General features: G+C 35.4%; 1 protein-coding gene across 3 annotated transcripts; it reads right to left on the bottom strand.

Moving 5' to 3' along the window:
* Window positions 1-7,964: 7,964 nt before the first annotated feature.
* On the bottom strand, window positions 7,965-240,393 carry LOC145690111 (b(0,+)-type amino acid transporter 1-like). Of its 3 annotated transcripts, none has more exons than XM_081764692.1 (14): window positions 240,304-240,393; window positions 134,848-135,042; window positions 126,177-126,278; window positions 91,829-92,071; window positions 65,708-65,833; window positions 44,971-45,015; window positions 43,353-43,452; window positions 34,791-34,835; window positions 32,936-33,059; window positions 30,104-30,207; window positions 27,081-27,177; window positions 18,571-18,720; window positions 13,305-13,473; window positions 7,965-8,928 (listed from the first exon to the last, which is right to left on the bottom strand). In XM_081764692.1, exons 1-14 carry the CDS (start codon window positions 240,329-240,331, stop codon window positions 8,840-8,842), a joined length of 1,617 nt encoding a protein of 538 aa, XP_081620818.1. In that variant the 5' UTR covers window positions 240,332-240,393; the 3' UTR covers window positions 7,965-8,839. The 3 variants fall into 3 exon arrangements, with proteins under 3 accessions (XP_081620818.1, XP_081620816.1, XP_081620817.1); XM_081764690.1 differs by lacking the exon at window positions 240,304-240,393 and adding an exon at window positions 138,662-138,791; XM_081764691.1 differs by lacking the exons at window positions 44,971-45,015; window positions 240,304-240,393 and adding an exon at window positions 138,662-138,791.
* Window positions 240,394-244,607: the final 4,214 nt, after the last annotated feature.

Raw genomic sequence — 244,607 nt, 5'->3', positions numbered from 1 at the left:
GGAGTTGGACGAATAATGCGTCTGTGTGAAATTTTGGGTAAAACTGAGAAAACTTTTGCGGAAACACTCCAAATCCTGAACGAACCATATAAGAATGACTGCATGTGCCGAACGCAGTGTCATGATTAGGTTTAAGCATGTTAAGGAGAGCAGAGTTTCGGTTGGAGAAGATCCATTGACTGGACGACCTTTCACATCAACAGGCAACCAATGTTGAGATTGTATGCGCTGTAGTTCATGTAACCCGTCGTTTAACAACGTGAAATTCCTGAAGACGTTGGCGTAAGTGTAGGACTTTGCCATCAAATCCTGACTGAAAAACTTGAAAATTATCTAGGAAAACTTCATACTTCTGTGGTGTCCCATGCACCCTATTCTCCGGATCTCTCCCTCTCCCGGCAGACCTTTTTTCTATTGCCCAATCTCAAAGGACGTCGTTTTTAGCAAGGTTACTAGAAGGAAAGGTTGAGCTATACGCACAGACGCTTCGCTCCTCGTTTTGCGTGACGTCACCAGCGAGGAGCAGCAAGTAGGTATAGAGGTGTACGAAGCAGCCAGAATGTCTTTTTTCTTTATGCATAACATTTTCGCTGTCACAACATTATCCTACATACAAACTACAAATAAATAAATGATAAATAAGCCAGCAATAAATAGAACATCTTCTTAACGCAATTTATATTATGGAAAATTAACGATGTACCTGTGTTGCATGATCATTTATTTATTTTTTGATGTGAGAGATAATTGTTGAATTATAATTACATTTTAAATGTATTTATATCTGAAATGTTACTGTGAATGTATTTAAGCAAAGCTGCAGATAAATATGTTTTACCAGGAAATCTCTGAAATTTCCGATGCCTGGAAGTTAAAGTAATTGCGGAACCAATGATAAGGTGAGTTCCACACCCGGCATAAATAGATTACTTTGTGATTACTGATAGGAATATCTCAATAAATACTTAAAGCCATGGATAATAATAATAATAATAATAATAATAATAATAATAATAATAATAATAATAATAAATAGATCGTTGATGCATTTAATTGCGGAAGCCCTTTGATGCCTAGCAATTTATTTTGTTCAATATACGGCACTCAGGCTTAAAGTTTAAAATTGCCTATTCATATCTTCACCACATGATTAGTAAAACGGAACCCATTCGTGTTAAACCACATTATATTTAACTATCCACCACAGATTATATTTAATGTAACCATTGTTGACGCTATGATTGCACTTCGTGACATTAATAGTACACAGTTCGGAAAAATGTATTTGGTTTCTATCTAAATATTTGTATGCTAACTAGTGTTACGAATCGAGACGAGAAATTAGGTTTTCTCGTCTTGTAGAATCGATTTTCGAAAAAAGCTCTTTTCGTCTCGCCTCGAACTTTCTCTAGCCTCTTGTATAAATTTGTGTACAAAATTTGTCCTGACTTCCTAAAGTCACGAGAGATCCACGAAGGATGAGATATAACAACATTTAAACCATATTTATTATTGGAGTATATTGTGTAATGACTTGTGTATCTTTGAATGCTCTTCATTGTGTTCTTACAATCACTTTATCAATTTATAGTTTTTTTTTAATTTTTTTTACGATGAACCATGCAACACTAAACCAGTGTTTAAGGTTTAATACTTGGGTGAACTCGTGTTGCCAATGAGACTCATGAAGTTTCTCATCTTGCCTCGAAAGCGAGACGAGAACTCCCATATTTTTAAATTTAAACGAATTTAAAAGATTCTTCTCGTCTCGAATTGCAGACGAGACAAGACATTTCTCGCCTCGGTCTCGTCTCGTGGACAACACTAATCTCAACAATGAATTAGAAATAGTTAACCTGCTAGTTTTCCTCAACGGTCAAACTCTTCCATTCTGTGGTGCAAGGCGTGGGGCAACAGCTCCACCTGTTCTACCCACACAACGTCCCGGAGTTTTACTCTGATTTCTAACTCAAATAAACATCTAGAGGACTAATAAGCAGAAAAATATCGAAAAATAATTTTAAATTATGAACTTCATGCATACATAGAAATTTATGAAAATGAATAAGGAAAATAAACTTACTTAATTTTACTTTGAAATCGGGTAATCGGCTCCCCCTAGAAAATTTTCTTTGGCTGCCTATGATCCTGACTGAGGATCTTTGGCTTTTCTTCATTATTTTTCCATGGGATGGACTAAAGCTATCAGTTAAGTATGAATAGTGCAAATCAAAGGTGTATACATGCATAAAGAAATCGATTGATTGTATGTACAATTGATAATAGTTTAGAACAACTTTTAACTCTAAAAGAAACCGATGAAATATGTGTCACTGTTAATATTAAACAAACTGAAGCTAGTTTGAAAAATGTATCGGTAAATATCGGTATTTATTTCCCAATGCCGAAACCGATACTCCAAAAAGTGGCTGATATTACCGATACCGATATATCGGTACATCCCTAATTCTATAATGTGGAACACTTGGAGATGAAAGACAAATACACGTAAAAATACATATGTACACACGTACTCAAGTTCACACCATCTTTCAATATTGCATGTCTGTACAGCCAATCTCACGTAAAGAAATCTTCCGGGATATAGACCTTTTCTCTATTAAATAATATTCGTCCACGTGCACCACTAGAAAAGAAAACAACACAATTCAACATAGCAAAAACCCAACATAAATAAAGAATTGTTTGTGGTCTTACTAGCAAATCTTCGCGCGCCAAGCAGACGACAAGCTTTAAGTTCCTCGCTGGTGACGTCACTGTGAAGAGCGCGTGAAAGTAAGAGGTTCGGGACATAGGTTAAGAGCACCCCCTGGTTTTTAGTCCATAGCCTCCTGAGACTCGAGCATTTATTTGTGAAGAACTTTTGGTGAAATTTTGTACATTAGGTAACAATAGACCCAATAGTACATATTTAAAAACCATTTTGTCATACTGCTTTCCTATTGATCGGTAATGGGTCGAATTGTATGCAGTACTTTGGGTCTCAAATTGCTATGTATTGCATACAATACACAAGGAAACTTGTATATTTTCCTTCGTAATATAAGCATAAAATATGTAAATCATAAACTTAAAATTTACTGCACTATGTTGTATTTTCTGAGACATTATTCAATCAATGTACCTGGATCAGATGCGTCCAATACCCCAATTGTCTTCTTCCCGCCTTCAGCAGACAATAGAGCCACGTGTAAGTAAAAACAAAAACCAGCTGCCTTTTCTGCAGTAATTTCGACACTTCCCGAATACAATAACCGGAGATGTTCTTAAATATTCGTAGTCATGACGGGCGTTCGAAAAACGTATTGTATGCAATACACAGGCTCTCAGGAGGATAGAGGAAATTCAGGAAAAATCGATAGATCGATGAGAGTACTTCACACCATCGAAAAAAAAAAAAGTGTTTTCCCGCAGGCGTTTCAAAATTGAAAAAAAAGATGGCAACAGTGACAACAGAGGGGAGTGCTTTGAAGGGAATCGTGATGGAAAGTTTGGATAATGAGGAATGAAGCAAGAACAACGAATGTTCAGTCATTTTTTAAACACACTTCGTACATATATATATTAATAAAAGACACACTTGAACGCCTGTCACTTTATTTAACAACTGAGCACCTTACAGTTTAGTACTGTCACATTTCATTTAATAAACGTTTTATTATTTTTTCTTAAAATTCGAAATGGCACCTTCTAGTAAAAATTTTAAAAATAGGTTACATATTTGTATATATATATTTATATTTATGAATGTTTACATACCATTTCCCTCATTATAAAAAAATATATTCGTGTTATACAAATAGAAACAGGTTTCGGTTAAGTACAACTTAAGCATTTTTTGCGTCATTTTATACTATTAACCTTTATATGTTCACTCTGTTAGTAAGAAATGTGCATATATTGCTATATTCAGCAGCATAAATGGCAAAAAAATATATATATGGACCCAAACACAAGTGGAATCTATATTTCTTCCTCCATTTCTTTTCTTTTCTTTCGAACAGAAGTTAGTTTGCGGTTACAAAAATATTATTTCACGTCTTCCTTTGACTCAGCAATATTGAGTTAGTATGTTGTATGATGATAATTTACTATGAACTGAATTTTGTATATATATATTAATATATATATATACACTAAAGAGGATCGTTTGTTAATCTTTCAAATTGTTTTTCTAGTCGAAGCTTGTGCCTGCTTGCATTCAAACTTCTACATGATTTGTTATTTTTATACCACTAATTGATGATTACAAGTAATATAAAACTGTATTGAACTCTACAATACGTAATATAATTTTTAATGCATCTTGTACACTGAAAAGACCTATGGTATTGAATGCTAGCAGCTCAGTAAGCCAAACTTGAGCAATAATGTCAATATACCTACATATATAATACAAATGAGAAAAGGAAAGTGTTCCCTCGCTATATACGTAACTGAGTCTTGAAAGAATTCTTTAAAACACGTATTTAAAAAAAAAAATAAAAAATAAAAAAAAACCTTCAAATAACGATTTCAAGTCAAGTGTAAGTGTGTAAATAAACGTAATCGCTAAAGCTTTGTTTGAAATATTATTTCGACATCATACTAAAATCTTGTGATTAATTTCCATAATTATTACTCTCGTATGTTCATTGGCAGTTATCTGGGTTATATTTCTTCGATATTTCAACCTAATTTTTAAAAATTTTTTTTCGTCAATCTATGCCTTCCCGGTAGTTCTTATTTCAAAACCACCTTCAATATCCCCTCTTTAAGAGGTCCCATCACAGCGAAATTAAAATACCGCTAATTTTACAGTAATTATGTGATATCTTCAAATAGATAAAAGATAATCGAAATGTGGAACAAGAGCGTGCTAGACAATATTATTTTGCATGAGGTACTGTTATCACGAATCACCTAGCAGCTTTCCGTTTACAGCCATTTATAAACGCGAAAATAAATGCCGATTTTCTAAATGGCTGGAAATCCAAAGCAGATAAGTGAGTTGTGACAACGGCATCCCATGTAAAATAATATTATCTAGCGGGCTCTTGTTCCACTTTTCGATTATCGTTTATCTATTTGAAGATATCACATAATTACTGTAAAATTAGCGGTATTTTAATTTCGTCGTGATGGGGCCTCTTAAATATTGTGATGTGCCTATCTATTTCTATCTCACTATGTACAAGAGTTTGTTGAGAAGATGAATAAATAAAAGCCTTGAAGGAGTACAATATTTAATGGGGAAGAAATTATATCAGTGAACAATGTAGAGTTTAAGGTAAGTATGTACGCCTTTTGCAGTGAAAGAACAATTTTAACGTACATGTACAGCTTAGCTTTAGGCCTCTTTTCTTTCTAGGTATCTGAGAGTTTTGCTTGAGAGAAAGAGAAAACAATTGACTGACGCACTAAACTGAAAGAAAAATAGTGAAATTTGTGTGAATATGATGAGCATATAAGAAGTCCTGACAGAAAAGTATTTGATATAACAATAACACACACATATTACTTAAGGCTGCAGACTACTAAATATTTTTGAAAACCTAATAATTTTTCTTTTGCCCGTTTCTCGTAAGTGGAAAGAGGTAATAAAATGTAACTTACCACAATAATAGATAATGTTATTCTACACCTGAAAATACAAATCGGAAGAATTTTCAGTGTTGCTATCCATAGAAATTACAGTGTGACCAGAATTTGAATTACTCAAAAATCTAGGTAAAGGCAGCGACTAGAAAAATGAATTCAACGGTAATTGATGACTTATCATGCTGTCTATCCTTCTTGTTTACTACTTTTTAAATAATGTTTCTATTTATTTTGTAATGACTTATTTATTTTGTAAGAATTTATGTAAGGTTTATAAAATAAATAGAAATATTATTTAAAAAGTAGTAAACAAGAAGGATAGACAGCATGATAAGTCATCAATTACCGTTGAGTTTATTTTTCTAGTCGTTGCCTTTACCTAGATTTTTGAGTAATTCAAATTCTGGTCACACTGTTATTTCTATGGATGGCAACACTGAAAATTCTTTCGATCCGTATTTTCGGGTGTAGAATAGCATTATCTATTATTGTGGTAAGTTACATTTTATTACCTCTTTCCACTTACGAAAAACGGGCAAAAGAAAAATTATTAGTCTTTCAAAAATATTTAGTAGTCTGCCCCCTTAAGAAAATAAATTGACGCATGATGAAATATTTCACTATAACCCCTTAGTACGCTTCAAAATATTTTAATCACTGGAACGTTTTCGATGGTAGCTTTCATCATCTTCAGTGGCATTCTACAAAATATCAACTGTTTCTCTTAATCGCATGGTTTGATATTTTAAAGAGTGTCACTCAGGATGAGAGAAAGCTACCATCAACAACGTTCAGGTAAGTAAATATCTGGACGTATAGTTACTAATATACCGTACCAAAATTTATATTCAGATACTTTATTTTAAAATTATGGAGGTCTTTTAACAATAATCCAAAACATGAAATTATTTTATGTATTTCACTCTTTATATAATAAAAAATACTCGTCGATGAACTTGCTTGTTAATAACTTTAAAATACCAGATCGTACAACTCTTTCACACTGACTTTCCACAAAAATTTAGTAAGGAAATAAATGTCAATTTAGATTTATTATTATCAACATAACTTGGCAAACATAATCTAAAATTGTCATGTTATTTCATTTACTGATATGGATGATTTCAGTTATTCAGTACAGCATATCGTTTTGCCTTACACCAAAATTCTTGTGCAAACTTAGTTTGAAAAAGGTACGCTTGATCACACTTGCGGCTTATAGAAAAAAAAAAAAAAATCTTTAAAAATGCAATATCTAACACTGAAACTGGAAGACGAATAGGAAAGTTATTAACAAAGTATTTTCATTAAACGAGATATTTATTATTATTATTATTTTCGCTACTAATGTCCCAAATATTAGTCTGTCTTGTCCTCTGTTCTCCTTCCGCATTCCTGTATAGATTGATCATCGAAGAAAGTGTCAAAAGTCGATGAGAGATCAGAAGTAACGCATAAAAAATATGTATAAATACTTAGTATATAAGAATTCTTTGGTCCACAGCAGAATTACAGTGCCTTTTAAAACATATTAATGCTGAATACAGAAATATTATTTTTACATTTTGAAATCAAAGTTCATCATATTAAAATTCTGCTTATACGAGTAGATGACCATTAACATTTTGCATTGTATGAAATGCTAAGTCAAAGGATTTACAGTACATTTAGATGCACACGTTGTTAATAGTTCTGTCATCATATATGTAATTGGAATGATAGAAAACATTGAGGAACTATCTACCTAGGGTAGTACTTAAATTTAAAAGAAATGGAGAGTCGCTGTATTAGTTCATTCTAGATTTGATTATTAATAATAATAAATACTGATCCAGTTGTTTTGCGTATGATTTTCTTTTCTTATCTAACAACGAGAAAGCTTCTTTAATATAACATATGGCCGAAGAAATCTTAAATACATAAAACGAACAAAATAAAAATAAAAAGTTTACAAGAAACCATATCATGAAGAAAAGAATCTTAAGCTGCGGCTTACGTTTTTTAAGCGGGGACACCGTAGTCTAATGGTCCCGGGTTCGATCCTTGGCCGGTCGTGAGGCAAAACTGGGGAGTCACGTGAATAAAAGACATGACAGCCTCTAGGTCTATAAAGCTCCCGATACGCTAGGTTGGACGTAGTTCCTCCAGTAGCTAACAGATGACGTGAAGCGGCTCAGAGTCATAAATCAGGCCGTTATGCCAAGTAGTTTGGTCTGGTTTTACGTTTAATCAAACCGAAATATGAATTGCAGGCTTAAACATTACTGTTTCTCTTTCTTTGGTTCTTGTAAACGTACATAAAGTATGATACATTCCTGATTTATATAACATTAAAGAATTGTATAACTATTATTTATTCTTAATTTTTAATTTTTTGAACAAAATTCCTTCAATTATATGAAATAATACAGAGACAGTACCATTTATGCTGCTTAGTCTTTTTGCTTCATATATATATACGTGACGAAAAAAAAAAGAAGTAATTTTAATGATAATTTAGTTCCCAGGCAGTTCAATTCTTATAAGGTTGTCATATATATATAGTTATTAATTTTTATTATCAAACTATAGTACTTAATAAAAACTAAGTTCAAATCTTACATAAAGCAAGTCTTACTCTTTTAGAAAAAAAAACAAAGACATAAAAAAATGAGATTCATTTTGAAATATTAGGTGATTTCTTTTTTTTAAAAAAAATGAGTATTAAATACAAAGAAATATTTCCCAACCCATATCATCCTTCACTCGCAATTTAATTCGTCCTAAGCCTTGATGACTGTTACAGAATCTTTCGTTACTAGTTATTCTTTAGGATTTTAGTTGTTATTAAAAAAAAAAAAAGTTTAAGTAGAAACTTACATCCCTGCATTTATTCAGTGAATATAATAACTTTTTTTGTGTTTGTGTTTTATCATCAACCGAATGAAATAAGGTGCTTTTCGTGTTCCCTTGTTACATTGCATGTTTCGAAGAGCACCCCCGTACCACAACAATATACTGTATATGAGCATTAGTAACAAGTGTACAACACTCATCTGTGAGTGGCAACAAACAGCAAACAATACTGAACAACACTTGTAAACGGTGACGACAAGTAAGGCTTTTTATTGTTTCACTGGAGAGTCTAATTATCCCTTAATTAAGACAATCTCCAATTCATGTATTTATTGTTTTGTTTCAATAAATTTCCTTTCTTCTTCTAACGAAGGACGACATCACAAGACAAGCAGTTTTACTCCTAATATGATAGCTTTTCATCTTCAAAAATGGGCATTGTATGGGTAGGAGCAACCTCCAGCAGAAGCTGGAAGAACACTGTGATGCTGTCTGTAAGCAGAAAACAGAAACAATATGTTATTTTCCACAGTGATTTAGTTATTAACGGTGTTGCGTACGTGCGCCATCTTTCTTTTTTCATCCGTTGAGCTATGTGGAAATGCAATGAACTGGAATTTGAATGGTTTGTTTTTTTTACTGATTTCTTCTTCAAGTCTTGTGAACTGTCTCTTGCTTTGTTAAAATGAGTTCGTATTATGGATAAACATTTAATATTAGAAGACTTATTAAAAAAATTATAATCAGTTAAACATTTTGTTGATTTTTAATTTAGTCAATTAAATTTTCAGAAGTTAATTTTTAATTCATTGTCGTTAAAAAAAACCGTAACGATTGAAAACATAATTATTATTTTCTTTCTCAGAAACCAGGCTGATTTGTATATTTTACGCGTAATTTTATTGTTTATCAATTACACAATCACATAAAAAAAAGTATTTTGTTACACAGAATCCAAATAAATAAATAATAAAAAAAAAACAGAACGAGTTACCATGTCAATTCCTTTTTATAGGCGAAAAATTTGAGCGATTTTAGATAGGGAGAATACACGTAATACAGATCTACAAAAAAGAAAAAAGTTTTGTGTACCGGGCCCCAGAGTATGAATTCGATATATTTTGTTACACAGAATTCAAATTTCAAAACCTCAGGACTACTGACCGTATCAATTTCATTTTATGGGCGAAAGATGTGTGTCCTCTCTATCCAAAATCGCTAAATTTTTTTCGCCCATAAAAAAATTGACACGGTCAATCGTCCTAGAGTTTCGAAAGTTGGATTCTACGTAACAAAATACATCCAATTTATATCCTGGGGTCCACTGCACAGAACTTCTGTTTTTTGTAGTGCTGTCTTACATGTATTCTCCTTATCCAAAGTCGCCCAAGCTTTTCGCCCACAACAAAAAACTGACACGCTCAGTTGTTATGGGTTTTTGAAATTTGAATTCTGTGTAACAAAATATATCGAATTCATACCCTGGGTCCGCTACACAAAACTTTTTGTGTGTAGGGGGGGGGGGTTGTGTTATCAATTTTGTTTGAAAATATTAAGTTTTAATAATAGTAGATTAATTATCCCATGGTTTTAACATTATCATTTAAGTTCATACTTCAAGACAATTTTCATTGCATAATAGAAGAAACTGTCATTTTTTTTTAATTTTTAAAAATTAATTTTGAAGTTAAATTTTAAGTGTTTGTTTTATCTGACATCGATTTTTTAAAATTTAATCTATTATATTTTCAAATGATTATTTTTTTTTAATTTTAATTCGTTAAAATTTTAATAAATATTTCCAACTATGAATATTACTTAACATTTAATTTATAAATATCACAGAATTTAATTTTCACAAACCAACAGATGTTTAAAATAGATTTGAAGAATAAATTAATAAAATCAAGTCATTGAAATTTTTGTTTGTTTCTAAGGAAAAAAGTAGAAAACTTCCCTATATAAAGCAATTACCTAAAAAAAACACAGATGGCGCAGGCACTCAACACCCGTAACTATCAATAACAATTATACTTTTATATATTAACTAATACAATGTGTATTAAATCCATAGTTTAAAGAAAGCTAGATAAGAATTTGCTAGAAATACAACCCTTTTAGTTGTAAATGACTATTGTAAAATGTAAACTCAAAGGTAATAATTTACGTTTGATGATTTTTCTTACCTGTACCTCCTCAGTAAATTAATAGACTGAGATATATTAATTTTGCAACAATTATTGTGAAATGATGTTACATTTCCAATGTACTGTACCAAGAAGCAGCTCGTACACCTGCAAACGGAAGATGAGCCATATCGAAAATAGCTTATTTTTGAGGAGTACATGAGCCACCATCTGTTAATGCAATTCACGATAATTCACGGTAAGAGGTAATGTTTTAATATATGACGCGTATTCAATTAATCGTGTAATGTTTGACAGAAATAGACCTATACAAGATTTGTTATCTCAGCGGCAGACGTACTAGGGTTGGTGTTACCCTCTTTCGCCAACATACTCTTGCGCTGGGTCTTCTGACGTATTAAGGCATAGAATGGATCAAGTACGTCCAGTATATAAATAATATATTATTAATATAGTTGGAAAAACAACTTGGTTTCTAAATAAAGTATATTATGCCATTCGTTTCATATTTATTTTAATCATGTTTCCTTATCTGTGATCATATTTGATCCAGCTTTTGCAGTGTCCTCTGTCGGAAATTTAAAAAGTTACAATTTCCCTCTCCTATTATAGTCTTGCAGATCAGAGCAAAATATATAACCACTGTAATTTCTGATTATTGTGTGTTTTTTGGAACCCACTGGAAACATACAACACCGGAAGCAGTGACATAAACGATTTCCCTGAAAGATTGAGCAAATTGCAAGTGTGAAATCCTTAGAACTAAATAAGAATAAAAACATTAAGTGGACAGTTTTCTGGATGTTGCTAAGGTTTCCGCTAAAAATGTCCACACCAATAGCGAATGTAATAACGACCCTGTTCCTAGCAATAGAATTGTATGGAAAATAATGTAATTAATTTGATGTCTGGAATAATCACATACATTGTTTGCTCTTATTAGTACAACATGTCATGTGAAAAGTAGATAGAATCTTACACAGGAAAAGAAACTTATATATCGTAGTAACACTCAAAAAGGAAAAAAATCTATTCTGTAACCAATTATGGGTGCAAAGTGCATAGGCGTTTGTTGTGAGGACTGTCATCGCTAGGATAGGTCAATAACACCACTGCAATAGAAGTGTAGTGGATCAGTGTATTACAGGTACAAGTAATACACAAACAAAAAAGTATGCGTTACACATTTTACATACGGATTCGTAGACGGTGTCCAAACTCGTAAACACCCGACCGCCAAAATTAATGTCTGCGCTAACGTAGTCAATTTCAATCTTCCACCACTGACTGAAGAGGATATTCTATTACGTTCGTACATACTGCCAACAACCCCAGCACCAGCATCAGTGTAAGGTAGGGAAGCGTGAAATAAATTTTATGAATTTCAGAATTGAGAGTGTTACAGAGCTAATAGCTCCATCTTCCATCTATATCGTTTGCAGCAACTCTTCAGTGTTTTATTTGCTGATTATCCGATATGGATTGTCTTCTATACCTGGTACGTCCGTACTCTGTACGTGTGCCACTTCCAACATTTCCACCGTCTTGTTATTTATAGACGAACTTAATTTATCGTGATGAAATCATTGATTTCCTTAATTAGCCCTGTGAGCAGATGAGAGAATTCACAGGTAAGGGCGTGGGAAGGTCGCATCAGCAGCAATTCCCGTACCAAGTGTAGGTGGAACTAGTTGGGAATCACTCTCTTGGCCAATATGTATTACTACAGTAATTAACAGGAAATCATTAATTCCATTCTCAACGAGATGAGCGTAATGGTCGCGGTGGCTCAATGGTAGAGCGTCCACCTCTGGTGCATGGGGTCCCTGGTTCGATCCCAGCTCGCGCCAAGTGAACCTTGTGGTGGACAAAAACCGTGTGCGTGGGTTTTCTCGGGGTTCTCCCACTTTCTTCATTCCACAATTTCATTCATTTCTCATCACCATCTTCTTTATCCTAGCTGGTATAACCGTATGACGTAAAACTTAAATATTTTATTTTTCAACGAGATGACCGTTCTGTGTACAGAAAAAAAGAAGAATAAACTCAGCCGCTGCCAATGAAGTTTTACCAATGCTTTGCTGAGAGTTAAAATCTTAATCCACAAATATTGCTGGGTAAAATTGACTTCTTGAAATTAGGGTTGTCACCTGTCCCGAATTAGGCGGAACATCTTCAATTTTAAGAAAATTTTCAGTGTCCCAAACTACCTACGAAGAACACATTATATGGCGGGACGCCACTTATAAATTTTGCGACAGAAATTCTTTGTAACATTTGTAAATTATTCGACCCATTACAACTTTCCACTTGACTCATGATGTATTTGTATACATATGCGGGCTATCGAGATAGGATGTGGTTGTATCGCTACTTTTCTTTTCTTCTCTTTCTTTTTTTCCCGCGTTGACAGCAGTGAAATATTCGCCAACAATGTTATCCTTTGTTCGGTTTAATAGTTTATAAACTCTGTTCAACTAGCCACCAAATTTTCTTTCATTACAATTTTCATGCAGGATTTCCTACTATTATTCTCAATAAATTGCTCAATGTTCAAATTTAGGTATGAGGAACGTTGATCTGCACATGTTCGATAAATGATCCCGCTTACGAAAAGATGGCAACTCTACACGAGATACATCAATATATCAGACCAATGAACGGTACAACTAGCACAGAAGAGTGCAATATTCTTTACCATATTGAAATAACATTACTTACCCATACAGCCCCAAGCTACTCCGTAGTGTACGAATGGGACATAGAATATCAGACCAGCAAGGATAAACAGAGTGGCGTACAGATATTCAATCTGCGGGTTGTCTATGATCGGAGCCACAATTAGGTAAACAGATATGACTAACACAACAACTGGAATGATAATTGGCACCTGAAACATACAAAAACAAAGAATTAACTCAGCATTATGATCTAATCGCAACAAATGAAGATGTATTTTAAAACAAAGGACTGGATCAGATTTATGAGGGTGATCATTACAGACGAGAACGGAATGCATATATTTTGGAAATATAAAATATCTAAATCTAATCTTACAATTTTATGTATTCATAATTGTCATTTAGAGTAAGATGAAACAAATTAAAAGCATTCCTCCTCAGTGCCCCCCTAAACTTATTTCTTCAGTTTTATGATCTTCGCCCTCCCCTCTGCAATAATCCTTCGTCGTCCTTAGTTGTGTCGAAATTCGTCAGTAAATAATAATAATAATAATAATAATAATAATAATAATAATAATAATAATAATAATAATAATAATCATAATTTACAAGAGTATAACAACCATAAGAGGAATATAACAAATTAAGGCCTTTATTTCACAAATTCTATGTATTAAAATTCTCTCTAATGCAAGGTAATGAATGTAATCCACTTGAAGCACTACGACATATATAAGCACACTGGACTAAAATCAGTCACCTCCTCTAGAACATTGGGGTTAGAGGGAAGTTACCTTGGCGCCATATCTTTGAGCTTTTTTCTGGAGCTGGGGAAAGATAGATCTCGAAAAGCTCCCTCTCTCCAATAATATTACGTTTGACCTTTGGAACTGCCCGTTTCAAAGTCAAATTAGAGATCAAAATGAAAAAGTTCTCTGTACAAATCAAGTGACTTCACTTAACCGTAGCAGCTGGCAGCACTCACTCACCGACTTCAGCGACAGTGTAGTAGGGACTCTCATATACCTTGAGGAATCCACTCTGAAGAAGGTCAATTAGCTAAAGAGTTTAGTTATAAGAAATGCAAGTTGGCGAATATGTTGAAGTTTCCGAACTGCTTTAGCAGCATAGGAAATCAATCTTTTATTCGCTGCTAAAAAAGAGGATTTGATTTCTTGAACGTAACGAAAGACCTATGGCTCTTCTTCTTTGCCATAAGAATTTTAGTTAGTGTCATCCGTATGAACTTTTTTGCCCTATACCTTCTGAAGAAAATCGACAATGTTCTAACTTATAATCAGCAAAGTTTTAATTTTGTGAACTTAAAACTGTTTTTTAACTATTCACTCATTTCATGCAGAACAAACGTTGTTTTGAAAATTAACTTCACATTTTCTTTCTATTCACTTTATTTTGAACTACCAAGTCATATGAATTACTCATTATGTGTCTTGTTTTGTATTTGAGCACTTCTCAATGGCTCTGCACTTGAGCCTCTGCATTGCATGCAGGGCGAGAACGTTTTTACTTTTCAGGTCTCATTTGGCCTTGAAGCAGTCGATTCCAGAACTCAAACATAGTGTTACTGGAGTTCAAATATAGTGTTCAGAGCTCAAACATAGTGTTACTGGAGCTCAAACAGTGTTCAGAGCTCAAATATAGTGTTACTGGAGCTCAAACATAGTGTTACTGGAGCTCAAACAGTGTTCAGAGCTCAAACACAGTGTTCTACCCTTCCTCTCGAAAACAGTTTAATAATACGGGGTTAAGGTAATTTCCTTTTAACCAAATACTGTCCCATATCTACGCGATAAACGACATTTACTGATAACACGTGATAATGGACTATCATCAGTGGTTTAGTTAAACTAGAACACACCAGAACGGCGTTCCGGAAGATATTTGTCAGATAAAATAGAAACCCAGTATGAGTCCCTATGGAGACTACTAAATTTGAAGGTAAGTTCCGGTAAGTATTTTTTTTTTTTTCAACTAAATTACTGACTATAATCATTGACGAACAACCATTGCAGTTCACAGTAGTGAGTGTGCCAGTCGGCTGTATGGAAACAGATCGTCCAGATAAGTCGAAACAAAGATGTAACAATGGCAAAAAGAGACCGTGTGTTTCGAGGTTGCTCATGACTACAGAGTAAATGACGATATCCGACTTGGTGTATCAAAACCTATACTGTCTAACGTGTCTACAAGAAATTATCTAAGATGCGTGAACTCAAAAATAGCGTCAGAATTGTAGCTGCAAAAGATCCTAACCCAGATGGTTAGGCACTCAGGCAGATGAATTGGATGCCTGATCAAGGAAAATCATTTTCAAACTCGACAGGAATTGCTGTAGTCTTTAAATGTAGGTCTATGTCAACCAATCTGAGAGAAAAATGCGAAGGAAGGTTCATGGAATGGACATTTGAAATCGAGTATCACGAAAGAGGCCACTACTTAATGCGGTGATAAAGCTGCATCTCTTCTATGGGATCAATAAATCAGACACTAAACTGTAATAGCCTCTATAGAGGAGCCAGCAAGAGAAGGTCTCAGACAGCTCACTTCGGAGTTGCCACTACTCACGTGTCAAGCCTTTTTCGGTGCATCTATAATAGCAGTTTTCTTAATGATGTAAAATAGAGTGGTTGGTAACACTAGTACCAAAGTAAGGGTTTTAATTTTCCCTGAGCACATCGTAAGAAATTTCAGGGACAATGTCCTGATGGCTCCTGTATAGTATGGTGCGACAAGTCGCTTTTTTTTTTTTTTTTTTTTAATTCCAATAATGCAAGGCGTTGAGTGTACTGAAAGCTTAACTAAGTTTTTCACCTGCAGTATCTCGCGAGTATGGTTTAAGCTTGAAGAAATTCTTGTGATGTATAGGGGTGCTTTCGTATTATGATTTGACCCCATTCATTCAGGTGATTGTGAACATGATCTAGCATGTTTATTTGAACATTTTCAGTGATCATGTGTTGATATGTTTCTAGCATTTTCATGATAAATATGCAGTGAACACTCCTATCATCCAAGATGACAACTGTCGTGATAACAGGTCTCAAAGCTTTGTACATAAAGAAGTATTTAGACACCCTATTGCATCTGGTTTGACCTGCAAATTCCTAAAATATAAATTTGTATTGAAAACATGTGGGACTATTTGAAGCAGCACTCCCAGAAATAGGTATCTTCGTATTCTGCTGGAACTACGACGGAATCTAATGATAAACGATTAACGTGATATTTTCCCAACATCTTATAAAGTCACTTCCGAACAGAATCTAGGTGATTATCCGCTTCAGCAGCTGTTACCGATATTAGGTAAGTTCTATAGTGGATCACTAAAATTTCCTTGTCCATTGTGTTTATACCATACAAGTGCTTCAAAGACAGATTTTGTATTTCTTTTTATTCCACTTTAAGTATTTGTCATTTTATCATTGACTTATGAGTCCCTGACACATTGAAGGACAACTCGTCATGTTCATTAGATAACAGAGTTTTTGCATGAAAACGGCTTACCAAAATCAATGTTATACTTTTTACTTTGTATTAATGCGTAAGTAAACGTTATAGCAGCGACTAAACTAGAAAATTCAAAACAAAAGAGCATAAACAAGATTGCAATGCCAAATGTGAATTACATTCCCAAGTTCTGTATCCAAATTTATTTCTCCTTCGCCTGCTCTAGTACAAGTGCCCAGTTCTCGCTTACATGTTCTTCTCACGTGTTTTCACGAAGGTCAACGGTTATTCTTAGTTAAAGGAGATTCAGGGTTCTGCTGTTGAACCAAACATTCACATTTCAACTACGTACTTCGAATTTCATTAAACAAAATGTACTATGTATTATATCAGTGCATTTTAATTTTAAATGATTGCATTATGTTCTTCAGCATATAAAACATTACACCTAAAGTAGCCCTATATTTTTATATAGTATACACCAAAGTGTGCTGCTATAAAGTATATAATGGAGTGAACTGGAAACTAATGACAAGTCTCCGGTGTCGAAATATAGGTTGATCAAGTTTATGAACGAATGATGCTATCCTCAATCCAGATGGTCATTTTATATGAAATGTTGGCATGTGTTCCGTGTGCCTTTCATATTTCTTTGCGAGTTTCACGTGTCTGTCTTATACAATAAAATAAGTTTTAGGCTTGTCTCAATAATCTAACTTAATTTTTGGAAACAACCCTGGCTTAATTAATTCAATTCAGATAGTTTTTTTTAATCTAATTAGACTTAAAACATTTACATAAATTCAAGAAATACAAAATTCGAATAATTTCAGAAATTTCGGGGTTATGAAATGCAAGTGAAATTTTTAATTTAGCGTTCACTGATATGATCTACTGTATATACTAAAGGGGACTGAAAAACAGTAAGTAACTTTTTATGTTCCAATAATAACCCTGTTTTAAAAAGGACAATTGGTTGTATTATGCATACGCAAAAATGTAAAAGTTGCATTGGTGTTGTTCGTTGAAATTTAGTGTCCTGTTTCAGTACAGAGCGTGTATGAAACATGGACTTACAGTTTACAATGGTCCTACAGTCATGGGCGGGGCCAGGATATTGGTAATGTGAGTGCAGGCTAGGATGGGACAACACATCCTAACATTGTTGCCAGAACGCTCTGCACTATTGAGCATTAAGATCTGAAAAATAATCCCTGTTTTACTTTTTAAAAAACCTAAAAAAACAACGTATGATAGCAAGTAACTTATGAGAGACTTAAGAAGTCACTCAATTGAGTTGAGTTGATTTTGAGTTTAACATCCCGTTCAGCAGCGAGGCTATATGAGACGTGGACCTACAGATTAACGTGGAATCCGAACCACATGAGCTCCCGCCGGAAATCGAACCCGGGCCTCCCACGCCAAAGGCGCGTACGCTAACCGCTTAGCCACGGAGGAGCTCAAGAAGTCACTCAAACATATCTAAACATAGGAAACAATAAATATACAAAATAGAAAGGATTATTGGAGGAAATCTGAAAATCGAAGTTAATGTGGGTGCAGCTGCACTCACTGCACCCATTGTGGCGCCGCCTATGCCTACAGTATTCATCATAAAGCGTGAAAATCTCAATATTCTCCTATTTGAAACTGAGCCCGGGTGCCCGTACATCAAAGGCACACGCGCTAGTCACTAAACCAACGGAAAGAATTTTTAAGTGTTCCAACTCAGCGGTGGAGAAGTGTTAATAATACTGAAGTTACGGCGTAACATAATGTGGTAGTTGCTACATTGGAACTATATTACTAGAAAACAAAGTAGATCCCTGAATACTTACCTTATAGGGCCGTGGGAAGTCTGGCTTGGTGTATCTCATCACAAGAAGGGCCACCATGGCACCTCCATAAAATATCCATGCCGTGAAACTGAAGAAATCAATCAAACTGTCTATATTGCCAGGTAACACCATAGCAATTGCTATCAGGGACTGAAAATAAATAAATAATATAAGACTTTGTTAACCTATTGGAGTCAGATATAAATGTCCTGCTTTAAGCTTAGAAATTAGATTTAAACGCCTAAAGGAATCTCCAAAAACATCTTCAAAAATTCATCCAAAGTAAACAAGAGATATCTGCTAATGAAAATGTATTATTTTCATGTATATTGATCGGTTACATTTCAAGAGTTCTGGTCGTCATATGATTTAAACCTTTAAATACTTCGCGCGACCACAGCCCGTCATGTGATTTTAATGGATTAAACGGCGCAATGAATTTTGTCTATATATATATATCAGTGGCGGCTCGTGCTTTGAATTTTAGGTGGTGCACAATACAGGGTGGCCCAAAAGTAGGTATATACCCCTGCATTGATCAAGTATAACATTCTAGTTTATGGGTTTATTTGCTCCGGCTCTTCTGAGCTTAAGATATAAGTAAAATACATTAAGAATAAATAATAAAGAAACTAAGTCTATCTGATGGATAACAATAAGAAATGATATTAAATGCAATGAGCTGATCAGTACGGTACTGTATACCTACTTTTGGACCACTCATGACCTCGTATTTTTCATTATTATTAATATTATTATAAATAATAGTAATAGAGCACAGGCTATAGGTTAGTGGCGATTCATGACCCAAAGATTTAGTAATGAGAAAAGTACTAAATATTTCTCAATTAATAAATAGAAAATTTAGTGTAAAGAAAATAAAAATATTTACCCTACTTGTAGAGAAAATCCATTCTTCTTTCTTTGCTTCTGGCAAACTTTTCAATAACTTTGTTATTAAAGTCCTTGATTCCCATAATAAAGTCTCTTTCAATTGATAGCATTGCAAGAGCAGATAACCGTTCCTGAGACATCGAATTTCTCAGAAATGTTTTCACACGTTTCAATGTGCTAAAGCAACGTTCTGCTTCTGATGTTGTCATTGGAATTGTAACGATAATTTTTAGAAGTTTTTCACATTCACTAAACGTTGATGACAAATTATTTTCGCAAATGAAATCTAATAAACAGAGAGCACCAGACATTGCTCTGAACTCTTGCATACCGTAAATTACACCAAGTTCCGTTCGAAGTTTTTTCAGATCTAAGCAAGGATACGCGTCACATGTCGCTTGCAACTGTTCGTCAGGGAAATGTGTGTTGTACTTCAAAAAGTTGTTGGGGGTAACCAGACAGGCTGCAGTAAGGTGTCCACTGAAGCTAAATCTGTTTTTGGCCTGGCAAACAATAACATCACCCACTTCTTTCGCTTCTCTTTTCCACGCGGAAATGTATTTTCTCCTTTTCTCAGATGGTTCACATTCAGCGTCACCAATATTCTCTCGGACTTCCAATATCTTTCGCTCAAAAGACTGGAGAATCTCTCTGACGTAAACAGCATCAATGTCTCGTTTCTGCAATTGATTGTATAAGATGTCGACGTGAGGCATTATAGAATGAAAAAATGACAGCCAAAAGTTGAAACTTTCCCTTTGTAAAGTTTCAATATGACGGGATGCTTGGTCGATGGTACTATTATTCAAGTCTGTATTTTGGATTGTTTCGAAGCACCTAATCAGCTCTTCTCTATATTCATAAACAGTGTTCACACTCCGCAAATTAAAATTCCATCTCGTTGGAACAGATCGTGCCAACCGCTTTCTTACTATGTCGTCCAATATAGATGTCCGCTGTGGAGAATTTGAAAAGAAAGTACAAATACCCTGTAGATTTGCAAAGAAAATCTTGACGTTTCTATTAGTCGACGCTGCATTTAGCATAATCAAATTGAGTTGATGAGCATGACAGTGAACGTAAGCAGCACTTGGATAATCTTTTTTCACAATAGCCTGTACACCACCAGAAGAACCACTCATTACTGCAGCACCGTCGTATGTTTGTGATTTCAACTTCTCTTTATTATTTACCACGTGGAGACCAACTTCTTCAATAATACAAGAAGCCAAAGTTCGAGCGTCGTGTTTAGAGGGAGTGACGAAGTTCCAAAATCGTTCCACTGGTTTGCCATTGACAATGTACCTGTAGACAATCACCATTTGAAATACGTTAGCTACGTCACTTGTTTCATCTGCTATGACAGATAAAAATTCCGCCTCTCTTATTTCCTGAGCGATTTCTTCATGGCATACTTCAAGCATGCAGTGGAGAAGCTCATTTTGTATAATTTTTGAGGTACCCTTAAAAACTGTTGCGCTTTCTAAATGACTTTTGAGAGCGCTGTCAAGTTCAGCACTAAAATTAATTAATCCACGAAATACGCCTGGATTTGAAGAAGAGTCTGTTTCATCATGCCCTCTTAAAGCCAGTTCGAAGGCACCACAAAACCGAATGCAATTGATAATTATATTGAGCACGTACCTGTTTTGCGTCACTTTTTGATTGTGGTTCTGAATGGACAGCCTATAACCAGCATCCAGTTGAGCAGCAATATTCACATTTCCCAACACAGTTAGATTAAGAACGTGTTTTATATGGGCTGATGAATTTTCATGTTTTTTTTATTTTGTCGTGCAGATGCTGGATATCCACAACACCTTTTTTACTCCACGCATCTTCCCCTGCCCCGAACAACAAACACGGAAAACAAAACAAAGCATTTTTAATCTCACATCCACATAACCACTTATGCTGTTCGTACAAATTTGGATTAAACTTCCTTGTAAATGTTCGTTTCGCACTTCTTATTACTTGTGTTATATTGAGAGTCGGAATCGGCCTTCCGATGTTTTTCACAAGTAGCTTTGCTTCTAAACTTCTTTTTGAAAACGGCTCATTTAACAGAGACGTTACAGAATTCATTGTTACTTCACGTATATAAGGGACAGACATAATTATGCAATCACAGCAATCATGTTCCAACAAAGACCGGTACACGCACGCACACACACATACACAAACACACAACACTACGAACAGATTCGACAATTCGATCTCACTAGCAGCTTCGTGAACATACTCCCGTCCGACTCGAAATAAAAGATTTTTTCCAGTGTGATTTATTTTGCGTTAAAAGAAACCATCGAAATACTCCCCCTCAAAGACCTTTTAGTAAGAGGGGTGTTAGCCCTTATTTAAGCAGCCAAAGGCGTGGGTGCTAGTAGGCGGAAGGGGGAAGTAAAAAAGGACAAGGGTTTCGTTCCGTATGTTCTACATTGTTTCTGCGAGGACATTGGTTAGTTGAGGGCTTGCAGTCCGCTTTAAAATCTCATCCCCTCCTCCAATTGACGCTGTTTTTTTGCTCTCCAAAAAGGAAAATATTCTGTCTATGCTGCCAAATTTCTACTCATTCAGATACAAGTGTATTAAATATTGACACCCTCAATCTTTCTTCACTCTTCACGGGGTCGCCTTTACTGTCTTCATAGCTGCCTTTATCTTACTTGGTTGACAGAACCAATAGTTATGAGCACTTGGCAATCTCGCATTTAGGCAAGGCACAAGTTTTTTTCTTTTTTTTTTCCTCTATGCAACTTGGAGGAGCGGACTATTCCCCTTCAGACGAGAACCGTGTCAACCAATATTGCAGGGGGAGGGATGGTGGAGAATTTTCCGTTCCAAAGCGTTTCGTTTTGGAAAAATTGTGTTTGTTGGTAGAATTGTTTGTAAACGATCTGCAAACATAGTAGATCCTTATGAGGCACTATAAGAATCCTTGCACCTCGCAACCCCCGCAGTAGCCAAGCTGGGGAGCTTGTCAAACTCGCAAGCAGAAAACTATTAGCCAACCCCATTTGAAACGGACTTCTTTAAGGAAAGATTATGTTGACAATAAAACGTAAAGTGATTTAGCACAAATAAAAATTGAAAATATTGGAAGGAGGTTTGTACAAACATGCAAACATTAAGAGAAACCGCCGCTGATATATATACATCGAAGACATGTGTATAACTTTATATATAGTTTTGATTTACTTTTATATAAATTTTGACTTATACCAGATTGATGTAAATAAATATACGGATTTATATATAACTTAAAAAAATATTCTACTTGTCGTCTTACAGACAGCTGATGTACGGTGTATCAATTACAAGGTACAAGACAACATACTTTAAGACAATATAGGCATATTTTATTTATTTATTTTTAGAATTCTTTACATGATCAAACCTTTTAAAGTTCAATGTATGAAGTCTTATTTTTATTTTGTATATGTAAATAATTAAATAACAAAACAAAAAAATATTTATGAAAGCAATAATCCAATATTTATTAGGTGTAATGCAAGAAAATCATACAACTAAAAGAAAATTGGGCTGCCTAGATTTCGCATTTATTTAGACCATGTAATTTGACTTAAATTAATACGCTAAAGAAAGAAATGTTTTACTCTACTTTAATAAGGTATCAATATTAATTAAAAAAAAAAAACACTGTGCTTAACACTGAGTGCTAATTACGTATATATATGGAGTGGCCGAACTTGTTGAGACTGCGGATCACTTCACGAATAAGTGTTTCCATTCAACATTTATTTTATTTTATCGGTTCTTCATACTTGTATCTGGTTAGCAAGCTTGGATTGCTCCTTGGATTTCATAGATCATAATTTTTTCACTAGATGATGCGTAAATGCTACTTACTGTTATGCTACTTTCGTTGTCTGAAAGCGATGTGCATGTTTACGAAAAAAAAAAAAAAAGTATCGGACGGTCATAGGCCTCAGTTTGGAAAGTATAATGGTTTTGGCCTATTCTTACATACTGTACAATAGAACTAACATCAACAAATTATTCGTTTCTGATTCGTGAAATGGATTGTGATGCACTGGGTGTGTACAAAAGAGAGTTGGCTCACGCAGAAGTCTTCCGGAATCTGCAGTTAACTGTTCCCAAAAAAAACACTTTTTGTACAAAATTCCACCACTTCCAGGAAAGTAAAACCGATAAAAGTGTGTAAAATTTGTTCAAATAAAGGAAAGAAGGAAACATGCTACGAGTGCACCATTGTAAAATCGCACTTTATAAAAGGTCCTAAGTTTTCATTCGAGAAAGACTTCACATCATAAAAAGAAGTGCAGTGCAGATGCTGAATATGTAACCCAATGTTTAAAAAAATGTTATAAATAAATATAGCACGCAAAATATAATGTTTCCTTTGTGTATATTTTATGTTTCAACATTTTTTGTGAATTTTATGCAATACATAATGCATTTTCAAATATACCAGGTAGTCTTATTATTAGAATGTAAAATACGATATACCAAAGCAAAAAGGAAGCTTCAAACTTTCCAGCGGTGTATGAAACATAATTTTTTGAATTTCTAGATTTTTTGATAATAAAAAAAAAGAAAAAAGAAAAGAAAAAAATAACCAACATTCTTAGAAAGGTCTGTGGTAAACGGTTCGAATTGGTTCGTAAAATTGGTTCAAATGCACTAAAATGCTTTAGGAGCACAGAAAAGCTTTCCTGTTTCCCAGCGAACTCTTTACATGTTATTTGTCTATAAACAACACATTTTAAAGCACGAAGTCTTAACTCGGGAATAAAGCTTTCAGTATTGCTGCTGAACTGAAACTTATTAATGTCAGTTGTCAACGAAAGTTGCCTGCGAGCCAAGAGTTGAGGCTGTCTCGTCTCAAAAAGTGTATGTCTCGTCTCTGAAAGTGTATATTTCTATTCAAAGAGCTGTGTTTTGTCTCTACCTCGTCACAGAAATTCTGTCTTGCCTCGTGTGAACAACCCTAACTGTCACTAGATGATGTGAGAACCCTATAGTTCACATGATCAACTGGTTGGTTGAAAATGAGCTGTAAATGTTTTATTATTTTGAATTCACGAATAAATCAGTGGGAGACATTACTTCTTGCATGAAACTCAATAACTTTATATAATCAGAGGCTTATGACCTGCAATAATCTTAAGCTTTTTAAATGTAAAGTCTTTTTTTTATTTTTATTTATTTATTTATTTTTTACCTTGCTTATCTACTAGTATATTTCAGATGTGCCCTCGAAAAATATGCGAAACATACTTCGGCCCCACTCCCGCCACCCTCTAACGGAAGAAACTCTCCCTTTGCCTAGGAAAAAAAGTGAACGACCTCAGCTGTGTTGCCAATTTGTTATTCAGCCGTTTGGTCTTAACGAGTGAAGATCGTAGGCTACTTAAAATGGGTAACAAGACAGAGCACAGCGAAGTCCGTGACATAATTCGTTGTGGCAACGCTTCCGCATCCAACAATTGAAAGATCTCGGCCGCAGCAACTTGTCCCTGCTATTTCAAGGGAGGTACGGGAAAACACACATCGACAGCAACACCAGAAGAGACGCGTCTAAAATAGAAAGGCTCTAGTCTCGCGCTATTTTTTTAAATTAGTATTTTTTAAGAATGCCTTTTTTAATCAAAGTTCCCAATAATATTATTCAATGATTCTTCCAGAAAGTTTTCTTCGGAGGGGGACATCACTGTTGCCAGTTTTGATTAGTGATGTGTTGACACATTAGTACAATAATGCTCCTTCGTTGCCGAGTGGCTAACGTATGTGGTCCAGAGTTAATACAATTGATCCGAGGGGTGCAGTCGGACATCTCTAAGATTTCGTTTCCGAAGAAATTCCTAATAATAATAATAATAATAATAATAATAATAATAATAATAATAATAATAATAATAATAATAATAATAATAATAATAATAATAATAATAATAATAATTGCTAACGGTGTAGCTACACTAGTCTACTAGTTCCCATAAGAGCACTGAAGTAAGGCAGTATCGGGTTTGTCTAGTACTTGTGACCGATGGAATAGTGTTGCAATGTGGCGTTCACCTGGCTGCGTAAGGTACATGAAGCAATTGGTTCATCTTCCTCTCCAACTGTTACTGTACATAAATTACAATAGAAATCCTAAATACATACATATGTTTATATTATTCAGAAGAAGATAGACGCTAAGATGAATACATCTTGAAATATCTTTACACTTGAACGTGTACCCTAAAATCACGCAATAAGAAATGCAGGGTATCATTATTGTGGGCATGGGAGTTTCTAGTTTTAACCCCCTCCCTCTCTTGAACAAGATATAATGCAAAAATAAATATTTACCATATTAACATATGAACCATTTGAATGTGAAGTGTATAACTCTAAAAAATTGAAATTTTCACGGAGAAAACCTTGTACTTTAAAATCTCATGTAAATTGCATAAAAAGAATGTTATTCATTATCAGCACATGAAAATAAATATGAATTTTTCATGAGGTATAGAACTTTAAAGTTCTTTCTTTTTTTTAAAATCCAGTTTGGAGATATACCACCAGGCATACAAATGACTGTATACATAAAAATACCCAAAATTATATGAACTTGGGAGCTTGAACCTCCCACGCTCCTTGACGAAATTCTGCTTACGTTACTGTGATGTGGTGATATGTATATACGAGGCGTGTCCGGAAATTAAGTACCATTTTGAAAAAAATACTAAAACAGGTTTTTTCAAGCCAAATTTACTTTTACATGAAAGAGCACAACTTAAACTATTTTCCGACATAGTTTCCACCAATATTCAAACACTTGTCACGTGAGCGACCAACTTGTTCAAACCCTCCTCAAAGAAACATCCCGCCAGTGAAGACAACCATAACTCGACAGCGTTTTTTTTTTTTTTTTTTTTTTTTTTGCGTCATCGTCACTTTCAAAGCGCTTACCACCGAGCTCACGCTTCCTTCACCATTCCCTCATTCATCACATTTTCGTCGTAAGTCTCTACAATTTGACGACGAATTTCGGCCAACTTAACGTTCCTTGCATTTAAAAACCGGATAACAGGTCGAATCTCACAGTCGGCGGGTTCAGCAATTGTTTGAAACATTGTAAACGATTATAGGACACAGTACACTCGAGACAACTCAACCCTATTGGCATCAGTGGTTAAGCAATGAACTAGTGAAACTAGCGCTCAAACGCGGAGCGCCAACACTGCGGTGGCGTTCAAATGAAACGGAGCGTATTTGTCTGACACTGGTGGAATGTTTTATTGAGAAAGGATTGTAACAAGTTGATCACCCGCTCAGATAAGTTTTTGAACGTTGGTGGAAACGATGTCGAAACATAGTTTAATGTGTAAAAATAAATTTGGCTTGAACAATCCTGTTTTTTTATTTATTTTTTCCAAAACGGTAGTTACTTTCCAGAAACGCCTCGTATATAAATATATGTGTATGTATACAGTTGCTTTAGATTAAAATAAATCTTATCATCAGGTTACTGTAAGACAAAACGTTTGTTATAATAATGTGTTGAAACTGAAGCTAAGCATCTAATTGTAATTTTGATTAAAACGGTTCGATAATTCAACAAGCCATCATATCTCTAAACTTACATGAAAAATCAGTCCTGGAGCAGGTGTCAAACGACGTATGTGGACGTAAGATAGAATATCCAACAAGTGTCCTTCTCGACTTGCCGCATAGCAAAGCCTAAAATAAATAAACCAACATTGAAATGTGAACATCTATTTAAATTTGTTGTGATTAAATATATACAAGTCCTGTACTAAATGATTTATAAAGATATCGGTATTTGCATAAATTTGGGCGATAAATGCTTATATGAGCAGTATAAATTATCGAAACAGTTATTGTAAAAGTAGCTTTATAAACTTTGTAAAAGCCAAACTTATTGGAGTACTTTTTTTAAATTAAAAAAGTGTATTTAATTTTTTTAAAAATATTTGACATTACGGTAATTAGATATATAGATTTGAAATTAAAAATAAAATGTTCATCCGGAAAATACAACCAACATACGAAAAACTTTGTCAAAACACGTTATTTTCTTTTGTTTTACGAAAGTTCTTCTAAATGTAGGCGAAACAGTGTCATTTAAAGCATGATAAATTGTCATAAATCAAGTTAATAATAGTTAGAAACAGTATTGTACTCGCAAATTTCTCAGAATTTCCAAAAGAATAGAATTTTGTAACGCTATTAAATTTTCAACAAATTCTAAACTTTCTATAGAAAATTTTGCAAAGTTATCATAGCTTAAAAATAATATTACAACCAAATGCATGTTTTAAATTTACACTGAAATAGGGAAAGCGTTAACTAACGAATGGTACTTGAATATCTATGTTATAGTACCTAACTACCTAACTCAGTTCAGTAGGATGAAGCTATCACCACATATAAAAGAAGAAAAGTATGATGTAGTTATTCGTCAACATTTCGTACCTCTTTTGTTAATTTCAAACTTCCCAGTTCAATCCCACAATTTTCTCACTGTGTATTTCATAGTAAAACACTTACTGTATAAGACACAACTTAATAACTTTCTACTGTATAACTTTCTAAAGTTGGTCTTTATCCTCACATATCATCTGAATAAAATGCCATGATTGTATATTACTTTCTTTAACAAAATAATAAATAAATAATTTTCAACATATTTATTCTTAAGAAATTCTCTTTATACAAGTTTTCGTTTAACAAAAAGCTCATGTTCTTCATCCATGTCGAGAAATATCCTTTTAAAGGATTTTTTTTTCCTGTTAATGCGCAATATCGCCCTCTTCCGCTCAATTAGAAACAAAAATTTTCTTTCAAAACGCGTCACCCAGATTAAGGATGCACATGGCATTCTAACTGTATTAAATTTCTTTCTGGACCTGATAATCTACAGATAGATAACATTGATCAAAGATTGAACGCAGAAAACATAATTAGCATGAAAATTAAGGAATATTGGTAATTTTACGAAAGTTGTAAAGATTTCATAAAATGGATTAAGAAGGCGAACATGTTTTTCCAAGTTAGGAAGATAAGACTACACGTAGAGACAGCGAAAGAACAGTGTAGAATGATGAAATTCCCTGGCCTTTCTCCTTACAAAAAAAAAAAAAAAAAAAAAAAATCCTTCCGGGAAAATAATGGTGTACAAAACTTAAGGGTGAGATACATAAAGTAACATAAAATATTGCGTAGCCGGTAGAAATGAATGAAAGACGTTGCATGTGGTGAAGTCAGCGTGACCGTAGCGCCGAATGGGTCGCCTTTCTCTACACAAAACATTTAAAGAAAGGAACAAGACAGTATGTGTCAGTTAGAGACAGGTTAAGGCGCATTGAGGTGGTATTATTTACAAGAACGTGGACCACGGACAATATCTGGATAACTTCACACAGGGAAGAAACATTGAAAAACTGAAAGATGGGGGAAGTGTGATGAGTATCGCCCAGGAGTTTGGTATTGTTGCATGTCCATGAAAGCGTTCCGAATCACGCGCAATTGTTCGAAGGAGATGTGGTGGTCAACCATGACAGAAGCGTACGACCGCTACATTGTGAAACAGGCAAGAATGATAGACGTCAAACAGTGGGTACAATTACAAACATGTTTAATAGGATTGCAAGGCGCCCAACCTCACATTACAGTGGCACATCTACTGCATGGGAATTATCTCATTGACCGCAGCTATTATGTTGTATTCCATTGACTCCCGCACATAGACTGTACCGTTTGCTGTGGTGCCAAGAACACCAGGACTGGGTTGAGGAGGAGTAAGGTTGCGTTCTCTTCTCAGAAGAAAGCAGATTTAGTTTGTGTAGCGATTCTGGAAGTACACTCTCCTGACGAAAGGTGAGAGGACGCAGTGAATCCAGGAGCATTGTCGAACCTGATCATTTTGATTGTGTGGGAAGGCATATGTTGCATGGGGCATACCGACCTTCAAATTTCTGAACGTGTTACATTCATCGGTTAACGTTATTTTCACAGTATACTTCACTGTTTTCCTTTTTCAGGTGGGCTGCAGTCGGCCTCGACTTCATATTTATGGATGATAATGCGCGACCGCATCGAACAACGCACGTGGCGGAGCTCTTGGAACGAAAAGATATTCGATGAATGAACTGGCCTTCTCGATCACCCGATTTGAATCCTATCAAACATGAGTGGGATGCTATGATATAATGAGACGTCTTGCAACATATCCAGATACACCATGGAAAATTCAGCAGTTGTCAACAGCGTTGGTGAAGGAGTGAAACTCAATGCCACAAGAACTCATTATCGAGCTTGTGAGGCACGTTGCAGAGCATGCATTACTGTCTGGGGTGATCACACCTCTTTTTAAGTACCATTTCACTTCTTCTGTAATGTCAAGGGGAACCATCATGTGACTTCAGTGGAAGTTATTGTTTCTGTATAAAAGTGCATTTCTTTTCTTCTAATTACGTGTTTCTTTCTGTTACTTCCCGTATTATAGTATAGCACTACTTTCTAATTCTATGTATTCAAGTTTCACCGATCTATGGCACTTGGGAGTGACATAGCATGCGAAACTTACTTTTGTCCTTATGTTTTGCACACCAGTGTGTATCAAAGTTAACTTCTGTTATTTTACCTTCCTGCTGCAAAAAGAGTGCCATTAGCAGATCCAAACGTCGAAACACACACAGATAGAGGCATCAACCACGCCATTACTCCAAGAATCCTATTTCCAAATGTCTGGAAAGAAATATTACAAAACATGTATTTTCTAGCACACCTGAATGAGTATGGTTCCAACAATACAAAGAAAGACTGCACAGTTCTAATCCATAAATATTGTTTTGTTGTTTAGAGAATATTTTAACAAAAGAAGAGAAGTACAAAATCTATATTACGTATAAAAGGAAACAAGATTTTTTTAAAAAAATCTCATTGTTTGGAAACACTCTGTACACACAACCTTTTTGACTTTTCTATGATAATTAGACTCTACAAGTAGCACTGTTTGAGACTACTGCAATTGCTATTCGCCATTTACGTTAGCAGGAAAATTTCGAGGATACATAAACTACTAGCTAATGTATTTTTTTTTTTATATGTATGTAACAGATCAGCTTTCCCACCTCTATTTCAATATTAACAAATTACATTGCTTCCGCTAAGAAACCATTACTTTATTCCAGGCACGTAGCCAAGGGGAGGGGTCCGGACCCCCCCCCCCTTCGAGATCAGAAATGAAAAAATAAGGAAGGATGAAACAAAATGAAATAATAAAAAGAAGGATCAGAGTTAAAAAAAATAATAAAAAAACTACAGGAAGCTTTTGGTTACTCTTTCTTACGAGGAGATTTGTATTACTGGCAAGGTAAGCGAGATATCCTGGAAGAGTCAGAGAATTTGAAATTTCTAGAAAAGTTACGGAATTCTCAGAATTCCTGCTACTAGTCAGGGAGATTCCGAAAGCTTCCGAAAGCATAGTGCCGTTGTGTAACAGCGTGGACATTTTTCATCATAATTTTTCGTCATCGCATTCTTGCAGTATCAAACATGTTTCTTCAAGAATAATTTTGTACTGCTCCTTTAACCTGTCATTTAGAGCCGACAGTAGTTTTTATAATAGTTGAGGTCATAATGAAAGGAAAAGTGTTGTATTTGAATAAACAGAGGAAGGACGTAAATATTGTAAAATCTTTTTCAATAGACCCTATTTTTTTTTTATCACTGTATCTTACTCGAGATTTCTTCATAATTTCTTTAATTAAAATACTTACCAACATATCCTCATTTTATTGTCCTAACAAACCAATACATGTTGATAGTAAAGTAGTTCAGATTGATCGAGCTCCTGGGCGTTCAGAATTTCATGTTCCCCCCTCCCCCCCGTTACAAATCCTGGCTAAATGAACCAATATACAGTATGTTCCAGTAAAATAGGCCCTGTATGATCGAGCCCCTGATGTGATGACCACAGTATTTCATGTCACGGACCTCCCTTCACGAAATCCTGGCTACGTGCCTGCTTTATTCAATATTTTCAAATCATACTAAACAAATACAAAAAAAAAAAAAAAAAAAAACTGTCTTTAAACCAAATTTAATACAGGGTGGCGCGGAACCGACTGACACATTTGAAAGTTGAATATTGCACAGACGCTACAGCTTGGACTGGGTTGCGGGTGGGGATGGGAATCGGATAGAATGCCATTTCATAAGAATACTGTAGCAATTATAATGGGCTTTTGGAGCAATGTCAGCTAACAATGAAATATTGTCTCAACAATCGCTGCATTGAATAATTGACTTCGTTTCATAATAAGTACCAACAGAAAATACCCTCTTCAACGCTCTAACGATGTCCATGATAAATATTACGATATTCTTATAAAATGGTATTCTATCAGCTTCCCATCCCCCACCCGCAACTCAGTCCAAGCTATCGCGTCTGCGCAAAATTTAACTTTGAAATGCGTCAGTCGGCTCCGCGCCACCCTGTACAAACTGAGGTAATACGATGTTCTGTGCTCCAATGCTCCATTGCGATTCACCATATAACGCTTCGCTCTTTCCTCTTTCGGTTGCGGTTCCCAGTCCACCAACCAATGCCAGTTATTACGCCTGCGCAATATTCAAGTTTGAAACGTGTCAGTCGGCTCGGCGCTACTTTGTATAATAGGATTGACAACTTAGAGAATCTATGACAACTTAAACAATGCTATTTATGTCAATACTTACTATTTATAAAGAGTTTGGTTTACTAAAACTCATTTATACATTTTACTCTGTCGTCCGGAAGAAGAAAAAAAATCTCAAGAACTACTTAAAGGATCACCATCAATTTTGACCAGGATGTAGACAATAAAAAGTTAGGAATCGAGTTGGTTGATCGAGGTGATTCATCAACCCTAAATAGTAGATTTTTTTAAAAAAAAGACAACATTGGTTACTAAAGAGCAAAAAACGGTAATAGACAGCGAGAAGCGGTCATCTGCAATCGACTAATCGTACCAAGAGTACGTTTTATCTTCGTCCTAAACTCTTCACTAAACCGGAGTACAATTTCCGCTTTCAATATTGGTTTACGTAGAGAAATCGATAAGAGATAGTGAGGAGCTGTTTCTTTGGAATCGATTTAGCATTTTAAGAATAGGTACCATCTTCTCTCTGAACCTTTATTCAAACCGGAAGTGGCAGAAAACTAGCACTTCCGGTTTAACGTTGATTGGTATAGAGTAAAAACAGTAATAGATAGTAAGAAGCTGTTTTCTGCAATTAATTACGCGTCCCAAGAATATATTTCATTCGCTACTAAAATCAGAAGCGATAAAAATATATTACCACTTCCGGTTCCAATATTAACTGAGTAAATATCTCGCCGTAAAACCAAACTCTTTCACGCGGAATACACGTGTCATTGCTACTTGTTTTTATTTGTGTTTTATAACAGTAATTATGTGTAATAACTTACCACAGCCACTGCTTCGGACTCCTTCATCTCCAGTGGTGACATTACAGCCAGGTAAGATATATTTATCAGGACGTAACAGAATGTTACCAGCGGGATACCCAACATTATGGACCGCGGTAAGTTTCTGGAAGCAGAAACAAAAGAAAAGAAACACTGTATTTAAGAAAATCGTTAAAGAATTAAGCAGATGTTTTATACTTAAGCATAAACTTGTAATATTTGTAAGTGATCTGAAAATTTAATTAGTTTCTGTTCCGTCTCACTTCTAAACGACCGTAAATAAAGTCATATGTGATTAAAAGACCAGATTTGGTGCTAAGCTATTGACGTATATACTCTTACGCAAAATATTTCAGTACTAGAAGTATAATAAGACAACCACATAAAACTAAAACAGTATCATGAGATACAACAGGACAGACATTATGTTATAAGAGCCTTCATCCCGGCGAAATTAAAATACCGCTAATTTTACAGTAATTATGTAATATCTTCAAATAGATAAAAGATAATCGAAATGTGGAACAAGAGTTCCCCAGACAATATTATTTTACATGAGAAACCGTTATCACGACTCACTTATCTGCTTTCGATTTCGAGCCATTTTGAAAATCGACATTTATTTTCGCGTTTCTAAACAGCTGAAAACGGAAAGCCACTAGGTGACTTGTGATAACAGTACCTCACGCAAAATAATATTGTCTAGGGCGCTCTTGTTCCATATTTCAATTATCTTTTATCTATTTGAAGATATCACATAATTACTGTAAAATTAGCGGTATTTTAATTTCGCCAGGATGAAGACTCTTAATGAAATAATGATCATATAGCGTCTATGTATGCGCGATGATAGACTTCTTCATAGCATCACTTCAACTATGTAGGTATGTGTTCTGCTTTTAACCTGGGAAGATAAGTAACTTCTGTTTCTATAGGATTTACATGCTGTGATGAAACAAAACCAGCGGAGATCTTTGCGAACTACCTAGGTAATGGAAGACTCTTATGCTAAATGTGTTGATTACTGTAATCATTGGTTGTTCAGGAAATTTTAAGATATAAAAAAATTAATTGTTTTACAAAGCACTCTTAGTTTTCTGTTGCATCTCCAAACTCCAAACTACAAGGTGCAAACTTAACGAAAAGCACGTGTATGAGTAGGTGTGGGAGTGAAGCATCACCATCCAATCAGATTCTTGAACACAAATACATACTTTTATTTATTGTCGCTTACAAGTAAGAGGGAACATGGAGTAGTTCATTTTAATAAATAAATTATCCTATTCTTATTAGTTTTACGTTTATCTCTTAAGTTCTTTAGCTCAATAGATGTTGCTTACTCCTCGAGTAATTTCTAACCTATAATGATTTAAAGCTAAACATGCTGATCATTTCGTTAATATGTATAATATAAAACATTACGAAAACATTACCTGGTGTTTCATTTATCTTCAAATGGCATACATTAAATACAGCAATATAATTTAGTTCTTTATGATCATGAAATATATTATCGAAGTATTTCCAATATGTAAAGTTCAAAGAATAATTTCCGATTTTTTTTTTTTTAAAAAGCATCTGAAGATATAACAATTTTCTATTATCAATATTAAGTGCGTTAATGTTAAAAGATGCGTGAACATTTTGAGGAAGATACTTCGATCTAACATGATTTGTGTATCCTCTTCTCTACCCAGTTTAAGTTATAGATATTAATTATTTGTCATCATAGTACTATACTTGACTATTAATATAACAAGTTTTGTTCTTGTAATATGAATCGCCAGTAGTGTAATTGCAAATATAGCTGATGTACTATAAAGCAATGTTTATTATAGTGCATCTACACACTTACTTCGATGGATTCTTTATTTCCTCTGTAACGTAGTTTAGGTTGTTCCTGCAATTAAATTTAGAAGAATTAGTTAAATATGCTTGTTTAAAACTAATGAAAACGCCGGTTAACATATATATTTTTTTAAACACTAACTCTGATAGTCATAAACTGAAAATAGACTATTTCAACACTGTCAAGTACGTTAGAATTCAGAAAAAGTTATATACTTTGCTGAATTAATTTTGTATTGTGAAAAAGGTTTCGGATTACTTAAAGGATTTATTTCAGATTCTAAAATGTTAATACAAAACAATACTGAAATGATTCATTATCAAGAACCCGTAAGTACATTTACTAAATTCTTACGCAGAATATATCTAAATGAAAATGGTGTAATTAGCCCTACTTTTTTTAGTAACATACATATTCTTAAGAAATTAATATAAGAATTTCAGTCCCTTGACAATGAAAGGGCTTTCTTGGGTATCCATTAATGAAATTTGAATTTTATGACAAGAATATCCATATAAATATATATTATCAATCCGTAATAACAGAGTAACAGAACAGTAAAAATTTTACTAATAACATATCAAAATATAATGGAGACCACTAGAAAAATACACAAATTCACTATTATATTGAATAATAAATATAATAGCTTAAAAGTAACATTTGAACTATTCACGATAAGCAGAGACAAGTATCCTCTCGGGTTCATAAATATACAGTACAATAGTAGACTATACATATGAGGAGCTCATTAAAAGAAAAAAAAAACTAAGTAGCATAATCAGACTGAAGTACTCATTTTAAAGAATGATGTCTTGTTTCATACATATTTATTTCCTCCGTATTACATGTACATATTTTAAACGTACTTGAAATTCCATAGTTTTTAGTAGTTTGTTCTCTTTGAATTTTTTTTTTTTCATTATTATGAACTGGAAAGTTGGGAGTTTGTTTGTTACATTCTATTTTGTTTATAAAGAACTTTTTGCATCAAAGAAATTTCATAGTTTTTAGTAATATAAAATTATCTTCTCTTTGATTTTTTTATTATTATTATTATTATGAACTGGAAAGTTGGAAGTTTGTTTGTCATATACTATTTTGTTTATAAAGAACATGTTATACCTCGCTTGGCGTTGGATTTTCCTGATTCCTTATTTTAACTTTTTTTTTCCATCTCAAAGAGAAAGTTTCTCTGTAAATGATTTTCATTTTTCATTCATTGGATTTAACACACCTTGTTTTTCTATTAATAAGAACATAAAAACATTTTTTTAAAATCTTTTTCCAAAAACCAGGAGACATATCTAGCTTTCGGTGGTATTATATGATGCCTAGAAAAGATCGTTCATACATTCTAAAATAGCATAGAAATTTCTTTAAAATTTCGTGTTTAAATATATGTATTTAACCATTTTTATTCTATGTAATCATACTACTGTATAACAGCAAACTTTAACTTAATAAAGCTAAGTTCTTTTGACTTAAGTTTTAAGAAGTCAAGTCTTTTGACTTGATTCTAAGTTACTTTAACTTAATAATTCTGTATTCTTCTCCATTAATGTGATGTGTGAAACATTGTTCCATAGGAAATTTCTCTTTAATAGGTCCGAGTTTGTTCTAATCAAAATAACTTATTGAATATAATAATAATAATAATAATAATAATAATAATAATAATAATAATAATAATAATAATAATAATAATAATAATAATAATAATAATAATAATAATAATACAGGTATAGATTTGATTAGGATATACAAGAAATTAATAAGTAATGTGATATGCTTATCGTATACAAACCCTACATGAACTCATAATTAAACACAATGGGTTTATGTAAAGTCGTTTTACGTATGATTAGAGCGATACTAAGGGATTGACTAACGCATGGTTATTAGAAGTGTATTCAGAATCTCTGATTAGCATGCAGTAGTTGACTAACTTAATCGCACGTGACCACGGGGAACAAAGGGTGCCCTCGTTTAGCTACAATAAACCTACATTATGAGAATATTAAGGCAATTAATTTCATATCTTTCTCCCTTTCTTTCCTTTCGTCTCATCAGATGAATTAACTATGAAGCAGCTATTTAACCGAGTCCTCTACAATAGCAGAATTGTTTCTTAAAGTAAACAGTGAGAGTAGAAAATTTCCAGTTTTCTGAGGGATACATACATCTGACCGATAAAATATCTTCTCTTATAATTACAACATAATCATTCTATTGTCGCTAATAATAATTGACTTCCACTTATTCCTGTCATAAATGCATCCCTCAGAAATCAATAAGTTAATTATAATCCGATTTCGTAAGTATTTATAAGTTGTGTTGTCAAACCACAAAGAAAACTTTTCGAATTTCGTATTTTTCATTTTTACAGACTACCCATGCGTACTTCTAGATTTCCGTAGTTGGCACATTTATTTTTCTCACCCGACGTATTGGAGTGATATTAGTTTATCAACTTATTAGCTGAACTCCAAGCAGACTCTGAATGCCAAAAAGTACACCACCCTTCTTAGTACAGAACTAATACGACATTAACTAATAGCGTGACTAACACTTGATTAATGAAATCTCTCTGAATACCACCCAATAAAACTATGTTTACTATTGTAATTATTAGTTTTTTTTTTTTTTTAACGGACAGCCTAATTACATCTTAAATGTTTACAATATCCACGAAATTTACAATCTACACACAAGACACACGATGAGGATAGGTTTGTCACTCATGAAATCCTTAGTTGTTTAATTCCTTATAGTTATGATGCCCTGTGTGTTAAATGAGACATTATGAGCCTTATGCAAAGTCGTTTTGATGTATGATTAGCGTCATACTAAGGGCCTGACTGCTGCAGGAAACATACTACTGCAGTCGAACTCTTTAGTAGGGCACTAATCACGCATCAGAACGACTCTGCATAAGGTCCTATAAGTGTAACTAACTGGAGAACTAGTGGATTAAGAATATGGGAGAACTCTGAGGAAAATCATGGACACAATGATATCTACTACAATTTTAAGCGAGACAAGATTGAACCATTGCATTCATCTTCAGGGATTGTGACAGCAACCTTTTGTGCCAGGGGAAAACGATCTACTACTTGCTTACCGTACACCTTGTTATGCAGTGATCACACATTAGTGTATAACGTTACAAATGTTTGAGCATTTCAGTATTTCAGAATATTAGAAAAAAAATAATGAGTTTTTTTGTTTTCACATGACTTTGTTTTTTAGGGCAAAGGAGTTGGATAATTAATGAAAGTGAATGATGAAAGCAGTGGAACGAGGATGTGAGAGGAAATGGGAAAACCCCGAGAGAATTCACAGAAACGATGTTGTCCATCACAAACTCATATGGCTTTGTGGAATCGAACCAGGGATCCTTCGCACCAGAGGTGAATGCTCTACCACTGAGACACTGTGTCCTCATCCAGAAGGCTATAGAGTTTCGCTTTAAACTACTCGTTTTAGGATTTCTTGTGGAAAAAATTAATTGCGACATATATATATAGTGTGTGACTTCTTTACTTAACTGTCACACATTATTCACCCTGCTTTTTTATTTATTTTTTTAACGAAACCCAAAGTTAAATCAGTGATATATTGAACAATACATTTACATCCAAACTGTCCTTCAAATGAAAAGTAGGAAAGAAAAAAAAACAAATGCAGATCTAATTCAAATAAAATCCATTATCTAGCAATGTCGACATCAATTACCGGTACACTACATTTCCTCACGATTTCATGTAATACGCATTTTTATCCAAATGTAACATGTCAGCAGAATTTGGAATGCGATTTACACTTGATGCCAACTAATTCAATTACTTACTATTGTGGAAGCCCTATGAATTTGAGATTGGATTTGCAGAGTTTTATCTTTTATGAAGCATTGTGTGAAGTGAATGGACAGGACATTACATGAAGAGCAGTCATTAGCACTTCTAATATCATTACGCAGAGATATACATGTTTAAAGAGAGAAGTAGCAATGTATGTTTATTCTGATACTTACGATAAACAGGACAAATGTTTTACGTATATATATATATATATAAAGTAAGTTCTCCGCACAGGGGGTATAATGTACAAATATATGGAGTCAGAAATCAGTATGAGCACACATTATCCATATGCTACTCACTGCCCTTAGATGTTGCATTATGCCGTTGCAGGATGTCTGACATCCAACAGTCTTCCGTATATCGCAGGCATATACTTATGTTACGTTCCTCTGCTATATGTTATATACGTCCATTTGTATGTGAGATTCTGACTGCCTATACTGTTTCATACGGAAAGTAGATGGAACACTTCTACGGAAAGTATTATAAAACATGTATTTTCAGTTATACGTCTGCTGTACGTTAAGTTCAAAAAACTACAGGAATTACGCATGTAACCTACCTTTTTAAGTATGCCACCTATATATGTTTTCCTCAGTGTACCGATATTTCTGCCGTGTAAAATTTTAGGTTTTCTTCTTTTTCTTTTTCTTTTTTTAATCTAGATCTTTTTTATAAGTTGCACGATAAATTATCCACCCTGTAAATACACTTACATTTATATCAATAAAGTATTTGCCAAAACATGAAGTGAAGATTTAATCCCATACTAAACTTCAATTTAATCTTCGGCGAAAGATTATTTACTTATTTATGCAGGAGCTACAAGGATAGCTATAGTATGTGGAGGAAAATTTAAATGTTAGGATGATAATGTTTGTGAATTTGGTGTGAAAGATAACGAATCTCCCTTCTTCCAGGGCTGTAACCAACTCGGTATGGCGAGATTGTTGTGTTCGTAGGAAAATAGCCAAGCATATTTGTATGGGTATACATAATAATCAGAATGCAAAGGTGCCTATAATAAGCGAAGACAATCACGATGCGTCATTAACATTATAAGGGGAAGAGAATGCTATATTTAAATTAGTTTGCAACCCAAAGTTTTAGATTTACACAAGAATTCCATCATTAATCAATTCTATACGGCGGAGGGATGGTATGTATCAGGAACATCAGAATAATTCAGAAAGATTAAAAATACTGTTGCTTTTATGAAGTCATATATCAGTATTCGCATTAGCAATTGTATTTCTCGGGTTTCGCATCTAGTTTATAACAATTTTAGGCTGTTACATATGAGGGACGACGTCCTTTGATGATCACACTACATGGGGAAGTGGGGGACGAAGGAAGCGGCCTGGGATCTTCATGTTAGGTACCATCCTGGCATTTTCCTGGTGTAAATGAACAAAACCCAGGAAAAACCTTACTCAGGGTGGCTGTCCTGAAAAGGTTTTTACACCCTTTCAACCGAGTGTCGCCACCAGGAATCGAACCTGAGCATACGTCAGGAGGATGTAGGAGGCTGCATCATGTACCTTGGGCTAATATGCAGCCCTACCACTAGAATCCACTTTCTAATTATTATGTAAATTAGAATTTTGCTATCATTGTTGATATTACTAAAGAAAAAATAATAGTTAGTAGGTGTGCATGTTCTTTATATGAAGGAATAGTTATTTGGCGATACACATAAGTGTTATTTTCGGATTTTCCCATGGATTACAGGTGAAAATATGTAAAAACAAAAACCATTGTCAAGTTTGGATTAGATATATGCTTTCCACATAATGATTTAAATGTGGGCCTATGTTTTGTAACTCACCCGAAGATAAAATAATAATAATAATAATAACTTCTTCGACCTACTGCCAGAAAACAGAAGTCGCTTCTACCTTTCAGAACAGATCATGAAGGTCGAAGGGCTGTGATTAGAGGAATGATGCACACATAATTTCGTCGCATTCATTTCCTTTTAAGCGTGATTGTTGTATAGATCCTGTGTCTCAGTATAATAAATGTTCATTTTTCCACAATATCTTGTTCAAGGGGGTGATTAGACCCCAAAACCCTCCTTGTATACCCTACTGATCGGAGATAACTTTCTTGACTTTGGCACTCATGGACGTAACCTTTTTTGCATCATACTCCGGCTCCATATACTTCTCCTAGTTGCACAAGGTATCCATTTTAAAGAGCCTGCATTGTAAAAAATTATTGGTAACATTTACTGACGATTACCGTCAATTCTGGCTGCCAGCCGATTACTCTAAAATTTACGGTATTACTGTAAAATTTATAGTTATACGCCATAAAAAGGCCGTATTTATGCCCTATTACCATAACTTTAACACTAATACCGTAAATTTCAGGGTAATCGGTTGGCAGCCAGAATTGACAACTAGGCCACGTACAGGTTGGTTGCTTATCCAGAAAATCATGGTTATGTACTTTAACAAACATTATCTTTTTGAGTACTAACACTACACAGTTTCATTCTTGTGTACGATTAAGATTAAACACACATGGAAAAAGAATTGAACACATAGCAGCATCTAGGTTGATCTGGCTCCGACGCAGCTGCACCACAATGCAGGTTGCAGTTCACTTGTTGTGGCAGGAGCAGCACCTGGAAAACCATCTATAAGCCGGGATCAACGGATTTTCCATCTAAATGCGCTCGATTTTAATTTCCGCAGCCTATACTCTTTTCAATGCCTTTACAGAAATTGTTACGCAGCTATTGGATAATTAAATAGTTCTCGTAGTATTATTTCCTGTACATTGTATAATTTCTCGAACTCGTTTCCTAGGTAGGGGGCAATGTGGTTCAGTAGTAGACCTTTGGTGTCCTTGGTTCGATCCCCGGCCAAAGAAGTTTGTGGTGAACAATATCGTTCCCGTGGGTTTTCTCGCAGCACTCCTATTTCCTTCTACTTTCTCATTTCACCAATTCTTCCATTATCATTCACTTGCCTAAATCATCGTCTCTCTCAGCTTAAAAGGGCATAATCGTGGGACGTTAAACTGAAAGATTTCATTTCATTTTTTCCGTTTCCTAGGTCAACAAAATAGGTAGGTCCATGTGCCGTATCAGTAGAGTAATTATCTTATTACTTGATTACATTATCTCTTGTACTTAAGAATGATATAAAACAAAATTTTGTTTTTAAAATGAATCGTGCAAATGATTTATTCCACGAACAATAAAATAAAAATATTGTTTCATCTTCTTGTCTAAAGATCACACATTTGCTAGAGAACACCAATCCTCAGGAGTGAGATTTAATATTGCTTAACATGGACTTAAAAAATCAGCCCCTCTCACTGGTCCAGCGACGCAACTAGGCTAGTTGTCGCCCGGTGTAAGTATTCGCCTTACCACCCGTCCTTCCCCTTCCCCAACCACCCAAACCAAAACACTCCTCGACTACACCTGATATTGTCATTACACAGTAATTCTCCTATTCCATTTTCTCTTCAGTGGTAAAGTTTGATTTCAAAATTGCAGTACATAATTTAATTTTTAGCACAAGATAAAACACCAAACTAATTGATTGCCAAATAATCTGAGAAATAGCGTGCTAGATTTATTCCTATAGTCTTATCATAATAACTACAAATCACAACGTTTTTTGGAACTATATTGAGATGTGCATATGTGTGGAATGAATCAACAGTCTGCTGCTTTAGAATAGAATATTTAATTATGACAGTCAAGTTGTTGCCTCGAGTATTATACATGGACAGTTTACAAATCTCTTAAATCGATATGAGTTATATGAAAACACAAAAAGCTGAAACTAAATTTAACTTTGCGGGTTCTTTTGCCTTCAAAGGTTTTTATTGTGTTCTAAAAAGATAGATTTGAAGCTAACTTATGCTCTATGGATATGATCCTAAGGTTGTTGAGTTGTTGTTGTCCTGTTAAGTTTCTGAGATTTTTTAAAATGATCTTTAGTTTGATAAAACTCCTTTCCTTGCCTCATAGTAAAAATAAATATTTTCCCAGTTTTGTGCTCTTCCAATCCGGCGCCCGGGGCACGAGCCCTGTTTTCTCCCCTCTTGGTTATGTCACTACACTGGTCTAATGGTTAGTACATGTGACTTTGGTACATAAGGTCCCGGATTCGATTTCCGATGAATGCATTACACTGGTCCAGATCTCACACTGTACTGTAGGTAGTGAACTTTGTGATGGACAAACACCGTGTGCGTGGGTTTCCTTGAGGTTCTCCCGTTTCCTCTCACCTTTCTTCATTTCTCCATTTCATTCATTACTCATTATCACGGTCTCCTTTAGCCTAGCCGGCATAACCGTTGGACGTAAAACTCAAAGATTTCATTTCTGAACTGTAGGTCTAATTCTAATAGCCTCACTGCTGACAAAAGACGTAAATTCAGAGCAATCAATCAGTCAACTTTTAAAAAATCGAAACTACTTCAAAAGTATGACTGATAATAAAAACTAATCAAACACCGAAGCACGGGCACTCGAAGGGGAGGGCAGGGTGGGGCCCGGCTCCCCCTGGCTCACGAAAATGTATACGTAATTTAGCAAACCACGTATTTTAAATACCACAAATGCCAGACGTAATATAGCAACCATGGGATGGGCGCCCCTCTAGAAAATGTTCTTCGGGCGCTCTACACCCAAGATATGATTAAAAAGCAACCGATAAAATGCAAGATTACTCACCATCCATCGTACGCCCAAAGTCCACTATAAAATGCAGTAGCAATATTGCCCAAGGACGAGGTGGTTCCTGAGAACATATTGGCAAGATGTTGAGTGCTTCCTGAAAGGAAATCATAAAATAAATTAGTTACTCGTATGTGCACATAGAGTATCATGAAACACGGAACCATAATTCCTTATCAAGAGATTTAAATTTCAATCCTACGTTTATCTGTACCTACCTACAAGTACTGAAATATATATAAAAAGGGGAAAAATAGGCAGGAGATGCAATAAAAATGGGTTTAAAAGTTATACTCGTAAGTGCAAAATGAGAGATCTCTGTAATGTTCCAGGTATGGGCACATTTTCAAACAAAAGTTTTCAACTTAATCATTTTTACTAGAATAAAATCAAACCAATGTATAAAAAAAATAAATAAATAAATTTAAAAAAAAACTGTTTGTAAATTGAACATATGCTGAAAATGTCAATAAACATAGTGGACCTTCTAACGCAAAATTTCGTCCGGCTATAACATCAATAAGATAGCTACTTTCGAATTACAAAATGTTTTGAAATCAAATGACAAATGTTTCTTACAATGAGATTTAGCAATGCATCGCCAATGAATAACATTTATAATTTGTACTTGTATATTCCTGGATCTAGTAAGTGTCTGAAAAATTGTTATTAGTTTGAAAAGATATGTATCACATGAATGCCATTGAGAGCATCTTTTCCCTTTATGCCTTCGGAAAGGCTCTTAAGTCATATATTATGCAAGCACAAAATGTCCTACACTTCAAAATGGTGACTTTTTATTATTATTATTTTATGATTTCTTGTTTAAATGAATGGAACTAAAGAACAGTGGGAAGCGTAGGTAGGAGACTGAGCTTATCACCGCGATTTTTGAATTTTCGTGATTAAAACAAATAAAGAATTGCAGAAACTAATAAAGTAAGGCTTTTAATTAAACGTGATATTAATTAAACAAACATATTGTGTCATCTTATTTATTTATTTTTGACTACAGGCGAGAAACTTGGAAGTGCAGTTTATGCCGTCAAAATTACACAAATATCTGCAATGCATTACATATCTTGGTTGATAACAACTATGAGTTGACTTAATAGTGTTCTACGTATATTAAATAACACACTTTATACAAAAAATGTTACGTTATTCGTTAATTATTTACAAAAGCAATCAAGAGGAGCAAATGCAATGAACAAATTAAAAATTCAAATAAAAGGAAGTGAATTTGATTTATTAATGAAGTTTGAATCAAACATTACTTTCTCAAAAGTCTTTGAAAGGCAATTTTGTCTCAATTTTAGTTTACACTCACAAACCGAAATACTGTTCCTATTTGCAATATGACAAATAAAATATATTCAAAATAGCGCAGTTTGTTTTGAATCGGAAATATAATAGGACGAATTTTAAAATTACATCCCAAGTACCAACTACGCGTATAATAACTGAAAGATGAATCTACAGTAGATGTTTCAATAAGAGAGCAGGAGAGTGCGGTAAAATAAAGAGACTGGAAGAAACAAAGTTAACAAAAGGAAGGTTTCTGAACTACTGTGCATTCGGGAGAGGGAAATATTGCACGGGGAATTAGTCTTACCTGTATCAGTAGAAGGTGAATTTGGAAATGGATCAGAGTCATTCACTATAAGAAATGAACATAATTTTTGTTTAGTAGTTGATACTATGAACCACATTATAATATTAACACTACATACTGTACATACAGGAGAAAACAATGAATGTTATTTTAAATTCACACACACACCTACACGTTAGTAATGGTTAAAATAACTGGCAACCAACCCGGTGCATAGTGTAGCATGGACGTTAACGAAATGGCGTCACGTGCAGGCTATTAACATGGTGAATACCATATTGGTGTCTTAAAGGTATCTAAATAAGAGTAAATTGTTAGTATACATAACGACAGTGTCATTGTTTACAAATGAAGAACATGTAAGCAACAAAAGACAAGCAAGAGTGCTCACTCCTGTGCAATAGATAATTAATTATGGGACAACACATTAATATATATACACAACCCATTATCAATTACTGCCTAATATCTAAGTACTCAAGGATGCTATGCACTTCCAAACCATTACATGATCTCTGCCGTGTTTTATCTGTGGTATTAATTAAACATTACCAACTCAATGATCTTTTTAATGCATCATAACTAATTCCTTTGAAGGATTTCAGATACATTGGACATTTTAGTCCGTGAAAAACAATAACTTTTCCAAATGTCATTAAATGTCATGATATTATAATAAATTCCAAGCATTTCTTACTACCTATTTGCTGGTTTTTCTCATGTACTTTTACCATGAACTAGGATTTATATAGGGCATTTTTTATGGTTTAACCACAAATTTACGAGTACAACATATCCCATTAACTCTAACAGCCAAAAAAAGAAGCATTTGTAATTAGACATTTTTGTACAGTACTCAGTTTAAATGACAGTTGATTCTAAATTGTACCGTTGTTTTAGGGAAAATATTTTAGAGTAACAATATCACAGTCTGTACATCATTTTACGTGAAAATGGTCAAGTCGAAGAGGTGGCAAACTTTACAGTTTTAATTATATAATTGTAACTTTAGGAGGGATTCCAACTTCCCATGATGCGCACATCCTTATGTATTATCTATGTCGAAGTCTTAAAATTTGATCCCTAAGGTACCGTAGTTTTAATATGGGGAAGTACGAAAATGCTTTTGTTTGTTTATATGAATGTTTTAAATTGGACAGCTGCTTGGAAGAGTCGAAAATCATTCTGAAAAATCTTGTTTTCGGGTTACCGGAACAGTACAATGTCAAAGAATGTTGCTAATTTCTTATTGCGAGATCAACAGCATCATATTTGCAAATCAAGAAATATTTATCAAACAATTATATGCTCACAAACATCATTAACTAAACCTCTTGGCTATAGTTGCAACTCTCTTACATAAAAAAAAAAATTAAACATTACGGGCTCTGAAGAATAATAATAAAAATTAAAGTATCATGTTTGCTTCAACTTTACTTTCAAAAGCTACGTTTTGCTTGGGCTCTGAAGAATAATAATAAAAATTAAAGTATCATGTTTGCTTCAACTTCACTTTCAAAAGCTACGTTTTGCTTGGGCTCTGAAGAATAATAATAAAAATTAAAGTATCATGTTTGCTTTAACTTCACTTTCAAAAGCTACGGTTTGCTTATTGTGAACCATGTTATGGATATGTTATACCTTTTCAACACGTGTTATAGAGAAAATGAAGATTATAAAAATAATATACACATACTCAGAAATATCGTATTGACGTCAAATGAAACGCCAGCAGGTTCTGATTTCCTAAAAATGTGCGGTTAAAATTGGCATGACGGCTAACATATGGACACTGGTTCTCTTCTATCTTATCCAAACTGTTGATGAATGACGCAATCTTCTTGAAATGTACATACATAGCACTTTTGTAAATATATTTTTACTGAGTGGGAGCGGTCTGAAGTAGTGCAGTCAGTGCATGTTGCTATCTTCCCATGATGCGTAAGTAGTTTATCTTCGTCACCCCTACACGTGAGTGGTTCTAAAGAAGGGTAAAGATAGGCATTTATTCTCGTCTCTTACGTTTTAATCTACGTCTGATCATATGAGCGTTGCCAAAACACTTTTTTTCTTTTTTTTTTTTCCTGCAGTTGATCTGATCCATCCATTCATTCATTTCGTCAAGACTAGGCTGCAATTCAGAGAACGCTGTGGCTATAAGCATCAATGTGAAACAGCGGACTGGAAAATAAAAAAAACGCTTCCACTCTTCGAATCAAATATAATAATACTACTCAATATTGCGCAGAAGTAACTACTTTACAAACTTTAATTCAATACATAAAAATAACACTTGAAATGAAACAAAATCTTTAAGTTTTACGTCCCATTGTTATGACGGCTAAGCTAAAGAAGACGGTGATGATAAGAAATGAATGAAATGGTGGAATGAAGAAAGTAGGAGGAAAGGGGGAACCCGAGAAAACCCACGTACACGGTGTCTGTCCATCACAAAGCTCATATGGTGCGAGCTGCGATCGAACCAATGACCCCATGTACCAGGTGATCGCTCTACCACTGAGCCACCGCAGCCCAAATAAAATAAACACTTGAATATTAAATTTTAAAATAATAAAAAGGCAAATTGTTATGAAATATGTACAATAAAACATGTTATAACAAACAAATATACAATGAAACATGAAATACAAATAAAAACGTGATACAAATGCGCACTATGTAATTGGTTTCAGACTTTTTGTACAGTTTTCCACACCCAAGGATAGTCATAAATTCACAATCAAAAATAATGTAGATTTTGCATGTAAGTGAAAGTAATAAAGTAAATAGCTAGTTATTTTATTCATGTATTTTCTTATTTTTTCCCCAGTGAAATGTTTTGGAGTGGAAGATGTGATCTCCGTCTCTTGCTTCAAATGTAAGACACCCATGGCCATTGTTTATAACAAATTACTCAATTTGTTTACGTTGTACAATGCTATGCGAATGGTATTTTATCGCATGCCACATATTTTATACATAGTTCCACAAACCGAGTATTTTGCACTTTAGGATTCGAATATAATTAAAATGTTGCTCTATAGGATAAACTTTCACCAGGAGCGCACCCTCGCAGGGGGGAGCGGTCGTCCACTGGGTCTGGACCCTTCTTCCAAAAATATTTTGTAATTCGACGTACATTTGTACACTTTGTTAATAAAATTATATTTGTTTAGCAAAGAACTATTGGTTTTGATTTGACTTTTACAGTTTAGCGACCCTTTCAGCAGCGAGGCTATGTGAGACGTGGACCTACAGCTTAACGTGGGATCCGAACTACATGAGCTCCTGCCGGAAATTGGACCCTGAGTCACCCACACCAAGGGCGCATACGCTAATCGCTTAGCCACAAGAGAGCTCTAATTGAACTAATTGATGTAGCCTAAAGATTTGATCTTACGCTTTATCTGTAGTGTTTCTTTTCTTATAAAAACATTCTTGCTCTATCACTTTTTTCTGAGAATATGGTTGACAGTATTTAATAATCACTTCTCGTGTTTCGGGTGTAGAATAACACCAGTTCAATACTACTTAGGCGTTGTGTCTTGTAGTACTGAACTTCCCCCCCCCCCCGCAACAAAAATAATTGGGTACGCGCCTGATCTTCACTATACATGTTTCTACTTCATGTCTATGCCTATGTTAGAGCATGTAAATAACATACACGCCTTTGGCGCAGACGACCCGGGGTTGATTCCCGGAGGGAGCTCATGTGGTTCGGATTCCACTTAACAATCAGCTGTAGTTCAACGTCTCATATGGCCTCGCTGCTGAAAAAGACGCTAAATTCAAGTCAAATATAAAAATATATTCAGACATTTAGTAGTTTCAAATGTTTTTATAGAACTATGGTCAATGTTTTGTTTCCAGATGCGTTCTTGTTGTTGTTTATGCTGCTTCTGATGATGATTAACCGCCATGGGACAAAAAAATGAGTCTCAAGTAACACTCTTCGCGAGGCCATGACATTCAATTTTGGTTGAACCATGATATCCCTATATAGGATTTACACATGATATTTGTCAACGTATGCATTCCAGTTGTTAAGGTTCCTGAATATTGACTTGTACTTGTAGCATGGCCTCACAAAATAGTAGTTGGGTTCACACCTTATAGAAATGGATGAGTGATCTGATGATTATTTTCAATCATATTTGGCTCCACTATGTCGCACACACATTTCGACGCTGGTAGTCCCATTTCATCACCGAAGTTAATTTACATACACTCAAGTAATGTTAGCTTTAAGTTGTTCTTTTTCAAATTCATTTTTTCTTTAGATTTTTATAAACAATGATCTGTGAATGTTGAGGTCTTTTAAAATGAAAAAAAAATGATTTGTGTGTGTTTGTGTTACTTTTTTGTATCCTGACGTAAATTACATTTGAATCATAATAAAACAGAAAAGTTATACTTTTATCTCAGTAGCTCCACAACTGATACAAAAGAATGCTCCTCAGTTAATCAATTAGGGATATACTTAGATACAAAATTAAACTGGAATGTGCATACTATGCAACTTTGTAAAAAAATATCAAGGGCAGTATATGTGTTACGTAAATTAAAAATATCTGTAAGTAAAAGTCTATTAATCACTGCATATTATGCTTTCTTTCACTCTCATCTGTCGTATGGCATACTATTTTGGGGTAATTCTTCCGGGGCACAAACAGTATTTAAGTGGCAAAAAAGAGCGATAAGAACGATAACAGGAATTCCAGAGAGAGAATCTTGTGGACATTTTTTGAAAGATTTTGAAATAATGACCATCCCGTCCGTGTACATATTATTGTGCCTTATGTATATCAAAGAAAACTGCACAAATTATGTTACTCGAAGTAGTGTTCACTCACACAATACAAGGCGCAAAAATGAAATAAATATTCCCCATGTGCGGCTATGCAAAACTCAAAATAGTTATAAATATACAGGGTTGAAATTGTATAATCTCTTGCCACTTAGAGTGAGAGAAATTGAGATTAAAAATTTTAAATGTTTTTGTAAAAAGTGGCTCTTAGAAAACTGTATATATAATATTTCAGAATTTCAGGAAGGAATTTCAGGATTAGAATAGAAAAGTAGTACTAGGTAAAATATAAAATATTGTATTGATTAATTAAAATTGTAAATATTACATGTACGCAAACTTAAATTTTGACGTTGTCTATTACAACATCATGTTGTTTAACGACAATAAATAATTCTTATTCTTATTCTTATCAATCATTTACGTCTGGATGCTCTGTGACGTCATAGTTTCCTACAACTATTTTCAGCAAACCACATACAAGGAGTAGACAGGAAACAGCTCTGATTAAAGACAGTAGTGATAGGCAAAACTGGTGTAGATGTTGATTTTGAAGACATACCACTCTTGGATTTATGATTAATCGGACAGTGACAACACTTATTTGATTTCATTCCCCTACCTTGTTCCTTCCCCTTCGTTTCTCAATCTGGTTCTCTATATTCTGTCCAATCGCAAAAACGCGTCCCTGGGTCAAACATAGTCGAATAATTGGAAATGGCTGCCATGGACATTAGGGTTAACGTTTTTCGTTGAAAAGATTTTAAGTAAATGTATCACCAGACGAACGTGTAATTTATTACAGGCATTAATTCACCCTGATGTGAACTACATTTCAGTTACAAGTCTAAATGTGATCTAAAGTGTTGGAACTCATTACTAACAGGTATTGATTTTTATGGTTGAAAGCAGTGATATTCTTTGTTCAAATGTTCCATATCATTACATCACAGTGTTTTATTACTCTTGTCGTTTCATGCATTCTTCGTTGGCCTTGAAAAAACTGACGAAGCGTGTCCATATGGACATTTTATGTGCATAAAATGAAGATTAGTTGTGTAGATTGCATTTGCACATTATGAAGCAAAATAAGTATAAATCATCATTTTAAAAAAAACTCATTATATTAAGTTCTACTAATTGTACTCTGTCCACTCTTTAAACAAAGGAAGAAAACTGTATTTTAAAAAAAGGCGTCAACATGCAAGCTAGAAGTTAAAACACGAGAAGAATGGTATCGGAAGATAATAACACTTCTTTAAGGCAGATAAGGAAGCTTTTATGATAAAAAATATCACCTTATAACGCGACCACATTAAGCGAAACCTTTGACAATATGGGACATCGAAGATCATATTTCTCTGCCTGTTACTGTAATACCATACATCGTATACAGAATGATAGATAATTCAAGGCTTATAGTAGGTACTGAATAGAGTACTTTTAGAATAGAAATCTATGTCCAAAAACCTTCCTCTGCTAAGTGGAAAGCAACAGCAAAGGAAGTGTGAAAATTACGTGCGTTTACTGAAGGAAAAACGCATAGCACGGAAAAACACTAAGGAACACATTTTTAGTGTCGGTGACTTGTTACATTGCATCCAAGTCAACCTACACAAGTAGCTTGACGTGGTGACCACCAACGTTGATGAACATATTATACCTGCGACGCATGTTCCGGTACACAAACTCGAGAATCTGTGGTATTTTTTGAATAGCTTCTGTTTTGGCCATTACAAGTGTAAAGAGAACTTTCTATGATGCAACGGGGGCAGAGACATGTAAATTAAACTCTTCATGTGACCCTACAGAAAACAATCGACTGGAGTTAAACCGCGCGTGTGTGCAAGCCACCACATTAAGCCACCTCACCGATTTCATTTGCTCAGAAACGTTGGCTAAAATGATCATTGACAACACTACAATGTACAGTAGTGCCGAAACGACATTTGTTGGCGGATATTCTGCACGACTTGCAATAAGCACACACCCACAACACGGTAAATGTTCATTTCCTTCTAGACAAGCACACTGATTGCTGTCACTTGCCCTGCTCTTTATCATTGTTATACGCTTTAGCTTTCACTGTAGAACTGATTGTTGTTTTCTTTTTTTCCATTTGCGTTCTCTTTTTATTTAAATTTGCTAGAAATAAAAAAATAGCAATATCCTTCTAGGTTGCATGCTTACCTTCAGTTATTGATGACTATTTTTTGTTGATTTTAGTCTTCCTAGTACGTACGTGTTCTATAGAAAAGAAACACTACAGTTACTACAGCAACGAGCAGAATATGACGTCACAATCTTCCAGTTCATACTATTCATTATTAGTTCATAGGTACGGAATCGGACTAAATGCACGTCGTACCATAAGGGAGCAATCTATTCTAGTAACAGGTCCGAACTCCTCAAAACTTTGCAACTCTTTTTAAACAATATACTTCTGTTTTGTCTGTAACGTCGTGTTTTCTCTTTGCCTTTATTCTCTCTGTACGGTTAACTGAGAAAAGCAGCAGAAAACTGTGACATCACAGGGCATCCAGTTGTAAATGTCTGTTCTACTTAATTTGTCTACTGAAAGTTTAGTGGCATTTGACACCTGAGCTCGTGCTCAATTTTCATGATCTGTTGGTTTGCTTACTTCATTTTTACGTGCCTTATAGGCTAATGGAGAATAGTAGGATACAAATTGAATGATAACGAAATTAATAGGGAAGTGGCAAACTTCCCTGTCTTAAGCAAGACTCGAACCTTGATTGGCTCTTCTCTTGTAATTGCGGGACTGTCCGACCAGAGCGCACCCCACGAAGAGGGGGCAGCACGCCCTCAAAACTTCTTAACTCAACATACTTGCACACTTTCTCAATAAAATATACTTATTTAACAGGGAAGTGGTTGATGTAGCATGAAAATTTGATTTCAATTTTATCTGTAGGCTACTCTTTCTCTCATAAAAACAATCTAATTCTTTCATTTTCGGGAGTATTTTACAATTACTTTTCAGGTGTAGAATAATTCCCATTCAATACTATATAGACGTATTGAATTGTAGTGTTCTATTCCCCCTCCAAAGCTTGGCCTCTCCTAACAAACATTTCTGGATGCGCGCCTGTATCTGACTATGGTGTCCAATTCAAATTATACTGTATATTATATTGTGGCTTTCCCGACGATTTGAAAAACGAGAAAACAAACAAACAAAAAGAAAAGGAATAAAGTACAAGTACACTAGTTAAATACTTCTTTTTTGAGTATTATAAACTTTTATCATTCCTTTACTAAGGCGGTCATTCAAGGTGTCGTGTCGTCAACGAGATAGTGTTGCGTGTGATACCGGTTGTATCTGGTTTTACACAACCGTCACACCATTCATGTTGCATGCGGTGCGATGCGATGAGAGGCTTATTTTCCCGCCACCATCACCACCCTCAGACACTGTGTGACGTAGATGTTGGCATATTGATCGCCTAATACCTCTCTCTCCAATGACCTTGAGTAGAAAAACCGCCCACATTTAACTCTTTCATAGATAACCACGCCCAGCTACACATCCCACATGGAAATAATCGAATTGCATTGCATTTAGAGAACAAATTTCTGAGAAAAAGAATAGAAATTCTATTTACGAAGTATTTTCAATTAAGCTTCCAATTCTAAGGATATGCAACCCACTGTACTTAAATACATATTCTAAAAATTACTACGGTAACATATATTCTTATTTTTAGGGGTCAAGATAGTTCAGTGATAGAATGTTCGCCTCTAGTGCGAAAGTCCCTTGTTCCATTTCAAACCATATGAGTTTGTGGTAGACAATTTCGTGTTTGTGGTTTTTCTCGAGGTTTCCTCCCACATTCTCTCACTTCACCAATTATTCCATAAATATTCACACACAATTATCATCCGCCTCTTTTAGTGTACAGGGACATAATTGATGATGATTGGTTTTGAGTTTAATGTCCCTTTCAGCTGCGATGCTCTATGAGACGGGACCTACTGATTAACGTGGAATTCGAACCACATGAGCTCCCGCCGGGAATCGAACAGGGGTCTCCCACGCCGAAGGCGCGTACGCTAACCGCTCAGCCACGAAGGACCTCATGGACATAACTGATATAACTATGGGGCGTTAACTTTTTTTGAAAAAACTTTTATTTTATTTTTTTAAAAATTATAAATGGCTTTATTCAATCTCAATTTTTTTGACTGTCATTTTGAGCCAAATTTTGTAATCAATTTCTTACTAATCACTTCTATCGATTTTTTAAAAGGATTTCAAGTGGGACTGTCGCCATTGATAATACAATATTCCAGTAATCACTTCCCTTTACGGTAATTAAGTTAAAACATTGTTTAAACGTTTTTCCAACCATGTGCGCCGACCTGGGGCGGTTTTAAAGATTATCTCTAGAGCTACTTTAATTAACAGCACCGCCACATTATAGGAACTAAGAAGTGAAAAAAAAAAAAATATATATATATATATATATATATATATATATATATATATATATATATATATATATATATATATATATATATATATATATATATATATATATAAAGTATTTTAAGTGACATAGCTCGCGTCAAGTGGGCTTAGTGGTGAAAAAATACCGTGTTCGTGGGCTTTCTCGGGGTTCTCCCATTTCCTTCAACTTTATTCATTCCACCATTGCATTCATTTTTGATCACTACGCACTCCTTTAGCCTAGCAGGTATAACTTTGGGCCGTAGAACTGAAAGATTTCATTTAAGTGACGTAATTTCATTTAGAAGCGCACTACAAGGTTTATGAATTTGTTACTTCGTGTTCAATATGTCAAAATGTGTTCTTGGGACTAAAAAAAAAAAAAAAAAAAATGTTATTAGTTCCCATTTAAAAACAATATGTAGAAGAAATGGAATGATTTTTTTAGTTTAACGTCCTACGATTATGCCTTTAGACTGAGAGACGGATTATTAAAGCAAGCGAATGATGATAAAAGAATTGATGGAATGAAAATGTGGAAGAAAATGGAAGTAGCTCAAGAAAACCCACGGACACGATGTTGTCCACTACAAACTACTTGGTCGTGGATCGAACCAGGAACTTTGCGCACCTGAAGTAAGCGCTCTACCACTGACCCACAGTGCCTCCCAACATACACAATAGAAATACTATTTCTGACTCGTCTTACTGCTGGATTCGTGCAACTGAAATGTTCGATTTTACATCTGGTGGAAAACCACTCTGTCTCGAACGCTACCAATAGATGTCCGACACATAAAAACGTAAACAAGAAGCAAGAAAGAAAATTATATTCAATGTAAAGGCAATGAAAGAGGAGAGAGTAATTTTGTTAGAATTGCGTTAATAGCTTCACACATACTCCCCACATATTTCATCCCCGATATTTCATCTCCGAATCGTACCGCCTCAGTCTTTTCTGTGGATCTCGGCTAAGCCTAACAAAGAATATATACACTGAGAATAACTTTTCTCACGTACGAAAAGAAACGAGTCCTCAGCGAGATTTAAGTTGAAAACAAATATTCACTTCACCTCTGTTCTGAAAATCACTAGTGTGAGCAGCATGTTCGAAAGGTGGTTCTAGGAAAAATATGCCAGGTGTTGGGAAAGAAATAATAGATATTCTTCTACTTCTAGCATTCCGTTATATTACTTCTATTTAAAAAAATAACTACAGTATTAGGTAAGGTGATATGTATTTACCTACTTTTTAAGTACACCATTAAGTATGAACATGCCATTTTTTGTTGCTGTCTGCACTATAGTACACTGATGACTAGTTGGCCCACTTTAAATGCTAAGTTTAACATGCCTGACCTACGTCAATTACGTCATAGAATGTTTTATCAATAGAACAAAACGAAAGAAAGAAAAGAACAGAATTAAATACCGGTAGTACATTTAAAATATGGACATTAAAAAAAAGTTTTCTTCCCTTCGCGGTTAATGTTGATTTTGTTGACAGTCAGTGAATACTTCTCTGGTAGGACAAATCGGGAGTCATCAGACTTTGAACATCACAAACACTCATATTATATTTGAGCACGTGCAGAGTTGTTACAACACCAAAGACAAACTATCATCATTACAACACCGTATTACATAGTCCACCATAAAGAAAACGCAATTCCACACACCAAATGTTACATGTATAGTTTACGACACCATAAAATCACAACTATGTGCCAAAAGAAACGCAATAAAATAAAAAATATATAGGAAACTCTGCCTATTACATTAGAGAAACACCCAACCTAACCCAAAACACGACGTGCTGAGAAGAAAGGCAACGTTCATATTTTTCGTACAAGCGTTATCTTCTTCATCATATATATTAAAACTGTGGCTAATGAGAACTAATTTTGGATTACAAGAGTCAATGTTGATAGCGGATGCTACACAGCAGTTGGTTTATTAGAAGTTCGATAAGAAAACTAGGTTAAGTTTCGTCTTCTGAAGAGACGACGAAACAAGAAGGTAGCAACAGGAGCGCTTTCTCTCTCTCTCTCTCTTTCTTTCTTTCTTTCTCTCTCTCTCTCTCTCTCTCTGCGTGTGTGTGTGTGTGTAAATTAAGGGCCGAAGAAAATTGCATCAAGGGAATATGCGGAGACCCATTCATCTCCAGCAAAGAATGACGACAGTCATTGAGGCCTTCCAGGCGTAATGGAAATCAGTGTTGACAACCAACACGTCTGGAAATCTTCCAATTATTACTACGTATTACTACTTAATTTTCTCATACATACCATAATTTTCACATTTTATATTGTAGCCTAACAAATTAAACGGCTTGAGAAAACTAAAGATATATCACCTCAGAAACATAAGCTGCTAGATGCTAGCCAATTTAATCCAATCAGGATTGTTATTGTGTACCTCCCTGACCCCCTGTGCGTTATACAGGGTGTCCGTAACGTTTCTGTGTACTGAGAATAACACCAGTTTAAATTATTTTTATATCAGATATGTTAAAAATGGACCTCTGCAGACGTACAAACATGTCTATATATACTTCTGCACGGCAGTGTAATGAAGATGTTTTTTTAGAATATGTATGTAGATGGGAATTTTGTTTGCAAGTCATACATTACTTACATGAAAGCATGCATTCATAGTGCACAGTAACTTTACGCACACCTTGTACTACGATAACCCAAAGGTCTTTTTCCTACTTGATGCTCAATGAATGAGTCAAAGAATTTCGTCACTTCTGCTGTAAATAAAAGTGTCCGTTTTCAAAACTTCATTTGTGATTGCAAATAACATTGCTATGGGCTTTTAAAAAAAGCACAAGCCGGTAGATTTTACACACTTGCATGCTGAGCTGTAAAATTTACATATTGGGTACAGATACATAAACCCAATGACAATACAATATTTTCACATACTTTTGGCTCGAGCCTATTGTTCTACTACAAGCACATTTAGAGCATTATTTTTTCGGAAATTTACTGGTAAAAGGGAAATAGTTTTCTGTTTGAATATAAAAGCTTATAGTCCAGCACATTGATCAACGTTATTTTCATATGCAGCACAAAACACGACAACACTTCTGTATATGGTACGCTCATTTGGAGCCTAACTGGAAACAAATTGTAGCAGAAGTAAGGGAGAGAATGCATTGATGCTTGATTCATCCATTAGAACTCTTTATACACTTACTATTTTGCCTGCAAATGATTTGACCTGCTAATCTTAAGACGCATCGATTTAATTCTGTGTCAGGCATACTTATGTGTATATTGATGAAGCCATACACATTGGTTGGTTCTGTATTACGAAACCTTCTCAATTCACCAACCTTGCTCGACTTCTTTTTTTTTTCGAATATATTTCTGAAAACTCCTTTTGGTGCTATTCATAACATTTTTTAAAGGTCTTCAATAACCTTGTCCACACTTTTTTGAATTTCAGTGAATAACGTAAAAAAAAAAAAAAAAGGAAGAATATCCAAAATGTAGGCAGTGAGCCAGATAGTATCTACAAAACACTATTACGCTATTATACAGGGTGTGATATAAATGTGTCAAAATATTTTGAGAACAGATTCCTCACATTAAAATTAAAAAAAAAAAAGTTCATATGGATCTGTGCTCAAAAGTGGATAGTTTCGGAGTTATAGGGTACCGAAACAAGTGAACATTAAAAAGTTCATGGCTCCACTACTAGGGGACCTCTCGTAATTGGATCAAGACATCACTGAGAAACTGGTATGTGAACCATCCAAATGTCCATGTTTAAGAATGCTCCAGTACTTGCACACCAGTTTTTAGAGATGTAGGTGGAGAGTGATCAAGTACTTCCAATCAGCCTCTCTAAAAAATAATTGTGCAAGTACCGGAGGTTCTGAAAGATGGATATTTGGATAGTTTACATACTAATCCTTCAATGATGTCTTGACCCGACTAAGATAGGTCCTATAGTAGTGGAGCAATGAACTTTAAAAAAAAATCACTTATTTCATGTTTTCGGCATCCTATAACTCCGCAACTATCCACTTTTGAGCACAGATCCATATGAACTTTTTTTTTCTTATTTTGATGTGAGGAATTGTTCCTAAAATACTGTGACACATTATGTAACACCCTGTATATGGAGTAACAATTGATTTCAAATCGTATAGTGCATAAATTCGGGTGCCCAATAATGCCATCATCAATTACGCACCCAAATTTCTAGTCTATAAGAAAACCTGTGGAAACTGCTGCTACTTTATTTAAGAGTGTTTTGTAGATAACTATCTGGCTCACTTTCTATATTTTTATATTCTTAATTATTTTTACGTTATTCACTTTTTTTTTTTAAAAAAAAATAAGAAAGCAAAGGATGAGGTTAGCGGAGAGCCTTAATTCAAATAAAAGTATTTAATTCTGAGTCCTTTATGTCAACGGAGACGTAGGTAAATGGATATTAATGTTGATTTATTTATTTATTTAAGAACATAATTCCAGACACAGCTGAACATCAGTTTGCACTGGAATATCTAACAAACTTAAGAGATGATATAATAATAATAATAATAATAATAATAATAATAATAATAATAATAATAATAATAATAATAATAATAATAATAATAATAATAATAATAATAATAATAATAATAATAATAATAATAATAATAATAACATCTACGTAATAACAAGAAAGGTTGAATATAGCTGACTAAAATTTATCCATTAGTAGTACTGCAGAGTTATATGCAGCTTCAAAATTAAATGAATCTACAGTTGTATGTGACAATTCGTTGTATAATTTAGGAAGTCTGCAGAACAGAGAACACTAAACTATTGAAAGTCCAGTTCGTACTATACGAAAAAGATATGTGTTACGTGTTTGTCTGAATGGAATTCGCAAATACAATTTTGAAAGTAGTGTTTCGGATCTGAATTGGGCGTGTGTGAGTTTATACAGATATTTGAGGTCACTGATTTTATGACGAGTGTCAGGTAGTTGAATATTTATTGTTTGTACTTCAATTTTAAGAGATTGATACTGTAGAATGATAATATGAGAAGAAACAGCGTAACATCAAAACTCAGATGACTGTAACCGGGATAAGAAAACGCAACCTCGTGACTCTTAGGGTAAATCATCAATTGCTGAGGCTTTGTGGTATCATGTATAACTTGTATTAAAAAAAGTGTAAAGTATGATAAGGGCTTTAGTAATGTTCATTCTTGAAAGCAAAAAAAAAAAAAAACTTTTATTACATTATCAACATAATATAAAAAAAATAGCGTTAAGTTAACTGAAATCTATCCTAATAATTACAATTAGTGCTTGTGTCAGTATATAAGGAGAATTCAAAGAGCAATAGATAGGAGAGTGTAGTTTTCACACACAATCCATAAATAATTATAAACAGTCCCTATATATATATATATATATATATATATATATATATATATATATATATATATATATATATATATATATATATATATATATAATCGATTGTCTCAAAAACTTCACATGAAAATTTTACCCGCACCAATTTCATTTTGTTTAATTCTAAGTAATCTATTGACTGACATATGTATCACCTTTGGATATTCTTAATTATTGAACTGAAAATTATGGTTAACTTTTTAATTTTAATTTTTCTTTTACTATAAAAATGAAAATCAAAAAATTTAACCATAATTTTCAGTTATATCTCATTATTTGTATTGTGTTGTAAAAACACAATTATTTTGTCTTCAAGATACATTTTTAGATGTATTTTTATTAAATAGTTCAGAGTCTTTGTCTCCAAAAATGTACAATAATGTTCTTAGGATGGAAACCTTGATAGAAAAAAGTATCTATAGTTGCGTCTCCCTGGGCAGTGCGCTGTAAGGAAGCCATGCTTGAAAACAGAAACGCAACGCGGAAAAAAAAAGTAAAGAAAGAAAAAGGTCTTCATAATGGAGACGGCCACTTATTTGTGTCTCGGGTCGTTGGCCATAAAATATCTTTAAAGGCGAGAAGTACAACTGAAACAATACATTTAAGTACGTTTTCTGGTTTAGCAAACAAAGATAAATATTTCTTTTTATTCCCGGATGAGAGACCAAAGAAATCCAGATTGTATAATGCATGATGGCATTTCTCTATCATAACAAACGTTATAAAAAGGAGAGATTGATGACACGAATAGAGAAGAAACATGAGCTCAAGTGAAAATAAACATATGGAAACTGCTTGTGCAAGAAATGTGTTGAAAAGAGCGACGGAGACAAGGCATGTATACGTGTTATTTTAGTTTAATCGGGAAGTTTCGAAATCTTTAGCATTTCCAGAAATAAAAGCATTTTTGCATTCTCTTTGGCAAAATTTATTATTATTATTATTATTATTATTATTATTATTATTATTATTATTATTATTATTATTATTATTATTATTATTATTATTATGTTACTTAGACTAAAGATTATAGAACCTAGACACAAAAACTAACTCACTAAAAATAGTAAAATGAAATCCAATTTTATTTACAAGCAAACAAATATGTTTTGCAACAACCGGAAACAGCTATTAACTAAATAGGAATTTTGAAACTGTAACCCTTAAGCAAATGATAATATTGGTAAAGAAGAAGGGCAAGTAATATAGATAATTATGCTGACTGTCTTATAAGGTTTACAACCTAAAATTGTGAATATGTTGTATCGTTAAAGTTGAGCACTATAATTGGGTGTTCTGTTTTAATAAATAAATAAATAAATAAATAGTGGAAATTAATGATACCAGAATTGGTGCATTGAGAATGTGAGAAAAAACGGAATAATCCTAAGGAAGCTACTGTAAAACTACTAACCCAAGACCTTATTGTTCATCATAAACACACACAGATTTAAATATAGCTTAGAACCTGGCCAATAATGATATTGCCAAATCATTCGAAGAAACATTTTGAGATGATTTCTCTTGGGCTTCGGGAGCATACGATAAGCGCCTGTTGCGATGCAACCAACAAAGAAATACTGTTCTGCTGGTTTGCATAAACATCAGGCAATTGAATACACAGTACATGCACAACTGATTTTATCACTCCTCATGGACTTGCATATGTATACAACAGTACAGGACCAATCAGCTGGGATTGAATAAGAATGTAGTTAGTATATGAGATGCAATATATACTGGTAGATCTATCAATTCCGATTTCAATATAGATCAAAGTCGGAATCTGTTCTTGAGAAAGAGAATCCACATCAAAAACAGTTCCTGTATCTTATAGCTTTTGTTCTATGACGATCAGCATTTAAAACCAAAAGTATTGATATATTTCTACCATTTCCGGTTTTAGCTGAGATAACGGTGAAGTTGGTGACTACTCTTGGACCGCTGATTCCATATCTAAAAGCAATTTCTCGCTATTTCTTACTGCTTTTGCTCAATGGCCAATCAGTACTGAAACAGAAAGTCATAATACATTTATACTATTTTACGCTTTTAGCAGAGAAACAAAAAATTAGGAATTGAATCCATTTTTGTGAACTGAAATCATATTAGGAAATTCAGAGAATAAGTATGGCAGTGCAAAGAGGTAATGTAACCTCTATATTAGGAACCATACCACCAGGTAAAGAGCTAGAGGAGATTTTTCTTCTTTAAAACGCCTTTCTTTATGTCATCTGATTTTTTTATGCTAGAAGAAGAAGAAATTTGATTTGTATATAAAGTTACTTCTACTATGTGATTTGCTTTAGGATTGTTCTGTTTAGGTACATGTTATTTAAACTTATTTTATTAGGAAATAACTTATTATTTATTGCCATGTTTGATCCATCGCGAGTAAAAGCCACCGAGCGAAGTAGCTGAAGTGGTAGAGCGTTGGCTTCGCATTCGGGAGGTCGCGGGTTCGATCCCCGCTGCCGACCATCCTGACTGGGGTTTTCCAGGGTTTTCCTCAGTCCTACCAGGCAAATGCCGGGATGGTACCTATTAAACAGGCCCTGGCCGATACCTTCGCAAAATCCTTTCCATTGTTGTTGTTGTTAGATATCCAGTGTAAAATGGCCTCTGAGCTGTATCTGGTGATTGTTAAATAAATAAATAAATAAATAAAATTGAAGCCAGAAATGGAAGATGTTTTACTTCCACCACTTTCGAACTTGGGTTCGAATAGAGGTTTCCATTCGAAATAGTTACTTGCTTTTTCTTACTGTTTTTTTTTCTCAGACAGACGGACGAACAGGCATAGGATAGTTACGAAATCTAACAAAAGAAGATTATGATTTTTTGAATGTACACAACATTGTCTATATGATAGATATTCAACCTACAGTCCACTCTACCATCATGTCTTAATTTTCCCTGTTCTACATCCTTCAAAAACGCCCACATAAATTGTTGAGAAGATGTAGTAATGAGCACAAGCCATGCTAATGTCTGTTAATTACAGTATAAAGAAACATATTTAAGAATGATTATTAAAAAAAAAAAACATGCTGCATATTTAGTTAGAGTTCAAAATTTGAAGTCATATTTAATTACACACTCTATGCAGAATTAAATCCACTGTTTTGCATAACTCTATCTAATATGTGTTGGTCAATATAAGTTTCACTTTTGTTTAATTTATGTTTAAGCTTTGCTAATACAGTATTAGACACACGTATTGTAATTAAACTCTTGTTCCAAATAGAGAGAAAAGCTAACGTTGCACGAAAATGCTTTCAGTATTAATCAAAAGCTGGAAGTTCTCTAATTATAAAGGAACTTTACATATAGACAGGTCAGACGGCACCACGTCATCTGCGTCTGAATTTATAAGTGAGTGTGTTGTCGTGGTGGGGCTAACAGTCTATTAATAGACTTCGTCAATATTGGTTATCACTAGAAATAATATACACAAGAAATCTTGAATTATTTTCTTTTTGTTCCTAAAGAGAGGATGTCTAAAATGTGAGTAAAAACTTTTGGGGACGATTCTTACAGAAGCAATTTAGAATGAAGAAAGGTTCAGAAGAAGAGGAGAGAAATTAATCGTTTCAATTACAGAGTCCCAGTCCGTTTTCTTTTGGGGAGAAGAGGTGACGGTATTTACTATGAATATATTATTACAGCAACTTCTAAACTATTAGCATTTCCTCCATCGTATTCTTATTTCTCATTTCAATTACGTTATTGTTAATGAACATAATGTAGACATTTCTGGAATATAGAATTAGAAAATGGTTAGAGAAATGGCAGTTAAAAAAAAAACTACAAGGAAAGGTTTTGGTAGTACGCACCGATGTGTACCGCCAGAAAAAAGAAAGTACTGCATAGATCTATATATAAACTCCAAACGACAAAAACAATTATAACCTTCGGTTTGTGCCCCATTTCAGTTGAAAAAAAAAATTAAAAATCCATTTATCCCTCATTTCATGGACTATAGAAGCAACGAACAAAATCTACAGTAGCCAATTCAGTCTGAAAGTCCTCATTTAGTCCCCTTTTAGTTCGTTAAAACGGAGCAGTGTATTTCCTTCTTTCTAATTTAGAGCCTATAGACTAAATTTTACCCTCCCTCAAAATTTCCACTTTGCCGCGGTGGGGGGAAGGGGGCTTGTGCGCTCTAATGATCTCAAGAGCTATGCCGGAGATAGCTTCGCTATCAGAGGGCTTCCCATGCTGGACAGGTCTTTAGGAGTAGGAGTCAGACGAAGAAAGATATTATGATAGTGGGCAGCAGCTTTACCATTACCACACTGAGGATGAAGATGATTGACATCGGCAAGGCTCAGATGTAGACAAAAACAGGCAGAGACAGGATGTCCTCTATGGCTCTTTCACTGCGAGATGGAAGGACCTGGGACACTATCACTTTACTCAATCCCTAAAAAACAACATGGAAAAATGCGAAAGATCATGAAGATAATAGAAGAAAAAGAAACAGCATGTTTGGTCATCTTATTCGGCACTCCGATTGGATCACCGTGCTTATAGAGGGAAAGGTAGAAGGAAAACTAGGAAGAGGAAGACCAAGGATAGAATATCTAGAAGCAGTTACGAAGAAGAGGCCTTATCAAAGTATAAAACAGCTCTCCCAAGCAAAAGAAAAGTTTTAAAATTACCATGTTGCCCACCAACCTATGATTGCGGTGAACAACAAGAAGAAGAAGACCGAATTTTACATCTCCAACTTGAGCGAATCTTCATACTCGACACTTTCTGAATAAAGAGAAATATACGCACTGCATAATACAAATTTCCCCCTTTAGTCCCTTAGAAGCAAAATTTTCGGAAACACTGAAAAGCATTACACTCATCCCTCAGTTTAACGGACTTCCGAGCAACGGACAAAATCTGCAGCAGCTGATTCAACCAGAAGAAATCCTCAATTTAAACTAAAATTTTGAATAGGGTATATTTATATTTACAGTGCATAGGGTATATTTACATTGCACGTGGATTTTACATTGTCGATTGAATTGTATACTTGATTAAAAGTACAGTGCTGTATTTTTTCCTTTTTCTTCCGTAAAATAATTCTGGATATTAGCTATTGCAGGCTTTGTGTCGGAAATTGCGGATAATCAGCAACGTCACAGACCACTATTACCCCCTTTTAGTTTGTTACAGCGAGAGAAGAGTATAAAATAAAACTATCAAATAAAAGGCCATTTCTTTATAAGATGCTCTTGATCATTTCTCTGATTGCATTTACTTCCTTCATTTAGTTATTACTTAATGACAGATTTAGGATATTCTACGGCTGAAATTGAACATAATCCATACAAAAACTTGACACTGACTTAAGCACATATTATTATACCGTACACCATGTCTACAACTTGTCATAGAGTGCGGGCCACATTAATAATTTCAATGGTACCCGCGGGCCATAATGTTCTACTATAATCTTTAGAACTCTACGATGCTGCCATCTATGTTCTTTTAATTAATCGGGTTTTCATGAATAAGTACGTATTTTTAAAAACGCGGGTGAGAGAAAAAGAGATCTACAAGCCACCTCTATTCCAGGGCCATTCGTTTAAGAACCCTACCACTAGCCATGGCATGTGTTTTCAGCAATACCCAACATGTTACATTTTCACAGCTTGTATCAGCGAAATAATGCGTGGCTTTGACCTTGTTACGTGTGCGGCCCAGGACGGAGCACTTAGAGGCACGTTATAACCTTGACAGAATTTTTATTTCAGTATGAGATAAATTATCTACACGAAATTTGTATACAGACTTTTGATACTGTCCATAGTGTAACCACCGAAAAAGTATTACATCGTCATACAAACAATGAACCCAATAAAAAAATAAAGTAAACGTACTACACAAGAAATACGTTATCCTTTTCATTCAACAATCCAATTCTATTTACGTAAATACATTGAAGGTAAATAAGAAAACAGCAAATAAGGAAAGCACACAAACATATACAAGTAAGAATACAGAGACACACAGAATTCGTCACTCACCTTGGCACAATTTGTACATTCCACCGCATATCACTATCATGATTGCTGCCAGCTTGGCTGCAGTAAAAAAGTTTTGAACTCCGGTTGCCAAATTTACACTGTAGCAGTTGATGAACAGTATGACCGCTGGCAAAAAAATAAAAAAATAAAATGCGAAATTAGTCACTATTTATTGTTTGTTTGTTTTTTTCTTTTAAAATCCCTACTAAATAAGTAAAACTCATTTTACGTATTTTAGAATGTTTTCATGTTAAAAATAAAAGTAGCAGAATCATAAAATACTTGTATTATAAATATCCACAAAGTGAGGTAGGTCAGGTCCAAATTCCCACGGACCAATCGTAGATCTTGACTACGAGACGAGACAAGAAATAAGATCTTTCGGTTCGTCTCGTAAATTTGGAAGAAGTTTCGTCTCGTCTTATGATCTTATGTAAATTTTATGTACAAAAATTTATGAGGTGAGCTTATTCTTAATTTCATTTAGAATTTATCAGAATTCTTCCAGTGTCACGAGAGGTCCACGAAGGGTGTGATATAACAATATTTAAACCATATTTATTATTGGAATACGTTGTCTGACTGACGTATCTTTAAACGTTGATGATAAATGCTCTTCACTATGTTCGCACACCCATTTTATCAATTTATAGTTATTTTGTACTATGAATCAATCAACACTAAAACAGACAAATTGTGCATTCAATACTTAGATTCTGAGACTGAAAAGATCAAATGAATGTTGGTATGAGGATTCAATATTGTTGCCGTAAACCAAATTATGTTTCATCATTTTGCTTAAGATTTAAAACCAAGTTGATTTCAGTATTCATCTAATTCTCAGCAGTTACGCCTAAGCACGGAGTGGATTCAGCACTTCTGTATTTACTATGCAGTAATTAACACGAGAAATATGGCTATTTTGCATGTTGGTTTTTAGATTATGTATATATATTTTTCTTTCAACGCCTTTTTTTTCGTGGGTTTTTCTTGGAAACTTTAGTTTCATTACACTTTACCATAGCATTATTACCATTTAATATATTTTGCATTTACCATCACCTACTTTACTTCACCCGTGACGTATTATAATAAGTATTGCAGTTCATTTTATTTTCCGAAGTCATTATAACAAGTTTCAATAATATAACTTACATAACCTAGAACTCGATCAGTTGTCAATTTTTTATCTGTTTACTGAAGAACAACAACCCAAACCCAATCATAAAGTCTATTCATGACTTTTGGGTTTTAAAACTATATACTTTTGTTGTCATCATTCTTCGTGCTAAAGTCTTGCGTCATACGTTACTGTGGGCAATAATTTGCGTTTTCCTTTTGTACATTTCATATGGAATTCTTTTGGCCCTACAATTTTCGAACATCTTGTATTGCCATTTTGCAAAGCAGCCCACCACCCCTTTTTCTTCCATTATAGATCAAACATCTGAACACGATGAAATGTGAGTTTAATTATTTTAGATGAAAAGTCCAAATATCCAAATTTTATGCCCGATTTCGAATGATTCCAAGATTTGTATAGCTTGTTATAATACGGTAATTGCAACCCTCACCCCATTTTCTTCTCATCTCTTTTCTTCTCTCCTAGGGCAAATATTTTTTTAAAAAATCTATGAAACAAGTGTCAAATTATTTTAAGCAAAGATCCCAAATATCAAATTTCATGTTTCTAACTTTAAGAGAAATCCGTGATATGAATATCTTATTATAATAATTGTAATTTCTACTCCATTTTCCTGTTATCTCTTTTCTTTTCTTCTATAAAATATCAAATAACGCTTAAATACGAGGTTCAATTATTTTAAATAAGAAATCCGTATATCAAATTTCCTGTCTCTATTCTTCAGAGATTCCGAAATACGGACATTTTACGGTAATATAATAATTGCTCCCGTACTCGCTGTTCGTTATCAAATATAAAAAAATCTTCCTTAGTGATACTTTACGTCACAAATTCTATGCACTGGCCAAATTTCAAATTTTTAGCTTAGGTGTTTTGGCGTTGATCAGTCAGTCATTCATTCAGGACTTCCATTATATATGGTGATTTACGTCACTATATAGGTTTTCTTTCAAATGAAGTTATTTATTCATATTGATGCAGAAAGTAATCAAAACATGAAAACATAGTTTCTAGGAAAGCAGTTTTTCTTCCAGGCATGTTTTTGGGGGGCACTGCCCCCGAAGCACTGAGAGGGGACCAAAATGATGCGTTTATAATATAATAATAAATAGAATAGTAGCGTGTGAAAATAATATGTGCCTCTCCAAATACTAAGTGTGTGTACCCCCCCCCGGAACATTTTTATAAAAGAAACACTGTAGGCAAAAAGACGGAGTGAAATGATCCAAAAATAGATAAGACATCAAAGCAATTTGTTCTTCTCTTTTAATACTCGTGTGCATATATATACTAATTGCATGCAATGCTATTATTCTTAAAGAAAATAGAAATGTAATTTGTTGAATAACTCTCAGTGGCAAAATGCAGACAGCTCTAAGCAAAGGGCAAAAGTTGGCAGCCTTGTGCAATTAGGAGCTTAACAACTCAATAATACAATGAGTTTATTGGACAATTGACTGATATGTAACAAACATAAATGAAAGAAACAAAGAATTTAATTAAGACACAAGTTAAATGAGGTAATTTACATTGATTCAAAAAATCGATCTTTGTTTCGATTTGGATGAATACGGAATGCGAAACATAGTATTAATGGTTGGTTAGTTTTACTCGTAGCAAAGGTGTAATTCGTAAACCATAGCACGTGTATTATGAATAAGCGTATAGTTTAAAGAATCCGTTGAGCTTGTATTGAAGGAGATATGGATTCGATACTTCTAGTGCATACTCACATTCGGAATCAATGTTAAAGGTATAAGTTCGCATCACATATAACATTGTAAAAGACTGTTGTGCGTAATCCTGACATTACTTCGGATAAGATCTGTTTTATTTTTCCTCATAGTACTTACTTTCAAGGTTATGCTCTGTGTGTCAATGGGAATAGCTGCATCACTGGGAATCTAGCTTGAGACCACGTCAACTATGGATTACCAGGCTAATAAATCAGCTTTAAAATGGCAGCCTTATAAAGCAATAATAGCTGATCGTTAACTCGAAAATTATACGTAAAGAACTCTGGAAGTTATTCGTACCATTTTTTAATTTATAATCTGAAAAATTTCCATACGCTATATGTTTCATATAATCCTCTTCTCGTCATTTAATTGCTCTTAAATCTTCATTCAACGTGTGTGTGGAGCTACAATGAATCACAGTTCATTTGCAAACTGCAAAAACCAATGTTTTTTAGCATGCATGCAGTTCACATTTCTTGCATTTCAAAGTAAACTTTTCCGTTATTTAAAAAAAAGCATATATATGAAGGGGCCGCGGTGGCTCAGTGGTAGAGCGTTCACCTCTGGTGCATGGGGTCCTTGGTTCGACCCCAGCTCTTGTCAAGTGAACTTCGTGGTGGACAAATACCATGTGCGTGGATTTTCTCGGGTTTCTCCCGTTTCCTCCCACTTTCTTCATTCCATCATTTCACTCATGTCTCATCATCACCGTCTCCTTTAGCCTAGCCGCCATAACCGTGAGACGTAAAACTAAAAGATTTCATTTCATTTCTATATTGATTTGAAAATATTCACACATTTAAAACGCGACATTCGATTAAACGTTTCCATTGGAATTATGCCATGTAATGATGTAATACTTCACTTAACAAATTCAAAATTCAAATTAATCGAACAACAGACAGATTACTTAATTACATCATAATGTTTAAATTAATCAAAGGATAAATAGCACAGCAACATATTAATACGCAGATATAATTAATGAAACACCAACTGAAATTGATAATAAGCATTCATTAGAATATAGTGTTACTTGGGAGATAATAATGGTGAGTCGTAGGTGATCCTTGTGGCGGAATGCCAGTAACATTGTGGGAAATGATAAATGGAAAGTAGCGTTGCGTGATAATGTTCAAGGAAGAACGGAAGGACCCACCTCACTTTCAAGGACAATCTAATTGGAAGAGAACGAAAACTCGAACACTGTTGTTCTCAATTTAAAATAAAGGTTAGACGCCTTTCTCGCCAGTTTTGTTTGAAGAAAACTATTAAAATATGAACTTGAAAGCAGAGATTAAATAAAAGGGAATCCTAAAGGAATTGATTCCCCGCACCAATTTTTAGGTAGACCTGTGCCCCCTCCTCGCCAAATTTCTCAGTTAAAACTAAACGCCATATGGGCCTTATGCAGAGTCGTTTTGACGTATGATTAGCGTCATACGAAAGGTCTGCCTACTGCAGGAAACATATGTTAATCTAATTCTTTAGTATGGTATTAATCACGCATCAGAACGACTCTGCATAAGGCCCCATCTGTCTTTAATGTTTAGTATAAAAATATGTATTATGAAGTAATAATATCATTAATACACTTATGACAAAACAAGAGACATTTAACCAAACTCAAAAAGAAATCAGTAAAATCCCCATTTATTTAAAAGAAGTTTACTTCGCCATATAAATCAATTAACTTAAAAAAAAAAAAAAAAAAAAAAGTACACAAGACACTGAACACTTTTTACATTGGATCTAAAATATACTATTTTACTTTCTGGAAAGTAAGATATAATTATGTTTTGTTCAAATGGACACGTAGATAATTAATTATTCACTTTTTCAAATGATTTCAACATTTTACAAAAACTGTCAACCAAACGAAGTTAATAGAGTGTAACTTAATGCAACAAACGTCCGGAGATGATTCCTGACACCAAGATAAGCAAAAAAGGTCCTATGAACATATGGAGGGTGTTACTTGGACTACAGAAAGATAATTAACTCGTGAAGTCAGTAACAGCACGCTACATCAGGACTCTTTTTCCTTTTTATTCTATTTGGTTTCTAGGAAGTAATACATTTACATATATTTACACTGTTTGGCTGTGTGTCCAGTCGTCCGGGACATAAAAAAAATCTAGAACCATTTGATAGATCACCATCAATTTTAGCCAAATATATATAGAAAGTCAAAAGTTATGAATCACATTGTTTTACAAAAGTGATAATCAAACCAATAGTGGTTGAAATCAACAAATTCCGGTTTTAGCGTTCATCACTATACAGCAAAAGACGGCAATAGATAGCGAGAAGCGGTTTCCTGTAATTGATTAAGCGTCCCAAGAGTACATTTCATCTCTACTCTAACCTCTTTACTAAAGCCAGAAGTGGTAGAAATCTACTACTATTTTCGGTTTTAATTATTTTTGAGAAAATGTCACGCCATACAACCAAACTCCTTTACCTGGGATGTTGAAGAAAGTATATTGATCATGTTAGAGATAGATTTCAAGATTTCAACGAATTTATACATTTCTTAGCCCTTATACATCGAGAAAGTGATTCTTTTATTGTGTATCTATCCATCTCATCGTCCCGATGTATGAATATACATATACACTCATGTAAAGGCCATAGCGTTCAACATATTAGGACTAAATTTTAAAATTAAGGTTTCTATAGGACTCTCCAGAGGAAAGTTTTCGAATTTTCTTCCTATCTCATAAAATAAAAGTAGCTTACTAGAGGGTGAAAATAAATAAATACATAAATAAATAAAGCAATGTGATTTTTCTCAAGAACGGTTCTAACCATTTTGTTTGCTTTTTATAGATCAACAGCAGTGGCGGACCTAGCCCGGGGCCGGGGGAGCCTAAGCCCAACCCTCAGTTTTTCGAGTGTAAAAACGATTTAAGATAGCATTTATATAAACTCATGATATACCTATCTGTCTGGGTTCTGACTGTCCCCCAGTTTTTATCTTCTAGATCCGCCACTGATCAACAGTTCATTAAAAACTTTATATAGTGTACGTCGTTTTTTTTTTGGGGGGGGGGGTAAAATCCAGAAGAGGTAGTTTAGAAGTTCTCTTGGGGGATGAGTCTTCTTTCCACGAAGTTTTTCGAGAAGGTCTCTCATAATTTTCTTCATATTTCATAAATAAATATCTCCTTAATAACCACAGCATAAGTTGATTTGATCATGAAATGAAAGACAAAAAGGCCTGTGTGGTGGTCTGCATCTTTTATTCAGGTAAAAATTGTAAAAAAAAAAAAAAAAAAAAAAAAAGCGAAAAATGCTGAGAATTGGCTTCATTGGAAAGATTTTTTTCTGTAACAATTAACTGAAAACGCAAAACAAAAATAATTTGACAAATTAATCATCTTTTTGTAGTAATTCAAATTCCATATAGCTTAGTATTAAGTTTACAATACCAACGCAGAAAAAAAAGACAGTCTTTAAATGCAGTTCCTGGAACACAGTTTAAGGAACTGCATTAAATCAATACATCAGACAATCTTTTTACAACCGCTTTGTGAACGGAAGCTGGAACACATCCAGTAAACTTTCATGTATCAAAAAGCAAAAAACATCACAGTTTATTTACTCCTTCATGTATATGGTCTTTACTTACTTTGATCTACACAAGAGACAAAGAGAGAGGGAAGCAATAATAAAGTGCATGTTATGAAGCGCAAAAAAATGGGTAAATGAAAGCTTGACTCAAATTTATAGTTGTTTCACGGTTTTGGTCACTTTGTTAATGTTTGTGTTTTCATTAATTACACTATTTCTTATTGACAATAATTGAGTATGAATCAAAACGTCGTTAAAGGATACATAAAAGATTTGAATAGGGTATTACAACTCATAACAAATAGAAGCAACACTTTTAACATTAATATCAGGACAATAAAATCAGTATTTTTAAAAATTTTACGAGAGAACCTAAACGCTATCTTCTTAATTACATATTTCCAATTGGCCATTGTATGACGTAGCAGAAAGTTTTTACAATCAGAGAAATGGCAGAGAGAACACGTGAGGGAAGCAGGAGTGGGGCCGAAGTAGTAACATCGGAATAAACAAGTTCACGAGTAGTAATAGATCCAGACTAGCTTGCGTGCAAAACAATTGAAGAACGTTATCGATATTCTTGTTTGTTTTAACCACTGTTCTTTCGCTTGACGCTACGTTTCCTGCATGCTTCTTGCTCTCTTCGTGTGGTTTTTAAAAAAGTGAAGTAGCAAACTGTGATGTCATGGTTTACGGAACATTTCGGTTGTTTAGAATGGTAATTTCTAGGGCATAATAGTTGGAAATTGTTATTCTAAACAATCGAATGTACCACAGGCCTAAACCTATTTTTTTAAGTAAGCTTAGATGTCTGTTTTTAGGCATTTATACATAAATAAGTTAGTTTAAAAGAAACTTAGCAAGAAAGTAGCCAGTTGTATATTAAAAATTAAATTTTCAGGTTTTACAGCAGATACCTGAAGCTGGCTTTTAATAGGGAGATGTGCGGTCAACGCATCGAGTTCCATTATTATTTCTCGCTTTCTATAGCAGAGTTCGCTAAATCTTAATTCAAAGGGGAGAGTTTCAGATTCAGCAGGAAATAAACCCTTTTACATCGAAAGTTTTTTTTTTTTTTTTTAAATATATTAAGAAGGCAAACAGAACAAATTTTAAAATGGAATTAAAGTTGCTTACGAAGCAAGAGTTGAGGCTATCTCGTCTCGAAAAATGTATCGTGAAATAATGTCTCGTCTCAGAAAGTGTATCTGTTTCTACTGGAAGAACTCTGTCTCGTCTCGTATCCCGTGACGAAAATTATATATCATCATGTCTCGTCGCGTCTTGTAGGCAACCGTAGATGGAGTACAGTTAAGAAAATATTTATTTAAAAAATACAATAAATGCGTTAACGAGTAGTTATTACGCCCTTGTCTTTGATAGAAAAGACACGGACTAAATTCCCAGAAATACACGTCACTCGAATCCCACTTCATAAGCTTTTAGATCCACTTGTCCTGCAGTTTCAGTGCTGAAAAGAAATATTAAATTCTAATAAATGATGCATCTGGTGGGACCAAGAAAAGAAACCAAGATTTTCTGAATAGCCTACCACGGTATTCGAACCCAGGACCTTCAGCTTACGAAGAGAAAAGTTCTCGGTTCTCCTACGCTCTCTCTCTCTCTCATGTGTATGTTGTGTGATAAAATGTTCGTACTCAATTATGTCAGATATAAACATTCATTAGTATCTGTCTTCTTTACATGCCATCAACATAACTTAAGATTATTCTACGAAACGGCTGTGTATAAGTATATTTTGCAACATGCCAAACATCACATTGAAATGGCACTCTGCATAGATGTAAGTAAAGAATCCGACACACTTCAAAAAGAAAAGGACAAAACGCGACTTGAGTAAATGGTCCGTTGAAATATTCGTGGCACTCTGCCTGTTCTTACAGAGACGACATTTTGCACTTTCTCAAACCTTTCCTATTTCCTTCCTTTAAGAAGTCTCTTGAGGAGAGGAGAAGACATGCAGAAGCGAGTAGCGGAGAAGGGTTATATTTGTCTCTTCGCTCCGCAGTCACAAGAATCTGACGTCATACCTCTCGGCACTCAAGGGATATAGAGATAACTATAGAACGTGCGGAGATTCCAATTAAATTTAAACGACTTTATATGAATTCTGCAAAAAAATTAGGAAGAGAAAAAATGATTACACCATAAAAATTTAATTTGGAACAACTCAAGTAGAAACTTGTGGAAATTTAGGAATACATCAGTTGTTTATAAGCTAAATCACGTAAATTAGTTGTTTTTATGATTCTAATCCATTTAATTGAAAATAAAAGGCTTGAGTAGGTGTATGGTTAGCTTGTTCACTTTCCAATAAGGAGGTTCCGGGTTTAAATTTGCCTGGAAACCCTGATTGACATTTTTTCAGATTATTTATCAAACTCTCACCTCGTGAATGCTGAGATGGCACCTCTAAACGTAGGGTCTAGCAGACTTGCTTTGAAAATCCCTTTCCCCATATTGCCTTATGTATTACATTACAAATTGGCTTCACAGTTGGATCTGGGATTTTATTTTATTTAAAAAAGACTAGTAAAATTAGTTTTCTTGTAATAAAGCAATTGATTCAGCATTTCAGTACGTACAAATTTCCAAGTTAGAGATGAATTTACCTCGTTTTATTCTCATATTCTTAATTGGTTTTACCGTATTAATGAGTACTAAGCCTCAACCAAAAACATACGCCACGTTAAACAAAACCGAAAGTTTTTACGAAACTGATTATAAAACAGAAAGACATAAAAATGAATTTTTCCCTGTAAGTAATAGGAGTTTGCTTCAATTATTATCGTACCGTCTTTCCATAGCTCAAACACTAACACGGATAAATTAACATAATTATATATAAAGTAGCAGAATACTTGTTCTTTGCACGGGGAGAATACGCTTCATTTTGAACATAAATGGCTGAATTTGGATTTAAATTGCATGGGAAGTGTCACTGTTCATCTCAGCGACCCCGAAAGCTATGGATTCGACACTAATATCGGACATTTTCGATCGTTTTTAAAATATCTTCCATCTTTCCCTTCCATAAGCTGCATCATTGAAGTGAAATGATAAAAAAAAAAAAAAAAAAAAAAAAACATTCCAGGCCTGAGCCTCATCTATGTTGAAAATTTGATCGAGATCGGTCGGGTGGTGCAACAGTTATGAAGTCACAAACATAGCCACTTTCAATTTTATATATTAATTTTAGACTTCGAGCCTTAACTGTGCAAAATTTCAATTTTCTAACTAGTCCAGAAGTGACATTACTGCAGTGTCTGAAACATACCCCCAAACAGACTTCTCAAACCCTTTTGATAGTAGGGTACAAAGATTGCAATGGTACATATGTATAGATGGGAATTGTGTTGAAAATTGCAGAAAAATATAGTTCGATAACTGAAAACTGTTGGTGTTATTTTGGAGAACGTACGTAATTTTGGTATGTAGCTGGTACTTCTTCCTAGGAAAACTTACAAATCGGCAAACGGAACTTCAAACAATACAGGGCTTCCAAATCGATAATACCTAGGGAAGATTATGGCCGTATGATTCGTCCTTAATTCACTTTGCGGCGCATATTGACACTGTAAACTCGTAAGGAATTCATAAATAAAATACCTAATTTGTTTTTTATATAATTGAAAATTCATAAAAGGTAAATATACTTCCGCATTGATCCTGTCCATAGAATTCAAAAGGATATTAACCTTTCACTTGTTATACTTTCCATGAAAAGCATCCACGTGGACAAAATGGAAGTTGAAAATCTTTGTCATTCTTCCCTATTTGACAAGAATCAACTAGCATAAAGTAAAAACAAAACGATATATGTATATATGTATAAAAAATAGACAGGGAAATATTCTATTTAGATTCTATCAACAAAAATAGCTTGCACTACAACAGCAACTTCAGGCACGCAAATCTGGCACGAAAACTATAGTGGCCAGTGTTCGACTCCGGGCGTCGACTTGATCTATATTGATCTGACATTTCTGTCACAGTAAAAAAAAAAAGAAAGAAAAAAACAATAATATTCGTAGATAAATAAAACGAGGTCAATGAATTGTTCTTTAGAAAATCTATAAATTGATAATTTTATATCTAGATTTTATATTTAGATATCTATATGGATACGTTTAAATATTAAATAATATTTTTGATAAAGTGGATACTTTCAAATATCTAGGATCAATATTAACAGACGAAAATCATATTCACGAAGAAATTAAATGTCGACAAAAAGCAGGGAATTCGTGTTACTATTCGGTTCAAAATTTCTTGTCGTCGCGAATTCTGTCGAGGAATTTGAAGCTTAAAATAATGATAATGCATGTTGTTCTGTATGGTTGCGAAACATGATCGCTTACTTTGAGGGAAGAACATAGACTGAAAGTATTTGAGAACAAGATCCTGAGACGAATATTCGGACCCAAGAGGAACGGGAATGGAGAATGGCGGAAACTTCATAACGAGGAACTACATAATTTATACGGTTTATCCAACACTGTTAGAGTCGTCAAGTCTAGGAAGCTTAGATGGGCAGGTCATGTAGCTAGAATGGAAGAAAGTAGAAACGCTTTCAAAGTCTTGACTGGAAGACCAATCGGAAAACGACCATTAGGAAGACCTAGGCGCAGATGGGAGGACAATATTAAGATGGATCTCGCAGAAATAGGAATACAAAGTAGAAACTGGATCCAATTGGCTAAGGATAGAAGTCAGAGCTTTTGTGAACGCGGCGTTGAACCTCCGGGTTCCATAGGCCATAGAGTTAGTTAGTTAGTTAATATCTAGATTTTTATTTACGTTTAAAATAGTAAAAAGAAACTGAATATATTTCGCTACTATATTACCGATTCAGCAAGTGTTTTCTAGCTTAACATAATCGTCACAGATTATTCAGTGTTTGGGAACACACATCTGCTGTAATTGTTTGTCCTGGTTTTAAGGATTCCACAAGAATAACATGTTTTTGGGTTCCAAAACATGGTTGTCATGATTTTGTAAATTGGTGGTTTTTGTTTGAATTTCTTCGCTTTAGGAGAAACAAAGTGCTGCCATTGCATTGACTGCTGCTTCGACTCTCCAGTGGCGTACGATATCCAGATTTCATCTCGCGTCACTATGTGAGGAAAGAGGTCATCCCCATCGTCCCCCAAGCGGGCCAAAAAAGTCACGTGCAGCTGTCTTTCTTTGCTCTTTGTGAGCGTCTGTCAGAGCGTCTGTTGGCACTTTCCTCGCACACAGTGCGTGATAACCTAGCTTATCAGTCACAATCCGAAGCATTGTTTTCGCAGATCCTTCTGGAAACTCTTCGGTGAGTTTGAACACTAGGCCTTTCGCTACGCTCATTGTCATGAACGTTTGAATTCCCGTCCTGAAACTCTCTGCACCATTGTCTGATCTTTACCTCAGTCGTTACTGTCGGTCCGTAAACAACATATAATTCCCTACGGATGTCACCTACAGTATGTAGTTTGGCATTTAGAAATCTATGACAGATCTCGCATCACGTTTGGCGGGATTTTGTATTACGACACGCTCCCTTACTATTACAGGCCCTTACAGGCGGCCATTTCACCTTACTATTACTCGCACGATCGCAACTCCATTCAGAAGATTCTCTCTTGCACAGAATACTAGAACACCTGCGCATACTCAATTTCATCAGTGTTGCCAACCCCGCGTAAAATATACCGGTCCTTTTTTGACATGTGCCTCGTACGATACTTTTTTTTATTATTTTTATTTTTGATGTTTCAAATGTTGTGTACCTATAGGTCGAAATGGAGACTGAGATTGTGAGGAGGTGTCGGTAATTTTATTTTTCAGAGTTGGCAACCATATGGAATAATAGTTTTGACATTTTCCTCACTTCTAAATAGATGGCGGAAACGCATTTTTTTTTTTTTTTTAAATATTACTGTCCCTTCAAAGAGATATATAATATTCATTGCGCGGGATGGTAATTAAAGTGAAATCTCTAAAGCATTAGAAAAAAGTGCAATTTCAAGAAAAATGCGGATGTGTCACCCGAGAGATTCATACATCAACAACACCATCGAATTTGAACAAAAAGAAGCATGAAAATGTTCGTTATAAATATGAACATTTTTCATATTTTAAATAATATATATAACTGCTCAGTAGGGTCAGTGAACCCAAGTGCGATAAAATTATTTAGTCCAGATATAATGGTCATTGTTTTGATGAAACGACAACGAACTTTATTGCATGATATGAAGTTATAAATATGTGACAGTTATGCATGACAGTCTAGTAATACGTGTAGTGCACAGAATGAAAATAGGTCCCTTGTCGGAAGGAAATTATGAAATTTCTAGACCTAAGGTGAAAAATATCGCAGTATAGAGGACAAATTCCTAAGAGTGTTTTTAAGTTTTTATGTGTTTACTTTGGAAAATTAATGTTATTAAGACATTACGAGGATGAGGAAAACAAGTTGAATTATTTTAACCAGTAAAATTTCCTATTTAAAAAAAAATCGTTCTCTGATTAGTTTAGCAAATTAATTATGATTACGAGGTAGCTCAGTGATAAGCCTTCCCACTAGTCTATAAGAGGTCCCGAGTTCGATTCCCGGTGGGAGAACCGTTGGAATTTTAACTGTCCTGGTTGTTTCTGTGTTCGTGTCCCTGTCGTTCTAGGTTAATAGAAAAGCAAGTAAATCAAGTAAAAACCTAATAATAGGTGGTTAAATAAGTTAATGGCACGTTCGGTGAATCAGTTAATTAAAAAAAGTTGTAGAGCGTTCACCTCTGGTGCGTAGGATCCCTGGTTCTCCCATTTCCTCCCCGCTAAAGCCAAGTGAACTTTGTGGTGAACAAACACCGTGTGGGTGGGTTTTCTCGCGGTTCTCCCACTTTCTTTATTCCACAATTTCATTCATTTCTCACCATCACCGTCTCCTTTAGCCTAACCGGCATAAAACGTAAAACTAGAAAATTTATAAATATGATTACGGCCCTTGTCCTCTTTGAAACAGAATAGTTTTTAAGTTGGAACTACCGCCCCCTCGTAGCTTTAAATCGCCAAATTGCTCCACGCTAGCGATATCTATTGGCGTCAGGCAGCTAAGTGATATCGCAGTTAGTGACATCTATTAGCGTGACACTTTATTATTAATAATTAGCTTGACACAATAAGACATTCGTTGTTTATAAATAGGGTATAGGTATAATATCACTCGAAACATGGCATGACCTGCAAGCAAGTACTATAATAAAATTGTGCACATGTCGAAAAACATTTCTAGGAAATTTCTTTCTCCTTACAATCTTATCATTATCTTTAATTTTATTACTGGAAAAATCATTACGTCATGTAATTAAAAGTGAACAAAAATCATATTGAATAGCGCTGTTATTATACGAGGGTCGTCCAGAAACTGAAGAACGTTTTGGCATGGTTAAATAAAAACAAAAGATATCTCCACAAAACTTTATTTACAAAGCCACAGGACCTTACTCTACTTTCCTATGTAATCGCTATAGTTATCAAAACACTTGTTACAATGTGGGACCAGTTTTTCAATGCCGATATTATACTCACCTGCCGCCAAAGATTTGAGCCATGCTGTCACTGCGTGCTTGAGTTCCTCATTGTTTGCGAACTGTTTTCGTGTAACGTGCTCAAAGTGAAACGTCAGTTCTCCTGATTTTTTCTTCGACGTTTTCCTTCCGTAAAAAATGATGGCCTCCCACTCTGATCTAAACCATGCATGCTGGTCTTTCCTTGGTTAAACATAATACACCATTTCCTCATTGATGACTTGTTCGTTGCACCATCACCATAAATATTATTTACTTGCCTATAAATTTCAATGGGCTGAACTTTTTGCGCGTTCAAAAAACGAATGACACTCTGTACTTCACATTTGGCGGGATTTTCGATTTGCACCGCCATGTTGAATCATTGCTAAAGCAAATAGCGTGACCGCACAGCATTGAGACTCGGCTCACATTGAGGTGAAGGAAGAAGGAGCTAACTGCCGCGCACGCGATCGCAGTAGTGGGGGGTCGGCGGCGCGCGTGATGCGCAATCTTTCTTTACTTTTTGGACGGCCTTCGTATAATTACTCGAATAATATTATTACAATAATTTCCTCTCATTACTAGAACAATGGTTCCAAAGAATTATTAATTTATTCGAACAACAGTTCATTATGCAGACAATTTATCATTTATACTAATAAATTTCGTACGATTATGAGAATAATAGTTATCCTATAATGAAGAATGAAAAAGTGAAATGAAATCTTTCTGTTAACGTCCCACGTTTATGACCTTTAGGCTAAGGCAAGTGAATGATGATGGAAGAATCGATGGAATGAAAAAGTGGACGGAAACGGGAAAATCTTGAGAAAACAACCCACGGACACGATGTTGTCCAGCACAAAGTTACTTGGCTGGGGATCAAATCGGGGACCCCACGCAGCAGAAGTAAGGGCTCTACCACTGAGCCATCATATTCCCCTATAATTAAGAATAAAATATACTATATTATTTCAATAAACTGCTCAGATTATCTGTTTTTTAAAAATATTATTATTATTATTTTTCAGTTTATTTTAATGAGAAATATCGTCGTTAAGCTTCTTGAATCAGGAATACGACACGGAAGGTTCTTATATAAATTCCGTCGTTCATCCATTCAATCATTAGTGGTAAAACAATAGCTTCGTTCATCGTTAATGCAGCTAGAACATAACGCGAAAACCTGTCTCCTTAGAAATTCACTCACGTCTCATTTTACTCTCATGGTATTCTACGAAAAAAAAGAGAGAGAGGGAGAGAATGAAAGAAAATATGGGTATAACACAGCCTCAGAAGTTGGTGAATTTAATAACTCTTCGTTCTTTGTTACCTGCAGTTTGATATAATATTTCAGAAGTACCTAATAAAAAGCGAGAAGCCCATTGATAATAGGCTTCAACGTACATACATACGAGCAAATTGGGAGAAAAACCGAAAGAAATAACATACGTGAGTGACGTCATACGACAGAATTCTCTCATAAAAAGATTCTAATTTTAGTTCGGTTTCTTTTTTCTAAGAAAAAATAGTAAAAGGAAAACGACAAAGAAGTCTTTTTGTTCTTCCATCAGATCTTCCTCCTACAGTCTGCGCAATTCCTTCATTCTTCTTTCCAGCTTCATTGGATACACTCCCCTATTGACACAGTTTCATCCAATCAAACAGAATATGGCGGATCGAGTGGGTCGATGCCGACAACGACTTCCAATAGGGATTTACGAACTTAGTTCCCATCCCACTCACAAAAAAAGAACGATACATCATTTTACGGAACATTTTTTTGTGTTAGGGGTAACCTCTGTCTAGTATTAGTGTGCTGTAATTCACTTTATGTGATGATGTGATGACGTAAACACAGTCGTTTCGATATAAATGAGGATTCATGAGTTTCTAATAGGTTTCTGTAGGGAGAGGGAAATGTATTTGGATGGAGATAAAGGTCAAAATAGTCGTCCCCTTCCCTCATTACTGCCATTGTTGAAATTCAAATAGTTTTAAAGCGATATTAGATATCATTGCACTCTTCACACTTTTGAATTGACTGCTCTGAAGTTATACGTCATATCTACTTTGTTGCCATAGCAACAAAGATGCGCCGTGTCAACATTTATTGGTTTATGCTTGTCTTCGGACGTTAAAAAAAAAAATTGTATTGAGCACGAACATTCGACGTAAGGAGAGATAGAAGAGGTAATTACATTTTCTGAGATTTCTATTCAATGTTTTATTATTACAATGATTTTACCTAGTAGGACTCCCACACGCATATTTTTTCGCGCTTGACCTTAGGCATAGGAATTAAATATACGTTTCTGATTGGTTGGAGTTATTTGTTGGCCCGCTCCTGTAGTACACGTATTAATCGAAGTTGCAATACCCCGAATGTGACGTAGTGTCACGTGATATTATCATGGGACAAAGGTGGAATAAAACGAGTCCTGCGAGGCTTCTAACCCCTTCGCTCGCTGACGCTCACTCAGTTATGTTTCGTAACGTAAGTAAATATTTTTTTATCAATAAAGTTGTGTGTGCAAAGTGGACATTACGTCACGACCGATGGTGCAACTTCAATGTAAATTTAACTACATCCCAAAGAAGGTAAGCAAACGTATGCCTACCTCTTCCCCTCCTGGTGCCTCCCCCTCTCTATCTCCCCACTATCCCTACAACCCCTCGCTTCACGAGAGCCCCACTTCTTACTTTCCTCTTGGTTTAGACACGTTCTATATCGTATGTACAAATGTAAATACTGTGGTCTACTCAACGCAAAATAAATAAATAAATTGTAACATCATTGTTTATATAAGGGCTACAGAAATCTCAAGGTAAATGGTGGAAAAAGCACAATTATGCATTATATGTTACGCACAAGGGCAAATGAGTTTTATTTTCATCTAATTTTAATGATAAATGTGTTATGTAAATTTTAAAAAAATAACAAAAAGAAACTTCCCTTGCGCAGGGTTTGAACCCACGTCAAAATGAATTCGCATTACTAACCCACTCGTTAGCAAGTTCAGCTACGAAGACCGACACCATTCTTTGGTTTGTACTATATGTATGCTACGTGCCGAGAAACGGATAACTCCAACCAATCAAAACCGCGTATTTAGCTCCTATGACTAGGGTCGAGTGTGCCTCCCGGAGGTCCCGGAGTTTTGTTCGGAATTCGAAATGTTCCGGTTTCAAAACATAAGTTAATACTATTCGTGCGATAGGCTATTTTTTAAAGATCGCTTTTATCGGTCATCTATACTAAAGTTGATAGAAATAATATATTTCTGTTAGTCACGTTTGATGAGTATTCACCTATTATTTAATTCTGACATTTCAGAAAGAACCAAGTGAATAAACTATGAATATACAGCGTGTTTCAAATAGAATGACCTCATTTTAGACGGTAATAATGCGGAACATGGGAAGTGCCGACAAGGAAATGAGTGTTGTTTGAACGGGCGTGGACTAGAGTTTCATAAAATCGTCCTTAGATGTCAGTCAATGCGTCTTCTCGGTTTGCAATCAGTCAGAAGTAACATGGCGTCCGCTCAACAGACAGCGTTCGTATGCTGCAGTTTGCAAAGATTGAGTCAATGATTTCGGTCCAGCGTGCTTTTCGTCAGTGTTTTGGTATTGATCCGCCTGCACCCAAAAACATTCGTTGTTGGTATCGCCAATTTGAAATCTATATCTTTGAGTTTTACGTCCCACGGTTATGCCGGTTAGGCTAAAGGAGACGGTGATGATGAGTAATGAATGAAATGGTGGAATGAAGGAAGTGGGAGGAAACGGGAGAACCCCGAGAAAACCCACGCACACGGTGTTTGTCCACCACAAAGTTCACTTGGCGGGGGCTGGGATTATCGCCAATTTGAAGAGACAGTATGCTTGTGCAAAGGTAAGAGTTCAGGTCGCCCTCGCACTTCCGATCAAATGGTGGAAATTTAGCTATCATCTACATGTTCTTCGTGCTGCTGCTGGTGAACACATTTGTGATAGCATAGCTAAAACCTGAAGATTTTGTGAGTATTTTGCAATTCATCCCGTTTCTGTAATATGTTTTTATCAATACATATGGACTTTTAAAATCAAATCATTCTTTTTGAAACGCCCTGCACTGTTAATTTTCTAGGTTCTCTGACTTTTAGTATAGAAATATAGGAGCCCTACTTGAGAAAAGTCACACAGTTAAAAATTTAAGGTTTATCCCTATAACCTAAGACACAGCTACGGTAGTTGTTTCATTCAGTAGCTCCCAAATTGGCAGTAGCTCACAAAATTTTAAGGACCACACACACACACAATGTTTCTAAGAGAAATCCGACTTAGGACTACGTACATCAAAGGCATGCATGCTAAACGCTTGAACAAATGAGAGTATGTCATTGAAGTTTAAAAAAAAAAAAAGCAAAAGACTATTTCATATGTATATAAACACTCACTGCAATATTGGAATATTTCATTTCATAATTCCAGTGGAACTGTAGCAATAATTTCTCTTTGTTAATGAAAAGTGAAAGAGAGATCCTCGTTCATTAAATTGGTATTAGAGTATCTTCAAAAGGCAGAGGTTGCTTGTAGAGGGTTTTTGTTTGGAGCTTATTATTCTGCTTGGATTCAGAAAAAAAATTCCAAACGGCAATTTCGCCAAACATGTCTGAACTCAAACGAATTAATTATTACCAACAAAGGTCAAAGGTAATCGTGTTAGTGGTCCAGTTTTAACACAAAGAAAATAAAATGTTCTGTTATTGCTTGAATCTATAATTTTATATTCTTCGTTTAGACAGTTGTTCTCCAGTAAGCTGTAGAAACAACTATCAAAGCTCAAATATGCATTAACAAATACCTATGTTACCCCCACATTTTATCCTTTCTTCTTTTGTATTTTATTTCTGTTTTAGATTTTTCAACTTGCTTACAATAACAAATTTGACAAAATAAAACCGAGATTAATTGTAGAACTCAAAAATAATTAATGTTGCTAGTCTAAACTTTTAAGTTTTGTGATTATTTATAAAGGTTCGTTTTAGTAACATTCCTTGACGTTTTTTTAAGCCGTGTTCTCAAATGCATTAGTTGTACGTATGTGTATATACACCACACGTTTTATTTTTGCATATTTTTTTTTAATTATTACGGTAGATGGATATCATTTTTATGAGCTTGTTATGCTTTTGTTGCATCCATATATTGAAGTGAAACTATAATGTATAATACATAACAAAAGAGGTAAACCATAAAATCGGTACCGTAATTTACTAAAGTTACTAGGATGAAAAGTTAAATTATATATACACAAGATCTATTCGATTTTGAAGGTCTTAATTGGGTCAAATAAGAAAATTTTAAAACCCTTCTTCCAATATTTTCGACTTTTAGAAGTGTACGATTAACTTTATAGAAAATCACTTGAGAATACTCGAAGAGCATTACCAGAGTGATCTTAGTTTGCTTCTAAGTCCATCATCTCTAAGAAGAAAGGAGAAAAATTCCATTACTTCTTTCGATAGTTTTTGATGCTCTATCGAATGGAGGGCTCGATATTTTAAAAAAAATCGCAAATAATATCGATTTATATTTGAGATCGATAATAATATCGATTTATAGTGTCGATTTATAACAGACACAGGCACACACACAGACATAGCGAATTTAGTAACGAACTTTCTAGGTTCATTGATAATAAGAACCTTCTCTGGAAGTGACTTCTACTTATTCCATTTCTCAAATACTTTGAACTGGAGAAGAATCACTTCTCCTACTTCAGCCCAACTCTTGCATCACGTAGTATGGTATAATATGTTGATGTGAAACAGATTTTAGAAAAATACATATTCATTAATAATTGTTGGGGTCGCGGTGGTTCAGTTGTAGAGCGCTTATCTCTGTTGCGAGGGGTCCCTGGTTCGATCCCAGCTCGCGTCAGGTAGTCTTTGTGCTGGGTAAATATAATGAGCGTGGGTTTTCTCGGGATTCTTCCGTCCCGTTCCATTTCCTTCATTCCAACATCATCATCATCACTGTTTTCTTTAGCCTCGTGAGACGTTACACTAAAACAGCGTTTGCCAACTGGTGTGCCGCGAGAAATCGAAACAAAATCATTAATTTTATAGCAATCAAATTGCAAAACGTAGGGGAAAATGTATATTTGTATTTCACATTACTATGAACCTCTACTATGAACCTACAATTTTAAGTTTCATACCGGTTACTGTTCTGCATTTCTAATGTTGAAAAAAAGTATTTGTTATCATTGTTATGACCATTATTGCTTCTTTATTTTTGCAGACCATTTCGTAACTTGAAAATTTAAAATATCATTCAATCCTCACGACAAATTACCTACATTTGTGTTTTAAAAGTAAAAGAGATTTGTTTATTCGTTCGTTATTTATTGATCTTCCTTCTTAGTAAAAGGTTGGATACAGTTTTTGAAAAGAAAGAGTATTTTTTCCAATATTTCATTGCAATATGAGTCCAATATTTCATTGCAATTGTTTGCTATTTTAAAATTAGGATGAAAAATAAGCATAATGATTTACCACAAGGAAAAACAAGTAATAGAGCTTTCTTCTCTGCGAGGAGGAGATCAATAATCACAGAAAAATACCACTGTGTTTTATATTTACAAATAATAATACCTATAAGTGTGCCGCGAGAATCCAAGTAACACCCGTAGTGTGCCGCAAGTTGAAAACGGTTGGGAAACGCTGCACTAAAAGAAACGAACAAAGAAAAAAAACTGTTGAACGTGATAGTTTCATGATTGATTTATGAACTAAAGATATTACATAGTTCGCTAACTGTTAGCCAATACATTTTCTGATTATTTAAAAGCTTAACCTTCATTTAACCTTGAAGTACGGAAAACTAATACCTTATACACGTACTGCACACAAGAGATTTTTAAATAATTAACAAGTACGGTGGGAAAGCGCTTTCAAAATTTCTCATTTGCATCATTACTGAACATTCTTTTCGTTGACCTGTAGTATAAAATAGTTCTATCAATTCTAGGAAACACACTGCTCTGCCACATAACATTTAATATTTGTAGCTCAGCAACATCAAAAAGTAGACTCTTCAGCAAACCATTAAAAGCTAACACGACATCAAAAAACATAACTTTATGATCAAAGACGTTCTTGTAAATTCATAAATAGCTCTTCTACAAGAGGATAGATGCTGTGAAATATTTCACACTATCTCCCTTTAGAAAAGATCTTTTAAAAAATTACCATATGTACTTAAAAAATGTCATTTGTGCATTGAGAATAATGGGAGAACATTTTGTACACTTAATTTAGGTTTCCTTTATCCTAATCTACCTTAATGTTACGATACAACTTGTAATAACTTCATAATTTCGTAGTTGATAAATTCATTTCAAATTCATTTGTCAAGCAACTTATGACGTTCCCTGTACTGTATATTATATGAACTAATATAATCTATTTCCTTCTCATTTCCCATTTACTATAAGAAATTCATCGATCAATCCTTCTGCTAAAACATCGAATATTGCTGCAGAACCTCCCCTTTTGGACTCAAATTCATGACGTCTGAAATTAATGGTCGATTTCAATTCAAAAGTACGACTACAAGCGAACAAGTACTGTATATGTATTATTCAATAGAAATAATCAGTTGAAATAATTCAACAGAAACAAGATAGTATATCTGCCTAGTCAATTCAATTCAACAAATGGAGCACAAAATTTGTTAATAATGCGACCAAATCGAATAAATGAAAACTTCCCTCCATCTATCAATCCGTATTAAATTGGCGTCCCTGAACATATGAGTGAAGATGATAGCAAAATGAAGTCTATTTTATCGAGTAGTTCCGCCAATCATTGCATCTACGTAGAAACACTATATATATATATATATATATATATATATATATATATATATATATATATATATATATATATATATATATATATATGATTTTGAGTTTAGCGTCCCTTTTAGCAGCATAGATATATGAGACGTGAACCTGCAGCTTAACATGGAATCCAAACCACATGAACTTGCTCCGCGAATCGAACCCGAGTCTCTCACGCCAAAAGCCTGTACGCTTACCGCTTAGCGACGAGAGAGCTCTACATAGAGAACATCAATTATAGAATAAAGACTTAGCATGAAGTTTTCGTACTAACCGTACACCATGACAAGTAAATTTGCATTTATATGCAAAATAGTAGACTAGTTAGGCCAGAATTGAGAGGGTGTACAGACTTTAAATTCCACGATGTGCGCAGTGCAGTACTTACGTTGATGTATACACACGTTATTTATTTACTTATTGTATACTGAAGACAAAAAGGTGTACAACTATTGAGTTTTTTTAGTTTAACGTCCCACAATCCCTAAGAGAGACAGTGATGGTGAGATGAACGGCGCAAGTGGGTGGAAACGGGAGAACTCCGAGAAAACCAAAGCACATGCTGTTTGCCCACCATATAGCCTAATTGACGCAGCCTGAATTGAACCAACTCTTCAATTACAAAAAAAAAAAAAAAAAGAAAAAAAGAAAAAAAAGAAAAAAGGGAATATTTAATACAGTAAAACCTTATTAATCGGACTTCACTTAATTTGGACAGCCTCCCCCCCCCCCAAAAAAAAAAACGGAATGCAAGGATCAGATGTGGTTGGAAGTTAATAATCGCATTCGTCACATAGCTCCGTGCCGGTTGAGAATATTGTACTGTATTTGCTCATTGTTCTGAATATTATTCAAACGGTCAACAGTACTATATAGATATTTAGTCCTATGAACTTTAAATACACAATAATAAACTTACTTTGAAGCTATAAACAGAATTTTAGTGCACTTTCTACTGTTCTATTAGGTTATTTAAGCTAATCCAGACTTTCGTTAATCCAGCAACTTATTAGTCCGGATTCATAAGGTCTTATTTTACTTTGATTTTATCGATTTATATTTGGGACATATTGTCATTAGTCTGTATTATACATGATACCTTTAATAGAATCTGCGTCGTTGATTTTTCCTTTTTTGTTTATTCTTTCTTCCCTTCAAATTGTGTTCGTAAAATAAGGAATCACAACATAAGATCGGAAGACAATCTGAAAAAGTTGAAAAATGAAATCTTTGAGTTTTACGTCCCACGGGTATGCCGGTTAGGCTAAAGGAGACGGTGAAGATGAGTAATGAATGAAATGGTGGAATGAAGAAAGTGGGAGGAAACGGGAGAACCCCGAGAAAACCCACGCACACGGTGTTTGTCCACCACAAAGTTCACTTGGCGGGGGCAGGGATCGAACCCGAGACCCCAAGCACCAGAGGTGAACGCTCTACCACTGAGCCACCGCGGCCCCCTTCTGAAAAAGTTGAAGCTGCAAGTATTCAGATATAAAGGTGTAAAGTAACTAAAATGTATGAAAGCTAAATCTTGTCAAAAACGAAGCGAATATGAAATGTGTTTGCGACATTTTATGAAAAATGCATTAACTAACTCTATACATAAAAAATGACATACACGTCTTGTCTATTTTAGTTTCAGACCGCCATTCCCCCCACCCCCTTCCTGACTTTGTGAGCAAGTAATCTGTATGTAAAGGTTACGCTTTAATTAAATGTTTTACAACGAATTGTAATTTAAATATTTATGGTAGAAGAAGGGTAAGCTTCATGGATTCCTTTGAAGTACAGGGTGTTTCAAAAGAAATGACCTGATTTAAAAAGTCCATATGTATTGATAAAACCATACTACAAAAATGGGATAAATTGCAAAATACTCATAAAATTTTCAAGTTTTAGCTATGCTACTCTCTGCTTGTGTGGCGAGTAGACTTTCGCGAACTTCGCTCAAACGTTTGTCGCATTGTTTCCACCATTTCACTGAAAGTGCGAAGTCGACCTGGACTCTTATCTTTGCACAAGCATCCTGTCTCTTCAAATTAGCGATACCAACGACGAATGTCTTGGGCGCAGGCAGATCAATGCCAAAACGCCGACGAAAAGAACGCTGCACTGAAATCACTGACTCAGTCTTTGCAAACTGCAAACACAAAACGACTTCTGTTGAGCGGACGCCATCTTACTTCTGACTGATCGCTGAGATGAATAGTGACACCCAAGATGCCGTTTAAGTCCAAGTTCAGTTCCAAGAGGCATGGAGGGTGAGAAAGAGTGAAAAATAAAATGTCCAAAATAACCGAGATTCGTATCGCATCCAGTTTTCAGTGTCATAGGAAAACAGCTGACCCGTGTAAATGACTTTTGGAACATAGATAGTACGTAACTCAAGCTGGGTTTTTATCATGTCTTAAAGGTCTTATTCTAGGTGGGTAGAGTGTATAAAACGTTTGCCAAAGGTAGAGTATCTTATGGATTTATATCATTACACTTTCATTAAAATGGGGATGGGGAGTATAATTCCATAAAATTAATCTCCCCTTGCGAAGAACTGATATTTTAGCTAGTTAACATTTCCTTATTCATTGTATTTCTGTTCTATCGAACTAATGATGTTCATAGTCATATTCCAAAGGCTTGTAGTCATTTTTCATTAGTATTTCGCTGTTCTATGTTTCTGTTCTTACAATACAATGCTTCTTGTATCATTTTAAAAGCAGTGTTTGTGAAATTAAAATAATTTCCTTACTCTTTTTGTTCGTCTTAGTTTTTCATCTGCTTTTAAATGCTCAAAATATTTTAAAATAGAAAGCTTACTAACTTATTGGTACTTATCAGAGGAACTCCAAACCGATTAAGTCTGAGAACTTGAAATTTTGTATATATGTTCGTAAAACGGAATTTTGCTTAACTTCGCCTCAAAGAGAGAAACAAGAGTTAAAAGTTTTCATCGTTATTACTAGAGATAGGATTCTTAGGTGCGTGCTGTTTCTCTTTTAGGACAAAAACGTGGTCTAAGGTAGTATCCGAAATATCAAATATTGCTGCAATTTGGGAATAGCGATAATCTTCCAGCACTTGTTTTTACTTTTTTGGACTCTTTATAACTTTATTTCCTTTCTTTAGCCTTTTCCTTCCAGTGTTTCTTTCAGAAACAATATTCCGGGGGCGACACAGTATTCCGGGGCACTGCTGGTACTTATTATTACACATTATTAGCTGCTGCTATTTATTATTATATTATAGACGAATTATTTTGATCTCCTCCGAGCGGGGGGAGGTGGGGCAGTGCCCCCCAAAAAACATGTCTGAAAGAAACCCTGTTTCCTTCCTTTACTCTTTTACTGCTACTTTTTCATCTTCATGTTTTAAACTTCCTGGTTAACGTGGGTTAAGTGTTTGTTGTGCGAGAAAAATGAAGCAGATTCCATCTTCTCTGGACCCAAACGACGCAAGTGCAATTTCTAACGCGCACCAACTTATTCAGCCAGGAAGATCCATGATTTGCTGACAGATCCATTTTGTATATATGGTTACAAATATGTCTACAAGGCTTAGTAAAAGGTACACAGTGGGCTATCTACTTCCGTGAGGCACCAGTTGGATTATTTTTCAAAGATAAGCTTGAAGTTGGTCTTCATAAGAATTCCAATGTTGTTGAATTTGCAACATGTCCAACTCAACACGAAGTTTGTCCGACTGGTCTCTGTGGATGTAGGAACAAGTTTTAGCATCTACAAAAGCGTTTTATCTCCAAATAAAAACGCGGTTATATTTAATAACTTAGAGATGCTTAGTGTTATTAAGTATAACAGCTTCACATCTTCCTTCCTAGTATAGGTATGTAGTTTATTTTTAAGTTGTTTTCAAATAGATAAAAGGACAGTCGTCAGAATAGTTGAGGTAAATAACATCTTTTTGCCTTATTTTTGCACCTTTTCCCTACAAACAGATGTCCATGGAGGCACCAAATTTAATAGATTTATTTCAAGTACAAACTTGTCACTCACTGGTCGAATTGAATATGTAACCCAAAGGAAGGAAAGCAGAATGAATAGGGTCGTAAAACATAAATCACAGTGGTGACATGCAAATATACCTGCTAGTACAGTAGTTTCGGGACACAACAATTAAAACGTGGCAATTTTACACATTATAACTACAGGGTTTCGAAAAATGGTAATAATAAATACACTAACTTACCTATGGTCGCTACAGCTACCAGTTTCACCACGACACTGGGAGTGCTGCACCTATCCACAAAGGCCTCAACAGTGTATTCTGCAAAGCTGAGGCAAATGATGGCCAATTGGGAGGGTTTCAGCACTAAGGTGGACACCCACGAGAACAAAAACGCGGGCAGTGGGCCAAACGCGTCCATGAAGTACGCGTATTCGGCTCCAGAGCTTGTGTTCATGGTGCCTAACTCTGCATAAGCCAGTGCACCTGAAATGGACAAAACAGATAGGAAATTATTAGCACAAGTCAATGTAATGGTAAGTGTAAGTAGACTATGTACACCCTATGAATCTAATGTTGAAGTATTTGTTTTTTGTTTCCACCGCATCACATTTAAACAAAAATATTATTTAAAATCTTATCATCATAATTTTCACGCATTGCACAATAACTTATTATTTATTCTTGTTATTAAAGATAGTTCACATTAATGTCTAAAAAATTGTCTTCCCTGCTTGCTTTCGAAAATATCGCCGATTCTTAAGTATCTTTCACACTATGCATTTATTGTATCTATTCTATCCAAAGAGATCTCCAAACTCATAAGCTCGACTTAGAGCTCAATTTGGCTCGAACTCATGAATTGACGATTTCTATAAGTATATAGGGAACCAGAGCCCGAGTCCATGAGTCGAAATGAGCTCCATTGACGATAGTGAGTACGGGCCCTTAGTGAGCGTGACTCCGATCAGGTTAGTTAACTCAAAATCGAGTTGGGCAAGCTGCATTAACCCCCTGCGTTCCAGGTGTCATTTTCCTATGTGCGTGCTGTAATACCAGGTTTTCATTTACTGTTAAGGTTAACAGACTGCCTAGACCGTTATATAAGAGTTATTGTGCAAGCGCGAGGATAGCATTCACATTACTGATAAAAGCATTTGCGTTATGAAACATTTGGACTGAAAAAGGAAAATTATATGACATCCACATAGATGTTACTGGAACGCAAGTGGTTAAGGGTTGCGAGCCCGAGTTCGAAGGAGTCAGCTGCGAGCCTGAAATAGCTTGAACCTCTTAGGGGATAGTGAGTCTGAGCCCGCGTGAGTCCGAGTAAGCCACAAGTGCATTGTGCTCGCTGGATTCATCTCATTTTGCAATGTATTTGTAAATGTCCATATTGCAAGCAATTTAACATGAAAAATTGTGTAGTGTATAAAGGCCTTATAGAGTACAATTCCTGCATTTTCTAGACAAAAAAGAATAAAAATCGGTTCAGGCTTTGTTATAGCATGTACAAAAATTTAGTTATGTAGAAATCATTGACCATTTGAAATATATATTTTTGTGCATGTTATAACAAGGTCTAAACCAAATTTTCTTTTACAAGAAATTATTATCTAGCACATTCCCAAGCCACTGCTATGTGGTACGCACAACTTAGATAAAGTTGAGCGACAATATTCTATTGCTTGAGACCAAAAAAAAAAAAAAAAATGACTAATGGAACTTTCCTGACATTCCCTTTCATCCAGTAAAACCAGAAAATTGATTCTTGAGCCCGACTTAGCAATAAAATTAAGTTAATTGGAACAATACATTTAAAAGCTTGTTAGCTAAACAAGACACTCTTTACACTGAAGGAAGAATGCGAATTCTTTAATATTTCTCTCTTATCCTGATTGCAAGTTTACTTCAGTGCTGGAATACCACAATCAGAATGTGTATTCACTTAACGTTATTTTATTTTTTTCAATGATATAGTTTAATGAAAAATTTGAAAAGTATATTTAAAGAATAGTTGATCGTTAATATACAGTATATGTGTATTTACAAATAATAATAATAATAATAATAATAATAATAATAATAATAATAATAATAATAATAATAATAATAATAATAATAATAATAATAAATGTATCATTGTCAAGAATATCTCTGACTACTTGAACATTAATATTCTATATATTAAATATGGTGGTACGTCAGTAAAAGATTGAGAACCCCTGATCTATCAAATGTAGATATTATACGTTATTCCATTTATAAAACTAGGTGCAATTGGCTAAGAACAGAAGTCAATAGAGAGCTTTCGTAAACACGGCATTGAACCACTGGGCTCCATAGGATAAAACGATAGTTTGTTAGCAAGTTATATTTTCAACTTGTTTCACATCGGATTATCTTTTCTTGTTGAATCTCAAAATAAAATGTTATGAGACAGAAAGCTTCCAAAACATCAACTCCAACTCAAATAGCCGTGTTAAACATAATTCTGCAATAAATTTTATGTGTTTTACGTACAAATCTCATCAGACTAATAGCATTTCGCTATCTTGATCAATTTTATATTACAAAATGGACATCGTTTAGTGAAAATGGTAACTAGTCAGACAAATATAGAAAATTTACGTTTTTATGACCGATGATTACATTGGATAAACACAAACATAAGGAAAAAAGATGTTTTTTGTTGTAATATATTACAGTTCTTTTAAAAGGCTCTCAAACAGATTAATAAAGGTTTAAATACTTATGAATAATATCATGTTGCATGTCTTTTATTGAGGTAAAACGACCGTTAAAAGCATTTTCTCATCAAATCTCTCTCTATTTTATCCAACTGAAGTGCAGAGTACACAAAACTTAGATTGTGCAGAGAGAATGGGTATTATCCCGTCCATTATCTCTCCAGGGAAATAAGTTGTTAAGTGGCCGTATATATCCAGGCTCAGTGATACTCCAAATTCTAAGCATATCAAAGAAAGAAAGAAAGAAAGAAAAAACACGGGAGATTCTCCAAGCTGAAGAGCTTCTTCTTCCTTTTGAATGAATTATTCATTAGAAGAAGGTCTCAAGGTGAATTGAGAGGTCTGCGTGTTGTGGATCACCACGTTACGTGTCAAACAACAAACATCCGTCTGCTTCTCTTTTTCACCTGTTTACTTCTTCTTCAACTACGTTGAAGGATGTTACTTAATTTAGAAAACATTGGAAAACTCTGAATTATCTTTTAATATACATACAAAAATACTCAATTCCCTGAATAGGACAAAAGTATCCTATCTAAACTTTTTTGTACAATTTATCGATCCTTTCTATCGAGTCCTCCCCACTAACCTAGTGGCTAGCACGCTTGCCTTTAATGCAGAGGGTCCCGGGCTCGATTCGCGGTAGGAAAGCTTTGAAATTTGAATGCATTACGTTGCTAGTTCGGATTCCATCTTAAACTGTTGGTCCACGTCTCATATAGTCTCGGTGCTGAAAAGGAACCCTAAGCTTAAATCAACCAACGACCCCTTTCTATGTAATCCACAGACAGGTGTTTACTTAACCTTTTAAAGGACAATGTTCAAATATTGGAACATGTTTTTAACTTTGTAAAACGTAACTAATATCAACCAAAAAGTATTTAAAAAAATGTATTAAAAGTCCATTAATACAAAAATGTCTAATTTGTAATATATGGTACTTTTAAGACGTTTTAAAAGATTGACAATATTTGTTCGCTCTGTAGTTTATATATTAGTTGGTAATTACATGCTACAGTATTTTGCAATGTTCCAATGTAACAAAAAATAATTTACAGAAAGAAACTCATCGAAGCACCGAGACATTAAAGCTCAGCAACTTAGATTAATGGTCCATTTTAAACAATTGTTAGTTCGCTGGTTTTCTCTTTCCATAGTACTAAACCTCACTATGTTACTTGGAATATAAGTGTCACATTTCCCTCACGAGGCACCGGTAGGACTACCATTATCGGCTAGAACATCACTTGCGGATTGTTAGTTCTACTTGACGAGCTCGAAAAAAAAAAGTTGTAAAGTAATCATCTCTGGTGCGATGAGGTCTCTGGTTCGATCCCAAGCCGTATAAGCTCGTGTGGGGCAACAAGTTTTCTCGGAGTTGTCTCATTTTCACTCACCAACTCTTTCATCGTCGTTCACTTTTATTAATCATTTGTCTCCATTACCCTAACGGAAGGGCCATAACTGTGGAACGTAAAACTACAAATTCCATTTCGTTTCAATTTTTCGGAGAAAGCAAATAAAAAGAAAAAAAATAATGCTAATTATGATGGTCAATGACGCTGAACAAGTATCATGAAAGAATTGCGCAACGAGGAAGGTATTCACCTACAATCTCAACTATTGTGAAAGGCACTTAACTTGCCCAGAGAATGAACAGAGCTTGAGTTAAAAATACGTGTAAAGATTAGGAGGTAAAGGTTAGGCCACGAAGCGATGACCGTGCTCTTTTCACGCCTCAAGTGTTAGGAATAGAGGCACCAACCAGAGGAATAAGGGCAGACAGTGTTGAGATTTAGAAGTCAGAATATTTCCATAAAATCAGAAGTTAAATTTGTATTTCATGTGCATATTTTACTACAATACTTCTAGCAATAAAAAAAATTGAAGTATACGTTTTTCTGTCCATACGCGTAATCGTGAGAACAATACACTTTCTTTATCGAATTAGTATTCTTTCTTGCTACCAGTACACACTTTCCACAAAGGTTTCTCTTTACCTTAAGAAGCCCAATTCAGAAACTATTGAATAACAATATGTTTTGGTCTTGGTGAATAAATAATTGATTTATGTTGACTAATTGGACTTAAACATCCCCTTTTGAGCAACAGAGATATTTCAGACAAGATCTATTGCATAACACTTTTGCTCGTATGGGAGAAAATGTTCCACTTTTCAATAATGATTGTTTAATGTGTCAGTTACATTCCTGATTATCAAATCGGTGTGAACGATTGGCTATGGCCAAGTCGGCGGAAGACCTCTCGATGAAATGACAGAAGATTAAAGAAGACATGAGGATAAGCCCGTATAGTATGACATATAAGAGGCATTGACTTGTGTAAAAAATGTGTCCTTAATATTTTGATTTGAGAAAGTTGTTCTTTACTTCAATAAACATGTAATAACTCGTCCCAGAAAAAAAATCGCCAATCTTTCGAAGTGATATGAAGATGCAACAGGCTCCTTTTCTTGAATTAACCATAAACAAGAAGACCTATTAGTATTTCTTCATGCTCCACTATGGATTAGTTCATGTATTATAGCTAAATAATAAATATTTCCCAGTGGAAGAATGCCACGCAAAACCTTACAGAAACGAGGTTTTGTTATCAAGTATTCTGATGCTGATAGATTTCCTTTACCAAGAATGGAAATTAAACAAGGGAATGCAAACTACAGAAAGAATTTCAAAGAAGAGAAACGAAGTGTTAGGTTGCCGTACACAATTATAATACCAAATCAAGCACCAGGTTGCTGTACACAATTATATTACCAAACCAAGCACTATCATTATCACACACATCAGTGTAATGTAGAATATAATTTTTCTACCATCCTCGGCCAACACATACAGTAGTGTGATTTCAGGTTTGGCTTTGTGGAAGGAGGCAAAACTCTCCGATATAGATAAATTTTCATTAGTAGTAAGTATATTACTATACTATTGGTCAAAATATATATCAATCTTGGGAATTGCCCCCCCCCCTGAAGGCCCAAATGACGTCCCTAGTCTCTATCAAATGACGCCCCTAATCTCTATCTTTTACATCATATTTTATTTCTATTTGGACATTTGAAGACGCAACTACAGAGCAAAGATATAGCCTTTCACAGAACTTCAAATAATATCACTTCAAAAACAAGTTTTATGCGCAAAAACTCATGCATTTGGGACATAAAATTCAGCCCTAGAAAACACGATGCTAAAAGTATGTAATTAATAACAGATATATCAAATGATGCAACTGTAGTAAGAAACCTTTATCGACACGGTTTTAGTTCATATGCAAAAAATAAATAAAAATTTGGAGCAGTAATGTGTCTTTTCACATTGACATAATCACTAATTATTAATAAATCTTGTAAAATCATTCTAAAATTGGGCAGTCACAAGTCAGGAATTATGACTATGCTCTTCCATTCACTAGCAGAATTTTTATTCCTGAACACATTTGAGATAGAAATTGCAAACAAAGAGGCTTTAGAAAGTTACTTCTGTGAACAGATGGATCTGAGAATCGATTTAGGTGTCAATGGATGATAGATTCCTGGAATCCAATTTACTAATTTTTTTTTCACTTTCTGTCTATCTTTTCTCTTTCAAATACCCTCGATCGATCACAGCTCTGCATATGTGAACTTAGTTTTTTTTTTTTTTTTTTTTTTTCAAATCTGACTGACGATTGACCCAACTCTGTAGTGCTTCAACGCACAACAAAATAAACACTTCGTTTGAAATGCTGTTTGAAGTAGACTACTACGTTTCCTCATGAAAATTGGAAGTCTGCAAAAATCTAATTAAAAAACATTTTAGTTTTAATTGCCTACATTGGGCGAACAAAAGACAGTGTCTTATCAGAATGGTCTTAATAACTTTCTTCTCTAGCTCGAATTAAACTAGGACCTCTCCCTCTGACAAAACAAGTACGAGATCACTTCATATTCCATGGCATAATCGACGGGAAAATGTTTTAGTAATTACACAAGGGGATCAGTTTTTCATATACGATTTCACAAACAAAATATTACAAATGTTGCAAGAAAGAAAGAAAAGAAAAAAACTTGCGTCAATTGTATGTAAATACATAAGTTTCTCGATTATCGCAGTTATTGTTGTCGCGAAAACTACTGCAATAATTGAATCCACGATAATCAGTGTAAATATTGCATGTAAAATGGGTTATTATTGGCAAGAATTTTTCAATTCTTTTAGTTAAATTTTGTAAATAAGGTTAAAAAGGAATTAGTTGAAGGTATTTGGTAAAACGAAATAATAAAACCAGTTGAAAATGCTCCCAAAGCATTGCCAGAACGAACTTAAAAAGAATTAATTTTTCTTATTAACTTCTACAGGCTTTATATCAATTGTTCTATGTGCTTTATTACAGTATTATACTCATTAAACCATTCTTGTAACATATCTATCCATTTATAATTTCCTTGAGTATTAAATTTTTTCCATATGTTTTGAATTTTGTTTAAGAGTTATGTTAAAATATTCTACGATATGTTGTTTTACGAAGACATGCTCAAAATGGAGGGCTCAAAATTGAAAAATTCGCAAAATATCATCTCTCTATGACTTACGGTTTCCGAGATATGGCTCCTTAAATCTCTCGAAATCCGAACATTTTGGACCAATATCCCGAGAATGATAAGAGTAACGTGAAAAATTCCATCACGTTCTTACATACTTTTTGATGCTCTGTCGAATGAAGGGCTCAAAAATGAAAAATTTGCAAATAACAGACACACACAGAGACAGATATAGAGAATTCAATAACGAACTTTTTAAGTTCGTTGATAAAGATTCACATAGAAAAATAAGATCTTTATTTACATATATTAGCAGTACATAGTACTAGCCTATATTCAATTATTATTTCGAAGCACTACCTGGCGAGTGAATGTAATTCTGGTTATATATGTAGTTGGTTACATTTTTTGGCCTCGATAGTTTGAATTTGAAGCCCAACAGTTTGAATTTTGATATCAAATTGTAAATGACGATAAATCAAGAATTGCGATCATAGAAACCCCGATATTCGAGGTTCCTGTATATTAAAATCAATTAGAAAGGAAAATTAAAGATTATAGACAGTTACACAGTTGGAGTTAGTACTTAACTATTTCCGAATATTTTAAAAATATTTTCACTGCAAACTGGACACGGGAATCTGACTATTTCTATCCCTATTTAGAGAACGTTGTCAAATCAGTAATTTTGATTAACTATTTACTTTTGAAATTGAGGTTAACTCTGCATTACCCTTATTATGTCAGGAAGAAAACATCTCGCTTAAACACTATTATCTTTCTTTATTCGTAAAAGAACTCTCTCTTCTCAATTAAGGTCGTTGGACGCATAAATGGGAGTACAAAGTATCATATGTGAATAAATTAATGTGTTTTTGGTGCTAGTTGCCGATGCTGTAGATGTTTTGCTTATGAAGCAGAACATATACGACATCATCCTGCTTTTTTTTTTTTTTTTCAAATGAATAAGATGGTTGTAATTAGAGCCGACAACACCTGTTGAAACAGAGCATAACATAACATTTCGCTTTGGATTGAGATCAAAGTTAGCTCTAAGCGTTACCATGTTATCTGGATTTAGCAATGTGCCCATCACCTTCCCTTTCATCCATGATTTTACGTCTATATTTAACGGAACTAGTTCTTGCGCGAAAAACCAATGTTCTAGCCGTACTGGAATAACGCTTTTCGTAAGATCAGGAAGTCAAGCAGTAGAAGGTCTGGTCAGATGAAAGATTGATGACCGTTCGTACGCACCAGATGTTGTCGGCATTACGATGTCCATCCAGTGTCGTGAGGAGATTTGGGGAGTTACTTGAAAGAAAGAAATGACGAACTCAGATTTAGAAAGTCAGCGAGGGAAGCGAGGGGAGGGGAGTCCTTATCATACAAGACCATCACGGCATGTACAACAACCCAGCTGATAAACCCTGTCTTTCCAAGAGCTTCTGTGCTAGGATTTGAGTTTTCTGAGATCTTGTGCGAATCTGAAGGAACAAATCTGGATCTTCTAGTTTCAAATTATATTTATAAGATGATAAGATGGTACTGTATGGATGATAGGTATGGACTCGAGGAGAAGAAGAAACAAGTAGATTGGAAGCTTTTGAAGTGTAATGTTATAGAAGAATGTTGAAAATTAGGTGGGCGGATAAGGTATCAAATAAGTGTTCGGAAATGAAAAGGAGGTAGGAGAAAGGAAAAGAAGTAGTATACTGATGATTATTTCGAAAAGAAGAGGTACGATGATTGGACGCATTATTATAGACAGGCTCACGTTATTAGCTATGGAAGGAAGGCAGAACAAAAAATACCGAGAAGAAGGCAATGACTATAATATAAGGATGAAATAAAAGATGTAGGGAAGAAAAGCTATAGGGAAATGAAAATCTGGCTCGAGACAGGCAAAACTACTCCAACTAATTAGGGGATTCTTACCCAAGAAGAAGAAGAAGTTAAGGTATTCATTGAAAAATTAACAGAATGAAGAATTTACTCGTATTGGTCGTAAGTTCATTTATTGCAATAGCCAATTTTCAACTCATAATCCCATACTTAACCAAATCCAATCCTAAAATATCTCTTAACTGATAGCCCTCAAAATAGAGTCGATGAATTATCTACAACAGAAGACGAATATCTTGTTTCATTTTTTTGTCCCTTTCTAGTAATACACTTTAGCACACAGTAAATAGTAATATTCCAGATAGTAAATAGTAATATTCCAGATAGTAAATAGTAATAGTAGTATCACAACAGAAGTATATAGAGTTAAGGTAATTCTCAGTTAGCAAATAGACTTAAACAAGGCTTCACATTCAGTTAATATAAATAAGTAGAAGTGATCTTTAAAATTTAGTTTAAAATAAAATTTCACTCGATGATAATGAATTGTTATGATAGATTTGGTGATATATCCAGTAAATTGTCGATCACCATAGACTTGAACATAATTTTTTTGAATTGGTTCAACGTTTGGCAAAGTGATCGATATAGGAAGGTGTCTGAGAAGTGCTCGTAGCCCTAGAACGAAACAATTGGATCTAGTACACTACTCTACAAAAGATGTTCAGATCTAGGAAAAGCTAGTACTGAAACGAAAAGGTTGAACAATGGGGAGCCCAGAATTGTTAGGTAGAATGGTGAACAGAGAGAGGAGAATAATCTGAATATGATTCGATGCATTATATGGAAAGTTAGTTTTCATAGTTTCCAGTGAGGTTGCCAGAGGTTTAAGCGCTGCCCGAAATGCCCGCGTTCAAAATGCATTCCACCTTAACTGATCTACAGGCCAACAAAATAAATGCACAAGCTATAGATGATGATATTACATTACTATAATTAATTATCTAAGCCATTTATTTCCTAATATATGTTGTACGTATCTGTTGATAAATATAATTATTTATAAGGACTGTATTTTTATTGTTAACCGAACGACTGGGTTCAAATTCTTTTCATTGTTGTACCTAATATGACGGAGATGGGAATGAAAATAAGTTTCGATGGAAATCAATTTTACAATGAGTTTTCTAGCTTGTATTTATACTGTATAAGAATTTAATAGGAATGATAATAGTTACTGTACTTTACGGAGTGAATGTTTCGAGAAAGCAGGTGCACCAAAACCTGTTCAAAATAATGCAGCATATTCTCGCTATACCAGTCAGTAATGCACATCACGAACATGCAGTGTAATTATGAAAGTGGTATGGTCAAATTATAGAAACAGAATATCAACTGAACTTTTGAAAACCGAAATTTGTATCCAGATGGACTTGAAAGTAACATATCAAGATTTCCACAAAACTGTTCTGGAAAATAGGACACTTCTTAACGCATCCAGGAGCTCTAGAAAATGAATAGCAGGTAAGCGTATATAATTATTAATTTCATTTATTGTTTTATTTGTTATTTTCTCTGTTACGTTCATTTAATTTAGCAAAGTGTACGCTTTATTAATAATGGTAATGTTAGTGGTGGTTAGTAACAGTGGTTCTAAGTATTCGATGGTATTAACACGCAGAAATCTTTAGTTTCAAATTTATCTACATTTATACAAATGCTACTGGTATTCGGTTTGCCTGCAGTTGAATCTGGTAATAGGTTTACTACTCGTCTCGATTTCAGATAAAATCTCCTGCGTCTCGATGTGGGTCTGTTGGGACTTTAAATGTCGCGACTTTCATGTTTAGTGATGAAGCTAGTGACTGTTACTATTACTACTGTTATTATTGGGATTTACATTCCACGTTATTATACAGAACCCTCAAAATAAGAGAAAACTTCGCAACAGCGGTAGGCAGGCAGGTAAGTATTTAGATACATAACAGAGATCAATGTATAGACTATACACTATTGAAATTTGTCATAGTTTTTATTATATACTAACTGAATACCTAAAACTTCGGAATATCACTCGTTCCTACTGCCATGCCATAACCCTTCACTTCTCCATGCCGTAAGCGTCGGTGAACCACCGATGCGCAACTAGTGACATCTCGCTAAAAATTGGCGGCCCGCAGCGGCGATCCGCGGTGGCCCCACTTCCGTTTTGAAAATTATACCACCAGCGGCAAAGACGCGACGAAACGCCAGTGAACCACAAAATTAACCCTCCCCAATGTTAAATCGCCTACATGCGTGATTTGTTTACATTAAGGTGAGCCTAAAAACACTAAAAATAAAGTACCCCGTGGTGGGCGCGAACCATCAACCTTATGATTACTAGCGGTGTGTCCTTCCGACTTCGCCACGGAGGGGATAAAGAAAATCTCGCTTGTAGAGATAAATCGTGGACATCTTTTTAATTGGGCCAATCAAAGTGCTCCTTTATCTGTGTATATTCGACGATAACCGTTTGGGATCAGATAAAATGCGTTCGCCATGTAATTTTATAACAAAATGACGACCGTCTATTTACTTTATTTCATAGTTCTCCCATATTCACTTTCTAATGATTGGCGACAATTGTCATCTAAATTCATACAATTATACGCACTCAAGATTTTTCACTTCATGATGTAGAGGCAGGGGTTATTCTTGACCCCTTAAACTCACTTTAGGAACAATTCGTCAGGAAAAAAATAATATATAATAATAACCGCATGCACATAACTTGAGATAGTTCGTATTGGTCCTTTCACGATTCTCCGCGACGAATCGAAGGAGCGCGGACCAAAATGAAACCCTCGCTGCTACGCGCTGGTAACTTCAACACCTCGATTCTAAATATCTGTTTCGACTCGACGAAACCCTGCCACCAGTGCACACTTGCGGCAATCCTTCGACGTGTCGCTATATCGACGATCGACATTTACCGGCAAGTGGGCCACTAGGTGTTGGCGGCGTTTACGGCATGGGGTTCATGTAGATGGAAGCTGCGCTTCGACTTAAACGGCATCGAGAGTGCCACAATTTACTTCAGTGATCCCGAAAACTATTGATTTGACACTAACATTGGTCATTTTCGATTATTTGTATATGCCAATCACTTTCTACTCCTGCCTCTGACTCCCCATGCTGATGGAAAATGAATTTGGACTTAGACAGTATTGGGAGTCTCACTATTTATCTCAGTGACCCCAAAAACTATGAATTCGACTCCAATATATATATATATATATATATATATATATATATATATATATATATATATATATTACATGTTACACCTCCACATCTCTTAGGAGTGTCTTAGCCGCATGTTTTGCAGATTGTAAATTCATATGTGTATCAAGTATCGAGAATTGTTCCAGGCTTTGAAGAGTTATGCTGGAATATGTAATAAAGAGCATGTATCCTAATTTATATTGTCTCATTTACCTTTTATCAATTAGAGCAATATGATTCGCCCATCACTAGAAACTCACATTACTTTATTACGGAAAAGGAACCGCAGGTACCACTGATTAACCTGATGAACCACTCTCTATATTCCTAATGGAAATTCGAATCTTTCCCACAATGCAACAAAAGTGACTCGCCGACACTACCGGTTAGAGTTGTAACTAACTGCATCGTCTGCTACTGACTGTAGCTAAGTGTTATCATTGGCTAATTCTATCGGACTCAGGCGCTCTGAATGATTGATTCGTTCTTGCTTTTAGTAGTTCGTAGTACCCAACTTCCTTGAGTGACGGCGCCACAGTCTCCAAAGTCTCAGCGGGAAGAGCAGCTGAAACCTCTACTTTATTACACCATGGCTGGTACATTTCTCACCTATTAACTTCATGAAATGTCCTTACATTTTTTGCTTTGAAAAATGTAACTCTAAGTTTCAGTAAAAATGGGTGTTCACCTCGTGCCGTCGAATAATAGGTCTATATTGCACGGAGAAAAATAAAATTTAAAAAAACAAGCCCATTTAGAAGGAAAATCGGTTGATTTACGGCTACAGGCGGCTTCGCTGGCAAGGCAGGAGAACTGCAATAGGTTTTGTGGTGTAGATTTTCTGTACTGCATTGGCAGGAGTAAAGACAGATCAGCTTAAATGATGCGTAGTATTACTTCACTTTGTACTTACGTTCCATACAGATATTCTAGATGCTGTTACGTACTCAATTCTTTCCCCCATAGCCTATGTTTATTTCCGAACAAAAGGAAAATCTGGATCGTAAACAAGAATGGGACTGTGCACTGTCCTTACCCAACAAGATAATCTCTAGCAAAGGACACAGCCATGATTTTCTGCATCCTGCACATTCCGATGGAGGACACACATGATTTCCGTCTATTTGTGGCTGTACAGACTGGTCCTGGCTGAACAACAAGCTTGTATGTAGTCTGGTACAGAAAATGTCCTGTATGATATAGAATCTGTTAAATTTCGCCTTTCTGGATTTTTAAGATTAAAAATAATTTTATCTATTTTAGTGCGGTAAGAAATGATTTGATATAGATTATTGTCCATTAATATACTGTACAGTCTAAAAACGGTATAGTTGGAACAACCAGAAGTATTATTGAATGCAATATGGCTCCAGTAATACTTATAGCTGAGAGGACAATATTATATGGTTAAAAATACAGCTGGATCAACAAAATGTATTGCTGTCGCAGTCAGTTTTATGATATTAACAACTATATCGGTTATGGTATTGTAATTATAAAATCTTATGATGGTCTTGATATTCCCAACTATATGGTAGTTTTATACTTACAAGTACCATAATTGACACAGTTGTTACCATCATAAAGACGACTGCGACAACAATACATTTTGTTGATACAGTTATATTATTTAAACCATATAATGTCCTCTCAGCTATAAGTATTGCTGGAGCCATATTGTTGCATTCAATTATACTTCTGGTTGTTCCAACTATACCATTTTCAGAGTGTATCTTTTTGGGACTAGGAAGTTTAATACGGTAGGCAATATATAAGGCATGTCTTTCTACAATCTTTAGGTTTTCTTAGTAAGGCTGTGAAGGTGCGGTGCAACCATATGTAAGGGCAAATCAGCGAACACTTTACACGTTTTAAGGACAGTTTTAGTTTAGTCTCCAGAGGTTTCCCCACATGAAATGGAGATGCAATGAAAAACCAGATAAACATCATACTAATTAGAAAAGAACTTTTTTCACGACAAGTATTTCACCTGATGCAATAAAACCTTTTACTTAAGGGTTTTCACTACAGCGAAAGTAACTACCGCTAATTTTAGAGTTTTTCTGTAATATCTTCAAAACAAATAAATAATACTCGAAAAGCAAAAACGTACTGAACTAGACAATACGATTTTGTATGTGATATCGTTATCACAACTCATCTATCTGCTTTCGATTTGCAACTGTAGAAAGATTTAGCATTTTTTTGCGGGTTCTGTAAATAGCGAGATACCAAAAGCGGATAGGTGAATTGTGGTAAAGGTATAACATGCAAAATCGTATTGTCTAGTTCACTACGTTTGTGCTTTTCGAATATTTTTATTTGTTTCGAAGATATTACAGAAAAACTCTAAAATTAGCGGTAGTTTAATTTCTCTGTAGAGAAGACCCTTAAAACTAAACTCTCCTATAAAGTTTTTACAAAAAATAAGTGAACCTGGTCAAGCACGGAAGTTCTTTTAATAGAACAAACATGCTTATTCTCTTTTAGCTGGTAACTGAATCTAGTCTTTCGAAGAAGAATTTATGGGAGAGAAGCTATTGTGCAACCTGTGGCTGTGAAAATAGGTACATACCATAAAAGATTTGGACCAGTTCCACGTTTTCGTGTTCCTATTTTGTCTTTATGCAACTTTATAAACAATACACAGAAAGTAATTTACATGAATGTTGTTATATGTTGTTCTACTGTTTTTAGACAGTCGAAAGATAAACCAGTTTTCAGGGGAGCATCAATTTGTCGTAGTTTGTCTGTTTGAGTAATACACTTTACACTCACAACGTTGCTAACAGTGGTGTTTACTTCAAAGAATTATTTTGAATTGGGTTAAATATACAATTTGCTTCAAATAGAAAGAAAGAAGAGGTAGTTAAATTGATAAAGTTTACTTCAGTATTTGCTTCCTAGATATTTTAAGATAAACCTACATTTTAAAAAGATAATTATATAAATACAGGATAATACGCAAAATCATTGACTAATGATGTTTTGACGTTGTGTTTACTAAATTTATGATCGCGTGTTCGTTTATATATTTAGCACCAAACAAATTAAACACTAGAGAATTTAGGTTTATGCTCTCAGAGCTATTGTGTTTGTAACTGCTACGTAATTACTGGCAGTTCACACAGAAATTTTCGGCCCATTAGGGAGATTAAAACAAAATTCAAGCGACGCAATACATTTTTTTTGTCAAACAACACAATTACAAAACAACTCAAGAATCGTTGAATTTCCTGTGACGCAATATGAACAGGAAAACATGTTAACTTGGCCACCTCTTTAAGATAACCTCCTGTGTAACTTGGCCTCATTTCTGTAGACCTGCACAGCTAATTACTTTCTGCGTTGGCCGCCTATTATCTTGGAATTTGGTCGTATTGAAGTAATGCTGTTTGAGACTTTCCGAGACAAGACATCAATTTCAAACGTTATCTTTTCGAGACGAGGCTGCTACAATTGTCTTGTAGACAACCCTACTTCCAGATAGAAAATGTTATGGTACTACATGAACTATTGCTACTAAAAGCAGTGGCGGATCTAGGCCAGGGCCGGGGAGCTAGGCCCCCAGTTTTTTCAGTGACAAAATAATTTAAGCTATTATTTATATATTTTTGAAAGTTAATATATACCTATCATAATCTGGGTACTGGCTGCCCCCAGTTTTTACCTTCTAGATCCGCCACTGATTAAAAGTACAGACGGCGATGGTAACTTTTTATTGTTTCTTATATATATTGTCAGTATGTGTATGAGCAGACTGGCGCCATTAAATTTTCCCATTCATGTTCTATGTTCCTAAATATTATGCACATAGGTAGTCCAGTTCACATGGATGTATTAAGCAATTCATGGACGTCTTGCTTTCGTTATGCATTCGAAGACTATTTATCTGGATACCATCTGAAGGAAATTTATAACAAGTGATGATTGGGTTTCACATTGCAAAGTGTTCACCGCCAAGCAGTGGGAAGAAGTTTTATGTGTGTTTGTGTTTCTCTACTTACAAGGAAGGGTCACGCAGTGGCTCCGCTGAGATCCGAACGAGACAATTGTGTTTGCATTTGATATGTTATAACTAGATGCATTCCCAAGTTATACGTGCCACCGAGCGGAATATCGTGAGTTACAACATATTTTGTAATGTAAGAACTACAAAAAATTTACCTGGCATAATAGTTTGAACCGGGTCATTTGTTCGAAAACGGTTGAGTAAGTGGAAAACTCGGCTAACACGTATCCCATCATTTTCAACGACAAACATTTTTGGGGTAAAAACTTTGTCCCAGGGTCCCCCGCAGGGTCCCAGACGGGGTCCAACTCAAAATTTTCAAATGGCAAGGGGGGTTAAGTGGCACATCATTTGAAAGCTGTTGTAAAATGAAAGAAAATACAGCAAGTCTAGACTCTCTACAACAACCCTTTGCAAAATGGTGATGTGTCAAAGTGTAAACGAAAACTTAATTGAAAAGTCCATGGTCACCCCTATAAATCGGAAACGGTAAGACAAATGTGAAAACAGGAAAGGATGTGTGGCATTATTTTCAAAGTACAACGATTAAAGTGAAAACGTTTGTCCCAGGGTCCCCACATGGTCCCAGGTGGGGTCCAACTAAAAAGTTTCAAATGGCAAGAGAGGTAGGACATCGTTTGAAAGCTGTTGTTAAGTGAAAGAAGACGGAGCGCATCTCGACTTTCTACGACAACCCTGTCCAAAATTGCGGTGGGTCAAAATGTAAACAAAAGCTTAATTGAAAATATATTGCCACCTTGAATCCAAGAGGGCCGCTTCAAACCTATATCGAAAGGATTAGCGTACCAAACTGCTGAAGCTACGAAAACAAATTTGACATTAATGTTGATTAGTAAGTGACTAAAATATGCAAAATGTTCAAAAACGCAACATCCTGAGTTCAAAATGCCGCACTATGTATCGAACGCATATCCAGTTCACACCACTGGTGTTGGAGAAGCGAACGTTTATGGTTAATAGTAGATATCCACAAAATATCAAAGAGTATAATCTGTAATCCAATGTGGCTGCCAGCGTGAAAAATGAGTTTGTATATGAATATGTTATTTCTTGGAATACTGTGACCAAACCAACAAAGTTTGACGCAGCTCGATGTACTGAAATGACTTACACATGTTTGGTACTACTCGCCAATCTTGCAAATGATTTTTTTTGTATATTTGGTATTGATTGAAGTATTGCGATCAAACCAACGAATGACATACAAATGTAACCATCACGAATACGTTACAACAGAGCCCCCGACCTACTGGTGCACCAAGTTCTTTCTGTATGAACTACGTATGACAAAATTAGAAAAATACCCGAAGGTATTCAACTTTTGTTTAGCAGTATGAGTTGTGTGTTCATCGCATATTCGTTATACTCAAGTAAATAATGTCCAGAGAACCGTGACGAACGTGCATTAAGAACAAAATATATATGTGTTATTACCGAATGAAATAATACTTGAAGTGAATCGAAATTCAATTGTTCTTTAGTCTTCCTATTATTTCTAAATACATAATAGAGAAAATAGAGATTTAGATTTCTACTATGAATGACATAGGTTTTAAGCGGCCATCTTGGATTCAAGGTGGCCATAGGTTTTCAATTAAGCTTTTGTTTACATTTTGACCAGCCGCAAATTTGCACAGGGTTGTCGTAGAAAGTCAAGACTTGATCCATCTACTTTCATTTAACAAGATCTTGCAAACGATGAGCTTCTTAACCTCTCTTGCCATTTAAAACTTTTTAGTTGGACCCCACCTGTGACCCTGTTGGCACCCTGGGACAAGACGCTTTAACTCAAATTGTTGTACTTTGAAAATAATGCCACACTCCCTTTCCTATTTTCATATTTGTCACACCGTTTCCGATTTATAATGATAACCATGGTCTTTTTAATTAAGTTTTTGTTTACATTTTGACCCGCCGCCATTTTGCACAGGGTTGTCGTAGAGAGACGAGACTTGCTGCATTTTCTTTCATTTTACAACAGCTTTCAAATGATGTGCTACTTAACCCACCTTGCCGTTTGAAAATTTTGAGTTGGACCCCGTCTGGGACCCTGCGGGGGACCCTGGGACAAAGTTTTTACCCCAAAAATGTTTGTCGTTGAAAATGATGGGATACGTATTGTCCGAGTTTTCCATTTACCCAACTGTTTCCGAACAAATGACTCGGTTCAAACTATTCTGTCAGCTTTGTAGCTTTTATATTACAAAATATGTTATAACTCACTACATTCCGCCCGGTGGCACGTATAACTTTGGGATTCGTCTAATTATAACATATCAAATGCAAACACAATTGTCTTGTTCGGATCTCAGCGGAGCCACTGCGTGACCCTTCCTTGTTAGAACAGTGAGACAGCATGGATGTTTCGAGTATTTCCTGAAACGAATTTAATTTTGCATCTATTACCAAAAACGAAAATAAGAAAGTCATAATTAAAGAATTTGTTGTAGCGTTTGTAGGTAATTGGTCTGTAGGTAAATTCTGTAGGCAATTTCTACGTTTAAATCATAACGTAAGAATATGAAACTATGAAAAATGCATTTATAATATTCAGCGATTTTTATATTGCACAAATAATTTTCACTTTACGATAGAAACTATACATATATAACAATTTTTACTGTATTTAAAATACGTATGTTACGATCTCTAACAACTTTAGCTTCAAAATACAACAGTAAATTGGCCACTTTTCAATAAAATCGATGGGTCCAAAATAGGCAGGTAGCCATTTTGCATTTTTCCCATATTTCAAGCTATTGCAAATTAAAAAACAACAGTCCAAATTTAAGATGTAATTTTCTAGTATGTTAAATGTATTTACTACAATCGTTTTTATAATATGATCAGTCTAGACACCGTCATAATTGGCGCGCAAAGTTTGTACTTGACCCAGACAGCACAATGCACGTACAGTATCCGTATAATAAATGTACAATTGCACGGATGCAACATGTGCATCATCTGTATAAATGCACGCCTGTACATGTGATACACATATACATGCCAGGTTCTATTCAACATCTTCACGTGCACAGAACACGTGCAATGCACACGTACACGTCATGCACAAGTGATTTACACCTACCGCGCAGGTGATTTACAAGTAGCACGTATTCGATTTACATGTAGTTCACAGGTGATTTACATGTAGGACAGCGGTGATTTACACGTTGCAGACAGGTGATTTACATGTAGCACACAGGTGATTTACATGTAGGACAGATATGATTTACACGCAACACACAGGTGATTTACACGCAGTACCCAGGTGATTTACATGTAGGACAGAGGTGATTTACACGTAGCACATAGGTGATTTACACGCAGTACCCAGATGATTTACACGTAGCACACAGGTGATTTACATGTAGGACAGAGGTGATTTACACGCAGTACCCAGATGATTTACATGTACGATAGAGGTGATTTGAAGCAGTACCAAGATGATTTCCATGTAGTGCACGGTGATTTGCTCGTAGTACAGAGGTGATGTAAAAGCAAATTCGAGATGCAACGAAAAAAGGAGTTTATATATTTGGTGTCTTACGCAGTAACACCATCTATAACTGCAAAGATTTTTTTTTGTCGTCCCGTTTAAAGGGTTGTGCCCTTTCTTCGGGTAAGTGTTGTACTGTAGATCAAGTGTCTCTATGGAAATGTAGGTGGTCTAAGGGTTGCCAGGTTTATTATTTCTTTATTCATCACATTAATATGAAATATACATGGATTGAAATGATTCCAGGAGAGAAAAATATATATATATATATAACACAAACACTAATAGGTTAATGGTTAGAAGAGAATATTGGCAGTTATTATTACATAAACACAAAATATGAGAGGAAAAGAAAGTTCAGGGCTGCAGTAATATAATGAACAACTGTAATGAATGGATGAAATGCAGTGCTTTGGACGTCACATCACAAGGTTATGTTAGTTCAGACGAATGAAGTTATCTTCTGTTCCTGGGGCGATTCAGGAACTGATGAAGACGAAGGAGGCCCTTGTTAATAGGTATTACTGTGCATATGATGGATAGATATGAGATGAAAGTTCATGCGGTCGGTAGATTGTATAGATTTCGTGGTCCAATATGTCATCATCTAACTGTAAATGATATAATGTCATGAAGTGTTGGAGAGGGGTGGCAATGAATGTTGATGGTGCATCGTTGTCACGGTCGTAGCGGAGTATATCAAGTATCATAGGATGGGGCTGTGCTATACGTTTGCTGATGTAACGTATACGTAGTTGTTCGAGGTGCGTTAATAATGGCGGAAAATCGATCATCTCATAAAGTAAACGTGTTGGATGAGGTAGGCTTATGCGGTATGCTAGGCGTATAGCATGGCGTTCTAGTATAGCAAGTTTTTGATAGAATTTTAGGGGCGCAGATGCCCAGGCTGTATGTCCATAGGTTAATGTACTCCGCATGAAGGTTTTATATGTATTGAGAACGGTATGTGCCCTTAATCCCCAGGTTGTGCCCACTAATCGTTTGAGAAGATTAAGTCGATTTTGCGCTTGACCTATGAGTTTGGTGAGATGTGGAGTCTAGGTAAGATGAGTGTCAAAAATGACACCGAGATACGTAATACTACTTGAAACTGGAATAGGCGTAAGATCAACCTGAAGGCGAAGTAGATTCGGGTTTCGATGTACTCGTGAACGGCGTCGACGTGGTAAGAAAACTATGGTTTGTGTTTTGGAAGAGTTAATATTTAACCTCCAAACATGACACCATCGCACAAATGCATCAATGGCTACTTGCATGGTTTTATTGAGAGATTGTACGGTGCGCCCAGTTGTGAAAAAAGCAGTGTCATCAGCAAACTGAAATATTGTGGTGTTATTAGGAATAACAAAATCAGCGACGTACAGTAAGTATAATAAAGGAGACAATGATGAGCCCTGTGGTACACCAGATTGCAGCAAGATAGGATGAGAGAGCGTTCCATTAATTGAGATATAAGCTAATCGTCCTATTAAGAAGGAGTGTATGAAGCGGATGTACGAAGTTGGCAGAAGATAGTTACGAAGTTTATATAGTAAGCCAGGGTGCCAAACTTTGTCAAAAGCCTTTTCCAAATCAAACGTAACAAGGCAAGAAGGAAATCCTGCATTATATTGATTGTAAATAGCTGTGGTGAGACGGAATAATTGATCTTAAGTACTAAAATTTGGCCGGAATCCAGCTTGGTGTATTGGAAGAAGATTATGTGAGTGAAGATGGTCGTGCATGCGACGGACAAGGATTCTTTCCAAGATTTTGCATAGGCAACTAGTGAGGTGAATAGGACGATATGATGTGACTTCTGATTGAGGTTTCTTTGGTTTAGGAAAAAGAAGCACTTTTGAGTATTTTCAGTCGAGTGGAATATATCCAGTTCGCAGAATAAAGGTATAAATGGTGCTAAGAAAGAGTAGAAAAGAGTGAGGCGCCTGTCTGATGAGTACATATGTAACAGAGTCAAATCCTGGTGCAGTATTCCGTTTACCTTTAAGTGTATTACTAATAGTTTCGGGTTGAATCGGCATGGTTAGAGGATTATTTGGTTCTAAATCATGATGAGCAGATGGACGAAAGAAAGGAGAAGCTGCATCGGCATGTCGGTTTATAGTTGATTGCAAGCGACCTGGTGTATGCCAACCGGGTAGAGGTGTAAAGATATTTTGAAAATAGGAAGCAAAAATATTAGCCTTTTCTGCATCCGTAAGGACTGCTTGATGATTATAAACAATGGGGTAAGGCGTACGAGAGACTCTACCTGTTAATTGATGGAACTTGCGCCAATATTTTGTAGGATGTGTTTCATTAGCTAGTGTGTTGCAAGTTTGAATCCAGTGGCGTCTCTTGAAGGCAACGATATAATTATGAGTGATCCTTAGGTACTGGCGATGAAGCCGAAGCGCTTCAAGGTTACCCGTAGCGAGATATTCACGGAAAGCTCTCCGGGATGCTGAAATAAATGGTAAATATTGCGGAGGTAACTTAGGTTTGTGTAGCTGAACTTCGATTGTTGGAATAGAACGTTGTGCTGCGTCTTGAAGGGCTGTAGTGAGTCCAGTGATTGTTCGATCGAGTTCGTATTGCGTACTAGGCATTGTGAGCGTAGTTACAGCAGTGTCTAAATCGGTTCGATATTGTTCCCAATTTGCCCTTCGGTAGCAGTAGACCTTCTGAGGAGGAGGCTTCGGCTGAGTGTTGGGAGAACAATGAAGTTCGACTTTGATTGGGACATGGTCGCTACCTATGGAGTCAAGTACAGATATGTGAATAGACTGAGATAGTGAAGATGAAGTTATGACTACGTCAGGAGTAGTGCGACTGATAGGACGTGTAGGTTTCGGTAAAGTATGAAATTCAGCTCGTGTTTCATTCCGAACAAAATCGAGAAAGTTGTCTTTGTCACGTTGGGAACGGCTATGAAAATTGAGGTCGGCCATGATAACGTAATGCCGGAAATTGGTATCAATATAGCGGAAGAAATCATAGCTTAAAGCTCTGCCTGGACGATAGTAAATAGTAACAAAGGTAATGGTTTTGCCTCTAAAATAAATTGTCGTCATGTTATGTTCAGGAAGGTGAAGAGCAGGTGGAACAGTAACTGCACGATAAGGAAGATTTTGCCGAATACCAATAGCTGTGCCTCCGTAGAGACGTGGTCCAGTTGGTGCGTCATGTCGAAGTAAGTGATACTTCGGTATATAGCATGTTAAATATGGTGCAAGGTAAGTTTCATTAAGAGCAAATGCGGCAATTTGTTCTTCCTGTAGGAGCTGTGTAAAGAGCAGTTGGTGCGTCAACAGTGATCGTATGTTAAGGAATAGTAAATTGTAACTCATAATGAAAGTGAATATAAGTCCGTAGGTAGAGTTGTCCATATCAAACATAAACTTCAAGTGGTTGGATTTGAAAATGCACTGTTGGTCCGGAATACGTTGCATGTAGTTGTAGATTAAATAACAGTTTGGCTGCGTGCATGATTTGAGTTAGAATATGGTCGCGAAGAAATGGGTGGATGTTCTGTAGTGAAATAGTGAGAAAACGAAGTAGATCTTCGACAGTAACTGGATGGCGCAATGAATTTGCTGGTGGAGTTGGTGCATCGACTGAACGTATGGGGACAACGAGTTCAGGCTTAGCTGGATCAGGCTGAGGCTTAGCTTTACATTTATAGCTGTACGTTGGGTGACGTTCAGAGCAGCGATCACAACGTGGTGGTTCTTCAAGGTTTGGACAGTTTTTTGTAGGATGTTCGCGGGAACAATAGCCACATTTGGTGTTGTTTGTGCATTCAGCTGTTGGGTGTGAATTATACTGTTGACATTTCTCGCAGCGAATAGGCAGAGGTGCTGGCGTGCGAGAGGGCTCAACCTTATATTTGCGTCTATAGATATATGCGCCCTTGGATAGAAGTTGATCACTCAGCTGTTGTTGATCGGTTAGCACTCGTACGAGATAAGTTGGTCCCTGATTGTTCTTGATCCTGATACAACGCTTTATAGGTAGCCCTTCCTGATGGAGTTCAGCAAGAATTTCGTCATCAGTAAGATCGGGTTCTACACCACGAATAACTACAGATAGCATAGGAGGCCGCCGTGGTGGAGGAGGAGTTTTGCGTGTACTCGGTTGTAAAGTAGAAATCTTTGCTTTCGTCCCAAAAATTTCATAAGTTGCCTTGTTGCGAACATGCGTGGCGAAATTTGGGTTAGTGGATTTCAAACTGATGCCACGGCGTGTCTTAACAATTTCACGGATTTCAGGCCGAGGGACGTACTTGACTAATTGCTGGAAGACAGCACGAACAGTGTCATATTTCTGATCGTAGTCGGTTAGCAAGAAGTTATACACGGGATCTGGCTGGTATTGCTGATGATGATTATCGGCAGAAGTGGATGCCCAATCCATACAATGGCTGTCAGTTGTAGTCTGATTAACACTGGGAGTAATTCGTTGCTTCTTTGAATCTAGCGCTTGTTCGCCATCAGAGAAAGATCGAGAACGAATTCTATGTCCTTTGGTGATGCAGTCAGCATAGGAAGGAATAGAGTTACGGTCTGAACGAGGTGTTCCCGTAACAATCCTTGGCTGCGTCTTTTGGCGACCGTTAGGCCCGATGTTAAGCGGTGGAGGTTGTAATCCTACATCTTGACCGAGATTCGTAGATCCGTTAACTTTGCCAGTGTCCGTCATCGTGATAGAGGAGCCGAGGGCCAAAGCCCAGATGAAGATGAAAAAAATGAAAAGGATGTTAGATGAGGTTCAAAAAACAAGAAACCCTCCGAAAGTGAAAACTTTCGTCAGACCCCTAAGTGCTGTAATTGTGCTATGCTCGCAAGTACGTATGCTATACTTGGTCCTCGCTGGCACAGTAACTGACACAAGAGAGGCTAGGTTGCTTGGTAAGGTATGTGAACTGCAAAGACATCACCTTCAAAGTATATAACAAGTAACTAATAATTGTCAGTGAGAATTTAGGTTTGAAGTTTATTATTTGCAACGAGCAAAGCTTTAGGTAGTATCTTTGACATGTTTGCCAAGTAACAAATAACGCAACATATTCTGCTGTAATCGGTCATGAAAATAATTTTGTAAACCTATGAACTGCCTGACTGTACTTACATCAGTATAATGCTGCCACCTGTTTATCTTGTATCCTAGCTCAGTGGACGTTATGGAGTTTTTACAATCATTCAGCTGTTATTCGTCGAAAAGTCTCTATAACACAGCCTGGAGGAAAACGACACCTACTAAAAATGGAGGTTACTTTCTGTTGATGAGAATGGGAGTAAATGAATGAAAGTAAAAGTATACACTTGCACGGTATTATAGACGTCTCATACACACGTGCAGTAGCCGTGCAAATACCCATGTGCACACAACGGCTTAAGCACCGGTAATTTAAATGTGCTTCATCCACGCAAATGCACATGTGCATGCACGGCTCAAGCATGGGTTATGTACATACGCTGCATCCACGCAAAAGCACATGTATACATAACGGCTACAGCACGGGTTATATAAATGTGTGCTTCATCCATGCAAATGCACATGTGCACATAACAGCTTAAGCACGGGTTACGTACGTGCGCTGCATCCATGCAAATGCACATGCGTATATAACGGCTTAAGCACAGGTTATATGAATATGTGCTTCATCCATACAAATGCATATGTACACATAACGGCTTAAGCACGGGTTACGTACGTGCGCTGTATCCATGCAAATGCACATGTGTACATAACGGTTTAAGCACGGGTTATATAAATGTGTGCTTCATCCATGCAAATGCACATGTGCACATAACGGCTTAAGTACGGGTTCTGTACGTGCGCTGCATCCACGCAAATGCACATAAATCCACGTAAATGCACATGTGCACATACACGGGTTATGTATGTGTGCTTCATCCACGCAAATTCACGTGTACGGCTTATGCACGGGTTATGTATGTGTTCATCATCCACACAAATGCACATGTGCAAATGTACGGCTTATGCATGGATAGTGCACATGTGTCGTACACGTACGTGTTGTCTGGGGACCTGCTCAGCGAATCTCTGATCAAAACTTTTCCGTCCGCTGCTTTGTTTCGGCCAACCAGGGATAAGAAAAAACGTCACGAGGATTTCACTGTTACCACGTCGTGTTATTGTACACGATTAAAACTTCTCAGTCGTGTTCTGCTTTTTTTTTTTTTTTTTTTAACCGGGCATAGCAAACTACTTTGGGGAAAGAAATTGCAGCACTGCTTTCTCCTACTTGATTATTTCTTCTACGTTAGCATTGACTGCAATGTTGTCATAACGACAATTCAACGGTAAATATAATAAATTGAATGAACGTTGAAATTTGATCATATGTTGATTAAAACTTTGAAAAGTAACAATCGATATTTCGAAACTTTTGTTACTTCGAAATATTTTTCACTGTTAATCAGTTCTAAATAGCTTATCATGATTTACCCAACACTCTTGTTGCGAAGGTAGATAAACGAACATGAAACATGTGCGCAAGCGCCCCTATGTTTCGTCAGTGTCACAGGACACAATGTAAACAGACGATTGCGTCCGAACGGGACCATATAATTGGCTAAAGAAAGCTAAACATTGCGGGTAATCTCACAATATGTCATATTTCAGCAAGATAAAGCCTGACCACGTGTATCGCGGAATGTACAAGCCTTCATCTCTAGCTCCATCTGACATATCGCTTTCCGAACAAGTGTGGGATATGTTTGGTTGGCATCTTATTCGTCACAGACCTCCAGGAGACATTATCGACATCTTCTAGATTCACCTACAAGTCGTGTGGCAGACGGTTCCTCAGGAACACAACTAACTCCTCTTTCTTACTATCTCACACATCATAGAGGCTTTAATTGCAGCACGTGAAAGTTCTATGCCACACTGATTTACCAAGATTAGAGATGGTATTGTACAGTTCTAAAGTTGTAATCATTGTTGTAAAGTCACGTAATAAGTCTCTGGTGTAATTTTCATTCCACTCAACCTATCTTTATTGATAATTAAATTTTCTGAAACAACACTGTATTTTCCAGTACTGAATAATAGCTTTTGTATTTACAGTATTCTGTGTTAATAAATTCTTAATATTTTCACTGATATTTGAAATGATTAAAAAGGAGACCTGCAAAAACACGTAACATCAGTGGAAATAATAAAAACGAAACCTCGGGGGGAAAATGCGAATTAAATTTTACGTCCCATGGATATGCCGGCTAGGTTAAAGGAGACCGTGAAGATGAGAAATGAGTGAAATAAAGAAAATAGGAGGAAATAAGAGAACCCCGAGAAAATCCACGCATACAGTGTTTATCAACCACAAAACTCACTTCGAGCTGGGATCGAACCAAGGATCCCATGCACCAGAGGTGAACGCTCTACCACTGAGTCACAGTGGCCCCACGAAGCCTCGGATGTAGTGATGATTTCAGGGGGTGGCTTGAAGGGATTCTGACCGGAATTCCTCCCCTGGGGCAGTTCTCCGATCGTGCTTAATCTTGGCTACCAGTATTTTCGCAGTATCACTGTCATCCCTCTCCAACCCGTTTATTCAAATTCCCTACCGGGAGTAAATCTGAAATCGTCACTGCTTGGATGTTAGTTCGAATTATCAGCGAAAGTAACTGCCATTGGTCTTGAAATTTTTAAGAACCCTACTAGATACAGGGAAATTTTCGATATAAGAACATGCATATCAAACTTAATTTACTTCCTACATTGATATTTTATCACAGCTGTAGCCTTGTATCTTCAGTTGGTCACAATATTACACACACAAAAAAAAAGTAAAACTGGAATGGGACAAAAGGGAACAGGTGTAAATATTTATTGCTTCTGCAGGTGGATCAACGCGTGCATTGAAACAAATGGAGTCATCTTGTAGATCAGTAAGCCATCCTTTATTGAAGGTTTAGTGTATCGAGTTTCATGAAAGAATCCTATAAAGGAGAATAACGGACGAGAGAAAGAGAGATTTAGGCCAACGTTGTAGATTCTGGTCGATATTCTGTAAAAAGCACTCGGCGGGATCCCCGAGACCACCCGAGCTGAATTTTCTGCCTTTCTCTCCGATCGGAGTATTCTTTAAAACTAAACGAAGGTCTGGCTGGCACTCATTACAACACCAGTAGACGAGGACGGTTAGGTTATTTCTGAGTGGACACACTCTCCACACTTCTCTCCTGTGTGAAGTGAAGATCACGGGAACATTCCAATTCCTCTAGCAGGGCCTTATCCCACAATCTCACGTACGCGATGCGAAGTGCACAAGCAACGTAACGTATTAAAAAAAAAAAAAATGAAAGAATTCGCATGCGTCGCTTAACGTGTAGTAGTGCGTCATCACGATGAATTGTATAAAAAGTACTCAGCTCAAAGATAGACTGAGGGAAGTGGAGGGGAGAGTGTATGGATAATCTGCTACTCTGTCTACTACAGTAAAACGGACAACACTTCTTTCTGGTATAAAACGGGAGCAATGAGTCACCTTTTGGAGAAACTGTCCCAACAGTCCTGCCACGTTAATTGGGAAGGAATACTAAATTGATTTACATTCAGATTCGTTTCCTCACTTCGAAAAGTAATAAGAATTTTCAATATCGTGCACAATTTCTCTTATTCCCTTTTTCAAAACTTTAAAATGATCACTATACGCTATACTCTTACACTGTTGTAACCAAATTTCTTCTTTTCGTTCTTCGCCTCTTCTTCTCCAGGTGTCGTTTTGTTTGCATTTGTTCCGGTTTTGATCCACGGTGGAGCTATTATGCTGAGTATAAAGGATCGACTGAGCACAACAGATGGCAGCAGGTCTCCCCTATCTTTCCAATGTATTTTGTAAAGAGTGACAATATCCAAAAAAAAAAAAAAATGAAATGAAATCTTTCAGTTTTACGTCCCATGCTTATGAGGGCTAGGCTAAAGGAGACGGTGATGATGAGAAATGAATGCAATGGTGGAATGAATAAAGTGGGAGGAAACGGGAGAACCCCGAGAAAACTTACGTACATGGTGTTTGTCCATCACAAAGTCCACTTTGCGCGAGGTGGAATCAAACCAGGGGCCCCACACACCAGAAGTGAACGCTCTACCACTGAGCCACCGCGGCCCCCGACAATATTCAAGAAATTGAAAGTCGAGAGATGAATATTCAAACCTTGTCCAAAGATAAATTGGATGGATAATCAGGGAATAATTCGTACACTTTTTAATTATTTTCTTTCAATCATTATAGATAGTACCAGTGGCGGTTCCAGAAAGTAAAAACTGGGGGACAGCCAGAATCTAGATTAAAATAAGTATATACCATGAGTTTACTATAAACTTTCAAAAATATATAAATAATAGCTTAAATTATTTTTGTCACTCAAAAAAATAGTGGCCCTATTTCTTACCCCCGGCCCCGGGCTAGATCTGAGACTGGAGTGTACTTAATTGTACTGTTCAGAAACACGCTTCCAATTATAAAACTTTCTCAACAATATAAGAAACAAGATATCAAAAGAAAGTGCATTGCTTAGTGTCAGATTCTTCAATCTGCTTAGGGGCAAAGTTCCTACATCCATCTCTTAAAATTGATTGAATTGTTGCTAATATTTTCGATTTCTACAAAATGCATTACAAAGGTAGGGGAAATGTGCTGCCATCTTTTGGTAATTAGTGCTCCTTTAAATTAATCTTAAGCCTCGTAGCAATAGCTCGAATCCCGTATCAAGCAGTAGACACTGTCTCATGTTTCGTTGGTGCTGAAAGGGACCTTAAATTTCATTTTTCCCCCTTCTTCCATCGATCTTTTGTGTGAGAGAAGAGAAACGGCAATAATTATTTTGTACACGTTATAGGAAACAAAAAATTAATTCATCTTGCACTGTAGACCAAGTAATGGTCTATTTAGAAGACACTATGGATCAGTACAAATTTAAGCACGCCGTTTTGCATTTTCTTTGACCGCCTTCCCGTTTTGAAACGACGGTTCGCTGATTTTGCATAGTGTAAGTCATATCTTTTCTGAATCTTTCTTCTATTCTGTTTAACGTGTTTCTTGTTTCATATCTCTAGGCCAACTATTGCACCGCTTTATTCTGTTCTGATGTATAAACTTGTATTTCGTATCTTCAGCGTACGTCCATCCTCCAGTAGGCGATTCCTTCTCTCCCAAATGACTTTTCTGAATCAGATAGTGCTATAGACTATTTTTCGTCTTTTGAATCCAAAAGGAGTATACAATACGGTGGCGCTTATGAACTTTCTTCAAGTTATCAGCGCTGCTTGGTTAATGTTTTCGAAAAAAGAATAGTCCATGATAGATGGCTCTGCTACTTTTTTTTTTTTTTTTAACAAGTTGTCGTCACTTTTCGATCGATGTTTTTGAAGAAGACGTGAAAGAAAAGTCATCTGAAACTTTGCCCGAACTTCTTCAAGCTAACTCCCATTTACTATATAATCCCGCTTCACTGAAAATTAAAGCTATTTTCATACGAAAAAAGCCTATATGGACATTTTCCGCTGAAGCAGCGAACGCTGGTTAACATCCTGTCACAGTATGTCTTATTAACTCATTGGTTTAAGATAGCGTTTCTCAAACATCTTTCAACTATGGGCCTGTTTTTATTGGGCGGAATGTTCTACGGACAAACCTATTCTTATACCCCTCGAAAAGAAATCTATCATTTTTTAATATATATATATATATATATAATTACGAGTATATTTATATTTTTAAAATAGTATTATCCATTAAAATTCCCTTTGCTTTATAGTGGTACTAGCAAATCCCCCCTCCCAGTGTTACTGTGGACAATATCTTGCATTCTCTTTCTGCATCTTTCATATAGAATTTCTCTGAACTCTTACTTTCACACACAAATCAAATGTATTGTAAGTGCACCTTATCAACCCCTTTTTTCTTCCAGTCTAAGCCAAACACGTAAAACGCTTTAATTAATTTAGAAGAAACACCAAATTTCCTTAAAGAATTCCGAGATACAGACATCTTATTATAATAATTGCAACCACCCCATCCTCTCTTTCTTCCTAAATATTTTCTTGTTCTAGAACAAATATCAAAAAGCTATGAAACATATATTAGTGAAAATTATTTTAAATCAAGGGCCCAGACACAACATTTCATATCTCTAACCCTAAGGGATTCCGAGATATAAGTATCTTACTAAATAATTGCAATCCCATTCCTTCTTCCCCCATTTTCTTCCCTTCTAAGACAAATATCAAAAAAGCGCTGAAGATGTGTTTAATTATTTTAGATAAAAAGTACAAATACCAAATTTAATATCTCAAATGTTAAGGGATTCCAAGACATGGACATGTTATTATAATAATTATAATACCACCCTTTTTATGACCACCCCATTTTCTTCTTTTCTGAGGCAAATATCAAAAAAAATCTTAAACAAATCTCTCATTATTTTAAATGAGAATTCCAAATACGAAATTTTATATCTTTAACCTTAATACATTCCAAGTTATGGGCTCTTATTATAATAATTATTATCGCAGCCCTTTTCCTTCCCTTTTGTCCTTTTATAGATCAAATAGGAGAAAATGTTCAATCATGTAGGCTATTTAATTATTTTTAAAAAAGAAGTCCAAATATCTAATTTCCTGTCTCTAGCTTTCAGAGATTTCGAGATACGGGCATCCTGTCTCTAGCTTTCAGAGATTTCGAGATACGGGCATTTAAATATAGTAATTACCCAGACTATTTTTCGCCCTTCCACTTGAATTTCAAAAAATTCTTGTTTGATGGTACCACACGTCAATAATTCTATGCAGTGCACTAACCGAATTTCAAGTTTCTACCTTAAGTAGTTTAGCCTGAACGTTGATCAATCAGTTAGACATTCAGTAATTCAGGAGTTCTTTCACATAAAGTTAAAGATTAATAGAAAAAAGTAAATATTCGTATTTTACAAATAACTTAAGGCACATATTAACACAGTCTCCATACCCTCGCGTTTGCTCTGCCTACGGTCATGCATCATAGCCTTTGCTTCCATTCTTCGCACGGCAAAAATGCGTTTATGGCATTATTCTTTGCGAAAAATTTAAATCCCTTTCTCCCATTGAATCACATTTCAATCAAAGCGAAATGAAAAATTCTCATGACGGTCTAAGTGATAAATATGTTCAAAATTTTATTTCAAATGGTTCACCCGTTTTCCCATAATGATGAGACTGACAACCTAGAAGTCATTTTTATATATTAAGAAAAAAAAAATAAAAATTGGTTCTTTCTCTTGTTAAAAGGGGAATCTCGGGAAATCCTGTGGTGGAATTTCCGGAACTGTGATACATGCTCAATTGTTTTGAATACGGAGCTTATACAGTAAGAATTCCTAACATGTTTCTAATCTTAAGGGATTTTGAGATATGATCGTATTATAACAATTGCAGACCCGATCTTTTTTCTTCCCGGCTTTTTCTCCTTCTATGGGAAATACAAAAAAAAAAAAAAAAAAAAAAAACGCTGAAACACGTCTTTAATCATTTTAAACGAAAAACCTAAATGACAAATTTCATGTTTCTAACGTTAAAGAATTTCAAGTTATGGCCATCCAATTATTGCAATACTCGTTACCTCACCCGTTTTTCTTCCCGACTTTTTCTTTCCTTCTATGACAAATATCGAAAAACAGTAAAACAAGTATATATATATATATATATACTGTTTTAATATATATATATATATATTAAAATTGAAAAGTCCAAATACCGAACTTCATGTTTCTAATCTTAAGACATTCCGAGACATCTTAGATATTATAATAATTTTAATTCCCACACCTTTTTCCTTCTCACCTTCTTTTCTTCCCTTCTAGATCAAGTATTAAAAAGCGCTGAAACAGATCTTTAATTATTTTAAGTGGAAAGTCTAAATATCAAAGTTCATGTCTCTAACCTTCAGAGATTCCAAGATATGAACATTATAAGATAATAATTGTCTCTCCTTTTTTTCCTCTTTCCCCATCGAATTTCTAAAAATCCTTCCTCAGTGATACCTTACGTGACAAATCCAATGTACTGTCCAAATTTCAAGTTTCTGGCTTAAGCGGTTTGGCCTAGGCGTTGATCAACCAGTTAGTTATTTATTCAGAACTTGTTATATATATATATATATATATATATACAGATAAGATATTAGAATTTGAACAATCTGTACTACCATCCACTTAAATTTCACTTTTGGTGGCTTTGCGTAACATAATCACTGACACTCTTGTCTTTGGTGCGAACAGTTCCAGAAGAGTTTACCAGTACGGGTACTCCGTCCAAAAGTTGTTACACCTTTTCCAGGTCGGTAATCTTGAGTGAGGTTTTCCCTTATTCACATCAGGCAAATGCCGGGCTAGTATCTAACATACAAATCTCTAGCCGCTTCCTTCCTTCCCCGGATAGTGTGCTCGCTGAAGAACGTCATCCCTCATACGCAACGAGCTTAAGGCCATAGATACCGGAAATGACCAGAAATATGTATAAATAAATAAATTTCATTTTGGCTGTCTTTTTTTTTTGAGGGGGTGGATAATATTTAATCTTAAAAAAACATAGTTTGAAAAACGCTGGTTAAAAGAATCAGAAGGTTCATCATGGCACAAACAGTCCCGTACTAATCCCACTATAACTATGATTATTAACCTTCACTTCTCTTAGATTTTTTTCTTCTATACCAGTATTAGCAGCGAAGCAAAAGGTTTCTCAACGGAACAGTATTACAGGCCCGCAACCAGCCACAGAAGTTTGGGGGGCCATGAATATGTTAGAGGGATAAGTCATCAAAATTCTCTTACAAATATCTAAATTGTGTTCTTTGAATTAATAATAGAATTCGGTATTGAGGTCTGGAGGTTCCATGAAAAGTTTAGGGGGTTGCAGGTCCCCCTCTGGTTGCGGGTCTGCAGTATTCTACCGCTATTGATTTATTTATTTTGTTAATTTCATTCTGATTTGTAACAACTAGCCTAAGTACGCCTACGTAACTAAATTTACGTTACCTCTTCACATTACTTACTGTTGATTACAAAATTTCCGCTGGTACTACGAACAAGCATAACATTTTTCATTTATTGATGTCGTCATATTGCATGTTGTATAAAAAATGAATATACTTTCGCTACATTCAGTAATACATTCCCTTCATTCGCCTGGTACAATCGATAGAAAACATTTCAAGACCCTCCACCAGGATCAGGCCGGTAGCCAGCCCAAAAATGTAAGGGAGGGCCGGCTGAAGTTAGGAGGCCCGATCCAACCATATTATAGTTCATTTGTAAGCCTACCGTGACAATTTTAGGGGGGCAGCAAAATTTTAGGGGGGCCCGGCCCTCCTAGACCCCTGGATACGGACCTGATCAGGATAGCAAACTTCGGGATTCAAATCAAGAACCTTCAGATCGAGAAACAAAATAATTTTCCTGAAGCATGTTGTAGGCCAGACGTAGACAAAGGTCGACATGATTCGTAATTTACAAAAAAAAAAAAAAAGTTTTAATCTTTCAATCTCAGAGGCGAACTCGTCTGTAATAAGAGTTAAATGTTGCCAATTGGCTGGTATAATGCTTACTCTAAATAGGGTTAATAACTTAATTAAGAAAGCACGCACTTACCAAGCAATGAGAGGAGGCCACACGCGACCCAGATAATAAAGCTAAGTCCAACAGACCCAGTCCTCTCCATCAAGCCAGACGGTGACACAAAAATTCCAGACCCTGCAATCAAATCATTAACATTCTACTTTTAGTATTTGTAACTCATTAAGGAACCTCAAAAATACACAATTACAGAAAGAATTTTTAATTTCTTTTTCTATGTTTCTTTTTTTCTCTTCTTTTTAAACAAACAAAAACTTCGTTTGTAACATCATTAACGCTTATTGATTTTTAATTAAGAATATTTTATGCTTATCCCTAACATGAAGCAATAATTAATCATAATATAATGTCAAAGATACAGGGTGCTATAGAAGTCCTTCCTCCCAAAAGAAAGTAGAACGGAAAACAAAACAGCTCCTTACCTGTTATTCCACATTTCATTACAAAGTTTGTTCAAACCTATCATTTTTGTCAATTTACATCATTAAAGTACTGAGATACAAATGACTTGAACACACTTTTCAACTTACATTCAACCTGTCGAAACACAGCTGAATCAACTATCGCAACTCTTGCAAATCATGAGGTTTCTAAGCTTTTTTAAAAAAATCATAGGTCTATGTCACGATACTTCAAAGCAAAAACTAGCGCGGTTTAGGTTGCGTGACCTGGGTGGCCATTCTGGCATGCCACAATGGCCTTAGAAACAAATTGAGGACATGGTCCATCCTGCTGCAAGACAGGAGAGCTGTTTTCAACACATATAATCACATCTTTTAAGATATATATGTCGCCTGTAATTGTTTGTTTCAAAAAAAAAAAAAAAGAAGAAGAAGAAGAAGAAGAAAAGAAAGAAAGAAAAAGAAAGCAGCATGAGATTTCTTTTCTTCTTTTCATTTCTCTCTTGTGTATTTCTATCAAAAACTGAGAACGATTTTGGATGGAAGCAAATTTAATCGCACACTATATTAGTGTGAAATGGAAAACAGTATTTACTTACACGAAACAAGTATAGTGTAGAGTTAAGTAAAATTATATACCTAGGTACATATATATAGATACAACGATTTTTTCACTTCGTATACTTAATACAAACTGTAATATGACAATTAAAAAAAAAAACATCGTTTACCTAAAATAGAAGTTCCTTCTTTTCTTACCTAGTCACTTTTTTAAAACTGTGTTAGCTCTTTGGTTTACTTGGGGTTGTCCCGATTTCTTTTTCAGAACTTTATCGTTTACTTACATTTCATCATTCGCCTACCATCTCCTTTTACCTAAATAACATATTCGGTGGTTGTTAAGGATTTATTTATTTATTTATTTATTGGGTTTATTTATACGAGGAAGAATCAGAAACTAAGGTAACAAGGCCGATATTTCTAGAGTTTCGTTTGCTATAGAGGCATGAGAAGTTTGTGGTAATTGTAATACATGGAATTGGCAACTGTGCAGTTTCAGTCACTTGCCACCTACATCGCTAGTTGTATGTAAACACAAATGGCGACTCGATTGGAAAACTGGTCTCGCAATGAAGTCCGCTCAGTTGTTCTCTGGGCGAAATAAGTAGCTGAAGCAGCAGCTGGTAGAGGTTTACGGAGAAACTGTAATGTCTCGTCAGCATGTCACAGAATGGTGTCGAAAGTTTGTGGCTGGTAGAAGAAACGTCACCGACGAGGAGCACAGTAGCCGACCCAGTACAGCATCAACAGATTTAAACACAGTTCGCGTGAAGGAGCTAATTGAGGAAAACAGGAGGATCACGTTACGACATTTGATAGAAGAATTCGCAGGTGAAGGAACACGTGGAAGGCCATTGCTTCGCTTGAGACGAGGAGATGAAACACTTTGTGACAACGTGGCTAAACACGCAAGGACGGTTTTTTTTTTACCAGGAGAGGATCAAATTCATCCCACGATGCAACAAGTGCCTCAACCGATATAAAGACTATATCGAAAAAAAAACCTAATGTATGTAATATATGTTGACTGTATTGGTTGTGCGCAATAATATATAAACGTTTCACTGCAGGCTTTGTAACCTTACTTTCTGATCACCCCTCGTATAAAACTTCCAAATACACCCTGTGAGGCCAATTTACATGAAATCATTAATAAACACTGTTAAAGACAATCAAGAGGATCACACAAAGTTTCAATCTCGTCCGGCAGATGTCAACCGCTGGGGGATATTTAGTGCCATCTAACGCCGAGATGTATAACTTGTAGCATTCTACAATTATACACCTTTGTTTCGATAGTAGAAAATGAAATATGGACAGCCACTGTTAAAATCACCGTTATCTACGATGTTAACGGCTTGACTAAATCAACAAACTCGGATGAGGTAATTTTTCTAGTTTTCTTTTTGCAATAAACAGAATTCAAAAATTCGCTTTCGTTCTCGAGCTAACGTGTGAAGTAATGGACGGACTAAGTCACCGTTACTCGTTAAGATTAATAAATTGATTCAATTAACGAACTTGATGGAGATAATTGCTCTAGCTGTTTAATTGCCGAAAAAAAGAATTCCAAACTTCGCTATCGTTTACAAGTTCTCATGTGGAGTAACGGACGGGTGGTTGGATGTACTAACTGCAACTTTACAAGGTCTCCTTGCGTGATTCTAATAAGCAATTTCTAGCTATTCATTACAAAAAAAAAAAAAAAAGAAAAAACATTCAAAAGCGATTTATTGTGATGTTTCACCGCGTATGAAACACAAATGTTGACAATTGTTTTGAATGCGTTCCCATTTGTCATAAAATGGAAAGAATCTAACTAAGCTATGACGAAAACATACCACAGTCACACAGTAAAAGTTACGTAATTCAAAACTTTCCTGACGGAGATATTAATGACTTCTCGTTCGGAAGTATATTCTTCTAGACACTTATTCTTGTCGTTAGAAAGAAATGGGTTATTTTATATGCGACCACGTAATATGTATGAATTCTACGATTCTAATTTGCATATGGCCAGCAATATATGTGCTCGAAAGCACGGCTAGTAGGAAGATTATATACAATATGTGGTAGGATTTTTTTTTTTTTTTACTTTAATCTTCACCTTGAGAAGTAACATATTGCAAAATCATTGAAGAAGTTATCGCTCTTATATTCGTAATATTTCAAAAGTACTCCACCCACAATCTCTATGTGACCACTTTAAAATCATAAGTTGGGACCAGACATTTCGGTATTAAAAGTTGGAAAATAGGCACTAAAATTTAACATAAAATTTAAAGATACGTGGTGAACGAATGAAACTGAAATTAAATCATGAATATTGTTCAAATAACCTTGCAATATACTTGATCGTTGTTTATGAAGAACATCTTTTAAAGAAAGAAGCATGCAATAGTTCGATGTTTTCCAGCACTTCGCACACGACAGTCCGAAGAAAGAAACTCAATAGACATTTTCGAAAAACTTTTTGTTAGATGAACCCTGGCACTCTGTCACTAGTTAATTGCAATTGTAAATGATAACAAGACACATGATTTTGATGACAATGATCTTCAAGTTGCCAATTGATAAATTGTTTTCGATCGTACGAGGGACGTTCAAGCAAATCCGGGACTTTTTGAATAATAATTCAAAGAGTGGACACTTTATTATTAATGCAAGTTTATTTTATTCTCTACATAATCCTAAGTCCCTGCTTCAGTTATACCTTTATCCCAACGTTCAATTAATGCCTAGGTGCCTTCGCCATAGAAAAAATATTGCCTGAGTTTGACATCACTGTGGAAATGTTGATCTCCGAGGAATTAATTAAGACGTCCAACAGATGAAAATCACATGCCTGTCCTTCAATTCAGTGGCGGTGTAGATTTCAACTCCTCTGTGCCGGTTAAAAGCAAAAAGCTGTTTTAGTTTTGGTTAGGAGCCAGCGTGCAATCGCCTTTCGAAACAGCAAATGGTCATTAATTATTGTGTTTACTGTTCTTAACAAAAAAAAAAAAAAACCACTTATTTCACATATATAGACGACTGTTAATGATATGTTAATGATAAACTTTTCAAGTCGCTGAATGTTTCCGGCAATGGCTGCTGTGGATTGGGATCCACCAGGACCGGGACCATCAGTGGCAGACTTACGACCAACATTGAAGCGCATGCACTATTTAAATGTCTTACTGAGGGTAAGAGTTTCATCACCGTATTATGACTGAACTTTCCTGTAAATTTCAGCTGGTTTTCTGCCCTTCTTCACTAAAAGCTTCATCATGAGATGCTGTTCTGTGTACTGACGCACGAAAGAGTGTCGCCTACCAAAAACAGGTCACATTTGCCACTTTCCATTGTATGCACAATTTCAACCCTGGAAATCAATTTTAAACTTGTAAAAAAAAAAAAAAAAAAAAAAAAAAAAGTCTCGAATTGACTTGAATAGCCCTCGGAAAACACTTTAAAAGATCTAAAATAATATTTGTTTCCACGGATTAATCAAGAGTATTAAAAAGACGCAAGAACACGTTAGTCAAATTCACTTGGTACATTTTCATCTTGTAGCGTTTGTCCAATTGACTTAAATTTGACCAAGTTCTTGTTAGTCGGAATAACTCGCTCACATTTCTGGACATAAATTAGTATCTGTAATTCTTAAATGTATTAAACTGACTACTCAAAAATAGGTTTCGTAGGCCTAGTTATCCCACTGAAGTACCAAGTTTCGATGTAAATCAAGAACAGGCAATATTTGTCTTTTAAGCAATGATGTAGGCAATATAGGATGAAATAGACAAAATTAAATTTGTTTGAATTGAAGCAAAGACCCCCCATCCTCCTCCCCCAATGAAGTTAAGCACATAGTTTTATTATACCTTCAAATGTAAGCCACTTTATCTACAATTGTCTATTCTTAATTCCATTGGATGTTCACGTGGTTCGGATCCCACGCTAAGTTGTAAACTACATCTCATATAGAATCACTGCCGAACGGTACGTTAACTTCAATTCAAGCACCTAATCTAGTCTTAAGCCTTAAAATAAGAAATGAAATCGTTGTTTTGCGTTTTTACTTAACATTTCAAAACGTGCAATTGATTTACTTATCATCTCTAAGGTTACAATACCCATTCTCTATCATACATAAGTAGAAGCAAATGCATTACTATTGTATTACTAAAAGTTTTTTTTTGGTCGTTCGACTTAAATCCCTCCCTCTGTTACCCAAATTGAATTTCTGCAAAAGAATAACTGATCTGTTTTTTCTGTATACGATAATCACTCCTATATCAAGTTTAATGGCCTTATATCCAATGATTTAAAGGAAACATTTCCCATCTCCTTAGCATGTAATTTCCTCACCTCTTGGTACAGCATGGGTACCGATCCTCGGGAGCCGAGGTGACCCGGTCCCTGCCTTTCTGTATTGTATCTTTGATTGAACAACAAAACACATATAAGTGAACGTTCCACCCGCAAACTTATAAAGAAATCGGAACCACTGGTGCGTGAGGTCTCTGGTTCAATTCCAGCTCGCACCACGTGGATTTTGTGGATATAATAATGATATGAAACTAAAAGCATTGGGAACTTTTCCTAAAGTTCAGGGCTAACGTTCTTGTGGATAAGACATTAAATCGCGCCCAATGCTTTATTCTATATCCAATGTCTTCATTTGGCGTATCCTACCAAAGAAAACCGTTTTGGTACATTTTATAAAAGCGTTGTTTTTAAAAGTTTGTTTTTTACAGTTATTATTTACATGTTAGTCTTTATTAAGTACCCTACAATCAATTCTTTACTCCTAACTTCCTTAAGCCGAAAATACTACACGATTTCTTTGTGTGCGTTTTACATATTTCGTTTTCTGAAGAGCATTTTGCAAGACATTGACTTGAATCTGGTGAAAGGACACTTATTGAAGAGAACAATTCCTGTCTTTACTGTTAAAGGCACCACATCAAAGTTTCGAACCAGCACTGAACTGCATCTATTGAAATAATGCATCATTTGCTGACTTTTCCTACCCATATACACAATCCAATTACATTTTTTTTTTAGGTTAACGTCCCACAATTATGCTCCAATGCTAAGAGAAACAGTGATGATGATAATGAACGGACTGATGGAATGACGAAAGTGGTAAGAAACAGAGAACTCTGAGAAAATCCATAGATATATATAATATCAGTCCACCACAAAGCCCACTTGACGCTAGCTGTGATCGAACTAGGGAGGGCTAAATAATTAAATAGGTGAGTATTCTACTAAATACATTTGATAACTTAATTTTACAGTACGATAAACTATGGCGAGCACTGTTCTGGACAATGTTAAGAGCTCTAGTTATAGTATGGAAGTGTGAAAGTTTAAGCTGCAAGATTTGACTCCAACAAATAAAAAATAACCTAATAAAACGTTATAATAAGCGATTTATTCACTGGACCAAATTATTATCTAAGAAAAAATTATCGTAATTCTAAGTATTTTGATCTCAGCGACAGGCCACTTGCTCGAAATAAAAAATTTTCTTGTGCCACAATTTTAAGTTACTCTTTTAGTTTTGATTTAGGTGTTATTTACTTTAATACAGTCCATCAATATGGTATTGTTTCCTTCTCTCCTTTTTTATTACTCCATACTTTTTGTGACAATTCTTAGACTGCAATTTCTTTTTGAAACAGTGCCCAAGTCAGTTCGTTCCCTGTGTCGTGCAATATGTTCATATACGTAGTATAGAACATAGTATTTTTATCTTCAAATATGAGGAAGGTTAAGTGTAATAACCCTTTGTCAACACACAGATCATGGGACCCTCTTAGCAAGATATGCAATGAATCTACAGGGTGCATGAAAAGCCCTGTACCATAAGCAAAATGGTGGAAATGTATTTTTCTTTTCTTATAATAAATGATACTGTCACAGGACGAGCGTGTGGAAATAATACTGTTGTGTGGATCTGAAGCTTGCTCACACTAAGATGTTACCAGTGATTTCAATCAACACCATCCCGAACGACAACCGATATTCACACCACCACGGAATGATTGGGGAAAATATTCAAAAGAATCAAGGAATAGATATGCGAAAGACTAGGCCCAGTTTATATCCCTCGTGTGCTCATTAATTTGCGTTTCCGTGGCGTCTATAAACACGTGTACAACGCAACGGAGAGTACATTGAATAAATGTGATTTTTTCCTATGGTGTGGGACTTTTCGGACAACCTGTGCTGTTCAGTAAAGATTTACAACAGTAAATATGGTTTTCAATGTTGCTCTATTCATCATTATCTCGGAACAAGCGTGATGATACCAGTCCTAAAAAAAAAAAAAAAAAAAAAAAAAAGTTTACCCTTTTTCTTAATGTCAGTTGTGTGTGCGTGTATCTGTATGTCTTATCTGCTTTTTTATTGGGCTTTTAAAATATTGTTTTCTAGTCTGATTTCTTAATTTTGGATTAAGATCGGGATTTTGTTTGAGTTCCAATTTTCAATGTACCAGAGATGAACAAGTAAACAAATGTGGCTGTCCACCTAAGGTTAGAATAATATTCTTGAAATTTGTATATGTACAAGGTGGCCCAAAAGTAGGTATACATTCCGACAAAGTATGACATTTTAGTTTATTAAAATCATTAGTTAATTTGCTTCTGTCTGTTCCAAGCTTAAGGTATGAGTGAAGAGAGACGAAGAATAAATAATAAAGAAACTAATTCACTACCTGAATGGATAACAATAAGAAAATTATATAAAATGTCATCATGAGCCAGTCAATATGGGACTGTATACCTACTTTTGGGCCACCCTGTATATATTCATTTATGTGTTAGATCACAATGAACGAAATATTTACTGTCGGTCCAGAATTTTTTTCGATCCCATTGTGTAACAACAAATTAGAACTACCGTTAGTATTCGGTTGTAGCATTCTACTGTAGTTTGAGTATACTAAATGACGACGTTAATCACCCTTCCCTCCCCCCCCAAAAAAAATGTTCAAAGATGCTCATATACCATGCTCAAGGTGTACATTTCTACTGTATTCTACACAAAACATTTGATGAATTTTCTTCATTCGGCGACCCAACAAAATAATGTTCGTTCCTGTAATTTCTTCTACTTCTCGTTCACATTTTAGGTATTAACTAGTAATATACAACTTATATATTGAAAAGTAGTTTTCTGTTCCACATTTTTTCACCCAATTACTATACTTAAGAGTCTTCATCCCGGCGAAATTAAAATACCGCTAATTTTACAATAATTATCTGATATCTTCAAATAGATAAAAGATAATTGAAATATGGAACAAGAGCGCGCTAGACAATATTATTTTGCGTGAGGTATCGTTATCACAAGTCACCTAGTGGCTTGTCGTTTTCAGCTGTTTAGAAACGCGAAAATAAATACCGATTTTCAAAATGGCTCGAAATCGAAAGCAGATAAGTGAGTCGTGATAACGGTAAAAATAATATTGTCTAGGGCGCTCTTGTTCCACATTTCGATTATCTTTTATCTATTTGAAGATATCACATAATTACTGTAAAATTAGCAGTATTTTAATTTCGCAGGTATGAAGACTCTTAACAGAGTTCGATACAGTAACAATTAATTTTGTCTTGCTACTTTGTAAATGCTGGTGGATCAGGATTTTGTAAATATTTTTTTATAGATAAATAAATTTAATTATAGAAAATACTATACATAAAAAAGCTAATAATCCAAATACTTACCGATCATAGTGCCAACAATTAGAGCCACCCCACTGAAGAGTCCCACCCGTCTCTTGAGGTGAAAAGAGTCATTCTCAGTTGAGTCCGTCCCCTCCAACTTGTCTCCCGCTGGGAGGGCACTCTCAGACTCCTCGCACGAACTGGTGTATCCCGGATCCCCGCGCCACTGGATTCCATCTTTGGAGACATGATTTCCTGTAATAAAAATAAAAATAATAAACCTAACATTAGATATCATGATTTGTTTTAGTGTACAGTAAAACTTCATTTGTCTATTAAAAGTTACGAAACAAATTTATAGGGGATAATGTTGTACCTACGGACAGTAGTAATTTTCGCTTGCAAATTGTAAAGAAATTTTATCCTCTTAGCTGATCATACTGTTCTAGTTGACAGTTAACTAACTGAAATCTTAATGACAACAAAGCAAAAAAAAAAAAAAAAAAAAAAAAAAAAAAAAAAAAAAAACTGGAAACTTTTATTTTTGGCAGCTTTAAATCAGCAACGTAGTATTTTTTTAAAAAAAATCTAAAAACATGTTTTGCTTAATATTGCTACGTATGTATTGAAATATTTATCTACTAAGATACCTATCCGGGTTTTAGTTGCTTGAATAACACGAAGTTGTAAGAAGCTTTGTGTTCGGAAACTGATTGAATGGTTGTGATGTAAGATGTAACTGTACCTAGGGACATGTCGCGAAGTAATTTTAAGCTTCTCCCGAGACCAGTGTTTCTTTCAGAAACAATGTTCCAGGGGGCACACTTAGTATTCCGAGGGGGCACTGCTGGTACTATTCTGTTTATTGTTATATTACAGACGTATTATTTTGGGCTCCTCCGGGGGCATTCTCAGAGCTCCGGAGGCAGTGTCCCCCCCAAAAAAAATGTCTGAAAGAAACACTGCCTAAGACTATTGCCAATTTATCTAGTAGAGATAGATATATTTTCCCTATCTGTTTAATATACTATAATTTAGGTTATATCATATGGACTTTTGTCTAAAGATTAAGTTCACATATGTGTGAGGAAGAATTTCTAAAATGTTAGCAAATCATGAAAGTAATAATCTTACATACGTTATATAGAAAGTCTTGTTTGTTACCATTATTATTTGTAACTTAATGAACAGAGATATAAGCTGTATTCTAATTTCTTCCAATCTTATAAATAATTTCAATGCATAAATATATTTGAAGTACTTTTTACAATGTTTATGAAATCTCAAATCATTATAGATTTCCTTTTTCCAACTTTATTTGTATCTATAAGTATCGATATTTGTTTTACAATTATTATTTGTTTCATTTTGTAAATATAAATACAATATGTATATTTTCCCACTCTTACAAATAGTTCAATAAAGTTCCCTCTGGTGCACGGAGTCACGGATTCAAACCCTGCTCCCGCCAAGTGAACTTTGTGGTGGACAAAGACCGTCTGTGTTGGTTTCCTCGGGGTTCTCCCGTTTCCTTCCACTTTCTTCATTCCACCATTTCATTAATTTCTCATCATCACAGTCGCCTTTAGCCTAGCCGGCATAATCGTGGAACGTAAAACTCAAAGATGTCATGATGTCATAACGTTCAATAAATACATTTGTAGAAATCATTATATACAATATTTAGGAGAACACGTAAGTTGATATTTCGTATACGTAGCCATACTCTTTCTTCCTTTTTCTTTCTTTCTTTCTGGATATGTTTACCCAGATATGTTGGTAAGCTATACCGTTCCCCAGCTTCAGGATATGCAAAACATTGTCATCTTTCAGCAAGATGGTGCTCCTCCACATTAGGCTCATGAAGTCCGCGATTTTCTTAATGAAACTTTGACCAACCGATGAACTGACAGAGATGGCTCAACTCCAGGCCCGTGAGATCACCTGAATACTCCCTTAGATTACTTTCTTTGCAAGTGTGTGAAATATATTGTGTACAAAACAGCAGTTCTTGATATTGTGACCTTGCAAAAAAGCATCTGAGATGCCATTGACACAATCACACCAGACACGTTGCAGAATGTGTGTGACAAGAGAGTGAATACCGGCTTAATATTTTTCGTGTTACCAGGGATGCACATGTTGAAGTGTATTAATTGTATATATGGTTTATATATGGTTTAAAACTTAATGAATAGAAGCATATGTGGTAATAGCGCATGTTCCATTTACTGTATCCAATTAAGAGTTTGTTATCAGGGCCTACATTAAATTTGTATGTACTAGCTAATGAAAATGATTAAGTTCTTATGAAATAATTGTGGAATGAAAATACGAAAAGGAACGGAAGGATTCGAGAAAACAATATTATACACCACAAACTCATTTGGTCTAGGATCGAACCAAGGAGCTCTAGTACTAGAGACGAGTGCTCAATCATTGAGCTACCATTACCTCTCAGACATTTGTATTAGAATCATTAATGCTACTCTCATTAACTAATCGTACCAATCTTAAAATGTTGTATAAGTTAACAACATTATTCTAATTAATACATGCATTTGACTTTGATAAGTATTGATAAAAGATTAATTGATTTGTTTTAGCACACTATTTCAGCATCAAAATTATGGAATGTAAATATACAACGTAACGCAGTGTTTCTCAACATTTTTTTTTTTTTTTTTTTTTTTTTTTGGATTGACAACATACTTTACTAAATATCTCCCGACGCCACGGAACAGCTTAAGGTTAAGTTAGGTTAGAAGTGTGTTGTTGCTGTCGTTGCAGATATTCACGGTATAGTCTGTCTCAGAATTGATTTCAAATAATTATTAAAAGTTTCAACGTAAACAATAAACTGTGTTGCATAAAGTCCAGACTTAAGTCTTCTGAACGAAACAAAATAATATTTAAAGTCTGAAGATTCCCAACATGTCCCATGGGACTGAGCAACACGTCAGTTGAGGAAGCTTGGGTTAACGTAGGAACTGAATCACATATTGAGAATAAATATATTATATTAATCGTAAGATTTCTAATATTCTATGACCTGAACTATCGTGAAGTTTCCTGATGAGTAATTTTCTCCATTATGCCGTTCGTTTGTTCTCTTTTTGCACGAAAATCAAGATGTTCGTTTACGAAAATTACCAGTTTTGAAATTTCATATCTTTCACAAAATTCAAAACCTTGTTTTCGAAAACTATCAGTTTAGTAAATTTAATATATTTCACGATATTTAAAACTATGGTTCCTAAAATTACCAGCTTTGGAAATTTCACATATTTAACAAAATTCAAAATATTGATTTCGAAAACTACCAGCTTTGAATTTTTCATATATTTCACAAAATTTAAAATCCTGCTTTCGAAAAAAATCAATTCTCAAACTTTCGCATACCACGAATTTCAAAACCTCGTTTTCGAAATCTACCAGCTTTTGGAATTTCATGAAATTCAAAATGTTATTTTTAAAATCTACCAGCTTTTAAAATTTCATATATTTCACAAAATCTAAAACTTTGTATTCGAAAATTATCATCGTTTGAAATTTCACATATTTTACGAAATTGAATTCCTAATTTTATATATATATATATATATATATATATATATATATATATATATATATATATATATATATAGATAGATAGATAGAAAGAGAGAGAGAGAGAGAGAGAGAGAAAAGTGTACTTGTTTCCGCCATAATTCTTCCATACGTTCCGCTCTTATCCATTAGTCATCAGTAAACATGAATACATATTTGAGCACCACTACAGAGACGTCATATGACGTAATTGCACACGTAACAACTACAAAAGAATAATAATAATAATAATAAAAGTAAAGAGAGCAAATATTGTGTCCCTCACCTTCTGTTTGTAAAGGTTGTAACTGGTGCTGTGGCTGTTGATTTACAGAATGGGCCGACCTGTTACAGAAGAGAAAATGCAGCTTCCCTTTCATCCTCCAACACGGCCGGCTTGAAACTGAGCCCCGACACGAGCGAAGCTAAATATATATATAAGAAACTAATTTCGTCTGCCAAGGAAACGCGTTCTATCGCTCCATAAAGCCGAATTCATCCGACTGAGGGAACCATACACACACACAGTAAGCAACTCGCATCAGTTTGTGTGCAACGAGATAAAGAGCGTAATGGAAGTATCAGCAGCGGTACAGTTGCAATTTTCAAGCCTTCACTTGAACACGTTTGTGCAAATCATCCTTGGACACTTCTTCCCCTTTCCAGTGACGTAATGTTGACAAAGACACTTTCTTCGTGTTGTTTTAAAGTGTCCGTGACTGCGTGCATTGTACTTTTGGAATATATCAACGGAACATGTTAGTGCTAGGCTAGCGAGCCAGTCTCGGGCTTGAACTCAATTATTGAGCCTTATATAAGAGTAGCAAGCCAGAGCCTAAGTCCGACCGAGTGCGAGTCCAGTGAGATTAATGATCACGAGCCTTGTTAAGGATAACAAGTTCGAACTCCGAAGTCGAACAAGTGCGAGCCTGACTCATTGAAATTAATGAGGTAAAGCCTCAATGACAATAGTGAAGCTAAGCCCGTGTGTGACCGAGTGATCGATGGTCATGCTGGAAATGGCCATCTCTAGCTAACCAGTGAGTTATCCGGTCGCTCAGTGGTAAATCGCTCACATCTGGTGCGATAGATCCCTGCGCAGATCACGGGTTACGTGAGTTTGTAGCGGATAACATCGCGTCCGTATATTATCTCGAGGTTCTTCCGTTTCCTTCTACATTCCTATTTCGCCAATTATTTAATCATTTGCACTTTCACTATTCAGCCGCCTTCTTTAGCCTATAGGGCAAATACGTAGGGCGTAAAAGTAAGAATTTCGTTTCATTTTATTCTAGGTAGCCGGTCTATTATTTAAAAACTGCTTTCGGGTTTAGAGCTAATATAACACTGAAGTAAATGCGGTTCTGTAGGAAAGCGCTCGTCTATGATACTAAGAGTTTCAAGTTAAACCCTGGACATGTTAGCTTGTAGTAAATTAGTGTCGTATTAGTAGGTTTTTCGAGGCTTCAGCAACTATTCATCTATTGGTCATTTCGTTTTCAACTTTCAAAGCATAATGAACGACACTAAACTCAAAATTTCATCTTGTTTTGGCTTAATATACGCTTTTACCTTTCCTAAACAATAATAGCGTGGAACCTCCCTTAAGTAACACCTCAACAAAGAGCATCTGCACAATAGGGACAATTTTTTTTGTGTCGGCAAAAATATGGGACATTATGTGTCAGGAACTTTAAAAATATATGCACCGACAGCCTTGTTTTCCCCTCAACATTTTAGTATCCTTTTCATAACGGACAGGAGTTATTCTCGGTTTATGCAGATTTAGCACAGAAAATACATTCTGCAATTTGAGATGTAAATCTGCAATACGGTATGAATAGTAAACAGAATTTTTTCCCCCCCCGTAATATGTCATAATTGTCGTTAATCATTGACCTGGTGAACCACAACACAGAACAGTTGCAAGTTGCACTTGAAATTATTCTTTTCTCTGTCTAGAGCGAGAGGGCGCGCCCTACGGCTATTGGACGCGCCTAGCGTCAGGCTTAGACAAATTGCAACTCCCTTCGTTTCGCTATGACCGTTAGTCGTCAAGATATAACTGCTGAAGTGAGCACGTGGACAAGCTGTTCGTCGCATTAATGATACAGTGACAATGAAAGAGTTTGAAGAACAACGTGCGTGTATGAAATTTTGCTACAAACTTCGAACATTTCTAGAGATACTTTAATTGCTTTTCAATTCATTCAGGGTCTATTCAACCAAAAAATGCAAGCATGAGTTGGTCAACAATCAAGGTGATGTTGATTCTGTTTTTCAATTGGAAAGGTATTGCTCATCATAAATTTGTATCACGTGGTCAGATGGTAAACAAACAGTTTTACCAGGACATTTGGTAGTTATCTGGCAAAACATCAGACTCCCGTTGTTCTCCATCCACTCTATTCTCCGGACCTAGCCGCAGCAGACTTTTTCCTGTTTTTCAAACTTAAAATCACTTTAAAAGGTCGTCGTTTACACACCATAGAGGAGATTCAGGACAATGAGATAAGAGACCTGCGAGCCATCCCAGCAAGTGCGTTCCAGGAGGCTTCCCAAACACGAAAGAAACGTCGGGAATCGTGTATTGCCAGTAGAGACTACTTTGAGGGAAACAGTACTTAAAATGTTGTATAACGAACAATAAATAGTGTTGCCACGAGACGAGATCAGACGACACTTCAGATTGTCACGTCTCGTCTGGTGCAAAGCATGTCTCGTCTCGTGTGTCGTCTCGAATGGTTGTCTCGTTTCGTGGCAACACTAGAACGGCTGAGGCCCACAAAAACGAGCTGTTATGCCAAGTGGTTAAAATTACAACTTTTAACCAAGTTTGGTTTGGTTAACAGAGCACAACACGTAACATGACTACAATCTTCCAACAACGACTGTTTAGTTTCGACTGAACCAGTAATGAATTACTACGACAGGAACATTTATCAATACCGTCGGCAAGCCTTCCCCACTTACTATGAAATCCTTTTTTCAGAATCTCTGGTGCCACATCAACAAATAAGGAGGCCTATGTGACTTTCAGATTTAAAAACTGGCTTAGGTTCGAATAACATCATAAAACAATAAAAAAAACTAAATTTTATTGTCAAACCAGCATCCTTTCAATACCCAGTACTGAAAAGGGCTGACACGTTTCTGTGTTTGCTTGGAACGAGAAAGACCATGAAACAATGGTTAGTTACTGATAAAATTGCCATTAAGAGAACTTGTACTTATACGACAGGATGTTTATACATACGTATCCCTACTTGCCCCCGGAATGAAACCTTTTGAAACATTGATCTCGGTGAATGCTTTAACATTGTACTTGAATCTGGAGCACTATCACAAAATAATTAAACTTGAATGGATTGAAAAGTTGAAATGGAAAGAATCATAATAATAATAATAATAATAATAATAATAATAATAATAATAATAATAATAATAATAATAATAATAATAATAATAATAATAATAATAATAACTTTAGGTATTCCCTGTTCTTTGTAGGATAGTCCTCATTTGAAATAATAAACACTGGTATACATTTCGAAGGCAAATAATTTATTTCGAGTTAATAAGTTTTTAAACAAATTCAAAAACTGTGAATTCTTAAGGCACAAGACGAGACGAGACATTTCTCGAGATGTTTCGTCTCGTCTCGTATCTCGCCTCAAATGGTTGTCTCCTCTCTTTTACGAAACGAGACAAGACACGAAAAATGTCTCGTCTCGTGGCAATACTAACAATAAAAGTGTTATATAAAAAGTTCGGATTCTTTTTGAACCACTTCGTATACAAATTTACAACTAATGTATTTGCTGTAACCTGCATTTATGGACATCACCCAGTTATGGAGATCTGTTCTGTTAAGGAGGTATCCGTTATTGAGAAGTGTTCGTTAAGGATAGTTTCGCTATATTTTAATAATCGTCTTACAATATAACATATACTTTATTTTTTCAAGAAAAAATAAAAAAAGTGTGGTTATCGGGGAGATATGTTTTATTCGATCGATTATTTCGCAAACATCTATAATTCTTTTCTTTATTAATTATTCCAGATTTCATTAGCAATATTACAAAATAAATAATCAATTTCTTTCGGAGAAACCTATAAAAAATAGTATACTAATAAGTTATCTTCAGAAACGTTTGCAACAGTTTCGATCGTATTTTATAATCAAATAATTCAGTAATCTGTCTATATATTAAAAAGAAGTCCTAACTGACTGAGCGAAGCCTAGGCCAAACCGCTTAAACTAGAAACTTAAAACTTTGACAGTGCATCGAATTTGTGACGGAAGGTACCGTATCACTAAATCGCTAAGAAAGAATTTTTTGGAAATTTAACGATGAGGGGAACAGAAGTGACAATTATTATAATAAATTGTTCGGATCTTTGGATCTCTGAAGGACAGAAGTATATGGGGTTCTCATTTAAAATAATTAGACACTTTTTTAAATCGTTTTTTGATATTTCCTCCAGAAGGGAAGATAAAAGGCTGGGTTGGCAATTGTTATTACAGTACAGGATAACCACATCTCGAAAACCTTTAAGACTCTTCGTTTAAAATAATTAATGACGTGTTTCTGTGTTTTTTCTTTATATTTTCTCTAGAAGGAATGATTGGGGTTCCAATTGTTGTAATACTATGGCCATATGACGAAAACTCTTAACGAGCTTCCTCGTGGCTAAGACTAACGTACGCGCCTTTGTCGTGCGAGATCCGGGTTCGATTCCTGGTGATAGCTCATGTGGTACACATGCCACGTTAATTTGTAGTTCTACGTCTCATATAGCCTTGCAGCTCAAAGGACCGCTAAACTCAATTAAAATTGAAATCCCTTAATGTTAGACACATGAAAATTAGTGAGACTATTGATTTAAAATAATTAAAGACGTGGTTCAGCTTTTAAAAAAATGTTTCGCTTAGAAGGGAAGAAAAAGGTTGTGGATTGCAATTGAGTGCCATATTTCGAAATCCCATAAGACTAGAGATACGTTAGTGATATCAAACTTAGTAGGCTATACAATTCTTATTCAAAACAAGTGGGAATCTGCTATAGCGTTTCCGGAAATTCCGCTTTTAATCAGAGGAAGGGCCAATACCTATTTTTTCTCAATATATAAAAATGATTCTGAGGTTGTCAGTCTCCTCATCAGGGGGAAAAGGGGAGATGAACCATTTGAAATGAATTTTTGAACACAGTCACATTTGAGTAGACATGAATTTTTACAATTTCACTTTGATTGGAATGCGAATTCTACAGGGGAAAGGGGTTTAAATTTTCTTCAAAGAATTATGCTATAAACTTATTCTTGCCGTGCGAAGAACGGAAGTAAAGACAAGTATGAAGTACGAGGCTGAATGGCGAGCAAATGCGGAGTTTGGGGCGAAGTCTCCACCTAGTTGATATTATAATAGCTTTATATATATTTAGTGCAATAGTCCGTAGCTGTTATTATAAAGGTTACCAAGAAAGTTCTGTCTTTTCTATTTTTTTGGAGGTCTGTGTTCAATTGGCCCGCACACCCTAAGTTGACTGCGAATGCAGATAAGGCGAAGATCAGTTGTTGGTGTGGGTATATCCAACATACTACCTAGTTGTGTCAGTTCAATTACACCGTGAACTTGCGTATGGACAGAGTGAACATGGGACCTCCACAGAGTGTCATAAGGGCGTGTATGCTGTACCGGTTCAAACTGGGTCAAACGCCGCTGCAGCGGAGCGGAAGATATGCCAGGCTTTTGGTGAGGGTGTCGTGACTATGTAGACAGTACAGCGGTGGGTTAACAAGTTTAAGGACAGTGACGAAACACTTGGAAACGAACTACGTGTCGGAAGACCAACACATGTACAGAATGAAGATCTTTAGCCAGCAATTGAGGCTATTAGTTGCCAGACATGTAAGGAACTGGAAGTACAATTTAGTGTGAGTGGAGAAACCATTCGGCAGCATCTACATCAACTTGGAAAGCAATACAAGTTGGGTCGATGGGTCCCACATGATTTGACTCCGGGCCAGAAAGCAACGCGACCAGACACCCGTGTTTCTTTGCTGTCTCGTCTAAGGAAGGATACATTTCTGGACAAGATATTGACGTATGATGAAAAGTGAGTCCTGTACGTGAGTCCACGACGCCTTCGTCATTGGTTAGTATCGCATGAGCCGGTTCCAAAACAGCCGAAACCAGCACTGCACCTGAAGAAGGTCCTCCTGTATGTTTGGTGGACTGCTCGCGGCATTGTTAATCGGGAACTGCTACCAGCTAGTCAGAGCATCAATGCAACTGTATACTGCCAGCAGTTGAGCCGTGTTCAAAAGAAAAACTTTGAGTCCAGCACTTCTGAATTACAAAGGGGCCCTTCTATTACTGGACAACGCTAAGACTTATGTGGCTAGGTTGATGTGAGACACCATTCTATGCCTTGGATGGGAAACACTATTGCATCCGCCATACTTCCCGGACATTGCACCGTCTTATTATAACTTGTTCCATTCCTTGGACAATCACCTTAGAGGACGCAAGTTCAAATCCCTAATAGAGGTGCAGAATCCACTTGATTCTTTCTTCGCTTAACGGACCACCAAGTTCTACCGCGATGGCATCTATAGCCTTCCAGAACCTTGGCAGAAGGTCGTCGATTCTGATGGGGACTATTTTTGATCTTTCAGGTATGTCTTAGGTGATATATCAATGTTCGATTGTGTTGGGTGAAAAGGCGACATGACTTTCTTGATTACCTTTACAGTTTCTTTTTCGGAAGAATGCTTCGGGGGAAAATGGATATTAAAAAAATAAAAACTTGACTAAACGTCTATATGTATATGGCAATTCATCAATGGTCGATTGCTGATCATTCAATTTATTGTATATTTTCGTTCAAAATTAATTCTTAAGTCAAAAAAATAAAATAAAATACCTAGGCTACAACTTACCGAAAGTATTACAGAAGAAGAAACTCAGAAGAATTTGATGAAACTTGCTACGTAAACGCCTTTTGCATGTTTCGGTTGTTTTATTTGAACAAGAACGAAATGTACAGGGTAATATATATTTTGTAATTGTTGTAACAAGAATTCACTGGAAAGTTGAATTCCGGAAATCACTTGGTTCCCTACATTCAAAATACTATACACTTGTATGAGAGTTTCGTTCAGCATTCTCGATACACTAATTGTTCCGTATCCACTTATTTTCATTACCACCTGTCTCTTTCAGCCCACAGGCCATAAACATGAGACGTTAAACTAAATCTTGCATTTACTTTTATTTTGTACGTTACAGTCATTTACTACTGTAGTTATGCAATCACGCACAACATGCAAAAAAAAAATCGTTGCTATCTTAATTCTGATCGAGATATCGACTTCCTTTGGGAAATTTCATTGCATATTCCTGGAGTACGTGTATTCTGAAAGAGCAGACTTCAAAGTTTTACGATATAACGTCCTTTTAGTGCTATCAAGTGCAGCTTATAAAATATACTGCTGAAAAGTTAATCTTCCCATGCATTCGGCAGATTGTATCTCCGAAACGAAGCTACTCCGAGGACATTTTTACTGGAACTTCTCTTGTTTCTATTAGTACAACCGCCTTCCAATTGTTGTGAACGATCATTAGAAACACTATAGTTGAAAATGAAAAATGAAAGTTTTGAGTTTTACGTTCCACGGTTATACCGGTTAGGCTAAAGGAGACGGTGATGATGAGAGATGAGTGAAATGGTGGAATGAAGAAAGTGGGAGGAAACGGGAGAACCCCGAGAAAACCCACGAGCACGGTGTTTGTCCACCACAAAGTTCACTTGGCGGGGGCTGGGATCGAACCCGGGACCCCAAGCACCAGAGGTGAACGCTCTACCACTGAGCCACCGCGCCCCCCAACACTATAGTTGAAATGTCCCTTGTTCATACTGGGAGAATAGGATTATAGGGAGTATTTGAACTCCTTCCCCTTACGATACGCATTTCTATGAAAAAGTAATAAAAAAAAAATCTCTAAAGTTACCCCTTTCCTAAACTCACGCCTCATCGCTTCTTACACTTTCTCCATGCCGATAGAGGTTGAACATACAGTTGAACGGCATCGGGTATGTCACTAGTCATCTTAGTGACCCCAAAAACTATGAATTGGATACTAATATCAGTCGTTTTCGATTATTTTTACGTATTAAACCTTCCTCTTCACCTAGATCCTTCACCTCCATGCCAATGGGAGATTAATTTGGACTTAAACGGTATCTGGCGTATTACTATTCATTTCATTGACCCCTTAAATTATGTATTAGACATTATTATCGGTCGTTTTCAACTATTTTAACATGTCACCCTTTCCCACTCCTACCTCCAACTAGTGTTGTAAAAAAACGTTTTTTTTTCTGTGAAGTTTTTTTCAATAAAAAACATCGTTCTTTTTCATGTTTTTTTCAAAAGTCTGTTTTTTTTCTGGCAACTATTATTTATTGATTTATGTTGCAGATTATTGAAATAATCAACAGAACTTGAGTCGAAGCCCTCGTAACTTACAAATCGTTTGTTTCTTTGAACCTATACGAGCAAAATTGTGTGATTATTCCTTTCGGCCCCAGGTCATTTTTGGCGTTTTCCTACATTTCCAGTTAGTGACTTATTGCTCAAAAACTATTCACTCGATTGATATGGTTAAGGCCTTGTTTTTAAGAAAATGCATGTGGCTATTTTTTGGTGTAAGTTTCATTGCAGTGTTGTCAACGGGTGGGAAATTATTGAGGGAAATGTAGGGGTGAAAATTTACAAAAAATTCTCTAACCGAATTTCAAAAATTTTTTGTACATAGCACCACTGCTGCTATATGGGTCCAAGTCACCTAAACAAATCTTTGGTGTGTTGACAAGGTACAGTGAAATCCTGAAGTCGCTGGCTTCCATTCAAAGAGGGGAAGAAAAAAATTCTGTCATACACATGAAATTTTGACACTTTTTACGCCTCAGAAGCAAAAGTCAAATATGCCGGAGTACAGCTTTTCTAATTATCCTATTGAAACTTTTTATGGTGCGTTCTGTAGGGAAAAGAGGAAGCTTTCACGTAGTGGTACGTTTGTTTCAATGTAGCCAGTAAGAGGGTAATATAATAGAGGGGAAAGGGAAATTTTCCGAATTTTTCACCTAATTGCGGGAATTAATTGTTTTGGCTGGAAACGCTGCCATCAGACAGACGAAAATTATCTGAAAATAAACCGTAGTACTCCAAGAATATATCCTACAAGTATCATGGCGATATATAACAAAGTAAGCATGAAATTAAAAAAAAAAAATCTCATTCTACCCCAGAAATTCACCATTTTCTTACCATTTAAAGAACATGGTTTATTATAAACCTCAACTGTACTTCCCCTAATTATTCTAATGAAACTTTTTATGGTGCGCTGTGTAGGCTAAGGATGAGGCTGTTAGACACTGGTACATTTGTTTGAATGTAGCCAACAAGAAGGAAATAATAGAAATAAAAAAGGGAATTTTTACCGAAATTTGCCCCTAAAATCTGGAATTAAAATTTTTTGTAGCTAGCAACACTACTATCAGACACACACAAACTATCTTAAAATAAGCTTTTGTATCCCTCTAATATATCCTACAAGTATTGTGACGATATCTAATAAAGTAAGCATGTGAATAAAAAATCTCATTCTACCTTTTAAAAAATTACAGTTATCTTTCAAATTAGAGAACAAGGTCCACTGTAAACCTCAACTGTACTTCCCCTAATTATCCTATTCAAACTTTCTATAGTGCGTTGTGTAGAGCAAAGAGGAGACTTCCAGATACTGGTACGTTTGTTCCGATATAGCCAAACGAGGGAAATAATAGAGACAAAACATATAATTTTTCCAAAATTTCCCCCTAAAATCTGGAATTAAAATATTCTGTAGCTGGCAACACTACTACCAGACAGACGCAAACTATCTTAAATTAAACATTGGTACACCACTAATATATCCTACAAGTATTATGGCGATATTTAAGGAACAAAGCTTCTAATTACCAAAAATATATTACGGTAAACAGAAAAGTAAGGAAAAACTAGAAAAATCAACGGCTAGAACCTAAATACGAATTTCACGTGCGCCCCCTAATTACCCCATTGTAACGATTTGTAATTTCGTTTGTTAAGTAAGGGCAAATGTTCGATTGGCGTAAGTTGACTTGCACTCGGACGTATAGGTGCGGATTTATAAACAAAAATTTCTAATGTTTTGACCAAATATAGGGGAATTTTAATTTTCCTAATTGGCAACACTGCGCGCAGGCCCATCCAATTGATGTCAACAGTTAGGTATCCATCCGGTATCCAAGTCTTAAGGATGTCTTTCTACAACGAAGGAAGCTACAGGGAAAAAAAGTAAAGGAAATTCGAAATTAGAAAATTCTCGAATTTTTGACTGGGGTGAAATTTGAGAAGGAAATTCGACACCAGAAGAAAAAGAAATTAATATGATAAACTACAGTCCAACCACATTTTCAAGAATAATATCCCGATATCTTAATTAGTGTCCACACTGGAGCGGATTAAAAAAGTGACACACCTGTGTGTGCCACTTTGGCCACCTGGGCTACCGAGTATACATTTGATTACATTTTTTTGATTACTAACTCGTGTTGTTTTTGTAGTTATAGTCTCGACTAATAACAATATCGTTGTAAACAATAACTTTATAAGGAAAATTTTCTCTCCTTTTTACATCTTAGTTCCAACACTGTTGGCGAGAAATGTAGGGTGTTTCAAAATAAATTTTGTGGTTTTAAGTCTTCGTAGTACTTATTACATTTTACGTACAATTATAAGCAATGCATCAAGTAAAAGAGCACCTCAAACAGTCTTTGCTACAAGTGTTCAATGTGAGATTCATTCGTCACACGGCACTCATCTAGTCGATAAGCGAGAAAGGCCCATAAACTTTCCGCCATATGGCACAAAACACATTCAATTTAGGGGAGTTTCGTTTCAATTGTACCATTCCTGAGGATTTGCTGATGGCCAGATGCAAACATTATGAGTGTTCACATTAGCTCTTAGGTGAAAAGTCGATTTATCACTGAAGACGACACAATCCAGAAAATCTTCATTGTTATGCAGCAATATTTCACTTGCGAAATTGGCACGTAAACCGTAGTCTGTAGGCTTTAGACCTGTAGCAACTGCAAACAATAAAGACGTAGTTGCAAGCGTCTCCTTAATATTCTTCACACAGTCGGTTGCACTGTACAGGTTCAGTCTTTATTAAAACACAAAAAGCTTTCTGCTCTCTAGTCTCCATCTTTGCTACTTGCTCTTTCTAACGGCAGACAGAATAAACAATGCATGTACATGCGTGCGTACAAAACTGTTTGAGTTGCTCTTTCATTTGATATAATATTTATAATTGTAAGTTAATTGTAATAGATACTACAAAGTTTCAAAACCCTAATATTAATTTTGAAACACCCTGCATTACTTCAAATTGAGTCATCCTATATTCAGGTCCTAGTCAATTTGTCGCCTCGTGCAATGGCATAATTTGCCGCCTCCCCCTTTCTCCAGAAAGAACAAATCTTAGAAGTCATGATTTTAAGTATGCTACTCCAGCATGAACAACAAAGGTGAGGGTAAGTGCAGTCTCACTCAGAAAGGCTTAAATACTTACTAAAAATGCAATTCCGTTCTGTCTATTGATTCTTTAAATGTTAATCTATTATGATAGTGAAAGATAAAGCAAACACACCTGCAGACGAAAGATGGTAATCCTTTTTATAGAATTCACTATCGAGCTTCAATCTCAATGTATCAGTTTGAAATTCCAGTGCAACTAGCTTTTTATCTTTATTTCTTGATTTTTCTTCTAGATCTTCTAACATTTTTTTAAAAAAAAAACTTGTTTCTATCTTCAATGATAAGGAACTTGCTTCTGACAAAAACAAGACTACTTTCATATCAAAACTGTGATAACTTACTAAATGGAACAGATATTCACTACTATTCGAGAATTCAATTCTTGCATTTGACAACAATCAAGCAATTTGTGCTCGGATTTATTCGACCATTTGCTTTATCATTGTCCATGTGGCCTTAAACTAATGCAACCTAAACATAATTTATGAATGTAGTATTCAAATAGGTCAGCTTAGTAAATGTAACTACCATCATCATGAAGTCTGTTTCCAACAAGATATATTTAATTTAAATAATAAACTTAAGACAGATTTTGCCGGACCATCCAAGCTTGCGGTTCCACGCAAATACACGTGTTGCATATATACAGTGGCGTATTTAGGAGGGCTTCCGGACTTAAGCCCCCCGAAATCTTACTTACTATAGTAAAGTATATGAAATATCTTGCAGAATTTTCACATTTTAAGGCAAAGCCCACCCCCGAAAGTTAGCAAAGCCCCTCAAAACAAAATCGTAAATACGCCACTGCATATATGGTAGAGTCAGCTCTGTATATAATATATATCTAATCGACAAATTATTTATATATGACATTTAGAAAAATACTATTAGGCAAATTAGTATTAGTTTTTACCTTTAGACAAGTTATTGGAATTTTATACTGTTCATGACATTATTTTCGTACTTATTAAAGGCCTGCTTTTACGAAAAAACATAATTTCATTTCTACTTTTATTTCTTAGTTGATATTGATGAAAACTGCTGAAACCCGAATTGTTATTAGGTATGGTATTCATGTAAATTGTAAAATATTTGTAGCGTATCAGTATCTAGCGTTAATTTATGTTGCATTTTACGGTGATTACACCTACATAAAAATATTTCATAATTAAATAGACTTAAGATGCATTACAAATGACTATTTGAAAAAAAAACGAAATTTAGAAAAAAAAACGAGAGGCAATGTTTTTTTCTAAAAAAAAACGTACATTTCTGAAAAAATACGAACTTTTTTTTTCTATTTACAACACTACCTCCAACCCTCACCACCATGTCGGCGGGGGATGAATTTGGAATTTAAAGTAATGAACAGTGTCACAATTCATCTCAGCGACCCCGAAAATTACGTATTGGACACTAACATCAGTAGTTTTTAATCTTCGAGCGACGAAAGGATACAAGACAATTTAGTGATCGTGAAAAAAATCGACATTTCGACGGATTTGCACGTTTCATGGTCTCTAAATACCGAAAAAGTGATTTTTCAACATCTGTCCGTCCGTTCGCCCGTTCATTCTGACGTGCATTCACTTAGAGACCATACCGTTAACCGCATCTCAACCAAATTTAAAATTTAAGGTTTTTATGTGATCAACCAGGGTTTTTTCTAATTTTCTTCCTACCCCTAAAAACAAAGATAATTTGCTTAAAAGTAAAAATTAAAAAATGCTATTTTCTCGAAAACGGTTCTAATGATATTGTTTACATTTTATAAATCAATTTTCCAATAACAACTTCATCATATGGTGTAAGTCATTTCTCTGGAAAAAATTAAGAATATTTTCTTTGGGGGAGGGTGAGTTTTCTTTCGGGTGATTTTTCAAAAACGACTAAGCGATTTTCTTCATATTTCATAAATAACATGAAAATATGCCATAACTCATTTGTTCTGCAAAAATGCATGAGGGGTTGTTTATTCTTAAGATATTAACTAATAAATATTTAATAATTAACTGTTTAATATTGTTTGTTATTTCTTACGAAAAAAATCACACTCTCGGGGAGTTTCTATTCAAACTCCTCAAAAATGACACAGGCGATTTTGGTCGTATTTCATAAATAAATATTTCGCATTAATCACTTCTATGATAATATCTACAAGAGGCATTTTACTTTTGGGTGAGTTTTTTGTGATCATTTTGTAAACTATTACTCATGCGATTTTGTTATTTTATAAACAAATATTTCATTAATAACCCTAATATATGATATGTAATTTCTTATGGAAAAATCTACAAGGGATAATTTAATTTTGGGGATTTTTTTTCGGTGAAGCTTTCCGAAAATGCCTTAGAATTTTCTTTCTATTTCACAAGAAAATATTTCATTAATAACGGTAGCACAACATGATTTAGTTTAAGGAAGTGGAGCGAGAAAGTTTAGTGCGGTGGACCATACCTTTTAGTTTTACATGACACTACTTTTTAATCAGTTTCTCACACTACAAACCAAAAAAATGTCAACGTACTATCATATCTTTAGAAGCCTAAGGTTGGTAATCATACCAAATATTTTAACTTGTTCAGTAGTTATTGCGTGTTGTAATCACACACACACCAATTCTATATATGTGCGTGTATTGTTAAATAATATCCCTTTATCAGATCCACCAAAAGTGAAGTATGGCGACATTTATATACGATAAAGGATCAGAAACTAAGATTACAAGGCCGATATTTCTGGAGTTTCGTCTGTTATAAAGAGTGTGCGGTAATTTTAATACATGGAGTTGGCAACTGTGCAGAGTTTCTGTCACCCGCCATCTACCGCACAAATGGCGACTCGTTTGGAAAACTAATCTCTCGAAGATATCCGCTGTTATTCGATTTCCGTGGGCGAAACATGTAACCGCGGTTGAAATTCACCGGCAGCTGGTAGAGGTTTAGGAAGAGACTGTAATGTCTCGTCAGCATATTTCAGAATGCTGGCGAAAGTTTGCGGCTGGTAAAGAAGGCGTCACCGACGAGGAGCACACTGGTCGATCCAGCACGGCATCAACAGATTTAAACCCAGCTCGCATGGAGGTGCTGATTCAGGCCAACTGGAGGATTACGTTAAGGCATCAGAACTGGGAATGAAGGAGCACCTGGGAGGCCGTCGCTTCGCTTCAGACGAGGAGCTGAAAAACTTCGTGACAACGTGGTTGAACACACAAGGACAGGATTTTTTTTTTTTTTTTTTTTACCAGGAGGGAAGCTTCAAACTCATTCAATGATGCGATAAATGCCTCAACTTATATGGGGACTACGTCGAAAGATAACCTAATGTGTGTATTATTATCTGTTGGTTGTATTGGTTGTATGACATAATATATACACGTTTTACTGCAGGTTTTGTAACCTTACTTTCAGATCACTCCTCGCATATTAGCTGAATCGAGTATTTCTCGAATGTTATACATGCGTGAATCAGGAACAGACGAAAACTGTGTCTAAGGCTCTCTCATTACGTAAAGATTAGCTAAGAGACCATTATATAGAAAAGAAAAATATAAAGCAAAATGTGTATATATAGGCCTACACGAAAGCTAAACAGGCACAGCAACTTCACTTATTCAATTGTCACGAAAAAGACAGTAGCAACGTGAACAGTGAGAGTATCTTTACATCAACGAACTACAAGTAAATTTGAAAATGTCTGAGCGGACTGGTTCTGCAACTTTTCAGCCAATCAACAATCAACACAGTCTGCGTCTTCCAAGATTCTGCCGCGCGCGTTCTACTCTCAAAGACACATAAATCCTTTGGCAGTCCGTTTGAATGCCAGCAAACATTATTGTTTCCCGCTGCACCTTGCAAGGACCTTCAAACACGAGCCAACCACTCGAACCAAAATTTTTGTCTCCTTCTTTTAGAGAAGCTTATTTAATGGCTTTTGGTTAGAGAACTTGCTTTAAGTGAGACTGCAAACGCAAAATTAATAGCACAAGGGTAATAAAAAGTGCGTTGTGTTCTTACTTTCGAAACAAATCAGAAAAAAGTTGTATATATACTTCTGTATGATCTTTTTATTATTGGTGATTGAGTAGTCATTCGTAAGGAACCATTCACATTCAAAGTGACCACTGAAGACGAATATTTCACTAAAGGATTTTGCTTCCTGATTGTAGGAAACCACAGTGCCATTTATCTTTCAAATATTTAGTTAGTTTGGGAAATCATTACTTGATTGTTATATAAATAAAGAAAAAAAGAAACATGTCATCGCTTCCTACCATTCAATTTTCCATGTGCACTTTGGTGCCCCAATGAAAATGAACTGGCTAAAGCGTCCCTTACTGTAGTAGTTCCCAACCCTTTTTGACTGACGTCACTTTACTTCCACGACTCGCGATACACTTACTTGTTTTTTTTTTTTTTTTAAATTAAAATATAGCATAAATTATAGTAGTCTAAAACTATGAGTGTCTATAAAGTATTAGCTTCGTGTAGTACTGAGCACTATTGCTGCTACTGGAGCCGTTGACTGATACCCTTTGTCTCAAAACTAACTTTGGCAAATGTTTCATGAATTTTAAATTCTAAAATTTCGCAACACACCCTATGTGAATGAGTGACCCGCAAATGTGTTGGGGTACACCGGTTAGGAACCACTGTCTTAGTGGCCTGACCTAGTTAATGGACTAGAACTGCCATCGAGCAGAACATTCAAAAAGAATAGAGAAAAGTTTTGATTTTATTTTAACGAAATCCTGTTTTAACGAAATTTTCTTATTACAGTAGTTCCCATAATGCATTTGGTCTCGAAGCCTAAGCAAGCAGGTTCGTCTTCACTCTCACTAATTTCAATCCCGAATTATACGAATAAGTCTATTAATCTCGAACAAAACACATATTATGTTCTTTAAAAATCGAAGCGCTTTACGAAATTTTCACGGAAATATTTACTTAATTATCGGAAGTGGGGATTCACCCTTCATTTTTGACCATAAAGATGATTGGAAATCCTCAGAAACAAACAGCCGGATAGACAGACAAAGAAATGCGGATCGAATCGAATGGTAGAAGGTCGCTAGCTCGCTAATCCATGGAACGCAAAATATGGATCCATAAAATATCCAAGTAGTAAATTCATTTGTTTTCTAACGGAAAATACTGTGATTGACTTGGACGTAGGGGCGCGTCCACGTGAGGGGTCCACCGGGTCCGGACCTCCCAAAATGTGGTTACTTGACAAATATTTGTACACTTTCTTAACAAAACCATAGAAATGATTGATGTAGCCTACAGATTTTGATCTTACACCTCATTTGTGATCTTTCTTTTCTTATAAAACCAATCTGGTTCTATTATTTTTTTCTGAGAATATCGATGGTAGTACTTAACAAGTATATATTGTCTTTTCGGGTGTAGAATAACACCGGTTCAATAATATATAGACGTAGTGTATTGTAGTGTTGGACTCCTCCCAAGAAAAAAAATATGGGTGCATGCCTGTTTGTACGTAATATATTATTGCATATTTTGTCAATCTGCTTTTGTCATTCAAACACAGTACTCCAGCTATACAGAATTGGAAGATTACAAGACTGCTTTTAGAACTAACCTAAAATGTGTTTAGGTAAAAAAAAAAAAAAAAAAAAAAAAAAAAAAAAAAGTACACTATATTATGTCTATAAAATGCGTAATGCATCAGATAATAAAGCGATTTTGTTGTTAATGGATCAGAAAAAAAAAGATTTGTCTTTAATTACTTTCAACATACGTATGATGATAACCACATTAATGCGCTTAACGTGATCCCTTTGGCTGCCTTCCATTTTATCTACATTAAAATGTGTATACAGCAAAAGCTAACGTCATAAATGATGTATCTACAGTAAAAGTTAATGGTATATAATGTTATTTGTGCAACAGAAGCTAACGAAATGAATTCTCTACAGCAAAAATTAAACGAATAAATATGTCTATAACAAAATGTAACAAGATAAATGTTGTGTCTACAACAAAAGCTATTGGTCAAAATGGTCTGTCTACAGCAAAAGCTAACGAGATAAAATAACTGATGCTTCTATAGCTAAGACTAATGGGATAAGTGCTGTATGTACGGAAAAATTAACGATATAAATTCATCTTGAAGAGAATCGTACACAATACGAGTACTTTTATTATACACATCTATGTAACAAAATGCAAATTATACATACTTTCTAGACATAAGACGCGAACTTCAACTTATTCTGAATTCGAAAAAAAAAATGTTCTTTCATAGGAATGTAAACACGATCCTCCGCATCGAAGTTTTTAAAAAAAATGTAGTAATTAATTAGCCAAACGAGCTTGACAGTCGTGTTTGAAAGATGTGCACGAGAGAAAAGCAGAGGTTGTCTGTGTCTTTGGAAGAGCTCTGTGTCATATCGAATCTTGTCACGAAAATTCTTGTCTCATCTAGTGCACAACAAGTCCTATTTGTAAACGTAGCTTCAAGAGGACTTGAAACATTGTACTAATTGTCTTCAGGTTACGTTTTTCCCCTTTTATGTGCGTGTTTTCTTATTTTATAGCTATTATCCTAACTGAAACGTCTCTTTTTCGAACGAAGAGAATACTTTTATAGAAAGTACGTATTATGAACCCCTTTTCCCATTAGGATACACATTACCATGAAAGTGTAAAGATAAGAAACCGTGATGCCACCGCTTTCCACTTTGACTTCTTATCCCCATGCAGATGGAGGATGAATTTGGATTTAAATGGCATCGGAAGTGTCATTATTACTCTCAGCGACCCCAAAAACTACGGATTGGACATTAATACCGGTCATTTTCGATTATTTTTACACGCCACCACTCAACTTTTCGCACAAACTATGACTCCCTGCTACTCTTCTTAGGATACGTATTTTAATAAATTTAATATCGTAAGATCATTGGGAGGTCTAAAGTTGATAATCATGTCATGCCATTGCCAATTATCATTTTTATCGATTCAGTGGTTATTGTGTGGTGAGATTAAACAAAAACTCACAATTTGCTTTTTATACAATAATTTTTAATCCGTTGTCATTGTAGTGTAGATGAAAAGAGAACAGAAACTAGAAACAAATATAGTCCAGATTCCATTTTCCGCCCGATTAAAAACTGAAATGGGAAACACCCACCTTCTGTACACCCATATCAACATAAAAGACATGCTTTGTTGCAGATTAATTGTTCGTGGCATTCCTTGGTCGCTTAACTGCACAGGAAAATGGTAAATTATGTCAGTAGCGTATTGTCTGAGAAGCAGAAAATAGCCGTAGATTGAAACGAATGGAATATAAAAAGTATGTGATATAAAAGTATTAATGATATTTCAATTAATAATAATCTGTGTCCATTCTCAAATACTACAATATTATTCGAGTTTAACGAAAAAAAAAAAAAACTGGCCAAAAATTAAACATCTACCGACACCGTAAAGTTGAACAAAATGCTTTATGGTCTGTAAATGTCCACGCGTAGTATTTAAGAAAATCGGGAAAACTAAATATTGTGAAACTAAAAACTGATGTTACGGCAATCACGCAATCTAATAAAATAAAACTGACACTAAAGCATGCATTAGGTTAAGCTGTTCAGTGAGAAACTAGCAGGACGATACTATACAGTATTATCCAAAAATAAAGTATACATCAATCGATAGAGGACAACAAGGTGATCAAAATGACTGTTTAATGAGTAAAATCTCATGCGTACTTTTGAAGAGAATCAAAACATGGCGTTGAACAGTATGTCGATCGTTGTCAATGTGAAGGAGCTGATTATAGCTAGGCTTATCTATTGTTATTTGATTGTCAATGCCCTAGCCGCACTAAAATAGGGCTTTATTTCGTGAGATCAGCGTCGTGAAGGCAAATGGAGAGCAATTGGAAAAAACAAGTACGAACTCCGGTCTAGAAATCCACATTTACAGCAAAGGGAATCAATGTACTGACCGCACATCACCCCAAAGGCATGAATGCCACAGATTCTAGGCCCTTGGCTGCACAAAGAAAATAAATACTCTGTAATCTGGATTTGCGCTACGTCAATATGGTACATTCTGAGACGAAGCGGGCGACAGAACTAAACACAATGCAGCGAAGAGAGTAAGGATGGACAAAACCGTTTTCTTTATAAAACTGGAAACCGGTTTCTAGAAAATCGAAATCCGAAAAACCGACATTTCGGTTTTCTCCAAAACCGGTTCGTTTTTTACAGAAACCGGTTTCAGTTTTCTCCAAAACCGGTTCCTTTTTTCACCGAAACCGGTTTCGGTTTTCTCCAAAACCGGTTCGGTTTTCACTGAAACTGGCTTCGGTGAAAACTTTAAAAAAAACATAAAACTATTTCTGAGGAAACGGGATCGATTTCCGGAGATCAAGGAATCAAAGAATTGGTCAGAAATTGAACCAATTTTGGAAAAAAAACGGAACTGGTTTTGAAGAAAACCGAAACCGGATCCGGTAAAAATCGAACCGGTTTAGGATAAAATCGATAACCGGTATCAGTGAAAACCGAACCGGGTATGAAGAAAACCTAGGTGAAAATTTTCAAAAAAAATTTTCACCTAGGTTTTCTTCATACCCGGTTCGGTTTTTAGGGAAACCGAAAAACCGGTTTTTGTGCCCACCATTAGCAGAGAGTCATCTGTCGGACACGTACGTACTCATCACTGTAGGGAACAGACTGCCATCTGAACAGTGTGGATACTGGAGAGTTGTTAACTGCATGTAGGGCGGAACACTAGATATAAGAAAATGGTGATATCTGGGATCGAACCAGGGACACCATGGAAAGTTACTTTTGTACTACTAAGCCACCGCGGCCACAACTGCATGACTTTATTGCTCTACTTGAGTTCTACGTCGTAGCTCAATCGGTCTGTTCGACGTGGAATTCAATTGTGGCTGTTGACAGCAGTATAATCACGTGCTTGTGATACCCACAATAACAGTCGGACCAAGTCAGAGAAAAGTGAACTGAAATTATCCCACTGATTCGGAATTTACTCAACGAAGAAAATGTATCTTCTTGTAGGTACTTCCCGTAGCATCTATACATTAATTCCAAATACATACGACTTTAATATAATTCTTGTAACCGAGATCAAGGTTTAATACATTTTCGTAATAAGAATTATAGACTACCTTCAAGAATTTTAATTTTGGTGTTCATGAATATGTTTTCTGCCCAGTAACTAAGAGGTTCCTGCTTTGATCTCATGGGCGTCGATTCTAACAGACTTATTTCTAGTTTAATCACTTCTACAAAGTGAATGTTAGAATTAAACAGTTAATATATAGGTTTTGGGCAGCTTACTTCCCATTTTCCCACTGTTAACTTTCAAGGTAAAATGTCCTTCCGGCTGTATCTTTAATAAATAAATAAACAAAGCTTAGCAAACTTATTCACAAAATTTTGTGAAGTGTTTCAAATCTAAAACATTTAGAGATTCAGAAATGTCGTATAAAGAAGTCATCTTACTTTCTGGATATAAATGTAGGATCAATACACGAAATACAAGTTTTACATCGAAACAGAATGAAGTGATGCAACATATTATTGATGATATGATTTGTTAAATTTTTGTTAATAGATTTTTCTATATTACAGTAGCTCTGATCCTATATAGCCTTACAGCTGACAAAAAGCGTAAAAAGCAGTCAATCATTCAATCAAATCACGAGTCTCGATTCAGAAAGGTTTCTGCTAAGGATCGCTAAAGATTCTACTGACTTTTCTTTCTCTTAATCAACGTGAAAGAAATTGCACATCATATGTTTCTGATCCTGCACCCCATCCATACCCCTTATCTCTGCCACAAGGATAAAACATGAATGTTTAGGAGTTGAATCCTCTTATTGTCGTTGGTGCAGCTGTTGGCGCGAAGGTTAGATCATCTACTGGCTCCCTTAAACCTTATCGCGATCGGTCCAAGCAGGCCCGCACCACAAATTATTGTCTGGAGGGGTTTAAAATCTAAGGGGATCCAGTCAGGCCGATAACCAGCCTAAAAATGTAGGAGGGGGGCCAGTAGAAGTTAGGGAGTGCCCGATCCAACCATATTATAGTTCATTTGTAAGCCTACCGTAAAACTTTAGGTGAGCTTAGCCCCCTAGACCCCCCTTGGATACGAGCCTGGATCCAGTACTACAAATACTATGTCTATCTATTATTTAGTCGGTGCTATTCTACACCCGGAAAAGACGATAAGTAGTTGTTAAATACCTCCAACTAGCGTATGTTCTTGAAAAAACATGATTGAACTAGATTGCTTTTATAAGAAAAGAAAGAGCTCAGATGAAGTGCAAGATCAAATCTTAATGCTTGATCAAGCATTTGTCTGCTAAACAAGTAATGTTATTAAAAATGTGTAATTGTGTCTTGAGTTACGAAGTTTGGGATGTCCGGACCCAGTGGCCTCCCCGCTAGGGAGAGCTTCTGGTTCCAAGAAACTACGACCAGCAATACCCACAGTTTGAAAGACATATCCACACACCATGGTTCTGTGCGCCATACAGTCGGGATCAACTGAAAAATAATGTTTCCCTTGTTTCCTAACAAATTAATGCTGTAGGTAAGTAAAGAAAAAAATTCTTTGGAGAGTTGCCCCTTCTCCGCTCTCCCCGTGGATCCATCATTATCTAAAAGATGATCCATTGGGCAATATTTGAACTTCTCCAATGCATCTGCTTCTACGGTATTACAGTGTAAATAAAAACAACGTGGATCCTCTTGTTTTCTACTATTTTTGATTGTTGCGTCATTAAAATAGCCTCCAGTTTCATGAACGATACACATACACTAAATACTACGACGGTAACCAGCTTGGTTTTAATAATAGAAACATCAAGTCCACCACACATTCAACTCGTTCTCTTTTTTAAAACAATCTTTGATGCAGTTTTACAACACCCTGAGTTCCTTTCTATTCACGTTAAGAGATCTGGCTCCACGAAGCCTGTAAATTGCGACACATGTTCTCCATCACTGTCCTTCTTTAGGGACTTCGTTACGGAGAACAAGCAAAGAACTACAAATATACTGGTTATCCATCGCCTTTTGCCAAAATGGCTCACATTGACAACAATACCTGACCGAAGCCATATCCTGTTGCCATTCTTTAACATCCTCTGCATTCTTTTCAATTTGTTTTTGAAATTTACTGTCTTTATTGTAACAATGTTGCATTCTCATTCCACAGAAGTTGCCAAGAAGTTTACTCTACCATAAAGGTACGTGCTACGTGGCTTTTTTTCTTTCTTTCTTGGAAATATACTCTCAATTATAGAATGCAGAATCATTTTGAGTTATATGAGTCAAAGGTAATTCAAGCGATAGTTCATAATATCGCTCTATTATCGTTCATATTATAGTCTCTATCGCTTATAAAGGTACTTTTATGTTATTCTTGGCTCAAAAACATACAGAACTTTCAGTGCATCGTGTTTCAAGCAAAGACACTTATAAGTTTCACACAGATTATCTGATAGCATCTTTCAACGCATAAACTATATCGTTTACTCCCTTTCCACAAGTCATTGTACCCTAGCTACAGTCATCAGGTCTCAGTGCTTGAGAAAAGGGATGAATACAGCAGGCGCGGCTGCTGCTTTAGTTCGAATGGTTGTGCAACCGCATCTCATTCTGTGAGCAACGCTAATTCCTAATAGTCAACAATCGCCGTTCCGCCACGTTTGCCGGCTACCTACCTTAATAATGATGCTGAACATGGATGTTCTTTGCTATTTATTATTTAGACAAGGGTCGTGTTAATGTATAAATATTCTAATTACTTATATACTGTAAAATCCACAAGTATTTATTCTATGTCAAGCACAATATAATTTATTAACTAAGAAACAGTATATGAACTACAGACAGTTGTTACCGTCTACCTTTAGAATAGCGCGATATTTAACAATTAACCGCCAATCCACATGAAGCAAACTACCGTTAAAAAACCGTGACCCTATTTAAATTTAAGCATTAATATTTGTGTTAGTTAGACAAAGTAAAAAGAGAAAAGAAAAAAATAGAAAATGTAAATAATTAAACTTTTAATGAATCATGATTTCAAGTTAAAGCGTACAGTGAGCCGACTGTTTAGAGAGAAAAACTATTTTTTTTTAAACTTTTTTTTGAAGTGTTAAAAGTAATGTTTGAGTAAAAACGAACATTTGCTCTTCAACGCAAAACAATATTAATGCATCTCTTAAAAAATCATATTTAAAAAAATAAACTGAAAGAAAGTGAGCGGTTTATGTTCACAGTTGCATGAGCGCTGCAAGCTACATCCAGTAACATTGGGCATATCTCATATTTACTGACATGCAAAAACACATTTATACCTGCATCGTTCCTATTTTCTCTATTGAAGACAACTGGTTGCATTACCAGTTTTTCCACTTAGCAGCGCTTGACACAACTTTTTAAAGCCCCTTTTTGAGTAAATGATGGAAAAGTAAGGAGAAAAAGGAGAATGATGGTTGACAACACATCAATACACTCCGTGAAAACAAATGGAATTTTGGTGGTGGTGGTGGTGATACATACAATTAAATTCGAATTACTTTCACCAGGGCAGCTGACGTGTTCTTTAAAATGTTCGGAGTCTGTTTCATTCCCCCTATAAAAAGTACAACGCATTGTTGTCAAGTCTGGATAATGTTGTACTGTTTTTCTTTTAATTCCGTAAATGAAATTGAACATATGTAATAATCAGTGGCGTATTTAAGGGAGGCTTCCGGGCTTAAGCGCCCCCCCCCCTCCGAAATCTTACTTAATATAGTAAAGTAAATGAAATATCTTGAAGAATTTTCACATTTCCAGGCAAAGCCCCTCCGAAACAAAATCGTAAATACGCCACTGGTAATAATTAAACTATGCTTTATATTTTACAATAAGGCTATAAGCCCGTAGCTGGAACAATAACAGGAGAGAGAGGGGCGAGATAAGTTTTGGAGTTCAGTTTAAAATTACATTTATAGTTTCTTAGAACATAAACGCTATTATTTATTAATATTATTTTACTTCTTGAGCTATGTAGAAACAAAAGCATTTGAAATCATATTAATTTGCCACAGTTTAATATGATTATAATAGCTTCTTGATATAAAAATTGAAATTGATTACAAAATGAATATATAATTCTCTCATGTGAATAACATGCTTGCCTGCAGAAAACAAAGCAATCCAGAGCTTTCATGAAATGAAAAGAAAAAAAAGTCAATGCTGGAGCAACCAAATTTGTGCAATAAATGGAATACTATTTCCAACAAAGCGCTTGAATTTCTGAAAACAAGAAATTACTAAATTCCTCTCTCGTATACAAGGAATCGTTATCAAGCCGATAAGGACAGAAATTTCCATTATAAGAGAGATGCAAAATATTCTCTAAAAAATTTAAGACGTTTTCCATAACAAATAAAAAGAAAAAATAGATGAAATAAGTAACAGGATAAACTACGATAGAGAGGAATGACAGTCACGCAAGTCTATATTCTATTTTATAAGCAACCAACATTTCCTTGCTACTATTCAGGTTGCATAGATGTTAGAGTGTTTCTATTATTATAAGCAACCAACATTTCCTTGCTATTATGCAGATTGCATAGATGCTAGGGGTGTTTCTATTATTATAAGCAACCAACATTCCCTTGCTACTGTGCAGGTTGCATAGTATATAGGGAGTGTTATAAATTTTATACGAAATATGGATAACCATCTTTAACGTTACTATTTCCATGAAGATGTTAACGGACTGATTCCATTAACAAACTCGACAGAGATAATGGCTCTAGCTGTCTACTGCCAAAAAACAGGATTCAAAAATTCGCTTCTGTTCAAGAGTTGTCGTGTGGAGTAACTGAGTCGTGTGAAGGATGTATTAAGAGTTTAATCTTATAAGTCTCACTGCGTGATTCTAACGAGATAAGTTCATATGTGGTAACTTTTAATTAGAGGCCATAACTAATTACGGGTTAACAGATATAAAAATAACCGTAACCATTACATTTTTTGCTTTAATTTTATTAGTGTATATAATACTTACGGTAGAAATGCTTTATTTGATAGACTCATTTACTTATTTGGTGTTGATGCGATTTTTTGACTTTATCCAGACGAATATATCAAAGGATGAGATTAGAACTAAAACGGTAAAAATGCTTACTTTTATACACAATGAAGTATATAAGTACTTCAAATATTTACAATGTATCTAACATAGGGATGAAGCTGAAATTTTAATATGTTCAGTAATGTTATGAAAATCAGAAAAAAGATAGCATCTTATAAGCATTTTAATTTAATTTATACCGTGTTGAGTATCTCATTAAACTAAAAACTGAACTCCGAACGAAACTCCGAATGGTTTAAACCAGTGGTTCCCAACCTTGTTTACCTGGTGACTCTTTCGAGAATCATACACACTTAACGCCCCCACCTTGCGGTTCGTTTGTCTGATCCCTTTTGCATTTCAGATGCAGCATTGAATTCTTAAATCGTTAATAATAATAATAATAATAATAATAATAATAATAATAGTAATAATAATAATAATAATAATAATAATAATAATAATAATAATAATAATAATAATAATAATAATAATATTTTAGCACAGCATTGTAGTAGAATATGGAACCACAGTTGTTCCTCAATAGTTATTTTGCGTTTGTGTGTTATTTAATTTGACGCCTTTTTCTTTAACAACATTCTTAATATTTGTAACTACAGAAGGTAGTTTGTTTATGTGAGTAGCTTGAGCCTTTTTGCTCGCTCTTCACGTCTCCCAGGTTGGGAACCACTTGTTTAAACCGACCAATCAGGAATTTTAAGCCTTAGCGAAATGTGGTCAGCAGATTAAAAGTATAATCGCAACTGTTGGTAGTTTTAATTACCAGGATCCACTACTTTTTAAGAATTCAGTTGGTTACCTAATTATCCTCATGACGCTGATTGAACACTTTACTCCGAATAGTTCAATTTTTTGCCAATAGTAATTTATCCAAGTATGGCCTCACTCCATGCTGCTTGACATAGGTAATATTACGAGAACGATTATTATTATTATTATTATTATTATTATTATTATTATTATTATTATTATTATTATTATTATTATTATGTAAGTAATTTTGAATGGCGTTTGAAATAATAAAACATTCATACTAACAAAGAAACATTACACTTTTAGCAAAATGATATTTTCTTTTAAGGCAGTACGCATATTAAGTTTACAACTGACAGTTTCATATTACTTGCGTATTTTATTCACTCCGTACATCTAAGAAGAGGGTAATATTTCAACTTTTATAATCTTTGAGCTTATCGTATTTGCATTTTTTTTTTATATCACAAATTGAAACACATGTATAGTCTATAAATACCTTCTCCAGGAATAAATGAAGAAACTCGAGAATTGAATTTCAAGATGTATTGATAATTCATTTGCGTAACCCACTAAATGCCACATTTGTTAATTCTTCAGTTTCAATATATCATTAGGTACACTTATTTAAGTTTACATAATTTGTCATAGATTTATATCCCATGATTCATAAAAATGATTCTTCCAAAAAAATCAACATACACAAAGTGTTGTGATTCCATTATCTTTGACGTGTATCTATTCTTTGAAGTGAAGCATAAATAAACGGACAATACGTATTGTTACAACGCGCGTTACACATTCGTAAACAATACTTAATTCCATTACAATATTGCATTCTGTAAATGATTCACTGTGGCCTTCATTTTTTGTGCGAATTTGCAATAATATTTACTGAATACACCCATAAATTACAATACCACGAAATAGTTTATATGTCTTTTTTATAAGTTTTTATAAGTTTAATTTATATGTCTTTTTCTTAAGTTTTATGAAATTATGCAATAGGTAGAATAAATGAAATTTCTTAAGTTGTGTATCATGGTTGTGTCCTTTGGGCTAAAAGAGACGGATGTAAATTAAGGGGAATTAATATGAAATAACTGATGAATGATAATGTGGGAGGAAACGGAAGAACTCTGAGAACCAAGGTATATAAAATAACAGGTATTCCTAGTTCTCGTTTAGCGTTCTGATTGGCTTCCTGCCCGTGACGTCTTGTGGAGGAACTTTTGCCCATAATTGCGTATGCAGTATTTCACTTGTTCTCTTGAACGATACCTCGCAACACTCAAGTATGTTATAAAATAGAGCAGGGTTTCTCAACTTGTGATACGCGTACCACTGGTGGTACGTGAGCCGCTTTTGGTGGTACATAAGGTTATGATGGTATCAATAATTAATATTGTTTGGTGGCACGCCTATGGAAAAGGTTGAGAACTCCTGAAATAGAGGATCTGCCCATATGTACCTTCATCCTATTAAGTAACTGAATGACCGCCAAATATGTTGGCTCAAAACATTGTGATCATCATGTAGACATGTAGTGTGTTTATCGTTTATTTTTATTTAAGTAGCTGCTTCAGGTTTACATTGTACAATGTTATATGCTGCATGTCTGGGTGTACAAATAGGAATGAGAAGAAATTAGCCGAAATAATCTTTCACAGGTAAGAAAATCACCAATTACAGAATACTTATGGCTGTCACATATGCTTCACGATTTTGTGGTATGGACAGATCCTTTATTTTATAACATCCTTGGCGATACCTCCACTAGACGTCACCGACCGCAAAGTATCTTGGGAAAATGAGAGCAGAAAGGCTGAATCGAGAGTCCCCTGCCTGAGAACGCCCATATAAACACGATGTTGTCCAGCACAAATTCACACAGACTTAGATCAAACCAGAAGTCTATTGTACTAGACTGATCGTTCTACCACTTGACCTATCGTGTTCCCTAATATGATAATAATTTGCACTCGAACGCTTAACTATCAAACATTTTATGTATTTATACGTAAGGAATACCGAAGCCCTTAGTGTCACGAAGGAACCCAGGCTCTAGTCGCGTTTCAGTATCAATTATAATTTAGTTTTTCGAAATTTCGGAAATATACGATAGTTCATTAGCAATGAACGTATCATCTCAATTTTGGAAGACTTGGTTCGATTCCCGGTAGGCAAGGACCTGAAATTTAATTTGATAATCATTCACTTTCATTAATTTTATCCGTTTCCTTTAGCCTAAAGTGCGTAACAGTGATATTTCATTATTTTTTTAATTATGAATTTTGGATGATGAAATTAGAAAAAAATATCTGAGAAACAGAAATTCGAATATTTTTTTATCGGAGATTGTTTCAATATTAAAAGGGCACAATACCACAAAGCTTTCCGACACATTTCTTACCGCGTTTGAAATATAATGTTGAGTTGAGTGGTGGGAGGAGTTTATTAAATATAGATTACTAAATTTATACTAACATGCACGTGCGTTATTTAAAAGCCCAAGACTTAACTACGTTTAATCGATATTTGAAAGCGATAAAATATGTATTTTTTTTTAAAAAAAAGAAGCAATCTAAATGCGTTTCCGGAAAGTTTCTCCTAAGAAAGTTTTTTTTTATTTTCATTCTTTCTCTTTCTTTTTTTCTATCTCTCTCCTTCCTTATCTTTTCTCTTACACAAATTCGTTATCTCATACAATTTCTACGTTTATAAGCAAGATCTAGAAGGTAGAACTTCATACGGTAAAGAAGGTTTTGCGGAACACGCCTTTTATATTGCAATGAGGTCAAATGCCACCTAAATCACTTATTTTCTCCCACATGTAAACAATTGATGCATCCCATTTCATGAGCTTTTATGGGGAAAATTCTTGTAGCTCTCCCTGCTGGTCTAGTGGATACCGCGTGCGCCGTTTCGTGCACGTGGTCCCAGATTCAAATCCCGGTTGGGCAGGTCTAAATTAAAAAAAAAAAAAAACGGAACAGGAAAACTCTCACCCATCTGCTCTTGTAAAATTATTTTCCCAAGTGTTTTTAAGTGACAAAGTACCATCTCAATGAACATTATGCAGTCCAAAATTGGATCAGCAATTTCTGCAGTTACTTGATTGAATAAAACGATTATTTCTGAACCCCTTACTCAAAGTCAGTTCTCAGAGCTTTCCCAAATTCAAGATTAAGCTAAAAAGGCAACCAAGAAAGTTATGTCGCTTTTTCACCAAACACCTTCGAACTACGATATGTCACCTAAGATGTACCTGGAAGATCAAAATTAGTCCCCATCAACATCAACGACACTCTGCCAACGTTCCGGAAGGCCATGGATTCCATCGCGTTAAAACTTGATGGGCCGTGAAGCGAAGAAGGTATCAAGTGCATTTTCCACCTCTACTATGGATTTGAACTGTCGTCCTCTAAGGTGATTGTCCAAGGAATGGAACAAGTTATAATCGGACGTTGTAATGTCCGTGGAGTATGGCGGATGCAATTTTTTCCCCATCCAAAGCGCAGAATGGTGTCCCGGGACATCTTATCCACGTGGGGCTTAACGTTGTCCTGTAACAGGAGGACCCCTTTGCGATTCCGAAGTGCTGGCTCCAGAGTTTTGAGTTTTTATAGAACACGGTTCAACTGATGACAGTACACAGTTGCATTGATGCTCTGACCAGCTCGTAGCAGTTCCCCATGCACGATGCCGCGAGCAGTCCACCGAACATACAGGAGGATCTTCTTCTGGTGCAGTGCTGGTTTCGGCCGTTTTGGAACCGGTTCATGGGATGCTAACCAATGATGACGGCACCGTGGAGCTTCGTACAGGACCCACTTCTCATCACGTCAACATCCTGACCAGAAATGGATCCTTTCTCAGACGAGACAGTAAATAAACACAGGTGTCTGCTCGCGTTACCTTCTGGCCGGAGTCAAAGCATGTGGGACCCATCGACCCAACTTGTAGTGCTTCCCAATTTGATGGAGGTGCTACCGAATGATTTCTCCACTCACACTGAATTGTACTCCAAGTTCGTTACATGTCTGACCACTGTTCGCCTCAATTGCTGCCTAAAGATCTTCATTTCGTACATGCGTTGTCTTCCGACACGTGGTTCGTCTTCGAGTGTTTCGCCACCGTACTTAAACTTATTAAACCAACGCTGTTCTGTCCACCTAGTCACGACACCCTCACCAAAGGCCTGGCATATCTTCCGCCAGGCTGCAGCGGCGTTTGATCCCAGTTTGAACTCCTATAGCATACACGTCCTTAGGACGCTCTGTGAAGGTTTCATGTTCACTCTGTCCTTACGCAAGTTCACGGTGTAATTGTACTGCCACAATCAGGTAGTATGTTGGATATACCCACACCAACAACTGACCTTCGCCTTATCTGCATTCGCAGTCAACTCACGGTGTGAGGACCAATTGAACACAGACCTCCACAAAAAGTGACAGAACTTTCTTGGTTACCACCATCATTTTCATTCCCCCCGCCCTTATTCTCACACAAAATAATTTCGTCTTTTTCATGACAATTGAAACTCTTCCCTTTCCGAAATGAGCTTGTCCAAAATTATCCCTATTTCAGATTTTCAGAGGCACAATTCATTCTTTCAGCTGCAGCGTGTAAAATTTGATGACGACAAGTTACCAATTTTTGACAAAATGAAATCTTGCAGTTGAACGACCCATGTTTATGCCTTTTAGGCTAATGGATGATGTAGACAAGTGAATGATATTGGAATAATTGGTGAAATGGTAAAGTGGGGAAACGGGAGAACTCCGAGAAAACTCACTGGCACGGTGTTGTCCACCACAAACTTATGGCCGGAGACCGAATCTGGAACCCCACACACCAGAGGTAAGCACTCTACCATTGAGCCACCGTGTTTAATTTTTGATTTGATGCGACTGAAAGAAAAACGCGTTAAGTAACAGCGTACGCTCAGGTCAAGATAATGATACTAATCAGAAGTGTAGAAAATGAACTTTTGTAATCGTCTACTCCGTGACCAAGGCTCCAAAAGAAACCCGAAAGCTTGAAAGCGCAACGATTGTTCAGGAATTGAAATTGCAAGTGAATAAACTGATCGGTAATATATTCCTGAACATGCTTCCAGACCGTCTAGCATTTCTTTCTCAGCATTTTAATTTTGTCTTTCATCATCATACATATTCTGCCATTATTGGCAGGTCACTTGCTGCAACTGAGAAGCTTCCATGCTGCACGGCCTTTTACGACTTCCCTCCTCTCAAATCAAAAATATAGCCTCAAGCCTAAATCGTATTACCTTTAGAGTAGGAGAATCGAGTTTAATCCCCTGGGGACTTTCAATTATAGGTTTATATCTACTACAGCCTCTCGGTGATGAAAAGAGAAATTAAATCTCACATAAATAATTTATTTTTAAAACTGTACGTCTCATTGATGACTTTCTAGAATTCATCACATAACATACGAAACCATTAATACAGTGTATTTGTATTTCTATAGAAATAGGATAACGTGTATAGGTCTTGTTTCTCAAATAACAAGTTACGTTTTCCAGGAGGTTATGAATTATACTACACTACGAACGTATAGGCATTAATGTCAATTCAATATTGGTTTTTAAGGTGTTTGGTTTACGAATACTCCATCACACGAGTATATTTATTCTATCCGTCCGTCCAGAAGAGAAAAAATCTTAAGAACTCCTTGATGGATCACTGTCAATTTTAGCCAGCATACAGAAGGTGAAGAGTTAGGAATCGAGATCGTTGGGTTGAGTAGAGAGTTCAGGGTGGAACCGAAAGGTATTCTTTGGAAGCTTAATCGATTGCACGAAATAACTACTCGCTATTTACTACTCTATAGTGATCAACAACACCGTAACTTAGATTTTTCTCTGGGAGGCAAGCACGTGTATTTGGGCCCCCTAGAAAAAGTTGTTTTTTCTAATTCTTGGGTCCCCTCTTTCCATCTTTCTCTTATATTTATGGGCACCCCTGAGCCTGTGGGGATTCCCGCACGGCAACGTCTGTGGGGCCGTTAGTTACGTCCCTGGGCCCCTTCCATACATGACAAATTAATTAAGGAGGCAATCTTGACAAATCTCAAAGCCATACGAATAAATATTATTTCTAGGGCCCCTAATACTAGACAGTTTTACTGAAATGGATCCATGACACTCATTTTTGTTTTATTTACCTTTTGTATGCTGTTTTGTTTATGTAATGTAGTGAACCTGTTTGATGCTTCATTTATAATTTCATGTTTGTGTCGTATATGGAGTAAGAAAACTTTGTCTTAAAGTGGCCTCCGTCGAACGGCGGGATGCTTCCCTGGAGGAGCAGTTGCCCCCTGTCCCCCACAAGTTACGTCCCTGGTGATCAACATCAAAACCGGAACTATGATCCGCGTCACCCGAATTGGTGTGTGACATCAGCCAATAAGCTCGTAGTGCGCTGTTACTAAGCCTTCAGGGAGGAATCTAATCGTTCATAATTGATTTTGTTCGTATTTATGGATAATTATGAATGATTAGATTCCTCCCTGAAGATTTAGTAACAGCGCACTGCAAGCTTATTGGCTAATGCCAGACGCCAATTCGGGTGACGCGGAGTATAGTTCCGGTTTCTACGTTGACCACCATAGAGTAGTACGTTCAACCGATTAAGCATCCAAAGAACACTTTTCGGCTCCATCCTTAACTTTCTACTAGTGTTGCCACGAGACGAGACGAGACGAGACTTCAGGCTGTCTCGTCTCGTCTCGTGGAAAGCACGTCTCGTCTCGTGTCTCGTCTCGAAAAAATGTGTTCGTCCCGTCTCGTGTCTCGTCTCGAGAGGTTCTGTCCCGTCTCGTCTTGTCTCGTCTTGTTTGTCTCGTTTTGTCTCGTCTTGTCTCGTAAAAAATATAGCAGCATATCATGGGAACGAAAGTAAAATGTAGCAGGCTGCACCATGCTAATCGAGATACAACTAAGTTACAAGTATTACCCAGAACACACAAGACAAGAAATGTCACGGTAGCTACACCTTGAAGCCTTCACCTCTGGTGTATGTGGTAGTCGGTTCGATCTCGGTTAGTGACATGTGAGCTTTGTGATGGACAAACATTGAATGTGTGTGGGGACCGCGGTGGCTCAGTGGTAGAGCGTTCACCTCTGGTGCTTGGGTTCGATCCCAGCCCCGCCAAGTGAACTTTGTGGTGGACAAACACCGTGTGCGTGGGTTTTCTCGTGGTTCTCCTGTTTCCTCCCTCTTTCTTCATTCCACCATTTCATTCATTACCCATCATCACTGTCTCCTTTAGCCAACCGGCATAACCGTGGGACGTAAGATTTCATTTCATTTTTCGAATGTGTGTGTTTTCTCGAAGTTGTCTAGTATCCTACCACTTTCTTCATTCCACTAATTTTCCCACCATCATGCATTCGGCTAAAGTTGCCTAAAGGTCTTAGAAATAAATTCAAATAAGCTCACAAGGCAAGGACAAATTGTTTACAAGATAATATATCTCTGCTGTTAGTTGTCTGAGGCTTCTCGACCCTGGCTTTTTTCTTTTTTTTCTTTTTCTTTTTTTTCTTTTCTTTTTTTTTTTTTTTTTACATTCTGAAACATTGAAATTTGTTTCACCAGTTTCAATACACGAATATACAGCAAATTGCTCATAGGTGCGTCGAAGATGAAGACACTAATGTCAAATAATGTTTACATGACAAGCAAACTTGGATGTAAAGGTGTCACCATCCCCGACACTGTCGTATACTATCACCCCACTTGCTTTATAGTGTCTGTATATATATATATATATATATATATATATATATATATATATATATATATATATATATATATATATATATATATATATATATATATATATATATAGAGAGAGAGAGAGAGAGAGAGAGAGAGAGAGAGAGAGAGAGATGGAAAGATATATAGATAAATAGAGAGATAGATATGTGTGTACACTTTGATTTCATATATTTCACCCTTTAGGTTTCAGAGTGTTAACCCATAACAATCTAAAAACTACTTTCCATTTTAGCATGTTTAGATTTGTTGCAATTATTTTTTTAACAAAAAAAAAGCTCGAAACCAAATAATTTTATTGACTAATGGAAAGTATTTGATTGAAATTTTATATGTTACTGCACAGTAAGCTCTACTTAAAGTGCCATAGAAATGGGAGCTGAACGACACATGGGACGAAAGAATGCTTGGGGCCAGTCTTCAACTCCATGGTTCAAATCTGTTCCCCTAACCGCGGGGTGTGTGCTACTATGTGGTGGTTGCCCCGTTTGTGTAACAAACTCATACAGTACACCCAGTTTAGCTAGTGGCTAAAAAAAAGTTGATTTTTGGTTGGCCATTTTGGATTAAAGTTTCTTATATTGTCGTGATCTATTCGCAATCATACAACGTGCATCTTCATACCAAGCCGAGCGGTTTGCGGCGATAGACCATGGCTTGAAGACCCCGGGTTGAGTCCTGGAAGGGTCATGTGTATGGATTTTAACATCATTTGTTTTTTCGTATTGTGTCAGGAAGGAAATCGTACGGAATAAAAGGATTTCAGTCTGAAAAAATGGAGAGAATATTCTCCCCAGGATACTTTCATGGGAGTAAGGAATTAGTAAAAATATAGAATATACATTTTATAGCAGGTTTAAAAATATGGTTTGGGTATCCTATTTTTTTCTGTTAATTATGTTCTTCAATGTTCGAATTTTAATCATTCTCGTGATATTTTCTGCTTTCAACGGAGTTCCATGAATATTATACCAAATGTTCTTTAAACTTATCAAGTTCGAGAGGTTTTATATGCCTGTAAGAAACAATTTCTGAAGATAATTCAGGCCCTAATGAATATCACTAGGAAAGGGAAGTAGGGCAATTTCCTCCTCTCAACATGGAAGCAGAGGGCAATTTCGCACTCTGATCAGATCAAACATTTCCGCGTAACAAAACGAAGGTCCCCCTGTAAAACCTCTTCACCTAAAGTGTTATTGTTAGTATCATAAATTTGCTGAAAGCAAACAATTTGAAGGGTTCGTCGATAATATCTTTGCTTTCTTTGTCCTTCGCCCGCCTTCCAAACGAAGAGCTGCTGTATAATAAGCGAGCGATTGGTAAAATGGTAAAAGTATGTTTTTATGTGTATGAGTGTGTGTGTGTGTGTGTGAGAGAGAGAGAGAGAGAGAGAGAGAGAGAGAGAGAGAGAGAAAAGACAAAATTTTAGTCGCAAGATGACATACTTCAATTGCCGTTTTCGGTTCATAGAATAAAGACAAGTATAGTCTGTTCTGTTCTCTTCCACCATCTCAGCCAGAACTTTCAACTACAGCCTGTAATGAGTGTAGACCTTACCCAGTTTTCAAATTGAATAGATGGTGGTGGTAGTTCGGTTTCTTGACCTTGTAAAAATCTTCCCTGTCTTTGATTTTGTTTGTCATCATTCCAGCCAGAAAAAAAGGAGAATTCCTCAGTTTACAAGGGGAATTGGGGACAAAACATTAAGGATGATATTCCTGGAAGCTCATGTATCACGATTGTTTCATTCAATAGACAGAGGACACTTTTCTATGAAGGCTTTTCAACATGTTTTCTCACAAAGGGGATTTTCCTTTTGCAATCTATATGACCACTGGCAATTTCAATCTTGGCCATTCCCGCCAGTGTTTTCATTTTCGAGACACGAGACGAGACGAGACATTTCACGAGACGTCCCGTCTCGTCTTGTGTCTCGTCTCGTTTTCGAGACGGGACAAGTAGTCTGTCTCGTCTCGTCTCTCGTCTAAAAGGGTTCTGTCCCGTCTTGTGTCTCGTCTCGTTTACGAGACGAGACACGAGAAATGTCTCGTCTCGTGGCAACACTACTTTCTACTAAAACTGGCTACCATATCGTCTCTTACCACTCTATTCAAACCGAAAGTGACAGAAATCAAACACTTCCAGTTTTAACATTGATCACTACAGAGCAAAAAAAGAAAAAAAACAGTAATAGATAGCGAAAAGAAGGTTTTCTACAATCGATTAATCTCCAGTAAAACCGAAAGCGGTAGAAATTCACTATCACTTCTCGTTTCAATATTAATTGAGCAAATATCAAGCAATACAAATGAAACTCCTTCACGTCATGTACACCTGACACTGCTACTTGCTTTTGATAATATTGGTTTCTTCTCTGTCTAGACAAATTTGCAACAATTTTTATATCAATTGCAAAGAATTTACGGAAAGTCTTTCCTATCAGTCCTAGATTTCCTTGATTTTTTTATTGTTTATAAAAATCAGAATCTCTTCCTTTTTTACGGTATCGAGCACTTACGTGAGAGGTCTTCACTACAGCGAAATTAAACTAATGCTAATTTTGGAGTTTCTCTGTTATATCTTCAAAACAAATAAAAATATTAGAAAAGCAAAAACGTAGTGAACTAGACAATGCGATTTTGCGTGTGATACCATTTACCACTATTCACCTATCTGCTTTTGGTATGGCGCTATTTACAGAACCCGCAAAAAATTATAAATCTATCTATAGTTGCAAATCCAAAGCAGATAGATGAGTTGTGATAACAGTATTACATACAAAATCGTATTGTCTAGTTCACTACGTTTCTGCTTTTCGAATATTTTTATTTGTTTTGAAGATATTACAGAAAAACTCTAAAATTAGCGGTAGTTTAATTTTGCTGTAGTAAAGACTCTTAAATTTGATTTTTATCTCATTGATTTATATAGGAAATTATTATTATTTTGTTCTCTTTCAAATGAACTGGAATTTTAGCTGATTTCTTCTCCAGGTCCAGTTCAATGTCCGTTAGTTTTCCACACGAATTCCCAGTATATATACGAGTAAATCTAATATTACTTAATATAAATTTGATTTCGACGCATTAAAATTATAAAAAATCAAAATTTTATTTTTACGAAGTAAGGTACCTTTAAAAAGATTTGAACAAGATTTTAGGAAAATCAAACTATTAAAATTCCAGCTCATTCGGAAGTAAATAGAAAACATAATTCGCCATATAAGTCAATAGGCTCAAAATAATGATGGCGCAGCTACAGGAGCACCAACTCCGGTGTTCGAGTACCACCAGGACTCTTGTGAGGATGTGAGGGCAAAACAGAAAAGAAAAGAAAAATAAAAGAGAAAAATAGAAAAATAAAAGGAACAATATATATGCTGGCAAATTCTAATCTTTCGCTGTGTTTTCTTAAATGCTAGTAGGTCCTGATTTTTGTTTTCATATAACAAATTAGGGGAGAATATAAAATTCGGGCAGAGAGTTTATCAGAGATGGAAACACGTAACAACCCGTAATTGTTTGCACGAAGGATAAGAATGGCGTGGCGACAACTAAGATAGGAGGTTATAACCACGGATATTATAAAATAGAAGATTTGCCCATAGTACCTTCATCCTATGGACTTTGACTCCATGAAGTCAAAACTACCGAGCATCGGCACGTCTGACTCGCTACTCTAGTTTCCGCCAAGGTCTGATTGGTTACTTTCGTTTCCGCCATGAATGCTGGCTCAAAACATTTCGATCTTATTGGCGGAGTGTTCAAAATGGGAATGGCGAAACTATGACGTATGGCTTCACGATTTTGTTGTAAAGACAGATCCTCTATTTTATAACATCCTTGGTTAGAATACAACGTTTCTGGTTACGCTGCTATACTCCCATTGAAAAATATTTTCCACTGTAAAGAAAAAAAATATATTTTCATTCAAAAGCGCCTAAAATAGCTTTTCAGGAGGGTCAATTTTCAAAATTTTCCACTCATACTCCCTGGGTGTAGACTGAGAATTCGAGCACCCTCACACTGATTTTTAAAGCCCGATGCTCCTGGCAGGTAGTCAACGCTATTCCGAGTTAACAATGTAGATGAAAATAGGCCAAACTGCCGAAACAGATTATTCTTTCTGGGCACCTTAAAAATAGTCAATGCCTAATACAAAATTAGTATGGTTGAAAAAAATAAGTATCCATCTTTTTTTTTTTTTTTTTAAGTTGAGATAAAGTATGCAACAATAAACTTTTATTGGTAACACACCAATATTATCGTATGTTGCCGTATTAGTTTAAAATTAAAACTCATCAATAAAGATTGTTTCAATAAAGCTTCAATAGAACTTACATTAATTTATTTGTTTATTTTAACTTGTTTACTTTAAGAAATGTATTCGTCAACTGAATTTTAACATTATTGTCTGTCTTATTCGGACGTGAACTATCGCTGTCAATAGAAATATTTCTTTCTTTTCTTTCTTTCTTTCTTTGTAAATCTTTTAAGATGTTACACCAATATTGAACTAGAATAACAAATGAAACTAACCTATTCAGAAACTTGAACATTCTTTACACTATACAATTTATTATTAGAAATCGATACTGTCAACAGAGTGCGCAAAAATAAAAACTAACGATTTTCTTTAATACATGAAAAAAAAAAACTCTTTCGATCTGTATTTTACAGCTGCATTTGATGAGCGTATTCGTCAAATGTCATCCACTTTGCTATTCGCCCTCATTCAAAATGGCAGCCGTTTTCACCGAGCCAACATGACATGGAAAGACAAAGACAGAAACGGTCTCCAACGTCTTTAAAACTCAATTTCCTCATGCCAAGTGGGTCAACAAAGCATCTTTCAGCGCCATTGCTCGCTTTTCGAAATTGAACTTGTCACGTAATTTGAAATAACATAGCGCCATCTTCCTTTTCTTTCGTGTATGTGTTTGTGTGTGTATATATATAAGAAAAGGTAAGTTTGCAAACTTTAACGGATACGAGAGAAGCCAAATTAGCTATATGTATGTCATTTTCATTTTATAGAAGTTGTGACGCGAGAAATACCTTCATAAATGTCGACTAGATATTCTATTCTATAGACTGTGAAAGTGGTTAACACGCTTCGATGACAGTTTCATTTCAGAGACATTTCGAAATGATAGTTGGAACAAGAAACAAAATAAAACTGGAAATAAATTTATATATGGTATATTGCAAACAGTTAAGAAAGATGTCGAAAGGCAGGACAATAATATTTATCTGAAATCCGGCCTCGGTTTCCAGTAAAAAGTGCACACGTTTAACGGTATTGAATAATTGCGCCAACTTTCTTTGGTTTACATGGGGATTTTTTTTTTTAATAAATTGTAATTTTAGTAATTTGGTTTTACTGATTTCTTCTTAAAATCTGCTGCAATTTTTATCAATTGATTTTACTCATTTTCCCGTCAAATTTACTGAAATTTTAATAGTTTCGTTTTATTGAATTCTTATTCAAGTATACTGGAACTTCAACTGTTTGATTTTGCTGATTTCTTCCTGAAATCTACAGGAATTCTAATGCTTTAATTTTACTGATTTCTTATTAAAATCTGCTGGAATTTTAATGAATTGATTTTACCGAATTATTCTTCAAATATTTTGGAATTCTAATATTTAGATTTCAGTGATATTTAAAAATCTATCTTAGTACCCCTTACCTCGTGGAAATATTTTTTTCATATTTAATTTTAATTTTTGATAAACAAATTTAATTTAATACATATATATCAAATTAATTTTGGATAAGCAAGGGATATTTAAAGAAATTTAAACGAAATCAGATTTAAAAAAAAATAAAGTTCCAGTTCATTTCAAAGATACAGAAAAATAATTCCGTCTATAAATGAATGGCTGAAAACAAATATGGCATAAGTACTAAACGCTTTTAAGATTCTACATTAAGAGCCTTCTTTCTTGCACTTACCAAAGACTTTAAAAAAAAAAAAAAACTTTACTGAAAAAATTAAAGACAATAGAGAACTGTTGCCAGATCTTTTCTTACAGTTGATTGGTTTAGAGTTTAACGTTTCTTTCGTGGAATCAGAACCACATGAACTCCCACTGGGAATCGAACCCAAATCATGTTAATCATGTCAAAAGCATATTAATCATGTATTTTTCCTATAATTTACTTCCCAAAATGTTCGCATTATTAATTATCAGTATTTGCAAATAATAATAATAATTATAAACAAAGGTACAGTGGCTCAGTGATAGGGTGCTGGTTCGATCTCAGACCATGTAAGTTTGTGGTGGGCAATATCGTGTTCGTGAGAATTCTCAAGGTTTCTAATTTCCTCCCACATTTTCATAATCATTCTACCATTTTTTTTCATAATCATTCACTTCTATTAATTATCAGTTTCCTTTACCCTAAAGCACATTAACATGCAATGTTAGCTTTAAAATTTTGTTTAAAAAAAATTTTAAAGACATTACTGCATATGCTAATTGGAACTCTTTGCTTCTTTGAGGGTTTTTTTTCTTTCTTTCTTTAAGCATCAAGACGTAGAGCACCGCCCGCTGGACGGAAGGTTCGCTCGTTGCTGTCATTCCATTCGAGCGACCGTCTAGCGGACGGTGCGTAGAGCCACGGTAACGAAGTGGTGGAGCGTTTACCTCCGTTGCGCAAGAACCCTCCTTCGATCCTTCTCGCCAAGTGGAGTTTTGGTGAAAAAACACCGTGTGCGCGTGTTTTCTCAGATTCTCCAGTATTCTCCCCTATTGTTCGTTACACCACTATCATCCACCTCATTATTACTGTTTCCTTTAGCCTCAACACATAATTGTGAGACGTTAAAGGTCGCATAGGAATCAGGACGTGGGTCTGAAGTTTAGTTACATGACTGGAATCTCATACGTCTCTCATAGGAATGAACATTTCCTCTTTCATCATGTAGAACTATTTTTCAATCTGTAAATATTCTGTAATCTAACGTTGTGTAGAACCAGTTTCTCAAACTGTCTCACGACTGGGCCACTTTTATTAGTCAGATTATTTTACGGATGACCCTATTCTTGTTCGCTTTCAACGTAAATTTATCATTATTTTAAAATATTTTGAATGTATATACTAGTATATTTAAAGTGTTAATATAATATTAATTAAACATTTCCTTTATGTTACATTGATATTAATAAGGAAAGCACGTATTAGTATATTTTAAGTTGATAATAATTAAGAATACTTTATTATTTTAGGTTAACGTCCCACGGTTATGCTCCAAGGCTAAGGGAGATCTGAAATATGATCATGAATAAATGGGAGAACCCCGAGAAAATCCATGTACAGGAAGCTTATCCACCACAAAGCACACTTGGCGAAATCTAGGACCGAACCAGGGACCCCTTGCATCAGAGGTGAGCGCTCTACCCTTGACCCAATGCAGCCCCAAGAAGAATATTTTATAACAATACATCTACTTTATATAGGATTTCATATTTATTTTGTTAAACTATATCATTTATCACTTTCATAATCGATATTTATTTGAGATTTTCAAGGGGGCAGGATGGCTCAGTAGTGCAGCGCTTGCCTCTGGTGCGTGGGGTCCCTGGTTCGACTCCCGGCGAAGTAAGTTTGTGGTAGACAAAGTCGTACCCGTGGGTTTTCTCGGTCTACTCTCATTTTCTTCCACATTCATGTTCCACCAATTCTCGCATCATCATTTACTTGCCTTAATCATCCGTCTCCCTTAGCATAACGGACATAATCGTGGGACGTTAAACTGAAACATTTCATTTCATTTTCGAGATTCTCAATCATACAAGTGTGTAATAAATATGCAGTTCATTTGAATTTGGACTTGTGTTTAATCTAAGAGGACCACAAGGACATACTGTTCGAGGATCACTTCCGGTTCGCGGACCACAGTGTGAAAAACCCATTTTCTTTCTTAGAGTGAGAGCTTTGTGTTAAAACGAAGAGCAAGTAGACACGAGTATGTCTACGTGAGTTCTAGCATTGTGTGCGCCCTTTACAGACGATGTACAAGTTCAACAAGGCGAATTCCTGGCCCACTCCCAAAGAAATTAAGTCTTGGAGAAGTGTAAGAGTGAAGAATCGCGGCCAGGCATAGATCTGACTGCTACAAGTCTCTCTCTTTCTCTTCTTTTATTCCCACCCTGAACAGCTAACAGGGCAGCCGAGCATCTTCTTCGAAACCTATTATCTGCCGTTCCCTCCATGTGACATACAAGAATATCTGCCAACTACATAACTACAAAGAAAAAAAAAAACGGGGCCAACAAAATGCGAGACAGAATGAGTGCATTAAAATACGATGTTTGTTTTTCTCTTCAGCTACAAAATAGTCAAATTCTATGAAATTACAAGCATTTGACGAAAAAATAAATCCAAATAACATACACCAATCTCATTCAGCCTAACAAAATAGTATGGGCGAGAGTACATCACCACACGTAGCTCTCGAAAAAAAAAAACGGCGTTTTATTTTTTGTAAACTTAAAAACTAGCAATCTCACGTGTACATAACGTTTAGGAGTATGGTTAAAAACATTGAAACCAAATTAATGGTATGCAACCAACATGACATCTACGTATAGTTGAGTTACATACTACCAAGGAGAAGTGCCTCTATAATAAACTCCTATGAGAATACAGGGGTAACATATCTTTGGATCAACGGGATAGATCACTTTGAACAACGAACTCGATTTCTCTACATTTTACACAAAAATAATAGTGACCCATCAAGTCGTTTTTGAGATTTCCATTTATGTACAGGGTGTTTCAAAACAACATCGACAACGTTTGGGAGGGGATTCCTGACACCAAGATAACATAAAAGTATAGACCAACTTGGGTGCACAAATCTTTTTTTTTTTCGGAGTTATAGGCGGTCGAAAACAAGAAAAAAAGAAATTTAATGGTCCATAGCTCCAAAACTACGGTACCTACCGTAGTCAGGTCAAGATTTCACTTAGAAACTAGTATGTGCCCTATCAAAATATTCATGTTTCAGAATTCTGCAGTACTTCCGCAACAGTTTTTATAAAAGTAGCTGGTGAGTACTTCAAATTATGTGCCCGTAGCCAAACTCTTTCTATAAAAATTGTTGTCTGAGTATCTTAGAATTCTGAAACATGGACTTTTTTTTTCTTTTTTGACAGGACACATATTAGTTCCTAAGTGAAGTCTGGATCCGACTACGGTAGGTTCCGTGGTTTTCGAGCTATGGACCTTTAAGGTTCATATATTTTTTCATGTTTTCGGCAACCTATAACTCCGAAAGGGTGCATTTATGCACCCAGGTTGGTCTATAATTTTTATCTTATCTTGGTGTCAGGAATCACTTCCCAAACGTTGTCGGTGTTCGTTTTGAAACATTATATATAAGAATATAGGTGGCAGAACTGAACAATTACTTTTATGGTCTTTTCGGGTGCAGAATAATACAGGTTCAATACCACATAGTAGTACTTAGTAGTAGTGTTTTAATACTATTGGACCCCACTCCAAACATTAAACCCCTCCCAACAAAAATTTCTGAGTGAGTGCCTGCTTGAGGATAAATTTTCATGGATACTTTTTGAAAAAAAATATAGCATTAAAAAGTGTATTGTTCATTATTCTTCTGATGCAGTTGATATTCTTTGCTGGAATAGACTACTTATTTATATTACGTATCCGATATGAAAAATACTCTGTATACAGTTTCTGCTAACAGTGACACACAATTGTAACGATGACACACATACTATTTGGAAATAAACAATTTGTTTCCAATGAAGTACGAGTAGTATTTTATTTGATTTATTAAACTAGATTTATGTAATAAAGTAACATTAAGTTTTAAGTGTTAATGTCTCTCAACCAGTATATTACGCAAAGCATTAAGGATTCCATCTTGTTAATATTGAAGTAATGCGCCAACTTCAAACTTTTAATGTGTATACGTATAGAATTATTAGAAAATGATCTTAAAAATGCACGTGTAATTGAACATTTTGAGTATATACAATATATAGTGTAAACTACTGGGCGACTGCAGTGACGTACATAGGTTTTCCTCAGCTCTCCGAACTGGCTAATGCCATTTTCAAAACCACTAACTCAAGTAAACAAAATTGATTTTTTTAAAAAAAATCTTAACTATAGAAAGCGCTAATTATTAAGAAAACTTCACCAAGCTTAATCATACATAGCACATAATTACAAATTGTATGATGAAATTGCCAGTGACTTAGTGGAGGTGTTCATATCTGATGTGAAGAGTTCATAGATCGATCTTACTTCCGAACAGTCTTCGCAGCTTCCTCTCTGCTTTCATTCCATAAATTCTTCCATAGATCGATTTCATCATTAACACGTTTTCTTTAGCTTATAAGGAACCAGCCGCTTCGCTGGGTTGAAACATAAACTTTAAATGCACAACTTCTCATGTCATCTCCGAAACTATGTATTCGACACTAATATTGGTTATTTTCGATAATTTTTTTATATCTCCTCCTCCCCCAACCCAAAGTTGCGAGGCTGAATTTGGATTTAACCGGCATCAGAAATGTCACTGTTTAGCTCAGTGGCAACGAAAACTACGGATTCGACACTAATATCGGTCATTTTTAAATATCACCGTCGAAGTGAAATGATAAAAAAAAAAAAAAATCGGTCTAGTGGTATAAGAGTTATTACGTCACAAACATAGTGACTTCCATTTTTATTTAGGTAAATGTTGAACGTTAATTCTTTTATTTTATTATTTAAAAAATTACGATAGAACATTTCCGGAAACAAATGTCCGGACTAGGGTGGAGACAAAATATGCATTGTTGAGCTGAACCTCTTCAGAAATAAAGATTTAAAATTGGGGGTCTTCTAGTTGCGGTTCTTGAGTGACGTCAGTAAAATATTTTTATGGTTATAAATTAAGGAAAAACGTTCCGAATGTATAAGATTGTATACAAGAATTGATACATTAGATAAATTTTCTTTCTTTAGTTTTAAACTATAACATTTTAACATTTACGCATGTGCTTCTATCAAGAGCAGGCAATGAAATGTCTGCGAAATGATTTTCATAAATTTTCATAATCATTAGAGGGAGTGTTTGTCCCCTCCATATTGTAGATTGTAAAGTCCCACGATTATTCTTCGAAGTTAAGGGACACGGTGATGATGACAATGAACCAAACAGTGGCATGAAGAAAGTGGGAGGAAACGGGAGAATCGAGAGAAAACGCACACAGTATTTGTCCAGCAAAACGCAGTTGGCGAGACCTCCGATCGAACCAGGTACACAACGATTCCCTTCCTTTGTTCCCTTGTGAATGCACATGCGTTGCACATTAATTTGCATAATTCTAGATAATTTGTGCAAGTTTACATTATTCAGACAATTTAGTGAATTAGTATGTAGTTGATTAATATTAATTTTCAATAATTGTTTCCAGTATGTATTTTCTTAGTTTTAAATACAGATTAGCATATTATTGCAAAGACATCATAATGCATAAGATGAGAAACCAGCATCGAGTCGAGGTCACCATCAGTTGGATGATCTTTGAGACAAGGCCTGTCCTGTTCACGGTCAACGTTCAAGGTCGTTAAGGTGAAGCATCGTAGAGGTGGCTTAGCTATAAATCTGCGACAAGTATCCAAACACATGTTCTTTCGTCTCGACTATTTACATAAGTAAAGAAATTACAAGACAAGGTAGAAGTGAAGACAGAAAAAGAAAGTCCATGTCTAAAACACTTTTCTTATCTCGATTTTGTAATAGATTTACCTCACAAGCATTATTATAATCTCCCTTGGAATTCAATCACATGACTAAAATAGCATTCGTTTGCTTCTTACGCGTCTTCATTACGCTACCCACATTATTATTATTATTATTATTATTATTATTATTATTATTATTATTATTATTATTATTATTATTATTATTATTATTATTACCACCTTACGCCAAGACAAGACATAACGTAGCTAATAGGGATAGTAAATATATAAAAATCTCAAGAAAAATAAGTAGCACTGTACGTGCACACTGTGTAAAGGAGTGTGGTTTATATGGTGAGATATTTTCTCAATGTTGAAACCGGAATAGATCGTAGATTTCTACCACTTCCGTTTTTAATAGAGAGATTAGAATATATTCTTGACATGCTTAATGAATTTCATAACATCACTTCTGATTACGTGCAACCGTTTTTACTCAATGGGGACTGAAGTTAAAACAGCAAGTTGATGATTTCTACTCCTTTCGGTTTGAATAATGATATTCTTAGAACACTAAATCCATTAAAAAAAAAAGAAAAACGGTTCTTACTATCTCTTATTGTTTTTGTTTTATGTAGATCAATACTGAAACCGGAAGTTGTACTGGATTTTTACCATGTTTGGTTCTAGTAAACGGAGATAAAATGCATTGTTGAGTCGCTTAATCTATTGCAGAAAACCGCTTCTTTATATTACTGTCTTTAGTGATCAACATTAAAACCGGAAATAGTTATTTTCTACCACTTCTGGTTTGAATATCGTCTTCATTAATCCTTTCAAGCACCTGGTTTTTTGGGCTATTTTTAAGACTTTCAGTCAAGCAGCTACTGCATCGTCACTATTTATCCTAGGATCATGGTTCATACCTCATTCTCTTTAGAATGGAGCTGGCTTTCAAATGATACCAATTGCATGCTCATACCGTATACCAGGAGCGGGGAAAATTATGTCAAAGGGAAAATTTCGGAGGGAGAATTTTTTTCTCGCACTTTGGGTTCCTCTGGAGCGACCCTGTGTGAACGTAGCCATATTAAAAAATCTGATAAATAGTACTTGGTATACTAAATGTGTGTGCAAAATTTCAAGTTTCTATCTTGAATACCAAGGTCGGGAGAAATTTTATCACGAATTCCCACCATTCACCAAATTACCGTAAAACACCATGATCTCAGGTAAAAAATTTCCTGAGACATTCCTAATTACCCTAGGGCCATGTGTCGCACATCATTCTCTTCAGAATGGAACTGCCTTTCAGGCGGTACTATTCACTTGTCTCCATCATGTATCTAAGGCGGAAAAATGAGGAAAAACGGGATTTTTGGGTAAAAATATCCCTTTTTTCAACTTTTTGACCCTCTGGATCCCCCCTGTTTTAACGCAGAAATCTGAAAAAAAATCTGGTAAATACTACTCGGTGGACTGCATGTTTGTGCAAAATTTCAATCTTTTACGTGCAAAAACAAGCCCGCCAAAAATACTTTACATAACCCCCCCAAAAAAAAGTATTACACGAAAATATAAATTTTAGACTTATGACGTCATCACCTCCTATGTCTCGACGCAGGAAGGTGTGAAACCATACGTAATGTCTTCTACAATGCCTCTGGACTTGAAAAAAAAAACCGGACGAAAAAGCTCAAATAGGAGAGTTAAAACGCAATGTACCATGAAACACCCCGTATGGTACAAATTGTACCATGGGATCCCCAAAGGGTTAACGAACTCCTTTCCTAACTTCTGATACTCCACCCCCTGACCAAATTTGGTGGTGATTCATCAGGTACCGGTACTTCTTGAGATTTTTGTATCACAGAGGGACACATGGACAGGGTAAATACACACAGTTAGCAGTTCTAGCTATATCAAACTTCTTAAAAATGTTACGATAGTTGAGGCGTGCGGCGAACAATTGGACAAAGCATCATCGATAAAATTGTGCAGAAGATGGAATTTTAAAAGACTTTAACTAGCGTAGATACGGGATCTTCGATCTCTTGAATATCGAGTGTCTTTTCTGCCTACAATTTTTGGGTACATGGCCGTATGCTATTTAGATACGGAATTCGTTGCGTCAATTAATTTTGCTTATATTTGCAAAGGAATTAATTTTCTTTTTTGAAAGGATATAGAAATTTGATGTTAGTAAGAGAACGTGTCTCATATTATAAAGGTCCTAGTTTGGATCTGTTTGCTATGTTATGAGATTTTAAGAATGGTCTTTGGCTAAAGCAACACAGTCGTCGCGAGAGAAAATTTAATTAAATTCACCGTCCTTGTCTGATAAGAATTTTCATAAATTTGAACTGCCGTATTACGTCGTACAGGAGTTTCTCAGCAGTAGACTTTTGAACACTGGTGCAAATGCCGGGGGGTTGAGGGGAACATGGAACTGGGGGACTGTCCCACCCAATAGTCACAGATTTGAAATGTGTTTTTTGAGGAAAAAATGTGATGACTTGTGTCCGATTGCCACAATGGAAAGGGAGATGAAATTAATGTCCCTCAGAATAAGCCTCAAATCTGCCCGCCTCCCAATGTTGAAGACAACTCTGCTCCCTGATCCTCCACAGGATTGTTTTTCAACTTCACAATTATTTTGAGCATCGCTTACCAAAAACGAAAAAAACGAAAACGGTCTTACTTCCCCCCCCCCGTAATGTTGAAGACAGATTTGCGTCGCTGCTTTTGAATATTAATTTATTGTAATAAAGATTGTTTACCTGGTACATTGGTGTTATTTATTTATATTGTTGATTTATGTGTTTCTAACTTACGCTGGATTATCAATCTGGATTCTCATCTTCGGAGTAGCTCCTATCCCTGTAGATCCTTTTGCAGTGGGACTGGATGGTGTTTTGTTGATTAATTAACGTTTGCACGGACCGTTAATAATCCAAAAATGTTAATTTTTAACATTAGTTCGGTTTGATAGCGAAAAGGAACGCTACAATTCTTAAAATTGGACTAAGGAAAAAGGTGATCCAATGCTTTGTAGGAGAATTGGACTGTATAGTTCGGAGACTAGGATATTACGGAAGTTAATATTTTAAAACGGATAGGAGAGAAGAGGCACTTTTAACTAACATTTTTCGTAGAAAGGCCAATTGGATTGGACACACCTTGCGAAGAAATTGTCTTCTTCATATCGCCATAGAAGGAAAGATGGAAGGAAAACTAGGAGTAGGAGGAATAAGAGCACAACTGAGCGATGATTTGAAAATAGAAAAAAATGAGAATTAAAAAAGGAAGCTGAAGATCTAGAAACGTGGAATAAAGGTTTTCAAGCTCAAACCTAAAAACTCTCATTAGTCCCAGAACCTGCCAAAAGGCAAATACTTAATAATAATAAGCTCATTTAGCAAGTGTGCACGTGTCCCGTTGTTTCACTTCACAGAAGCAGAAAAGATAAATGTTCACTTTCCGTATCACAGCTTCGAATCAAAGCTGAGAGTTTCAGTAGAACATCGAAAATGTGGATACTGGTTGTGTTCTCTGTGTTTTGCAGGTAGCAAGTACATACGGATTGTGAAAATGGAGAAGACTGAAGTGCTGCAGTGATCTAATACTTGCTAATAGAAGGTCTAACACCGATGAAGATACACGCTGATATGGTTATAGGGCGATATTACCCTTTCCTACCAAGTGATAAAGAAAACTCGTCACGTGAATTCCTTTCTGGCAGGCGAAGATTTGGCATTTTAGACAATGGCTTCCTGACCAACCATAATTTTTATACAAGATATAACAGCTCTAGAACATAGGTAGACGAAATGCATTTCTAAAATAAGTGACATTGTGGAAAAATAAAATTGCAGGTATATGAGGAATAATTCTTGAAGGCCCCTTGCATACTTATAAATGTACTAATATCCGATTTTAATAGTGTTACATTTGTCTTATTGCTGTTCCTAGTACTATAAATAAAGCTTTGTTATTGTTTATTTTGATTATTTGTAAATAATTCAATAAGAACAAACAATATATGATAACTTTCGAGATCAGGCGATTCCATATCCTTTTTATTATAGACAACCAACATTTCTTTGCTAATACGCAGATTGCATAAAAGCTAGAGGATGCTATAGATTTTAAACGTAACGTAATGTGTTTTTTGCTGTAATTTTTACCTTTATTCTCAGGTTTATATGCAATCTTTTAAACAAATAATTTTATTTAGTTCTTTTCGTTTATATAAATAAATAAATATTTCTATTGTTTTGAGAAATTGCAAACATATAACCTAACCTATGTAAATTGAATAATGCAAAAGTGATTCAAGACGCTAATAGACACCAGCATGATTGGTGACGAACCCTGTGTGTACAATAAAACTCCGTTTTTCTGCTATTTACGGCACACGTTTTTCTGAAGTTAGTTGTTAATGATCATAATCACCACTTGAAAATGCCCTCACGTTCCCACTCGTATTGCTGTTTCTGAGAATGATATTATTTAAAACTTTTGATTTGATTTATTACCCACTCTGTTCTTCTAAACGGTTTCGCATGTGAAACAGAAGAAACTCTTTCTCGTGAAAGAATATTTTCCGCGACCGAAAGATCTAAGATTTGAAGAGCAAAATAAGATATTAAAAACCTAATTCGTTGGATATTCATCTCGCACTGATTTTTTTTTTTTTTTTTTTTAAGTTTTGGATTTGAATATTTCTGAACAAATCGAGTCTGGCATTCTGGCACAGATTTAGAACAAGAAGAATTTAAAAAGGGGTAAACTAAAGTCCAAAATCCAAAGAAGATACTTGAAAGCTTGTTGATGAACGGTATGTTCCAGCTCTTTCACGTGTGCAACCATTTTGAATCTACGGTTAACGAGGAAGAGAACTACTTTGCATCGTCGACACTGTCGAACTTCAAATACCTGGATCCCGGAATATCCTGGATCCCGGAGTATCCTGGATCCCGGAAAAAGAGGTCGATGTCAGTTCTTTAGATCCTATTTCACCTGCATCTTCCGGCAGTATTTCCTCCTTGCCGATCACCGGTGACCTAAAAGATGGGGGCGGCCTCCTTCGGAAAATGACAGTATGCTTCGAAGAATTAAGACTGGTTAATTAAACAACCTCATGGGGTTAAAATATTATTACGGTACTACCATTTTCTAATACTTTGATTTATTGGGGAGAAAAGCACTACAAATATATTCAGAATACAAGTATTTTGCAATAGAAATACTACCATTAAAAGTATTTTTTTTATTGTAATACTGTAACTCCCAAAATGAGCCAAATTGATGAAAAAAGAAAAATCAAGAAGTGTTACGTAACAAAAGGGAGAGGGGTTCGGCCTCTCTCTCTCTCTCTCTCTCTCATCCTCCCTCTCTCTTCCCAAGTCATATTACTTACAACAAGTAGCAGTGTCACATGTACACCACACAGAGGAGTTTGGTCAGAATATTCAAAGTAACTGATTTGTATGCAACCAACATGACTTCTACGTTCAGTTGGGTTACATACTACCAAGGGGCATCATCAACGAACTTATTTCCTAACTTTGACCCTTTGCATTCTGCCCACTTTAATGGAACTTGGCAAATACACTGCTTGATAATTACTCAGAAACAAGCACATATTGACCCATAATTTATTGGAAACGTAATTCGCTTACACCAAGGAACGGCATGAGCACAGGTATGAGCACAAATGGCGACTGACTAGGATTCTCCGCCATATGAAAAAAAAAAAAACAAGACATGATAAATCAAAAAAGAAAGAAGATACATAGCAATTTGGAGAGAGGATATTAAATAAAATTTGTCATGATGAATGCAGAAAGTTTTGATCCCTTCAGCAATGCGTACGACCATCTCAGTGCTTGACAAATCTCACAATTTTCTGAAAATGCCAAAATTAATAAATACCAAAGTGGACTTTCCCACATTTTGCTTTTTTAAAAAATACCTAATTACGTATATAACATTAGAAAATAATAATTATTACCAAAAGTATTGTTACTTACTGAGTCTTTTAATACAAGGCATTTTCCTTTTCACGCACACATACTAACACTAACTTTTCATTGATATAAAGATTACAAGTAAATTCGCACAGGCTAGGACTCAATGAAGATTTCTGCTGCGATAAACTCTCGTGTTTCTTGAGTTGTAGTGTTTAGAGATTACATATACACAAGTGCTATGGTTTCAAGCAGATTTGCACAGAAGACTTTTTTTACACCCAAGTGTGAATTGAAGCACACAAGAAGACTTTCGACTATTGTCCAAGCGGAAGCTACAGGATAGAAAATACAGAGATTCACAGAGATAAGGAAAATGTCTTCTTATGGGAAAACATCTTATGTCATATTTGAAGGGCACTTGAAATGTAAACGATAAAAATTTAAAAGGAAAGGAGCAAGAGAGAAAAAAATCACACCTTTTAATGCAACTTTATAATGAAAATTGCGAAAATATTTAATCTAATCTATACTGGATACAACTGAAAGGTTACAACATACAATAAGGAAAAGTGAAGTTCGTATCTATACACGTGCTCGTCTGAAGCCTGAGCAGGTCTATAGTGTGGATGAAAAGTTTAGAGCCGACGATGATGAATTGTGGCACAGAAGAAGACTGATGATCGAGTGGAGATAGTTCTTCTTCGTAGACGAACAGGGATAACAGGATGAAAAAGTAACGATTTAATTCAATAAGACATCCAGGGAGATCAACAGGGCATAGTTCAATTAGAAAACTATTTTCAAAAAAAATCATGAACCAGCATCAGTTTAAGATAAGCAGATCATGGTAAGAGAATAAACTAGTAGTGTAGTGAAGAAACATTTACTAAGTGAAAAGACAGCTACTAGTAAGTGACTCTAGTCCTGAAAAATGAAGAAACCTCTAGGAATTGAAGAAATCACTAGTGAGTGAAGAGACTATTAGTAAGTAAAGAAACTAATAGTAAGTAAAGGGCTGTTAGTAAGTGATAAGATCGCTGGTAAATGAAAAGATTGCTGGCTAATGAAGAAAGCACAAGAGACTGCTGGTAAATAAAGGAACTACTACTAAATTAAAATACCTCTTACTATTGAAGAAATTGCTGTTACGTAAAGAGACCGTTGCAAGTTAAGAAACCACTAGTAACTGAAGAGATCTATGGCAAATTATTAAGACTGTTAATTAAGTGAACAGACTATTAGTAAGTAATGAGCCTGCTGGTAAATGGTGAAACTACTGACAAATAAAGAGATCGCCAGTTAGTGACAATCTCGCTAGTAAATAAAGAAATCGCTGATAAATGAAAAAACCACTGGTTATCGTAGAGATCGCTGCTAAATGAAGATATCGTTAGTTAAGTGACGAGATTATTAGTAAATGAAAAAGCTGCTATAAAGGTAACCAAGACACCCACCACCTTCGAACATCGATATGTCACCTAAGACGTACCTGGAAGATCAAAAATAGTCCCCATCAGCATCGACGACCTTCTGCCAATGTTCTGGAAGACCATGGATTCTATCGTGGTAGAACTTGGTGTCCCATGAAGCAAAGAAGGTATCAAGTGCATTTTGCACCTCTACTAGAATCTGAACTGTTGTCCTCTAAGGTGATTGTCCAAGGAATGGAACAGGTGATAACCGGACGGTGTAATGTTCTGGGAGTATGGCGGATGTAATAGTGTTTCCCATAGAAGGTACAGAATGGTGTTAGGGAACATCCTAGCCACGTGGAGCTTAGCGTTGTCCTGTAACAGAAGGACCCTTTGTGATTCAGAAGTGCTGGCTCCAGACTTTCGAGTTTTTCTTGAACATGGCTCGACTGCTGACAGTACACAATTCATTGATGCTCTGACCAGCTGGTAGCAGTCACGATGCACGATGCCGCGAGCAGTCCATTAAACACACAGGAGGACCTTCTTCTGGTGCAGTGCTGGTTTCGACTGTTTTGGAATTGGTTCATGGGATACTAACCAATGATGACGGCGCCGTGGAGTTTCGTACAGGACTAACTTCTCATCACATGTCAACAAGCTGTCCAGAAATGGCTCTTTCCTCACACGACACATCAAAGAAACACAGATGTCTGCTCACGTTGCCTTCTGGCCCGGAGTCAAATCATGTGGGACCCACTGACCCAAATTGAAGTGCTTCCCAAGTTGATGGAGGTGCTGCCGAATGGTTTCTCCACTCACACTGAATTGTAGTCCCAGTTTCTCACATGTACGGCCACTGTTTGCCTCAATTGCTGCCTGAAGATCTTCATTTTGTACATGTGTTGGTCTTCCGACACGTTGTGCATCTTTGAGTGTTTCGACATCGTCCTTAAACTTATTAAACCACTAATGCACTGTCCGCGTAGTCACGACACCCTGACAAAAGCTCTGGCATATCTTCCGCCCCGCTTCAGCGATATTTGACCTCAGTTTGAACTCGTACAGCATACACGCCCTTATGACGCTTTGTAGAAGTCCCATGTTCACTCTGTCTTTACGAAAGTTCACGGTGTAACTGAACGGCCACAGGTAGTATATTGAATATACCTACACCAACAACTGACCTTCGCCTTATCTCTATTCGCATAAAACTCACGGTGTGAGGGGCAATTGAACACAGACCTCCACAAAAAGAACAGAACTTTCTTGGTTACCTTTATAGTATAAAGAGACTGCTAAGTGATGACTTTACTACTAACAAGCAAGGGGCGTGATATTGAGACTCGAATTGCGCAATAAGAGTTGCATATACTGAAAGAGCATCAGGTAGTTAGTAAGTTACCAAATTATTAGCTGCAGTCCGCCAGTAGGGAAAAAGTTATGGGACTGTGTAGTTCAGAGCCTGGCGTACGAAAACCACACAAAACTTAGCATTTGGCTTGTTCCTCTTTGTATTGAGAAGAGATAATGAACTCTAACGTATTCCCATCACAGAACATGATGTTTGACATAAGAAAATCTGTATGAGAAGAATTGTCAATGTTGTCATCCATAGAAATTACAGTGTTGCCAGAATAATACCTCGAAAAGCTTGCAAGCAAATAGTACGTGATCGGGACTTGCGTTGCACAATACGGGTTATAAAATATATTCTGAAAGAGCATCAATCATGAAGTGACCACGTTATTAGCTGCAGTCCACCAGTAGGCCAAAATTATGGGGGCTGCTAAGTGAACATGTGAGACTATGGCAAACAGAAGGAGTAACCTGTTTGTGTGTGCAATAGCAAATGGTATTTGTTTGGAAAGGGAAGATAGCTATGTAAATGACAGTGTTAAGCCACACAATTGATATGAAGAGCAGAAAGTATTGAGTGATCTAAACAAAAACAGTTAGTACAATATGCACATCGCACGATAGCCAGCGACCAAGTTTTACGATTCGCGATGCTCGGCATTTGTGTTGTTTGTCTGTCGGTATGCCTCACGATAAATGCCCAACGAACAAACCGATTCGAACCCGAATGACATTTTCACAGGTTTATCGTGAGGTCTACTTTGCGAAGCACCTTCATACTAGTGTTCTCTTGGTAGCTTTTGCATTTCTGTTTAAATAATATTCTGTAATGTTAATACAAGTATATTATAACTACTTTGATTCTTACAAACTAAATAACGTATTATGTAAAACGTAGTTCCGTGCATACCATGAAAACATGATGTCACAAAACACAGTTGTGTTCACTCTTTCATTCGCTGCAAACCAAGCTTTTCGAGGTATTCTTATTCTGGCAACACTGTAATTTATATGGATGGCAACACTGACAATTCTTCTCATACAGATTTTCTTATGTCAAACATCATGTTCTGTGATGGGAATACGTTAGAGTTCATTATCTCTTCTCAATACAAAGAGGAACAAGCCAAATACTACGTTTTGTGTGGTTTTCGTACGCCAGGCTCTGAACTTTACAGTCCCATAACTTTTTCCCTACTGGCGGACTGCAGCTAATAATTTGGTAACTTACTAACTACCTGATGCTCTTTCAGTATATGTAACTCTTATTGCGCAATTCAAGTCTCGATATCGCGCCCCTTGCTTGTAAGTAAAGAGACCGCTTGTAACTGAAAAGACCGCTGGCTAGTGAAGAGAATTTAATTCCCAGTGCTTGCTAATTTGATGCTAAGCCTATGAATGCAAAATGGGCACGAACACCGCAATCAGTCTTTCCTGGACTAAGTTACAGAAAAATGAACTTTTATTTGAATAAGTTACAGCTACTGCATTATCTTACGGCGATCTTTACTGCAGGGTTGAAATCTAAGAATGGTTCTTGTAACAATATTAAATTAAATTGAGTTGAATTGGGGATTGTCATACCTTCAGCCGCAAACCTATATAAGACGTGGACCTATGTGAGATTCGAACCATATGAGCTTTTACCACTAATCGAACTTGGATATTTTCTCTCCAAGGTGCGCACGCTAACCACAAGGGAGCTCACAACATTTTGATTTTTTTTTGAGAGAGAGAGAGAGAGAGAGAGAGAGCGAATGTCGTCCTCCGATGAGACGAATTCTTGTCATCTATCCAGGAACTGAAGAAACACGAATCACTCATGACAAAACGCTGCAATGTTATCCAAAACTGATAATATGGTTTATGGGTCTGTGAAGTTTGTTAGTTTATTTAGCCTCGTAATGACAAATTTGCACAGAAAATTATATCCGTATTTTGGATTGGAAAATAGTACCAAAAAAAGTCATCGATTTGCGTTCTAAATGATTTATGCGAAAAGAGGAGGCATTTCATCGTGCAGAAATCATGTGTTCGTTGCATGAAATGTTTTTCAGACGCTGAAATGGGAGCATGCACACGACGTTAATCGACCTCAACTGCACGCAATGTCCGGGACAGGGCTGTTAACGGTAACGGGACCATTGGTGCAAACGGGATATACTGAATTTGGGTTTCGGAACTGAAAAAAATGTTCCGAATATATATGGACCCATTACCGAATGAATTTTCCAACATAATCGATTCCGATTCCGCGCTCGGAACAGAAAATTGGTTTCGGTACTGAGTCCAAAATCGTTCTCATAAGAATATCTTTCGCTTCCGGAAACAGGAATTCTATATAACTCATTTACTCCTATCGGTTCCACTACCGCTAACAACCTTGGTGTGAACTGAAATGGTTAGGAAAAAGAGTTACTGTAACCCCGCAGAATACTTCTATCAAGCACCCTCTAGTGCAATGCTATCTTGAGATATGCTATCAGCTACAACCATAAAACTGTCACCGTTATCTGCTGGGTTCCGGCACACATTAGCAATTGGATAAACGAGGGTGCTGACAAAGCGGCCTCCGTAGCTATTTCATTCAAGTATGCATTCTCACTGCAATGTAGATTGGAAGCTGGTCAACGAAAATAAATTCCATTCAATAAAACTAAATTTGAGCAATTTGCAGACGTTGTCGCGTTCTGGTCACGGAAAAGGAGTGATCCTTACACGCTTCCGGATCGAACACTCTCATCTCACTTATTCCTATTTAGTGCATGGCGCACACTGTCCTTGTTATGAAGACTATTGTTGCACTGTGTATTCGGCACATTCTTGTAGAAATGTCCAGAATACTCAGACCTCAGAGAACACTTAAGACTACCTAAAGATCTTATTCAGTTTTAGGGAGATTATGATGTCTTAAGTAGGCATATTCTCAACTTTATTCGTACGATTGGAATGGTTAACGTACTCTGAGGAATCTTTTTTCGATTTTCTCCTGTTACGTTACTTTTATTGCTATTTTGTCTTAGTTATAGGTACATACAAGGGTATTTTATATTTCGTTAGTTATTCTTTTAACCGTATCACGTTACATCGAAATTTTTATTCTTGTTTTGTTTCAGTGTCTTATTTTTGAAGTTTTTATACTAGTTTTCGATACCTGGTTAGTATTATTAGTGATGACATGAAATGTGAACGTGAAATAGAAGCAAGGATAGGAATTGTGAAAGAAGCATTTAGGAAGAAGAAAATATTATTTTGTGGAACTTTCAATAAAGAGTTGAGAAAAAAGACACATGAAATGTTAGTGTGCAGTGATGTAAAAACAGAGAAATCGTACGTGAAGGCGAAGAGGTTAGCTGATGACCGTGGAACATGAAAGCTTCTCAGTTGCGGTAAGTGACCTGCCAATAATGGCAGAATATCTATGATGATGATGATGATGATATACTTGAATATGACAAAGGAAGACAAACAAATTGGAAATTTTTTCTTGAACATTTTCAGTCTTCGGTGGATCGTTGTGCTTATGTTGGCAATATAAACAATTGACAGCATCTCATAGTTAGCAAGATGGAAAGTAAAGCCGAAGGTTAGTGGTTCAAGCTCTACTTCAGGTTTTTTTAGTCCGTTATTTCGTTTCTGTTAAATTTCAATCAACTTGGAGTGCCAAGATGTGCTGCGTATTTAACATTTAAAACTATCGTGGATTTTGTTCGGTTACAGTCTAGGATTGCCACATGTTTCGAATTGGGCGAGATGTCTCGAATTCTATCAGCGTCACGAGTTATGGTTCAGACGACACATTATATGGCCAGGGTTAGCCGGCAGCCCAATTATCCAAAACATTTACAAAATATGCGAAATTCCTAGTGATATTTGCAAATGTTGACCCACGATGTGTGCTTATGACTATCGGGATAGTGATTAATCCTATTGGCAGCAGAGAAATCACCCTTAATGATGCTATGATCGGTTCAGTGGTTCACAACTTCCGTTCAACTAACCGCCAGTAAGCTGACGCAACAAGTTTTCTGTATCGTATGTTTTTGGTTTAAATTTTTATTAAAATTTCCAGTCATGAATATATGCACTTCTTTCACTATTATTGCTCCATGTGCAATTTTGGGTATGAGCAACAAGCAATCTACACATATTCGACAAGTATGTCCTACTTTACGCTTACCCGACGGTGGCCATCCCACTACAGTCACACGCCGAACATTCTCTGAATGCTCCGTGCTGGATATTATTTAGTTAGATTCATTGAATATTCTGTGATTTTTTTTTTAATTCCAACATTCAATGACTATTTAAAGACTATTACCTCGCTACCTGCAGTCATCATTAACAATATGGGAAAGAACTACCAGTGAATCTATTTAAATAAAACCGTTTCAAAATATAGTTTAATGATAATTTGGTTTTCAGTTTCAAGATCACAACCGAAATGTCAAAATGTACTTCAGTTCTCTTCGCGAAGCACGCAGAATTACGGTTTTCGACTCCGCGAACACAACCGATATCTCAAATTCTGTTTCAGTTCTCTGTCCTAACCACACCAAAGCATGTGCTCTCTCCGGGAACTGAATCCAGTTGAAAGAGCACAAATGGCTGCTGTTGTATACAGTTTTAGTTAAGATACATACATAACAAATGTTTGTGTCTGTGGAAGGAGAAGGAGAAAATACTATGCTTTCCTACCCAGTGGTAACCCTCTTAAAATCGTGTTCGAATCTGATGTTAAACATTAGTAATGGATTCAAAAGCGGCGAAATGTGAGTATGGAGAAGAACAGGAGAAAATTAGTTGGGCGTGACGAAAAAGCAATGAGAAAGTGTTAGAAATAGTGGGAAAAGAAAATTATTTAATACTTAAAGAGAAGAAAGAAAAGTGGTTGGAACGTCGTCTAAGGATATAAAGTAAACTCCCGAATATCCGACCTAATGTGGAGAAATAGCAGGCGGGACAACAGAAAACCCAGATAGACCGGAGTTCTACGAACTCATTTCTTTGCTTACTGTATTAAAGTCCGTTAAACACGGTGTCTTCCCACTTGCGACAGTCCTATAAGCGACAGGAACTGTTAATTGTCCTATGAATCACCGATTCGTTCATACTAAGATAATGGAAGAAGATAAGGTTCTCTCTTCTTTAACTTGTTTTATGCTAATGTGATTTAGAACCTAACAAAATGTGCTATGAAAAATTTCCCTCCACCTGAATTTAATACGTGAGAATGCTCTCATTACATTAACCATCTTTTATACGTTTTTCCTAATATTATATTTTTGAATTAATTTCTATGAATACACTGACTATATCAAGGGGAAAACTAACTCAATACTTAGAGTAGCTCCGCCTTTGTCTATGATTCTAATATAATTAAAAATAGCATGTTAAAATGATACGGAGCATAAGTTTAGATTGAATATGTTTATGGCATAAGAAAGAAATCAGAAAGAGGTATGGGCGCCCGAAGAAAATTTTCTAGGAAGGGGCATCTCCATGGTTGCTGTATCACGTCTGGTTTATCTGGTATTTAATATACGTGGTTTGCTATATTACGTATACATTTTTGTGAGCCAGGGAGGCGACCCTTGCCTTCCCATCGAGTGCCCATGGAAAAAAGGTGTTCACCATTTGAGGATATCAAAGGAATCTAAAAACACAGTATATTCGAAGAAATTATTACACAAGTTACAAATCTCTCGCAGGACTTAATAGTTCGTCTAGTTAAGGGATTATTTCAGATTGCTACACGACAAGCTTTTATGTATAAGTCAAAACAAGGGAGGAAGGCAAATTAAACAATTATTTTACGTTTTAGTAGCTTACAATAGGGGGGGTGGACGGTAGTTTCAAGAGTTTGTGTACCTTTTGGATTGTTTTACCTTTAGGAATATACTTTTCATGGAAATATCCCTGTTGTCTCGTTAAGTTATTTGATATGTTTATGTCAAATCTAACTCAAAATTAAAATAAGTTTTATTTGCACTCACAATAGAGGAAAAATATATTTGACGAACAGTATCACTGGCACATATATATATCATACCAAGGTTGTTCGGGCGCTAATAACGCCAGAGGCAAACATATTTTACAAGATTGAATCACATCATCTTCCATCTCAATGTAAATGAATCGATCGCTCATAGGACAGATAACAGTTCCTGTCTCTAATAGGACTGTCGGTTCTGGGACTAATTCATTAAACACTGGCGAAAATTGAACAAGAAGTAGACAGTGTTCGTAGGTTTTCGTAAGAAAATTTCCCTCAATTGACTCAAAATTGTCCCTAGTTTGTTCAGTGTCCAATTCCTATAACAGAAGTTACGTGATAAGATTAATTTAGCTACATTAAAGGAAATGTCATCCACATTTGTTTCGTTCACTTTCTCTGGTTGTATTTTTAAATTTTTTTCATTTACTTTTTTTTAACAAAAGGATACACACAAATACACGCAGCCAACAATAAGTGTAAATTATGCTACCTTGGACCCACACACACACACACACACACTATTGCTATTGTATTGGTTTATATCTGAAAAACAAAGCATTTATTTCAGTCAATGTCAGCGTAAGAATTTCCTTGGATTTATCGTCGCGATTTATCGAAAAATTCCCTTTTTCCCTTTTTGCAAAATTTACCTACGAAATTTCCCTAGATTAGGGAAATTTCCCTCAAACAACGAACACTGGGAGTAGAACGCTTCTCATTCCTGTCACAACTTGTATTTTGCACACGACACGTAGAAGGGTCGTAGCAGACGCCCGCTTCTAATACCTTGGCAATGGTGCCAATGCAACACCTTGCCGTCCTCATTCAATTACGATAAAAGAAAACTAGACCGGATAGTACGGAGGCCAGATAGTCGCAAGCCGGATACTCGGAAGTTGACTTTATGTAGTTTATACAGTCCGCCAGTATGGAACTGCTTGAAATGATGGAACTTACGCCTTAGTTTTCTGCAACCCTATTTACAAAAGATTTTGAAAGAAGGTGGGTGGTCAAGATTTTTTTATCATGACTGTACAGTCTACATGTTGGTCTATCATTTTATTTTCATATAAAGATAATATATACAAAAACAATAAAATATGCAAATAACGAGTTTTGCAAAATAATCAACTACACGGCTGTCACTATTTATGACATTTCTCGCCATTGCAGTAGAACAATAATAACAAAACATCAATCTTTTCCTTGTCTTGACATTTCACTTTCTACTTCAATCAAATGAATAATGTCCTAGTTTCTTCCGCAGGCTACGCCTATTTTCCTGCTTAGCGACTCTCTTCACTCAAGCTTGGCTCCATTCATGTTATTGCAACGAAGACTCTTTACTTCGTTCAGACAGATGCGCTGACTGCATTTTTAATTGCTAACAACCTAAACAAGGTATAACACAAGTGACAAGTGATGTAGGATATGTGTATAAACTCGTAATGTTCAGTTGAGGGTAACCAGGCAAAGATTAAATGACAAGAAGTTAGCTAAACTTTTAAACTAACCATAAATTCTGTGAAATGGCTGACTCATAAATTATGTGTTAATTTTCTTTGACTGAAATAGCAAGTTTTTTTCCTTGTTCCTCTTAAGCATGTTCTTTGATAATGCGCTTTTCCTTATGTCACAAGTATTTAACACGATATATATATATATATATATATATATATATATATATATATATATATATAACTTGAGTGATATTTCCTTACAAGTTAGTGTTCCGTATCAAATATGTCACAAGAATGTCAACGTCAGGGTAAAATTTTAATACAAGTGAGTTTCATTTCATAACGTGAAACTATGGAAGACTTTCAAACTATGCAAACTCAATACTGAAACGGGAACTAACATATGTAATATCTGGTTGCAATGGACGGATAAAGTCAGAGATGAAGTTGTTCTTCGAACGCTGATTCTCCATATCAAAAACAGCTTTTCGCTATCTCTTACACTTATTATTATATACAAATCCAAACTGAAAAAAAGAAAATTTGTACTAGTTTTTACTACTTCCGGTTTCAATAGAACAATAAGAGTTGAGACAAAATATATTCTTTGGACTTTAACTAAAATTAACCACGGGCATGACAGCTCTTATGGGCTTCAGAAGCTCCAACTCCATCTATTAGCTATCCGCTGAATTAGTTCAACTTAGCAACGAACACGTGGTTAGCACGCTGCGTTGCCCTAACATGCGTATAAGGAGCTTTCTACACCTATAGTACTCGCGCCCAGTCGTGAAGCTTGGGCTCTAAACCAATCACAGAAATATTTTGCTTGAGCTCTAACACATCGGAAAACTTCGGTACAATTCGTGGAGCCGCTTTCCGAGCGCACAATTGGGGAAACGTCAAACAGCTGAAATACACCAACAATGTTGCCAAACTTTGAAGACATAGTAAATTAATATTAAAAAAAAAAAGCATTTAAAAATTACAAATAATAACATCCCACAACACTAACCAGTGTAACAATTATTCTAAAATGGTAACAATAACAGGAATAGTAATAACGAAAATATAACGCAATAAAAAAAGCAATTAACAAAACGGAACTTGGCGCCAATTCGACAACACTGTACTCTCGGGAGATGTTTTCCGTGTAACGCGAGAGACGACACTGACAAAATCTGATGAGTGGGGGATGACGAATGGAACACACCCTCGCGTTCTATTGGGTGGTGAAATCGGTAGATCTATGTCAAGCTTCACGAGTCGGCGCGAATACTATAGTAGCCGTCACGTCTTTTATTCACGTCACTCCCCAGTTTGCCTCACGATGCTGGGTAGTCGCCGAAAATTGGAAGGAACTGGCCGGGAATCGAACCCGGAACCAGATGGAAGTGAGTCCAATACATAAACCACTAGACTACGGTGTCTCTTTTGAATTTTGAATACACATAAAAATAAATAAAAATAAAACCTTTTTAAACAAACAATATTAACGACCTCAACAAAAGCGCTAGAAAGCAGAAAATAATTACTATTGTGTACATATATATATATATATATATATATATATATATATATATATATATATATATATATATATATATATATATATATATATATATAGAAGTCTATGCGAAGCCAAACAAATTAAAGCTTCATAAAATGACTATTCAGACCGATTTTATATTAAGACATTACTTTCTTTGGCTCGGTTAGACTTCAAAATATTTTATAGATAATGGTAATGAATTATTTTCTGCTTTTAAGCACTTTATTGTTGTTATTTTTTGCTTTCTTACAGTTTTCAGCTTCAATTTTTCATAGATAACAGTAATGAATTATTTTCCTTTTTAAGCACTTTATTGTTATTTTCTACTTTCTTACGGTTTTTAGCTTCAAAAAATTCTTTATAGATAATAGTAATGATTTACTTTCTGCTTTTAAGCAATTTATTGTTATTATTTTCTGATTTTAAGCAATTTATTGTTATTATTTTCTGCTTTCTTACGGTTTTCAGCTTCAAAAATTGTAATAGATAAAAGTAATGAATAATTTTCTGCTTTTAAGCACTTTGTTGTTATTTTCTGCTTTCTTAAGGTTTTCAGCTTCAAAAATTTTAAATATATAATAGTAATGAATTATTTTTAAGCACTTTATTGTTATTACTTTCTGCTTTCTTACAGTTTCAGCTTCAATTTTCATAGATAATAGTAATGAATTATTTTCTGTTTTTAAGCACTTTATTGTTATTATTTTCTGCTTTCTTACAGTTTTCACACAGTATCCGCTGACAGTTTCGTAGTTTAGCTCCGAAGCTATCATGATATCCAAATGAAATTAACAAGGGGGCACTGGAAATTTATACTCTTTCAAACAAAATAAATAATCAAAATCAGAGGATCTATACCTAAGTTATACAATTATGTATTAATACTGTCAGGCGTTGATGAGTTTCATGGTCTAACTTCTGCCCCTTCACTTGCTCTCCAAAGAAGTTAAAGCTGACGTCGTCACTGCTCAGTGTGAAAAGGGACGTTAATCTCCCAACTAATCAACAACATTTTAAGATTTAAAATAATTTTATAATAAATTATTACCCATTAAATTGCTGTTAAATTACAGCGATATGAAATACGGGACGTAAGGTGAAAACTAAAGTATAGACAATAATCGTTACTATTATCGATATCCGGTTGTTATTACGGATAATATTTCAGTATCAGTTGTCTTTTTCATATTACGAATTGCAGAGACCCAACAATGATTTTATAACAGGAAATATGTAAGTGATTTTTGTAAAATTACATCACATCTATCATATGTAATTTTACAGTCTACGATTCAACAGATTTGACACACACTGAGCTCACTAGTGATATGCGGTTAGCGTATGCGCTTTCGCAATATGAAACTGTGGTTCAGTTTCTGTGAAAAGTCATGTAGCTCAGATCCTATGTTAAGGCGTAGATCCACGCCTCACATAGGGAATTGCCAATTACAGTCATTTCAAACTGGCCGATGTATAACATAGGAGCGTGGTTTTAAGATATAAGAAAAGCAGAGACAAACGTAATGAGGAAAGAAGAGGAGGGATTGACATGGGAGGGCAGATGTTGGCAGTATATGGGTAGCCATGGATCCAACAGTAGTATGCCAACAACACCATCAACTACGTGGATAGTCATGAATCCAGCAGTAGTATGACTACAAAACCATCGACAAAGCTACCGTTGTTCTTTTCTGCTGTCACCACTACATTTTATCAATTTCAGGATACATGTCTACTACTCTTCTCCATGTAGTTCCCTGAAAAGGGGAGCAGTAAACTGTGACGTCACAGAGCATTCAGTTGGATTACTTCTTTCCGAAAAACTTTTCATTCTTCGTTATTAACTGTTTCCACTGAAACAAGATTTATCCTCAGTATAAGGTAATTGTTCTCTTGTTCGAATCTCGTAGATCGATACTTCAAATTGAAAACTAGAATTTTTCCTCAGTTCTACCAGAAGAATGTTGTGATGGTACCTTTAATAAGGCCCGGAACTACTTTCTTTCTTATTCTATCTCTTGTTCAATTAATAGTTGTTCTGAGCGTAAATGAGTTAAGAGGAATATTAATAAGGAATCACACTCTAGAAATTTCAATTTTGCCCGGTAGATTCAAAAGCTGGGTGATGTTTCCTGTCATCTAACGGCGAAATGTGTAACTTCTACGTACTTCCTTTGTTTCTTCAGAAAATAAGATATGAATAGCTACTGTTAAAGTCACCATTATCCGTGAAGATCTTAATGAATTGAGTCCATTAACAAATTTCGCCGAGATAATCACTCTAGCTATTTATTACAAGAAAAGAATTGAAAAACTGGAACATGAGCTAAGGCAGCCACCGTTAAGTGTCCGTTATCCGTTAATATGTTAACGGATTGAGTCCATTAACGAACTCGGTCAAAATAATTGCTCTAGCTATAGATATACCACATTGACTTGACACTAGTCTTCCGTTACAAGCGCTGCTGTCGGCTGAAGGAATTCCAGTCTCTTTCTCTCGCCTAGCAACAGTTGAACCCTTATTGGCTCGACGCGTGGGCGTGTGAACTTTAGTTCGCATTTTTGCCACGGATCAAGACATTTTGGCAGCACTATATTTAATTCAAAAAAAAACAGAATTCAAATATTCGCTTTCGTTCAAGAAGTATCGGTGGAGTAACAGATAGACTTAAGTCATAGCTACCAATTAAGAAATTAAAGGATTAATTCCATTAATATTTCATTGATGAACTCGGTCCAGATAACTGCACTATGAGGGCCTGCTGAAAAACTCGTACAAATACAAATTTTCATATTAATAGCGAAATTCTTATTGTGTTTTTCGCGGCCCTGAAGTGATTTTGTATGGTCAAATAGCGAATTTCAAGATCAGAGCTGTCATCAGATTTTTGTTCCAGCAAAAAAAGTTACCGAAGCAAATTCATGAAGAAATCCGCAAAATACTACGGGACTCTTCTCCGTCATACGCAGTGGTAAAGAAACAGGTGGCACAGTTTAAACGCGGATGGCACAGTGGTGATTTCTCAACAGACGATGCTCCACGTGCAGGAAGATCAAAAACAGTGACTGTCTCCGGAACTGTGGAGGGAATTCTTAACAGTGTTGTCAGGTTCAGAATAACAAATTTCCTGCTCAAAGCCCTGAAATTTCCCGATCGTTTGCAAACTTTCCCGCCAAGGAAGAATATCAATCATTAATTAATTTAATTAATAATTAATTAATCATTATATTAATAATTTCAAGTTAAAATCAAATAGCTATGAGCAATCAATCAGAAGTACATATTTTCCTGCGGGAGGAGAAATCTATCACAGGGCTATCCTATTTTCTAGCTGTAGTTTATTTGGTATAGAAAGAAATATAATTTGTGTGTGTGTGTGTGTGTGTGTGTGTATTCTACTTCCAAGCATATCCTTTCTTCCTACCCCTCACTTCATCCTAACATCTTATTAATATATAAAGCGAAGGGCCCTCCCTCCCTCCCGCCCTTCTTTCTTTTCGCAGAAAATGGATATTGGTGCCATTAATATTCAGTTCCATTTGGTTCGGTTTATAAACCTCTCTTGCTGTTCTGGTTATCTCGATCTTCAAAGACGTTTCCAATCTATGTATTATTCCAAGTACAAAGAGATGAAGACAAGGAGTGAGAAAGAGATGACATGAAAAGGAAGAAAAGTTGACAGAATTTCCCGTTTTCAACTAGAATTTCCCGTTTTCAACCAGAATTTCCCGCATTCCTGCCAATGTTAAGAATTTCCCGTTTTGCGGGAAATTTCCCGCCATCTGACAACACTGATTCTTAACATTATTCTTGAAAAAACGCAGAATCTCAGCAAAACGTGTGGTAGAGATTGGTGGGTATTTTTCGGAAATCATCGTTAGCATAATTCATGATTTGAGCATCCAGAAGCTTTCGGCAAAATGGGTTCCCCGAAAGAGTGAGGGCGTCAAGGGTGGCATCTCCCACACTGACCGCATTGCCGATCAATTTCTGTCACAAATAGTAATCACGGACGAAACCTGGTTGTACTGCTACGATTCTGAAACGAAACAACAGTCAATGGAGTGACGGTACTACTCAAGTTCCCTTCGCCACAAGAAGCTCAAGAGACATGAATCGTTTGGGAAAGTGTTTGCAACATTCTTCTAAGATAAAGATGGAGTTTAAGGGTCAGGTATTTAATGTAGAGTATTACTCTGCATTACTCATAAAACTAAAAGGCAAATTGGTAGTGTAATGCCGCCGCAAATTGAAAAAAAAAAAAAAAAAAAAAAAGGATTCCTTTCCTTCAGGACAATTTCCCTGTTCATTGATAGCACTGCAAACCAAATAACATTGAATGATCTAGGATTTCAATGTTTAGATCATTCTCCTTATTGTCGGATCTAGCTATTACTTATTCCCCAAACTCAAACAACATATGAAAGAATGCCATTTTGGATCTAGTAAATAGGTGATTAGTATTATGGAACAGTGGTGCGAGAACAGTCTCCATATTTTATTTAATTAGTGTGTAAGGTTTGGAACACCGTGCAAGAAAGTGTATTGAGATCCGACGGAGTATGTAGAATAACTGTAAATTTTTTTCATTCTACATGCCCTATTTCTGGGTTGGGCTATGAACTTTTCAGCAGCTCCTCGTAACTATCTATTGCAATCCAATAAATAAAAAAAATTAGCTTTCGTTCAAGTGTTATCGTGTGGAGTAACGGACAGACGGGCGGATTTATAAATCACACTGCGTGATCCTAATAAATGACAAGAACTACCGGTACAACTTTGCAGCCTTGAGTGTAGCATAAAGATTGTTTGTACGCCAACAATTTTCATAATCTGTACCAGATTTTCAGCAAAACAATATAGAATGCAGAATTAAACGTTGAAATGCTGTGGTATACAAAAACAAAATACCAAGGACGTACTGTTGGGGCTAATGGAAAATATCTAAAACTGTTACGTAATTTTGGATATTAAGCCCTTTCAAAAAAAATGTGTACCTCTTTAAAAGTTTGTCACATTACACCACTATTTAAAAAAAGTTTGTTAATCAGCAACATCATTACATTGCATTTAACTCTAATCAGAAACAAGCCTATTTCCAGAGAAAACAATAAATCTATTTCGCGTTTGTAAGTTTGAACATCGTTATCAAAGGTATTTCTGAAGTTAAGACCTATTAAAAGGCTGACAGGTTATATAAATGACATTTATATGACGAAAGTTCACAAAGAATGCAAACAAAGTTATCAAAACTGTACAGACAGAAGTTCCAATTAGGTAATTAATACGTACTGTTAGTCAGAAATGGTATTGCAACATAAAATCTCGATTTTTCCTTATTAGATTCAACGACCTTGTGAAATGTTGTTGATATTCCAACAGGGTTCCCCTTCACACGCGCAATATGATTACATACACAATAAGTACATACTACGTACTTATATGTTTTCTCAGTTCGTACTTCCAACACTGAAACAATAGAAGGCTTGTGCTTCCAGGAATAAATGTCTGGTGCAAATCATAAAGAAGGAAAAAACACGTCCACACCCTGCTAGCATTTCCATACTGGACATGTTACGGCGCAGGACCATAAACGCAACCAAGAAATTGCATTAGTGCACACAATAAAGAAAAGGACTACAGGCTTGTGTAAACAAAAAACCAGCCAACACAAATAACGTTTTATTTTCTTTCTCTCGTTTTTCAAAACAACGAAACGCATCGCACTAAACTGCAAATACAATTTTGCTTGAATGTTAGGTCTCGTTAAACGACTTGAATGAATCGCTCAGTTCGTGTGTTTTAATTCACGTAATAACATCTTGAAAAATGAAAAGTTGACAATCAATTTCTATCTATTCTAATCTTCATAAGACAACTTGTGCTACTGATGAATAGATTTGAGATTTTTTTTTTAAATGAAGAAAGTAACAAATCTCCCATTAAGCAAAGCAGTTTAACAATTGATCTTACTACACGCCTGAGGTGCTGGTTCGGTTCCAGCTCGCGCCAAGTGGGTTTCGAGGTGGAAAACCATTGTATGCGTGGGTTTTCGCAGTGTTCTCCCGTTTCCTCCCACTTTGTCCCCATTTCGGTATTATCATCGACGTCTCCCATAGCCTCGGAGCATAAATGTCGGACGTTAAACATAAAAAAAAACTTGCCACCATTGTTGAACGATCCAAGGCTTCAACTTTAGTCACGCTTTCACCTGTTAATGGGCATATAAACATGAAAATGATATCTATTTCGTAACATACTTCTATTAAATTTATAACGCGACTCTCCTGTTTAGAGTAAAACTGGGTAACATAATTAACAAGTAATAAATCTGATAATTTACTTTTGATATGTTAGTTATCTACGCTTTGAATTAAGAACTGGTTAAAACTTGGAATACACGCTTGAGTGGAAAAGTATTAGAGGGAATACACGCTTGAGTAAGAGAAAAAATGGGTTCAATATCACTGCTTAAGACATTAGGCTAGCGATCGCAAAATTTGTATGTTGCGGATTCGAACTCGATCATGGTGGTTATGTGTTGGCGTCGAAACAGTGTGTGTTCCTAAAGACTTTGCCTCCAAGGTAACATTGCCTCCACCGAAAAGGGATATACAGTGTAAATACTTAAAGAAGGATAAATCCAATTTATGATTTTTAAAAAAAACGATGTGAGTGTGACTGTATTTGGGTACCACCATCAATTTATCAAATTTTAAAAGCCAGGACGAAATGAAAATTTAAATTCCTAGTAATATTTTAAGATCTACTCATAATATTTTTTTGTCAATGCCTTTCCAGCTGGAATACCTCTCCAAGCGAAGAATTCTGAGTAAAATGTCTTGTCAATTAAATTCTTCTTTGGTCGCGGATTTCTCTTATCTTCATTAAGAGTTTACCATGAGGTGCAAGATTATCTACAGACATAAGAGCTCAATGCTTTTCATTAGTATGTTAATATACTAAAACTGGAAAAAGGGGCCGTTGTCATAGAAACCACTGTTGCCATAACAACGAATCCTGTCACCGCTCGTCAATCTAAACTGATTGAAAAAAAAAAATCTGCAACAAAAGTGATGCACAGAATAAGTCGTGAGTGGGAACCCTTCACCCCTGGTAGGGATGTTCATGAAGCTATCAGCTTATGCCTAATTATATTGGAATATAATTTCCATTTCTTAATTTCGAAACATACTAGGTTCGATCGAAAAGAGAAAACCTTTTATCGGACTTCTAAAGAAAATAAAATCAAATAAATAAATACATGACCGTGTTTATTACATATAGAATTCCCAGTCACGACCCCCCTTTCAGTTTTATTAAAAAGAAATTAGAAGGAGGAGAAGAAGATGAAGAAAAGAAAAGAAGATAGAAGAGGAAAGATGTAAAGTAAGAAGGTGATAAAGAGGAAACTGTTACTGGATATTTTGAAAAATATGGTAAAGGGAAGTGAATAATTATCTAATTGTGATCATTTCCAATAGCTATTGGGTGAATGTCTGGTATTAGGGTGATCAAAGGTAGACACATGTTAACCCATACATCCCCGATCTAGGTCCATTTGACCCCAACTACCGAATTATCCCAATCTAGCTCGGAGATAGATGAGAAAGTTTAATTTTACCGTTTATTCAATATTTCCAGAAGGTTTAGACTAATATTCAATATTTGAAAAATGAACGACGAAGTTGATGGCATGTTAGAAACGACCACAGAAAAAAAAAATCAGAGTATCACATATGTGTCGAAGATTTTTTGACTTTCACAGTTCTCTCATGATGATCATTCGTTCAGGCTACTTCAGTCCTTTTTACTTCCTTCATAGAGCCAACTTAAGTTAGTATTAACATTCAATGAGTTCAATTGATAACTACCAATAATTATAATAAATTACACATGTATGACAAGATAATGGATGCACTTAATACTAAACCTACATTTCACTCACACACACATTCATACAGGACAATGTATACTTCGGGTTGTATTTAGTTAAATTAAACTAACCTAACTACATTGCTATAGATATTTATTACATTTCAATAGAAGAAGATTTAGTTTGACATAACAAAAAAAATTTTAATACATGAAAAGAATGTTTCATAAACATGCACAGAAATTCGCTACTTGCAACAAGATCAAATAACACATTTCCCTTTTATATATATATATTAAAAGTTGAATTACATGAAAAAGAATTAAACCAAAGACGAAACAAGAAAAAAGAAGAAAAAAAAACTTCAAGGGTCAAGATATATTTAAAATTCAATGCAATGAATACATATCGTTGCAGGCAAAAGAGAAAAAATAATTGGTTAATCATTCAAAAAAAAAAAACACTTTAGTAATATTTTATTGAGTCTTTGTCTCAATAGGAGACATATCGACAGTTTTATGAGTCTTTGTTTTTACGTCGATAATAGCTCCTTTTTTTTTCTTAACTCTCTTTACGCACTGTGGTTAGTGTCCATGAGAGTATTCAATTGTTTTTGTTTTAACTATAGACAACTAATTGCTTCATATCACATATATATATCTATATTTCTCATTTCGTCACTCGACGCACTTTATCTAAAATTTCAAAGTTTGTTAATATTAAAGAAAAATTATCAAATCCAGTCACAGATATTGGGAACATATTTCCATGTTCCGGTATTCACATTAACTTATTACACAACTTTCAGTTCGTTGAATTTAAGATCACTAATTTTTTCCTAGTATAGATCTTGTAGTCAAAAGATTCTAAATATTGAATAGTTTGGTTTCCGATCGCAGGGGAAGGATTTGTTTCATGTTTACTGATGGAAAAAGTCGTTGGAGGGGCGCACTGTTTCGTAGGCTGCTAATTTCACTCGCAAAGTAAATTTGGGTAAGGATTAGGGTTATTCTTATTTATCTTACGACCCGCTACTTGTTTTATTCACATGCAGTAGTTAACATTATATTCCACTTTAATAGTTACAAAAATTAATAACAACTCAACAAAAAGTAATTTATGACAATTTACGCGGGAATACTATATATCACAAATAGTTAATTAATACCGAGTGTCAAAAATCTATGGCAACCTAACAAGACCAGGGTAAATATCGAGCCCATTACATACATACTCGCATATATATATATGTATTCATATTAATCAATACAATAAATTTCACTTTAATATCTATCTTAATATTTCGTCGACGTTTAAATTCTACATAACCGTTCATATTCGACAAGTATTCATATTTTATAAATATTTATATTTATTTGGCTCAAAGACAAAACAAAAACCCTGACTATCAAAATTCACCTTTTTTCCTTCATAAGGTTGCAACATTGTATTTCATATGAATAAACCCGATAATCAATAATCATTTTCAATTTACTAAAGATCCGCGTATATATACAAAAAAAATAGCTGGTGTTATTTAATGAGTTGATATAAGAGGTGGAAAATGCAACAAATAGAGCAGGCACGTAACTCTTAAAACTATGTAAGTACATATATATATGTATATAAAAAAAATCAATGTTATTCGAAACTAGTGGGCCCAAACTATTAATACATACACACTATATGACCAATCAATAGAAATAAAAACCAGAAATCAGTAATCAATTGATATAAGTTGTATGATCAATGAATAACGAAGGTTTCTAGGAATCTGAAAGCATAGTGTACCTTCCCGTCAATTTCTCCCGTGGTGGATTGAATATCGCGAAAATGGTCCTGAGTTGTGCTGCAATACCTCCACGAATTGCATCCTTCGATGTCTCAGTTAGTACATACGATCGAAATAAGTGAAATGAATATTGTATGTTTTATGAGTTTCAGAAACCGGGGGGGGGGCAAGGTTGAAAAATTTGAAAAAAAAATCTCTAAGTAATGAAGACAGAGAGAGAGATAGAAAAGAAAGAAGACGAAGAATAGGGGCGCCAAAGACTTAAGTGAGAAATAACTAACGCTACAAAGACAGAAGTCGAATTTCACTCTCAACAAATCCTTAGCCAAAATATTATTAAAATGCCAAAAGGGTGGTCTACTCAAATACGTAGACTCAAGGAGCGCCCTGCTGCCAAGGAGCAAGTCTGTGTCTTGTAAATAATAACTTCACGAGTTATTGCTTGTAAAATTATTATCTAGTAACCGTATCCGGCCCAAACCAACAGGGTCCCGAAAATCGTCCGGAAGGTTAGAGAAGGCGTTAATTTAGGATTTCAAAAGAAAAAAAAATCATCCGACCACTTGGAAACTAGAAGATTCCAGAATAGTAATGAAATTAGAGTAATAGCTAAGATATCCCTAATTATTGATTTGCCAAAATTAAAAAAAAATTAAATAAACTGAATTTTGGATCGGTGATTTCAATAACCAAAACATCACCGATAGCTACCCTGCGCAGACACGCCACAGTCTGGGATGTCGTTAATTTCCCTCATCTAATTAAACTAAGAAAAGAAATGAAAATACTTAAAGGGACTAGGGGTCGACATCCGGGTACGCGAATATTTAGTAGCAGTTAATTTAATCGGATAGTCCGAACTGAGTTATATGAACACTGCACAATAAATAAATAAGGTAAGCAACAAAAAAAAAAATCTCGGAGAGGCTATGAATGCTAAAGGTACAAATGACCGAAACCTGTACTTTTCGATGATCACAGGATATAGCAGTTGGTTTTCTTAATTATCATTTCTGTCATCCTTTAGAAGTAATTCCCACATGATACTACTCTATCTATTGAAAGGCTTAAGATCTGGGGCTGTTATTATGAGGTACATAAATGCAAAGTAACACACAATTCCCAACTATAATTTACATTCAAGTAGCAAACTCGGTTGGATGAATGCACTGGTGTGGAAGTCAAAACGCGAGAGATTTTTTTTTTTTTCGTAAACATATTCATATTTTCACTATATAAAATTCACTAGGCCTATCCATTTAAATATAGGGGTCGTCATCTCGTTCATATTATATATCATATTATTAACATATCATTACATTCATTCATTATCTACTAATTTTCGCACGAAGTAATATTTTACCGACACCCTATTTCATACATTTTACACGCAGGCCATACACATATTTACATTACACAGTAATAAATATATATATAATTATCACAATCTATCACGCTCAAACTACTACACGATAACATTCATCGAACCACGTACTCTTTGTTTCGAAGCACCCAAATTGTATTTACTTCGCAGTTAAAAAAAAAATCATACGTATATTCACTGAAAGTTAAATTGTCAACGATTAATCTATTTCCAATTTGCTGATAAAACTAAAGCAACAATGGAATTTTCTACAGCCACGGGAAAAGAGAATTTAATACTACATTTTGAAACAAATAGTAACAGCATATGGGCTTTACTTCTATTAAGAAAATAGGCATTCTTTATTTTAATGGATATTTCGGGTTCTAAACGACATAGCAAGCTGTAATTTTCCAAATAGTAAGATCTCATGCTATCTTATATGAATGTATACTCATCTGAACCGAAAACCATGTCCACGGGAAGTAATTTGAGAATAAATGGCCAGAATCAAACAATCTAGATCACTAAGTTATGCGATGTCGTAATGTCAACAAACAATTGATTAGCGAAACCTGACGCAATGGCGCTGTAGTGGAGGCATAATTTACCGTGTACTGAAATATATACTTGTACTCATTAATCAGAAATTTAATATTTACTCCGGTTTAGTTATGTTAGAAAAATGGTACTAAATTAAAGCATATTTATACACTGTCCGAATCGAAAATTCACACACTCACACAAAACTACTAACTACATACACCACTGTTAGTACTACACATAAAGACATCTAACTAAACTAAACATGCACCATTTAGTTACATGCATGTTGACGAAAATAACCTAACACATTAAATTTAAAATACATTACTCCCTCGTCGATATATACATAGTCGGCTCTATTTAATTTAAAGGGGGTAAAATGAGAAAGGTAAACACTAGGTCTAATTGACCTGACCAATTGTTTACATAATGATTGCCAAAAATTGATGCCCTGGGGGAACCTTAACGAGGTTTATGGAGGGACCCTTCCCCTGAAAGGGGAAAAGGCCCTAAAACGAACAATAACTAACCCATTCCCCCGCTAGAACTGGTTCAATTTGGAAAAGGGGATAGGAGCCCTTTTAAGCTAACTTAAGCTGCCATTATTATTATTCACTTTACAACCATCAAACCTACGTACATGCGATTACTGAATAAATAATAGAAAGTCACATTTACTTAATACACGAACAACATGCACCAAACAGGTCGTAATTTCCCTAATCCCTACTTGAGTTTGAAATAAAAAAAAAAATAAAGTCACTCTTTCACTGTTGTCTATTCTCGATAGGCAGCAAACATGGCTTCCTAGTAAACAGAACTGGAATTTGTTATTTCACTGAATTGCAGCTTCTTTACCAAAATTTGCGGATTTTTCGGGCTCCTATTCCGTTGTAAATCTTTAACTATTGAATTACATTATATGTTACCTTAGTTGTCCTTGGAAATTGGAATTCTTCCCGAAAAATATGTAGCACAAAATTCACAAGCTGCTCCTTGCAAGATGTCTTCGATTGTTCTGATAACATTGCGCCAAAAAAGCCAGAGGTAGGAGAATTCCTCCAATCAGAACGAAAACTTTAGCCGCGGAAATTACAAAGCAAATAGAAATTTGGCAAATCCAGATATAACCGGATCTGAAAGTGACTATGGACTAGTGAGAGGGGGTGAGGGAAAGATTAGGTACCTGGCTAAATTCTACATTGGTCTGAAATTAAGGAAATTTATATCCAATAACGGAACTATGTTTCGGTATGACGTCAGAATGGTAAACCTTGTAACTATTCAAGTTATATATCCGTAAATGGGATTTACACTTAATCAAAATATAAATAAATATATTATACAGTGGGAATATGGTTACTAACGAAACCTTTGGGTTCATTATATTTAATTCGAAGTAAAGAGAGTAAATAAATTGTGTAACTAAACCGAAATTGAATAAAAAAAAAATTACTAGGTATAGGATGCGTAAAAAAAAAATTGCCATTACTTTCAACTGTAATGGTACATTACAATACAATTTATTAAAATGTGTTTCTCAAACTCAGGTGTCCCTCTACCTTCCCAAATGACGCCCTTGTTTCATGCCTTTACTACTATACGTACAGTACTGCCCTTTATTTTGCAGAAAGTCTGTATTATACGAGCCCCGACTATCCGAAGTTAGTTCGGTCCATGTTACCTCGGATAACCCTGGATCTACTGTATTTTCTTCCGGAATATCCTGTACATACGTATTCCAAATATGTTCGGAACATCTTGTATATACGTATTCTAAATATGTATAGTATTGTGCATTTGTATTAAAATTTGAGGAAAAATAAGTAACGTCGTTTGACTTTGGGTTGAAGGTCAAGTGCAACCATAAAACGTCGAAGAATACATAAAGCTTTTCTGCAAAATATCTATCTTGTGCCTACAAATGATTATTTTACAATTCACTTTACTTACTGTGGTGTTTACCTAAAACGTACACGAGTTCGTTTACTTTTCCATTTCATCATTTAGAGGAAGCTTTATTCCTTAGTTGCACTTGGCTCTAAACGTTTCATCATCTTTTCCTGTAAGTTTTCGCTTTCCTTGTAACGTCTTGTGATGTTTGGTTTGAAATATTGACTCTACTTGTTTCCGTTAGACATGTAAAGGCTACATCAATGTGCGAAATTTTGGTGGAGGGTGAGGGGGAATTCTCACACTTAATATTTTTGTAAGCAAATTTTTCCTATCTAAAAACTTAATGGGAGTGAATAAAATTATACTGTCATAAGCTTGCAAATTAATTACAGTAATTCATTTGTAGTGCTAATTAACATATATTGGACGTGTAGACATAATTAATGGGTGAACTAGGAGTTAATAATATTCTTAACCCTTTTAGGATTTCTATTTTTTGAGGTAAATTTTAGACTTTCACTCAAACAGCTACTGCTTCCATATTATTTATCTTAGGATCATGGTTTGTACTTCGTTGTTTTTAGGATAGAGCATACTTTCGAACGTTGTCACTCACTTGTCCGTGTTATTCACCAGAAACGGGAAAATCGGGTAAAACCGGGAGATTTTTCGAAAAAAAATTCAAAATTTTGGCGCCTCTCTAGCCCGGGCCTGGATTCACGTAGGGATCTAAATTTTTTAAAAGAATGCGTTGCTATGTACATAATATGTGTGGAAAATTTCAAACTTGTATCTTGAAAACTAAGGTCGTGAGAAAGTTTTGAAAGTCTCAAGGGGACCCATATTTTCACACACACACACACACACACACACACATATATATATATATATATATATATATATATATATATATATATAGGGGCGGATCCAGGATATGATCAAGGGAGGGGCTAAACCATATTTTGCCGTTTTATCCAGTGTAAAGCAGAATTGAAGCCCATTTTATCCAGTGTATACCTCAGCGTTAAGGGGGGAGCTACAGCCCCTATAGCCTCTCCCTTGGATCCGCCACTGTATATATATATGACGCCGTGACGACGTACTCATATTTTGCAAATAAATTTATAAATTTTAATTCGATTAAAGATTAATGCCACTTTTAAATACAGAGACGGGAGCCACTGGTCCCGCATTGAGATCGGAATCACCACTCGAGAGAGATACAGTGCCGTGTAGGAAATGGTCCTATAATGTTACTGATAGTAGGAAAATGTATGTGCACATATACCAAATGGAAGAAGAAGAAAAAATGCTCAAAATCAAGGTAACTGCTTCGATGCCAGACCATGCGAGTTTGTGGTGAACAAACACCGTTTTGGTGGGTTTTCTCACTGTATCTCTCTTTCTTCCCACATTTTCATTCCACCAACTATTGCAAAATCATTAACTTTCATTAATCATCCGTCAATTTTATTCCAAGGGCCACACCTAAACGCGGAATCGAGTTTCCATTCAAAACAAGTATTTCCAGCGGAAATCGAACTAAGAACCACGGATACAAACAGCAATTGCGCCAGCCGCTTCACCACGAAGGAACACTAAAATGTTACCATTCTTATCACGTAAAGCAATGGCTAGCAATTTACGGGAAGTTAGAGTTTATAATATACTTTAAGCTTTTAAGTAGTATTACAGTGAATTACTGTTAATTGCGCTGTCATTCCACTGTATGGATGTAACGCACATTGCAAAATAAAGAAAAGAAACTCCCTGCTACAGATAAAGGCATTTATTTGAACAACTATATTGATTAGCCTACTTTACATATATACTTGCATGTCCCACTGTCACAATTCTGTCCCCTCGTCCTCAAACAAATTGATTCTTTGTCATCTTTTAGTAAGTTACGAACTGTAATTAACTTCTCTTACTAAATTATCGATTTTCTTTTCTTTTCTTTTTTTTTTTTAATAGACTATATAAGTATAAATGAACAACATTTTAAAATGGGAGGACATTAATTAAACTTTAGCTCCGAGCTCTGCAAATTTCAAATTTAATTATTTTAATTTTGTCCTTGCTTGTATATTTAGCGAAGGCAGTTGAAAGATTGGTAAAGTCTACTCTCGGGGAAGTCAATATTTCGGGTACTGTTACTATGATCTCTTAAATTTGATTTCCGCGATTAGGTGATTATCTTCCCGTTTTCATGCACCATTGGTTCACAAAATGAATAATTCTGTTAAGTATTTATTATTTTAATAAGAAAAAAAAGATGAACCAACTAAATCTGTTGAAAGAAAGCATTAAATAAAAAAAACTGAATATCGATACCGTTATTTGACACAAAACATTGTATACTTTAAAATGTCTTTCCTAAAAACTAACGTGTTACCTAAATCAAATAATTATTTTAAAGTGCCTTCCCCTCCCCGCGACAGCCTAGTAGCCAGCGCGCTTCTGATGCACATTTTCTTAGGTTCTCCTCCCAGTGGGAGACCATTGAATACATTACAGTGGATCGCATTGCACCTTAATAAACTGTAGGTCAACGTGTCATACACCCTTGATGCAGGAAAACGAATGCTAAACTTAAATAAATAAGCAATTCTTCAAAGTTAGTCCTTTGCACTGAGTGGATTTTGCCCAATTGTATTAGTAGTGGCGTGGGTTTTTTACATTTTTTTGTTTTCGATCTTTTGTCACCATTAATGGAGACTTGCAATTTACAACGAAACAAATTAACCATTAAAGAATAATGTTCATGTCAACAGTTTGAAAAAGTATATATCATAGTTTCAGCGCAATGAATACAATCTGTAGGTCACTCGCAATTGTCGCATTCAATATTTCTGAAATAATTTTCAAAAGCAAACAATTGTTCACATAAGGATAGCATTTTACATTAGCACAGGCATGTCAAACTCATGGCCTGCACGTGACCCTTGTTTCACTCCACGAAAATAACATAAATATGTAATTTACTTATTTGCAAAATTGTTACCGACATTGAAGTGAACTGTACCGAAAGTACGAGGCCATTTACAGATGGAATCAGTGGCGTAGGGAAGGGGGGGCCGGAGGGGCTGCCCCCCCCAAAGAGGTCCGACAATGTACTTTGGTACTTTGATGTTTGTAATTTTTTTTATATATTTTTATGTTTATATATTTTTTGTTTGTAATTTTTCTATAGGTACCTATAACAGCACTTGCCCCCCCCCCAAACACACATCCTGACTACGCTACTGGATGGAATTAATATAAATTCAGTGTGATTCAGCTCTAAAACAAAAATTTAATGATATAAATATACCTGAATTTTACAAAAACTTGTTTGTGCGGTTCCCAGAAATCCTCAAATTCGCATCTTACGTATCTCTGTGTCAGGTAGTAGAATCAATGTGAACAACTTTTCTTATTTGCGAACAAGTTGAACAAGTTCCCGAAAAATCCAGGTTACAGACATTCATCTGAGTTCTTATCTGAAAATCGCTAGTTAAAGCGGAATGTCTTCAGATACCCGAAAGTTAGTTCCAGGTTTTAAAAAAGTGCCAGATGTCGAGGAAAAATAATAGATTTCCATATTATTTTCGGATTTCCCTTGTTCCTTCTATTTTAAAAAAGTACTACAGTATTAAATAGTCTATACTATAAAATTGAAAATGACTATGTTTGTGACTCTTAATCTCTTGAACCTCCCGATCGATCTCGATCAAATTTTCAACGTAGATGCGGTTCTTGCCTTGAAGTGGTTTTAGCTATTCACTCTGACGGTAGAACTTTGGGGAGGGGGAGGCGGGGGATATAGAAAAAATAAATAAAACTTAATAACTCTTGAACCACCCGACCGGTCTTGATCAAATTTTCCATGTAGGTGGTGAGATTCGGGACTGGTATGATTTTTATCATTTCACTTTGACGGAGTAACGTAGGAGAAGGGGTGGAGGGGGAGATATACAAAAATCAAAAAAATAAAAGTGACTATGTTCGTGAATTAATAACTTTTGAACCACCCGATCGATCTCAATAAAACTTTCAGCATATATGAAGTTAAAACCTAAGAAGTTATTTATCATTTCATTTTGACAGTATATCTTAGGGTAGGGGAGGGGAAGAAGAGAAATATATGAAAATGAATAAAACTTAATAACTCAAACCACCCGACCGATCTCGATCAAACTTTCAACATAGATAACGTTCGGTCCTGAGATGTTATCTTCACTTCACTTTTACAGTGCAACGATGGGGAGGGGGAGGAGGGAGATATATGTCAAAAAAGTAAAAATAAAAGTTACTGTCTTTGTGACTTCATCACGTTTAAACCACCCAACCGATCTTAACCAAATTTTCAACATAGATGAGGTTCAGACTTGAGGTGGTTTTTATAATATCACTTTAACAGAAGAACTTAGGGGAGGGGGAGAGGAGGGAAGGGGAGAAATCTATAAAAATAAATAAAACGTCATAACTCTCGAACTTCAGACCGATCTTTATCACACTTTCAACGTAGATAAGGTTCGGGCCTGGGATGTTTTCTTCATTTCACTTTTACGGTGCAACCTAGGGGAGGTATAGGGGGAGATATATGTAAAAGAAATTAAAATAAAAGTGACTTTCTTTGTGACTTCATCACGCTTTAACCACAGGACCAATCTTAATAAGATTTTCAATATGGATGGAGTTTTCGTGCCTGGAGCGCTTTTTATCATATCACTTTAACGGTAGAACTTAGGAGAGGGGAGAGGAGGGGATAGATATATAAAAATAAACAAAACTTAATAACTCTTGAACCACCTAACCGATGTCGATCAAATTTTCAACGTACATGACGTTTGGGCTTGGGATAATTTTTATCATTTAACTTTGACAGTGCAACTTAGGGGAGGGGGTCGGAGACATATATGTAAAATAAATAAAACAGAAAGAGACTGTCTATGTGACTTCACTCTTGAACCACCTGACCGATTTCGATCAAATTGTCAACATAGATGAGGTTCGGGCCCAAAGATATTTATCTATTCACTTTGGCTATAGAACTTATGGGAGGAGGTAAAAGGGGGGGGGGGATATATGAAAATAAATAAAACAATAACTCTTGAACCACCGGACCGATCTCGATCAACTTTTCAACCTAGATGAAGTTTAAACCTGAGATGATTTTTGTCATATCACTTTGACGATGTAACTTAAAGGAAGGGAAAGATATTTACAAATGATCGAAAATGACCGATATTAGTGTCGAATCTATAGTTTTTGAGGTTGCTGAGATGACACTTCTGATGCCATTTAAATCCAAATTCAGCCCACAAAAAGTGTGGGAGGGGATATATATATATATATATATATATATATATATATATATATATATATATATATATATATATATATAGTCAAAATGACCAATATCAGTGTCGAATTCAGTTTTCGGGGTCGCTGAGATGAACAATGACACTTCAGATGCTGTGCCCTACAGCATGGGGAGAGGAGGAGGATATATAAAAATCATCGAAAATGACCGATACCGGAGAACGTTTTAGTAATTGTAAAAAAAAAAAATGACTGACTAATGGAACATGTTACTATTTTTTCTTAATTTAACCCAGCGAAGCGGGTAATTTATGCTTGTATTTTATATATTAATTCTTATATATATATATATATATATATATATATATATATATATATAAATGTAACATTATAACGACTCTATAGAAAAGCGTCGTCAACCTGGTTCGTCTTGTAAAATATCAGTTACGAAGCGATAATTACTTTTCTTTATGCAAAAATCAACTCAGATATTCAAAGATTATTAGTCTCACCTTTATTGCTTGATATGTCTTAAATATTCTTTTTAAGACCGTAAAATACATAAATTCACTTGACTAGGTCAACACATAACATGTACATAGCCACAACTATCCCATAATAATCTCTTACATATATTAAAAACATTCTTCTTTTCTGTTAATTTAAAATGAACGTTCTACTAAGTATATTACATATTTATGAGCACTCTTTGCCCACGGTACAGGTAAATATTATACAAACTAACAAACTAAAGTATTTCGTTATAGAAAATGTCGCCCGAAAAAGGGACTGAATATAAAAGACATGAGTGGGCTTGGCTTTTATATTCAAGAACCACTGGTCTGATTAGATTAATGTTCGTACATTACATATGTTCTTTATATTTTGATCACACCTCGTATATATCTTCATTACATTTTGGTTAACCCTCATATATATATAAAATATTTATTATCATTCACATAAATACATTCACAATAAATCTTTGATTTCATTAATATTTATCTTTTATCACATTATTATTTATTCTTTATTATTAAAAACATCGTCGCTTATAAATATAATTAATGAGGGTGAAACACAAATTATCAAGATTACTAGTTTCGATCATTATTACAAACGATGATGTGACAAATAATATTTGTTCTTTTCGGGCGCATTGTATAACAAATAAGTTAGATGTTGCAATTGTAATGTATACATAGTAGTACTAAGATGTCCAAAATAAAGAAGAATTTCACTCAAGGTAGTCATTGAATAATTGATTTTATAGAATGGATCTTATTCTTAACATAATCTTTGATAATTAAACACAAATCAATCTGATATAAAATAATTTTTGCCTTTAACTAATTATAAATTGAATTATGATTCTTCACATTAATAAGAAAGAATAAAAATTAAACATAACCTACGTTTGAATAATCAAATGGAAGTAAATAAATTTATTTTACAGAAACAAAAGACACCTTTTTGTTATTAAATAAACACATTTTTCATTATTATTGTCATTTTTCATTCTTATTTATTTGATCAAGAATGTTGGGTGCTACTAACTCTTTAACTAGATGCATTTCAAATATTTATAACCATCGTTTTCATTATTAATATTAACACAAACTTTAAAACGAAAATTCACAAGAATCTATAACCAACATGAGTTTAACCTAATTTCGTTAACGGTAATCATGTTACATTCGCACTGGCATATGAATCTAATAAAGTGCATTGTACCGCACAATCGTGGTTAGGTTCTACATTAGGTTGTACATGTCTTTCATCGTGATTTGAATTTGGATACGAAGTACCATCTCGTGAACAATGATTATGTCTATACATAGGATTGGTAGCATCTCTAGGATTTCGACATGTATTTCTATTATTTTTGTGTCTACTTCGGTTGATTAGGTTAGGCGGATTCCCTACATAGCCTTGTCTATTTTGTTCATTTTGATTGCTAGAGTAGACTCGTCTTAGGTTCGGTTCATTATTATTCATACTTCGGATATTCAAATTCCGAACAGGGACCAAATGATCTGAATTATTCTTATTTTTACCCATTCCTGATTGTGTTAGATTCATAGCATGGTATTGAGTTTCGTAGCATTGTACAAGCATTAATAAATGACTGAAACTCATACACTGTGTGGAAAATAAGATCTGCTGTAATTTAAATGGAAGCAAATTGCGAATCGATGCAATTATTCTTGATTCCGATTGCAAGGGATTAACAACCTTTAATTCATTATAGACATTTACAACAAACTCTACAATAGATTTGTGCAATCGAGGATTGAAATGTTGATTTCTAAGAGTGGCATCTCTGTTTGCCAGCAAAAAGTCATTTTCGTAATTCGCGATCAATGCCGCTTTAAATTCCTCATATGTACTAATGTGATCACGTATTGCCTTAAACCATAAGGAACAAGGTGGGAGTAATACATGGGGTATTAATTTCATGTATTGTGATCGGTCGATAGACATTATATTACATTCATCTTGGAATTTCTCTAAGAAAGAACTAGCATTTTCATTGCACTTACCACTAAATTTACTCATGGCTTTGATTTCCCTCATCTTGACACTTAACTTTACCTTTCTTTTCTCACTCCTTGTTCTTGTGGTGTGATTGTTCCGGTCCGTAGCGTGCTGTGTCATGCTACCATTTATATTTCGTTCATCAGTGATCTTCGGACAATTTTCCTCTAATATAATATCCTCCTCAGATTCCGGCGAAGGCGTATTTATATCCGGTGATTGGGGAAACTCGAAGCGATCACTGCCCAGATTATTGCGATAAATGTTATCTCTAGCCTGTAACGTTTTAATTTCTTCCTGCATAGTAGCCAACTGGATCTTTTGATGTTTAACGGAAGATTCTATTAACGTTAAATCCTTTTTTACAGCACAGATTTCATGATTTTGATGATCGTGCTTTTCTTGACACTCATCGGCTATCCTTTTTAACTTCTCTTCAAACTGCGAGGATATGTCGTTCATCACCTGGACGATTGTTTGTTTCGTATCGTCTGATTTCAGTTCTATCCGTTCTATTCGTTTACTTAATTCTTCATACTGCTTGCTAGCTTCGTTAAATTTCAGTTCTATCTTCTTTTCCATGGTCTGGTTAGCTTCATAGAACTTCAGTTCCATGGTCTTGTTAGCTTCGTTGAATTTCAATTCTATCTTCTGTTCCATGGTCTGGTTAGCTTCATAGAACTTCTGTTCCATGGTCTGGTTAGCTTCATAGAACTTCTGTTCCATGTTTGTGTTAGATTCATTGAGCTTCTGTTCCATGGTTTGTTTTATCTCAGTCGTCATTTGCATAATTTGTCGCTGCACAGCTAACAAAAGTCGATCCTCAGATGACAAACTTGGTGTTGCACTAATTTCACCTGGATTACTGGTATTAGATTCCTGTTGCACTATTTCACTATCCATTTTTCTTTTGATGACCTTACCGCTTCGTAATACGGTTAAGTTCGTATTCATAAATGGTAATATCCAAGTAAATTCAGCCCTACTTTCCTTCTTCGGGAACTGAATTTTCAAAAGTCCCGGGTTTGGTAAACCAAATTTTTATAACGACTCTATAGAAAAGCGTCGTCAACCTGGTTCGTCTTGTAAAATATCAGTTACGAAGCGATAATTACTTTTCTTTATGCAAAAATCAACTCAGATATTCAAAGATTATTAGTCTCACCTTTATTGCTTGATATGTCTTAAATATTCTTTTTAAGACCGTAAAATACATAAATTCACTTGACTAGGTCAACACATAACATGTACATAGCCACAACTATCCCATAATAATCTCTTACATATATTAAAAACATTCTTCTTTTCTGTTAATTTAAAATGAACGTTCTACTAAGTATATTACATATTTATGAGCACTCTTTGCCCACGGTACAGGTAAATATTATACAAACTAACAAACTAAAGTATTTCGTTATAACATCAAGTATGAAAATGGCTTTTCCTTTTCTTGCGACCCGCACTATTGTGCACTGATTGTTTGGTGCACTTGAGATACTGAATTTGACATGCCTGCATTAGTACGAGGTAAGGAAACACTATAAATCGACAGTCCAAATTCCATCTGATCGAATAAAGAAAATATTCAAGGTTTGGCCCAGTTAATGAGGTAACGAGTCGATGTGTTAAAATGTGAATAAGTGTATGCCAAGTGATTTAAAAAAAAACTTGTAACCATAGACATACATTTTGCATATATTGTATATGAAAATTCATTTGGATTGGCATCAAAGTAATTAAAAGTATAGAGAACTTCTAAGAAAATTCTTCAATATTTTTAGTGTATATCGGATTTTTTTTTCCACCAAAGATATACCAATTGATAGCTCTTATTGGGCTAAACAAAATTATGTGGGTTGATGTAAACTCTAATGCACAGTTTTCAAAAGAAAAAGTTTTTTCTTGGTAAATTTAAATATTGATGTTGTATGATAATCATACGAGCTATACTAAGAGGAAACTAACACGAAAGCGATTCTTTATTGCACAAGTAAGACGATAGTATACGCCACGGTTAATAAGAAATAGACCAAAGGTATGGTTAACCATAAAATTTTAATTTTTTTAAAACTATAATATTGTGTAAAGATGTGACATCAATCAATCAATCAATACTGAATGAAGGATTGTGCTTGCGATTAAATTTTCATGCGTAGTTTTCGAAAAAATCGAGAAAATTGAACTCTTATGGCGCCAAAATATGTCTCGGTTGTTGTCAGAAATAATTGATACTTTGGTTTCTTTTGCTGATATAATTCTTTATTTGTATATGTCCTGTATATGTAACTAGCACGTTGTTTGTTTCCTCGCAGCGGTGACACACACGCTCCTTGGAATAATGGTGCTAAAATTAATGCTACTCCTCGTGTATATATATATATATATATATTTCACAAATAAAATTGGTTATTGGTTATTTGTAGTGGAAATACAATGGGGTTCACTCAAAGACAGACAATTCTACATTATAACTGATCAACTTATTCAAAAAATATCGAAAGCATATCCACAGTTAATAGTGTTATATTAACTGATCTACTAAATCATAGTGCATAAGGATACAACTGTGCTTTCTCTCTTCGCACAAATATATGTGAGGTTGTAGTTTCACCATCATTAACATAAGTATTCTGACATTTCTTTATAATGTCTCCCAAAATACAATTTATTTTCAGGGTCCAAACCATTTTCTTCCATTCTATTTAATTATTTCTTAATATTGTATTCTCCTCACAATTTTGTCATTTCATTACTAATATTTTCAAGCTTATTAATTGTTTCTCGTCCATTTGGTTCAGTAGTAAAGTGCTCGTCACTGGTGCTACGGGTCTCTAATTCAACCCCAGGTCAAGAAATTTTGTGATGGACAACATCGTATTCATGGGTTCCGCTTTTCCTCCCACATATTCTGTTTCAACCAATTCGCTGCTAATCATTCACTTCCATGAATCACTCGTCTCTTTTAGCGTAAATGACATAATCGTGGCATGCATAACTACAAGGAAATTTTTCCTCTTTTGCTGTATATCAATATTTCGAGTTCTTAGAATGGTAATCTAAAACAATAGCATAATGAGAAAAAAAAAAAGGAAGAGGGGAGTGCAATTGAGCAAATCGATGTAAGAACTGCGTAGATGGTCCCCACTTAAGGAAAGTAGGTCACCTTTATATATTCCGAGTACACACTAATGGCCTTTTATATTGATATATTAATGGAAATGTGTTTACACGTTGCCTAGGATTCAATCAATATAATTGTTTGACATACTTTTTTCCCCATTATTATTATTATTTAATGACGTGGAAGGTTAACTCCTATACAATTCCCCTGCGTATACTTCAATATATTACGCACATGCAACATTGCTATTATGATTAACATACTATTGTCCACATATTTCTCGATGAAATTGTAAATTTTAAAATTTCACTATTAAAAAAGATAATAATAATAAACGCCTGATCTTTTGTCACGGGAAAATTTAACAAGACGGTCTGAGTTAACTTTGATATCGATAGCTGATTGTGATTGCTAGATCTAAGTACTTCCTGTGAAGTGAAATTTTGTAAACTTTCATTGTATTTCCTGAAAGTTTCACATCTAGTGGACAACAGAAACGTTAAAAAAATAGAAATAATGCTTTATCAAATATACTTAAAAAAATACAGTATTATTTTAGTGCGGTACTTTATTGTTGTTTAATTAACAGAAGTAGATGAAGCGGCAGTAAATGAAAGTTAAATAATCTCTTATAAACAGTAAAAAGGATCACGCTCTACAAGTTTTTATTTTATCCGGTAAATGTCAACCGCTAGAGGGTGTTTGCTGTCACTTAACGGCAAAATTTGTAACTTGTACTACCTTTGAAATTTGTACTTGTAGTTCTTCAGTAAGAGAAATTGATAGGGATAGCTATTGTTACCAACGCATCTTAACGCATTCTTCACTTCATTAACGAACTCGGGTGCGATAATTGCTCTAGTTATCTATTTCAAAAACATAAAATAAAAAAATTCGGTTTCGTTCAAGAGAATCGTATTGAGTAACGGATGAACGCGTCACCGTTACCCGTTAACATATTAATGGATTGATTTCATTAACGAACTTAGCTGAGAAAATCGCCTTAGTTAACTATTACAAAAAAAGAAAAAAAAACAGAATTCAAAAATTTGCTTTCGTTCCAGAGTTATTGTGAAGACTAACGGACGGACATAAGTCACCGTTATGCGTTAAGATGTTAACGAATGGCTCTATTAACGAACTCGTCCGAAATAATCGCTCTAGTTACATATTGCAAGACTAAATTCAAAAATTCGCTTTCGCTCGCGTGCCATGTGCAGTAAAGGACAAACGTAAGTCATCGTCACTCATTAAGATATTTACAGTTTGACTTCATTAACGATAACGAATTCGGCCGAATAAGGAATGCGTAGAAGTCGCCATTATCCGTTAAGATGTTAACTGATTGACTCCATTAATGAGCCCAGCCGGGATAATCACTCTAGTTATCTATTGGGAGCAAAGAACTCAAAAATTTACTTTTGTTCAGGAGTTATTATGAGGAACAACGGACGTTCTAACATTAAAACAAATCCTATTGAGTGAGCGTTATAATAATACAACGCCTGATGTGTATGCAACCCTAACCGTCATGTGAGTTTGGATGGTTGCAAACAATCAGGCGTTATGTTGATTTTAAATCAACAAGTTTTTGGCATTTTTCAAAAATATTTGCAAACCACCCTATGCATTAAATATCGGAAGACTTATAGAACGGCTTTGTCCGTCCATACGTTGTCGGTTTTGTTGACAGGTATCAGAATAAATACGAGAATTTTGTATAATAAAAGATATGGAGTTTTTTTTTTTTTTTTTGGAAGTGTGCCAAGAACAGGATCCATCTCCTTCGTTAACTTTCTTTCAAACCAGAAGTGGTTCAAATTAGACATTTCCAGTTTCAACGTTTATCGCAATAGAACGAAAACGTTAACAGATAGCGAAGATTTATTTATTTATTTATTTTATTTTTTATTTATTTATTTATTTTATTTTTTATTTATTTATTTATTTTTCTTTTTTTGCAAAAGATTCAGCGGTTCACGGCAACCTTACTACCAAAATTGGATAATATTCAAATTTACTATTATTTCAGCTTTCAATACTGGTTCTCATAGAGGAAAAACGGTAAAAGATATCGGAAAGTGGTTTTGTACAATCGATTCAGAGTTTTAAAGAGAATATATCATCACTACCCGGACACAGTCTACCAAAACTGGTAATAGATAAAATTTACTACTATTTTCGGTTTTAATTCTGATTTCCAGAGAGCAAAAACGACAAGAGAAACGGTTTTTTCAATCGATTCAGCATCCCAAGAATAAGTTCCATCTTCTCCGTTGATCCTCTATTCAAACGAGGTGGTTTAAATAACCACTTCCCATTTCAACCAAAGGGACGCGCGCTAGCCACTACACTATCTGGGAGAGCTTAGGAGGAGACAGTTTTGCCCTTTGGGAAGGAAAAAGTAAGAAATTTCCTATTTCAAACTCATTTGTGGGATTCAAAATATTTAGAACTGAACAATGAGCACTTTGTAAGACATTTTTATGACTATATACTGTATTTATTATTATAATGCAAGAACGTCTCATTGCTAATAGTCCAAAGTCGCTCCGTACTTGCTTCCCTCCTTTACGCCGATAGATGGCACTAGAGTACAGGCAATTTAGAAATTTTAATTGCAGCTTAAAAACTGCATTGTTTGAGTTTTATTATTTCGAAATAGATACGATTTTAACCTATAGCGTACAGCGAGCCGAAGGCTTGGAGGAAACAACTTGTACTATAGATATTACTGTCTTTGATAGGAAAACGTCAAAGTTGGCACCATATAATTTATTCAAGCTTGATTTAGAATTCTTACCAACATCATTGACTTCATAATGTACTTTCGCCCCAGTAACCGCAAATCGGTGGAATGGTCCAGAGACTTCGTGCTGCATCAGATATGAGACTCACGACTCTCCTTTATCTTACACCCTTCTAGTAGTCCTTTATCTTAATCTATCTTCCTATTCCTAATCACTTTCTGAAACTCATCCGCAAACTTTATCATTCTAGCTTACTTTCTTTTCCTCTTCAACATTTAAACTACTCGACTATATTCTGTACAGCTTTCTAAAACTTCCTTTTTCTCACTATCTTTCCATTCTTACCTGCTACTTTCTTCGTTGGACCCTTTGTTTTCCTAAAGAATTTCTATTTTATAAATAAACTTGTAAATAAAAATAAATGACTTACTTTCATAATATTTCCTCTCATAAGATCATCTCGATGTGGGATAGATTAGAAACTTTCTATAATAGCTGATGTAAGTTGGGTTGCATAATGTGAAGGCGATAATAGGCGTACCATCATGAAAAAAAAACTCACTTCGCTTCCTCCTTTTTAAAAAAAATGAATAAGAAATAGACTATGAACAATATCAATCCTTCTGCAAAAGGGAAGTCCGGGATGAAATTGTATTGTAGTCCTATATCTCATTAATGTTATGTAATATCTATTTAGACTAGGAATATTCCTCATTGCGGAAAACATTCTCAATTTATTAATTTTAGCAAATTTGTAAGTACAACTGTGTTTACAATTAGTTAATTAGCTTCCTTATCAGTTGCTTTCTTACGGGTATGGCTCGAAGAAAATAACGTTTAACAGGTTTGATTCATGAACTATTATTATTTGCAATAATTTACTAAGTCCAAACGTCAATTTGTCCCATAACTTCGGAACCAAAAGTTTGTAGAGAAAACTAGTTCACATGCGTACTAAAGTGCGTCAAGGTCTACTTTCATCCCAAATTTGGTCAAGATATAATGAGCTATGTACTGTGTATTAAGTACATTGCCAGGGCACGAAATTTCCGGTGAAATTGTAGTGTTAAACTAGTACCAATTTTATTTTATTCGTTGCAAGTAAATACCCCCATTGGACCCCACTTTGCATCAGCGATATTGAAGGCAGAAAGTAGCTAATTGGCATAAAAAAATGTGCAAAATTCCTAACCATTAGGTCTAGAACTTGAAACGAAACATATTAAAATATTAAAATTTCTCATCATTTCAATCTTCTCTTCTCCTCTAACGCAGAATATTCGAAGAAATCCATATAATAAAATACTGATCTAAGTTATGAATGATTTCTCATACAGTGTTTCCAGGCATACTTCTGTATAGGCTTTCCTCCTCCTAGGAGTGTCCAATCCCGGAGTGCTAAAATAAATTAAGCTGCGATCACATGTCTTTTAGCAAATAATATGAAAGTGTAGCCCCCTCATATTTTGATCCCACGGACAAAATTGTCTTGAGGAAATTTGCATACCGAAGATCATTGCAATTCAGAAAGAATGGCTTTTCGTGTTGACGAAAAAGTTTATGAAATGATTTAAATGACGTTTTATATTTTTTATAAGATAGTTACAAACAAAATTGTACCACAAATCATTAAAGTAACTACAATTACACCTCTTTAATGGGTACCGGTACTTTTTTTTTCCTTGTTGCAAATCATAAATAATTTGACTTTGAATAAAAGTTTGTGCTAAGATTTTTTTTTTCTTCCAGGTTGCCATCCACCTTAAAACATAAAACAAACAAAGGACCAATATCGACGGACAGCTGCTGTCCTTCAAGAAAAGAAATATCCGGTTAAAAAAGAAGCTGGCAACACTTATTAGCTACAAAAGCTGTAAGCCGTAAAACTCGATGTTACGCAATCAAAACAGACCTCCACCCGCGTCTTTATCTGTTGTTTGCAACCTATTGTATAATACAGTACTTACTTTTTTCAGGAACACATTCTCGTTTAGTATTCATTGAAAGAAACCCGACATGTAACCAATTTCTGTGTTATACATAAATATCTCATTGTCTTGGCCATTTTGTATTAATAACTTGGTGTATAGTTTACAGCACACCGCTTTGATTTATGACGTTGTATTTACATAGTTAATACTAATTGAAACTGGCCTTGAACATGTACATAAACGAAAAAGAAACAGCCATTGAATATTTTTGACAGTACAGAGAAAACAAACTGAAAAAAGGAACACCCGCATTCTGCACAGAGAAAATTGAGACTAGTTTAAAAATAGAATATAACTACAATGTAATTATTTTAATTATAAACTTAATATCATTGCTTCTTTAAAATACTGTTCATCCAGATATTTTGTTATATAGGTTATTTGTAATTTAATATTTCACTGAGCAGTACAGTAGGTTTCTATGTAACTTACTACTGTCTTCAGTTCATATTTTAACTAGGGGTCGCACTGGCTCAGTGGTAGAACGTTCAAGTCCGGTGCATGGGGTTCTTGGTTCGATCCCATCTCGCGCCAAGTGAACTTTGTGGTGGACAAACGACGTGTGCTTGGGTTTTCTCGGCGTTCTTCTGTTTCCTCCCACTTTCTTCATTCCACTATTTCATTCATTTCTCACCATAACAGTCTCCTTTAGCGTAGCTGTCATAACCGTGGGACGTAGAACTTAAAGATTACATTTCATATTTTTAACTATGAAATTGAGCTCCCTCGTGGCTAAGCGGTCAGCGTACGCGCCTTTTGACGTAAGAGACCCGGGTTCGATTCCCAGCGAGCTCATGTGGTTTGTTCCACGTTAAACTCTAGGTGCACGTCTTATATAGGCTCGCTACTGGAAGGAATACTAAAATAAACATCATCAACTTAATTATGAAATTACGTTGTACGTTAATATTCCTTCTTAAGAAGAACTATTTGTTCTTTTCCACCTCCCCAACCTTCCTCTCGTCTTCAAATTACCTACACGCTAGCGACATCTCTTGGCGTCACTAAGAGGCAGCACAGCTAGCGACACCATTGGTCTGACTATGAAGTATTTTTAATTAGCGTGACTGAAGGGTCTTGCATTTATCATATGAATTACTAATATCTATATATTTGTGCCTAAATGTTTATGCAACCCGCAACTTTTATGTGTTTTGAAGTTTGCATATTAGTATTACTCACAGATTGAGATATTTTTATTTTACAATAATGACTAAGTGGCCAACTAAATTTCACTTTCTTATATTTTTATTTTCCAAGCAATTCATGATTTATTTCAATGATAAAACAATATCTTAATAATTCTACTGTGTACATACACTGTAATTGTGCTATCCATGGATTTAAAGAAAGTTTGAAGCACTAAAAAAAAGCATTAATACATTTTTCTGTATAATACATTTTTCTGTCATTTTAGTTGTATGTGTTTCCGTTTTAAAATGACCAATTTAATGTTAGTATTTTCACGATTAAACAGTGGACCTCACGTGTTGTAGTCGCTAGCGCCCTCGTCACTGGTGCGAGCGGTCCTGGGTTCGAGTTCCGGTGGGAACACTCGGTCCAAAAAGTGTAAAAGCTTCTTAAGGCCAGCTGTCATCCTGACTGAGTTTTTCCTGGGTTTTCCCTCATCCACACCTGGCAAATACCGGGATGGTATCTAACATATAGGTTCCAGGCAGCTTCCTTCTTTCCCTTTCCTTGGATAGTGTGATCGCCAAGAGACGTCATCCCTCATACGTGACGAGCTAACATGGTCATAGATACCGAAAGCCCAGAAATCTAATTCCTAAATCCCAAATTCACTATTTAAGACACAGAAAAATATCTAAGTAAGTTAAATTGCAAATATACCAAGTCATAAGCAGGATATATTGGTAAAAATGCAGCAAAAAGTTTTCTTTAAAAACTTTCAGGGATATCATCGAAACGCTGGCCTCCGGGATAGTCCATTAAGTTTCTTCGCTGAATGAATTCCCCTCCTTTTTTTTTAAAAAAAAATAGTGAATATCTTAAAGGCAATGAAGAAATTTAGAAAGTGATCGAAAGATAGTACAGTAACTTGATGTTAACCATCCAGCACAGAACCAGACTTTGGTCGGATAACGAAAGAGTCGGTTAAAATGAAAATCACTATTTCACACCTCCTAAATTGTATAACGTCTCTATAATGGTTAAAAAGGCTTATAATATTATTGTTCAATAAGTGTAAGTTATCAAAACCAGAAGTTTGGACTATAAGCTGCTCCAGTGACATTCAGTTGAACGAAATACTCTAAATTGAATACAGCATAGTATGCTATCACACAAACCATACACTTATTTACCGTGTATGTGTATTGATGGAAGAAAAACACAAAAACTGAAAAACAAAACACGATTGAGCCTACAATACTGAATGAAGTACAGTATTGCATATTATAAAGACATTTACTAAACGAAGCAAATTACATTTGGGCTTTAAAAAAGTATCAAAATCTATTTTAAAAAGTGTGTGGTTTATGAAGTTGTGTATTGTTATGGAGCACTGATGCAACTGATAACGACAATTCCTTGGAAGATGGACGGTTAACCGACGGGCTGCTAAATAGAAGTCGCTTAAGAGAGAGTCCACTGTATCTACAAAACGATATTAAATAAACTAAGAAACTATTTCCAACCCGTTTCTTATAGACCAGAAATGTAAGTGTGCAGACCAGAAATAATTATTAGTTTAGTATCATTTTGCAGGTTCTATCGAGTCATTTTCTAAAGTTTTGATATTCCTCATTGTCTTCAAGTTACTTACTAAAATTGAAAGAAAACAAACAAAATTGGGAGTGAATTTACCGAAGACTGTTAAGAACTACGAGTGGCGTGGAGATAAGGCGGCTCCACACTTATAACCGAACTTCTGCACTACAGGAGGTAATGTATGCAGCACCACGGTCCTGCCGCTCTTACGCCAAGATTTTTTCAGCTACTCATTCTCCAGAGACTTGGTGGGCTCTTGACAGGGCTGGCTCTACAATATGTGCAATATGTGCATTTGCACAGAGCGGCAAAATCTGTCATAACTATATTATTTATAATAAATATTCCTTGCTGGAAACCAACTTCATGATAACTTAAATTTACTAAGCTGACCTATTTGAATACTACATTCATAAATCATGTTTAAGTTGCATTAGTTTGAGGCCACATGAACAGTGCTAAAGCAAATGATTAAACAAATCCCAGCATGAATTGCTTGATTGTTGTCAAATACAAGAACTTAAAAGATGCGTTGCCACGTTAGAACTTGTAGCTGTCATAAAAAAAATCTTGAAACCCTACCATATTTCACCGTGTACAAATAATCTTGAAAGGGTCATAAAACATTTTTCCATCTTGCAAGGAGCCGAACAGTGTCCAACTTTCTGGGACGTCTTGCTTGCTACCTGCTATCGCCCTCCCGCTGACATAAAGGGAAAACCAGTTTCGCCGCTTCCGAAACAACGGATTCTTTTGGACAGGGAACGGGAGTGCACCAAAATACACGTTTTTAATGAGGAGGTTAATTGTTTGTCCACTAGACTGCAGTGCTGCATGGGTGGTGATACCTTTCTTGTTTACAAGAAGTTGTAAAATCTAAACAGTAGATAGAAAGATCGGGTAGCAAGGTCTTTTTTTATGACAGCTACAAGATTCATGTAAAGTGGAAACGTGGCTTTACTCTCGAACGGTGGCGAACACCTGTTCCATTTAGTTAGTTATCACAGTTTCGATATGAAAAATAGTCTTTGTCACAAACAAGTTCCTTATCATTGAAGGTGGAAACGAGCTTTTTAAAATATATTTTTAACAGATGTAGAAGGAAAATCAAGAAATAAAGATAAAAGAGTTAGATATCTCAACTGGAATTGCAAACTGATATATTAAAATTGAAGCTCGATATTGAATTCTATTATAAAAAGGATAACCGTCTTTCTTCTGCACGTGTGTTTGCTTTATCTTTTATTGACAAAATAGATTATTATTTAAAGAAAAATAGACAGAGGTTCCTTTCCTTCCCCTTCGTTATTCATGATGGGGTAGTGTACATAAAATCGTATCTTTTAAAATTTGTTCTTTCTGGAAAAAGGAGGGGCGGAAAATACAGAAAATGATACTATTAGACGGGGCGGCAAATTGCCTAGGGTCGGTATTGACACTTGAGTAGCACTGCAATAAGGGTAACACCGTGTGCGTAGGTTTCCTCGGGATTCTCCCGTTTCCTCCCAGTTTCTTCATTCCACCATTTCACTCATTACTCATCATCGCCGTCTCCTTGAGCCTCACCGGCATAACCGTGGGACGTAAAATTCAAAGATTTCATGCCATTTCATTTGAATCAAGGGTATAACGGTAAATGAATCCATTAGCATCTCTTAGCAAATTATATCAATTAAAACACAGTTGATGTATCAAATTTTCATATGACATATTTTGTGCTATATATTTATATATCATCTAGTAGTAAAGCCCCTCTGTATGAATATTTTCTGAGGCTAAATATTATCTAATTTATATGAAATGATTAAAGCAGTAAAAACAAGGAGACAGTCTATTGGATTCGTAACTAATGCTTTGCTTCTAGATCTTTTCCATATTTCTGGACTCTTCCACGTTCTCATATTCGCAAAAACCTATTATTCTAATCATGGGCGGCGATTAGGGGGGGCAAAGGGGGGCAGTTGCCCCCGCACTTTTTTTAAGTAACCAATTAATGTATATAGTTTCATTTGGAAATGTAACGATTTTGTATGTGTTACTGATTAATAGGAAAAAATGCTGCCATATAATATTTGCTGTTGCGTGAATATGTATTGGTTGTCTTCCCGTGGAGTAAAGAAAGCTACAGTAATTGCGTTTTAATCGCCACAGAAAATAACCCCAAAAAATAACCTATTGGAGCACAATTTCAGCATACTTTCATTTCTTCTTACAAGGGCTCGATATGTTAGTGAGCCGCTTTGAAGCTAATCGAAAGAACATTATGCAAAAAAGTAGGGCCTATTTCACAAGTTATTCTTTAATTGCACAAAAATTGACAGTTCCTAAAATGTCTTTTCTTCTTTCTAAAGTAAGGAATATCGATTAAAAAGAGCGTGATAAGAAACAACTTCTACCTTTTCCATTGTTTTGTAGTGTAATATACGAGTGAAGTGTTGTGTTTAAGGATGTACGAGTGTATATACAATAAAATTTAGTAAATTGAACATAATTCTAGGTTTTAAGTTTATTTTGTATAACTGAAGTGTGGATTGTAAGTATTGTTGTGTTTTGATGTGTTCCAAGAAAGTGAAATCTGCACCTAATTGCAACGAACATATTTCAAGAAGTTGCAAAAGCAAATATTTCTTTAAATGTCGTAGCATATGCTTATAGTATTTACTGTCTTTCATTTTCTAAGAGTAATAACATACATTTAATATCATGTTTGGAATTAAATATTAAGTTTTTTCATTAAACCTCAGTTTCAATATAACTTTTGCAAAACAAGCATCATTATTCGTTACTATGATTAATATTATCCTTTCTATTTATTTGTTTTGCAAATTTATTAAATAATCTGATCACACAATTTTCCAGACAGAATTTTAAGATGTTCATGAGCAAGGAATCAAATCTCTTCTTACACTTTCGTTGTTTAAGAGTACAAAGGGCTAGTATCTACTTGCGTTGTTCTTCTCAATTTACTTAATAAACTATTATATACGATATACGGTATTTTAACTGAAAATATAGTATCCTATTAGTTATACAACCTTTCGTCAAACAAAATGTTAGAAACAACCAGGAAAACTAACATTTATATACAAATATTCAGATCATGTCTTGCCCCCTCACTTTTAACGTCCAACCGCCGCCACTGATTCTAATCAACATCTGTTAATAAACCGAATTGAATTAATTGCAGGTACGAGTTATCAGACATTTAAAAATGTGTCTGCTATATTCAAATGGAGCTCTATGTAATACGTATGATTCATACTTTTGAAATTTAATTTTCAAATAGGTATATGTATCCTACCTATAACTAGTTTCTTATACGTATATATATATTTCATAATAATATCTAATTATACACATATAATTCAAATAAGGAAAAAAATATAATATCTCCTCAACAGTTTTGCTATCAGAAAGTTGGTTTTAGTTCAATTAGCGAATTGGAAATTAATAAAATGAAATCTTTTCGCTTTAGATTCCACGAATATGCATTGTAGGTAGATGATTGATGAAAGTGAATGATTAGAAAAAAAAAACAATGAGAATATGGGAGGAGATATGACCTGAAGAAAACCCATGGACACAAACTGACATGGCCCGGGATCGAACCAGAAATCGCTCTACCACTGAACTACCGTGTCTCCTGAAAATTAATGTTTCAGTTCCATGTTTTTTATTTATTTATTTAATATCCTTTCAGATAAAGCCTGCGAGGAAATAAATATTGACTATTAATAATATCGATGAACAGGGAATTAAAGAAAGTCATCCAGAGCCTACACTTAAAAGAACCATCCCAATATTCAAATGGTGGAACTGAGGGAAAAAACCTTCAGTAAACTTCAGTTTACATTTGCTCACGATACGAGACTAGATTTCTTTTTTTCATTTCGTCCCGTCTCGATTCTCGACAAATTCTTTTTCGTCTTGTCTCATTCTCGGAAAACTTTTTTTCGTCTCGCCTCGAAAATCTCCTCTTTACGTTTTGTAAATTTATACGGTGTATATATAATTTATGCCCTACTTTATTATTATTATTATTACTATTTAATCTAGAAGTTATCGGCATCCTGCTTTAAGACAGATGCGCAAAGTGCGTGATGTAACAACGTTTCAACCTTATTTATTATTTGAAGTATATTGTGTAATGACTTGTGTATCTTTAAACGTTAATAAATGCTCTTATTTGTGTTCGTGTAATCACTTTATGAATTTATACGTAGTTTTTATATTATGACGCAGGTTGCATTAAAATAGTGTTTGAGATCTAAAACTTGGATGAATTAACGTTGCCCCACAAGACTCGTAATTACGTGCCTCCCAATGAGACGAGAATTGTAACGTTTCCCGTCTCATCTGAAGAAAGTACTTCTCGTTTCGTGGGCGACGCTACTTCCAATAGAAACGCATTCTCTTTCATGACACTTTCTTTCAGACAAGACAGTCTTAACTTTCTGTCTCGGAGCCATCCTTAGATTGATCTCGGAACCATCGCGAAGCTTGATTCTGATTGATCGATGATTGGATTTGAGTGTAGAATCCCGTTCAGCAGTGATGCTATATGAGACGTGGACCAGCAGTTTAAAATAGGATTTGAACCACACGAGCACCCGCCGGGAATCGAACCCGTCTCACAGGCCAAAAGCGCGTACGATATCTCCACAGCACAAACTTGAATTGAAACCTCTCATTTGCAAAACACGAACGTTAACCACTACCTTGTTTTCACTCGGTACTGAATATCTTACTAAAGCTATTTCTATATCTTATTTCAACCGAGAATAGTATGTGATAACGCCTTAACACTGAAAAGAACTCTGGCTTATTGCCTAGCCAGATATGTGTTGACCACTGATCAGTAAATTAAAAAAAAAACAATTAAAATAATAAGTAATCTTTAAATTTTGTTTAACAATTCTTTGCGGGAAGTAGGAAATAAAAAAAAATGAATAACAGCAGTTCTGGGCTTTGATTACCGTGACAGAAAAAGAAATGAAATGAAATAAAAATGAAAACTTTGAGTTTCAAGTCCCACAATTATGCCCTTTGAGGCTAAGGGAGATGAAAATTAAAGCAAGTGAACGATGATGGGAGAATTGGTGGAATGAAAAGTGAGAGGAAACGGGAGTACCCCCAGAAAGCTCAAGGACATGATGTTGTCCACCACAAACTTACCTGGCCGGGATCGAACCAAGGACCCCACACACCAGAGGTAAGCACTCTATCACTCAACTACCGTATTCCCCAGTAAAAAGAAAAGACAAATAAAAAAGAAAACCAGGAGAAAAAATTAAGTTTGGATGGCCAACATCTACTATTGAACCCAGGACATTTCTCAAATCAAAAACAGGCGATTCTACTACAGCCTATGCAAAACCACATTGTAAAATCAAACTGATAATGTGATAGTTAACATTATTGACACTCTTACATTTAATATAATCACATGTCATAACATAAACTTCACGTCGACATATGCCACGTTCTGCATGATGAAATAGAAGAAAGCAATTCAGCAAGCCATTGCATGCATATTAAGCAAAATGACAAAATCACACATAAGTGCTCCTCGTGCTCTAATATATTACAAAATTAGCTCATTTAACGCCGCTTGCAATGAATGGGAGATAGTACACGAGATCATGCATTTACCGGTCCAGCAATGAGAGAAAACCGCGCCTCTGTGACGTGAGACTGTTTTCGTGTGGCAACCGGGAATTATCGATCCGTGGATCGGCTCATTCAACGTTCGCCGTGCAATTCTCGGGAGATTTGAGGTTAAATCAAATAAGTATTTCATTTTTATAACATAAATACTCTACATTACTTATCTACAAATGTATTACATTACAGTTAAAAAGCGTTAAGCGTTTAGAATCATTTCATCAACGTCTTCTCTGTTTTTGAGTTCATGACACATGATAATTTTTCAACACGTTATTCGGATAGTTTAACATTGTTTTATATTGCAATTAAATTATACACAGAAAACTGAAATTATCGCACAATTAATATTATATTTTTACTAAAATCATCTACAAGAAACGTCAAAAATAATCTGACGTAATATCCTGTGGAAGTTGAATGCTCACGCCGGTATATTAATGTAACTTAAATAGCTTAATTACATGTCGTAATTGACAATAGCACATATCAAACTACAAAAAGCATGCATTATATGACTCTTACCTTGTATGTGGTTGGCATGATGATACATTTCTCACTGTACCACAGAGTATAGAATTCTTCACGTCTGGGCGCGATCATGACCCACCAAACAGTGCAGCAGACGACACTCTCCCGCGACGCTCTCAACTACACGCATGCGCAGTAGCTACTGTACAGCCACATTGGCGGGAAGCGAAGGGAAAGCTGGTTTGCCAAATATAGGGGGCGCGACTGAAAACGCGCAAATCACGAGTGCAAAAAAGACTAGCAATCTGATATCATTGAATTAACAGAGAACATAGTGGCGCGCGACCTTTTAACCTAAGATGAGGGGGAGCGAGGTCAAATCAGTTAGGATATTTTGTCGAGCTTTGACCTGATCGGGAGTTCAGTTTGATTTTAATTAAAAGCTAACTTTAAGCGGATGAATACGACAGTTTCATTGGTTCATGACTTTTTTTTCTTCCCTCTTAAATATTTTGATTTGTTGCTAAGTTGCATGTTGTATTGTCATTTACTCACCTTCCCTAAGGGAAACATCCTCTACGCCCCCTGACTCCATGTACCGCAGCTGTGAATCTGAGAATAATTTGACGCGGGCACAGGTTGACCCTAGCAGTATCCCAAAAATAAAGATTCGTAGTCACGTGGACCAAGCCTTAACTTGTTGTGTCGAGGCTTAGTAAACAACAACCAGTTAGTGTTCAACACTTCTTTCTGATGGCAAATACAACTCTTTTCTTCGCATGCATCCATTGTTTCTTAATTCACTTTCAAGTCGCCATTAATTGTTACAAGTACTACTTAATCCGTATTATGAGAATATAATCAGTTGATTAATGATGGACATTTTCACCTTCTGTCTCTTATTCGATAGATATCTCTTGTATACAATTACAAAAGAGCATGAACTATCGGGAACCATTCTCAAATACGCAGATGTTCTTTCGTTTGTTATGATGAAAAAGACATGATTGGTGTTATATAATAATAGGAAAAGTACCTCAAGTATTATTGAGAAAAGGATGAACACTATTGGTCAAAAATTAGTCACTCTTAAATAGTTATAAAAAAAAAACTCAATCAAAATAACGATGTTCTTTTGATCCTTAAATTTAAAAAGCCATCCCATTGAGATTAAGAAAACAGCCCAATAGATGTGCCCTTTGCTTACATTTTAAGCCTCTAATATCCACCACATTACATGTACGTGTTTGTAATTTACATTAAAAGTATTTCTTCAGATGTTTCGAATTTTTTTCTTGCATTTCTTCTCTCTCTCTCTCAGTCTCTCTCTTTATCAGTTGAATTACAAGCTACTCAACGCACTTAAAAACAAGTGCTGCTTAAAATGTCAACAAAATTTATGTAGTGCCAGTTCAATGTTTCGAAACCCACTAGTTTTGATCAACAAGAAACAACATAATTTCGGCTACTTGACAATGTAATATGTTTCTCAAATTGACGCAACGCAAGTGTGCGTATTTGCATAAATAGAATAAGAGTAACATTTTACAAAAAAGAGTTCGACATCACATAACATATCGTTCATTTTATGCAAGATTGAATATCAATATATATATGTGGGGGGGGGGGGGACAGACTTAAACTGATAGCTTCAAATCGGTCCCTGTGCTAGAGTGCAATCTACTATCGGTTGTCAAATGCACACATGAATACATTGCAATATACGCTTTTCTTGACAATTCTATAGTGATCGTGGCACCTGGAGAAAGAAATATTTGTCCACGTTGAAACACTCAAAACTTAGTTAAGATCATTAATTCAGCAAGAATGTTGAACAGTTCGGCAACTTTATCCATAAAATCTGAAGTTAGCAGAAATTTGAACTTAAGCTTTAGACAAAATTCTAAAATACTTTGCAGAGAAAAGAAAGCAAGAAATGTAACTTTAATTAAAAAAAAAGAATAATAATGACTCATTTACAATTTTATGTTAAGTGATAATTAGAAGTTCAAAAAATATAATTTGTTTCTAAGAGCACACTCATTTTTTTTTTTTTTTTTTTTTTTTTTTTTTTGAAGAAAAATTATTATTTTTTCAATAAATCATTTCACAGCCACTGAAAAAGTGATATTGTGACTATGCACTTTTCACATGTGATAGGGTCTATGTAAATACTGTTACTTACGTGTAGACCTAAATGTTTGTAACTTTATATTAAAATGTGCTACATCTGTTCGATTTATTAACTTGCATGCACTTTTTAACCGTACACATATTGATTGTGTTCAATTTTACCAGAAAAATGAAGTCTATAGTAGTTTGACAAGCATTTTCAAAAACGAAAAGAAAAGAAAAGAAAAAGAAAAAGAAAACAGCATAATGAAAGATCTTGCAAAGTAGTGTTATCTGGAATACTATTCCACATTATCCTCTACCTATTACAAATAACTGTTGACATTGCAGTCTATATGTTTATGAGTATCGTACTGTAATCGACAAACTCAAGTATAAAAAGAAGTACATGGCATCTACTGATATGTTTGTTGTATTTAAGTAGTGCATATGAATATTAAAATATATATATATATATATATATATATATATATATATATATATATATATATATATATATATATATATATATATATATATATATATATACAGGGTGTTTCAAAACAACACCGATAACGTTTTGGAAGTGATCCCTGACACCAAGATAACACAAAAACTATAGACCATCCTGGATGCACAAATGCTTTCTTGCGGAGTTATAGGCTGCCGAAAAGATGAACTTTAAACGTCCATAACTCCAAAACTATGGGACCTATCGTAGCCGGGTCAAGACTTCACTTAGGAACTAGTATATGCCCTATCCAAATATTCAAGTTTCAGAATCCTGTGGTACATCAGCAAAAATTTTTATAGAGGTAGTTGGTGAGTACTTCAAATTATATGCCCGTAGCCAAACTCCCTTTATAAAAACTGTTGCACGAGTACCTTAGGATTCTGAAACATGCGTTTTTGGATAGCGCACACACTAGTTCCAAAGTGAAGTCTTGATCCAACTACGGTAGGTCCCATAGTTTTGAAGCTATGGACTTTTAAAGTTCATTTTTGTTATGTTTTCGGCAGCCTATAACTCCGAAAAGAAGGATTTGTGCACCCCGGATGGTCTATACTTTTTGTCTTATCTTGGTGTAAGGAATCATCTCCCAAACGTTGTCGTTGTTTATAAACACCCTGATGACAAGTTGATAAAAAATACTTGATAGCTTACACTTGCAAGCAGAACCCACAAAAATATACGAAGTTTAAGAAGAACAAGTACAATTACTTCATGGTGTACGAAAGTTTACGAGCAGTAATAACAAAGGAAGTCCACTCTGTTTCCTTTCCTTGAAAGACACCGCATCCATTCTTCACCTGATTTGTCCTCGGAAAATTTATCAGAGTATAAGGTACACTGAACACTATCCTTTGCCTTTTCGACATTATCAATTTTGTGACAGTCATCGGGTTCTTAATTCTGAGTTGGAAATGAGAACATCTCGCTAACGGTTGTTTATAAGTTCAAGACTCGTCTTCAGATTACTCCTTAAAGGTGATGTAGTCATTACTGCTGCAGATGATTTTTGTTTACCTTGAGTTGAGATTGCTATACGTACTCTATCGTACTCGCACTCCGCTATATTCGTATTTGGACCCTGCATCATTTTCCATTTTCATATTATTGGAAGAATCCACACCAACATCGATCGTTTCTTACAGGGTTTGTATGATAAGTAATGAGACCAGGTCTGGAAACATTGTTTTATTGATCTGATCTGTACAGGGACTTAAAAGCTTTCGAAGTACTCTCCTCTTGCGTCGATGCACTTCTGCAATCGATGTTTCCACGCTGCAAACGCCCCCTGGAAGTCAGCAGCCGGCATGTCCTTTAGAAATGTGGTCACGGCTGCTTGGATGGCTGTGACGTCTGCAAAACGGGTTCCTTTCAAGCGTGGCTTCAGCTTCGGGAAGAGGAAGAAGTCGGCCGGGCTCACATCTGGGCTGTAGGGTGGTTGTGGAAGGACTTCCGCCCCAATCCGGGTCAAAAAGGAGGTCACTAAGAAGGCGGTGTGGGCAGGGGCATTGTCGTGATGCAACTTCCACCGGCTAGCGATCGCCGGTCTTTTCCGCTTGACGCTCCTGTGCAGTCTCTCAAGGACTTGTTTGTAGAAGGCGGCGTTGACGGCTTGTCCTTGGGGTACAAACTCCTTGTGGACCACCCCCACATTGTCAAAAAAAACAATCAACATTGTTTTCACCTTTGACTTCGACATTCTGGCCTTCTTGGGGCGCGGGGACGCAGGAGTGTG

Source organism: Thermobia domestica, chromosome 7 (genome assembly GCF_964235325.1).
Source record: "Thermobia domestica chromosome 7, izTheDome1.hap1.1, whole genome shotgun sequence".
NCBI lineage: Eukaryota > Metazoa > Arthropoda > Insecta > Zygentoma > Lepismatidae > Thermobia > Thermobia domestica.
The sequence above is the reverse complement of the archived record's forward strand: the minus strand, read 5'-3'. Positions and strand labels throughout refer to the sequence as shown.

Coding starts and splice junctions, on each gene's coding strand:
- LOC145690111 (XM_081764690.1), bottom strand. CDS start 138,755: ATGAAAGGGAAGCTGCATTTTCTCTTCTGTAACAGGTCGGCCCATTCT. Junction 135,043..138,661: donor ACAACCTTTACAAACAGAAG/GTGAGGGACACA, acceptor TTTTTATTACAG/GAAATCATGTCTCCAAAGAT. Junction 18,721..27,080: donor CTCCAGGACTGATTTTTCAT/GTAAGTTTAGAG, acceptor ATTTATTTTCAG/TCCCTGATAGCAATTGCTAT.